A 288,358-nucleotide genomic window follows, 5' to 3' on the forward strand; every position below is an offset into this window, starting at 1 on the left:
ATTTGTCTTTCCAAAGGCAATCCTTCAAAATGTTCCTTCTCTTAGGAATTTTACTAATTGATTTACTAGGTCCCAACTCTCATGCTTGGCAAACCTGCCTGCCTATATGGAATAATAACCTGAAGAGAGGGGAAACTAGAGAGGATTGCTTAATTACTTCCCTCTCTAGCATTTGTTCCACAAGAAGTTCTGTCCTCTCCCACTGCCTGTCTCTGCTCAGAAAAAGTATCCCATAATTTCTTTTTTTTTCTTTTTTAACGGTGGGAAGGGAGCCAGGAAGGAGCTTTTCCAACTAGAAAACATGCGGGAGAGAAAGGATTAAATCAGATTTCTTAACAAGCACAGAAAAGTTATTGCTCTGATTGTCTCCCTAGCTTACCAGGAACTGGCAGAAGAGAAATAAATTTGCTTCTTTTAAAATTTATTTATTAGACTTTCCTGGGCAGGCGGGGGGGGGGGGACTTTGAACAGTTTATATTCCTTTCTTTTAACAGGAACAAAGAGATGGTAAAGAGATGATAGAGAAAGAAAGAGAAAGAGAAAGAGAGAGAGAGAGAGAGAAAAGAGAGAGAGAGAGAGATGGAGAGAGAGAGACGGAGAGACAGAGAGAGAGACGGAGAGACAGAGAGAGAGAGAGTGAGAGGCAGGTGGCAGGCAGGCAGGCAGGCAGGCAGGGCAGAGCAGAGCAGAGACAAATGTAAATTCAAACATAACACAGAATTGAGGCTCCCAATATATAACAGATGCCTTCCCAAAGCTTCCTTAAAAAATCAGGTTCTACTGTCCTCCTAAAGCCAAAAGCTTTATTTTACACAGCATTCTGAAGTCTGATATCTTTATCTCATGGCCCGCTTTCTGTGTTAGGTTCAGAAAAGAAGCAGAGGATTCACATATGTCTCTTTCACTCACTCACCTGTATCTACTTCCTTGCCACTTCTGACTATCTAGTGAGTAGATTTTTTTTTAATTTTCTGAAAATAGCCAAGGCAATCCTCTGTAGCCAGTGTTTTTTTGTTGCTGCTGCTACCCTAAGGAGTTTTTAAGATATCTTTATGATATATTGAATGTTTTGCATTTCACTTTTCGTTTTGTTTTTCAGTTTCAGTTCAAATCAGAGGTGGGTTGCTCCCGGTTCGGCCTGGTTTGGCTGAACCGGTAATGGTAATCTGGCCTGGATTGCAGAACTGGCAGAGACCTAGGCTGGCCACGCCCCTGAACCAGTTCCCTGGTCCCTGTTGCCATCTTGTTTATTAGCTTTTAACGGTCTTTGTGCATGTGCACAACTACTAAAAGCGAACTGTGCATGCACAAGCAACGCGTGGCCAGTGCACGAGCGAGCAAAGCAACCATCGCAAGTGCAAAACATGCGAGAGAGCGAACCGGTTCATGTAGGAACCCACCTGTGGTTCAAATGAGTGTCTGTGTGCATGTGTGAATGCCTGCAGTTTCCTAGGCAAGATTTTAGCAGCAGTTACCTTCTTCCTACAGCTGAGAGAGAAGGCCAGTTCCAAGGTCACCCAGCTGGCTTCGTGCCTAAAGCAGAAGTGGAACTCTGACTCCTGGTTTTTAGGCTGATGCCTTAAACACTACCCAAACTGGCTTACTTTTTATTAATCTTAAATAATAACAATGTTTAACCGAACAACAGAATATAAATGAGAATAAACAAATAAAGGCTGGGGAGAGATTGAGGCTGGATTAACTGTTCTTCTTTCCCCTTTTGTAACTGCAGGTGCAGAGTTTGGAATAGAAAGTAATAGGCCCTTCCTGGATATTTAGTCTTTATTGGTCCTTAATGAATAAATAAAAGGCTCAGATTCCACTTGTTGGATTCACCTAAGTGTCCTGTTTTAAGAAGTAGCCTTCTCTCACGTCTAGAATTACAGTTCGCTTCCCCACTTTGTGGCGGAGGCTTCTGTTGACTTGTGCTGCTTTGGCACGAGGCCTTTGGAGGCTGGGTTTCTCCTTCCTTTGTTGGCTGCCCGATTCTATGTCTCCACAGGTATGTCAACATTTAGCCAGAAGAAGTTGAAGTCAAGTGTGGGTCGCTTCTTCAGTTGCTGTTTTTGGCTTGATTCACTTGCTTGTGAAAGGGAGAAAACAAGTCTCCACTTTGTTTCCGTCATCTACCAAGAAGTTCGGAAGAACCAGTTTTGCACACTTTCTGATTGATTCCTGACCTGTGTGCATGTTTGCCTTCGTGAAATCTAATCTTGGGATTGTTTATCGCTGGGGGGGACTAAATTGGTGTGTTGGAGGCCCTTCAGCCCTTGATAAAATGGTTAGTCAATGGCAAATTCTTCCCACACTACATACAAATTATTTCATTATTTCTCCTTTCATTTCAGAGCAACCAGATCTCTGCTGTGGTGGCTTCACCGCCTAATTTTTGGCTAAAGCCTGTTTGGTTTCTCAGATAACGCTCACTGATTTCACATTATTCTGAACATCTCTGGTTCTTCTGAAGGGGGGGGGGGGAAGAAGCAGCAACTTTTAGTCTCACTTCAGCTCTTTTTCCTGTTCCCAGTTGGGATCTACTGCAGTCACTTTAGAAGAATTGAACAAGATAGATATCACAGAGGTGGATGTGTTGATGCGGGGGACAGAAGTATTACAGTATTTTGAATTTCCTCAATTTTCAGTGCTTACTGTTTATAAGATGCCAATCCTGTGCTAGTTACCCTGCAGTTCTTAGACGTCTTCCTTTAACCTATCCCTGCCCCCTCCTGAGCATTTAGAGTTTCTGCCAATCTTTAAGATGGATCTGTCACTGAAGTGTATAAGCCCTTTGTTAGTAGTCAACAGTAAACCACTACGTGATGCTTGACAAATATGAAATTGATTCAGGCATTTCAAAATGCACACTCTTTAATATTTCCTTGGAATCAAGCACAGCAAAATAGGATTGGCATCTTCAAATTATCTCAAAGGAGCTTTTTCCAAAAGGCAACTGGAATTCCTGGGGGGGGGGGTTTCCTTTGAAAATGTTTCACTTCTCATCAGAGGTGGGTTCCTGCCAGTTCGCACCAGTTCGGTAGAACCGGTTCGTCAAATCTACCGAACCGGTTAGAAGAGGTTCTACCAGTGGACCCGGAAAGCAGGCCACACCTACAGAAGAGGTTCCAAATTTTTTTGAAACCCACCACTGACAGACAGACAGACAGACAGACACACACACACACACAGAGAGAGAAAGAGAAAGAAAGGAAGAAATAAAAAAAGAAAAAAGAAAGAAAAAGTGAGAGAGATGAAAGAAAAAAAGGAAAAAGGGACAGAAAGACAAAAGGAAGGAAAGAGAGCGAGCGAGCAAGAGAGAGAGAAAACACATGGCCGGCAAGCCACTCCCACCAGATCACATGGCCGGCAAGCCACTCCCACAAAGGAGGCCACACCCACAGAGTAGGTTCAAAAAAATTTTGAAACCCACCACTGCTTCTCATCCAAGAAGCTTCTTCAGTTCAAGTAGCTACAGGATTTAAGAGGGTTAAAAATGGTTGAGGACATTCTTGAAAACAGCTGCATCTCTGTGAGAGGAGGAATATAAATGAGGCAGAGATGAGGAGCCATTTGTTCATCACTGGCTCTAGTCAAGGTGGCCAATATCAAGGTATGATGGGAGGCTTAATTCAAGTGAGGAGGTTTATTCCAGGATTCCATGCAGATTTCTTTTGCTACTCCTATCTGGAGACGCTAGAGATGATGAAGCTTGAAACCTGAGGCTACAGCTTTCCTTCTTTTTCTACTTTGGTGGTAATAAAAAAGGGAAATGTTTTTTCAAGATTGCCTTTGATATGGCTTAACAAGAATCCAGAAGCATCTCTCTTCTTGTAAGAGTTCCTTCCTGAAATCAAATACATGCACAAAAGAATATCCCAAATTGCTGATTCACCATATATGTCTGGCAGAAATTCAATTCATGTAGTGCATCTTGAAGTTTTTTGTAATTGATCTCTCATCATTAGTAGTTGGATTTAGATCCCCGCAAATGTCTGCAGGTTCATGCCATTGGGACATTAGCTTGCCTGTTGTTCAACAGACAATTCATTGCTGACCAACCAACAATCCTACTTCATTGAAAGTAGCTTGAAAGATCCTTTGTGCACTCTGAGCTTGGTCTCTTTCTTGCAAGAAAGCAACCAAGTTCAGAAAGCACCAGGTACCCCTCATTTGAACTACCAATATTCTCCTTTAAACAATGTTTTGTACCAGTGGTGGGTTGCTAATCCCGTTCCAACCGGTTCGGTTGGAACGGGGCCGGCGGCGTCCTTGTGCACGCGCACAGTTCACACATGCGTCTTAGCGCCTGCGTGATGCTCCAGCTGCTTGCGGAGACTCGCGCAGGCGCTGTATGTGCCATCCAGCTGCTCGCGGAGAATCTCGCAGGCGCTGTATGTGCCATGCGCCTGCGTGGAAGTGCAGAAGCCTTCAAAGACCGGTAAGGAGCGCCGTCGGGCGGGTGGGCCCTTTGCCATTCCCGGAAGTTAGTTACTTCTGGGTTCGCCGACCAACCGGTTCGCGGGGACCGCCGCGAACCGGTTGAAACCCACCCCTGGTTTCAACACCTGCTCCTAAGTGCAGAAGTTGTCAAATACAGTCTTTGCCAAGTCCACTTAATGATTGAGTAATAATAGAGAAGAAAATCTCAGACACTGGGGGTCTGCCACCAGTTGGAATCAACACTGGGTTGGAATCGACACTGGACCCTCAGTGTGACATTGTTCAGATCTGTTATTTTTAAAGGATAATGAGCCATGGTGGTGCAGTGGTTAGAGTGCAGTACTGCCGGCTATTCCTGTTGACTGCCAGCTGCCTGTAATTTGGCAGATCAAATCTCACCAGGCTCAAGGTTGATTCTGTCTTCCATCCTTCAGAAGTTGGTAAAATGAGGACTCAAATTGTTGAAGACAATAGGATGACTCTGTAAACCTGTTAGAGAGCTGTAAAGCAGTATATAAGTCTAAGTGCTAATGTAGTGCTATAATAGGCAGCCACCTTGTTGCAAAGTCAAGTAATGCACCACCCTCAAATATAACCTGCATTTCTAACAGGAAGTCCAGAAATGAGTTACAATGAATACCACTGAAATGCAGGCAATCCTTGACTTACAACAGTTAATTTAGTGACCTTTCAAAGTTACAACATCACTGAAAAAAGTGATGTATGACCGTTTTTCACACTTACGACTGTTGCAGCATCCCCATGGTTGTGTGATTCACATTCGAAAGCTTGACAACTGGTTCACATTTATGACAGTTGTAGTTTTCCAGATCCCCTTTTGCGATTTTCTGACGAGAAAAGTCAACGAGGAAACCACTTAACAACCCTGTTACTAATTTAACAGCTGCAGCGACTCACTTAAGAAATGTGGCAAGAAAAGTTGTAAAGTGGGGCAAAATTCACTTAACTAATTTCTCACTTAGCCACATAAATGTTGGGCTCCATCGTGGTTGTAAGTCGAGGACTCCCTGTAGGGCTGTGGATGCTTACCTGAATCCATGAACAGTCAATCGGAGCCATGAAAAGAATCATTTGTTTTGACTGCTAGTCCAGCGAGAGTAAAGATGCCACAAATCCTCCAGACCCCTTCTGTGTCCACTAGGGATTATCCACCTCAAAAGCCAGAACTTTGAAGCCAGCCAAAGCAGAGCTCGCCATCCTTTCCCCCATTTCCTTCCTTCTCCGTTTTTTAAATTTTCATATATTTATACATCTGGGAAACAATTACCCAGGATATTCTGTGTATATCTTTGGTACCCCCCATTGTTTCCCCCCCCTGATTTAATAAGTGGCCATCATGATGGTCCAATGGGTGAAATTTTCATTGTCTTGAGGCTGGTTCATTGGCAATATTTCGCCTGTTGAAGACATTGGTCTCAACCAAATTTCAGTGATGTCAAACTCCGAAAATGGAATTTCAGAAGTAGGTTCCAACTCTTGATTTATGCTTAAGCCATTATTCGGATGGTATGAAGTTGCCTTTGGTTTTTTTTTAAACTCAGCAAACTGTGGTTAAGGAGGTCTTAGCGAGTATAAAATCCAGATGTTGACTTGTTTTATTCATTGCACAAAACTTGTACAACTTTGACATCATTATGGCTGAGTTCACACAACATGTGTGGGCATACACTTTTGGTTACGGGGCACAATTCTTGGTCTCAGATAAAACACTAAGCCAAAACCAACTAAACCATGTTATGGATTAAACCATTTTTATTTTTATTTTACAAAAATGCAGGTGCAGCCTTGCAAATGGTCCTGGTTTATTTATCCACCATGACGCATCTCTAGCCAACATGGAATGTAACCCAAAATGTCCAGAAGGCATTTGATTAGAGCAGTGTTTCTCAACCTTGTCAACTTGAAGATGTCTGGACTTCAACTCCCAGAATTCCCCAGCCAGCATTCGCTGGCTGGGGAATTCTGGGAGTTGAAGATCAGACATCTTCAAGTTGACAAGGTTGAGAAACACTGAATTAGAACAAGGTCACTAAACTGGCAGCCTGCAGGCCGGATGTGTCACGCATAGACCACGCCCACCGCAGGTCCGCAAAGGGGGAAAACGTCACGAAACATCACATGACGGCAACGTGACGTGGTAAGTTTGACACCCGCGAATTAGAGAAAGTTATTGTAGAATAAGGCCAAAATAGCTCAGATATGATTAGGCTTATGAAAGTTGTAGAGATAAGCAGTACAAATGGAGAACTACCAGCTATATTCCAGCCCCTTCACTTTTAATTACATGGAACTGAGTTGGGCAACAAATTGAGGACTGTGGCAGTCTCCAATAGTGGACAGAACAGGTCATATATTTTTTACCTGTTTTGTCTTTATTTTTAAAGGAGGCACTGAAGGCCGGGTGGACTGAAGAAGCTTCTTGGATGAGAAACGAAGGAAAACCCAAGAAAATCCAATTACCTTTTGAAAAAACACCTTTGAGACAACCATGACTTGGATGACTGGTTCCACCACAAAACCGTGGAGTACAAAATCGCGCTCGACGAAAGCGCGCATTTGACATCATCACAGCGCGACGAAAACATCGCACTGTGATCGAAAAATGTAAAAATAAAGCGAAAACCTTACCCTAACCCCCCCAAACCTAACCCTAACCCTAACCCTAAACCTAACCCTTAACCTAACCCTAAATCTAACCCTAAACCTAACCGTTAACGTAACGCTAAACCTAATGCTAACCCTTAACCTAACGCTAAACGTAACGCTAACGCTCTAACCCTAACCCTAAACCTTAACCTAACCCTAACCCTAACCCTAACCCTAACCCTAACCCTAACCCTAACCCTTACCTTTATGTGAATCGGCTTGCTTTAATTTTAATTTTATTTCAATTTTTAATTTTTTTCGTCGCGCTGTGATGACGTCGATCGCGATTTTGTCCTCCGCAGTTTTGACGGGTCACGGGATGACTGAGAATCTCAACAGACCACTTTAAAAACAAGTGTATTCGGGCAAAGATGTTTTGTAGCATTATGAACAAAATGGACAATGTAACAACGTGGACTATGCAGCCCTTCAAATGATTATACCCTTTTCGTAAGTGCTGATGAAATCTGACAAGCTAGATTTACTGCTGACATTCAAAGCTTTCACTTGGTTGCCCACATCTGACAAAACGAATTAATTTGTTATCAGCGTTAAATTCTGGAATTGGAGCACATTTTTTTTTTCTATTTCAGCCTCATTTATAAGATCAGAACTGGTTTCTTTTAGTTTTCTCCCAAGCATAAAAACAAAGATTTGCTTTATTGGGTTTACTTTAATTGGAAAAGTTGCTCTAGCTTGAAGACTAAATGACATGTTGTCTCCTGCTGCCCCCTGCTGGACCGAGTTGTCATTCAGGTTACTGGAAGAAAGTGCCTAGACATATACTTAATATTCTACTATTAATACTAATATTAATTATTATTAGTAAAATTAGTAATTAGCAATCAGTAAAATTAGTAATTAGCAATCAGTAAAATTCATATTGCTATTATTACTAATATTAATTAATGTAATATTAACACTACATATTAATATGCCATTACCATATTTTGACATAGAAGGGGTATGTATAATCTATATTGACATTGTACTTAAATCAGAGGTGGGTTCCTACCAGTTTGCACCTATTCAGTAGAACCGGTTCGTCAAATCTACCGAACCGGTTAGAAGAGGTTCCACCAGTGGACCCGGAAAGCAAGGCACACCTACAGAAGAGGTTCCAAAAATTTTTGAAACCCACCACTGGTCCTTGGATATGATTATTCTGCACTATCATGCTCATATTTATAAAACTCAGTGCCTCTGTGAAAGGTAAGGATGACTACTGCGTTTGTGGTGCAATCAGAACATTGCGTATATTGAAGTTGTTTTAACGCAAACCAAAGATGCCTTTTAAAAAAGAAGTCTACATCATATTCTTATGCATGCCAGTGCTGTGTGTGAGGTAATTTAAGGTGGTTCTGACAAGTGTCATTGGCATCTTCATATCTGGTCACATGGGCAGCAAGCCACTCCCATCTGGTCACATGGGCAGCAAGCCACTCCCACAAAGGAGGCCACACCCACAGAGTAGGTTCGAACAATTTTTGAAACCCACCACTGACTTAAATACAACGAAATTGGTTATCAGTTACCAGAAATAAAGTTATTGTGTGCTCCTTCTGCAAACCTAAGAACGTGAAGAGTGGTGGAACATTTGCTTTTTAATAACCCTTGACCTTATAACTGCTGTTGAACTATAATTCTCAGCACCCTAGCCAGAATGAACTATAGTGAGAGTTGTTGGGAATTGTAGTTCATTAATAATCAGAGAGCCACTAGTATTTTTCCCCCTTTCAATTGTGTTCAGTTTTTGGAGACTGCCTGAACAATTCCATATAGTTTTCTTGAAAGGTTTTCAGAACTAGTTTGCCATTACCTTCTTTCTAAGGCTGAAAAAATTGATTGGCACAAAGTCACTCAGGTGGTTGAGGCTCCTGGGAATTGCAGTTTAATAGCACCTGGGAAATCAGAGCTTTCCAACTCAGGACATAGAAACTTGCCTGAAATAGCAAGCAAGTTGCTATTTCATTTATTAGTGTCAGGATGAGGCTCATCCTGACACTAATAGGACCAAAGGCTGGCAAACAGAGATTAACTTGTAAGCCAAGAAAAATTTTAATCAGACAGTTTCATTCATGCTACTGATTCTGTGTAAAAAAAGAGGAAGTAAAGTTATACAACTGGGGGGGGGGGATTTAAAGCTACAGGCCTGTAATGGCTCCACATCTTAGAATGGATAAAAGGTGGAGCATAAAAGCAGTTTTACACAAAACTTTCCAAGTTTTTAATGCTCTATTAATTCTGTAAGTAGCTCGCTATGGCTGATATATTGCTAAGTGTGTGGTTTTCTAAAATACTGGGTGCATTTTTGTTGTAACTTGGTTTGTTTTATGTATCTATCCCTTCCAAAGAAATTATTCTATGAGATAATAGTAGGAATATATTCAATGCACAATTTGGTGAAGAAGTATGATTGTGTTTAGATTTGTTTAGGAATTCATGGGCTGTATATGTTAAGAGTGAGAGTATAGATGCCATTAGCATCCTAAACCTATGCTTGTTTAGGTTTACACGTGTCTTATTTTTCTCCACTACCTACCCAGAACCTTAAATAACTTTCTGTAGTATTTTGCTTAGCCTCAGCTGTGTTCATACGACATACAGAACCCATATTGAACGTTTCCAATTAGTGTATCTTGGACAAACCCAGTTTTTTCACAGTTCATAGTTCACTATGTGGCGTGAATCTAGAAGAGTTTAATACATTAAACTTTAGTTGTAGGTTGTCATGCAAAATACAGAGGGTTGTTTGCACTTTTGCTGCAGTCTTCTTTAAAAAGGTTTTCCCCTCTCCCTCCTCCCTTGAAAAGTGGTTTAGAACATAACGTGCTGTGAAATCGGAGTGCTACTAAAAAAATAAGGTGAAAACTTTGTTTCTAGTAACTATGATACCCTTTCTATGTCAAGATATTGTAGTGGCATATTGGTTATTCGAATATTAAGTATATGTCTAGGCACTTTAAGATGCTCCTATTCTCACTGACTATAGTCTTGCAATGCATTGAATTGGATTATTTGATTAGTTAATTACAGAATCAACACAGCACCAGAGCCACATAATATGATTTGGTAAATCAAATGAGGATCCAGTAGGCAGCATTTGGACAATATGTTGCGCTAGATTAGTGCTAATTTTGCTTCGGTGTGTGATTGTGTGTCTTAGCATGTGCTAAGTACTCAGTTATTTGATTCATAGTTTTCAATGTATTTTGAGAAGCCACAAAGTGGGTGAATTTAGTACCATGCTTAACAGCATACAGGTAGTGCTTGACTTACAACAGATCATATAATGACTAAAGTTACAATGGCACTGAAAAAAGTAACATGACCATTTTTCACACTTACGATCATTGTAGCATCCCCAGGATTTACATTCGGATGCTTGACAACCCATGCACATTTATGATGGTTGCGGTGTCACGAGTTATCTGACCTGCTTTTGTGACCTCCTGACCAGCAAAATCAATGGGGAAACCAGGTTCACTTCATGACTGTGTTATTCACGTAAGAACTGCAGGGATTCACTTAACAAAAGTGGCCAGAAGAGTCATAAAATGGGACAAAACTTAACACATTTCTCACTTAACAACACACATTTTGGACTCAATCATGGTCATAAGTTGAAGACTACTTGTAGTATGAATAGGTAACAAACCAATTCTTAAATAAATGAAATGGATTGGTTCTGCACAACTTTGTCTTCCAGAAAACCAAAGTTAAAATGGGAGGTGGTCAGCTACTAATCAACTGTAAACAGTTGTGATCCTTACAATAAGCTTTTAAGGTATACAACTACTTTTAAAGTAGCAAATGCAAGTATTTAGTTTCTATATTCCTCTGGTATATAAGGTCCGCTTATAAGTTAACAAGAAAGTAAGCAAACATCTAAGTTCAAGGTGTTAGAGTCAATAGACTGGATTCATACTGATATAATGTGGTTTTCTGATGCTGGCTTAGAAACCATTTCAATCCATTCACTGTGGTAGCAGAGAACAGTTTCTGCTTTAATCCAATATGATGAATGGCTTATTTATGAACCAGGTTAAATGAACCATGCCTCATTGCCTACAGATCACTTTCCTTCACCCAAGCTCTCCAATTTCACAAAAGAAATGAAGCAACTGCCTACGGGGTCTTTAATTGCCAGCTCTCAGCCAGTGCTGCAGATTTGCAATTACAGCTTGCTAGTTGCTGGCCAAGAATCATTAGGTAGCTATTAGGCAGTAACAGGGAAGATCAGCACTCAATTTCACACCACAAAACCAAACCAAAAGTAAATTGCAAAAACACTCACCTGCTTTCCCTTGCTGGCATATCTTCTCCCAAATCAATTCTGTATAATAATCCTTTGACAGAGCCATGCCATCCACCCCCAAGGGGAGGATGGTGAGCCGGGCATTCTCTCTAGCAGCTACAGAAACTATCCTAGGAAAGTCCACTTTTGAACAACATAAACCTGTTTGCAAATAGAAGTTGGCCATGGCATTAAAGGACCACCAGGGGGCTCAGTCCGCTTTGTAAGTGGACTAGAATTTACATCTGATAATGTTTTGAGTGCAGTGCGTGAAGCAGATATGATAATGCAGCTATTATTCTGCAAGAAGAGTAAGCAGCCCTGAAAATGGAATGAATCTACATAATACCAGTGGTGGGATTCAAATAATTTAACAACCTGTTCTCTGCCCTAATGACCATCTGGGTAGGTGGGGCTCGGTGGTCATGTGACTGGGTGGGCATGGCCAACTCAAGGTCACTCAGGTCGATGGACGCTTCGCCTTAGCTGTTACAATGTAATAAGGGTTAACCAGAGAGGCAGTTTCTGTAAGCCGGTCAATAAAGATGAGGCTAGAAGCAACACCAGAATGTTTCCTTCCCGCCTTCCTTACAGGATTAGCCCTGCAAAGTGGAAAAAAACAAAAGGAGATTTTTTCCAACAACCGGTTCTCTGAACTACTTAGAAAGTTACCAACCAGTTCTCACGAAAAGGTGCGAACTGGCTGAATCCCACCACTGCATAATACATTGGAAATACGTGCTACAGATATGCAAAGTGATGTTGCTTTGATGAGGCCCCCTCTCTTCTGAGTGCCTCGAGTGAGGGTCAGTCTACCTCAATCAGTCTGCTACTTTGGTGAGTAGGGCTTTGGAGCAAGCCTAGGACCTACCTTAATCAAACATCAAAGCATTTTGAAGAGGCACTTCAATCAAAGTCTTCCAACTCTGTATATGCTGTTATTTACCCAAAAGAGCTTGGGGAGTGAATAGTGTATTATTCAACCTGTTTCCCACCAGATATGTTGGGACTTCCTTAAATTCTACGGGAGTTTTGGCGTTATCATATGGTGATATTTTCAGATCTTCTCCTCCTCTTCCTTGACATTGTTTCCCTTTGTATTCCAGAGTCACCTAAACAAGATGACCTCGCTTTCCCCAAATTCATCTTCTACTGAAGGAAATCGTGTGCCTTTCTTATGGGGTAGGATGTGTTGGGGCCTAGTAAAATGAACATCGTTTTATTATTAAAACTTGGAGGTTTTTAAAAATTAATTGAGATTATTGGTAGCCACCTTTTTTTTGAGAATTTTTTTTTATTTTTTATTCTCTTACATAGCATTTTAAGTATACATTCACATAGTTGTTATTCTTCTACACATTTATCATTCTTATACATTTAATATTTCATTTAATGGGTTATAATATACATTTGGGTTGCTTTATTTACCATCCCTTCTTCCTGTTGTAACACCCTCTCATTTTCCTTTCCTTTTCTCCCTCCCTCCTTTCTCTACTTTCTTCCTTCTTCCTCTCCTTCCCCTTCCTTCTTCCCTTGCCTTTCTCCCGCTTCTCCTCTTCCCCTTCCTACCCTCTCTCCTTCTCTTCCTCTCCCTTCCATCTTCCTCTCCTTGCCTCTTTCTTCTTTCCTCCGTCTTCCTTTCGTGTTCTCCTCTTTTCTCTCTTTCTTTTCTATTATTGTAGGTGTCTCTTCTGGCCTCAGTTTATATTTCCTTGGGATGGCATTTCCGCAGACCCAAATATAATTTGATATCATTTCTTATTCCCTTACCTTCACTAATCTATCCTAGTTATATTTTCCTCCCCTTTATATCTCACTTTTGGCTGTATACTTATATATTTAATATTTTCTTTTCTGTTCCCCCCCCCCTTTCCATTTAACAGTGCCTCATCCGGGTTCTATATCTTCTCCTTATTTTCTTTTCTAGTTTTCTTTCTCTAGCCAATCATAGAATCTTCCCCATGTCTTTACTCCAATTCCTCTTTATCCTTTATTTTCATTGTCAACCTATTCATCTCTGCACAATCTAAAATCTCTTCATCTGTTGGTAGCTTATTTGATTTTCAATTTTGGGCAAATACAATTCTTGCTGCTGTAGTTACGTGTATAATCAAATAGGTATCCTCTTTCTTGAATTTCTCTGGGATAACTCCTAATAAGAATATCTCTGGTCTAAATTCTATTTCTTGTTGTAACATTTTCTTTAACCATACTCTTATCTTAGTCCAATATTCCCTTGCTTTTGCACATGTCCACCACATGTGATAGTATGAGCCTATTGCTTGTTGACACTTCCAACAATTTGTTGATTTGTCTTTAGACATCTTTGCTAATTTTCTGGGTGTCATGTGCCATCTATAGAACATTTTGTATGTTTTCTTTATAGGCTGTTGACATGGTTAATTTATAGTTTATTTCCCATAGTTGTTGCCACTTTTCTAGCCCAATCGTGTGGCCAAAATTCTTTGCCAAAGTTAACATTGTATCTTTAACCACTTCTTCTAAGCTTATAACTTCTTCTAGGAAAGTCCACTTTTGAACAACAAAAGTTCTTAGTTCTTAATAGGTAACTATATAGTTTCTTAATTATTTTTTCTTCCGTTCCCATAAATATCTTATCCAACTCTGAAGTTCCTAAGTTCCTTTTATCTTTTTCATATCTTGCTTGTATTTGCAATTGTGGAAACCATCCTATATCAATCTCTTGTTTTTCTAATTCTTGTGTTTGTTTTAATTTCCCCCTTTCTGTTAAAATATCTTTATATCTAATGATATTTTTCGTACTACTAATATTTGGATGTGTCAATGCTTCCATTGTTGAAAGCCACATTGGTATTTCTAAATAATGTTTCCCTTTCACTCTTTCCATATTGTTAATAATCCATTCCTTACGTAATGTCTTTGAAAAAATCTCCTCCTCACTAGTATCCATTTGGAGCATCTCAAATCATCTCAGGTTACACTGTAGAAATGCAGCAACCAAATGCTGATGCAATTTCTCCCCTCTTTTTTTCTCCCCAAAGAGATAAAGTAGATTGATATAATATAATTATATATAATTAAATAATAATTTAATGAAACGTAAGAATTCTGAAAGACTGCAGAATATTGGAGAGAGATTGTACAGTTACTGATTGTATAGTCATCTCTTAACTAAGATGGGTAGCAAAACTCCAGCTCTCAAAAAGAGCCGAGGTGGCACAGTGGTTAAATGCAGCACTGCAGGCTACTTCAGCTGACTGCAGTTCTGCAGTTCGGCTGTTCAAATCTCATCGGCTCAGGGTTGACTCAGCCTTCCATCCTTCCGAAGTGGGTAAAATGAGGACCCGGATTGTTGTTGGGGGCAATATGCTGACTCTGTAAACCGCTTAGAGAGGGCTGAAAGCCCTATGAAGTGGTATATAAGTCTAACTGCTATTGCTAAAAAGAAGGGTTTTGTAATTTTTTCCCCTCTTCATTTTTTGGGGAAGAGGGAAGAGAGGGAGAATCCATCAGATTGAGTTAAAAAAAAAAACTCAGGAAAACATGCAAAATACATTCCTAGCTTAGCCCAGGTAAATGTATCTTTTGGTAAATGTTATCCTTTTCTATTTTTCAATCTTCTGTATGGTTTAATGATGTCTCTGTATAGGTTGTGAATTGAATCACACCAACCGGAGATGCGTAGTGAAAGCTGATGATGACTTATTAGAACACTTGGTATATTTGAAGATGGTAAGTTTCAATTGAAGAGAGAATCTCTGTAGGTCAGGGTTGAACTTGGTGATCTCTGAGCTTGGGTGTTTGCCTGCAGCCATTTCAATTACCTGACTAGCTTAATGTCATCAGTGCTAGTTAGTGTGGGATCAGATAAACCCCCACGTGGCCTGAAGAGCTCTCAAGAAGCATACTAAACCAGATTACGGCAAATAAATATGATCCTTCCGACTCCCCTCTCCGCATCCTGTCAGAACTATTATCTTCATTGCCCAACCATCCTGTCAAAACCAGTGAAGCGTCTTGAATGTCATCCAGATCCTCGTTGTCCCCAAAAGTGCTTTTTGAAAAGAACTGAAAAAGCTGCTTGGATGAGAAGAGAAAGGACTTCAAGGAAAAATAAAAGTTTTTGACAGCTTGTGGGAAAGCTAGGACTTGGATGACTGACAATCTACCCAGACATTTAGTGACCGTGGGTTTCCCCCCTGTTTATACAGGTAGCCCTCAATGTATGACCACAATTACGTCCAAAATGCATGTTGTTAAGTGATAAATTTGTTAAGTAAGTTTTGCTCCATTTGATGACTTTTTCTCACCACAGTTCTTAAATTAGTAATGTGGTTGTTCAATAAATCTTTGCTTGTTGGAAGGTTGCAAAAGGGACCACATGATTCTGGGGACATTGCAACCATCATAAATGGAAGTCAATTGTCAAGCATCTGAATGTAAATCACATGGCCACGGGTATGCTGCAATGGTCGCAAGTGTGGGAAATGGTCATAAGTCACTTCTTCAGTGCTGTCGTAACTTCGAACAATCACTAAATGAGCTGTTGTAGGTTGAGAACTACCTGTGTGCAGGTAATAAAACAGCTGCATGCAAACAACACAACTTGGAGAGCATCAAGATTTCCAATAGTAACTTTCCAATATTGTTGCAACCTCTAAACATAGTTCTTTACATTTTTCTGGAAAGTATTACTTTTCACAAACTAACAATGGGGAATGCATGTCCTTCTCAATTTTCATAGATACCAATTCCTACCCTCCCCAGCCAACATAGCCAATTGCCAAAAATGATGGGAACTGTAGTGCAATAATGTTTGTGCCCCCCTCCCCAAATGTCCTCATGCTTCTCTTTCTCAAAATGCTCCCTGTTCTACATATGGTAGACAGTGACATTCAGGAAGGTTTGTGAAGGTTTCTGCAGTCCTGTATGAAAGTCTATAAAAGCTGCTACGTACAGTAAATGCTCAGTTTTTGTTTTGTTTTGTTTCTTAACATCAAGGTGTTCCTGGGGGAAGATGCTGATGATGAGGTTCATGTGGTGGCTGTTGAGTCCAGAAACATGGCCAGTGTTCCTGAGCCAGTACCCATTGTAACGCTGAAACATTCTGTCTTACCAATGGTAAGGGGAAGGAATGTGTTATGCTATTTTAATTTAATTGAATTTATATCTGTGCATACTTCACAAATGGTTCAGAGGTCTTCCTAACCAATGATTTGGACATGCTTTGGGGGGTTCCACCACAAAACCGCGGTAGACTAAAGCGCGTACGTGATGTCATCACAGCGCGACGAAAACAGCACGCTGTGAGCGGTAAAGTTAAAATTAACGCGTAAATCTAAACCTAACCCCCCCAAACCTAACCCTAAACCTAACTCTAAACCTAACCCTTAACCTAACCCTAAACCTAACCCTAAACCTAACCCTTAACCTAACGCTAAACCTAACACTAACCCTTAACCTAACCCTAAACCTAACACTAACGCTTAACGTAACCCTAAACCTAACCCTAACCCTTAACCTAACCCTAAACCTAACCCTTACCTTTACGTGAATCGGCTTGCTTTAAAAGCGCTTTTTAAAGCGCCCTTTTTTCTCCACGGTCGTATTTGTCGCGCTGCTGATGACGTCAGGTACGTGCTTTAATCGGGCGCGCTTTAGTGGACCGCGGTTTTGTCGTGCCACGGCTTTCGCGAGGTAGTTTTCTAGGCACACATATCTTAAAGTACATGAGGGAGCTCTCGACTAGGCAACATCTGATGAAAAGTTATTTGGACATATCCCAGCTAGTAGTGTAGTGTAGTGTAGTATGCAGTGCAGTATAGAATAGCACAGAATAGAATAGCACAGAGCAGAACAGATGCTGTGGCATGATATGTTGTGGCATAGAATAGAATGGAATAGAATGGAATAGAAAATAGAACAGAACAAAAGAGAACAGGATACAGCAGAAGAGATCACTTTATTGACAAAGTGAGATTGGACACCCAAGGAATTTGTCTCCAGTGCAGAAGTTCTCAGGTTACATACAAACAACAATGTAATATAATCAATGTACATACCCTATATTCATCACCATCCTACATATATTGTAGGAGAATGATAAGAGCAGCATTCTGAAGCATGGCATCTGCTTTTTGTTAACAGGTGTGGCTCGACGGCTTTGAATTGCTTCCCCCAGTTTCTTTTATCCTAAAATCGGGAACAGGTCCAGTATATCTCAATGGGCAGTACTTCATCTGTAAGTAGAAGCCATGTCTCTTAAGTGCATGTATGAGAAGAGACTGGGAAGTAGTGTGTACCTAATTAGATCAGGAGATGTGACCTGGAGTCTGTATGTAGAAATCTATTTGTCAAACTACCAGGAGATGTAGATGAATGAATCTGTATACCTAGCTAACAACTAGGAAGTGATATATTTTCTTATTTCATGTAAAAATATACAAGATATATTTTAATATATATAGAATACTGCAATGTGCTCTACATGGGGCTGCCCTTGAAGAGCATTTGGCGACTTCAGCTAGTCCAGAATGCGGCCGCGCGAGCGATTGTGGGTGCACCTCGCTTCACCCACGTAACACCTATCCTCCGCGAGCTGCACTGGCTGCCTGTTGATCTCCAGGTGCGCTTCAAGGTGCTACTTATCACCTACAAAGCCCTTCATGGTAGTGGGCCTAGGTACTTGAGAGACCGCCTACTGCCAATTACCTCCACCAGACCGATAAGATCGCATCGATTAGGCCTCCTCCGAATTCCATCTTCCAGCCAGTGCAGACTGGCAACTACCCGGAGGAGAGCCTTCTCGGTGGCTGCTCCGACCCTCTGGAACGAACTCCCCGTGGAGATTCGGACTCTCACCACCCTCCAGTCCTTCCGCGCCGCTTTAAAGATCTGGCTGTCCTGGCTGGCCTGGGGTTAAGATTCTAACCCCACCCGAATTGTGTAACTGTTGTGCTTTCTTTTTAATATGTTGTATTGTCTTCATGTTGGAAAATTGTTTGTCCTTCCCCCCCCCTTTTTGAACTGTGAGCCGCCCTGAGTCCCCCCAGGGAAAAGGACGGCATACAAATAAAGGGAAAACTAAACTAAACTAAGATATGGGTAGAATATGTTTTGTATCTTCAGAGAGTATATGTAGCAGTAGCTAAAACACCATGACAGATAATCCATGCAATTCTTGTTGTCAATGAATTATTGCTCAATGCAACATTGGCAACAGCTGCATACAGCCTCCAGACACCAATGTAAGAATGGAATGGGAAAACTAAGTATGATTGACATAACTGATATATGAATCTATGATAGCTTTTAAAGACCATGCGTATCAACCTTTCCCAACCAAATGCCGCTCAAGTGGAACAAGCCCTTCATCCCATCATCACCAGAAAGTTATTTCTGATGTTTTGGTCTAGTCACAAATTGAGAAAGACTGGCATGTATTCTATGATGGGTTATTAATGGCAATTGGGTTATGAAATAGCACAATCTAGATGTTTTGCTTTCTTTTTTTAAAAAGAAATCAAAGGTTTTTTGGTGAGGGAGAGATTATCAATTGAAGCACAGGAGAAGAAGAGGTGTCTAATCTTTTCCAAAGTTTGGTTTTTTTTTTATTTTAACAAAAACTCTTCGTAAGCTGTTTCTTCATCCTAACTGCAACAGACAAATACAGGCATGCTGAATTTATGAGTGTGAAAGGAATGGTTAAAGACCCCCTGTTTGGTCTAATTTGTTCAGCTAACTGGGTTTTAGGATATGGGGGAAAAAATCATCATTTAATTTTTCTTTCTTGCAGGCATCTGTTGCTTTTTTTCTCCCTTTTTCAGGGAAGTGTAATGTTTTATTCTTTATCTACTTTATGAACCATTTTTAAACTTTCTATTCAAAGCAGTGCATAGCTAAACCAGTAATCAAAAAGATATTGAAACTTAATGTCTTTTCTTGCTAAGGAAAATGACTTACACGCTCAGATTTTGAGTTGTTAAATGTTAACAGCTGCCCAAACTGTAATATTTAAGAGGATCAAATATTTTAACATTTTACAAGCAAATAATACCCACACATTTGGGCTTTATAATATCATACCATACAGAAATCAATACCCTTTCCCATCTTCAATTGGTTTCAATTTATATGTAAATTTTTCTAACTTTACTTAGATCCCCATTTTAAATATCTCCATCTTATTGGCTAATAATAAAAACATATTAATAGCACCTTTTCACATTAGTATAGAAGAACAAGTCAGGAAACTTTATACAGTCTTATCTATAAAGAAAAATATACTCTTTCACTTTTATCTGAAATTTTTAGTTTATTGAAAGGAGGTTAAAATACAAAAACCCAAAATATTTTAAAAAGGAAAAAAAGAAAAAGACACACAACAAAAAAGACAATTTGAAAAGTGTCTTAAAAAGAAAAGAAAAAAAGACTAAAATTCTTGCATTTTTAATATATGAATTTACTTTATTTAATGTTTATTAAATTTATTTAATATTTGGTCAACTAAAAAGATTTCTAGGTAAAGAGAAGATCATGTATTAAAAACAGAATAAAAGGGATTATTGAAGCTACTACCGTGTTGAGAGGTCTTGCTGTGAGGAATGAAACCAAGAGTGGATTAGAGAGGCAGCCTGGACAACCCTTTACATGTGAATCCAAAATAAATAGTTTGAAATTCAAGTTCATGAACCTTGATACTTCTCTACAGATTTACTCTTGGGCTTCAGTGTCTAAAGTCTGAGACTACTCCTATGAAGCAGAACCCAATGAAATCTATGGAGGCATAGCGAACCTGATTCAGTCAGGGCTATTTGGCCAATAGCTACAAGGTTTGACTTGCCTCCAGAAGTTTTAGATGCTCTAAATAAAGGTTTTTAAGACGAGATTGGACAATCATTTATTAGGGGCCTGGAGGCTAAAACATATGCAGAACGATTGCAGGAATTGGGTATGTCTAGTCTAGTGAAAGGAAGGACTAGGGGTGACATGATAGCAGTGTTCCAATATTTGAGGAGCTTCCACAAAGAAGAATAGTTAACCTATTTTCCAAAGCACCGAAAGGCAAAACAAGAAACAATGGGTGGAAACTAATCAAGAAGAGAAGCAACCTAGAAATAAGGGGAAATTTCCTGACAGTGAGAACAATTAACCAATGGAACAGCTTGCCTTCAGAAGTTGTGGGTTCTCCATCACTGGAGGCTTTTTAAGAAGGGACTAGACAGCCATTGGTCTGGAATTGTATTGGGTCTCCTGTTTCAGCAGGGGATTGGACTAGAAGACCTCCAAGGTCCCTTTCAACTCAATTATTCTGTTATTCTCTGCTTTCCTCGCAGCATTTAAAAAAAAAACACCCAGCTTTAGCTGCCTTTGTGACATCACATGCTGCTCTGGCTTCCATTCTGCTGCTCCCCCCAATGGATTCATTTTAACTGTCACAGAACTCTTGTTGGTGCTGAGGACGGTGGCTGAGCTAACAGTGAACAAAGGAAGGTTTACCAGCTACCTCCTTAAGTACACCTCTAGGCACGCAGCTTTCAGACGTCTCCTGCTGGTGGACCAGAGCGTTTTTGGGTGCTAAGGGAAAGGAGGGGATGCTCTTCAAAGGGGCCCAGTGGTGGTGGATGTTATTTTTAGTACTGCCTTGTAATTCTTTCCTGCAAGTGGAAGATGACTTCGACTACGAGCCGATGGATGATGACATTCCAGATGATGCCGATGTTGAGGAGGACAACTTAGAGGAAGAAGAAATGCCAAGTCCGGAGATGCCAGCTGTGAGTTAGGTCGATTTTATGGATGAAAGTTTTCTATAGTCAGGGTGGATGGATTGATAAAGTTCAGTTGTGCTAAGTTTCGTACTTTTCCAGACTTTTCTACCACCTTCAAAAAAAATAATCTAAAATCTCTCCACCTGTATGGTTCCCAGTCCAGAGTTATGTACAGGTAGTCCTTGACTTACAACAGTTTGTTTAGTGAACGTTCAAATTTCCAGCAACAAAGATGACTTATGACCTTTCCCATGAACATGTGATCAAAATTCAGATGTTTGGCAACTGGTTCATATTTATGACCATTGCTCTGCCCCAAGATCATGTGATCACTTTTTGTGATCTTATAACAAGCAACGTCAATGGGAAAATCAGATTTATTTAATATCTGGGTTATTAACTTATCAACTGCTGTAATTCACTTAACAACTGAAGCAAGAAAGATTGTAAAATGTATACAAAACTCACTTAACAAATGTCTTACTTAAGAGAAATTTTGGGCTCAAGTGTGGTCGTAAGTCAAGAACTACTTGTATTTAAGGTAGGTTGTTATGTATACATTTTCTAAATAAATAAATTCTTTTCCTTTGATTATATTAATGTTTGCGTCCTGATGCTTAATTGCTCTCCATCTGCATAAAGGGCTCATCTCCACAGTCTCTCTAATTGGCCTTAGGATGCTATTGAGTTCAAAGACACTAAACTATAATGATGTCATTGCAAACCACAAGAGAGCATCTTACATACTGATTACTAATCAGGAGACAGAAAAAGTACATGTAATTCCCCATATGCTAGTTGAAAGGAAAGGAGAGAAGTTTGTGTCTGTTCTAGACAATATGGTGACCACAGAACTCATAAGCTTCCCTGTTTCTTCTGGCTTTAGTTTGTTTTATTTTTGTTTTTTAAAATGTGTTTAGAGTTAAAAATAATAGTGAAGCTAGCTTGTTGAGAAATAATGAATCGGCGTTCAGCATCCTCCTATTTCCAAGTAGGTCTCTAGATGTTGTATAAGTTCCATAAATAAAACTGCTGGGTGGTTTTCAATAGCATCGCCAAAGTGTTAAAACACTTAGGAAGAGCCGAGGTGGCGCAGTGGTTAAATGCAGCACTGCAGGCTTCTTCAACTGACTGCAGTTCTACAGTTCGGCTGTTCAAATCTCACCGGCTCAGGGTTGACTCAGCCTTCCATCCTTCTGAGGTGGGTAAAATGAGGACCCGGATTGTTGTTGGGGGCAATATGCTGACTCTGTAAACCGCTTAGAGAGGGCTGAAAGCCCTATGAAGCGGTATATAAGTCTAACTGCTATTGCTATTGCTATTAGGAAAAAACCAAGTTTAGTAGATTTGGTGGTCCCACTGGTTTAGCAGAATGCAACCTAGGGGAGATAGGGGCAATGTAATATAAAAATGGATAAGCCATGTTCAACATAGCAATTATTCTACGACCAAGGAAACAAATTCTCAAGACTAGTTCTTAAAATTCCAGATTTCCCTCTGGTAGAGTGTGATTTTTTCCTTGGCTGCCTTCTTTGAGATGGAAAAGGAAGGTTCTTTCTACAGACCACGAAGTTCCATTTGGACATAGTCAACATCCCAGCTGAGAAGCCAGTTTGATGTAGCGTTAAGGCGTCATGCTAGAATCTGGGATGCTGTGAGTTCTAGTCCTGATTTGTTTATTTTTATATTGCCTTTATTATTTTCATCAATAACTCAAGGCACCAAAGATGCCTTGATTATTGATCCTCCTTTTATTTCCTCCACAACAACAATCCTGTGATATGGGTTGTATCAGTGATCTTTGGATTTCTTCTCCTCAGGAAGAGACATCAAATCAAATTTCCTAGCTGCAGCAAGTATTATCTGAAGGAGACCTGCCAAAGAATCGAGTTTGGATTGGTTCCTGCCAATGGATTATTCTAAAGAAGCCTGATTAAAAATGTATTGCAGTAAAAGCAATTGTTTGCTTGTGGGTCTGCCATGGTCTTCTTTTTGGATGGGTGGTTGGGAAAGGCAGATGCTAAAGAAATCACCAGTGACTATTTTTTGATAGTGACTCAAGCCAATGTTATTTCTTAGATGCAGGCAAGCATACCAGTGGTGGGTTTCAATTTTTTAAAAAACCTCTTCTGTAGGTGTGGCCTGATTTGTGGGAGTGGCTTGGTGGTCATGTGACTGGGTGGGCGTGGCCAACTTGTAAAATGTGGTGAAACTCACTTAACAATGGTCATGCTTAGCAACCAAAATGTTGTCTCAGAAATTCTGGCATTTGAAGCACTCAAGTCTTAAAGCTGTCACGTTACACCTTGCACCCCTAACCCTTTAGAGAAAAAAAACCCAGGGATGTTCAAACTTGACAGCTTTAAAAGGTTTAGATAGGACTCTTACAGACGGGTGGGGTGATTGGTGAGCCAGCCAATCAGTGAGCGGTGGGCGGTGCAAGCATGGTGCGGACGGGTGGAGGAGGGAGCTGGAACCGGTTCTCAATGGCATGGTAGATTTGTGGAGCCTCTTCTATAGAAGAAGTTCAAACTAGCAGGAACGCACCCCTGAAGCATACTATGGAACTGGGTAGAGTTTTCTCTGCCCATATTCATGAACAATGTTCTGATGGGGTAGAAGTCTAGGGCCCCACTTGGCAAAATGGGTAGGACAATCCTAACCACAGCAGGACATACTCAAGATACAAATGACCAGCCTAAGTTACTTTAGATTACTTTCTGGGTGAATTGAAGGAAAATGTTCATAACTGAAATAAAAGGTGCCTTATGATTTTTTTTAAAAAAATCAGTCCATGATTATATCCTTGTCAATTACCTATGCTCCCCCTGTGCTATTGGTCTGGAGAGATCTTAAGCGCAGATCTAATATTTGGATAGGATATACTATATGATATACTATAACTAAAGGGCTGCCACATTCTCAGGCATGGCTCCTAGAACTCCAGTTATCCAGCTCATTGAATTGGACTAGAGCCACACAGATTTTAGCATGGTATCTTTAATGCTAGCTAGCGGTCAATACACAATGTTGGAAACTGTCAGAGAAAACCTTCCTTCCTGCCTCCCTCCCTCCCTTCTCTCTTCTTGGAATAAGTTGAAATACTTCTTCCCAAACTTTGTGCCAATAGGACAGTGTTTCTCAACCTTGGCCACTTGAAGATGTCCGGACTTCAACTCCCAGAATTCCCCAGCCAGCATTCCCCAGGCTGGGGAATTCTGGGAGTTGAAGTCCAGACATCTTCAAGTGGCCAAGGTTGAGAAACACTGCAATAGGACCAAAGTACCATTTAAGAAAAAAAGCTGTCAACTAATCTGTCTACTACCTTTTCGTTTGTTTATTCTTCCTTCTATTTCTTCCCCAACATCTTCACTATTTCTCATTTCAAGCTAAGTTTCTCCCAGGAATGCACAACCTGAGGTTCTATAGGTAATTAGAAATGATAATTAAACGTCTTTCACTTAGACCCAAAGGGAAGTTTTCCTTGTTATTGTTCCTAGTGGATTAAGAACCCTGTTGAATTTAAAGCCTAAAGTTCTGTTCCCATGTAACCTACTAAATACTTCTAAAAGCATCTCTTTCCTCTTGGTATTTAATTTGGTGCTGGCCACCTGATCACAGAAGCAAGAAACAATAAAATTTTTGTTTCATTGTGAATAAATAATTCCCATCTAACATTAAATCCATATGCATTAGCAGCAATATATTATGAACAAGAGCTGGTTTAGAACACGAGAGTCCGATAGACCAATCTAATGTAGTGTTCTGTTGTGACTCAGCAGCAGTCTTCTGTGAGTCTTTTCGGGATGCAAGTTTAACAATGCAGCTGGGGCTCGTTAGTGGGTCTTCGGGTGATAAAAGGATGGATGGTGCCACGCCCTGGTTGCAGGAGTCAACGTTCCGTGGTTCGTTCAACATTGATTGATCATCAGTCGTGGTTTATGTAAGATACACTTGGAAAAGTGCTTTGTTTTCTGTTTTCTGATTCAAGAAGACACTTGGAGAAGTGCATTGCTTGTAAGAGTTTTTGTTTGGTATTTTGTTATCTCGTCAGAGACTTTATGTTATTTTTGGGCTCGCAGCCAGTCTGAGCCGAGAACTGATAGAGAGTTCCTTTTAAGTTGTTTGCCTGTCGTCTGTTTAATGAGTGGAGAAGAGGGGACAGAACAGTGTTCTATATTTTGATTGTGGTAAGGTGTCTGTAGCTTCATTTCTGCTTGCCAATGCTTTGGATAGGGCTCACCTGAATTGGTACTACAAAACATCTATTAACAATTATGGAAGTTTGTCTGTCACTGGCTAATTGTAGGCCTCTTGTAAGCAGAGTGCTAGGTAAATATGTCTTGGATTCCTCCTCTTCCAAAATTTGGAGCCAGCAGCTTTGAGAATTTGTGCCGTTGGAACCCTAATAGCTTCTCAATGTGTCACTTTTGAGAAGGTCACCAAAGGAGATGGAGCTTAAAGACACGTCTACCAAAATATATCAGTTGGGCTCATACCAGCTGCTGTACCAAAAACCAATTAAACCATGTTATGGTGGGACACAATTTGTGAACAAGCCCTAAATCTAAAGCTAGTGTGGCGCTATATGTGGAATTAGGAGTGTATACATGGTCTCTGCCAGTCAACCAGATGAACAAATACATGCTCATTTTTGCAGGATAGCATGACTGATAAACCATCTGATGCATTATCTTTTACTTAGTTCAGAATGTTGAAGGGCAAATATATTTGGTTTCCCAGGAAACAGTTGCCTTAGAAACTCTGCAAGCTGTACTAGAACTTGGTAGACCAGCTTTCCAACAGAACAATAGTCTGTCTGAAAAATCATTTTTGTCTTAGCTAAACTCTGCTATGACAACTCTTTCTGTCTTCGTGGATGTTCCCTTGGCCACGGCAATAGACGTTCCCTTAGATGTCTACAGGGAAGATCCCTCACCCCAAAAAGTGTGCCTTTGCCATGCAGGTAAACCAATTCTTTCTCAGATACGAATAGCCCCGTTCATATTGAATACCAATTTTGAAAGAAATCTCTATTGACAAACATGTATATGCTGCCCTATTAGATACCACAGTAAGTAAGGTTTATGGTTTAGTGTACTGTCCATATCTGAAGCAGCTCCATTTTGGTTCTCTGGTGATTGGGAGAACAGGGGATCATAATTCTGCCTTAGGCACAAAGCCAGCTGAGTGACCTTGGAACAGTCATTTCATCTTAGCCCTAAGAAGAAGAAGGCAAAGACAAACTACTTCCAAAAGTCGAAGTAATTGCCAAGGCTCAACATTTATTCACACTTACTAGGATTTATAATCCACAACAAACTTTGATGATAAGATCGACTTTCTTTAAACCACATTGTAGACACTTCTTCAAAGAGCCTGAGAGCAGGACATAATGGGTGGGAAATTATTAGATCTTTTATAAGATCCAACCTAGAATTAAGGAGAAATTTCCTGACTCTGAGAACAATCAGGAGTGGCTTGCCTAAAGAAGTTGTGGTTGCTCCCTCATTGGAGGTTGTCAAGAAGAGATTGGATAACCATTTGTCCAAATTAGTATAGGATGTCCTGCTCGACAGAGGGTTGGACCAGAATACCTCCAAGTTTCTTTCCAACCCATGTTATTTTATGTTCTATGTTCTATTTCACATTTTTTTAAAATCTCTAAATGGTACAGTCCCCTACAAGTTGGAATGTTTCCCTGGGAAATCTTGTGAGAATGGCAGTGTTTCAGAATCCCAATGAGTATCCGATAAATGTTTAGTCTTTAGGATAGAACAGGAGATATGAAGATATGGGGACAATGTTGTACTGTAATCCCTGCAACATACATCATCAAATGCAATGAAGAACATCACATAAAACCAACACAGAAAGCAGCAGAGTAAAATGAAAAATATGAAGCACTAACAGAAATAGCAAAATGAAGGACTATAATCTAGGTATGAGATAGATGTCTGTAGGAAGGTCATTCAACGGAAAAGGCCCATTCAATGGAAAAGGCCCATAAATCACATGAGATTAGTATATTTTTTATTTTGAACATTATGGTCAATATATTTTTTAAAAAAACATGTCTCCATGAAAAGGGGACCTAGTCCCAACTAGACCAGAGTCTATATAAACTAGAGAAGAATCTTTATCCTATGCTGTGTAGCTACAAATCCTCACTATTTGTAGCTACCATCCAATGTTACAGCAGTCTTTAATTTATGATCCAGATTCCAAGTTCTAACTGCCGCCTCCCCCATATGGTCACATTGTTGCATTGTGGGTGCTTGGCAACTAGTCTGAATTTATGGCATTTTTCAGCATCCTGAAACCACAATATATTTCTTTTGCTGGAAACTGGTGTTTACCTCTGCAAAAAGGGTTCTAAAATCAGGCACGGTCACATGGGAACCTGCTTAAACTGTAATTCTGAACTCAATAACGGTTCTAAGCTGCAGTAGCTCAGTGGTTAGAGTGCAGTACTACAGGTTACTTCTGCTGACTGCCATCTGCCTGCAAACTTGGCAGTTTGAATCTCACCAGGTTCAAGGTTGACTCAGCCTTCCATCCTTCCGGGGTGGGTAAAATGAGGACCCAGATAGTTGGGGGCAACAGGCTGACTCTGTAAACCGCTTAGAGAGGGCTGTAAAAGCATGGCGAAGCAGTATAACTGCTATTGCTAAGTCAAGGACTGCCTGTATTCAGAGAATGGTTAGATGGATTCAGTCCACTTTCCCTTAAGCTTTCAGGGAGATACAGATATTAATATATCATATGCAGGGTTTTTGCATGACTTCCAGACTTGAAGAGGGGAGATTTCTCTATTTTTACACAACGTACTTCCTGTAATGGCATTTCCAGTTAATGACCATCAGGAGACATCACGCTATCATTTTCATCCTTGTTATGAGTCTTCAGGAGCAGGGAGACAGATGTTATTCTATGGCAGACATATCAAACACAAGCCCGTGGGCCAGATCTGCCCCCAATGTGGTTAGATCTAGCCCATGGGGCTGCCCTGGAGATAGCGAGGGTCTGGCCACTGCCACCTTGGCCCCATCCCAACCTGTTCGGGTGCTCGCTCTGGGTGAAAGGGAAGCACTCAGAAGATAGTTCTGAGTGCTTCCCATAGAGCCGAGGTGGCGCAGTGGTTAGAGTGCAGTACTGCAGGCCACTTCAGCTGACTGTTAGCTGCAGTTCGGCGGTTCAAATCTCACCGGCTCAAGGTTGACTCAGCCTTCCGTCCTTCTGAGGTGGGTGAAATGAGGACCCAGACTGTGAGGGCAATATGCTGACTCTGTAAACCGCTTAGAGAGGGCTGAAAGCCCTATGAAGCGGTATATAAGTCTAACTGCTGTTGCTATTGCTATAGTTGGCCAGCAGGGCAAGACTATCACTGGGGACGGCAGGCCCTGCATGCTCCTCTGGCGGACTAGGCTTTGGCAGTCTCACCTTCCATCACAGGGGACCTCCAGACCCTCCTTCCAGCTTTGTCTGGACCCTGACGGAGAGACAGAAAGACACTGCTGCATGTGGAACCATTGAGGAGAAAGTTTGCAGGAAGCAGTTTCCTATGAGTCCAACTTCCGCCTTGACAGATCACTGGAGAGGAGGAGCAGGTGCAGGGGGTGGAGAGGGAGTTGCACAGTGTTGGGTTCCTACCAGTTTGGACCGGTTCAACCGAACCGGTAGTAACCAGGCAGCCTGGGTTGCTGGAACAGGCAGCGACCCAGGCCTGCCATGCCCCCGAACCGGTCCTCCCAGCGGCGCCATAGGCACCGCCATCTTGTTTTTTGCTTCTGCTCATGTGCAGAGCAATTTTAGTTGTGCTGCGCATGTGCGCACGGCACGCCCCTGAGTGAACTGGCAGTAGCAGCTGCCAGAACCCACCACTGGAGTTGCGTGAGGGAAGTCTGCCCCCACAAGCCAGCGTCGTTATCACACATGACTGGAAATGGTGATTCCCTTTTGAGCCTTCCTCGTGCAGGAACAGGGACCGCTGACCCGCTGCCACCTCCTCTTGCTCTCCAGGGATCTGTCAAGGCAGAAGTTGGACTCGGAGAAATGGCTTCCCGCAAATTTTCTCCTCCGTACTGCCACATGCAGCAGCATTGTCCTCTGCTTTCTGCTTAGCGGGGAGGGGACAGCGAACAGGGAAATTTCAACGATGTCTGGGATTGTGGGAAGAATGTCTTCTTTGGCATGCTGTGCATGCCCCACCCCACCCCTCTCAATTCTTGGAGACTTTTATCCACATCTGAGCTTACAAACTGCCAATCATACATAGGCTTGGAGAGAAGACCCTCTCCCCAAGGAGTCCCCAAACTTGGAATGCATTGTGTTTGTCTGTGTGTGTGTGTGTGTGTTTCCTACCAGCAGTTTGGGGAAGTGAGGATCTTGTGGGGCATCGAATTGTCCCCATGACAAGTTAGATGGTGCAACTTGTTCCATTCCAATCCAGCTATCAAAAGTCAGGCACACCTAGTGAGCGGCTTCGAGCCAGCTGTGCCCACCCAGCCATGCCCACCTCGTCACCGTCACCCGGTTAACTGGCCCATTGAGGGCAACCATAATGCTGATGCAGTCCTCAATGAAATTGAGCTTGGCACCCTTGTTCTATGAAGTTCGAAAGACTCAGGCAGTGATGCTTGTAATGAAAGTAACTGCATGTTGACTGGCACTGTTTTCATCCCTGAAGCATTGGTAGTTATGTCTCAGGCCAGCTCTGTTGCTTTTCCCAGGATGCCACACTGATGATGGTGATGAGACCTGGATCCCACCAGTTGTGAAAAAGATTCTGTTGAAAATCCCTGAAGATCCCACCTTGGATCATGAATACCTCAGAGACATGGGCATCGTGGAGTTCACCAAAACAGCCATGGAGCTGGTTATTGGCAAGAACAATAAGGCTTTCTTAGACAACAGGGTATGGGGATATTTATATGAGTACGGCCATATGCCTAGGAGACAGAGATATGGAAGGAACAAATATATATATATATATTTCCTTAATGATTACATTCAAAAGCTTGCATGGAGTCCCTGTTGGAAATAATGGAGCTTTTTCTTTTTAATTATGACAGCTTATTTTGTTGCCATGGCATGAGAGGAACGAATGTTTAAGGCCATTAACACCTTGGGAATAATCATGAAAAAATTAAAGAGCTCTCTGCTCTGCACAGTTGCTCTTGTCAAAGAAAACTGTGATTTGGCCCAAACGTGAGAACCCTTCCTCCAATGAAAGGAAGAAGAGATGCTTCAATCTTGCAGTCAACAACACTAACCCAATGCCTATTGGTCCAGAATCAATTTTTAGGTTGCCTGTTGAAAGAAAGTAGCTAAATTCTTCTTCTGTCTTTCATACTTTCTGCTGGCATTCATCTTTGGTTCTGTAGGAAGTTATCACCCAGCCCTCTCCCAGAAAAATGAAATATCCTAGGAAATATTGAAAAGGCAGAATATTTCTCTGGATGTGAAAAGAAAGAAACATGTTTTAAAAGACAGAATAGCTGCCTGTAGCTTCCTGCCCATCCCCACTTTGTCAATGGGCCATTAAGAAGGCCAAGCTAGTGCACTTTACATAATAAAGGCTTCTCTACTTCAGCTTCAGGGGGATGGGATTAAAGCATGATAATATTGGCCCCAACTCACCACATGGCATCTGAGAACTCAACCAAACCTGGATTCAAAACACAGCCTAGAGAGTTGCCCCTGCATGGCCCCATGGGAGTCTGACAACCAATCAGAATACATTTCTTACACAGGAACAGGAAACAGAGAGGTGGGACTGAACAGGTTATAAAAAGCCTAGCAAGCCCCTCCTTCAGCCCTTCTCTTCTTCTCCACCAACATTGAAGCATGTGATCACCTTTTCTGTTCAGGGCTCAGTGTCTTTTTTCCCCACTTGGAGTCAAAACCAGTAGGACATTTCTTTCATCAGTTCGAAGCAGTGATCTGTTTAACAATGACTTATTAAACAAACCATCATTAGTTGAGTTTGCATAATATACTTTCTGGAGAATTTTGGGACATGAAGTCCGTACTTCTTTAAATTGTTGAGGTTGAGAAACACTGGCTATGAAAATTAATTTTTTTGAAACGTTGAGCTAACATTTCTACATGATTAGTTAATTAAAAAAATATTTCTTGATTATCTCTAAACAGGCAGGTGGTATTCAAACGATCGGTGGGACAGGTGCTATATGGATTGGAGCTGAATTTTTGCACCGTTGGTACCGACCCAACCATTCAACTCCAGCAATTATCTATATTGGTGAACCACAACTGGGTAGCTAATATATATTTTTTCATCCCTATGGTTTGGCCTAGTCCTACAATTGAAACTTAAAGCCATTGGGAACATTGCTAGGAAGGAAAATCAGACACGACAAGAACAAATCAAGAAATTGGAAGGTCATGTGGTTACCTTCACCTTCCATCTAGAGCTCAGAATATAGCAGAAACCACTTTAAGCATCTGATTAATGATGTATCTGTGTAGATCTACTGTAACGCGCTCTACATGGGGCTGCCCTTGAAGAGTGTTCGAAGACTCCAGTTAGTCCAGAACGCAGCCACGCGAGCGATAGTGGGTGTTCCTAGGTACACCCACGTCACACCTATCCTCCGCGAGCTGCACTGGCTTCCCATTGGTCTCCGGACACGCTTCAAAGTGCTAGCTGTTACTTTTAAAGCCCTACATGGTATCGGACCTGGCTACTTGAGAGACCGCCTCCTGCCAATTACCTCCCTTAGGCCTATAAGATCGCACGGACTAGGCCTCCTCCGGATTCCATCTGCCGGTCAATGTCGGCTGGTGACTCCCCGGGGGAGGGCCTTCTCTATTGCTGCTCCGGCCCTATGGAACGATCTCCCCGTGGAGATCTGGACGCTTACTACCCTTCCGGCCTTCCGCAAAGCGACCAAGACCTGGTTGTTCCGGCAGGCCTGGGGCTGTTGATTTTGTCCAGCCCCATCCTAGGTTGTGAATGTTGTGAATCTTTTAATGTTGTCTTGTTTTTGTATGTCCTTCCCTTTCCCTTTTTTTACTTGTAAGCCGCCCTGAGTCTCTTTGAGAGTGGGTAGCATACAAATTAATAAAATAAAATAAAATAATAAATAAATAAAATAAATATTAATGAGACTTGGATTTATCAGGAGGGCTTCAAAAGACAACTCTAATAACAATAAAATGTTTCCTGTAGCGATGTAGTAATTAAATCATGCATGCACTGATTTAGTGTTTCAGAACATTGAGATTGAGAACATACCTGTCACCTGTCTCTAGCCTGGGAAACAAACCAAACCACATCCAATTTCATGAACAACAAAACAACAAATCTACTATGCACCCTTGATTCATTTAGTGAAATGTTTTCATCTTTCCTATGAAGTAGATCTCAATAGACTTAAATTGAGCTACCTGATTACTTTTAATTGAATATTAGATTTTAGACCTCTGAAGATAAACCATACACTCAATCACTGAATTATGAGTCACATCTCATAATTTATTATCAGCGCATTGTTCTGTCCAAATTAAAAACAATAATGTGGCACAAAATGGTCTAATGGGTATCCCTGTATTTTTCAGACATTCTTGGTTGCATATTCCAAGATGCTGGCTTTGCAGACATTCGTTCTTACCGTTACTGGGATCCCATCAAGCTGTTGGTTGACATAGATTTGCTTCTGGCAGAACTTCAGGTACCAGAAAGCAACAATTTCTATGCTTAGTTAGAGCAACATCCCTATAACCATCTGGTGTAGTGGTTAGAGCATTGGGCTCAAAGGCATTGTGACATGTGCAAAGGATCAGGACCATATGTTAAGTTGCAGCTAAGATTTATTGCTCGCAAGAATCTAGTCAATGATCATTCAGCACTAAATAGGCAGTAGGTAAGAGTCAAGTGAAGACGGGTTGGGTTTAGATCATGTGTGGGAACATAACGACTCTAGGCTGATGACCCTCTTAATTCAGCCACCAGGGTCTGACTGCTCTTCTCCTCTAAAAAAAGAAAAAAGAAAACAATGACTTTCAGAGCATAGTCATGGTTTTAGGAATGTGGGAATTTGACCTATATCACATTACATCATTTGACAATTTTTCCAGTTCAGCAGAAAAGAGCAAAAAAGATTAACTTCTTCTCCATCTTCCAACACTTTAATAGGATATGCATGGATATGAATTTAGGAGACTTTTCAGAAGAAAAAAAACGAATATATCCCCTACCACAGATCTATAATTTTGCCCCGTGCTCTTATGGATCATGGAGGCAGATACCTGTGTATACTGTTTCTAGCATCTTAGAATCAACTGTGTTGTTTCCAAAACTGTTAGTAATTACAGTAAATAACCCATTGGTAGATCTCTCCCTCTTTTTGCCCCCAGTTGTGTCTTTTTAGCCTTCTGCCCTACTCCCAAAGTCCTTGCCCATCAAAAGTGATAGCTATTGTATTGGATGTCCTTGCAGAATGCCCCAGAAGGCTCCATTATATGCCTGCATGCTCCTGAAGAAATTGGCTTGAAGTCCTCTGAATGGAGAAGAGTTGCATCAATGATGAAGGCAAGTGAGGACATCAGGAGAAGGATGACCAGAGAGGTCACGATATGTAGAGAGAGAGACTACATTATATCTTGCAAAAGTGATGTATCCATCTTGTTGACACCATGCCTGTCTGGCATTAGAGCCCTTCTCTGAGTTAGCTTAGGCTGAACTGCAAGATCTGTGAAGTTTAAGAACCCTTTCAATTTAATTCCTCCTACATATTCTGAAACTAAGAAGGTATGTGGCATGGCAACAGTGATGATTCTTTTCTATGACCAGCATTCAAATTACAATTGAATTATTTCTATATGAATGCACTGAACCTGAGAACAATAGATACTACAGGTAGTCATTAACTGATTACCACAATGGAGTTTGCTCGTTAGAGTCCTAATTAGTCATGATGGCTGAAAAATAATGAACACAGAGGTCATTAAAGAGAACTCTGTGGTCGCTAAGTGATCATCATATACGTTAAGTTAAGCCATAGTTTGCTATGGGATATTTTTTGCCGAAAACCAGAAGGAAACATTAGTTTTCAGCACAAATATTATAAATCATGATGACACAGGATGCTGTAAATGGCCATAAATATGGGCTAGTGGCTCCGTGCCCAAAATGATGTCACATGTCCACATGGATGTGTAGTCAGCAGAACTTCAGAACTGGGTCATGAGTGCTTTTTGGATGGTTCATCATAATTTCAAACGATCTCAACACAATGGCTCATAAGTTGAAAACTACCTATATGCAAAACATCTTTCTCTCATTTCCAATGATTGAGATATTCTAGAACAGAGTAACTGGGTTTATTTTCCTTCGAATGGAGTCAGAGAGGACAGTTAAGTTGCCTCTGTGTCGATTCTCAGACATTATTCCTGCATTGTTTTTAGACAATGCACATCCACAATTACTAGCCTGCAAGACTTGACATACATACTGGGGACTGTCAAAATGAATGTTAGATGTACCTTTTTTCCCCTTCTGACAGCCCACATAATTTCTGTACTTGATATAAAAGCTATAATCTCTGCTGTCTTGCTTGCAGAAGTTCCATAGTCTCAGTGAAGAGCAATTTCTAAGCTAAACATAAGGTGGCATTGATACCAAATTGTACTATTACATACCTTCACCATAACCAACGAACTATATTTATAAGAAGACATCTGCTGTCTTTCCCTTCTTCTTTTCCATTGTTTCCCCAGAGAAGGCATCTTTTCCCCTTTTTTGATGTCTCAGCTCAAGGATTGGCTTCAGGAGACTTGGACAGAGATGCTTGGGCAGTACGTTTCTTTGTAAACAAAGGTTTTGAGCTGTTATGTGCTCAGTCCTTTTCTAAAAACTTTGGCTTATATGGTAAGTGTTTGCATTCTCAACCATCTTTGCCACACGTCTGGCAACTGGGACCACCTAAATGTCATTTGTGAATCTCTGCACAAATTGGAAGTACATGTGCCTTGAAACATGTACTTGCTGTTGGCTTTGGGGCCATGCTGCTTCATTGTAAACAACACAGAAAATGCTGTAAAACCCTTTGGGGTGGTATTTAAGCCTAATTGATATTGCCATTGTTATAGCACATGCAGGGACTATCTTTCCTTGACTACATGAAGAAGTTGGACACACTTTTGTTTCTTTCCATTAGAAGATTCCTAGTTTTGATTCTAGAAATGGTATATACCCATGAAACAGCCAGTCATAATTTGTGTTGTCTTCTTTGAAATAGTAACCATCTGCAAGTCCATCATTATGTGCCTCAGTGCATAGGTATTTGCAACCCAGATAAAGAGGGTTGTTTTCTCAGTGACTAAACATGTTTGCCAGGGAAACATTTGGATTGCATTTCCAAGTTTGTTCCCAGCAGTGCACAGATATACAGTTGCACTAGTTTTCATCAAGATTACCGGCAAACCCATTTCTGTATTTGCTATTAACTGTCTACCATTTTCTGCATGACATATTTGTCATTATCATCCACTTTAATCAGTACTTGTACAATCTCAAAGGTTCACTTTTACAGATCCTGATAGACCTCAAAATTACTACCTGACTAACAATAGTTCTCCAAAATTTCAAGAAGAGTCATCAAGTTTTCATCATCTGCTCTCTTCACTTAAGGAAATTTAAAGATTGAATTTGAGGGCATGAAGATTGAAAAAAGAAGTCTGCTTATAAGATATGATCTTTTCTGTCAAAGTAGCAATGGAAATAATTGAACATCAATGCATAATTAATTAATAAGTGCAGATGCATTCTAGTTCTAAAACAAAATGCTCTCTAAAAAGATATCAAACAATATGTATGCCCAAACACTAGGGGGCTCTGAATACAAGAAAAAAGAAATTATGTTCTTGAATTTTCAGGACTGAAAGGTTCACCTTAGAGTTTATCTATTCCCTTTGGACAATAATTACAGACTTTCCTTTGCTGCATTGATGCTCAGTGACTATATTATTTATGCTTTGGATAGTTTTATCCAAAGATAAAGACAAGACTGTGAGCTATGGATGCCATTCTGATGTGTCATAAATTGAGCTCTGCAAAACGGCTTTGTGATGCCAAACAACTTATGTTACTTAATAGATTTGGAAAGCTTGTGGGCATGTCACAAACTCAAGTGTCAATGGCTCAGTTCTTAGACCAGAAATTATTGATTTTTTAAAAATAGGACTTGTGCATCACTCCTAGCACTTCTTCACCAATCTGGGTATAGGGTGGCTTCAGCATATTCAAAGCATTGTTGTTGTTTTCAAAGAGCTATTTGAATCCATGTCTTTTTGGACATTACACAAGCTTTATATCACTCTATCAATTTTCCCCTCAGTGGGCAACATAGCAAATGAAAACGGCTGAACAATAATAAAGCCTTCATTATTGACATTAAACTATTTTTTTATCTTCCAAGCGATTTGGCTCAATTCCTCCCTGTAACAGGAAAACAGAGGAGCTGTCCATCATAAAAAGAATGAGTCCTAAGCAAAAAGGCTGAAGTAGGAAGGAAGCAAAAGAATCCAACAAAGACTTAGATGCAAAGAGAGGTAGCCACAGCAACAGCCAGGCAGCAATTAAATAATTTGAAGCTGTTCTTGTTGTCACATCATTTCCTGGAGATCAGGAAATCCTTGATTTGGAGCACATATTCTTGCTCCTCTCTCTTAAACAGGTTCAACTTCTGTTGTGTTAAGGATAGAAATGCACGCCTATCAAAAAGCATTGGAGGAAAGGAGGAACATAGAATAATAGAGTTGGAAGGGACCTTAGAGGTCTTCTAGTCCAACCACCTGCTTGAGCAGGGGACCCTATACCAAATCCAGTCTCTTTTTGAAGGTCCACAACTTCTGCAGAAGGTCTTACAACTAGAAGTTCATCCGTCATCCCTAGTATCAGTAGGTCTCATGAAGTTACCTTGCTAGACATTGAGTCATCCTACTAACGTCTGATGGATTTAATGTCGGATAGGTCTACCACTTTCAGCCCTGAAATTAGACGGATCCTAGACTAACTCAAAAATCTTTCTTGAACATCAGTTCACATCTCTGGCAAGAGTAATCCAACTCTGCTTTTCCTGGAGTTTGTGAAGTGAGGAAGAAAGAAGAGAAAACCGTTCATCTCCTGATGTGGATTCTGTTTCTAATCAGAACAATATATTATCCTCAAAGAAAGATAAACTCCTCTCCAAGGCCCCATCCCTAAAATTAAGTTCATGGGGAATTTTTCTTTTAGCAATTGGTGAACTCTACAGAGAGTGAATCAGAATCAGTTTCTGTATTTGATGAAATGGCAAGAACCCTAACATTAAGAGGTTTAGGGGAGGAAGGAATATTTAGAGACAGCTAGTTTCAAAGAAATACTGATTCAACTACAGTACACTAAATACTGCAGTGTTGTGTCTCCTTGGCTATATCATGCAGATGAACGAATCGGGAACCTCATTGTGGTGACAACAGACAATCAAACTCTGATCCGAATCTACTCACAGATAGCTCAGCTAATAGCCGTGTCATGGTTTGGACCCACCAGCTTAGGGGCACGGGTGATAACAATGGTACTGACCAGTCCTGATCATTTCTATGAATGGTAAGAAGGAAGGCATGTAACCAGACAGTCTGAATTTATATTAGCCATGAGATTTGCTTTCTGTATTACCACCTTGGGACTGTGATGATCCATCTGCTATAGTAAAGTGTTCTGAACCCCTCCTCCATCCAGTAATGACTGCCGAGACAAGCTTAACTGGAATGTACTTTAATAGCAAGAAACCAAAACCTTGGTGGCTGAAAGCCAAGCATAACAAACAGATAAGGACCTTGGCAGCAACTCAGACAAACTCGGGCAGCAATAAACACAGATAAGGCTTGGCAGCAATCCAGCCTGCCAAGCTCACACAAAGTTCTCTGACATTCAATTCTGTGTTGACTTTTGCAAAGAGGGGAGTGTGCACAAGTAGCCTAATGACCACCAGCTCAGCGCAATTACCTTCTGTAATTGCGTAATTGTTCCTGACGCCTAGTAGCTCTTTGATGGCGTGCATCCAGGAACAACTCACTACTGGCCTCTGGCTCATTGTCCCTTGTCTCCTCCCCACTGGTCCAAGGCTCAGATTCCTTCTGGTGGCCAACCAGCCTCTCTGTGCCCTGCTCAGAGTCGGAACCCTTTCCAGGGTCCTCCACATCCTCCAGAGCCAACTCATAGGGCCCCTCACTCCTGTCGGAGTCTGGTGGCAGCTCCAACGGCTCCTGCTGGGCCACAACAGTAAAGTATCCAAGAATATACTTTAAGTTATAAACTATTTGCTTGGTATGAGGGTAGACAAAGAAAAAAGCCAATAAAATCATTTTTCAGATGGAGGTTCTGTCATCTTTAGTGTCCTCATCTAAATAAAACAAGAATAAGGATTCTGGAAAACACTGGTGAACGAAGACACAAATGTTAGAATAAGTTATTCGGATTGTCTTCTAGTTCCAGACAATTTAGTTTTCCCAACTACATTGAGAATTCAATTCTCATTGTTAGGTAAGCTCCCCATTGGGAGAGCGAGTACATTCAGAGAAGCATTGTGAGAGTTGTGTTGGAATACACACAAACCAGCATACCGAGACACTGCGGTTTCAATAGGCTTTTACTTTCGTGGAAATAGAGGTATCAGAGTCCATCAAACAGTCCAAGTCATACACGGATAAGACAGTCAGTCATCAATGTCTTTCAGTTAAGGGATAATCCAAATAACATAGTCCAGTGTCATATAATCAGTTCAGTACTCAAAGTTTGCTAGCAGTTGCAAAACTTACAATAGCTCATGTCACTTTCTAACAGATCAGCCCAGCATCTACCGAACAGAGAGAGCTGACAGTCATTCTGGCTCCCTCTTATGGCTGATTGAGAAAAAACAGTAACCAATCACATTTTACAGTATGATTTAAAGAAACAGATACACCACTGTTACATGATTTATATATTGCAACCCAACCATTAGAATTATATTCCTAACACTCATAATTCCCAACATTTCTAGCCTGAAATTTCTAACTGATGAGTAGAATGAAGCTTGTTTTTTTATTGGAAGTAGAAGTGACAACAGTTACCTTGAGTGGTGCTTATTAAGCACAGCATGACCCTCCGGATATTGATGTATTTGAAAATGGTTTCTAGGAATCATTTGTTTGTACTGCTTTTAGCCAATTATTTCTTCAATGTCTTTTTACAGTGCATATTCTAGGAAGTTCTAAACTGTAGGACTGGTGGTCATTCATCTTTCTATGCACATTTTAAAAGTACGGTTACCTTTCCCAATGAATTATTGAACTACAGCCTCTAACATTCCTGGCCAGTAATGTCACTAATGAAGGCAAATATACATGTCCCAGGATAATGTTACAAAATCAAATCTAGGTTGGTCACAGAAGTGGGTTCCTACCAGTTCGGACCAGTTCAGCTGAACCGGTAGTAATACGCTGGCCTGGGTTGCAGAATCGGTAGTGACTTCTGGCTGGCCATGCCCCTGGACTGGTCTGTGCCTGCTCAGATGCTTGCCCTGCCTCACCTTCACCATGTGCATCCACTGCCTCCTCCTGCCAACACATGGGTAAGCATTGTGGTGGGGATGGGGAAGACAGGCCAGCAAACTTTGCATGCTGGAGAGGGTGGTGACATAATAAGAAGGTGGTGGGAGGAGAGGGCAGTGGCCATGGCATGAGAAGCAAGTGGGGAGGAAGAAACGGTGTCCTCGTCCCCATCCCAGCTGCGGTGGCAGCGAGGTGTCCCGGAACTCCCAGGGAGTTTTCCTGTGTGGCGTTGGGCAGGATACGGTGAGCAGCAGCCCCAAAAGCCAGCAGGGTCCCCAGCGCCACATAGCAGAGTCGGCACCACCTCTGCCAAAGACTGCCTGCCCTTTAGATATAGTGCCCACACCGGCTGTCTCTAATGTGAGCACCATGCTCATGATTAAACTGCAGATTAGAGGAAGCTGGCAGATCTTGACTTGCTTGCTTGGCTGCTCATCCCCCGGAGCTCGCAGGCAGCAAACCAAACCGCTGCCTCCTGCCTCCGCGCATCGAGGAGTGCAAGCAGCAGCGGGAAGAGCACAGACTTCAGGAAGTGGCTGCCAGCGATGCTGTCAGCTGAAAGTGTGAGTGGGGAAGCTCGATCCCACTTAGGAGCCTCAGTTTACTTGTGAGCACCATTGGCCTGACTCTCCCAGCCAATGGTGCTCATGAGTGAACTACAGCTAGGATCTCCCAGGTATTGCACGGAGGGCAAAGTTAGTGCGCTCCCAGCTGTGCCCTGCAAATGCGTCCGCTGGCTCAGGGCAGATAGAAAGCTGAAAAGTGCTTTGTTCTCATGTTGTGTCGAGCTCTTGGAGACCCATGCTCATGCTGCTGTTCCAGAGGGCAGGAGGAACCAGCCACTGTCTCCTAGCTCAGGAGCCAGCTGGGGCCAAGCCGAGCAGGGGCGATGGCAATGGCGGAGCCTGACGCTCGGGGAGGGCAAGGTTAGGTGCCTCTGCCAGTTCAGGGCAGCGGACTCAACTGTAGCCCGGACAAGCCGAGACTGCAAGGAGTCCCTCATGTGTTGCATCTCCCTCCCAGCCTTTGCCCATACCTCCGTGCTGTTTTGGGCACCCAGCCTGCTGGTACCCTAAGTCCACTGCCCTGGACTCAGGGTACCGGCAGTGGAGGCCCCACAGGGCATGGCTGGGAGCACACTGCACACTAACCTATCCCTCCCCAAGTACTAGACTCTGCTGTTGCCATCGCCCCTCCCAGCTTGCCCCGGGCTGACTCCCGAGGTAGGAGGCGGTGGCCGGTTCCCCCTGCCCTCTGGATTACCAGCATAAGCATGGCTCTCCAGGAGCTTGGCAACAACATGAGAACAGAGCACTTTTTGGCTCCGATTGGCTGGCAAGAAAAAAAAGCCACTGTCACTGCCATATTTACGCATGCACATCCCTTGGACTTGCAAGTCCAAAGCATGTGTGAAGATGGTGGCAGCTTTCAGCCCCAGCAATGCTCCCAGGAGTTGCCATTGCCCTCTTACCTAGGGGGGGTCTGAGAAGCCTGCCACTTGCACGCCACAAGGTGGCTGCAAGAGGCCGAGCAGAGAAAGAAAAGGCTGTTGAGGCGGTTTCTTTCCTGAACAGCCTGAACTGCCATTTCCTTCCCCCCCCCCCCAGGCTACATCTCCCAAGCAGGAGAGCGAAGAGCCCCTGCTGCATGAAGAAGGGCAGGATGGGGACAGAGCGCCCGCCTGCCCACCTGCCAGAGCGGATGTGTCAGCAGGCATTGCGCGTGAGGACCCCGCAGTGGGCCCGATCCCAGGTGGCTGGGCACCGCTGCACCTGGAGCTGCGGGGCCCAGCTGGGTTCAGGGGCAGCGAGGCCCAGCTTCTGCCCCTCGTGCCACACTTTGCAGCCACCAGAGCCCTGCACAGACCTCTTCAGGAGCTTCTCCCTGGACCTGGCCGGGCTCCGGCAGTGCTTCCTGGCCCTGCAGCGCTTGCTGTACCTGTACCCCACTTCCAGTGGTGGGATTCAGCCAGTTGACACCTATTTGGGAGAACCAGTTCTTAACTTTCTAAGAGGTTCAGAGAACCGATTGTTGGAAAAAATCTTCTTTTGTTTTTTTTCTGCTTTACAGGGCTAATCCTGTAAGGAAGGCAGGAAGGAAACATTCTGGTGTTGTTTCTAGCTTAATCTTTATTGCCCTGCTTACAGAAACTGCCTCTCCAGCTAACCCTGATTACATTGTAACAGCTAAGGCAAAGTGCCTATCAACCTGAGTAATGTTGAGTTGGCCACGCCCACACGGTCACATGACCACTAAGCCCCGCCTACCCGCCTGGTCATTAGGACAGAGATCCGGTTGTTAAATTATTTGAATCCCACCACTGCCCACTTCAGCCGCAGATCACAGATGGGAGCTGGCAAAGCGCAGCTTCTTCTTTTTTTTTTTTTAATTATTTTTATTGAAGGTTATTAAAAAAGGCAAGATTTACAAAATACAAAAAAAAAGAGAAAAAAAAAGAAATAAAACTCTTTACATATTTACAGCGCAGATGGCACTGTTCATCTCACATAGTTCATCTCACCTTGCCTAGTATAAGACTAGGTTACTAATTCCATGCAAGTATTTATAACGGATTTTTCCTATCAGTGTTTTCCCAACACTGTAGTCTATTGATATTACTTGTAGGTGAATTCTCACCTCTAATACATTTCTTCTCTCATTTGTCACTTAGTCTTTGTGTATTGTATATTTAAATTGTTGCTTAAGTCATTTTAAGTTAATCAACTATCTCATTTTATATCTTAATTCTCATTGTCTTTCTTATCAAACCATTAGTATAATTTCTCCCAGACTTTGTAGAAGTCTGTGTCTTCTTTTTCGTTAATCCGCATTGTCAATCTATTCATTTCCGCTATTTCTAAAATTTTATTCATAACCATTGTACTAGTGGGGGCATTTTCTTTCTTCCAGCACTGAAAGCGCAGCTTCTTGGAGCAGCATGCCGCCCTGATCAACCGGGCTTATGGCACCCTCTGCAGCCTGCTCAGCCCCAGCCTCTATGTGCTGGAGCTGCACATAGTGGTGGCGGGCAGAGATGCGGAGACCGAGGGAAGGGGGGGGCAGGTAGCAACTTTGTTCTCTGCTTGTGGGCCAGAAAGACAAGCTGCCTGTGAGAGAGCCCACGAAACAAAATAAAGGGGCTCTGGGAATAAAAAAAAAGACAGCAAAGAGCCCCAGCTTGCCCCCCCCCTCAAAACTTTTCACTACCATTTTGGTGGGCATGGCTTGGTGGGGGGGGGGAGTCATGTGACTGAGTGTGCATGAGTGATGTCAAGTTGGCCATGCCCACTCAGTCACATGCCCCCCATCTAGCCACGCCCACCAAACCAGTAATAAAAAAATTTGAAACCCTCCCCTGGTTGATCACCAGGACTCTTCCGAGCTTTCAGATTCATGCTGGAGCCCATTTTTAAGAAACTTCTCTCTACTGGAATATACGCTTTGGGCTATTTGTATCTTTGTAGTGCTTTCCTGTTGGCTGGTTGGTTGGTAGGTATGATGATAGTTGGGGGTTGGCTGTTGTTTCCTTGTGCTGCCAATCACCAGCCATCAACATACCAATCAACCAGTAGGAAAGCACCACATAAATACGACTCACTGAATACCCCAAAGCACATATTCCAGTAGAGAGAAATTCCTTGAAGATTAGCTCCAGGACGAGTGTTAAAGCTCAGAAGAGTAAACTTCTGGTTCTGGTGACCACTCAGATTCGGTTTTGCAGTAATATCACGATCCACTATTTACCAAGAATATGGAGAATGTACTTCAGCACATTAACATCGCATCATGGCTACTTCAGCTGACTACAGTTCTGCAGTTCAGCTGTTCAAATCTCACCGGCTCAGGGTTGACTCAGCTTTCCATCCTTCTGAGGTGGGTAAAATGAGGACCCGGATTGTTGTTGGGGGGGAATATGCTGACTCTGTAAATCGCTTAGAGAGGGCTGAAAGCCCTATGAAGCGGTATATAAGTCTAACTGCTATTGCTATTGCTATTGCTATCATGTTGGAGAAAGCCAGATCAACCAGTACAATTTTAGAACTGTTATTTTTGGCAAGAACACACTCTTCCCAGCCTTGCTACGTTAACTAATTGCTGTAATAAGAGATCGAACTTTTGATCAGTTCCAAATAGACATGATTGGTTTGCAAACCATGGGTTTCTTTTGTTTTTCTGAACTCCAACCTTCTTAGGAAACAAAGTCTTCAGACCCTAGTAAAGAGGATTATGTTGATTAGGGAAAAGTTGAAAGAGAAGTTGCGGATTCTGGGAACACCAGGTTCCTGGGAGCATCTTACAAGGCAGTCGGGAGTCTACAGCTTTAGTGGATTGAATCGTAAGTATTCAATAAATAGTTGTTGACAAACCAAGAATAGATCTTCCTAACCACTGATTGATGAAACATTAACTGCTATATGGCTTCTTTTTTCATTTCTGCATCAGAGTATGTCGAAACTATGCAACTCCTTCATGATAAACTCAGTAGGAGTTAGTGATAGGAGTGCTGCACTTGGGAGACATTGGGTAAGTTTGGGCCACTCCCTATTTCTTGGTCCAAAGTATAAATATCTTCCATGGAGGTTGGGAAAATCAATGTTGATCCAATCAAAACCTTGAATTCTGTGCTGATCATTGATTCAATCCTTGAATTCAAGGACTGATGATAGTTTGAAATTTTTGATTCTGAACAATTTGATCTGGAAAAAAAAAATCAGCTATTGCACATTTACAACATCCCTTCCAAATTATCAACATTGATTTGAAACGAGATATCATGCAGTTCCGTGCAACTTTTCAGTTTGATTAACAAGGTTGATCTGATCTGAGAATTCTGTCAACTCAACTTTGATTCATATTTCTAAACTGAAGCTCTGCATCAAAAATTAATAACATTTATTTTTTTAAATAAAATTTATTAACCAGGTATCAAAAAAACCAAAAGGTTTTTTTTTAGAAACAAATAGAGTTCCACATATTTCCATGTGGTTATGGTGTAATTACCCTCAGTTAATTAGCTCTACAATAGTTGATTGCATCCAGAGGGTGATGGGGAAAGACAAATAACCCAAAGACCCTCTAAGTAAATGTATGCATTTAATTTATTCATATTACATTTTGGCTACAAAAATTAAATGACCATTGGAGGTTTCCATACCTATTGTCTGAACACATGGTGCCATTCAGGTTTCTGCTGCCCAAATCTGGCAATGCCTATATTGATTCAGGAATGGGCAACCTTTGAGTAGCCAGGAATGGGTTGAATGCAGAAAGCAAAAACCACAGAGGGCAGACGAATCTTACAAAAGACGGAGTTATGAATGTAGCTGTGGTCTGAATGCAATCCTCTTTTATTGCTTTCATTGCTATTTTGGAATACAAATGGAAGTCTTTCTATAAAGTAACGTTATATCCATTGCAGGCTTTTATTTTCTTGTGTTTCCCCCCTCTGAATGTTGGGAATGTCTGGCTGATTTTGATAGCTGTCTGGAGAGGGCTTGGGATGTGGGCTGAATAGCTGCCCCCAGAGATCAAAATGCCTTTCCTCCTCCATTAAAAGGAGGTTTCCTAGATGTCCCAAAGGTGCTTTTTTCAAAAGGCAACTGGACTTTCTTGTTTTTCTTTGAAGACATTTCACTTCTCATCCAAGAGGCTTCTTCAGCTCTGACTGGATGGTGGAGAATGGAAGGATTTATATTCCTTGGAGATAGTTGGTCATTTGCATTCTTTTAGAGAGTCACTGAGACCACATGGAGGTTTATCTATGATAAGGGACAGGATTCAGCAGTCCATCTGCATTTAAAAGACAACGGTCATTCTTCTGAAGACAGCAAAGTCCACATTTTGGACAGAGAGGGCCGCTGGGTGAAAGAGGCCATCTATGTCTAAATTGAACAGCCCTCTCTCAACAGACGGGGAGGGGTACATCATTATCTATCTCCAGTCTCCAACACTGTTCTTTCAGCAGTTCCTAGAAGGCTCCACATACATTTGCATCACTCAGACACAGATGAACCTCCAAGTGGCCTCAATGACTCTCTCTCAATGACTGGCTGTCTGCAAGGACTATAAACCCTTCCATTCCCCACCATCCAGAGATGAAGAAGCTTCTTGGATGAGAAGCAACATGTCTTCAAAAAAAAAAAACCAAGAAAATCGAGTTGCCTTTTGAAAAAAAGCACCTTTGGGACGATCATGGCTGGATGGCTGAGAATCTCCATAGATAGGTTTCCTAGATGTTTGCCAGTCTTCTGGCATAAAATGCACAGCCCTTCATACAAACCAGCTGCACATATTGTTCCTATTTAAGCTAAAATTTTCTTGTTAGCTGAAGATCCATCAAAGTAAAGCCTTTCTTTTTCTTTGCCAGCCTCCCAAGTGGAGTTCCTAGAGAAGCACAAACATATCTACCTTCTTTCCAATGGGCAGATGAACATTTGCAGCATAAACTCCAAGAATTTGGAGTATATAGCGCAAAGCATCCACGAAGCCATCTTGGTCACCACCTGTCAAAAGCCCAGCCAGCCCTGCATAACAGCTGACCAAGAACTTGAGAAGAGTTCTATAGATTTATCAGATTCTCCTTAAATTAAGAGTGTTCTAGTAAAACTGTATTTTAGAAATACTTGATCTGGTGGTCAATGTATGTTTGTTTTTCAAAACTGTTCATAATCATGATCTCCAGTTTCTAGATGTTGAATCTATGTATTCAGTAATCATTAAAATGATCTCTGACATGAATCTTTGTGAAGTAGAGAGGTCCTTTGGAAAGACATCAACACCTACTTTTCCCAGTATATAGCTGCTGTATACTCTTTGTCTGAGAAACTGCTTTCTTCTCAGGCTCATATATATGGAGTAAATACTCTCTGACTGTACTTCTGGTAGGACATAGTTAGCTAGGTGCTAGACTTTGTCTGACTCTTCACTATGTGTCCTGTAAATCAATCTCCTTTCAGTTATAGGTAGAAAACCTACTGCACTAATCACTGCTTAGGACAGATACCTTTTCCCAAAAATACTAATACATACACAACAGGGGTGGGTTCCTGCCAGTTCTAACCTCTTCTATAGAAGAGGTTCCACAAATCTGGTTCCACAACCAGTTCCAGCTCCCTCCCCCCGCCCATCCGCACATCATCAAGATGAAGAGCGAGAGGAGGAATTCTGGGAGTTGAAGTCCACAAATCTTAAAACTGTCAAGTTTGAACACCCTGGGTTTTTTTTTCTAAAGGGTTAGGGGTGCAAGGGTCTTGTAACTTGACAGCTTTAAGACTTGCGTGCTTCAAATGCCAGAGTTCCTGAACCAACATTTTGGTTGCTAAGCAAAAGCACTGTTAAGTGAGTTTCACCACATTTTACAAGTTGACCACGCCCACCCAGTCACATGGCTGGCAAGCCACTCCCACCCAGTCACATGGCTGGCAAGCCACTCCCACAAAGCAGGCCACACCTACAAAAGAGGTTCTAAAAAAAATTGAAACCCACCACTGATACATAACCTCCAACACAAAGAAGGGCAGAATCTGGAATCTGGTTACAGTCACTTAAAAATATATCCACCTTCTTCTAAAGGTTGGTTGAAAGAAGTTTCCATTGGAATTCAGATTGCCCCCATAAGCTTTCTGTCAGATATAGTATGATATGTGTATATGAGAGAGGAGAGTGGGTTTAAATTAGAGCAGCATTCTCCAATCTGGTGCTTTCCAGATAGTTGGGGATTGCAGCTCCCCAAAAATATCTGAAACAGGCCTCAGTTTCCAGCTGGAATTTCTTGTCCCTTAGTCAGATTTGGAGTTGTGATTGGTTTGTGTTGTAATTTGGTTTGTGTTTCTTGGTTTGTTTTTAGGACTTATTTGAATCTGGTTGTGATGTGTACTAGGATGGGTTAACTCACTGGTTTCTATGGTAACTACACTAGGTTGTCTCTGATGCAGACACCCAGAAGGTTAATCAACAAAAGAGAAACAAACAGCAGAGGACTGGAATTCACTAAAGCAGGAAGCACGAGATGTCCAAGGAACCACTCATGAAAGCGATGGCAATAAATGAAAAGTATTAAAGGTTCAGCTGAAAAAAGGACAATGTACATGTTTTAACAAGCAGATATGGATTAATAGCCGGTTGGATAGTTTATTTTTAGTTTTTCAAGGAAAAGAGCTGACAAACCTTTATCGAACAAATTAGATGTGGTGTTCTAAGGAACATCCTTTCCTAAGTAGAGAGTACAGAACATTCTCAAGAAAGTAAAGCAATATGCATATTTTGCCAACCAAGTAAAGGAAAAATAGCTTGTTACATTTCTCTTTATTTATTTTAAGAGGGAACTGGGAACCGGTAAACCAAAGTGTGAAGAGATTGAGCAAAATGTTCTGTTATTCCCTCTGCAACCAAATGGGCATCAAAACTTGTCCTCATAAATCTAAAACATTGTCAGTCCTCTGGACAAGAAACACAACTAGATGAACTAATTCAACTTTATTGTAAGGCTACATTAACAGAATCTTGCAAGTCTGAAAGAACAAACTTCCATTAAGGCGGTCTTCCTAAGTTCTTCTGATGGTTAAGTCATTAAGGGAAAAAAAACAAGAAAGTCCAGTTGCTTTCTGGAAAAGCACCTTTGGCACTATTGGAGAGTTGCGCAAAAAACATATTGGGAGAATGCAGTTGCAAACTACTTCCACAATTTTGTGATAGGTACACAAATTGAGTGAGACCTGAAGGCACTGGCACCCTATGTTGTGCAGTTGGTGGAATGAGATTCCAGTTTTGCTTCCAGATGCCTTTAGAGAAAAATGGGGGTTTGACCCTCTAAGCAAGCTATAAATATGAAAGCAAGCAAGTTAAAAATAATAAACCCAGAAATCTTCAGGACCTGATTTGGATACTTTCCTACTACGAGCCTCCATCAATTGTGTATCTGACAATTCCCTTAATGTCGTATCTTCTTCTCTTTTCAGTAGCAATAAAAAACATTATTTTTTGTAACCTTTACTTTTGAATATTTGCCTCATTCCAAAGACAGGCAGTATCAAAATGACAGCAAATGAGACAAGGTATCTAATTTGCATACTTTATTCATCCTTCATTGAATGGAAATGCAATTAGATCTAATTTGCAATTATGCCTGGAGTTGATTTTTTTTTTGCTTAGTACAAAAAATATAGCTTCTTCACAGCTCAACAGCAAAATTATATGGAACACAGATGCTAAAACTTTATTACAATTGCCCTTGATAATATCCAATATGGCAAACATATGCAGATCTTAGTGTCGGGAGACAAAAATAAGAAAAAAACAGGATTTTGCTCATTCTGGCTCCATTTTCTCTCTCCCCCACCCCCCAGATCATTAACACTCATGGATGAAAATATCCAGCTAGATATGATCGAAAGTACAGCCTCTTAAAAATTCGCAAAAATGCAGCCTTTAAAAATGCACAGGTTGTTTCACACATTATTGCAAAGAGTGGTGCTCACAGGCTTATATTCCCAATGGCTAAATGCATTGTGTTATGACTTCTTCAACAAACCACAGTGGGCAAAGTTAAGCCATAAACCAACTTGCAAAGATAAGCCATACGTCAACACGGTAGATAGAATGCACAATAGAAAAGAATAGAAATTGGAAGTGACCTTGGATGTCTTTTAGGCCAACGCCCTGCTGAGGTAGGAGACCAGATAAGTGGCTGTCCAGTCTCTTCTTAAAAGCCTCCAGTGATGGAGCATCCACAACTCCTGAAGGCAAGCCGTTCTACTGGTGAATTGTTCAAAGATTGTTTCTCCTTAGTTCTAGTTTGCTTCTCTACTTGATTAGTTTTCATCCATTGTTGGAAACTCTTCAATGGGAGAAGCAACCTAGAACGAAGGAGAAACTTCTGAACTGGACTGAAACTTCTATTGAATTGAAATTGAGCAGACGTTACTTGGACCAGAAACTTCAAGACTATTGACCAAGTAGGAACTTTTAGCCTAAAAGATGATGGACAGACTGAAGGGAACATGTCTATGTCCCTAAGCAGAAAAAGAATGGCTGAAGCCATAATGAAGACACTTCTGTTACTCCCCTGTGACATCTATCATCTTAGCTGGTTGCTCGTTGTGTTTCAGCAGAGAGAAACTTGATATGTCATGTGGAACCACTCATGGCTATGTTGACTCTGGGAGGAGTAATCATTTTGCAGATAGATAGACCACACAAATAACAAAGAAATTAACTCTGAAAAACATGGCTTCAAGATCACACTGTCTTTCCTCCAGAAAACATTGTAGGAAAGATGAAAACATTTGTATGGAGTCCTCATAGTGCATTTTGCAGAATCCATCACAGTCCACTGAAAATAGGGATAATTGCAAACCTAAAAGGGAAGAGCCTTTGTATGTCCATTAAGGGATTCATTAATGCCGTAACAAATTTGTTAGGTAATGGCCATTGTATTCACAATGAGATTAATTAAGCAAAGCTATAGCTGGGTCACCGTATTCAAAAACACACTCTAAATGCAGAAAGCTGCCTATCACCAGTCCTATTATTTGTATATCTAGTTCAGTTCTGTCTCTTCCAAATTATAAAAAAAGGGTAAAGGCTTTTTAAAGCTTAGCTCAACCCTTAGTGTCCAATTTTTCTTGACAGCAATATAGAAATGGGTTGGGATGTGTGGAAAGCCAATACTCTAATCCTGAAGCAATAATCTCACTGAGAGATTGGCATTCTCCCCATTCATCTAGTAGGAACAGCAGGAGCTAATCCAATAAAGATACCTTTCCATTCTGCTGTCCCCCAAGGGGCATAGATTGTTTCAGGTGCTATTCACCAATGGATGTTTTCTTTTATTTCCCTTAGTGCAGTCATGACTTATTTAGTTTGATCAGCACTTTTATGGCCCATCTTGGCTGGCAGGGAAGTGTTGCTGCCATCAGCCTTCCCTTACCTGGGGTATTCAGATATGAAGTAGGTGCTCCATCACTGGATGTTTTCAAGAAGCTATTGGACAGCCACCTGTCCAGAATGGCATAGCATGTCCTGTTTGAGCAACTCTATTCCAACTCTACTATTCTATGACTTCTAAGTGGGCTTTATCTCCCAGGATTGCCCAAGCAGAAGGACCATAACTAAGAATTCTGGGAACCAAATTCCATACATCCAGAAAGTAGGCAACTTGGAGATGTCCCTGCAGATGCTGTGACCGTGGCACAACAAAACCACGCTTGACTAAGCCGCGCCCGATTAAACCGCGTCGCTGATGTCATCAACAGGGCGACAACAGCGAGCGCGGAGAAAGAAGGGCACTTTAAATAGCGCTTTGAAAGCAAGCCGATTCAATTTAAGGTAAGGGTTAGGTTTAGGCTTAGCTTTAGGGTTAGGTTTAGGGTTAGGTTAAGGGTTAGGGTTAGGTTTAGGGTTAGGTTAAGGGTTAGGATTAGGTTTAGGGTTAGGTTAAGGGTTAGGTTTAGGGTTAGGTTTAGGGTTAGGTTAAGGGTTAGGTTTAGGGTTAGGTTTAGGATTAGGTTTAGGGGGGTTAGGTTTAGGTTTAGGGGTTAATTTTAGGTTTAGCGTTTACAGCGTGCTTCTGTCTCCGTGCTGTTGTCGCCCTGTTGATGACGTCAGCTACGCGATTTCGTCAAGCGCGGTTTAGTCGAACGCGGTTTTGTGGTGGAACCTGCTGTGACACTGCCAGAACTAGGCAGAGTGGTGCCAGTGTAAGATGAAGACTGTGAGCAGAGCATTGAAATATCCACATCAAATAACTGATAGATCAAAGCTAACTTACAGCATTACTTACTGCATAAGTAATATTTTAATATTGAATATTTATCAAACAAATTCAAGGGAATGCAGAAACAGCCTCTCTAGAGTATTCAAGAGAGCACTATCCAAATTAGCACCACCCAAAATGCAAATCCAATGTGCATTTGGAAAGCTTGTGACGCCCGATGGGACTGTTGTTTTTCAAATTAATTTGCCTCTAGTTCCTCTTCCCAGTGTTGTCAGACCAATCAATCCGAACATGCCTCCAAGTCACGTTCCCTACAGAATGGAATTTGGTTTCGGTTAAATGCCTTCAATGCCCAGCTAGGTGGCAGCATCTACATCACTTTATCCAATCTCAAAAATAGAGTTTGGCGAAGTAGAGATCTGATTAATACTTTGAAACTTTTGGACATACGTACCTTGTCCCATTGTATGTGGACAAACATTGCAGAATAACACCAGGCACCAGAAAAATCAGGAGATTTAGGCAGTTCAAAAGAGTATAAAGATTTATTGCAAGCTTAAGCTCTCTACAAGAATCTGACCAACTGGAGGTTAAAAGAAATGAGCAGGAAATAAGAGAGGCATTTAAAGTGGGTTGGACTTAGATCTCTTGCAGGCATGCAGGGACTAATGGCTTATGAGGTCATCTCCTATAAACAGTGTATTTACCCTACAGTTGCATCTAGTCAAACTCCAAGAAGTGGGGTTCTTTGATGATAGGATACAAGGATTGTAGGCTAGACTGAATAGTAAAAAAACCAAGAACCTTTACATGAAGGATTTGGCAAACCATTTTCCTCCTGTTGCCAAGAAAACTACATTAAGTCCCACACAATTGAGCTTGTAGGAGACATAGCTTAAATTTCTTAATGGGATACATCTGGTATTTTTGGCCTTTCTTCTTGATACTATCTTTCTGCCTTATCTCTTTAAGAAAAAATTAAATCTGCAACAAATGCTGGGAAAGTAATATCCCCTCTTTTGATCCTCCAGAATTTCTGGGTGAGTCTTTTTAACTCCTTTCCAGAGAAATGAAATTAAATAAAATCTATTTGTCTCTTTCTCACAAACCCATATTTTTTCTTCTGCCTCTAAGATACTATTCACAGATCCCATTTAACTTGGCATGTAGAAATTGAGAAGAGATGTTGATGATGACATTTCTACTTCTTGTCATCTGACGCCCACATACATTTCTGTTCTATGTCTTGATCATTAAGATAAGATTTCACTGAAGTTAGGCGGCTTCTACACCAGCTTCTACTCTATCTTGCTCCCCCCCTTTTATTTCTCTGTTTATTAAATGTATTTGATGAATTTCTCCCAAAGGTACTTTTCAAAAAACAACTGGACTTTGTTTTTCCTTTTCACTTCTCTTTCCAAGAAGCTTCTTTCAAAAGGCAACTGGACCTTGTTTTTCCTTGAAGACTTTTTGTTTCTCATTAAAGAAGTTTCTTCAGTTCAGAACTGACAAAGCTTCTTGGATTAGAAGTGAAACGTCATCTTGGATAACGTGTGTTTTTATATAAATTGCAAGTAATGACTATGGAAAGGATGCACAAAAACTTTTTAACCAATCAACACACTGTATCAGTGGTGGGATTCAAATAATTTAACAACCAGTTCTCTGCCCTAATGACCAGCAGGGTAGGTGGGGCTTGGTAGTCATGTTACTGGGTGGGCGTGGCCAACTCAACATCACTCACGTTGATGGGCGCTTCATCTTAGCTGTTACAATGTAATAAGGGTTAACCGGAGAGGCAGTTTCTGTAAGCAGGGCAATAAAGATTAGGCTAGAAACAGCACCAGAATGTTTCCTTCCTGGCTTCCTTACAGGATTAACCCTGTAAAGTGGGGAAAAACAAAATGTGATTTCATCCAACAACCGGTTCTCCGAACTGTTTAGAAAGTTCCCAACCGGTTCTCCCGGATAGGTGCGAACCAGCTGAATCCCACCACTGTACTGTATGTAATGAAAGATGGTTTTATGTTTTGTGTCTTGTTTGCCTATGTTTGTTTAAAAAAATTAAAATTCTTTTTTTTTTTTAAGTGAAATGTGTTCAAGGAAAAACCATGAAAGTCCAGCTGCCTTTTGAAAAAGAGCCTTTGGAACAATGAATGGTGTGGGAGTAGGAATGGATTTCCAGAGGGAAAAAAAATGCAGACTACAGGAAACCAGGAGCACTTCTCGGATGATCCTGAGGACACAGATAGATCTCCAAGTGCTTCAATCACCCTCTAAAAAGCTGAAAATTACCAGCTGTCTGCAAGGAGTATAAATCTTTCCATTGCCCACTATCCTGTCCAAGATGAAGAAGCTTCTCAGATGAGAAGCAAAATGTCTTCAAAAGAAAAAAAAAAACAGAAAGTCCAGTGGCCTCCTGGAAAAGAGAAGCACCTTGGGGGCAACCATGGATGTCAGCCTCTGCTTTGCTGCTGCTTCGGCTGCCATGAAATGGGGAGGGAGGGCATGGTATTTGGGAGGGGTTTACTAATTGTGCTGGAGGAAGATTCTGGAGCTCTGCTGCCTGTCGGACTATGCATGCGGAGGAGGTTCCCACCAAGACTAACGGCACCGACATTCCATCTTAGTGATGCCTTTTGAAGTTATCTCACACCTGACACTTAGGAGAATTATGATTGGACTGTAACTGTGATGCCAAGGGGTGGGGAATGGGTTATTCTATATATCAATCGCTTTCACGCCTAAATAATCAGTCTTCGCTTCGCTACGCCTTTAATCATTTATAATTAGTAAAAGTACACTTGATTTCTACCTATGGAGTCTCGTGGTCTTCTTTCCTAATTACCCAATGAAGAGGTGCTGACAATGATCTAGTTGACTGAGACTCTCCCTAGACATGTTGCATTTCTTTTTTCCTCTTCAAGCCGTTCCTACCTACAGTTATAATAAGTATTCTCAGTATAGTTTTCTACTGAATGTACATGAAATATCCCCCAAAGCCAATCTGTCTTTGCAATTAATAAAAAGTAAAAGACTCCTGACTGAAGTACTGAAGTTCAAAAAATGGCTCCTTCTTCCTGATTGAGAAGAATCATTCCACAATCTTATTCTCTCCAGGGGTATTCATTTTGTTAAGACAACCATCTCTAAGCGAACATATATAGAGGGTCTTCTTCTGGGTCTTCCATTGTTTAAAAAAAAAGGACACCAAGAACTTGTTTGCAGGGGATGGTTGAAGATAGCTTCTAGGCATACATCTAGCCCAACCACTAGATGGAAGCACAGAGATACGATAAGCTCTCTGTTCCCATCTAGTGGTTGTAATATGGAGGGTTTTTTTTAAAAAACAAAATCCCACTCTTCTTTGCCCTGATACTGATGTAACCTGCTAGCCTTGTTACAAGACACCACTTTGATCCACCAGTTCTGCTGTTCATCACAGAGAGTGACTTTTGCGTGCAAGCTCGGGGCAGCACAACGGATCTGCTTCCCCTAATGCAGCCATGAACTCTTTAAGTGATGACTAATGCTGATATAAGGAGTCCCATCTGTGAAGCGCTCCTTTGGCCCCAGCGAGCTCTCCGTATGGCTCCCCCTGCAGCTCTCAGCCATCTCCCAGATAAAATCCCATTAAGAGGTAAAAATTTGTTCTACTGTTTCAACAGCAGGAAATCTGGGATGTTAATAACTGAGCACAAATTTACAGTCATTATTGTACCCAACAGCAGGTGGGTAGAAAATCATTACGATTTTGTGAATCTTTCTCCCTGGACGTAGCATTCCATCAGAACTGAAAAGTATATTCAGTTTGCAAAATTTCATAAGCTCAAACAATCAGATTCCGGCAACACTTCTTCTATTACAAAAAGGAAGAAACAAAGTCCAAGGCTATAGATATGGTGGAGCATCTAAGTAACTCATTTGCTGCTTCTGATTGCTTTCCATTTAAAATTAGCTTTATAATCTAGCTTTGTACCATTTGAGAAAGGAAACAAATGAAAGGGGAAGGATCAAGCAATATTGAATCTGCCTTTTCTGGTTATATAGATGTTTCTGCACTGGAACTCACATGCTTGAAGGCAGCTTCAAGTTCAAAAGAAATACAGTTTGGAGGGGGGGAAAACCCTACTTATTTGCAAATTGCATACACGTAGCCCTTGATTTACGAACATAATTGAGCCTGGAATTACAATTGTAAGTCAAGTGGTCACATGACCAATCCAATTTTCTGATTTTTGTGTGTGTTGGTTTTTAAGCAAATGCTGCAGTCATTAATTAATACCACAGTCATTAAGCAAACCGATTGTCAGCAATGGGTGTTTTTTGCCCGAAACCAAAGGTAAACATGAATGTTGGGACAAAAAAAATTTCATAAATTATGGTCAGATGAAGACAGGAACTGAAAACAGCCATAAAGGCAGGGTGGTTGCTCAGCACCCAAAATGCAATCCTATGAGAGTTTGAAGTTGGAACTTCAAATGTGAGCCATGCAAGTACCTTTTTTGGAGTGTCTCATAACTTCAAACATTTGCTAAGTGGTTGTTAAACAAGGAAAACCTGTTTGCATCCGAGATGAAATAACTACTGCTAAATAGCTATGGGGGTTACAGAACTATTTAGCCTTTCGTTTGTTTGATGCTGATGGCATATCTAAAGCAACTTTCATAAAATAAGATAGGGTTGTAATTGAGAGGTCTAATAGCTACTGTTCATGTCCCAAGAAAGTCCCAAATGCAATACTGGCATCTCCAAATGAAGGATTTAGGTCCCAGCCAACTTTGGCTGAACTTGAAAGAGCTAATCAGAATTAGATCTTTGGTTAGAACTAAAATGGGAGGATTACAAGGATAGGATATTAGATGAAGTCTGAAAAAAAGGAAATCAACAGTAAAACACTTCTGAGAAACATCCATCTGCATGTAGTCACCATGAACCAATCTTTCCAAACTTTGGAACCCACAAATGTTTTGGACTCTCTCTCTCTCTCTCTCTCTCTCTGTGTGTGTGTGTGTGTGTAGATAGATAGATAGATAGATAGATAGATAGATAGATAGATAGATAGATAGATAGATAGATAGATGATAGATGATAGATGATAGATGACAGATGACAGATGACAGATGACAGATGACAGATGACAGGATAGATAGATAGATAGATAGATAGATAGATAGATAGATAGATAGATAGATAGATAGATAGAGATAGATAGATAGATAGATAGATAGGGAGAGAGGGGGGAGGGAGGGAGGGAGGGAGGGAGAGAGAGAGGGAGAGAGAGAGGGAGAGAGAGAGAGAGAGAGAGAGAGAGAGAGAGAGAGAGAGAGAGTGTCTTGTTTATTTGGGTCTTTTGCCATGACATATTGTTCTGACCCTCTCCTCCGCCCAGTAACGAATGCCGAGACAAGCTTAACTGGAATTTCACAGCACTTTATTAACAGGAAACATAAACCTTGGTGGCTGAAAGCCAAGCACAACAAACAGATTAGAACCTTGGCAGCAACTCAGACTTCGACAGAGACAGATAACAGCTTCTCCAGCGTTACGAATGAAGTTGAATCCTGCAAAACCAGACTCCTCCCAGGCTCTCCTTAAATACAATCTTGAGAGGAGCCTAATTACAATCACCTGGGTCCAATTATCTTTTGTAACTGCATAGCTGTTCTCTCTGTCGATCTGCCCAGCGTTGCTGGGCATCCAGGACCACCTGAACCGGTAGTAAACACTGGTTTCCTGCTTGAGCAGGTGTTGAAATAGAAGACCTTCAAGGTTCCTTCCAACTCTTGTATTCTTTATCTTCCCTATGCTGCTAAGGATGGCTGGAAGCCAACAGACTTAACATCAATTAAAAAGAAAACTAGCTGTCCACACAATACAGTCAGGGTGGATTTCAAAAAATATTGACTACTGGTTCTGTGGGCATGGCTAAGCGAGGAGGCATGTGACTGAGTGGGCATGGCCACCTTGATGTCACTCATGCCCACACCCACTCAGTCACATGCCTCCCCACACAGCCATGTCCACAGAACCATGCACAGATATCATGCTGAAGAACTTTGCAGCAAAAGGAGCTGGGAGGGATTAACAAAAATATGCCACTTCATTAAATTATTCCCAATAAAGAGCATCTCTCAAACATTGACACACATGAAAGGTCTCGGGAAACATGTTGCATAAATTAAATGCACCAGCTGTCTTGACAGCTATTTTAACACATGGGAAAATTCAGTCTTCAGCCTTGGTCCACTGAGTACAAAGTCAAGGTTAAGAAAAACTAGCGTGATAAACACAAATTTCAAGTGTTCTTCTAGCCTTGTTTTGCTTTCCTACAGCCAAAATCCACTGAAGCAATTATTGAGGGAAAGTAATGTATCATTATGGGATTCCACTGAGGTTCATGGTCCTCACACCACTTTTGTATGTATGTATCACTTACGATGAGCATCTGTTTAGAGCAGAAGTACTACCTGTCTGGAAAAATCTGTCTGAAAATCAGATGGCAGCCTCACTAAAAGATGAAGAATAATCTAAACCTAATGAATACACAGCTACTTCAGAATTAGAACGGAGAGGGATGCATTTGGCAGTTTTTAAAATTATTCTTTGACTCTTGAAATACTGGAATTGATTTTCTGTAATCATTTTCTACTGGTGGAGTTCCCTTGGCCATTTCCAAAAGGGCAATTTCCATAACCTTTGTAGCAAAACATCTTGTGGCACATTAAAGAACAAGTCCTCATTAACCTTTTGGGACAACCTGCTTTATCAGGTGTAGGGTGCAAGAGTCCTTAGAAAGAAAGACACACAGACACAATGATGCTCACACTCAGTAAGTGTACCTCTCTCCTTCGCTGTTTCCATTCACTCGTCTTTGTTCCCTGCTTTCTGTACGACACCTTCTTGCACATCAGGGCTCTGCTTTAAAGACTTTCAGTCCTTTCAAGGAAAGGTTTGGTTCCATGCTTCTAAGCATGACTAAGTCCCAATTTAAAGCCATTAGGCATGTTCACTTCTAATTCCATGCAACAGTCGGCTCCAATCCATCTGGGTTTATTTACGCTAAATGTGTTTATCTTTCAGCTGCCACAAGGCTAGCTCTTTCCCATTGTTTCATTTACCACAATTTGTGGGGATGGGGGGGAATTGCCATGGCTAAACAAGCCATGCTCTACAAATCCCAAATGCTATGTTTCCTTAACCAATGAAAAACAAGCATATTTTGGCTTACTGAACAGTCCAAAATTGTAATCCAATGTTTAACGTTGTGCTGAAAAGTGGATAGGATGCATTGGAAATCAAAATAGGGTAAACATTAACCGGAAAAAAAAATGATTATCACACTAGTGCAACTAGGCTCTGTTCAGACAATAAGCTAAATGCTAAACCTTGACAGACAAAACACAACGTGTGAGTATGTGTAACTTTTGCATTCAAGTATAGTATTATGGCTTAACATGACGGTTAGGTTAATGTGTTATATCTTTAGAGAATAGATGGTTGTCCACCAGTGACGTGCGGTGAGGTTTATGGCTGGTGAGGCAGCAATTTTTTTAGACTTGTGGACTTCAACTCCCAGAATTCCACAGCCAGGCATGCTCAGTTCCGATTTAATCTAATCTGACTTTATGATCACTTGAGCAGAGTTAAGCAAGGGTTAAAAGCTGAAAAATTCCTGACATAGATGAGGCACGTCATTATCTTGCCTCCTCCTGTAGAGGGTGCTTTTTAGAGGCTTTTTTAAACAGTTAAGCACTAAGCAGAGTCATCCATGGTGACTCTGGCAACAACTAGCTCAGCCTGACCTCAGCTCTTGCCTTTTTCCTTTTTTTTTTCTTTTCATGAGGACAGTGGTGAGGCTCTGCTTCCCCTGCCCTGCCTGCATGTCCCTGTTGTCCACAATATGTAGCACCATATACTACATATCTTCTGTATGCATGTATTAAGCCATTCCTTTCAGGGCCAACTCATTAAGCAAGAGTAGAAAAGGATAAGAAATAGTAAGCCTAGAAATTAAAGAACTGAGATAGGATTTTTTTTTTAAAAAAAGTTTACCCAAACACCATTCACTCTCCTTGTTTACCACTTTCTCTCCTTACAAACCATTCTTTCTTTTGTCATATCCACACACTGCTTTATACATTCACTTTGGTACTTCAAAATGTCTCATCTCTCTTTTCCAGGATCCCATAATCACAATTTCCTTAACCTTGGTGTCAACTCATTTCTTGTTCTTCCTTCATATATCTGTTTTGTTGTTCACTCCTCATTCTGCCTAGATGGTCAAACCATCTAATTGCATTTCCCTCCAAACCTAAGAATGATCTCTTAAGATCTCACTTGATCCCCAGATTTAAAATACACCAAGGACACAGCTACAATATTAGGACTACAGAAATATTACCAACCAATAGATGGCAGCAAAGATTTCCTCTCTGCCTTTCTGGTCCTCTCCTGGTTACACCTCAGATATGGTTGTCCTAAATAAAAATGGTAAGCAAAACAAAGCCAAATGAAAATAAAAAAATTCTTTCATACACAGACAAAAATTAATTTATGAATAGGCTGCAGTTTGCATGGCCATAACTAATGAGTTATATGAAGCAGGTCTCTGTTATTTTTGTTGCAACAAGTTAACACAATTCTGCTGGAAATAAGTTAAAACAAGAGTAGCCACCAGAGGGTAGTAGCAAGCTGAAAGGTATCCTAGAACTTCAGCTACTAAGCTGAAATGTACATAGTTGGAAAATAGTATCTCAGGATGCAACGTGCACGTTCTCTCTCTCTTCCTGATATGCACACCTTCTGTTACTCCGATCCTTTGCTCGTGGCATCCTCAGTTTGCTTCCCATCCTGAATTATTACACAGGTCAGTGAACATCTCGTTGATTTATATGTAGATCAGCTTGTTAGCCAAGTACTAAGGAAAAGGCAATCTATTTCAAAGTGTGGTGAAGATTTTGAGTCAGCTTTTGCAGGAGAATATTTCTTTTTTTGGCATTTTGTTCTCAAAAGAATAAATTTCTGAAACATGATCCAGAAACAGCATTATTTCAAAAAAAAAACAGAGAAGGAAAGAGGGAGAAGGACCATAAGCTAAAAGCAAGATTTTTGCTAGCACTCTGCTTTTTAAGCTATTGGAGCATTTTTATTAGGAGTTTTGCCTGAGCAGAAAGGGAATCTCAATTAAAACAGTAGGGCTTACCTTTGAGTAAAAGAACTTCAGCCTTTAATGCAAGTATATTTACTTAGAATTTAATTTATTGAGCTGAGGGAGTGTATCAACTATGCATTCTTGGTAAGGGTTAAGCTTCAAAAATGCTAATTCTTAATAGACACACCATTCCAGTCACTCTTTTATATTTTATAGGACTTATATTCAGGAAAGAAATCCATGTCATTTATCAAGGGGAAAAACATATTACCTTTCAGTGATAGCTCACATGTGTAATTAACATTTTTGTAGGTTCTTTCAATCACCTTCTTCCTGGAATTCTCCGCTAAGGTTGAAATCCTATTTTATAAAATAAGCCAAAAGTTACATACATTTCATACATTCATATTACCCCAATGTTTTGAACGTTGCATGATTATCTGATATCAGTTCCCCTTGCCTAGGTAAACAAAAGATGTCTAAACAAACCTAGAAAAGAGATGCTTACATCTACAGTGTATTGTTAGAGAATTTTAGATGGTCAACTTCAGTGGACTTAAAAAGGACAGTAACATGACAATGTGTTTTATTTCATTAACGACTGACAAAGGGGACCATTCAATTCAGCAGCCTTCCCATTCATTCTGTGCTGTAGATGTTTGCTGCAGATCCTATGGTGACTAACCCACAAATTATTCTGAATCTTAACTTCCAGAATTCCCCAGCTACCATACTTGGAATTCTGGGAGTTGAAGTCCACACAGCTTAAAGTTGCCAAGATTGAAAAATACTACTTTTTTAAAAAATTGGAAAGTCATAAGAACATTTCTGAATGCAGAAGGAATAATAAAACTGTAGTATATTGATCTATTTTAGATATAATGTTTAATTTAAATATCCTAAATCCTACGTTTTGGAAAGAAAACTCCAGCAAGTCATTCAAAGAAAAAAAATTACAATCTTCAATCTGAAATACTTGGCCAGCCTTAAGCAGCTGCTGTCAAGCAAAATGAGATGTCCATAGGTTTGTCACCATTATCTCTATATTTCCTAGAGTCTGAGCAGATGGAGGAAACACATGAATTTCATAAAGAAAGAAATGCAGTATAATTTTACCTTATTGTTCCGTACCCAGCTCCTATGTCTAATTGCATTCCTTTATGTGGATTTCCTATCACTGAAACAAACAGACTTGAACAGGAACAAAAAACTGATTTTAGAAAAAAAGAACTTGATGGCTCTGGCAAAGTTCTTCAAACATTTGTGCTTGGATGAAACAAAATTAACAAAAATCAAAAGCAGAGCTGAGAGCCAACCATTATAGAGCACTTAGCATCCCCTTTCAACACTTTAATTGGATGTTCATGCGAATAGAAGCTGTGGTTATTTATCTCCTTCTCTTTCTTGACCTCCTCAGCTGGTGTCTGTCATATATGAAAGAGCACAATTTAACTCATAGGGATTTTGCCAACAAATTGATCTAGTTTGCCCAAAATGCTAAATGATGTTGACTTGATTGATTTTGATCTAGCTTCCATGTAAAGTCAGCAATTGATTCCACTAGCCAAGATTAAACAAACAACAGCCTGGGGTTTGGTCACTGTTTGGATTTCTAATGCTCTGAAATGCTCATGAAACTCTAAAGTAGGTGTGTCAAACCGGCGGCCCATGGACCAGATGCGTCACGCACAGGCCACGCCCACCACAGCTCCATGAATGGGGAAAACGTTATGAAACATCACATGATGCCATGAGTTTTGACACCCGTCCTCTAAGGAGATCCTGGATCAGTAGCTCAGTGAGCCGCAGAATCTCTCTGAATCGGCGCCATCTGCTGCAGAATTTCAGATGGATTTGTGACTAGGGTTAGTAAAAGCTCAGGGTGGAGTATATTTTGTACTTCATAATTAAAAATTGGCAATATTCTCGCTTTCCATATGTGCCAGATATTACACAGGCAAAAAAAAATAAAGCTCTTAGTTTTATGGTTCATTTGTTAACAACAAATATTGGGAAAGTTGGAGATAGTATCTTAAATAATTTTTTTTTGTATGTGTGTGTGCATGGAGAGAGAGAGAGAGTCAGAGAGAGAGACAGACAGACAGACAGACAGAAGTGGGGAGGGAGAGAATCCCTGCAAATTTTACTCCACTAGTCTTTTCCGACTATAGGAGACAGTGCTCATCTCTGTTTCAAGGCCATTGAGCCTGTTCTGTTTGAGACATTTTAATGGTCATGTGGCCAGCACTCTTACCTTCCCACCAAACTGGTGCCTATTTATCTACTTGCATTTGCATGCTTTGAAACTGCTAGGTTGGCAGGAGTGTGGCAAGGACTGGAGCTCACCCCATTGTGTGGCACTTGGGTCTTGAACCTGGACTGCTGGCTTTCCAGCCAACAAACTCAGCATCATAACAAATGAGCCACCATGTCACCTGTATTTATTTGTATCCTGCCTTCATTATTTTTTACAAATGACTCAAGGCTGTGAACATATCCAACACACCTTCCTAACCTATTTTCCTTTCTCCTATTTTTAGAAAAGCATGTTATTTATTTATTTATTTATTTATTTATTTATTTATTTATTTATTGCTGAATATTTCATGCCACCAACATTTTGCCACACAGTTATGTAAGCTCTGATTAGTGCAGTTTGGAGCCCACTGTGTTGCTAACGTATTTTTCAGTTTGTCAGTCTTTAGGAAAAGCTGTTTACCGACTCCCTGTCATTCTATGCCTCTCTCTCCCTTTTCTTCTTCTTTTTAAATTGCTGTTTTCAGGCACCCCTGCAGCCAAATCCTTCCCTTGAAAAAGTAAACAAGGAGGTTGTGATCTTGAGATGAAAGAGTAAAGTTACGGAGGAGCTACAGAAGCAACTCAGAAGAAAATGGGGAAGGCATCAAAAGGCAGAGAAGCCTAATAAGCTGGAAAGGACTCAAACCCATGGCCTTTGAAAGTAATTCCTCTCAATCCTACGGTGCCGGCTTCAAACACAAGTCCTTCAAAAGATGGCCCATGAATATGGAAGTGCATCAGGACAGAAGGAACTTTCTGAAATATAGATAACTGAACCAAGCTAAACCCAGTATTTAATATATATCTTGTTTATCCTATCTGACTGGTGTAAAACAATGCTAAAGCTACTCCACCATCCAAGTTGAGCATGATTTTGGGTGGCTTTTAAGACACGTCTATATAATATTCTGGGCAACAGTAGAAAAGTGGACTGCTGTTACCTTCTCCTGAAATATTTTTCTTTCAACGTGTCAGTGTGGTCTACAGCCCATTCATATCTGAAGCAGAACCAATCCTGCTTAGCTTTTGATCCCCAAGAAGGTCAACTACTTGCTGAGACAATGTGAGGCAGAGTTCAAAGTAAAAAAAAAATTGTCTATTCTACTTATGGTTAAATCCTTCTGTTGTGGTTGACTCATGGAAGCCAGCAGCCATTGGAATACTGGCTTCTTTAACGGCAGCGGCTCTGGGGTAGAATTAAGGAACAGCTCCAATTTCAGCTCCCAGTTTACTGGTGTGCAGCTGATCCAGTCTTTCAAACCTCTGATCATCCCCTGCTACACCTTGGTGGTGCTTGTTGGCATCTTTGGCAACTATCTTCTTCTTTATGTCATCTGCAAGACCAAGAAAATGCACAACGTCACCAACTTCTTCATTGGGAACCTGGCCTTCTCAGATATGTTGATGTGCGCAACCTGCATCCCCTTTACCCTTGCATATGCTTTCAACCCCAAGGGGTGGATCTTTGGGAAGTTCCTGTGTTACTTTGTGTTCCTGATGCAACCCATGACCGTCTATGTCTCTGTTTTCACACTTACTGCCATTGCTGTGGACAGGTAAACAAATATTTCCTATTAACTAAGAGTCTAATGCAGGATTTCTCAACCTTGGCAAGCTGGAAGATGTGTGGATGTCAACTCCTAAAATTTAAGAAGTTGAAGTTCACAGCTCTTCAAATTGCCAAGGTAGAGAAATACTGGTCTAAAGAGAGATTCGGTTCACACCCCTAACCCTAACCCTAACCTGTCATATTTGGCATGTTAATTATAGAATTAGATTCATTTGACCTGCTGTGCATTTCCCATATTTGGTTTGGCCGAGTGTGGAAACCATGTTTAGATAAGTTATGCCTTAACACAATGTGCAAATTTAGATTTTGTGTTAAGAGGAAGCTCTGCAGCTCAATGGTGAAACACACGATTGACAGAACAGAAGACTTCTTATTCCATCATTGACCTTCCCTAGTTAAGTTGAAATGCAACTCATCTTGAGGGCATGTAGCTGGGATGTTTCCATTACCCTTAAGGATTGAAGCTCTCCAGGAAGTTGATCAAGAGTTCCTCACTCTTCCCAAATCTACTCACAAATTGTGAGGATTGATCCTGGGGCTCTCTGCCTGCCAAGTATGTACTTACCATTAGGTTTTGGTATGATAGGTCAATGTTCTTTGTTATGTTCTATAAATGTCCTACTGTTTTCATTTTATTCCTGCTGGGAAGGAACTTGTTATAGTTGGAGATTAAACTTGTTCTTCCTTCTTGTATTTCCAGCAGAGATTTAAAAGGAGAGCATTTACTGGTTGATCATGATTATCCCGTTGTTTGCTCTTTTCTAACTTGTGGCCAACTGCTTTGGTAAATAAGTTAATTTTTACACCTTTTCTCCTCCATGGGTGGGCTGAGAGAGTGAGATAGCTGTCTTCTCACTGCACCCTGTCCTTCAATTAATAATGTGATACCTTATTATTTGCCACCCAAAAAAAATTGGTGCCATGGTCACCAAATGCAGCTGTTGCCTTTGGAAAGCCAGACAAATGTAGAAACTGTTTGGAACTGGGAGTTTGTGATAGAACATTTCCATAGCAACATAGTCCTAGCAAAGGTTGGGGATGCAACTTGTACTCTGTACTTTCTGCCAATATATTGAACAGTATATCCAAGAGGAGATGGACCCATTCCAAAAAGTAGATAAAACCAAGACAAAAAATGGATGTTGATGGGACTAAATAAAAAATTAAAATATAACAATAATTGCAAGAGTCAATCCGACCCTATGGAACGAAGCCACAATTCTAGGGCAATCTTTGAAGCCTTCTGGAGAGTCTCTGTTTGGGCTTTTAGAGGGTTCGTGGTACTCTGGGCCAAGTTGCAAACAATATTTATTGAAAACAATGGGCCAGATTGTATAAGAGATCTAATGATATCCAGAGCCCCTCTAGTGAAAGAAAATAAGGACCAACTCCTCAACCTTTCCAGGCTAATGTGTTTGTAATGTCCATAACAGGACAAAATTAGATTACATCTGATTCTTGTCCATATATTCACCTGGATTTAATCCCAGTTCCAATTGTTGTTGTTAGTTGTGAAGTTGTGTCCGACCCATCGCATTCCCATGGACAATGTTCCTCCAGGCCTTCCTGTCCTCTACCATCCTCTGGAATCCACTTAAGCTCACACCGACTGCTTCGGTGACTCCATCCAGCTGCCTCATTCTCTGTTGTCCCATTCTTCTTTTGCCTCAATCATTCCCAGCATTAGGCTCTTCTCCAGTGAGTCCTTCCTTCTGATTAGGTGGTCACAGTATTTGAGTTTCATCTTCGGGATCTGGCCTTCTAAAGAGCACTTGATCTCCTCTAGGACTGACCAAGGGATTTGCCAGAGTCTCCTCCAGCACCATAGTTCAAAGGCCTCAATTCTTTGGTGCTCAGCCTTTCTTATGGTCCAACCTTCACAGCCAATATGTGCAGCATATTCCACTCGTGTTGGCCTTCGTAAATGGTAGATGTGATGGCTCAGTGAAACAGTAGATGAGAGAGAAAAGGAACATCTTTCTCATGAACTAAACATCAAATCTGGGTGGGTGCATTGGGTAATCTCAGGCCAGGGATAATGAATGCCTCTCTACCATACAAGATCAGAGTTGACTCAAAACAAAGCAATGCTAATTACAGGTGTGATGTTGCTGGCATGTGGAAGCAATAGCAAGTTTCTTTTCTTTGGGGCCATACTTAATTTAAAATGATATATTAGGACTATCACAAACTGCAAGGGCTCTGATGCTAATGCAATGAAGTCTCCAGAGGGGATAGGAAAGGAATTTCAACCTTCCCTATGTTGAGTACTTTAAAAAACAAATAGTTTCATTAAGTATATCAAAGACCAACACAGGTAGTCCTCAACTTACGTTTCCTTTAGTGACCTTTTGAAGTTGCAGCAGCACTGAAAAAAGGGACGTATGACTATTTTTCACATTTATGACCATTGCAGCATCCCTATGATCCTGTGATTTACATTTGGCTGCTTGATAACTGACTCACATTTATAGCAATAGCAATAGCAGTTAGACTTATATACCGCTTCATAGGGCTTTCAGCCCTCTCTAAGCGGTTTACAGAGTCATCATATTGCCCCAACAACAATCCGGGTCCTCATTTTACCCACCTCGGAAGGATGGAAGGCTGAGTCAAACCTGAGCCGGTGAGATTTGAACAGCCGAACTGCAGAACTGCAGTCAGCTGAAGTAGCCTGCAGTGCTGCATTTAACCACTGCGCCACCTTGGCTCAATGATGATTGCAGTGTCCCGGAGTCACACGATCCCCTTTTGCAACCTTCTGGCCAGCAAAATCAATGGGGAAACCAGACCCATTTAACCCAAAGGTGCTTTTTAAGAGGCAACTGGACTTTCTGGGTTTTTCTTTGAAGATGTTTCACTTCTTATGGATAAGTTTGCCTGGATAAGTCCAGTTTGCCTCTTAAAAAGCATTTTGGGACAACCATGACACCTTGATGACTGAGAACAGTGATGGGATTCAGCCAGTTCGCACCTATTCGGGAGAACCGGTTGGTAACTTTCTAAGCAGTTCAGAGAACCGATTGTTGGAATAAATCTCCTTTTGTTTTTTTCCCACTTTACAGGGCTAATCTTGTAAGGAAGGCAAGAAGGAAACATTCTAGTGTTGCTTCTAGCCTAATCTTTATTGCCCTGCTTACAGAAACTGCCTCTCCAGTTAACCCTGATTACATTGTAACAGCTAAGGCGAAGCGCCCATTGACCTGAGTGACATTGAGTTGGCCACACCCACCCAGTCACAAGACCACCAAGCCACGCCCAACTAGCTGGTCATTAGGGCAGAGGACCGGTTGTTAAATTATTTGAATCCCACCACTGACTGAGAACCTTCCTAGACAGATTCCCTTAACAACTGTGTTACTAATTTAACAACTGCAGTGATTCACTTAACAAGTGTGGCAAAAAAAAGTCTTTGGCAGTTTTCTCCATAACCAAAGGTGGTGGTACCATCTGAAAGGCTTCAAAACTTCAGAGAAGAAGCTACCTTTTCTTAGCTTAAGGTGCTTATACTATTTTTATTAGCTTTTTAATCTCATTTTCCTTCAGAGAACTCAAGACTGTAGGAGAACTGCTCACATGCTCCATTCCGTGTTCATCAAAAGAATAAATTCTGTGGTTTGACAGCTCTTCATATGGAGAAGCTTCTTCAGTGGAGGCCCTACAGGGAATAAAGGAGAAAATGTTGCTATATTGTTCACTGCCCTTGAAGAAATTTCTCCATAACCAAATGAATGTTCTCCCAGTAGTTACAGAGGATTATCTTTTCCAGTGTCCCCTCCAATTTCAAGGAGAGTTTTTCCGTGGAGAACAGGATCATAATTCAATATCAGAATGCAGACAGTGATCATCCCTGGTTGATAGTTCCCATTCTCAAATTAGCTGTGAGTGCAGCACAGCTTTGCAGGGAAGAGAGGAACCGAACACAATTTATGAAAGTAATTCTTTGTTGCTTTTGAAATGGTAGGGTACTTCAGTGAATTGATCATTTTTCAAAGCGGCAACTGATGACGTTGGTTAGTAGGATATACATAAATCTGGGCAAACCTGGATTTTTGGTGATGTGTTTCCTCTGATCAGTGACTACCTTGTAGAGAAGGAAGCAAATCTTCATTTAGCAAAGTCTCCTATGACGGAAACAGGCTTATATTACTCTGGCCTGTACAGATTTGAATCTTTTCCCCTTTATTTGGTATTGTCCAAAGACAACCTCAAAGTATACAATATCTGTTAAACTTTGCAGAGGCCATTAAGCAAGTTAAAGGTAAAGGTTCCCCTTGCACATATGTGCTTGTCATTCCCAACTCTAGGGGCTGGTGCTCATCTCTGTTTCAAAGCCAAAGAGCCAGTACTGTCCGAAGACATCTCCATGGTCATGTGGCCGGCATGACTAAATGCCAAAGGTGCACGGAACGATGTTACCTTCCCACCAAAGGTGGTTCCTATTTTTCTACTTGCATTTTTACATGCTTTCGAACTGCTGGGTTAGCAATAGCAATAGCAGTTAGACTTATATTCGCTTCATAGGGCTTTCAGCCCTCTCTAAGCGGTTTACAGAGTCAGCATATCACCCCCACAGTCTGGGTCCTCATTTCACCCACCTCAGAAGGATGGAAGGCTGAGTCAACCTTGAGCCGGTGAACCGCTGAACTGCAGATAACAGTCAGCTGAAGTGGCCTGCAGTACTGCACCCTAACCATTGCCCCACCTCGGCTCTTAGTTGGCAGAAGCTGGGACAAGTAATGGGAGCTCACTCTGTTATGCAGCACTAGGGATTCGAACCGCTGAACTGCTGACCTTTCTGATCAACAAGCTCAGCGTCTTAGCCACTGAGCCCCTATTAAGCAGGTTAGAAACTGGCAATTGGCAGCAACTCTCATGCGAATATCAGCTTCTACTAACAGCTCAGCAGTGGGAAGTAGCCTTTGTCACAGAAAAATCAAACTTTAGAAAGATTTGGCATATATATTTTAAAGTGAGAGAAGAGCTTTGGTTTATTGGCAGGCTTTGAGAGAGGCCAGGAAGAACCTGCTGTGCGTGATATTAATTGACCACCTGAAAAGAAAGAAAAAAGCCTCTCTGATTCATTCTTCCCCAATATAAATTGTCCCCATTATTTTATTCTGTGATGAGGTTGCTGATGGGATAATTGCAATGGCCAAGGATCATTCAGGGATGTGTTTTACCTTAGGTCATTCTTCTCTTATTTAATCAAACCCAACAGCAATAAAACGTAAATTAAATCAAAGCAGGGAATGGGGGAAGAAAAGAATGCTGGACTAAATCCACATCAGCACCCTGAAGGTTTTGCCGGATTCTGTGCTCCAGTCTGAAATTTCAATCTATTCAGAATAGAACTGGAAGGGGCCTTTGAAGTCTTCTAGTCCAACCCCCTGCCCAAGAAGGAGAACATTCCAGACAAGTGAATGTCCAGTCTCTTCTTAAAAACCACCAGTGATGAAGCACCCACAACTTCTGATGGCAAGCGATTCCCCTGCTTAATTATTCTCACTGTCAAGAAATTCCTCCTTAGTTCTAGGTTGGATCTCTCCTTGATTAGTTTCCACCCTTTGCTTCTTGTTCTGCCTTCAAGTTGCTTTGGAGAATAGTTTGACTCCCTCTTCTTTGTGGCAGCCCCTCAAATATTGGAAGACTGCTATCATGTCATCCCTAGTCCTTCTTTTCTCTAGATTAGCCAAACCCATTTTTCATATGTTTTAGTCTCCAGGCCTTTAATAATCTTAATTGCTCTTTACACTTTTTCCAAAATCTCAACATCTTTTTTGTAACGAGGTGACCAAAACTGGATGCAATATTCCAGGTTTGTCCTTACTTAAAGTTTTATAAAGCGGTACTTTCTGCAACTGATCATTATAGGTAGTCCTCGATTTACAACCATTCATTTAGCAACCATTTGAAGTTACAACAGCACTGAAAAAAAATAACATAAGGCCTGTCCTCGCACTTATGACTATTGCAACATCGCCACAGTTATGTGAACAAAATTTGGTCACTTAGCAACTGTCACGTATTTAGGATGGTGGCCCCGTCCTGTGGGCACATGATTGCTACTTATGATCTTCCCAGCTGGCTTCTGAAATCAGTCAGGAAAGCTGGATTTGTTTAATGACCATATGAGTCACTTAACAACCATGGCAAAAAAAATCATAAAATGGAGCATGACAACCTTGCTTAGCAATGGAAATTCTTGCCCCAATATTTGTGTCTGGCTCCTTATTGTTTCATGCAGATCTTTATTAACTGACAGCACTACCAAAGCTAAGCCAGAAAATATCTTTGGCCTGGGCCAAGCAGTGAAGCAAATATCAGAAGAAGAATTTTTTTTTTTTGGTTTTTTTTTCCTTTAATATATTACTTTTATTTTTAATCCATACGAACATAAGATACTTTAGATAGAAGGCAGTGCCAGGTGTGGGCCCTGGGAAGTCGGGAGGAGTAGGGATGGGGATTTATGGGGGGTGGGTGGATGGGTGTTAACATAGTCGCAATAAGAACAAGAATGCACTTATATACGGTTGTTCTTTTTTTTCCCTTTTTTTCTCTTTTCTTTCTTTATAATTTTTTTCCCTTGGTTTATTTTACTTTTTATCAGATTATAATAAACAACACTTGAATAAAGGAATACACCAAGGAGGGAGGTAGAGGGAAAGAGGAGGGAGGAGTAAGGAAGGAGTAAGGGGAATGCAAGGAGGGCGTGTTGGGAGTAAGGGGAGAAGGAAGGTTTGAGGGGAAAGGGAAGTAGGAGGGGAGCGTTAGAAGGAGGAAAGGAAAGTTGGAGGGGGTAGATGGGGTGTATGGAGGATGGAAGTGTCAGGTGGGGTTGTGAATGATGAGTTGTGTTTTCTTTTTTATTTTTTTTTTATTTTTTTTTTATATATATTTTTCTTTTATAGCAAATACCCTGTATATAAGTGATTGTAAAATGGAATGTGAAAATGAATAAAATAGATTTAAAAAAAAAAAGAAAAAAAAAAGAAGAAGAATTCAACTCCCCAAGAGAAAATGGTGCAGGTGACACTCTGGGTCAGCTAAACGTTACATTTTTATGCACACTTACACAGGAGTAAAAGCCCAGGATACTTTTTATGTAGTGTGCAATCTTACTCTTCCTTTGAAGAGCACACCTTAAATCAATAAATCATAACAACGGAAGGGAGTTGGAAATTATGTAGTCCACTTCTTCACAATGGAGATTATGCAAGGCCAGACATAGCTAGTTACCAGGAAGTTTGCGCCTCTGAATAACATCAATGATACTTGAATCACCATAGCTAAAATCCTGGACTTTGGTGACTTTCCCAGATAAAGTTGTAGGTCTGAGAGGCATTATCAAGATGAGCATCTATTAGTCCCATATTATAACCAAGGATTTGCCAATGGAAGCTATTTTGATATATTCCTGATCCTGGTGGTATTATTGAGATGGGTAAATATCATTCCCAAGCAGCAAATGCTACTCTAGAAATTAAGCCCACATACAGAACTGCCAGAGTACCTGCAGTAAAGCTTTGAATAATAACAAAGGTTTGCATTATGCTGAGCATAGAAACAGGAAACGCTAGCAATTTATTTTTGTGACGTGAGAAGACATTTGTGTTTAGACATGAACCTGAGATCGGGGTGAGCATGCAGTGGTTAGCCACCAATCAATATTTGTATTCACCAAAGCTCTTAAGTGTTAAGCTAGGGGTAACAATGCATGCTAATTGGAAAGACAACCATGTATTACAGGGATAGTACATAGTGGTGAGTTGTTGCCGGTTTTGCTACCCCTTCACTTTGCACATACACAGAACAATTTACACTGAACTATCCATGTTGTGCCTTCTAAACAACATCCTGGGAACGGCAGTGGCAACCGGAGAACCGGATTGGGGGTGTGGCCAGCCTGGGTGGCTGCCAGTTCTGTGACCCAGGCCAAAATACCACTGCCTGTTTGGCCAAACCAGGAGCAATTCACCTCTGGTAGTACATCTAGAGCCAAGGTGGCGCAGTGGTTAAATGCAGCACTGCAGGCTACTGCTAGATCAGCAGGTCAGCGGTTCAAATCTCACCGGCTCAGGGTTGACTCAGCCTTCCATCCTTCCGAGGTGGGTAAAATGAGGACCCAGATTGTTGGGGGCAATATGCTGACTCTCTGTAAACCGCTTAGAGAGGCCTGAAAGGCCTATGAAGCGGTATATAAGTCTACTGCTATTGCTATTGCTATCTAGGTTCACACCCAATTAAAAGTAAAAAGGTGCTGGGGAAGAACAATTGTTGTTCTCCTGGGTTCTACTTGCCCCGTGAATTGAGTTTGCTGTTTTATTGATTACTATATATACTAAGGTTATTGTTTCTTGAATATGCCCTGGGCATCCGGGAAAGTTCCTATTATTATGTCCATAATATCAGTATTAATCCTAATGCCCATAATGATGGCAACAGTGATAATGATGATGTCCAGAAGAACATGATTGCTTTTCATGCTGCATTTTCTTGCTTTAATTATTACTGCCCTTGGAAGTTGTCCTCTCTGTTTTAATTTTTCTATTGTTTTAATACTTTAACGCAATATGTTTTTTTTTTCTAAAAGATTTGATGGCACCCTATAAAGCTTTGGTTAGGGTATGATTGAGAAGCAGGAAGAATTCCATAAAAGAGCAAGAGGAGAGGTCATACTCATTTCTCTTGCTCCCTGCTGGATGGATGAAAACTAATCAAGGAAAGAACTTTGAACAATTGGGGGGGGGGGGGAGGAAAAGTACCAATTTAGGACAAAGGAGAATTTTCCTGACAGTCAGAACAATTAATCAGTGGAACACCTTGGCTCCAGAAGTTGTGGGTATTCCGACATAGGAGGTTGGACAACCATTTGTCTGAAATGGTATAGGGTTTCCTGCTTCAGAAAAGGGTTGGAGTAGAAAACTTACAAGGTCCCTTCCAACTCTGTTATTCTGTAATTCTGTTATTCTGTTCTCCCAGATATTACACCACTCTGCATCTCCTGAGGAAACGTATCTCATTTACAACTTGTGTGTATGTCCTTGGTGGGATTTGGCTGCTCTCGTGTTCCCTGGTAGCTCCAGCTGTTGCCCACACCTACCATGTCGATTTCCAGAAGGAAGGTTTTGCCATTTGCGAGGAGTTCTGGATAGGAGAAGAGAGGGAGCACCTGGCCTATGCTTACAGCACCTTGATCATCACCTACATCCTGCCTCTTTCAGCTGTCTCTCTCTCCTACATCTGCATCACCATCAAGCTGAAGAACCGCGTCGTTCCGGGTCATCCAACACAAAGCCAGGCAGAATTTGACCGCCTGAGAAGAAGGAAGGTCTTTCGCCTCCTGGTGTTGGTGGTGGCTGCTTTCGCTGTCTGCTGGCTCCCCATTCATCTCTTCAACATCATCCGTGACATCAACATCAACCTCATTAACAAAGAATACTTCCTTCTGTTGCAGTTGCTCTGCCACTGGTTTGCCATGAGCTCTTCCTGCTATAATCCTTTCCTTTATGCCTGGTTGCACGATCGCTTCCGAAGTGAGTTGAAAGAAATGTTCACCTTCAAGAAGAAGATAATCCCTGCCAATAATTGTGTTGCAGTCAGTGTTATGCTTTAGATATATGGTAGATTCTATTCCTGCATCAAGTAAGTAAGGCAAAGTCTGTTTTGAGTTAGTTCAACTGCTTATGACTTCACAAAGATGTTCATATTGTTTTCATATAGTAAAGGGCATATATGTACACGTAGGAATAGATTATTGTTCTGTGCTTCAGATATTTTGAATTACAAATCTGATTACTCCAAACCAGGAGTGGCTAATTGTCAGGTGTCAGGCTAAGCCCAAGGATAACTAGGATAACTACGCCCCTCAGACAGGGTCCGCAACCTGGGAGTCCTCCTGGACCCACAGCTGAGTTTTGAACACCATTTGTCAGCTGTGACCAGGGGGGCATTTGCCAGGTTCGCCTGGTGCACCAGTTGCGCCCCTACCTGAACCGGGAGGCTCTCACAACAGTCACTCGTGCCCTTGTGACCTCTAGGCTGGAGTACTGCAATGTGCTCTACATGGGGCTGCCCTTAAAGAGTATTCGGCGACTTCAGCTAGTCCAGAATGCGGCCGCGCGAGCGATCGTGGGTGCACCTCGTTTCACCCACATAACACCTATCCTCCGCGAGCTGCACTGGCTACCTGTCGATCTCCGGGTACGCTTCAAGGTGCTACTTGTCACCTACAAAGCCCTTCATGGTAGTGGATCTGGGTACTTGAGAGACCGCCTACTGCCAATTACCTCCACTCGACCAATTAGATCCCATAGATTAGGCCTCCTCCGAGTTCCATCAGCCGGTCAATGTCGACTGGCAACCACGCGGAGGAGAGCCTTCTCGGTGGCAGCTCCGACCCTCTGGAACGAACTCCCCGTGGAGATTCGTACCCTCACCACCCTCCAGACCTTCCGCATAGCCCTTAAAACCTTGCTGTCCCGACAGGCCTGGGGCTAGAGACCTCAACCCCACCCGAATTGTATGAATGTTGTGCTTTTAACGATGTACTGTCTTATGTGTTTACTCTGTTTGTCCTCCCTTCCTTTTGAACTGTGAGCCGCCCTGAGTCCCCCCAGGGAAAAGGGCAGCATATAAATAAACTACCTAAACCTAAACCTAAACTAGGAGCATTTCAGTAAAAAGTTCAGTTCTTTATTTGCTTAGAGTCAAGAGACAGAATCTTGCCAGACTAAACCCTTACTATTTCCATCCTAAAGGATACACCCTGAGAGATTTTAGGGCAGTGGTCCCCAACCTTTGTGGCTTGGTGGGCGGGGAGGGAGAGGAGTAGTGGGCCAAGTGAGTGGCGGGCCGATGCATACACATACACATGCATGCAGCCCTTGCACAAACGGTGTGCAAGTCTGCAGCTTGACTTCTGTGAGTGGTGACCTGGCGTGCATGTGCACGAGTGCTCACAGCCCACCACTCATTGAAGTTGAGTTGCGCATGTTCCAGCCAGTCACTTGCATGGCCCAATTCTGAATAGGTCACAACCTAGTAGAGGGCCATTGCCTGGGGTTTAGGAACCCCTGTTCTAGGGAGTCCAACTCTCTCCTAACCAGCTTCAGGTTATGCTGCCTCTTGTTTGGTCCCCCTTTCCCCTTTTATTACTAAAAATATTTCAATAAAAATTAGATTTAAGAGAATGAAGAAAGCCAGGTCAACTGATTTAAAATGCCTTCTGAATTGACAAAAAGCAAAATGCCAAATTTAAATACTGGAAAATAGGTCACAATGAAACTATTTTTCTTTTTTAAAAAAACCAAATCTTTACCAAAAATTACATACTATAGCAAAGTGAGCTCATATGGGAGGGAAAACTTTTTTCTGCCATGCATATTGTATTACCTAAAATGAATGAAAAATAATGACTTTTCAAAAGCATCCTTTCCTCATGTACACACCTGCCTATTTTAATAAGCAGATTCATTAATCGACCCAAACATCTATGAATATCTACTTGGAAGCAAGAATTTATCAACAGACAAATTTGTCTGGAACCGTGATGGCGAACCTATGACATACGTGCCACAGGTGGCACACAGAGCCATATTGGTGGGCATGCGAGCTCAGCTCCAGCACGCATGCGCATGTAAGCCAGCTGATTTTCAGACCTTTTGGACCCACCAGAAGTCAGCAAACAGGCTGTTTTTGCCCTCCCCAGACTCCTAGAAAGGCTCTGGAGCCTGGGGAGTGTGAAAAATGGACCTTCGGATCTGGCCAGAAGTTGGCAAATGGGCCGTTTTCGGCCTCTGGAGGGCCTCCAGGGTGGGAGGCCTTTTTCGCCCTCCCCAGGCTCCTAAAAGGCTCTGGAGCCTGAGGAGGGCGAAAAACGGGTCCACTGTGCCATCACGTACCAAAAACAGGGAGAGCGTGGGGGGATCACACGTGCATGGGTGGGGAAGGGCGCATAGAATTATGGGTGTGGACACGTGCACCCATGACCTCTCCCCACTTTTGGCACGCGGTGGCAAAAAGGTTAGCCATCACTGGTGTAGAACATTTATAAAACTGTAACTTTTCAGCTTTTGCTGAATTGTAGCTAGTGGCACCTTTCACCTTTGCTCCATGTAGTGAGGGTGTTGTGCTCAGCCACACTTGGCATGTTGGCAAATCCTCTCACCTATTGCAGAGCTATAGTGCAAATGATGACACAGAGTTTCTAGTGCACAAGCTGTAATACGTCCTGAAACATTTATTTATTTATTTCATGATTGATTGCCCATAGGAAGCACTTTTCTGGGAATCCACCACTCATCCTAGTTTAGTATCCCTCAATAAACCCTGCACTTACTTTCCATCAATACACAAACAGGAAGTCATTTATTAAAGCAACTCTTATCTTTATAGCCAGATAAAAACTCTTTTCCCTGCCTGTGCATTGATTAGCTGTTAAAAACAAAGGAAAAAATTACAGTTTGTAACTGCTTTATTCCATCAATGGTTTTCAATGCTAAGCTGATTTTAGCTGCTGGATTGTGGGCTTTTTATTATTATTATTATTAAATACTGCCTCTGATGTCTAATGTGGAAAACACCTATAAATGTTCCCAATCAGCTCGCACAATAAGAGCCTGTCCTAGAAAGCACTTTTTGCCCATCGTGTTCCTTCCTGGTAACATGGCAACTACTGGTTTCATTATGTCATAATATTACTCACAAAAAATCTTTATTTGAGGACAGAAGAATCTCCCAGACAGTACAATTCTTTCCTTCTGGAAACCAAGCTGACTATTTTAAGCAGTGAATTTAAAGTAAAATGAAAGAGCAACCCAGAATTACTGATTTTATTTCTGTTTCTTGTTCCTTTATTTCCAGAGTCAGGCATCTTCCTTCACTGGTCCCCTCTTATTATAGATAGTTGTTGTCAGGGCTGCTTCACTTAATAACCAAGAAAGAAACCACTCAACTCCATTTTGCAGAATTAAGAGTACTTTTACTGGTTATAAGTAAATAGAAGCTAAGCAAAGCTGGATCTGAGCAAAAGCGCACGCAAGCATAGATATCAATACATGACCCATTCCCCTCCCCTTGGTAACCCCAGCCCATAGTCCAATCCAATATCTCCACAGCTGTCATGTGGGAGACATCTTCAAAAATCATCATCAGGTTGGTATGCCGGACAGTTGGCCTTGGCGGGAAACTCCTCTCCCTGCCACATGCGCAGTAGATGGTAAGAACAACTCCCAATTAACAGTCCTCCTGTACAGATTAATTCCCACACCCAAATATCATGCCCTCCCTCCCTGTTTCAATGGCAGCGGAAAAGCAAGCAGCAAAACAGAGGCTGACATCCGTAATGTAGAAGAAGATGCTATCTTAGTCTATCTGCTATCAGCTTTTTTATATTCTCCATTTTAATTCTCCAGGCACTAGCAGAACCATGAAATAACAAATTTCCAGAGGAAAGCATTGTAAGACTAATAAACCAGCATCAAATATTTCCAATTGTCTAACACGCTAATTTGCCCTACTTCAAAAAAGTCTTTGAAAAGACTCTCCACTCCTACCCTACTTCAACAGCTTCTAATATAATCTTGGTACAAAGCCATTTTTGCTTATTAAAGCCTCGTCACTCACCTTGGCTTTTGTAGATGTTCTTCCCGCCTTTCGCAAAGGAAGAATAATTTGATTTTCTCTCTGCTTTAGAACATCAGGACTATTCTTCTGAGGATCTAATTAGATTGCACCCTGTCTAAGCCTCTCGCTCTAGAAGCGATTGCAACATAATGGGCTCCAGGCTTTTGTTCGTTTGTGTTTGTGTATACTTCCATTTCCATACAACACAAGTCAGGGAGCATTAGACTATAGTAGGTGCAAACATAGTATGATACAGGGAACTAAGGTTAGGAATATAAAGAGAAGGTTACACCAAATCAGATGTCTATTATCTATCTAGAATTGTGAGAGTTGACTGGCTGCATCTCCTTTGGTTCTGATTTGGAGGCAGATTAGAAAAAAAAACATCCTGATTGATTTTAGCCCTTCACCTGCAAATGAATCACAAACGTGCAGCACTTTACTTGACTGGGCCTAGCCTTAGCAAAGAAGAAAAGGGGGAAGAGGTACTTTATACATTGTAGGAAGTTATCACCCAGCCCTCTCCCAAAAAAATGAAATATCCTAGGAAATATTGAAAAGGCAGAATATTTCTCTGGATGTGAAAAGAAAGAAACATGTTTTAAAAGACAGAATAGCTGCCTGTAGCTTCCTGCCCACCCCCCTTTGTCAATGGGCCATTAAGAAGGCCAAGCTAGATCCTTTACATAATAAAGACTTCTCCACTTCAACTACAGGGGGATGGGATTAAGGAACTTTACCTAACTCCCCACATGGCATCTGAGAACTCAACCAAACCTGGATTCAAAACACAGCCTAGAGAGTTGCCCCTGCATGGCCCCATGGGAGTCTGGCAACCAATCAGAATACATTTCTTACACAGGAACAGGAAACAGAGAGGTGGGACTGAACAGGTTATAAAAAGCCTAGCAAGCCCCGCCCTCCGCCCTTTTCTTCTCCACCAACAACGTTTTCTGTCCAGGACTCAAGCCATGTGGTCGTGTCCACCAATAAACCATCTTTCCAAGCAGCCTCCATGTCTCCAGTGTCTTTTTCCCCACTTGGAGCTGAACCCAGAAGAACATTTCTTTCATCAATATCTTTTGCTATTAACTCAAAGTATTGTGTTTGGTAAATTGAGTTGGGAGAAAAAGAGGGAGATCAACCTAAAATCATCCAAGAAACTTGGACTGAATGGGAACTTGGATCTGGAGCTCCAAGATACTGAGACGTAGAATGAATGCAGAGAAGAAAAATACCCTCACGGGGCCTTTTATTCTCGCTAGTGCTTTTCTGAGAAACCTTTTCAAGCATTCTCATTTAATGAAAATTAAATAACTTTCCCTTTTTAAGGAAAATAAAAACAAAATTAAGAAAAATTAAAATATATTCGTAATAGAAACATAGAAAACTGATGACAGAAAAAGACCTAGTGGTTCATTGACTCTGCCCTTTGAAGGGATCTTTCTTGCTGTGTTGTCTTTTTAATTAATTTGTTATTTTAATTAATATTTCTATTTTAATAAAATTAATTAAAATGTAATTATTAAATAAATTTAATTAGTAGGAAAATGCAGTAGGAAACCAAATTTGGAAGAATTGGAATATAAATTTCAGCCTAACTAGATTATACTTTGCATAGTGCCATAATAATTTAGTTTTTGATTTTGACTGAGCAAGTTATAGGCATTCAGACATTCATTATTTGTACTGTACATCTGGCTTAGCCTAGAACATGATCCTGCCAACTGTGGCTTGGTCAACCATGCATAGTGTAACAAACCATGACTTACCATGAAGGATGAACCCAATTTGGATTAGATAGCAATGGAGCCAATTCAAACTCTTTATCATTTTCCCCTGTCAGTACTATATCTATTGTGATATTGAATTATCACATGCTTTGTCCTATGTGACCCAAGCACTTCATGCCAAGAAGTATGATCAATGAGTTATAAATGAGCCAGGTGAAAACTAATTACTTTGTGGTCTCTGATGATACCGGATGGATGAGCTTTAAAAAGGACATGGCATCAACAGCCTAACCATAAAAGCATGGCTAACTGCTTGCTTTGCAATATGGCAATCTTCTCCTATAATCTACCTGTCCTGGGTTAAGTGATTATTTCACAGGTGATGCATATCCATGGAATTGCTCAGGGATGCTTAGACTTAAAAATATAAACTTCCATTTGAATTCCTGAAATATGAACTTACCTTTCAAAAGCCCTTTGCATTAGAATATTTAATGTTTAAATGTGAATTTGGATAGATCAGGCACCCAACAAAATTCTTATTAGGAAACACAGTTTTATTTTTAATTTTCCAGCTACTGGCATTATAATTGTAATTTACTACATTGGTCTCTAGAGCACAGGTTGTAACTGGTTCACACATCACACTAAGCTTTGCTTAATCATGGCTCATGAAATAATCCAAGGTCACCTAGGTTAACACAAAATGCTAAGCCAAAACTCAAATTATGAATTGGTACAATGACAAACATAGTACAGGGGAAGTTGCGTGGCTAATAGTCCTCAACTAAATCATTCTTCATCTCTGAGGTCCATTAGCATTTTCACAGAACCTTCAAGAGCCATACCACATCAAAGAAACCACATCAAAACAAGGAGAGAAAACAACCTAACTCGGAAATAGATAATATTGTAAAGTGGCACAATCTGGAGTTGAGTTCCAAAGGAGAGCAAAGCATTCATGACGACATTTATTTTGCAATGTCCTGAGTTTGCACCAAAGCTACAAAACATGGTTTATAAAATGAAACAGCTAGCTTCATGCAACACACAAAATTGAAAGCAAGCAAGCGAATTATGGCTTAGTTTGATATCTGAAGTGAGAATACAAATTACTCTGATTGAGTAGTTCTCTGAGTTCTCCAGGAAGAGAAAAAAAAGTCAGAAGCCTGCCCCCCTGCCCATTTTTATAGTACTTTTTTCCTCTTTCCCATCTTAACCATTTGCTTTTGTTAATATTTTTTTCTAATTTTAAAAAAAAGATCTAATCAAATAATCTTAAAACAGAGAGGAATCTCTCAGAGATCTTAACTTAAGACACCATTGCAGGAGCAATCCCTGTTATTTTTTCAAGAGGCAGCAAGACAGCAGGTGACACTAGAGAATCAACAGCAGCATTTTCTAGTCCTTGAACTCTACAGACACCCCCCCCCTTTCTGATATGAACAATTACAAAAGTTGTTAGTAAATTAGGGAAGCTGATTCTCAGCAGAGGGAATGAAGATGAGAGGATCATAGGAGCAAGTGATTAGTAAGAAAATCATTCCCAGATCACAGGATAAGCTGGGAAACTATTTGAACTGTGATTTTCTCTGAGTCATACAATGATCTTAATGATGCTCCCAACAATAGGGATTGATTGCCAAAGATGAGTGTCAATAAAACTTATTATGAAGCCTAGAAATACTGTATAATGGTTTTGAGGAGATTGGGGGGGACATTACCACCAAAGGAGGTCATGGAGCAGGGGTGGGTTCCACAAATCTACAGTGCCGTATAGAACGGGTTCCAGCTCCCCCCGCCTGCCCATCCACACATCATCAAGATGAAGAGAGAGAGGAGGAATTCTGGGAGTTGAAGTCCACAAGTCTTAAAGATGTCAAGTTTGAACACCCCTGGGGTTATTTTTCTAAGGGGTTAGGAGTGCAAGGGTCTTGTAACTTGACAGTTTTAAGACTTGCACACTTCAATGCTAGAGTTCCTGAGCCAACATGACTGGAGGAGGAATTCTGGGAGTTGAAGTCCACAAGTCTTAAAGGGTCTTGTAACTTGACAGCTTTAAGACGCGTGCTTCAAATGGCAGTGTTTCTGAGCCAACATTTTGGTTGCTAAGCAATAGTTTTGTTAAGTGAGTTTCACCACATTTTACAAGTTGGCCACGCCCACCCAGTCACATGGCTGGCAAGCCACTCCCACTGTCACATGACCAGCAAGCCACTCCCACAAAGCAGGCCACACCTACAGAAGAGATTCTAAAAAAATTTGAAACCCACCACTGTCATGAAGTGAGATAGTACAACATCTCTTTTTTTGGTAGGAACCTCCATTCCAAATGTAAATGTTACCCTCAGAGGTGAGCATCAGTAAATACATTAGAACTATCTGCTATGTTGCAGGGTGGAGCACTACCAAATAAATCCATTGTATCCCAACTGGGGGAGGAGAAATTGGAATCTGCAATACTCAGGCTCAACCAACTCATTTTGTATCTAACTCGAGGCTAGAACTCACAGTCACCTGGTTTCCAGCCCAGTGCGTTCACCACCACACCAAACTGGCTCTCCGTAGGGAACATGAAAAATTGCACCCTATTGCAGGTTGCTTAAGAAATAAAAGAAGGCAGTAACATTAGGTGTAGGTCTGTGGCTGAGCAAAAATGCAGGAATGCAAATATATATATATACAGGGCGGGGCATAACCTTTTCCTAGGGGGTCACAGCAACACTTGTAATAACAACACAAATAATTCATACACCATTCGAAAGCCCATCAAAAACTGAGTTTATTGACACGATTTAATAGTCAGTATGACCACCATTAGCCCTTCGAACAGCATTCAAACGAGGTGGATAAGAACACAACAAATCTTCAAACAGTTCCGTTCGATTTTCCAGATTTTCAACACAGTTTCCAAATTCATTCTCAAAGTTTCAACCGAATATCGATTTTGACCTTGCTCCTGAATCATCAGAGCTTCCACTTCATCCTTAATTATGGCCCCAATGTTCTCTGCCGGATTGAGATCTGGCGAATTTCCCGGCCAGACGTCATTGCCCCAAAATTCGACATTGTTGTTGCTCCAGCATCGCGAGCCTCTCGAAAGGCAATGCATTTTATTCTGTCAATGATCCTTTGTTCTTCCGAATCAAATTTTCCAGCCATTCTTAAAACAAATTTAACATTTAATAGCTCATTCAATTCAGTTTTTTATGGGCTTTAAAATGAGGTGTCGCGGAAGTTGTAAACTGCTGTCGATCTTGCTGTGACCCCCTAGGAAAAGGTTATGCCCCGCCCTATATATATATATATATATATATATATATATATATATATATATATATATATATATATATATATATATATATATATATATATATATGTTATATTTATGCTGATAAATAAATAAAGGGAGACTAGTATAGATCTATTTCAAGCTATTTAGCTCTCATCAGCTAGCCATACCCAAGTTTTTGGGAATCGAACCTGTTGAAAGCATACTTGGGCATACCAGGGGTTGTGACTTTAAGTATATATATATATATATATATATATATATATATATATATATATATATATATATATATATATATATATATATATATATATATATGTGTGTGTGTGTGTGTGTTTTTATTTGTGCTGATAAATACTTTAAGTATATATATATATATATATATATATATATATATATATATATATATATATATATATATATAAAACTTTCCTACTGCCAAACACATTTTTCATCTGCTGAATGAAGTTAAATAAACAAGCACTCACAAAATGGCTTAGTATATGGGAGCCTCTGCTCGACATGCATGGGAACATAAGAACACAATTTTCATTGAATTAGTAACCTTTAAAAGACTGGGAAATTGTTTTGCTGAAAAATGTATGGAGCAGCAAAGCTTTAACTCCCCCCTCCCTTAGAATTTGAAGGATAAATTAACCCAGGCCTGATTGTTAGGTACTCATAGTATTAACATTTTAAAAAATATACTACCTTTATTTTTAGAAATGCAATTCTGAAAAGATATTGAATGTGGATGATTAAATGTGTGTATTTCTTTTTACGTTCACACGTTTGAATGCTCCCAAATTTTGTTTTGTTCCTTATTATTTCTGACTTTATTATTTCTGCCAAATCCATATAAAGCTGGTGTTTATTTCCTATTCTGCAAATGCGGACATACCTACAGGCTAAAGAGAGCTCTGCTAGATTTGAGCGCGATCCATTTTCCTCAGTGATTAATACTTTAACCAGCTTTTGCTGTTAGTTCTTCTCCCATAATGTAAAGGATTTGATGTCTGCTTTTCAATAGTTGTGTTGAAGAGATTTCAGCAAATGTGGCTCCTAAAACACATGCCAAGGAACACTCCCCCCCCCCTAAAAACCAGATTATAAACTAACCAGCTCTACTGCTTCCTTTCTTTTCGGGTTCTTAATTAACTTTTTGCCAGGCAAACTGTAATGTGTGACATATAAATCATTACAGACTTTTCATGGTTTGTATAATTCTTATTATAGGCAAAAAAAAAAAAAAACCATGGAGGGATACAATACAGGTAATCCTCAACTTACAACTATTCATTTAATGACTGTTTGAAGTTACAATGGCATTGAAAAAAGTGACTCATGACTGTATTTCATACAACTGTTGCAGCATTCCCAGGGTCACCTGATCAAAATTCAGACACTTAGCAGCTGGCATGTATTTATGATGGATGCAGTGTCCCAGGATCACCTTCTGATAAGCAAAGTCAATGGAAAAGCCAGATTCCCTTACTAACTTAACAATGGTAGTGATTTACTTAAGAACTGTGGCAAGAAAGGTCGTAAAATGGGGCAAAGCTCACCAAATAATGCTCTTGCTTAACATCAATTTCGGGGTCAATTATCGTCATAAGTCAAGGACTACTTGTTTTTAAAAGGTTTAATAATTCCCTAGGACCTCAAACCATGTGGTCCTGTCCACCATTAAAACCATCTTACCAAATGGCCTCCATGTTTCCAGTGTCTTTTTCCCCACTTGGAACTGAACCCAGATGGGCATTTCTTCCAACAGTAGGAACGGGGAGCTGCCAAGGAGAAAAAATGCTTAAGAGCACTGACTCAAATATCCAGTTATACCTGATGATACAGGTTAAGAATTGAATGGGAGAATAGAAATAAGAATAAACCAAGAAACCAGGATATAAAAATACTGTATTGGTCCACCCAAACTTTATTCATTCATCCGCTCAACTCAGTTTTGCTTTTGTATCAGCACTGTGTGGAAATCTGCTTTGCAATTTCTTGAGACTTTTCTTCCTGTGAAAAGTCTATAATGATGTTGATGAGTCATCTCACCAGATTCTTTAGAAGTCACCAGGTAAAATTAGATTTAATTGCATATTACTAAAGTATTTCCGGGACTTTCCAGCTATGGCTGTGTTTTTCTTTCAGATCAATAACAAACTTGTGTCTTAACTTCCCAGCTAGTATGTTCTTTTTGCTTCTGCCTGTCACCCACGTTTTCTCACTTGCTCCATCCTCCATTTGTAAATAAGAATCAGTTGGTAAACTAGTCCCACTTCCTTGTTTCTAAATGTTAAAAACTAATCTTACTATGGGCCTGTTGCACATGTTTAAGAACACCCACATTCTTCTCATAGCTGAAGCACCTCAAATATATTCTGTAAATTTGTGATTTGCAGGAAATTATTATAGGGAAGATCTGTTCAGAATGGAACTGATTCAGAATTGTGTACTAGAATAAGTAAACCTCAGTTGGCCCAAACTTGGTCCTTGGTCCCATGCAAAATTGACTTATCTTTCTTCCAGTACATTTTTCCCCCAGGTTCTAAATAAGATTTGTAGAATCTGGATTTTCCAAAGGTCTCCCTGTATGAGACAAGTGGAGGGAGGAGGGGAGCTTGATGGACTACAATGAAGCAACAGATTCCCAGAAAAGACGAAGCACATTCCAGAAAGTGGGGTGATGAGCCAAGAGGCAGCCCAGCCCAGAGCTGGATAGGAGACAGAGGAAACGAATAAGGATAGTCACTCGGGAGAAAGAAGATGGGGAGAGGGAGAAGAAGGATTGTTGTACTATGGGCATGAGGTGGTGAAAGCATTAGGAACACACTTTACCCAGTCCAAGCAGAAGAAAAATGGTGTCCATTGCAGAGGTGGTATTCAGCAGGTTCTGACCAGTTCTGGAGAACCAGTAGCGGAAATTTTGAGTAGTTCGGAGAACCAGTAAATACCACCTCTGACTGGCCCTGCCCCCATCTATTCTCTGCCTCCCGAGTCCCAGCTGATCGGGAGGAAATGGGGATTTTGCAGTATCCTTCCCTGCCACGCCCACCAAGCCACACCCACCAAGCAATACCATGCCCACAAGCCACGCCCACCAAGCCATACCATGCCCACCAAGCCACGCCCACAGAACCAGTAGTAAAAAAAATTGAATCCCACTACTGGTCCACTGGCATATGTAAAGGCACTATGGATAGTGCATTAGCATTTTGATCTTAGAACAGGTTATTGACCTAATGGATCAATGGTAAAATTATCTGTATTGAGGCTGGAACTGCAGCCAAATTGAAGCAAAGCAGCAAAGACTAGTTGCTTGTAAAGTCTTAAAGAAACAACTTTAAATGAGTTAAGTGTGCTGGGCTGGAGATGGGAGGACATCATCATCTGTTCCTATCCTCAGGACAGAATGAGTGATCACTATTGCAATCTTGTCTTGAGTTCTTTTGCCCAGGAGAAGAGACCACTTATCATCCAGCTAAATCTTTGTAAGAAAGGAGGACCTGGCCCCCTAGGATGGACAGAAAGCAGTCAAATAACACTTTACTAATAGCAATAGCACTTAGACTTATATACTGCTTCATAGTGCTTTTACAGACCTCTCTAAGCAGTTTGCAGAGTCAGCATATTGACCCCAACAATCTGGGTCCTCATTTTACTGACCTCAGAAGGATGGAAGGCTGAATCAACCTTGAGCTGGTGAGATTTGAACTGCCGAACTGCAGCTACCAGTCAGTTGAAGTAGCCTGCAGTGCTGTACTCTTAATCACTGCGCCATTTATGCACCATGTATACATGAATACATTTGCTCTCTTAAATCAAAGAGAACCACACCCTTTAATGTTATGATTGTGTAAACACCGAAACTCCTCAGCACGCTTTTCACCTGCTTGGCTGTTCTTTCCCCAGTTCCTCTTCAAATAACAGGACCTCCTGTTTCGAAATGAGCAGGTACATAATGGAAGGCAGGGAGAAGCTATCGATACTGGCGCTTACCTGTATTTGTCTTTTCTTTCTGAAAAAGCTGAGAGATTTAGCAAAATACATACAGGCAATTGAGGGGTAGAAGGAGTTAGCAAGTGCATAGCAAATCCCTTTACCTCACAAACCAAGATAATGTTAAGTTCTGGAATGGAAACTTAAATAAAGCAACATAAAATATCACAATGCTGGCACAGTGACAGAGCGCATAGTTCACATTTACCTCTCTTGGGTTGCTGAATAAGCTATGGTTTGATTAACCACAGTTTACTGAATCACCCCAAATAGACTGGATTTTCCTGCTAGCTATATGAGCTAAGGTTTCAGGGCTATGTGTCCAGCTTCATTTCTGTGGCCTGCAAAGCCACAATTGTAGGAAATTGCTCTTAAGAATTAACAAAACAACAACTTGGTAGAGGGATAAAACCTGAAGAATTTAAGTATATTGGCTTCTTGCAATCAATGAGCTTTTTGAAAAGTATATTTCATATCTGCCCATAAGTGGGGTCAGTGCTGCTAGGAAGGAATCACTAACATAATGTTTTCAAGATTCAGTCCTTATTCCAGGTTCTTCATAAGTTCAGGCTCAAAATGGCAGCGCACCCTCATTTTGTGCCCATATCTGCCATCCTATAGATTTCGCAAACCTTTATTAATCGTCATCATCCTGCTTGTAGCGTCCTATCATTTCTCAGCTTTGGCTAAGGGTGGGCTGTAGTAAAACTATAAGCACATAATTTATGCATGGGAATCCTTTACAATATAAACCTTACTAGGCAAAATGTGGACAATCATGTCTTTCACACTGTGTGGGAAAAATCAGCAGCAGATCGTCTGATCCAAATCTTTAGACAAGAAATTAACTACTGTGAAATTTCCTCAAGAAAGGTATTGTCTCAGTAATCCAGATCATGAAGAAGTATTTCCATTTAGCCGAAGAAAGCTCTGTATGCAACTTAATATATAAAAATCCCATTTAATATACATATAGCAATGACAGATTCAGAGCTGTAACTAACCAGGCTTTGATGATTAAATTTACATTTTTAGGAAGACAGCTTTCACAACAAATCGTTATTTCCATCAGGCATCAGGATAAAATGATATAAAACTCAATCTCAATACAAAGGATTACAACAACTTCAACAATAAGTGAAATTTAATATCAGTAACTTCATGATATAAAATATTATATCATGAAGTTACTGATATTAAATTTCACTTACTGTAGTAAGTAGTAAAATTTTACTTATAGGACTTAGCTCTACGTCCTATAAGTAAAATTTTACTACTGCTGCTAAACTCTCCAATGGATAAATAAAACTAACCAATAAAATAGAATGATGTAAAAAGGCAATGAAAATAGATTTACTGTTAAACTGCAGTCTAAGTGGCTGACATGTCTGGTAAGAATTCTTTGTGTTCTACTTTTTGTAATTAATGTAACCTCTGGGGGAAAATTGAGAAAATGACTGATTGTTCAAATAAAGTTGAATTTGCATGTCTTAATATTTAATTCATTTATTTACTGGAATACTCTGCTGCAATCAAACTGTTCTCAGCAGTTCACGTCAATGGAAATACAGTAAACATCTAGAATAAAAATATAAACACAATCATATAGTTGTCCCCAAGCTGTCTGAAATAACCCTGAAATTTGAATCAGGAGTGTTAAAATCAAAACAGATAAGTGTGAATAGAAACCCCTATGGAAAATGAAAAAAAAAAAGTGATTTACAGAATGGCTTTGATGATTAGACAGGATGGATTATAGAAAGAAGAGAATCATGATGTAACTTTAGAGAGAAAGTTTAATAACAATAGTGATAGCACTTAGGCTTATATACTGCTTCACAGTGTTTTACATTGTAAACTCTCTAAGTGGCTAACAGAGTTAGCATATTGCCCCCAACAATCTGCGTCCTCATTTTACCAATGTCGGAAAGATGGAAGGCTGAGTCAACCTTGAGCCCATCAGGATCAAACTCCAGACTGTGAGCAGAGTTAGCCTGCAATACTGCATTCTAACCACCAGGATTAAAATATAATTGTCCTTATAACTGCTGTGAAGTATATTGGAAGCTAGTTTTTTCTTTCTTTTCTATATTTTTTACTTTTTTCCTTTTCTCGCATTTTTAGCTTTCTCTCTGATTCCTTTCTTTTTTTCCCCTTACTTTGGTTTTATCTTCCTTTTTAAAAGTTTTAGTGAAAATTATATATATTAAAACAATTGAAGCATTCAAAAATTCCTGCAATGACTTCGGAGTCAAGCCAGACATGGCTTGAAAGGATTGAGAACAAGGTTTTTGAATTGCATTGAAACTAATAGAAAGACAGCCCAGGGTCTGAAGGGCAGAGCTGATAGGGTCATGTTTACCAACCTACCAATAACAGGCCAGTGAATTCTGGACAAGAGAAGATTTCAAAGCATCTTCAAAACCAAGCCCATGAGGAGCATATTGCAGTAGTAGTCTGATGAGTGCTGATGAAGGCATGAATTGCAGCTTGCCTCCTGGAGAAAACCTGTGGTTTTCAAGAAAAGATTGGGCAACCATTGTCCTAGATGGTGTAAGGTCTCCGATCTTGGGCAATGGTTTGGATTAGAAGACATTCAAGATGCTTCCAGTCCTATGATTCAAGGTCCTCTTGCTTCAATTGGGACCATAACTGGTGCACCAAACTAAGGTGGGAAAAGGTCCTGTGGCTGCAACCTCCAATGCCCATCTGACAGTTGTTGGAAATCTGTGATTTCAAAGTCTTTGATGCACTTCCTCAAGTATACCCTACGCACAAATAACACTGGAGGCTTCAAAAACAAATAACAAAACAAATAACAAATAACCTTCTAAGGTTATAACTTGTTTCATCACAACCTCCAGACATTGGGTTACTGCATGTCCTTTACTTTGCAGAGTTATACCACAATATTTACTTTCACACAAATATACATTCTTTCGCATGCTTCAATTGCAGAAATGAAAAACATACTGGGCTTCAATGGTCAGTTGGTGAGTTTTAGTCCCTAAATTAGATTTCCTCATGTCAGCAAAATTTTCAAATTTAATATACATCAATAAAATATTACATCCACTGTAATCATACATCAGGGATCATAAAGACTAAGATCTTCTCAATTCTCACTGGGCAAAATTTCCCCATATTTGCACAGGAATAGCTTATCAGAGGTCCTTTTTACCGCTTATCAAAAAGTTCTTATTTAAATGTCCCTGTTGGAATTGAGTAATGAGTTCATGTGTTGTCCAAAGGGGAAAAAAACACATTTATCTATTTTGGGGTAATTTACCCAGGTTTGGGAAACACTAAATTTACTTCTTAGATAGGCTTTTAAATTTTGCAATGCAGGGTGGAGTCTGTATATATTAAGTCATTTCTAAAAAAGGAAATGCAAGACATTCAGGCTTGAATGCATTCAGATTGCCTACACCCTTCTGAGGTGAAACTATTATTATCTAACTGCTAGCTTATGGACAGGGTCATGTTTACTCACCCTTAGGAAGAAATGAACTCTGCATATACTCTTAAGACAAATTGGCTCATTAGTTTCAGGAAGGTAATGCCAGTGTTTTTTCTCCCTTTTTCCTGTTGTGAGTCTTTGTTAACATGAAAATGAATAGTAAATCAGCAGAAATTCATTCTCTGTATAAAAAAGCTATTCAAGAAACTTTAGTGTCAGAATTTTTGCTAGCTCTTTGAGTTACTTAAAAAACTCAAGGAAATGGCAGGAAAGGTTAAAAAAAACCAACCTCTTTTCAGATCTCTGTGTCCATATTTTGCTCCCCAAACAAGTAGCCACAGCTATTTAGGCATTATTTGAAACATTTGTCCCAATTTCTGGGCCTGTTGTCAGCATCCTGAAATGGCAATATGCTAAGTCATCATGTGGTTTATCTATGTGGAAAGTTGAATGCAGTGTGTATTCCATATACTGCACTTATAAAGTGCAGAATAAAAATTTTGTGCCCCAGAATTTTTTTAAAAAACCAACAACCAATTACAGATAGGGGAATCCAAGGTTGCTGACTCAATTTGCTAAAAAAAAATTGTAAACCGCTTAGAGAAGGCTGAAAGCCCTATGAAGCGGTATATAAGTCTAATAAATAAATAAATAAATAAATAAATAAAGGTGAAAATATAGATTTATGTTTAATAAGCTACAGATATGCCATTTTTAAAAAATAAAAAGCAATGGAAAACCATCAATTTGATAGAATCTGCTATACGTACCGTGACCATTAATTACAAAGAATAGTCTTTCATTTCAAAAGGACGTCCTTTAGATTTATTTTTCCAAAACTCACTTTCTTTTTGTTGTTTAACTTTGACTGTATAAAGGGTACCATTTCAGGCACAGGATTTGCATTCCTCTGAAAAATAAGGAAATATTATAGCACTATTATCAGGACTGTTGATAATGAAACATCTGCAAAAACACTTCCGAGCTCAGAGACCACCAAGGCAAATGACAAATAACATTTAGTCTTTTTTATACAAATTGACTTGTTGGATTTTAGATATTTTTAATAGAACAGTTGTCCTTGCTTTTGAATTTCCCTTTTTGAAGCAAATATATAAACATAAACAATTTTTTAATCCTTATAAACCTCTTCGGATTTGTCCTTTTTCAGTCGAGTCCTTTATTTTTATTTTTTTTTCCCAAGAAGCCTTTATCTGCACCGCAGGTATGTGCAAATAAAGGCAGAGCAACCGATGGCCTTCCGCATATTTTGTACCGCTGCCGTCCTTGCTAGGGGTAATGGGAATCACTCCAAAGCAAACCACAAAAGGAGGAACCGGTCTACCGCACCCTCCGGAGTAAACAAACTTCAGATCCTGCGCTGGAAGCCACGCCCCTTTCCCCTGACAGATCTCGCGGGATTCGGCTCGGCTCTGGAGAGCGCCCGAGGCTCCCCTCCAGCGTTTTCCATTTGGGAGAGGGCGTGGCATGGAGCTGTCGCGAGACTAGGAACCGGCTGGCTGGCGTCTCCGCGGTGCCGGTTGCTCAGTCTGGCCGCGCGAGGAGGAGGAACTGCCGCTGGTCTTACGGATGCGCTGCTGAGGCCGACGGAGCCACCGCTATGTCGCTGCCGGACTCCCCGACCTCTCCGGCTCCGCGCTGGGCCCCGACGCACGTCCAAGTGACGGTTCTCCAGGCGCGGGGTCTGCGCTCCAAAGCCAAGGGCGGCGGCGGCGGCAGCGGCAGCGATGCCTACGCCGTCATGGCGCTGGGCAAGGAGAAGTTCGCCACCTCGGTGGCCGAGCGCTGCCTCGGCTCGCCCGTGTGGCGGGAGGAGGCCACTTTCGAGCTGCCCTCGCTGCCCCGACGAGGCCTGGGCGGGCCCGCCGGGCCTGGGCCGAACGCCGTGCTACAGCTGAGCGTCCTCCACCGCGCGCTGCTCGGCCTCGACAAGTTCTTGGGCCGCGCCGAGATCAGCCTGGGCGAGCTGCAGAGCGAAGGCGGCCGCCGCAGCACCCGGTGAGCGACCTGGGGGAGCCTCCGGGCTCATGGGCAGTCCACCTGCGCGGGGAGGAAGAAAGCGGGGCGGGTGATGGCGCCTGTCGGGGCCAACCTCGTTTTCTCCAGGACTGGTTTTTCACCCTCTTTGCTTCCCTGGGAAAATGTGCAGAGAAATGTGAAATTATATATTTGGACCTTTTTTTTTCTTCCTCTCCCCGTGGTTAAACATCTGAAGATCTAATTGTCAAGTATCTCGAGTTCTAATATGACATCTCTAGATCTCTAATGTCTGGAAAGTTGACTGTCCAAATAATGGCACATTAGAGGTGTGCTATGAGATGACGGATTTCTTAGTCAAATGGAGCCTCCACCTTCAGGGGCAGTGTATATGTACGCACCTGAAATGAGGGGAATACAGCTGAAATCGGGAGGCAGCAGCATAATGGGAAAGGAGGGAATGCCTCGTAGTAGGACCTGTTTGTATGTTTTGTTGTGTATTGTGAGAGCCTCCCAAAAGTTGATCATGGGAATCAAGATAGCGTTCCTTTGTTAGGAGAATAAAATGTTATTTTAAAGGCCACGCTCATATTTACCATAACATAAGTTTTGGATAGGTCAGTTCAGTAGATTTTTGATTTAGTTTTGTGCTTTCAGTAGATTTTTGGTTTAGTTTTGTGCTAAAATACTCATTTTAGTTAAATGTAGGGGGATGGAATAGTTCTGCTGGATACAATTAGAGGCTAGCCAGCACACTTTAGTTTGCGCTTTTAATACAGACTTTTAATTAAAAGGGAAGCCAATTTTTTTTTGGGGGGGGAGGATCAACGTCCTGTTTTCAAGTTACGGTGACTCCATTCAACTTTTATAAATGAACCCAATGTACAAAACTCAATAATACTTCCAAAGAATGCCCAAGGAAGATACAAAATGATCAATTCTTGTTTTTCATTCAGCAGCTAATATGCTTCTTCTGTTTAATAGATGTTGATCTGCTAATAGTTAAAGATAAACTTACTCTGTATAAATGCAGTTACGTTCTTTTTACATTTTTCAAAACAAATATTCATTACCTTTTTCCAGTAAAATTGGTTTTTGATACTGCAAACAAAAGCTGTCCTTTAAGAATCTAATAGAGTTCAATGAAATCTAATGGAGCCAAGGATGAATTTGCTTGATTATGAAAAACTAAACTGAGAATGATGTTTACAATTCTAAATTTGGGGACAATGAGGGAATAAAAGAAGCTTCATTTTTAAATTACAACTTGACCTGAAAAAGGATTGTAAACCAACAGAAAATATAGTTATATAGAATATTGGTATAAAAATTAAGTTAGGAGAAACAGTGATGGATGAGCATGAGTAGAATCCAGTAATTTAATGAAATATCAGTGAACTTTGAATGTGTGGAGATTTAACTTTTTTCCCCAAACCCCAGTGTTAATTTAAATATCATACTTTTAATAGATTGAACTACTAGTAATGTAAAACTGGAGGCTAGGGGGAAAGAAGGGTAAATAATCCAAATGAAATGGATTAAGGTACCAATAATTAGGAGTTATTGAAAAGAATGAAGACTTCAATTTCAGTCCAAAATGTAGTCCTATTTAATAAAAGATTGGGTTAGACTTTTATCTTTCGAGGAAAATACTGGAATCTGAAATTCTAGAGTTAGTGCAAGGTTTTTGATCAAGATGATAATGTTTTCAAATGTTTATATGGCAATTTGTAAACTCAAGTTGGGTGTGTTCCTTTTATAAAATGGTGCATCATGATGGGGCAGGTAAAGTATCTATATTTAGTAGTTACTAGGAATGAGTCAGAGTTTTCTGTAAGTCCTTATAGCCATGTACTCATTGTTTGGATTTTAGCATCCCCACAAAACAGCCTACTTGATTTTGTAACATAATAATTTGAATGTTACTAGTTCAGAGAGAAGTTGGAAAGGGGAGTTTACATATATACCTATTGCTCTATTTACCTTGTGATAAAAAACCCCATATGAATACATCAGATAAACACTAGTAAACAGAATATTTTTTAAAAAATATCAAATGTAATTTATACAAATCCAGTATCATTTACTATGCTTCAACCTATTATATTTGTTCAATTCATATATTTCTTGATATATTTTCTTTGGTTAAAATTATTTCCTCCCATAAATAGTTTTTCATACGTTAAAAAACATTGTAATTTTATATTCTTTGTGGTGAGAATGAATGTGCTTTGAAACCAAATGTTCATTGTTATGTGAGGTATCATAGTATTTTGCTACTTGTTATTCTGTAGGAGCAAAGAAGTTGCTTTAGGGTGGTATATGAATTTAATAAATAGACGTTCTTTGTACAGACTGGAAGTGGTAGTAAAGTGGATAGCTTGTATCTTCATTGTTGAAAGTCATGTTTATAGTACTTCCCCTAATTTTTACGTATGTTTTTATACTTGTTTAAATGTTGTAAAGGAGGCTATTTGTGTTTATTTTTAAATATCCTCTGTGGGGTAATGCAGAATTACTTCCAGACTAATAGTCTGTTAAAATTTATTGTTCTGCTATTGAAGCTAGCTATGTCAGGATTCCTGCTGCAAAACAGCTCCACATACTAAAAAGCATGCTTTAAAAGTAAAAGATTAAATATTTAAGACTATTAATCGGTTGTAATTCTATGGCCCTTTGGAAAATGTCTCAGACTGTTAAATGTGCCAAAATTTCTTTGTTTTGCCATCTTTCCAGTCTGAAAAAACAACTAGATATAAATGAAATTACGTTCCAGTAGTAATAGTTGAGAACCAAATTCACATTGAATAAAGCCATTTGTTTAAAGTAAAAATAATATACACGCATAGTAGATAATGTATCACTGTTTTGTCTTGAAGTACAGAAAATGATACTTTAGAACAAAATACCATGATTCTTTCCTTTGGTCAGCAATGTTTTTAGGCTGAGCTCATATTTCAGTGTTAGGAATGTAAATTACAATATATTATGATAACATTATTTTCTTAAAATCATATCAGGTATAGTTGATAAGTGGTAGCTCTCTTGCAAAGGCTGAACTATAACAAGTCCAGCAGGCTTACCAAGTTTACACTGACAGTCTCGAATTCTTTGTACAACCATGAGAAGAATCCAGAGAATGTTTGAAGGGAAGGCCCTGTTCATAACTTTCTTACTACAATCAGCAGCCCAATGTCAGCTAAGCCATTGGATTGGTTTTAGAAAAGAAAACCAGAGCTGTTTGATCTCCTTATTTTTTTCTGATTTAATCACCTTTACATCTGCAATTGATTGACTATAATGGCATCATATATTTTAAATCTGTTGGTCTTTTTTCATTTGAAAATTGTATCCTTTTACAGCGACAGCCTTGTACCAAATGGGTAGTTTTTGATATACAATAGTACTTTTCCTATGGGATGGAAAATACGCAGCCATGTTGCAGGTAATGGACATGGTTTTGAACCAAGAAATATCCCACTTAGAATAATATCACTTAGATGAGATGACCTAGTTGAAGAGCAGTTGCACAATATCACATGATATTCAGAGGGAGGTAGGAAAGAAATGAATTGCTTTATATCTGGTGCTTTTTCTCATTCTGTTACTCTGTTTTGTTCTTTTCCCAGGCTTGGTATGTAAACTTTGCATGCAATTTTCTTATAAAATGGAAATACTTAAAATTAAAGAAATTGCATGAATACTGGTAGTCCCTGACTTACAATCATTAGTTTCATAATTGAAGCTACCATGGCACTTGACTTACAACCCGCCTTCCCACTGATGACTGTCACAGCCATGGTCATGTGATCAAAATCTGGACTCTTGCAGCTGGTATTATTTACAGCAATGTGGCATCACAAGGCCATGTGATTGCCATTTATGACCTTCCCAGCCAGGTTTTGACAAGCAAAATCAATGTGGGAAGCCAGTTATGTTCATTGGTCGAATGATTCACTTAACGATTGCAGTGATTTGCAATTAACAGCAGTGGCAAAAAAAAAAAGCTCATAAAATTGGGTGCGACTCACGTAACCACCTTGCTTGGCAATGAAAATTATGTTCCCAGTTGTGGTTGTAAGCCGAGGACTACCTGTTCCTCTTTCAGCTTCCGAAATCTTTTTCTGGTAATAACTTTCTTCTTTTCTTTCTTTCTAGTCATGCTATCTCCTATGCTGTATCCAGTTCCATTCAAGGCTATACTACAGTACTTGTCTTGGTTCATGTTGTACCTGTGAGGGAGCGAAAAGGTTAGAGAAACCAAGATGGCTTGCATCTTAGGCTCGAAGAGAGAAGCAGTTCATTCTTTGCCATATACTTCCTTATGCTTATCAGTGGCATTTCAGCAGTTACCATTGTATTAAAAACTTACTGAAGGAGTTTGGGAAACAGCCAGATTTTTACTGTGTTTTTATATTGTAGCAATTTAAAATTACAGAACTGTTGCATAATTTTAAAAAAAACCACCAACAGAATAGGGGGATCTAGAAAAAAAAGTTTCAAGATCCTATTAAAAGCAAAACTTTTCCTCAATTATATTCTTGTATCTTAAGAGTGAAAGCACTCACTTTTCATAGCAGCAGATAAATTTATATCTTCAATTTAGATAAGGCTCATCTTATTTAAGTGCCTCAATTCTCCTTTCTAACCAGCTATATAAAAAAAAGTCTGGATGCATGATACTTTGATCAGAAGGTTTAAAATTCTTATAGAAACATGTTCCTCTTTTGCTAAACAATTTGAAAATCTCCTTAAATTGGAATGATAAAAGTAATTATTGTTTATGGACATATACTGTATATAAATGGATAAATAACATGATGTCTTAAATTCACACTAAATTATTATGAACATCTTTTTTCAAGACTTTTTTGCTTGATATCTATCTATGTATAATAGTTCAGAGCCACCCTTTCTAGCTATGTAATCAGAGAGACCCTTTTTTCTGATATTGGTACATTAGTTTTAAAATAAAAGAGCTATCTATAATTGTAACTCTTTTGAGATTGATGCAGCACATTGGCGGAATAAATAATTTGAGTGATTTCTTTTTCTCTTTTTTTACATCATCCTTTACTGGAACAGTATCACTAGCCACCATCATTTCATAGTTATAGAGAATTTGATTCTTCTTTTATTTGGGATAAAACTCTGCAAGGAGCATTTTGGAATTAGTGTTCATGTTTCTAATTCCTGATTTCACTTTCCATGTATACAGATGGTACAAGCTTCACTCCAAACCGGGGAAGAAGGAAAAAGAGCGGGGCGAGATTGAGGTGGATATCCAGTTCATGAGGAGCAACATGACAGCCAGTATGTTTGATCTCTCCATGAAGGATAAGCCTCGGACTCCCTTTAGCAAGCTGAAAAACAAATTAAAAGGGAAAAGGGGCAATGGATTGCCAGACACGGCTTCAGCAATTATTCCTAGCATTACTCACTCTCCAGCTGACAGTGAAGAAGAGTCAAATGACAAGGAGAAGAAAAAGTCAAAGTTCAAGACACTGTTCTCTAAACCTGGTTTGCATAAAAGCAATATTTCCCAGTCCATGTCTGTGCTACCCACACTCCAGCCTGTTTCGGAGAGAGTTCGACTTCGACCCAGTGACTTTCAGTCACAGTGGAGTGATGGTGAAGATGATGACACTTTGACAACAGTCTCTGAGAGTAAGTAGCCTGTTCATTAAGAGAAACAGTTTCAGAAACTCTTCTTAGGCCTGTGTCTAACTTTGAGATATCATACATTTTCTTTTTTTTTTAAATCAAAATTGAGTTCTCCCTATCTTTGCGATAATGGAGCTGTCATGATGATCTGTAGTACATGTCAATGGTTAAAGTCCGCTTTAAATAATCCCCAATTATAAATATATTGTTGCTAAATATCCTTAATTTGTATAGATAAGTATTTTCAGAAATTAAGTACTTAACCGAATTCTGATAGCAATGTTACTTTTTCTTTTCAGACCCCTCTACAAACAGAGCCAACAATAACGTACTTGGTCCCCCCTCTGTCATGATGCACAAGAGAACTGGTAGTGGAGACTCCAAGCAATTAAACCAAATAATTGCTGGCAGTGCCAAGAAGGATATGCATTCTTTATTTGGCCTCAGGTCCAAAAATGACCCAGTTTCCAGATCCAATCTGTGTATCAATGGAAGCCATGTTTACATGGAAGAAAATGAATCAAAGAACGACCTCGTTTCAAAAGAAGGCACTACATCTCCTCAGACATCCCAGCGAAAACGCCTCTTTTTGTCTCAGGAAAACCTATCTTTCGAACACGACAAGGAACTTGAAAACCCTGCAGGGTTGGCCCTTGATAAATTGCCGTCTGGGTCATCTTCATTGGAATCCTTTAAAGCCATGACTCTGCCATCGTATAAATTGCTTGCTGGCGGAGATTCAGTAGAAAATAACACTCCATTTGTTTCAGACACTCCAAAAGAAACCAAGGAGATCAAAAAACAGGAGAACAAGAAGTCTGGCTTGCTGTCTCTTGTGACAGGGAAAAAAGAAGCAAAAACCAGCGAGGAGAACACTGAAAGTTCTCTGAAGGCAAAGGAAGTGAAGCGTAATGAAAAAGAATTGGCCAGAAAAGAGACAAACCCTTTTGAGCTCCCTGTGGATGGCAAAAGGGGCCATGGCGCACCTAAGAGTAATGCCACAGATATTGTCATTGCAAAGACGTCAGTAAACCCTTTCAGTGAGAACATTGCGGAAGGAGAGAAACCAGAAAAGAATGCTGCTTCTGTGAAACCTTCTCAGACGAAACCTGTCAAACCCAGGTTAGTGAGGAGGGATACTTAAATTTTTTCTAATATCATCATCATCTTATTTGTCAGGGCTGCCCAATTTAGAAAACTGGGCAGCTTATAACATTGGAATACACAATGAACAGTTAAAAACATAATACTAAAACATAACAGCCCCCACAAAAAAGCAGCCATAACAAACATACAAGGGCTCCATAGACTCATCAATTAAGAGTTACAGTGCATGGTACTCAATCTCTTTGAAGAGTTGGGCAGCATATAAGTTGTATAAATAAAAAAATAACTTCAGATTTGATAACTGAGCCAAATCGTAGAATCCAGAACCCCAGGAAAGAGGGTGCCATAGATATCATGGATGGGATGGGATCGAGGATGCCATTTCAAAGGTCACAAATATCTTAGCTTATAATGCATTTAGTAAGATTGATCTTTTACCTGGGGCAGGTATAAATTTCAGGGTGTATCTGATCTGGGTATTTAGCAGCCAGATCATTTTGCAGGTGACATGCATGGCTCTGTCTTCTTGAAAAAGGAAAGTAACATTTGATCTTTGCAGGCTACCTTGTATTCTTTCAAGGAGAAAAAGCAAAATAGTTGCTATTCTTGCCCTCAGGGTAGAAATGTTCCTCATAGAGGTTCTAGAGCTGGAACATGAAGGGAATTCGAAGAATTATTTGAGAAGCAAACTGGGCTACTTATGTTGTATAAGATGATTATATTTGTAAAGTAGTCCACTTTTCCAAACTAAATGTTTATAAACTTTGTCTTTAATAAGGGAAGTGTGCCTATCAAAAATAGTGCTGTGCTTTCTAACTTTTGTGTCTTTGCTGCTTTATATATCTGAAGGCTTTGCTGCTCATACAGTCTATTTAATCTGCTGAGATTAACAAATTAATATCTTATAGACATGTTTTGCTAAGATAGTTTATTGCTTTTCCATTCTATTAAAAAAGTATCACAACATAGAAAGTATGCTTGGGTGCTTCACTACAGCCCTGTGTCCCTTATTACTAACCTACACCAACTTTTCTAAACTTTTTATCTAAAATATGTCTGCTTGTCTCAGGTTGCATCTGCAACTGACATGCAGGTTTTATTTTGTCCCTTCTTACAGACTGGGCGTGTCTTCAGAGGATGAAACCAAAGCTACCTCTTTTCCTCCTGTTCCTCTTCCTCCTATTTGCTATCCTTCAAATAATGAAAATAATCCTTTTACTTCTAAATTTGATGAAGAACAGAAAACTCAGGAAGTTGGTAGGTTTGATAGCTCAAAGAATGTTTCCGTTAATAATCCATTCAGTACAAAATGGATGCAGGATTCTGGAGACCTGGAATGCTCTGCAGTTTCTACCTGCCTTCCTTCAACCTCTGGCCATGAAAATAATCCCTTCTCTCCTAAATGGGGACAAGAATCTCATACGCAGGAGATGGAAACCTCTTCCTTATATTCTCTACATTCTGCAGCTTCCACTACTGAAACTCATACTATTCCTTCTCAGCTTTCTAACGTTAATGATCCCTTTGTAATCAAAGTGGGACAGGAATCTGAAAGAATTAAAAGTCCTCCCACATCTATAGGTTCTGTTTCTTTAACTGAAAACATTGATAATTCCAAGTACAGAGATGATGTTTCTTCAGAAAAGTTTCAAGATGAAAACTTAACTAATCAAACCAATACTGTATCCAACTTCTCTGGCTCTCTATCTGAAAGTCTTCCACCACAGTTTTCTGACCTAGTTAGAGTAAACCAAAAGCCCTCATATGACAAAGTGCATATAGTACTGCCTTTTAAAGAAAAGAACGGGATGAAAAAGTCGGTAGCCTTTGCCCTTGATGAATCAAAAGAGGATGAAATAAATAGTCATAATGACAGTGCAGATGAAGATTCATTTGAGATAAATGTAAATAAAGAAGCCCTAAATTCATTTGAAAAGAACAGTGGCCAGGTAATTGAATTAAACATAGAGAAAAGTTGCGGCTCTAAGCCTGATGAAGAAGACATAATTTCTGTTCATACTAGTGGTAACCTCTTAAAGAAGGAAGTTGAATCTGGTTTATCTAAAAAGAACCCACTGCTACCAGTTGCAAGAGTCCTCAATCCTCTGCAAACCAAAATGTCAGTTCCTGAACTGAGTGACAAAATACACACTGTACCACCAAAACCAGCACCAAGAAATATTTTGAAAGTGAAAAAAGGTGTACCTCTAACTGATGAACCAAAAGGAGAAGATGTATCAAGCCATGCATCTGTTCTCAAAGAGGTTTCTTCAGACAGTTCAACCATTAGTGAGAAGCCAAGCCATATTTGCTCATTAACTTCAGAAATGGCTGTCCTTCCTCATATATATGATAATGGTAATACTGGCTCATCTCAAAGTATTAAGGATGACTCTAACCACATGATGAGAACATCACTTGGGATTTCAGGTCCCGGAGAGCTGAATGTAAAGCCCATTACTCTTCCTGTTATTCCAGAAGTAGCTTCAGATGATGAGCAATTAGGTGATTATCAACGGGATCCTGAAAATATAACATTAAGTGAAGATTTGTCAAGAAATGAAGATGGCTTTATGAACCTGTGGGCTTCTGCTGAGAGGACAGATCTGACGTCAACTAAGAAAGCTATTGGAGAGACTGTATCAGGTCTCATGCAAATGAGTAATTTTGGCAATTCATCCAACAGATTGTTGAAGGATCCAACCAACAATGTACACAAAAACCCAAATCATAACCTAACAGGTATAGAAAAGGAGTGTGGAGAACACTCTAACAAAGATAGGCAGGATGATTGTCCTGAGTCTTCTGCTAAGCCTGTTTCTCTTTACCCTCTATCTAATTCTTCTCAGTCTTGCTCTGTTAGCTCTTTCCAGTCTGATTCTCATGGCTTTAATAAAGCAGAATCTCCAAAAAAAGCTACAACGGAAGAATTGGATGCCAAAGTGGAAAGCTCTGGTAGGAAGAAGCTGCTTCAGGCATGGGTTTCACCCTCTGAAACACATCCCAATCCTGGTGGAAATTCTGCCAAACTCAGGTGAGAAGACAAGCAAGATGGGTATGGGAGATCCAATATAAAAAGCATTAGCTGCTGTTGTATCCTTGATATATCTCTCCTTGGTGGGAAGGTGGAAAAGCTAAGTTTATTTGTAATTTTAATAAATGGAATGGGGAAACAAGTCATGGGGATATACTCTGTACCTATCCTGGTTTACTTCCATTATTTTGTCATGTATCTCTAATTTGTTATGAAAATAAAATAGTAAAAGTAAAAAATCCCCTACTTTGGCATAAATTCCTTCGAAGAAGGACAGAATATAAATATATTAAGTAAACCTTTAGTCTTATCTGAGCAGGTTATTTAATGCACTATGTCAACTTGTAGTTCCACCATATGAAGATGCCAGCGGTACAAAAGTTTTGTCTTAAATTTGAAGGCGAAAGGTAAGAGACAAGGAAAAAAGTGACTTTGCAGGATTTATGTGTGCAGTGCTCTGTTACATTCAGAGTAAATCTATGTTATTCACTGTAGATGTTATCTCTTTCAGACTTCATCCTGTGAAGCCAATGAATGCTTCAACTAACCAACCATCTGCAAAAACCTTGAGCATAAGTACTAAGATGCTGGATAATCAAACTGAATTCAATCTAAAGGTACTTAAGGCATTTTTTAAATGTAATGGGCAATCTCTGGTTCTGTAATTTCTGTTGATTCTCACTGTAGAGTAAATGAAAATTGAATATTAGAATATGTTAAAGCACAGTATAATATTCAATTTTTATTATTATAATCATAGACCATTATAAATAAAATAATATGCAATTAAAATTCTAGAATAAATAGCAATAACACTTAGACTTATATACCACTTTACAGTGCTTTACAGCCCTCTTTAAGCGATTTACAGAGTCAGCCTATTGCTCCCAAATATCTGGATCCTCATTTTACCCACCTCAGAAGGATGGAAGGCTGAGTCAACCCTGAGCCTGGGGAGATTTGATCTGTCAAATTGAGGCAGCTGGCAGTCAGCAGAAGCAGCTTGCAGTACTGCACTATAACCACTGTGCCACCACTGCGCCAATAACAGATAAAATCTATGATAAAATCCAGTCTGTCAATTTATACGTGGTCTAATATTTTGTAGTTGTGGTTAACATTTGTGCTCCTTGTACTCTGTATTTTTAACTACTTTTTTTTATGAAGACAATAGTTGAAGGATAGTATCATCAATTTTAAAATACGACTTGACTGGAGAATGTATGAATTGCTAAAAAATTGGAACTTTCTAAAGGCTTTCAACATAAGAGATTTTGGTATTGGATTATACAATGGTTATTGACTGTGTATGACGATTGTAAGAGTTTGAAATTTTGAGATAATTGTAATGGATGATTTACAAGATTGTCTTGATTTTTGCTGGTTTGAGCAACAGCAACCAGAAGTGGTCTTAGAAAGGCTTAAAATCTCCATATCCATAAATGTACTTGCTAATGCTGCATCTTTACATTTTTGTGATTTTTTTAAAAAAAGCGGTTGCTTTTAAGCATTACTGAAGCATTTTTGAAGTGCATGCTCAATCCCTGAAGCTAAAAGTTTGAACTGCTTTCTGATTTTTGATTCTATTCATGACAACTCTTGCTACTGAAATGACTTTTCCCCTTCTTTCTTTCCTACAGAAATATGACCGTTCAGATCCTGCCTATGCTTATGCTCAGTTAACTCATGATGAACTTATCCAGTTGGTCTTGAAACAAAAAGATATTCTTGCCAAGCGAGATGTCCAGGTACGAGAGCTGGAAGACTACATAGATAACTTACTTGTTAGAGTCATGGAAGCAACGCCCAACATTCTTCGAATTGAAGTCCACCCCAAAAAGAAAGCTGGAAAGATGTAAAATGACACCTCAACCTGTATGAAGACCTTCCTTAGTTAAACCTAAGCAGAGAATGTGAAATGAAATAACTTCCTTTATCAAAACAAAAGTTATTTATTTCTTTGGGTAAAATTGGTTTTCTTGTCTTAGTGACTGGCTAGATACAAACCAAAATGACAATCTTTCTTTAGATACTCTTCCAATACAATGCAAATACTTTGTTCTCTGTTTATGATTAAAAGTATGAGCTTATGAAACTTCAAGAGAGCTATGTGAATCAGTTTTCTACTGTGAATAATATTGCACCTGAAGCATTTATACAGAATTTTATGTTGAGTTAAAAAAATTTGCCAGAGTTTTCAAATTTCTGTGGGTAATACTGAGTTTTTGTGCAATATATACAATCTTATCCTAAGCAATCTCTTGCTAATTCACTGAAAACACTGGAATATCATCAAATCCCTCATTTTAATTTGCTGGAAAATGAAAATATTATTGGAAAACTGGATGCCTTTGAAATCATCATTGTGACTTTAACAGGTTCTTGTCAATTGGGGCTTAGGCTGTGGATGTTTACAGTGGATTGTGTACTGAGCTACTTGTGTTATTCATTTGGGAACCATGTAAAAAAATTACATAGTAACAACTGGTGAACAAACATTGCTTGCTTGTGTTGTCTACATTGAAATGGCAAGTGAATAAGAGCATGCAAAACTACAGTTCAGCACTTAGTTTTATAATCTCTTAACTATGACTGGTTTGGGATCCATTGTATTTGATCTGGACTGGGACAAACTGCTAGAGCACCAAACCTCAGTTGTAGGTGATGATTTCTAAATAGAAATTAAAGCAGGGATTAGAAACCTTGGGTTTTTAAAAAAAAACAAAACTCCAGAAGTAGTACTAAGTTGTTATTCCTCTATGACTTTAGAAATGTGGATATAACTGGAAGGTTCCCAGATTTTTAACAGTTTGAAAGTACATATTCACACAATTCTTAATTGGCCATGAATATTGACTGAGCTTGCTTTTTAGTCACATCATCTTCGTTCAGAAATTGATGTATTTTTCTTCCTTCCCTTTTACTCAATAAAGTGTTCCCAGTATGACTTCCTATTTGCGAACACCCACACAAAAATTCCTCTAACAAAGTTCTTTTCAGAAAATCTAAGAAAATTGGTGTACTTAAGTCCTTTTAGAATAACAATCTACACAGGCTAGTACAATTACTTTTGTCAGGAAAGGTCAGATAGTTTTGGGGTTCCAGAAGTCTCTCTCTTTCAGATTCTGTATATATAATTGCTTATGACGGTTATTATGGGTGAAAATAATCTCAGATAAAATTGTAGACTTTCAGAATCCATAACTGATGAGCAAGCAGTTAGAAATCTTTTAGGAAATTTTTCTTAAGGAAAAGAAAAGGCATTCTTTTTTCATTAGATGCCATGGCAAATGTATCTGCAATTCTTGAACACTTTCTTCCTTTTCTATGCAGTGAAATTTTGGGTTAAACTTTGCTCCTTTTCAGGAATTGCTGAGTAAATTCTCCATGTATAAACTCTTGTAATTCCAAACATTTATTTGCTATGCCAAGAGCTGTATATGCAATATTGTCAGTTAACTCAAGTTTTCCTTTCTCCTTAAGAATATCTTATCTTGTTTGAAATGAACAAACTTGAATATCTGATAAATTGCTCAAATCTGAGAATATTCATTGATGCTTAAATTTCATTTTATTTGGTCAAAAAAACTAAACAGGGCAGTATTGATGTGAGAGAGTCTGAGGAGAGAGTCAACAGCAGCAATTTTTTTACATTGAGGAACTTGTTTTGGAAACCTAGAAGCTTTGTTTGAGTTGTCTTTCTGATGTAAAGATTTTGAATTGTCAGGCTTTCCCACAGTTAATTTCTCTTTCCCCAGAGGTAGAGAAATGTAGCCAGATCTATTTGTTGCAATAATTACTGGAATACCACATCTACATGATCTTTCCACAATAGACTATATTGTTTCTGATAAAGACTAAGGGGAATCAATCACATTTTCCACATACAGTTCATGCAAAGTTTATATAAAATAGATCAAATTTCCTTTTTCCCGTGAAAATAATAGTATGTGGTAAAGTGGGAAGAATAAATACAGAATTTTTAAATCTTGTGAACTTTTTAAATGAAAAGTTAAAGAGGTTTTTAATTCTAAAGTAGGGCAGTGGATACCTGGGTGAGTGAGATGTGCCTTGAAAGAAAGAATGTATACTCCAGAGCTAGTAATATTTTGTTTGGGGTGTAGTGGGAAAACCACATTTTCTATGCGCATCTTAAAACTTGCTCTGAACTGGGCATCTTCCTTTTTATGATTTACAACAAATCCATTGTTGTGTTATTACAGATTATTTAATCTATTTTAAACTTTAAATTCTTAGAAGGTAGAAACTACATGTAGAGATTAGCAAGATACTTTGCAGAATTACACAAGTCTCTGCATGTTTATGTTCTAGCCACTCAAATCTACTACTGATTCAAAATTGTTAGCAATCACAGCTAGCTGGTTAAATGCAGGTACCTGCAGCAATCCAAGGATTGTTTAGAGACACTGAAGAATTAATCATTTGCTATAGCTGTTTTTTATTATCTTCCTATGCACTTTAATTAAGGATCTGTTTGGCACTGAACAGATCTTCAGTCCTCTTATACTTAGTCACCATACTGGATTACAATATAAATTTGTCACCTACATTTACTAACCATTGTACTTGCTACTCTATAATCTGGCAATCACCAAAGAGCAGAATACCTTAGGTGGCTACGGTACTCATGTTTTAAGAAGAAGTATAGTTTGTATGACTTGCCAATGCATTCATAACCTAATTACATATTTTAAGGTTTGGTAGGAAATGAATAATATATTTGAATGTCAGATTCTGAGGGAGGAGAAGATCATACTCTCTGTTGTTGCCATAAAGTCAGTGTGAAATTTATTGAATAGATATATCTGCCTCTTCCTATGCAGTATAGTTCTAATTCTGAGGAACTATAAAAGGGTTCGTTTTGCCTCATTTGTTTGGTAGAGTTAGAAGAAGCATTTTTGACTTTTCTACAGAAAAGAACAGTGATCTGGCATACTGAAGGCAGTACAATATTGTGAATTGCTGGTACTGAAATGTGTAACAATACATATTTTATACGTAGAAGAAAAAAATGTGGAGGGTATTTTAAAGTCTAGCTATTTCCCTCTGCTGGTTGTAGCATAATGCAGTATGCTTTTATGAAAAGGCATGCAGGAATTTGTATTGTGTGTCTGATTCCAGAATATCAAATAGCTGCTTTAACACCATGTTCCCTAGGAATAAATTTCTGAAATAGACTGGAATTACGTTCTAAACATGTCCGCTAATAAAATGGTGGGTATCAAAACAAATCAAAAAAGAAATAAAACTCATGCTGGACAAATTTTGAGCAGATTGAGAAAATCCAAATTTAGAATCCTGAAACAGTGAATTTTAATATAAGTTCCAGTAAGAGAGCATAGTTGTTGGTTATTGTTGAAAATTATGGGAATTGCAATATAGGCTAAATTTTCAAACCTGAAACAGGCTGTCAGCAGTTTCAATAATTGGAAAGGTCCATTTTGTGTTTAGAACATTCCATAATAACCTTTTGTACAAGGTTGATCTCAACACACACAAAGAAAACTAAATTGGGGAAAGATAGTTTTAAGTCATAACTCCATGTATTTAATGGGTTTTAAGTGGGGCAGTTTCACATATTGTGTAACATACAATGAAGGCGTTACATCTGGGCCCAGTTGTCAACTTTCATGCCTTATATATCACTCAATATATAATGTAGAAATAACAGTGCCTTAAAATCAGTATTTTACTGAACGATTGAAATATAAGTTCATGCAAATTCTTAAGTTTTAATAAAATGGTTATGCAATGAATAGTCTCCCTCTGTATATTTACCATAGAAGGATTTGAATGTATGTTTATGCTTTGTTACAGTTGGTATATTGCCTGATGGTTTTCATACAAAAACCTTCAGCCTTATGAAACGTTAAAATAAAGTTATTTAAAGTTAAACAAATATGTGTCCTTTGTCCTATATTTTATGCACTGATAGACCCAAGAATGAAGCACATTGACTGTTTAGTGAATATCTGCTTAGAAAGCTTGTATCCAGTGGCGAAATTCATTTTTTAAACTATGGGTTCTGTGGGTGTGGCTTGGTGGGCGTGGCAGGGGTAGGACACTACAAAATCTCCATTCCCACCCCACTCTGGTACTTGCCAGTTCTCCAAACTACTCAAAATTTTGGCTATCGGTTCTCCGAACTACTAAAAATTTCCTCTACCAGTTGTCCAGAACCTGTCAGAACCTGCTGGATTTCACCCCTGCTTGTATCCAATCCATCGTTTAAACATAATTTTCTTCATATGATTGATAGAAGTGTTTATGAAGGCAGTTTTATGCATGTGATGAAGATTAGCAAATGAGGGAAGCAGAGCATGTGTGAAAGTAAAGATAATACTTAGCTAATGGTTCATCACTAAGCTGGGAGTAAAATGTACTATGTGTTTCATTTTCAATGCATTTTTGAATATAATAAAAGTTTGTTGGGAAGGTAGATTTTTTTTGAAAAGTTTTAATTAAAAACACAAAAAAAGAATCATCCTTTGTTACATCTTGTAAAAGCGTGTCGATTGGTTACAAATACATTTTGTGCGTTTCTTCCACAATCATTACATATACTTCATTCGTATTGTACATCAAAAATCTTTTATGTATTTTACTATCAATGTACCACAATTCTCATTTAACTACAATTATTTAAACGTGCTTTTATCCGAAATCATTTGTATTTAAAGACACAACCACCTACTGGCATTCATTCGCAATTTCAATAAACCTCCAATGACATTACACCTTTATAACATTCTGAAACAAAATCCGTTAATAAGATATCTAAGCATTCCCCCCCCCCTTTTCCCAACTCACAATTTAAAGCTTATATCCAATTTGCTTTTACTAATACAACACACACACACACATACACACACACATCATTAAACATTATCCATTAACATTTCCTTGTTGTAGTTTTCCCATCTGGATATTGATCCATTTTTCCAAAAAAAAATGAAGGAGGAAAAAAGAAAAAAGGAGTCTGATAGCCACTGCCACTCTAGCCTTCCAAGCCTCTTTTGTGTATGTGTGTGTGTGTATATATATATATATATATATATATATACATACATACATACATACATACACACACACACACACACACACACACACACACACACACACACACACACACACACACATATATATATATATATATATATATATATATATATATATATATATATATATAAAGCACAAGTTCTGTTGTACTCTTTAAAGGAGAAGGGTTCTATCTTTTTCTTTCCTTTTCCTTCTCTTACCAAAATATTTTCCAAGAGCACCTGCAAAAAACAATTCGTGTCCTTGACTCTTTATCAGATTTTGTAAGCAAGTTGCAAACCCTTCAGTTACAAAGTCAGTAAGATCAAAGAGAAATGAACAAAGGATACATTGTTTTAAAAAAAACCTCCAGACTCTGGCTTCCGAATGGCAGATTCGACTTTTTCATACTTGTCTCAAGCTTATGGAAAACAAGAATCTTTAATTGTCTTTGGAGGAATTTAATAACAAATTGTAGGAAAAATTTGTTAAAATAAATAGGATTTTAATTCAAGCCAAAAAATAAGGTGATAAAAAATAGAAGGGGAAAAAAAATCAATCCGTTCACTTCAAGTGGAGAAACAGGAAGCGTTACAGTCACTTCAATCCACAAAATATTGTTACAAGAAAAAGCAAAAACTTTCCAAGGCAGTCCTATAAGAATTAAATTCGCCGCTTTATTCTTTTACTTAAAGGACTAATTTATCTTTTAAAAAAAGTTTCTTTGGGCAATCTTTCTCAAAATAAAAAAAAACTTCACCCGATGGACTGGAGGCTGCCTGTTTGCCACCGGCTTGAAGCGCTTCCCTTGGGTCAATCAGGGACTTTGTGATGTCCCTGAGACCAGCAAGGCTTTGTCTTCCTGTTCACCGTCTTTACGGGACGGTTAGGTCCTACTGGACCATCCAGTGGCAAAAGTGTCAATGGCGGTCTTGGACTATCGAGACCGCATGATGTGTTGTTGCGACATTGGCTCCTCAACCGGGAAGTTAGAATTTTGATGATCTGGCATAAATATCTACTGTACTTTTATATCCTGATGTTTCCAGATGTGTAAATGCTGAACGATGTCCTTATATATCTTTTTTTGCATTTTGTAAAATGTTCCTTGCCTGAAAGGGAATGGTGTGATCATACACACATCAAAATAGGAATAAAGTTTTAGGTTGTGTTGATTGATTTTAATAGCATGTAAATTCAGCCTAATCCTGTATTTCATACCAATATTTTAACAACCAATGACCTCTCTTCTTCACACTACAAACCTAATATAGAAATTGTAGAAAATAAGATTATGGATGTGGATGATCAAAATCATCCTGATTTGATGATACTGAGAACATTTTGTTTTCTAATTTCCTCTGCTTTTACATTTTTGGATTGAAACTTCCATGCATATTTCAAATTCTATTATTTTAATAATCTACTGTTAATGGAACAGTTGGATTTGAAGAAAGTCAAAGGTTTTAGGATTTTTTTTAAATGAGATTTTTTTACAATTTGACAACACAGTTAGTTCTAAATAATTGTATGAAAAGTAGTTACAGTTTTTTAAAAAAATCCTGCACTTAAAACTCTGACAACATCCTGATAAAGGTGCTTTAAAAAAAAAATCCTTCATTGCCATATCAAAAAATGATCCTTTGCTCTAAAGTATTCCTGATACGATAGACTGAGCCCAATTTGGAAAGTAATTGTAATGCTAAGTCATTGCACAGGAAGGAACTGGATTATCTGAGCAAACAGTATTCCTTGAATTAAGGGGAAGTATTTGTTTTAGTACTATGACACTATTTAGTAAATATTTCACAAGATAGTTTGCGTTTCCAAAGATAGCAACATAGTTGCTTCATTTTTACAACTTTTAAAATATCTGGCTGAACTATTGTCTACATTCCAAAAGTCGACATACACATTTTAAAATAAACTAAGCATTTATTGTGGATTTCATGGAGTTGAGTGCATTAAGACATACTTTAGTTACTGCTTGCATACTACTTCTGGCCCTATTTTTCCCTATTATAGTAAGACTTGGAAAAAATAAATCTATGCTCAAATCAGATTTATTTAGTGTTAACTGTCAGTGTAATCACTGACAGTGTGTTGGTGTGTTAATTTTTCATACATTTCTGGATTACTATGCAGCATTAGCCAGTTGTCCTATAGGGGTTAAGGCTTGAGACCAGGAGAAGTGAGTTCTACTCTTATTACAGGAAAAAAAAGCTAGCTGGGTGATCATAGGCCAGTCACATGCACTCAGCCCTAGGCAATGACACTTAACAAAAAACTTCAGTAAGAAAGCTGCCAGCACTTACCCGGAACTTTTTTCCTTCGTTCTTTGTTTCTCTTCGGAAACATTGAACGGTGATAAATTCGTTGCTGGCTGGATACTGTAGTGCACCGGAAAATGAATGTGTTCCAGGGAATAGTCCCCCCCAGCTGGTTTGTTTCCGGTTTGAGCCGAATTAAATAAAATGGAGTAAAGGTGCTTCTTTTCGGTATACCTGGTCCTCTGACTCGCAATAAGGTAGGCGAATACCCTACAGCGGCTGCTATAGGTCGGTCTTCCCTGACCATCTGCGCTCGGTGTGAGGACTCCCAACTCCCTTAATCCCCAGCGTTTCCGGGACCAGAGGGGTATGAAGCGGGAGGGGGGGATGTCGCACGATATGGGTCTTCGAGCAAGTAACTTGGTGGGCTCCGGCTTAATTAAAAACCATTGCGTAGAATGCACAATGCGGCCTTGGCGTCTCAAGATCTCTAGGCAGCCCCAGCAGTCTCTCTCTCTCTCTCTGGCTGTGGTGATTTCTGTTTCGATTGCAAAAGGTTTTAGGCCATTTAGGTCCCCTGACTGTGGCCTGGGTTTCCTCTGCTTCCCACTAGCAATAAAATTTCATAATCAAAACGTTTTAAAGAGAAATTTCCTGACAGTTAGAACAATTAGTCAGTGGAATGTCTTGCCTCCAGAAATTGTGAATGCTCCAACACTGGAAGTTTTTAAGAAGAGATTGGACAACCATTTGTTTGAAATGGTGTAGGGTTTCCTGCCAGAATAGGGGATGGATTAGAATACATCCAAAGTCCCTTCCAACTCTGTTATTCCATTTTTTACGGGACACAGAAATTGGAGAGTAGACATTTTTAATAAGAGATTGGACAGCCCTTTGTCCAGAATGGTATAGTCTCCTGCTTGAGCAGGTGTTTGGACTGAAAGATGTCCAACCAAGGTCCTTTCCATCCCTATTATTCTGAATTCTAGTGATGTTATGCCTATATATCATGAATGAATTAGAAGATATCCTTCCTGGGATTAGATTGATGCTACCTACCTAGGTGCATGTGCTCGATTGATGCACAAAACCAATGTATGATGCAGCATGCTGAGAAGCACACAATGTGTTGCAAGAATTAATATGTTAACAGAATGATTGACACTGATATTAATATGTTTGCTAAAATCACAATAACTGATTATATTTTGAAGTATACATATTTGAAGTATTTGACCATCAAATTGGTCAAATTTACTTTTTCCGAACTTGTAAGTTAATTTCTTAAGATTACTTCAAATATATAAATTAGACAAGTAGATCGAGGCAGATTTATGGGGGTCATATGAAATATGGGAAAAGTTATGGAGCAAATATGTTAATCAAATCCCAATATTTTTTCAATTGTCAGTTTAAAATAATTCTGTTGTTGGACTACTAAAATGTCCATTCAAAAGAAGTGTCCAGATTGTGGCTCCCTGGAAATTGTGGAGGATTCTCACTACACTCAGAACCAGTTGGTGTGTGCAGATTGTGGCTTTATTCTAACTGAAGGACTTCTCACCACTACATATGCTGATGAAGAACATTTACAAGGTGAATCAAAGAATAACAATGGAACTGAAAACTCCTGGGATCATAAAGTTTAAGTATATTTTGGATACCTGTAATCTACATAGATGAAAACATCCCTTGTGGCCTTTTATATAAACTTCAAATATTTAAACATTGAACATTAAAAATGTATGAAATGTACATGTATTTTAAAAGTTGTTTGGGGAAATATGATGTTCTTTTTGTCATTTTTCCCTTATAATTTATTTTTTGTCTTTTTAGAAGTGACATATTCACGAAGTACTGGTCAAAGTGAACAGCTGAGCCGCTGCTTGCAGCGAGGTAAATGTTTAATATTACCAGTCAGCACCTTTTGGTGCACTGTACTTCCCATTTGTGAAGTGTAGCTCCTCTCTAAAGTCAAAATCATTCTGTACTTTTAAATTACCTATATCCTTTGCTAAGGGCAGGGTGATTTCCCATTTCAGATTTCCAAATTTCAGAGCATTTCAGAGCTCATTAAATCCCTGGTAGATAATCTTGAGCTGGTACCAGGCTTCTGCCAAATAGGTAAGCTTTAAATCAGGGGTAGTCAACCTTTTTATACCTACCGCCCACTTTTGTATCTCTGTTAGTAGTAAAATTTTCTAACCGCCCACCAGTTCCACAGTAATGGTAATTTATAAAGTAGGGAAGGAACTTTACTTTATACAATTTATAAAGCAGAGTTACAGCAAACCCCTACCTCCGACCATGAAAGCTGGAATGCCCACTAGTGGGCGGTAGGGACCAGGTTGATTACCACTGCTTTAAATGATCTATCTAAAATGATACAGTTATAAAATCGTCTATATACAAAAAGCGAAACTCATTACTACAGCAGTGGTAATACACAGATAGTCCTCGATTTATGACCACAGTTGAGCCCAGAATTTCTGTTGCTTAGTGAAAAAGTTGTTGTGAGCTATGCCCCATTTTACGACTTTTCTTGCCACATTTGTTAAATTAATCACTGCAGTTGTTAAATTAGTAACATGGTTACGTGGATCTGGTTTCCCTATTAACTTTGCTTGATGGAATGTCACAAAAGATGATCACATGGCCTTGGGACACTACAACAGCCATAAATATGAACCAGTTGTCAAGCATCTGAATGTAAATCATGTGACCATGCCGATGCTGTAGCGGTGAAGTGTGAAAAATGGTCATAAGTCCTTTTTTTCAGTGCCATTGTAACTTCAAATGGTCAGTAAGCAAACTGTTGTAAGTCAAAGACTGTATGCACCTACCCACGCAGAATACGTACAAGTACTATATAGAGGGTAACCCTTACGTTTGTAGTTGAGCCCTGAAGTATGGTTGTAATTTATTGCAGTCATAAGTCAAGGCACAAACAGAATTGATCTTTTTTTAAAAAACAAACAAACAAACAGTAATTAAGTGAATGTGGCAGTTGTTAAATGAATGCGATGATCATTAAGTGAATCAATTTCCTCCAATGGACATTTTTTTTGCCAGAAACCAGAATACTTGTAACTGGCAAAAAATGTCGCTAATCATGATCATGTGATAATGGGATGCTGCAACAGCCGTAAAAATGAGCCAACTGCCAAGTGTCCAAAATGTGATCTAGTCAGCATGTGAGTATATATGCCTGTCATAACTTAGAAAACAGGCCCTAAGTACTTTTTGTGGGATCCACTGCACCTTTGAACAGTCATGAAGTGACCAAATTGTCGCATATTGAGGACTATCTATACAATACACCCAGAGAATAAAAGGCCCCAGATAAATATTGAGGGAAGACATCCAGTGATTTTTTACACACGTTACATAAAAATTACTAATTTATTTTGTCTAATGTGCCTTTTTTTTATAGTATGTATGTAAAATACAGTTGACCAAATAAAACTGTCTTGGTTTTGATTTTATGAGAAAAAGCAGACATCCATCTTAAAACAAAAATGATTTAAATTACAGCATGGCTGTGTGTATATACATACCCATTCTGCTTTACAAATACCTTGAGATTCTCCTTATATTGATTCTGCTATCTCTCCCCAACTCCAATATATTGCTCCATTCCAGAAGATTGCTAACAGAAAATATATGTAAATTCTAATGGGAATTGAAAAAAAATCTTGCTGTCCTTAAAACCTCACATGCAGTAATGCCATTAAAGCAGAATAATGATGTTTGTGCAGTACAGATTTTCTGAAGCAAGAAGTTGGTGTCAAATAGTTCTTCAAAGACTACAGCCTCAGCCACTATTGCCAGAAATATCTGGAGGGCCCTGGTATGGACATATTTCTTAATTATCTACATTGCCTTCTTCCACAGGTATCAGACGTGTTCAGGATCTCTGCAAAGTCCTTCGACTTCCTTCTCTGTTTGAAGATACTGCTGTGTCCTATTACCAGAAGGCAATCAAATGCCCATGCTTTGCTTTTGTCAGCTTAGAGAAGAAGGAGATAATTATAGGTTGCTGTGTTTTTGTGACCTGTAGACAGCACAACTGGCCCTTGACAATGGGCACTGTCTGCTTGCTCCTTTATGCAGACAAGGAACTGTTTGCCAGAACCTACTTGCAGTTCTTGAAGGAATTGGCACTAGATGTACCAACTCTGAGCTTGATCGATCTTGTGAAAACACATCTCAACAGGCAAGATGGTTTTTTAATGCTCTTTTCTCATAAATGTCTGACTCATTAATGTGCAGTTGTTGAAGAGTTAGGGATGGAATTAATTCTTATTATTTAAGCTTCAGTATATTGGTTCTAAGAAAGTTCTATAGATTGGAAGTGCAGTGTAACCACTTTGCTGAAACTAGATAGAGCTGATGCATAGAAATATTTCTAGTGAACTTAGAGGTTTTCTCATATTTTGGAAGTGGAGGTCCGCTTTCAGGTATTTAAATGTTCTTGTCAGAACTGCCTCACCTTGAACCTCTCAGTAAGAATGATCCTTAACTCCATTTATTGAGAATGGTATAGTTTACTAGAAGTCAAGTCCATTACAGTACTTATTTAGAGGTTCAAGCTGAGACATGTCAGACAGTTCTCCTAAACCAGGGTTGTCAAACTCAGTTTCATTGAGGGCCGCATCAGGGTTGTTTGACCTCAGGGGGATGGGATAGGCGTGGCCAGGGTGGGCATGGCCAGCTCGATGTCACTCATTTCGAGAGTGCCTGTGGTGGCCCGAGCACTCTGCCAGCAAAAACAGGTTCCTGAGCTCGGTTTTCAGCTGTGACAACCCTCTGCCAGCAAAAATTGAGCTTTCACTGGCAAGGGCACAGCAGGCTGGTCCTTCACTGTTTGCAGGGCAGCCCCTCGGGCCAGATCTAAGCACCCTGCAGGCCGTATTCGGCCTGTGGGCCTTGAGTTTGACATCTCTGTCCTAAATCAATCTGCCTTCTGAAAAGGTGTTACATGTGGCTGGTTTTGCTATTCCTAATATATGATTCAAATGTACATTTCAGAAAGTGGTTCACTGACAAAAGGGCGAACGACAAAACCGTCCCCGATTAAACCGCAGTGACAAAACCACAAGTTCTAAAGCGCTCCGATGAATGAGCGCTGAATCGCGCCAACAACAGCGCGGCAACAGAAGTGCGCTGTAAAACTAAACCTAACGCTAAACCTAATGCTAAACGTAACGCTAACCCTAAACCTAACCCTAAACCTAACCCTTACCTTAACTTAAATCGGCTTTCTGTTGCTGCGCTGTTGTCGCCGTGCCGTTGTTGGCGCGGGGATGATGTCACGGTTTTAGCTACGCGGTTTTGTCAGTGTGCTTTTGTCAGGTCACGTCAGAAAGTTACTAATAGTTAATCTTCTGACAAACTTCAGCTTTGTCTTTTGCATTTTTGAATGCAATCTCATATCTGTCTGATTTGGGTGAATTTTTATTATGTTTGGGTGGGAAATAGAAGAAAGCTCTTATTAAGGAGTCTTCAGAGGCATGTATGTGAGCTCAGGATGTATATTTGAAGTGAACATTTTGTTTTGAATTGACTGTTCTGGATGTGTATTATATTCTGAGCAGGAAGCATGGAGTGGTACGATTTAGACAGGCATATCCAAATATTTATTGCTTTTTAAACAATGATCCCAAGAATTAAAGTAGTAAAACAACTCAAGTAGCGATCTAAATAATATTTAAAATGGGAATGATATTCTTAGAAAAACTTGCCTCCAGAAGTTGTGAATGATCCAACACTCTAAGGTTTTAAGAAGAGATTGGACCACTATTTGTCTGAAATAGGGTTTCCTGGCTGACCAGGGGGTTGGACTAGAAGACCTCCAAGGTCTCTTCCAACTATTCTGTTCTGTTCTACTCTTTAAAAACACACCAACCTGAAAGGAAGGAACAGGTACCATAAAATCTCTTGATGACAGAGCATTAGCAGGCAAAGCCTTGATTTATTTAATCAGATGTTTTTAAAAATAATTTCCTCAAATTATACAAATTTAAATATTGCAGATAATATTTCCAAAAGTATAAAATTAAAGCAAAAACATGAGCTGTGTTGATAGGCTTTTCCATATCCCCAATATATTTTCTTCCTTTCAGCTTTAAGCTTTTCCAGGAATCGTCCAGCATCCCAGCCAAATTTCTGGAAGACAAGGAGAAGCTGTTGGCAAGGACAATCCAGATAATAGAGCTTGCCAGTGAGACGTGGCTGGTGACTGGTCGGCACCCCATCCCCATTGTGATGGCAGCAGCCTTCTTGGCATGGCAGTCTTTGCGACCTGTTGATCGCCTCGCTTGCACCCTTGCAAAGTTTTGTAAGCTTGCTAACATGGACATGCCACGGCCAGCCCCACAAAGACTGAAGGAATTGCATAATATCCTCCTTCAGATGGCCTCTCAACTAGGTTGGTTGCGCGGGCTCAAAGTGGACCGGAGGACTGTGTCAAAATACGTTGGAGACTTGCTGCAACATCGCCGTGTGCTTCTACGGGCGGCTTTCCGTGTGGTGGATACCACAAAAGACTACGAGCCTGAGAACTTCACAGCACCATCAGACCATCAGCCTACAAAAGCAACCGTTGCTTTGACGGAAGAGGCTTCTGTTGCTGGGAAGAAGCGGATGCCTTTGCTTCCCCCTTGTATCCTGTACCCAACAAAGAAGCCTCGACCCAGCAATCCAGACCCTGAAGGTCCAGCCGTCACAGGGGATGAGCCCATTTTAGACAGTGAGATCGAACAATACATCCGGACTCCAGAAGAAACGGAACTGTATAGCAAAATGCAAGTTCGCCTGTGCTAGTGAAGGTATTTAGTGAGGGTTAAAAGCCTGCAGTCAGTGGCAACAGGGGTTGGGTTTCTTATATTTATAGTTCATAGTCCCAGACATATTTTTATTCGGAGATTAGATGAAATCCTTATGTTCAGGAACGAACAACCTTGTATCTTAATGGTCTTCTGCAGTCTGTTTGCTTTGTATGCATTAGTTTGGGTTTTCTGAATTCACAGTACCAACAAAATAAAGAAGGTTATAATAAAGATTGGGGAAAGCAGTGCTAAAACATGAGCTTTAGGTTTTTTTTGCTAGATGTTGGAATAAACATAATTAATAATTTTCTTAAAAGGCAGCTCTTTGGCCTAGATGTGTGTTGGTGAACACACTAATATGGTTCTGCTACATTTTTAGTCCTGAACATCAGAAAAAGTTGGATTTAATCTTACTACACTGAAGCTTAATGATCTGCATCAGATACACTCCTGGTTTATTTTGCTTGCTATTTTTTTGAATTGGATTGACCTTCTTTCCAGTTCAAACATTGCTTTGCATGTTATTTTAGAAGTTTCCCTTGTGAGTCTGGTAACACTGAAGGTAAACATTCATTTAGCATTCAATGGGTTAAGTGGACATAGGCTCTGCAGTCATTGACTGAGGTTGAAAGTGATATAAGTAGTTTAGAGCAGGGCATATTGTGATTCACATACCTATTTATCTGTGGGGGGGCAAGAGGAATAAGCATGATCATGCATGCCATGATGTCATCATGCAAATAAGCTAATTATCATATGTATAAATGGGATGAACTCAGCATATCCCTTTAAATCTTATGAGTGAAACTCCACTTTTCAGCTTCTGTTTTCCCCTCTTGTTATTTGGCTAGTACCTACAACTTGTGTTTGACTTCAGCTATATATATACTGGGCCAATTCATCTCAAATCTTCCTGTTTATATATATATATATATAAGCTGAAATAGGAAGATTTGAGATGAATTGGCCCAGTTGGGATGATAAAACACCTTTTGAATGGGTGCAGAAATAGGGCTTTTCCATCCCTCATGAATAGTAGGTGGGAGAAAACCATTCATTAAGAGTGTGCAGGAGATTTGCCTCCTATCCCCAGAATCTGAGATGACCAGTGTAGTTGCTTGAATGGCTGTTTACCTCCCACAGATCTTTTAAGTGTTGGGTAAATGAGTCCCACTGCTTGGAATCAGTTTAGAAGTTTAAAATATTAAAAGAGTGTAGGTTGGGATGGCAAAGCATGGGTGGAACATAAAAGCAATACCTAGTTCATTGGATATTGCAGTTCTTTTAATATATTAAACAAGAAACATCTTCTAAAAACAGTTCATTTGTATAAAATGCAAACACAACAAAAAATGTATTAAATGCTTTCTTTGGCACGGCTGTCTCTCAAAGAGCTCTGATTTTGATATGTCATTTGCTCAAAATGTAAACCAACAAAAGAAAGGGTAGTTATACAAAGTTTTCCCCAATAATAATATTTCATTCTAGCAAGCATATATAACAAGTTCAGCATTGCCAATATCATGTGGGTTGTAATATTGCCATATAAAATAGTTAAGGCTCTATTAAACATCATACATACATATGAAAACCAAGAAGGTTGGGAGAAATGACCTTTTCCAAATAAGGAGGATTAAGTGCTTTTATGGCTTTTCATGGCTATTGCTTTCCAGAAGTCTTAGGAAATTTCAAGGTTGGCCTAAGGCTTGTGAAACCACACAGCCTCTGCGGTTCTGTGGAGGTAGGTTTTGTGGAGTAGGTTTTCTCTTTTCTGGCAAGGAGGGCTGTGAAAATGTGGCCCTTCTGCCCTCTGAACAGAGTGAAGAGTTTCTCTTTATGGTTTTAAACAGGCATAATATACATCAGCTTAAATGAGCTAATTAAGCATTATGGAGCAGTAAAAATAAAATCCACACATAGACACACACATGGACAAAGATTTGTGGTATTTTTGCATAGAACAACTGAAGGAAAATGCTGTTACAAGCGCTGCCCTTTGGGTATTTAGCAGTAAATACCACTTTTGATAACTTTATGTCAATCCTGGAAATAATACTAAGTTGATACTGCGAGTGTTGCAAGGGAGATTTCTGGGAATTGCAAGAATCCTGGCCAAAGATTTTCCACTGGAATGGAAAAACTCCCAAGGAATATTGGGTGCTGTGACCTTGGACTTGGTGGACTCTCTCCTTCAAGTACGGAATTTTGCATTTCTCCAATATTCTGTTCTAAACAACAGTCTCCTACAGGTGTAATCCTAGTTCATAAATCCAACGCAAAAGTTAATTATGTCTGTCTCTGTAAACAAAACAAGGCAATGATCCTAAAGACCTAGCAAAAAAAGCCAACACCTTCCCTCAGATGTAGCAAAAATATTGTAGCCTTGCTACATCCTTCATAAACATGGGTGCGGTATTTGCTTTTGATTGTCCACAAAATGTTTCTTGCTGGTTGTTGGCTAGTACATGAGATAATTGCACAATGTACTCTGAAAGGTTGATTTTAAATGAGCAACATGCATTTCTCTCCCCCTTTTACCCCAGTTGGGTTACATGCATTCTTCCCAATACTTGGAAGCTCAGCTGTTCATCAACAATCTTTTTGTTGATGTTCCTTTCAATTCCAATGAACTGATGTTATCGTTTTGACATGAATAAAAAAGCCTCCACTGAGTGCATTGTATAAACAAATATATGCCCCATTTCATAGGCCAAACCCTATTTATGAGGTTCATGCTATTAAGAACAAGTATCTGTACTTTAGAACTATTTTTCTTTTTTTAAAAAAAGGCACCAACTACTTACTGTATATACTCGAGTATAAGCCTAGTTTTTCAGCCCACTTTTTGGGCTGAAAAAAGCCGCCTCGGCTTATACTCGAGTCAGTGAAAAATTTGCCCGAAATGGAGGAGAAAAAGGGGCGGGGCCATGCCGCTGGGTGACACTCGTGAATGGCCCAGTGCCCCTGTGAGTTTCCCCTCCCTCTGTGTCAGTTTGCCGCGCAGCGTGCACCGCACCATCCCCCCTCCTCACGTTCTAATGTAATGCAGGGCTGTCTTACGATTCCCCTTCCTCCCCCTCCTGCCGCTCTGCAACAATGTCCCACCTCCTCCTTGTTATGGCAAGCAGCCACATAGCGATGTCCCACCTCCTCTGGTACAGTGATCCAATGATAGGAATCATCATTCCCCTTCCCCGATTTTATGTGAGCCGCCCTGAGTCCCCTCAGGGAAAAGGGCGGCCTACAAATATTAATAAAATCTACAAAAAAAAATCTACAAAAAATCACTGTGCCGTGTGTCATAGGAGGCGGGACATCGCTCCCGCGGCTGCACGGGACATCATCATCACAGCGGGACATCAGCATCATGAGGTGAGTGAAGTATTTCATTGAATACACCGCTAGTTTACTGTTTTTCTTTGAAATAAATATTCAAAAACATTATTGGTATCTATTTTTATTTTTGAAATTTACCGGTAGCTGCTGCATTTCCCACCCTAGGCTTATACTCGAGTCAATAACTTTTCCAGTTTTTTTGTGGTAAAATTAGGTGCCTCGGCTTATATTCGGGTCGGCCTATACTCGAGTATATACGGTATGTGGGAAGATTTGTTTGATTGTCGTATTCACACACCATACTTAACCTCATACTTAGTAATATATTAGTAATAAGAAAATAATCTAACCGAATCAATGTTAATGCAGTATGCTTCCTAGTATGCATCCTATTATATTTGGAAAATTTAAAAAAAAATACAGAAGGCGGGAGCAAAAGTTATTTTTGTTGTTATTAAGACTTGGATGTTTAAGACCAAATAGATTGGGGAAAGAAAAATTAATTTGGTCTTTCCTGGCCTGGTACCCTCTAGAAACACTAAGATTCAACTAAAGGAATCTCAAAGCAGAATTATCCTTCTGTAGACTTTTATTTTATGCCAGAAATGACAGAGGATAGCACAGCTTCCATGGAAGAAGGGATTTCTTAGTCTGCACTGTTATCACTTAGTATGTTGTCCAGTTCCTCCAGAGAAAAGGGTACAGGGTCTTCCTTAACTTACAACCCTCAATTGGGAGCAGAATATTTATTGCTAAGGCAGTCGCTAAGTGAATCATGCCTGATTTTATGAGCTTTGTTGCCCTGGTTTTAACAATCAGAGCAACAAAGCAAATCATTGCCGTTAAATGAACCACACAGTTGTTAAGAGAATCCAGCTTCCCTCATTGGCTTTGCTTGTCGGAACCTGAAGAAGCTTCTTGGATGAGAAGCAAAACATCTTCAAAGAAAACCAAAGAAAGTCTTGTTGCCTCTTGAAAAAGCACCTTTGGGACAACCATGACCCGGAAGACTGAGAATCTCCATAGACATGACCTAGGGATGCTACAACTATCGTAAATATATCCCAGTTTTCAAGCCCATTTTGCCCATATGTCCACGGGGATATGTGAGGGTGAAGATTGGTCATAATGTACTTTTTTCCCACTGCTGTCGTAACTTTGAATGGTTGCTAAATGAATGGTATAAGTTGAGGACTACAGTATGTCCATTTTGAATTAGTTTTCCCTCTGTCTTATTTTTTTCAACAACAAAAAAAAGATACTATCATAATTCCCTTTAAGCCAAGGCAGGAATCCCTCAACCATTGAAATGCTAGAAATATGGCAACCTCACAAAGTGTCTGTCAGACCCATTTGTGAATTCTCAGAAGGACTGCGGGGGTGGTTGGGCCACTTTGAAACTCCCATTTTCCAGAAAGAAAATGAGCAAGGATGTTCTTTACCCTATTAATATTAGCTACTGTATTAACTCATCTTTTGTTCTAAGAACATGGTCATATTTTCAACAGCAAAACGCTGCCATTGTCTTCTATGAGGACCCTGCCTGGCCAACAGAGACACTTCTGGACATAAAGAATATGACAGAAGCTGGCAGCTTTTTCCACAGCTTACCAATTTTCTGTTTAAAGTATTGCTTTGATTTTAAAAAGAATAGGAGATCTTGAAGTTCTTAGGGAACATGTCTATAGGCACGTCAGTCCCAGGTTGAGGTTCCTGAAGCAAAGAGGAGATTCCTAGAAGAAAAGAATCTCATTTGTGGCATATTCTGATCTTTTCTCAACTGGTAACATTACAGATGCAGTGCTACATACTGTACTTGGAACTATCATCAATCCAATAAGGAAATTCTGGAGATTTTTTTTTTCTCTTCAATTGGATTTTTCATATCTACAGGAGGGATTTATTCTTGAATGTGGCATGTGGTATGTAAGCAGTGTCCCTATACTATTGGATGCAGAGTAATTAAAATGCCAGCAAACAGAATAATAATAATAAGATTCTTTCCAATATTTCTGGAAACTGCCTTCGAGAAAGGATCACAATGCCTTCTTCATTCAGCTCATTTCTGACACAACAGATTCAATCTGGGGATTGCTGCACAATTCTGTGAAACGGTTACTGTATTGCAAAGAGGCCTTATTTTTTAACGTAATGTCACACATACATAAAGATAAAGGGAGTGTACCCAAGGTGCTTAAAAACAATATTTCAGAGCTTTCCAAATCCTTAAAGGATTAATGTCATTGAAGCCTGTAAGGCTTTTTTCTTTGCAATTTTAACTCTATTCTAAACTTCTTTTTATGATTCTTTTTTCCCTGTTTGCTGATGCACATGCTTTCCTTCATATAGTGAGGGGTGATGGGATTTCTTTAAAAAAAATATGGTTAACTAAATAATTAGCTTTAATAAAATGATTGATGTGCACATGGGGGGAAAAAACTATTTTTAAAGCAAGAAACACACTGCTTTACTTTTAGACAGAGGAAAATCTCTCTTACGGGAGAGGGAATCCATGAGTTAAGATGCAGGGCTGCCCTCTGGAGTTTTTATAACCGCCCATAATAAATTTGTTGCCATTTTTAATCTGTTAAATTAAAACATCCCACTCTTGTAAGCGCTGGGCTTTGCTTATCCCTAGGTAAGAACAATTAAATTGTGTGTCATTTTTTTCAATGGATCAAGCTTACTAATTAAACAGTGCAGCAGCTTCATGTATTTCAGAGGCTTCTATGTTAGCTGCGTCATGCCTTTAATGAGGCTTCATGGGGCATATTTTCCACACAACTGTTAAACAGGCCTCAAGGCTTACTTCCAAGTTTGAACGTGAGGAGTGACTTGACTTGGAATTACAGAAAAGGATAGAACTGTCTGAGTTTTAGTTCAGTCTGTTCCCTGCCTAACATCCAAAGTTGGAAGTCAGCCTTCAGGCCTGTTTAGCAGCGGTGTGGCAAATGGGCACCAAGACCCTTAGCAATGAGGACCCAAACTGGTAATCTATTCCAATTCAGTTCCACAGCAGGTAACTTGAAAGGTGGGCTTGTTGATAGCTTCTGCTTGAAAGTGCTATTAAAAAGATTTTATGCAAAACATGTCAAGCTCAGAATAGCTGTTTCTGAACATTATCTGAAATATTTGCTCTAGAGCAGTGGTTCCCAAACTTGGCAACTTTAAGACTTTGCTCTGCTGGCTGGAGAATTCTGGGAGTTGAAGTCCACAAGTCTTAAAGTTGCCAAGTTTGGGAACCACTGCTCTAGAGGTATTTCAACCCTGAAACGTCTCTTCTGAATCAAAAACTCTTATAGAGCAGCATTCTGGTAAAATCTGAACAAGCCACTCCAAAGTTGAAAATTGTTCTGAGCTCTTGATGTTTTGCATATCTTAAGCATCTTTGAGCAATGATGCCCCAAAAAATCATATTCTCCCCGAGTCCCTTAAGAAAGACTAAAGAAGACTAAGGATTGTCACCTAAGTATGCACCTTTGGACAATTAATAGTGCACCTCATTCTGTCTTGTGGCTTTTTCCTTGACAACTCTACAATCATTCATTAGATTTATCAAAATCAAAACTAGATATATGCATAGCTTTGAATGACTGGGAAGATGACTTCCCTTGTCTCACACAACATGAGTTATTGTGCATAAAGCACGTACAGACTTTCCAATGGATAGCAAATTTGCCTATACATATGTACACAGTGTATTAGAAGTTTTAGCTTATAGATCACTGTCTTCCTCAGGATGGTGTACAGAAATATCAAGGATATAAAGGGACATGAAAAAGGGAGACCATACAATCACAAGAACAGATGATTGTCTCTTGCTTTGCAACTTTGGCACCTTGGCTGATTGTGGCTTTCTGCCCGTTCTCTGGAGGAAAATGTTCCCTGGCACAAAGAACAGCAACATCACCTAATATATAAGTGAAATGCGCTGTGATTCACAGGACAGGACAGGAACAGTCTCCTTACTCCATCTGCTCAGGAGGATCGGTGGGGAGCATAGTTCTTGCCTACCCATCCCATATTATCTAGGCCTATGTAGTGCATAAGAGTGTTCTCTTCACTGAGTCTGGTAGGCTGTAGCTACAAGGGTAACCTGCAGCTTCCTACCTGAGTTGGTATTGCTCTAGGATTCCAGCTGCAGAGGTCTTTGACCCTTTCCTACACTGTTGTCTCACTCTTCCAGAGACCTGTTTTCATGCTGCTTGCATTGTCAGCACCACTGAGATTAATGTCATACTTGCTGCCCTTCAGGACCCCATTCTGGTTTGCTGCATTGAGCGGGAAGGAGCGCCTCTTAGTCTCTCTTTCTACAGAGGGGTTGGCCTGATGCTTAAGGTTGTCTCTGCTGGTGCTTCTCCTCTGGCCTCGGCCAAAATCTGCAGACTGGGGGCCACCACTGCCATCACTCAAGTCCGACTGCGTCAGGGTGGATTCCAGAGTCACAACTTTCCCTTGGTTCTGATTGTTCAAAGGGCTATTCCGGCTGCTTTGGTAACTCTCTGAATGACTGTTCTGAAGGCTCCCACTCTCACTAGTAGGATGCTCTGAGGAAGGTCCCCGCATTGCCTTCAGGCGCTGATGCTTCCCTTCACGATAGAGTTTAGTTCTGCTTTTATGATGCCTGGTGCGCCCATGGAGATTGTTCGTATACCTGGTTGAGGAGGTAGTCTTACTGTTAGAAGGCTCTGCTTCCTCATAGCAGGCAGTTGTTACAGGGTTACTATCTGGCTGGGCAAGGGCCACTTGCAAATTGTTGAGTTTGCAGGGCCCTGGGGTTGAAATTGTGCTGATAGGGGAAGATGAAGACTTAATGGACTGAGCTACTTCTGGATTGCAGCCAATGAAGACCTGTGAGCCATCTTCAACACCTGCTCCATTGTGCCCATAAGCCTGCATAGGTAAAGCATTCCTGTAAGATGGACAACAGGTAAACCATAAACTCTGTACATCTCTGCGCCGGGCACAGTGGTAGATAAAGATGAAAAATCCTAAAGCTCCAGCAGTGACTCCATAGAGGCAACTGAAGACAACTTTCAGGAGGAACCAACGCTGAGATACTGCCATTGCTCCAAATGCCCATAGAGTGAGGTATAGGAAATGGGTGATGACAAGGGCCCAGAGTTGCACCCCTAGAGAATACACACCATCAACATCAGCAGTGTGGGGGCTGGAATTCAGGGTGACTGAAAGCGATCCTGAATCAGTTAATAGGTTGCTACTACCTCCAAAGCGCTGCCTTGTTTCCAAGGGTTTGGGTATTTCTTTGGGATCCTTAGCTCGGCATTGCAGACTGATTCCGGCACATAGGAAGTAAATCCAGGTGATGAGCAGAATGAAAGCTGCAGGCACATAGAATGCTCCAATGCTTGGTCGGCAAGCCAGCCAGCAGCTGGGTGGAGAAAGAAAAGGTTAGCCAAATTATGAATAGCTAACAACACAGCAACAACTTGGCTTCTTCATGACAAGCATACAATCTCGGGTCTAGCACAACTCACCGGACAAGAGTTACACTAATATCGAAGAAATGTTGGGATAGAATCTTTAAAGATGCCAAGAAGGGACAAAATGAAAAGTGAATGACCAAAATTAAAGTTTTCGTTTTTTAAAATTATTCAATTGAATTGTTGAATTGTCCTGTGGCGAGCTGGCCATGGCAAGTTGGCCACAACAAATTAACTGTAGTGAGTTGGCTGCAGCAAGTTGTCCCATTCCATACAATCTCTTGCCTACATCGACTTTAAGGCAGCCTTTAAAGGGAGACTCTGGAAACTACAGCTATGCAGGAGAGGAGACATCTACTGGTGGCTCATAGTCAAAAATATTTAAACCAAATGTCTCTATTGAGATAACCTAGAATGCTTGTTAATGCACACTTTGTCCTTTCTGAAATGTGGTAAGATGGCGCCTGAAGGATAAGATTAGACAGGATTTATGGGGCAAGGAAGGGGGGGATTTAGAAGGAACATCTTTAATCCCCAAGATATTTTCAAAAACTTGAAAACAACACTGGGGATTCCCTCCCCCTCCAGTTTTTGGTATCCATTCATGCAACTGAATACATATGTGCAAGTAGATTCAGTGGACTAACAGTAAGGTGGATGGACTCAATTATGGTGTTTATGGGTACAGTGATGGATGATCTGAAAGACTAGGTTGGGGATAGGTCATCCTGAAGATCATCTATCTTTATGATTGTTAAAAGTCAATGCCAACCTGATGACTCATAATCAATGTTCAAGTAGGATCACAATCATTATACCTTAGGATCAAATTGGATGTTGCAAATACTTACTACGAGTCCTGGTCTCCATAATTGTCAATACGAACTGCTGCTGTAATCCCGCAGATGATCAAGGGGATCCCTCCAGCAATCAGGTAGAACCTGGAAAGAAAACCAGAAAATACCATGCAGAATTCATCCTATAAATTAGAGCGAGTTGGGTATCTATTGGAGATACAAGAACTAAATCCTAAACTGGATGCAATAATCAGATTAGGCTCATACAGCATGAGCCTAATCTTGATCTTGAATTAACAAACAATTCTATATAACCTTCCTTGCAGTTTGCATGCACATTCAATTGGCCCTTTTTCTTTGTGTTTTTGGTATGAGTCGAGTATGGAAACCATCATAGAAAATTTTGTCAATTTTATTCTTATATCATTTGTTCATTTCAGTGCTAATTTTCTCATTTCCTGCCCAGAATCTTAGAATGATTTATAAGGTTTTGAGGGGGGGGGGGAGAGAAAAATTGATGCCCCAACCTGATGCAAGGATCAAACAATGATTAAGCTCCCACCACACAGAGGATCACTATCTCCCATACCCAGTTAAATGGGTATATACATACCTATTAACCCACAAAAGAAATCTTAGTTAAATAGGACTTCTTTTGTAGGTTAATCAAGGCAACCCTCATCCACGCCCTGTAACCTTCAGGTTCCTTATAACAAGTTCTATAATTCCTACTTCCTTAATACCGTAGCATTGGACGAGGAGCAGGCTGAGTTGGTTCCCCTTCCTGCTGTTGGGGTGCCTTCCAAGTGGATGCCTTGTAGATCACTCGTGCCATCACTGCCATCCACAGAAGAGTAGACAAGGAAGAATAATGGAGAATGATGCCAACCTGGAGAAGGGAGGGGATGTGGAGAACAGACATAGGGGAAGTCAATAAGAGTTGCTACAACTTCCAGGACTTCATTTGTGGGATTATCTATCCCCTATAAGTCTCAGATTTTCCCAGTTGCAATGTATGGCTGTGAAAGTTGGACCATAACAAAGGCTGAGCGCCAAAGAATTTAGGCCTTTGAACTATGGTCCTGGAGAAGACTCCTGCCAGTCCCTTGGACTGCAAGGCAATCCAACTGGTCAGTCCTAGAGGAGATCCACCCTGATTGCTCTTTAGAAAGCCAGATCCTGAAGAGGAAACTCAAATACTTTAGCCACCTAGTGAGAAAGAAGGACTCACTGGAGAAGAGCCTAATGCTGGGAAAGATTGAGAGCAAAAGAAGAAAGGGATGACAGAGAATGAGGTGACTGGATGGAGTCATTGAAGCAGTAGGTGTGAGCTTAAATGGACTCCTGGGGATGGTAGAGGACAGGAAGGCCTGGAGGAATGTTGTCCTTGGGGTTGTGATGGGTTGGACACAACTTTGCAACTAACAACAATAACGTAAGTCTCAGGAGATATATTGTTCAAAGGTGGGCAAATTTTAAAAAAAACATTTTAGATAGGTTTTAGTTGTTCCTTAAATTAGGACCATCTGCTTGAGTAATATGGGAATCTCAAAAAACTTAAGAGGGTCACCAGCTTCCCAATTTTGTCTCAATGGTATAGTAGTTAAGGGCTTGTATGTGTGCATGCACTTGGATTTGCCCTTAAATTTAGTGTCCTCAGCTACCTAGCAATGTATATTTTGTAAATTTGGGCTGAGCACTCAAGAAGGTGACTCTGTTAAGAGTGAAACAGTTTGGTAATGAAGATGGTGGTTTTCAGGGTGGAACATCTGTTCATTTATTCCTTACCAGGCAAATAAGTGGCAACATGTCCCCTGCATCTAGAGGTAGGTAGAAAGACAATCAAAAGGGAATTACGGTAATGTCCCAAAGGGGATTTTCCCAAAAGACAACTGCGCTTTGTCTTTCTTTTTTCCTTTGAAAATGTTTTCAAGAAGTGTCTTGCATGAGAAGCAAAACATTTTCAAAGAAAAACCAAGAAAGCCCTTTTGGAAAAAGCACCTTTGGGACAATTATGACCTGGTTAATTGAGAATCTCTATAGATGTAACACCTTACAATAATATACAGTATTTACTGATAAATGGGATACCTATTAATTCTCGGAATTCCAGGGGGCATGTGTGATATGATGTGATTTTTGAGGCATGGAAGTTTCTGTCTATCCCATGGGGAAGTTGACAGATTTCGAAAAAGGAAGAAAGACTAGTTCCACATTGCGAAGGGAACACTGGTGTGGTCTTGCTAAAGCCATTTTAGCAACTTCTCAGTGTTCCTTGTGTGTGAAGAAAACCTGTCAGTGATATCTCATCTGACAAAACCTACAAGCCCGAATTAATCAGATCCTGCCCTCATACTCACAGCTTGGCAGATGGCTATGTAGTTGGTGAGAGTGATGCCACCTGCAAACACAGCCGATGTCATGGCGATGTGGAAACAAAGATTTAGCAGCATATGCCAGCACTTCTGTGCAATATGAATGTTGCTGAAAAAGAAAATGGGGATAAGAAAGTTAAGAGATCAAACAATAAAGCTTTGCAGGCAAGGGCCCTACATTCAAGTACGTAAAGGTATCTCTGTTTAAAAGATGAGCAGCCCAGAGTTTGCTTTCTCACGGTGTGTGTGTGTGTGTGGGTTGCTGTTATTCAAAGCATACAGAATTGGGTTAGTGTTATTACGGAGAAAAACCTGGGACGTGGCTTCTTCTGGTAGCATAGTATTGTAGCTACCTGTTCAGAAATTCCAGGAAGCTGCAACCTTCAACTCTAAAAGTGATTCACCTGTGATTGATGATGTAGATGATGATGGTGGTAAACAGGCACAGGAGGAGGAGAGCCGTGCAACTGTAAATTACAGGATGTAGCACCTCAGCGGGACTCAGTGAGTCATGCAGGAAGTTGCTCAGCTCCTGTATTTGAGAATATGTTTCATTAAGGCATAATAATGGGAGGACGACAGATATTAAGGCAGCTTCTATCAAAATCATTCAATTTACAGTTGAAAGGGGTCATGTGGCCAATGCACTGTAGCCATTCATTCTGTCTCAATTGAGTCTACCTCTTATGGTTGGTATTAGGGGGGAAATTGGGAGAATTGTGTCCTAACCAATTTGAGGTACTGAAATAACTTGTTGCTGACTATAGGGGATGGTGCTCATTTCTGTTTCAAGGCCATTGAGCTGTCCGAAGACATTTTCCTGGTCATATAGCCAGCATGATGTCACAAGCACTTTTACCTTCTCACCGAAGTGGTACCTATTTATCTACTTGCATTTGTGTGCTTTTGAACTGCTAGGTTGGCAGGACCCCTAGGCGAGGACAGGAGCTCACCCTGTCATGTGGAGCTCAGCTTTCAAATCTGGGCTGCTGACATTCTAGCCAACAAGCCCAGCACCTTAAACATTGAGTCACGACGCTGCTCTTGGGATACTGAAGGACAAGCAAAATAAAACTCTATTAAATAATACTATAACTACCTATTAACAATAATATATGCTAACTCTTTATAAGTATCTATAAGTAGGAAGGTTAAACAGGAATAGACGATTTGGCATATTTTAAATAATTTGGGCTACAATTTCCTTTGGGCTCTATTCACTTCAACAAGTAGCAAAAGAAACTCTGTACTAGAACATCTGGAGGTTATCTAGCCTAGCTTAGGAGCAAAGGAAGCTGCATACCATTAGGCATGTACAGTGTGCGGACAAATGCACGCAAAATCTTTAAGAAATGCATATAAAATGGAAAGTGGTTTTTCTTGCTTTTTTGAAAGAGAATTTGGCAGAAATGTATGTGACATAACCAGGGGCTAAACAGAAATGTAACAGATCGAAGTGCCATGCACCGTCTCCTGCCTACCATCAGCACAGCAGTGTTGCTGAGATGTCGGCAGCTCACAGTGGTGAAGTTAGGTTTCTGAAGGATCAGCTGACAACCTTCTGCTCTCCAGCCGCCATAACCTCCCAAGATGTCAAAGTCCCAGAAAGCGGCTGTGCGATCGGTGCCCTGGTCCAAATGCCGCAACGATATGATGACTGGCTCGGTGAGATTGCTTACGCCACAGCCATCTGAGGGAGGGAGAACCAGGGGTTTATCAAAGTAGTCCATGGAAGTGCTCAGAACTCAAATTAACTTCAGGAGGTGCTTGTTTGCTCAGGTAGGGTTTGCCTAACTGGGGCAGGAGATCATGTGCCTTTTTTTTTTTTCAACATCAGGATTCCTTCCTCACATCCTAAGAGCTGCTTAAATAAATTACGCAGAGCTCTTGCTCAGCAAGGGAAAGCAAATAAAGTTTGAGTCTTCTGAATTAAAAACAACAGCAATATAAAGCACCAGCCTTTAGCATCCACTTTATTCCCAAGGATGTCACACAGAAGCCTTTGGGTATTTTAGGGGGAAAAAAACCCAATGCTTATGGGTTCTTCATTAGAAAATGAGAATGTCTCCACCTTGCTACCCCCTTTTGGTGGTCCCAAAGGTGCTTTTCCAAAAGGCAACTGGATTTTCTTGTTCCTTTCCTTGAAAACGTTTAGCTTCTCATCCAAGAAGCATCTTCAGTTCTGAAGAATAAAATGTTGCCAAGGAAAAGAAAACAAGAGAATAGAATGGAATGGAAACTTTATTGTCATTTTAAATGTACCCTAATCAGCATACATTATGATTTTTTTTTTTTTTGCATTCAGCTCTCAAAAGATAACCTTTATGCATATACACACACATGTGACCAGAGAAACATCAGAGTCTAGTTCGAATGTATACATGTACATGGCCAAAACAATTCTTGCAAATTTACAAGACAGATGGAACAAAGCTGTTACAGAATCTAGGAGCCCTGCGAGATACTTCGAAACCTCCTCTTGGAGTGGGGCAAGAGAAACAGACTGTGAAGTTAGGTGTTTGGGGTCTCTAACAATGCTTTGGGCTCTAAGCATATAGTGTTTATAATTATTGCCTTTTGGAAAAGCACCTTTGGAACAACCATGACATGGATGATTGAGAATCTCCATAGACATTCACCTTCTGGTAGACAAGAATTCCCAGACTGGACTTCCTGGGGGCGGAGCCTGCCGCCGAAGGAGCTCAACGGAGCTCCTCTCAGAGTTCTGGTCTGTATATCTAATTAAGATCAATAGATATCACCCCTTTTTGGCAGAAAGGGGCAGGCAGAAGCTCAGGTGCTAGGATTTATTCGTAGTTCACAGCCCCTTTTCTTTTTTCTTTGGGCTGCGAACGGAGAAAAGATCCAGCGTAACTGAGCTCTTATCTCCAGCCAGTTCTTCTCAGCTGCTTTTTTTTTTTGCAGCCCTAGACAGGCGATCCCCCCCTCAGGACAATGATAAACTGCTTAAAGCAACTTAAGACCAACACGAGCGGGTTTTACTCCTGTGATGTTCCTTTTTTATAACTATCTAAACACCAGCCTTGTTTTCCTTTGAAACTTCTTTGTTCAATCGTGCTGCAAAATGGCGTTTTTACTATGTTGGTGATTGATGATGTAATTAACCGGCTTTATCTCCCCGGAGACTGCTACTCATTAACAAGCAAAATCTACAAATAACTTATTGAGAACTGAGCAGGTGAAGACACTGTTTATCTGTTTATTCTCAGCTTTTATCTATAATGCCTCCCAGGTCTAAGCAGGCAAAACGCTCCCCCCCGCATGTGCTTAAAGAACTTGATAGTAAATCGCTGCCCTCGCCTCCTACACCCCCTACTGGAGATTCCTTAACACAGGAGCTTCTTTTTTAAATACTCAATGATTTTAAACAAGAAATCAAAGAATTTGTGCTGGATTTATGCGACAAAATACAGACTAAGATTGCCCTAATAAAGGTGGATATGTTTGAAGCTATGTCTACGTTGACAGATTATATCGAAGAAATGGAGACTAAACTGGAAACTTTGGAGGAGGCTAATTCTAATTTGACTTCCAACATCCAAGCATTACAACAAGAGATTAGAGATACTCAAACACAACTTATAATGATAAATTATAACAGAAAGGCGTTTGCAATAAGAGTCAGAGGACTGCCCGAAAAGAAAGGAGAGAACTTGAAACAGACGTTTGTAGAGGCTTTCAGTCAAGCGGTGGGAAGTCCGGGATTCAATTTTGATTGGAATATTCGAAAAATCTATCGGCAGAATTCGTGTGTAGCAGAACAGCGACAGCTTCCAAGAGACATAATTATATACTTTTTCACAAGAGAATCCAGAAATGCGATCATCCATAAGCTTTACAACAACAGGCTCCGAATCGATGGGCAAGATTTGTTTGTCTTTAAAGAAATACCACTCCAGATGCTGCAAGCAAGGAGAGACTATACTTTTTTTTAACCCAAGAGCTTAAAAATCGTCAAATACAGTATAAATGGGAAGCTCCAGTTGGAATCACAGTTACACTCGAGAATCAAAGATTTCGTCTCAATTCTGTTTCGGAAGCTCGGGACTTTTATTATAAAACTCTGAAGGCGGGGCTTCTTGACTCACTCGGAAATGCGGAAAGACAAGGTGAAGGAAAGACAAGCAGCAATTCACTTGGTTACAAGATGGAGGGAGTTGTTCTCCCCCTACTGGAGAGGCAGAAGAGCGGAAACTGAGGATTTAGCCATATTTTCAAAGCAGCGGGACACGTGGTTATAAGGCAGAGGGTTGCCTTCTCTTTCCGGAAGGCCAGAAGAGTAAAGAATAAAGATCCAGCGATGTCTTTAAAATACTTTTTAAGCTCTTGGACTGATTAAAATTTTAGGATTCCTGTTTGGTACGAAATGGTAAAGCTGTGTACCGATGAGGAATGGAAAGAAGCATTGCTTATTTTGGACAGATATTGTATGGGATCTTTATAAGACTTATTTGAATTTTAATCCAAACTGCGCATGAATTGTTTTCTGGTGTGAGGAAAGCGGGGACCAAGATTTATTTGAATTGCGGTTTGGGATGAATGGAGTTGGGAGGAGTGGGGCAGAAGGGAAGGTGGAGCGGGACATCGATGAAGGGATCCTGGGACTGAATGAAGTGGTATGGATTTTGGGCACACATTTTATGGATTTACATGCTTGAAGTATAACATAAAAAGCTCAGGATTTTAAAGTGAAGAGCGAGATCCTAATCTTATGGAATTTGGGCTTGGGAGGAATGGAGATGAGAAACGAGGGGTAGGAAGAGGAGTAGCGAAAGTATGATTAGACTGCTCTGTATTTGAAGGTAAATTGATTTTTGTATAAACTATTATTTGAATATAAGGTTAAGAAAGGCTATCTGGAGAGTCTACAGGAAGATGGGGTAAATATCAAAGAAGCAAGGGACGAAGATAAAATATAAATGGAATGATCTATACTGTTTAAATTTTAAGAATGATGGGAGGCTGAGCATAATGCAAAAGATTTTTTTTTTTTTCGTTTTTTTTCTTTTTCGGAGTGTTCTTTTTATTTTATTTTCATTATTATTGTTAATAAGATATTCTAGAAGGTGAATGGTACTGAACTGTGCCAGGTGTGGGACCTGGGAAGTCGGAGGGGATTAGGGAGGGGGGTTCATTGGGGGTGGGTGGGTGGAGATATAGTCTCAATATATAGAATAAGAAGAATACACTTGTATACTGTTGTTCCTTATCTTTTCTTTTATTTTTCTCTTTTTTTTTTCTTTTTCTTTTTATTTTTTTTCCTTCTCTTTTCTTTTTAGCGCAATTTTTAGTAATTGAATAGATTAATGAATAGAGAAATGCACCAAAGTGAGAAGTAGAGGAAAAGAAGAGGGAGAAGTAAGGAGGGAGGAAGAGGGGAATGTAAGGAGGATGAGAGGGGAAGGAGGGTGAGGAAGGCGAGAAAGGAAGATAGGAGGGGAAAGGGAAGTAGGAGGGGTGATTGTTGGAGGGAGAAAGGAAAGTTGGAGGGGGAGAAGAAGGGGTGTATGAAAGCGACAGGTTGGGTTTATGATGAGTTGTGTTTAGGTTGGGTTTTTTTATTTATTATTATATTATTATTATTGCAAATATTCAGTATATAAGTGAATGTACAAAATTGAAAAATGAAAATGAATAAAACATTTGAAACAGAAGAATTCCCAGACTGGCCCCACTAATTCTGCCAGCTGCTTTGTTCCCAGGCAATCCATCCAACAGCAGCTGTCTTATAAGCATCTCCATGCCAGGGTCCCAAGTTTCCTAATGAAGTTCACAACCAACACAGTTCTTTCCTGCAGTGGGCTAATGCCCCCCGCAACCGGGGTCTCTTACGTGTGCTTGCATAGACCACTGGAGTGGCCACGCTGCGTCGCTTGCCATCATCAGCGAGGTGCGAAGAATTTCCAGTGCTGCAGAAGAGTTTCCCATTGCGGAACACCAGGAACTGAAGCTTACACGTGATGGGCATGGGCTGGTGGGGAACTGGTGGGGAGAAGAGGCCCAGAGGCAGCTGAATGGAGGCCAGAGCAATGCTGTTCTAATGAGAAGAGAAACCAAGAAAGCTAAAGAAGGGGCTGGTCAAGCCAAATCCTTGCGGCTCTTCCCATAGTTAATCCCCCCACCCACAGCTCCATCGCAAAAGGGCTGGATGCACAAACAGTCAAAGTACTGGCACACCCAGCAAATTGAATAACAGAATGACAGAGTTGAAAGGGACCTTGGAGGTCTTCTAGTCAGGGGTGGGTTTCAACCGGTTCGCGGCAGTCCCTGCGAACTGGTTGGTCGCCGAACCCGGAAGTAAGTAACTTCCGGGAACGGCGAAGGGCCCATCCGCGCCCGCGCACGCCCGCGCCCGCTCCTTACCGGTTTTGATGAATTCTGCGCTTCCACGCATGCGCAGGACGCATACAGCGCCTGCGCGATCCTCCAGGAGCAGCTGGAGCATCGCACAGACGCTAGTACGCATGCGTGCGCCGCATACATGCACGTGGACGCCACACGCGTGCGCGAGGACGCCGCCGGCCTCGTTCCAACCGAACCGGTTGGAACGGGGCAAGAAACCCACCCCTGCTTCTAGTCCAACCTCCTGCATAAGCAGGAGACCTTATACCATTCTTGCCAAAGGGCTATCCAATCTCTTCTTAAAATCCTCCAGTGATGGAGCACACACAACTTCTGGGGGCAAGCTGTTCCACTGGTTTACTGTTCTCACTGTCAGGAAATTTCTTCTTAGTTCTAGGTTGCTTCTCTTGGTTACTTTCTAAAAATTGCTTCTTGTCCTGCCATCTGGTGCTTTGGAGAATAGGTTGACTCCCTCTTCCTTCACGGACAAGGAATCATTCAAAAACAGGACAGTGCCATTCTTCTTGCTTGGTTGGGAAATACAACTCTTGATAGCTGTCCTTGCAACATTAATGACATTTCAATCCATCAACATATCTCAATCATTGGTTAATAGAAAAAAGAATATGCTTTATTGAGCAAGTGTGATTGGACACACAAGGAATTCGTCTCCTTGTGTGTCCAATCACATTTGGCCAATAAAGAAGAATCATCTCCTCCTCTTCCTCCTCCTCCTCCATCTTGATTGAGATATGTCAATGTGTTTTTTAGATATGTCGATAATGTTTTCCAGGCTGCTCTGGTTCTTATGCCTTGATATAAGAAACCTAGCAATATAGGATGCTTCTCTACACGGAAAAGCAATATGAAAATGAAATTAGGTTCTCCTGCTATTTCCTCAACTTAAACCCCACATCACCAGTTGCTATGCCAGAGATACCTTTTCCTTATGCTATTACACTCATCCACCAGAAACCTTTCTTCCCCATCCCATCTCACCTTGATGTGGAAACTGGCCAAGGAGATGTTTGGCCGGCCCGTAGAGCAACGGAACTTCAACTGCTGGTCTGCCAAGGATTCGGAATACCGTTCCTGTCGTGGAGAACGGTTACCAAGGTTCTCACGCTTCTGAAAAGCCATGCAGCTCATGCCCAGATAACTTTCTGGCATGATAAGGTAGGCTTCAAAGGCGATGTTCCTGGAATTCTGCATAAAAAAGCCAGGAGCTTTGTGAAACCAAGCAACTTTTCTAGATCCAGACCATCATATGTGGGGTCAACAGCCATTCGTTTTTTTGTCCTAATCTGAAGTCTCTAGCTCTTTAAACCTTACTGCTATCCAAGTTCCTGGACAGATGGCCTCTCCCATGGCAATTTTGTGGGATGTCTTCCCCATATTTGCTGCCCTGAATATGGGCTTTTCTGATAGAAGCAGCAACATATAATCCTTTCCCTCTTTAAGATCTCCTAATAGCTTTTACATTGTAGTTGTGCTCAGAGGTACTATGGAAAGTTTAAAGAAATAGGAACATTGAGGAACAGGACAAGGAACTGAGGGGGAGAGGAGATAAGGAAGGAAGACATGTCAGGATGCTTGAGTCTCAACAGCTTTCCAAGAATATCTTCGGGCCCTTGTATATCTCAGTCTCAGCCAAATCAAAATCTTCGCACAATATAAAAATTCTCCTATTTCACCAGTGTTTTTTTTTTTCCCATTCTGGATTCCTAGTTCCTTGCTCTTCACTCCCACCCCAAACCATGTATCTGTAATTTGCCTTTTTGGAAGTACACCGACACCTAATGTTCAAGCTTAGCCTTTTACTATGCCGTCCCTCCCAGCTCACCCACTAGGAGAGCTTGGATCCTTACCACAGCCATATGCTGAGAGTTGGTGCTGACAGCATAAGTCGCAATCTTCTCCAAGGAATGCACTATGCTGGTACAAGCTTTGTCTTCAATCTGGGCCATCCACAGAACATGGTCATCTACCAGCATCATGTTACTTGCCATCTCCACAATGACGTCAGCCAGCTGGGCGAAAGCAAACAATGTGGAATATAAGAAATCATTGAACATTTCACTCCAGATCAAAGATGTGCTTGTTAGGCCATCTTGTTAGGGAAAGTTAGATTCTAAGATCAGATGGTGGCCATAGACTCTCCATCTCTACTTTAGAACTTTCTGTATGTTGAGCGAATTTGGCAACAAATGAAATGTTGCTAAATAGACCTTTTCTTTCCTCACCATCATAAATGTGGGGAAAGGAACAAATGGAAATCAGGTCCAAATATAATGCACTTACCTGTTTGATCTGGTCTACGTAACCAGTGAATTTTTCAATCATCTGAGACACATAGATGACATCCATCATATCTGAGAAATTGGCAGCTTCAGCTGTGTAGACCCGCAACTGATGGGCTAAGGTTAGTGCATTTGAGGCATTGATAGGCATCTGTCAGCAAATAAATGGAGATAAATATCAAAGCAGTTAAGCCCCCTTTCCCCATCCCCAATGCATCTGACAATGCTTAATTTACAAAATGGGGAGATTTCTGCCTGCTTAGCTGCAGTGTTAGGTATTCTGACAGTTCTCCAATCTCAATGTGATGGAATATAAACCACTTTTGAGAGAAGTACTGAGATTTGCCAATGCAGATGCCATCCTGTGGGTGTTCAAAAGATGTAGTCAGAGTGAAGTGATTATGATGAGCAGGCCAGGCCAGTCAACTGTGGTCAGCTACAACTCAGAGGTCTGCAAGAAAGAGGCTCATGCAACTTGTGATGTTATGTGGACCACACTATTATAGATGGATGGACAAATTTAAGGGCTAATTGTATAAAATGCAATACATTAGGGAAGGATATACAACAAAGATTAGTAAAGTACAGCCTTAATAAGGTAGATGGAAAATATGTCGAGAGGTTGTGATTTAATAGTACTGGTAAAAATGTAAAACAAAATCATGGGAAGGAGTAAGTGGGTGAATGCAGTGCTGACATGGAACACATGGATCTCCAAATCTCAGGTATGTTAAGGATAAATTCTCATTATATATGGCATGGAGTGAAAAGGGCTCTCCACGTGCTTCAAAATATTCACTTTATGGCAAGAGCGGAATATGGAAAGAGGAGATGGATGGATTGGAACTCTACCCCAGACTTCAAAGCACAGAAGAAGAAAAGAGAGAAAAATTGACGGAGATAAGGAGAGAAATCTTGATAGAAGCACCAGTGATAACCAAAGATAAGCTGATGGAAAGAGCAGATATTGGGTTTCAAGCTTTTGTGAGATATGAAAGGAACAGCATGTTGTCAAGGGAGGTTTATATAAGATTTATTAAGAAAGTAACTAGAACATTAATGCTGCAAATGGCAAGAGATATAAGACTGTACTATTGCTGGAGGGATACAGGTTGATGCAATGAAAATGTATAATAAAAATTAAGCTACATTTAGTTTACTAGTAGTATGTACAGTATAAAATGAAGCAACAATAGCTGTAGGTAAATAATGATTAATAATGATAATACATATAGATATATCAGTTTGATAATATGAAATTTTATATGAACAATATATGGAGATTATGAGAGGGGGTTTAAAAGCTTTATCTAGAATATGTTATAAAGATGTATTGTGATTGGATGATTTTAGGGTGATTTAATGGACTGTTATTATATAATCCTATTCTAGATTTTGAATATTATATATAAAAGGACGTAAAAACAATTGTAGTCAAATTAAGGTTGAGATATAATAATTGTGATATACATGAATATAGGTGAATTTAAAACATGCAATTTGATATGAAAAGCAGGTGGTGACTATGGAAGAGATGCATGGAAATACTGTAACCAACTGAAACGCTTTCTACAATTTGCAATGGAAGACGGGTATTTTTTTATTTTTATGTTTATTTGTCTTTGTTTAAAAACAAATAAAAATTGTTTTTTTTTAAAAAAAACAACAACATTCACTTTATCACTTTGAGCTGCTCCAGAAAACAATCTCCTCCTTGGAATGAACCAGCAATCCTTGGACGTTGTTTGTGATCATTTCTTGCCGCAACACTTGAGTCAGTCTGCCCAGTGGCTGCAAAATGCTCATGGACAACCAGTGGAACAAGTCCTTATCGTCCTACTCACCAGCACAAAGGTGTAGAGTACACGGGTGATGTCATTGGTGTACAAGCAGTGTGAATAGTCTCCTTCTTCCCAGTGACCGGTGCGGTCGCAGTGTCTCCATGCCTGCTTTTCATGGCCAGAGCCTGCATTCCCAGAAGTGAAGGGATACTGGAGGCAGGATTGATAAGCAGTGATGCCAGCCAAGGTCCGTGGCCACCTAGCACCAAAGAGGAGAAGAACCATGAAAGCACGTTTATGTCCATCTAATCAAATGCTGATCTTAGATAGATCCAGTAGTGGGTTTCAAATTTTTTTAGAACCTCTTCTGCAGGTGTGGCCTGCTTTGTGGGAGTGGCTTGCCAGCCATGTGACTGGGTGGGCGTGGCCAACTTGTAAAATGTGATGAAACTCACTTAACAACGCTCTTGCTTAGTAACCAAAATGTTGACTCAGAAACTCTGGCATTTGAAGCACGCAAGTCTTAAAGCTGTCAAGTTAAAAGACTCTCGGACCCCTAACCCTTTAGAAAACAAAACCCCAGGGGTGTTCAAAGTTGAAAGCTTTAAAACTTGTGGACTTCAACTCCCAGAATTCCTCCTCTCGCTCTTCATCTTGATGATGTGCAGACGGGCTGGGGGGAGGGAGCTGGAACCGGTTCTAAACAGCACTGTAGATTTGTGGAACCTCTTCTATAGAAGAGGTTAGACCTGGCAGGAACCCACCCCTGGATAGATCCCAAAAAAATGGCTTATGGAATCAACCACGGGAAAATGAAGGTATTATGAAGGGTGACATAAGAGGGCTGGAAAGTAGGGGATAAGGTTCAAGACTGGAAATGTTCTACCATGTGGGGAAAAAGATTCCATTGCTTCAGCTCAGGTCTGAGAACATAGGAAAATGTCAAATGCCAGTTATTTTATTTGCCTCCTGGAATGCTCTCCTTGGCTCAGCAGCTTCCACATCTGGATCGCAGCATTTTGAGGCCCGTTTCCCTCCCATGCCAGCAGCAACAGCTGGATGAATTGAGCAAAAGCAAATGGAGATCAGAGATACTCCCACACCTTGGATACCACCTGTCAAAGCAAGTTTCCTCTCTTGTCCCTGTTCACAGTTCAAGCATGTTTTGGTAGGGAAAAGGAAGATCTTAGTACAATGATTCTCAACCTTTTTCTTCAGCACAGACCGCCTTTAAATATCTTTTATGGCTATGGATCCCCAAGACTTAAGTCAAGATTTAAATCATAATATTTCTTCAAGCCTTTGCAGACTCCCTCCCCCAGGGGTCGGGGAACATGTTGAGAACCCTGCCTTAGCACAAATGTGCAAATCAAGTGAAAAGCAGATTGCTAGTACTCTCCATCTATCCTCCAAGAATAATATTTCCTCCGGCGCCCTCCCTCCCGAAAAAGAGCATTTGAATACATTGGTCAGCAGCTCATGTATCTTATGATGTAACTGAAGGACAAGCTAGCACACAAATCAGACACATAATTCCTTAGCTGTTTGAAAACCAACCGTGTGTATGTGTGTGTGTGTGTGGGAGTATTGGAGCTGTACTGCTGATTGATATAGCAAGGGGGAGGGGTTATTTCTGCCATAACGTGTTTGTAATGAGTACCAAGACCCTTAAGGAGCATCGCTCCCATTTTCCAATGGGGCAAGGAGATTTGGAGTTGGGGAGAGAACATTTTCATCTGGAAGCTTAGAACAGGGAGCTGTGATTTTAGTTTTACAAAATAGGTCCCGTTGCAAGGCAGAAGCACACCAGGGCTAACAAGGGCAGATCAACATATTTGGCCTTCTCGATGGGACTTTTTGGCACGCAGTGGTTCAATTAAAAGGTTTGCTGAGCTCTTGGAGTCTTGATTGCCCCCCCCCTTCCGGGAAAAAAAACCCCTCTGGAATTGCAAAAAAGGAAGGGGAAGGAAAAGAAAAGGAAATCTGAATATGCCATTCCTCCACCAGCATATGGAATCCTCACCTCCCTTTCTGCAGTAAAATAAAATGCAATAAAATAAAAGCCAGAAGATAATTCCTAATCATCTCTTTATTCCTCTGGCATTCAATCAGGTTCCCGTCAGGGATTTCCTGGAAAGGAGGAATCTTGCAAAACAGCTCTTATATGCAACAGGCCAGGCCTTTGGTCCCCACTGGGATACCCGACTGGGCCACAGATGGGGAAGATCTTCTAACCCTCCGCTGGTCTTCTGCTGCGGCTGCTTTTCCTACGTCTAATCCCAGGCTCTGTCCTGCTCATGCAGGCTACGGATGGAAGGAAGGGGAGGGAGTTAGAAGACAGGCCCGCTGTTAATTTAAGCCACATTGACTGCACAGTAATTTATATTCCATCAAGACCCCGCCAAGGTTACAGCCGACTCCATGAGCCTTTTTTCTCGTGCCAGAAAAATTCCAACACCTCCTGTTTCTGGAGCCTGTCTGCACTGCCAGAGTGGGCCTCTCAGATGGCCTCCCTTGCAACAGATGCTTAATCATTCCCAGGCCTTAATTGCCAGCGATCCCAAATCCCTTGCTGACTTTGCCTTCCACGGGAGGGGCAGGGGAAAAGGCAGCAGGCGGCTCAAAGGAAGCAGCTTCACCTTCCCGTCTTCTCAATTAAAGAGTGTTGGGGCACCTCCTACAATTGAAAGAAATGATTTGGTCCTTTTGGGGTTGGCTTCCTGGGGAAAGCCAACTTAGGCTCTTCGAGGAAGATGCTAGTGAAGGGGTGCTCCTTCTGATTCTGGTCTTCCCCTGCAATTCTATTGCCAAGGCACAAGAGGGCAGAGATGGGCAAAAGAGAAAGGGATCCACTGAGTTTAGGCAAGCAATTTTTGCTAGAAGGAGGGCGCATAAGTAGGCTTGTATAAATTGAGGGTGCTCTGCTTTCTGACGTGCTTCAACTCATGCAGCAATGCTGTTCGACCTCTATAAGCTGCTTTGCCAGTTGAAAGCACTTTTATGACCGTGCTTTAAAAAAGTGCTTCTTTGAACCCATTGCCCCTTTCAAATATTTGCACAGTTCCAGACATAACTCCTCGTACGTGACAGAGGGGTGGGGGGAGTGTATGGCCATCCTTGTTTTCAGCGAAGTTCTCCATGTGTTTAATTCACGCTACAAAACTATGAGCCAAAACTCGTAATATTTGCATGGCTCTTCATTCCATCTTCTCCTCATTGATCATTTTTCCATGGCTGCAACTAATTAGGAAAATTTGGGTTTGCCAGACTCAAGTGTACTGGCTGTTCCTCAAATATTCAACTTCAATTTTTTTATTTCTTGGCCCCAGCTCCCACTTTTGTTTCTCAAACCTTGAATCTTTCCCTTGTTTATCTGTTATATAAGTTATTATTTATTGTAAATGTCCAGGCTACTTTACTTCAAAAATTGATTCTCCAGCAATTAAGAACATAAAGGGACCAGGGCAGAACTAAACCATTCCCTGTTAAGATAATTTCTTCCCATATTAGCCCGTGCGAAATGAGTAGAATTCTGCAACATGAATCCAACCAACGTCTGGGGAACTGATGGTCAGTTCTGCTCCTGATAAGAGCTTCTGCCACACTTTGGCCCCTACCTGAAGTCTCCACGGTTGTTGGTAACCCGTTCAGGTGGGCAGTACGAAGCTGAGGTCTCCAGCACAACAATCTCAACCTTTTTGCTAACGTTGCCCTGGGCAGTGAAGATGGTGCATTCCCATTCACCATTAGCTGAGACATGAATGTTGGACAAGATGAGCTCACTGCAAATAGAGAATGCTTTTAGAAGACAAGATGGGCTGATGATCAATTGAGCTTTTGAACTGCGGACTAACCCAAGCCATATTTCCTTTTCTTACATCACATTCTTTACACACAGAATGAGCAATATATAGTTGCTGGGAACTGAAGCAGGAACTTTGGAAGAGGACATGCTCACTGCATCTCTCAATGCCTCCTGAAGTACTTGCCTTTTCCTAGGTTAACATGGAGCCACATAATCCCAGGAATATACGCATTTGATTTAGAAGGCACCAACAGATCATATTGCATGACTAATTAAAATGCCTACTTTCCTGGGATTGCGTGATAACCATGGTTGTGCAGGAGAAAGCATGTGGTGAGCATGCATCCATCTTTGCCAAAACATTTTCTATATTCTTGATCCAAACAGCTGCACATCCTAATAGAAAAACTTTCAGAACTCAATTCAGAACAGATTTATTAGCAGTATTCAAGTAACATTATTATGATGTCATACAGGTTACCCAAATCTACAGGTATTTCTTTTGTAATGTCCTATGGATGTATTTAAAAATGGGGAAGGTATACAGTATTTATTGGGTGGTTGGAAGTGACCGGAGAAAATTCCAGAGTGTGGCAAAGGACAGACAACTACTAAGCTATTCTCCAGTTACTGGATTTATTTACTGCCTTCTGGGTGAGTAGGATAAAAAGAAATATATACCGGTATATTCAAACATGAAAGAATAATGCATTCGAGTATCTGCAAATGCCTGAAGGAATAAGCATATATATTCAAGACTCTGGAAAGATAGCAATGCTGTCACTGGGCAAATCAATTTGGATGGGAATTCCAGAACGGGGAGCCGCCACTAAGAAGGCAGCCACCAGACTTCCTTCTAGTACCTTCTGCTTGGAATCAAGTCAAACCCAACTACCAAAAGGAGCTAAATCCATGAGTCCATCCCTGTATTCTGAAGTTACTGCTTATGTGTGAATCAACAGGACATTTTTTTTCTAAACCTTAGTTCCTACTGGTATTAGCCAATAGCAATTCACCCAATGACTATGTTGGTGCGAGACTGTCTTCTGCCACATACCTCCCTTAGACCAATAAGATCGCACAGGATGGACCTTCTCCGGGTGCCTTCAGCGGGACAATGCCGGCTGGCGACGCCTAGGAGTAGGGCCTTCTCTGTTGCCGCTCTGGCCCTATGGAATGAGCTGCCCCCAGAGATCCGGGCCCTGCCCACTCTCATGGCCTTTCGCAAAGCCATTAAAACCTGGCTTTTCCGACAGGCCTGGGGCTGTTGACCCCTTGATTGAGGTTCAGCCCCCTTTCGATTGGGTGTTTGATGTGTTCCTTTTTTTAACTTTGTTGTGTCCCATTGTTTTAAAAATTCTTTTTAATTTTTTTTTCATTTCTGTAAGCCGCCCGGAGTCCCTCGGGATTGGGCGGCATAGAAATTCAATAAATGAAATGAAATGAAATGAATGGTGGAAATCAGCCTGCCTAATGGCCATGCTATGCTAGACCAAAGACTGGAAATAACTAGGAAAATACTTTTCCCCTCTTTGACCAACCCAGTTCACCCCTTAGTACCTTGTGATTAAAGTGCAATCATGGACGAGGCTGTCCTCTAAGATGATGCCGCTAGGTTCATCTTCTTGCACCAGGGCACGGTTGTGGTACCAGAGGATGTGTGTGCTGTTGTCCAGATAGGTGGCTGTACATTGGAAAGGGAGTCGGTCTCCTTGGAAGACAACTTGCCTCAGGGAGGGGATTAGCTGATGGGTATGTAGCTCTGGGGAACCTTCTGTGGGTAAAAGAGAGAGAGAGAGAGAGACCCCACTTAGGCTTTAGGGAAAGAAAACCCAAATTGGTTGTGTCCTGGACCCTCTCACAGAAAGTGGGCCTGACCAAAGGCCCACTTGGTCAGCAGTCAAAGCCAGTTATGCTCAACCCTTCAAAGAAAAGAAGTAAATACATCCAGGAGGACATGCCCAGAATGTTTGTCCATATGTCTATTTGGATTTTTTCTTAGATTTTTTTTAAAATTCCTGCCTTTATTATTCTATTAACTAAATGTTCATATAGGTACTGCATTTAAAATAAAAAAAGAAAGGTTGCTAAATTCTAAATGCAAATGGCTAAAAAGGTAAAGGAGTCCCGGCAGATTTTACTCCGCTAGTCATTGCCAACTATGGCAGTGCTCATCTTTGTTTCAAGGCCCCTGAGTCAGGGCTGTTCAAAGAGGTTTATATGGTCATGTGGTCAGCATGACATCATGGAGTGCTGTTATCTTCCCACCAAAGTGGTACCTATTTATCTACTTGCATTCGCAGGCTTTCGAACTGCTTGGTTGGCAGGAACTGGGGAGGAGGACAGCCTACTTACATTTGGCGCTCAGGGTTCAGAACTGGGCTGCCAGCTTCTGAGCCATCATGCCACCTAATTCTGCATGAAGTCAACCTGAAACTATATGCTGAATAACAGAATGTGCATAAACCAGCCAAGGATCATGTTTCCAAAGCCGCCTGTCTGCTTTGCTGCTATACTAGCATTACTCCACATCTGCCAGACTTTTTGCAAGACATCTGAGTACTTTACAGTTCATTTGAGTAAGATTCTGCTGCTTCTATGAGTTGCCAGCAAGGAAAATTTTTTTTTCCATCACCGGTGGTGAAGGAGTTCCTCAGGCTATGCTGTTGGAAAGAAGAGCCATATTGAGGACTCCATCAGCTGAGAGAAGATGACCTCAGGAATTTTTCCTTGCAAGCATTCCAGAGGAATCGTGTTGCTTTGCTTGACACGGGAGCCAGGGGTCAGGTTTTTGGTTAAGCCACTCTGAAGTCCTCTTGGGATTGCAAAACAAAGTAGACACGCTTTACATATTGAGCTGTGATATTTCAGTAATCAAACCTGGAGCCCTGAAAGGATTATCAATTGCAGAGGTTTTCAGCTGACCATCACTGCCCTCCCTTCATGGTGATAATCCATGCTAAGCAGTAATAGAATTCCAACCACTCCATGGTGGCGCAGTGGTTAGAAAACAGTATCGCAGGCTAACTCTGCTCACATTGCCAGGAGTTTGATTCCTTCAATCCTCACCGGCTCAAGATTGACTCAGCCTTCCATCCTTCCTAAATGAGGACCAAGATTGTTGGGGGCAATGTGCTGACTCTGTAAACCGCTTAGAGAGCGTTGTAAGGTACAATGGGGACGGTATATAAGTCTAAGTGCCATTGCTATCGGTTGAATGAAGGATGGAATAGAAGCAGGGAGGTATCCCGGAAGGAGAAAGGAGCACTGGACTACTGAACAAATCTCCTTTGCACACCAAGCAAACTCACTCACTCAGGAGGGTGCCTCACCACAGCGCAGTTGGCTCTCTCTGATGTTTCGTAGTAGCTTCCCATACAAGTTGCTGGGGTAGACACACACCGTCTTGTCAGATACCTGGACAGAATGGCTTTTGGACCAGGCTAGGACCCAGCGTAAATGGCAGTCACAGGTCAGGTATTCAGTGGCAAAGTCACTGGAGAACAAGAGAAATGTAAATTGAAGAGGAAATGCCAGTGAGGAAGATTTACACAGGAAAGAGATGCCTGTCCGTCCTTGATAACAAAAACAACTCTAGAAAGCTCCAGCATCTTGAGGTACCACAGTGAACATGGTGGAACCTTGTCCACAGCTGGGTGATGGCTCGGTCTATTCTCTCCAGAGGGCTTCAAAGGGGAGAACAATGGGACTGAGCATGGCTTTCCATGCAGAAAGACCCAGCTGTTGTCCCACCCTGATGTCCCACCAACCCCAACATTAATCACTTAAAAAAATTAATTGCTTCCTCTCTGCTTTTTTCTTTTCCTTTGACCAACAAAACACAAAATACTTACAGAACTTTCAGAGACAGCAACTCATCAAAGACTCCACTCTGGAGGCTGGCGAAGATATTTCCTGATATGTTCCTGCCAAAGAGATGATAACAAAATAAGATAAAACTTACGCAATTAGACCAACCTAAGATGAGATTCATCGTGGAAGAAAGCTGCTTCAGGGAAGTCTTTGGATGGTAGGAATCTTGTTCTCTTTGCAATTGGTACTTAGAGAGAAACACACTTTCTCTGAACATCAGGGCTCCATAGAGCCCTCTCAGCAAATGATGATATAGTTTTATATTAATTAAAGTCAGGTTCTCTCACTTCATCTTTTGGCTATGGTTTCCATAAATTTACTGTGAACAAAGAAATGCAATAGGGAATTCAACTTATTTGGGGCGGGCAAGAACATAAGCCATGGCAGAAGACCATAAAGCATAACTAAGTCCAGTTGCTATTTCTGTTTCAGACTGAAGTCCTCCTCTACAGAATCTATCAGGAGCTTGCAAAGAAGAGCAACATCATCCCAAGACCATCTGCTTTAGAGATGAGCCTCCCTAGGTTGCTCATTTCCATGACAGCTGGATATAATACGAAACAGAATTACTGCAAATAATTCCTGAGCTCTCTGGTTTTCTTATTCCCTTCCTATCTCTTGCCTCCTCTGTACCATTCAGAGGTGGGTTCCTACCAGTTCGCACCAGTTCGGTAGAACTGGTTCGTCAAATCTACCGAACCAGTTAGAAGAGGTTCCACCAGTTGACCTGGAAAGCAGGCCACACCTACAGAAGAGGTTCCAAAAATTTTTGAAACCCACCACACACACACACACACACTCACACACTCACACAGAGAGAGAAAGAGAAAGGAAGAAATAAATAAATAAATAAATAAAGAAAAAAAAAGAAAAAGTGAGAGAAAGATGAAAGAAAAAAAGGAAAAAGGGACAAAGAGACAAACGGAAGGAGAGAGAGAGAGAGAGAGAGAAAGAGACAGACAGAGAGAGAGAGAGAGAGAGACAGACAGACAGACAGACAGACAGACAGACAGACAGAGAGAAAACACATGGCCGGCAAGCCACTCCCACAAAGGAGGCCACACCTACATAGTAGGTTCGAAAAATTTTTGAAACCCACCACTGGTACCATTTCTTTCTTAATTAGTAAACCTGAAGACAGGGACTTCTGCCTTTTATTTTTCTGTAAGTTCTTCGAAGAACTCTTCACCAAAAGTATCAGGGTTTAAATGCTAAAATTACTACAAAATAAACCAGAGATTAGCTGGATCAGACCAACAAGCTATCACATCCAGGACCTTCCTGTCATCTCCAATTGCCAACCAGAAAGCTAGAGGGAAGTCCAGGACAGATGTGAGAACAATAATCCTCTTTCTACTGTTCTTCCCAACAACTACTGCTTTTATCTTAAGGGTGTACCATCACTACGACTAATAGCTGTAGGTAGCTAAGTTTAAAAATTGGTCTAAAGAACACCAATAAGTAAAATTAGCCAAAAGTATTCAATGTGTTTTTTTAATTGAAAGACCTAGCAGATTTGCTGCTATGAGATTTTTGCTATGGGTGGTTGGGTTCATAATCTATAGATCCCAATCGGAAGTATTTCTTATAAATGCCTCAGCCTTCCCTTTCATATTTCAGGATTCCCTGACAAAATAAGTTGAAAAGGAATAATGAAAGGAAAGCAAAACCATCATGCTTGGCATCTATACTCAGCAGTATTCTTTGACACAATATTCTCCAACCAGAACCAGTTTTCAGTTATGTGGACTTCAGCTATCACAGCTGTCAATCTTGACCTTGCCAAGTGGGAATGCTGGAAGGTGACATTCAAACCTTTGGAGAGAACCCACATTTTGGAAGGCGGGTTTGAGAAATGAAGGTTGCTATCAACAGCACTTGTACAGAGGCTCAAAGTGAGACCATACCTTCACCATTGCCACTGAATACTCACAGACGGATAAGGCTGGACAGTCCCTGCAAGAGGCCAATGTTGAAGCAGCCAATGCGGTTGTTGGAGAGATCCCTGAAAAACAATGAGAAAAAAATGGGAGCCATAGACAGACGGTGAACAGCGGTGGATATTAAGTGTCTACGAGGTTTCTCTTCATGGGGTATCACAATGTTGACACAGCATAGTCTGAATTTGCCAGAAAACTTTGTATACCTTGAATGTATACTGGTAAAGGTAAAGGTTTCCTCTGTCCACTTGTGTCCAACTCTATGGAGCCGTACTCATCTCCGTTTCTTAGCCAAGGAAATCAATGTTGTCCAAAGATGTTTCTGGGGTCATGTGGCCAGCATGACTATGCACCAAGGCACGCAGAATGCTGTTACGTTCCCGCTGAAGTGGTACCTATTTATCTACTTACATTTGCATGCTTCTGAACTGCTGAGCACCGTTCAATGTCAGCATCTACTTCTTGGTTAATCGCAAAAAAAAAAACCTATGCAGAATCAGCATTTGTTTGGGAGATTTATTAGAAGTGTTGAGATTGTAGACCTCAGTGAAATGCAACAACAAAAATCCCCCTAAAAACAATGGCCAATCGTGTTAGTATTGTTGCTAAAACGACTGCATAGACACATCCATGAAATCACCAGAAGCTTCTTCTATTTTTTTAAACTGAGCACTTGAATGAATGCAACTGGCTTAGAGGACCGGTGGAGAATTAAAGGATAGATTTGTCTTTTCCGAGCATAGTTTGCAATTACTTTTGGAAAAATAAACACCCAGCTCAGAAGATGGTGACCACATGCATCTTTGTTGAAATTATCAGGAAACTGACACTTAGAGTAAACAGTCAGGCATTATGAGTTATGGACAGGTTACAGATTACTTAAAGTTTTTTGAAATGGCTCTGGGCTTGGAAGTTAAGCAATTGGGGGTGGGATATGGGATTCACATGTAAATATTAAAGGTAGCTTTCAGAATAAAGAACCAAGAGCAGGAAATTAGCTGGAATGTGTTCAGGAGAAGTTGAAACTATTACTTACAAGCGTTTCAGGTCCTGAAGACCCAGAAAAGCTCCAGGCTGAATGATGCTAATCAAATTGTTCTTTAGGTCTCTGGGAAATAAGGAAAAAAGAAACGTAAGATGTTGCATTGAAGAATGGGTGAATTTTGTTCTTGATGGATCCTTGAGGATAAGGCTTGAAACTTTCTTAAGGCAACTACTCTTTTTATTTTCTTTATACCAATCAATATTTATTCAGTTAATGTTCACCAAAATTTAAAAGAACAAAACCCAAGCAAAGCAAATAAATACAATAATACACTAATAACTAGCAAAATAAATCACATAGTATAACATTTGTTCCTCTGTTACTATGTTAATGCAGTTGTTACTGGGATAATAAAGCTAAAACATTAATAGGTATAAATAAAAGCAAAAATGGCATACCCTCTAATAATTAATTTATTGAAATGTGTCAAATCAAAATATTTAAAACAAAGATAATTGTGCCTTTAGATAATCATATCTTTCATTGCATTTTTATATATGGATAAACATATAAAGTTCTCCACTTTTCCTTTTCTATTTCTCACTCATTTACTTCTTTCTACATATTTATTTACAAACATGCTTTTAAGAAAATTTTATTACATGTAAACATACATAATTAGTTTTTAAAACAAGTTCACAAATGGAGTATTTTTTAAAATATTCATAATTCTGAGCGGCATCTTACTTTACAGCATTTAAAGAAAGCATTGGTGAAATAGCCAGCATGTATATAGAATTCAAGCACTTTCAAATTATTCCAAATTTCCTTGCTTCAGCCATGTGTGGGCTGTTTCTCAGATTTTCACTGATTTATTGACTTTATTTAGTATAATAATGGACTTTTACAACTCCACCCTTTTTTTTCCAGGGAAGTAGGAATCAATTTAACTCTTTAGGAGTCTAAATGTCCCAATTTCTGGTGTCTGACACACTTCAGCCATTAATAAAACATCTCAAAGATTCTGTACATACTTAAAGAGTTCACCCCACCCGTGTCAAATTATTTATTTAAAATGAGAGAGTTGCCTGTGATTTGTTGAGAAATTGATAATGGAGGCATGTTTTTTTCCCCCTTCAGTTCTTATTTTCAAGATGGAGAAAGGAAAACAGAAAGAAAAGTTGTCCTGGATTTTATTCAGACTAAATCAAGTTTCCCCAAATGGATTCTTTCCAGAAGGGTTTCACAACTGTAACTGACATATTTGGGTGAGGCACAAAACAATAAGGACCTTTTAGAAGATTGAAAATCTTTTACGGACTTTTTGCTAAAAGTGAAGTGATGATTCATGGATCTGATGATTAAAAAAGGACTAAATAAAGGGCTGAAGGGATTTTTTATACTATTAAGAAAGAAGGTTCGGCATAAGTTACTAAATTTTGTTGCAAAAGAGATTTGAAGTCACTTATTTTTCTGACCTTTGTTCTATTAATTATTCTTCCACTTTTTTCTTCTCATTATTATTTTTTGTTCTCTTTTCTTTCTTTTAGATTTGCTTTTTATTGCTTGAAGAACAGCCTTCATAAAAATTATGCTTTGAACAAAAGAAAAAATAATTCTTTTCTTGCCCACTTCTGGTAACATCACAGGAAAATGAACAGTTGCCCAAGAACACAAGGTATTTACTTATCTTTTGGATAAGTCCAACTAATCCCTTGGATGTTCTTCCTCAACAAACAAACTTCCTCTTGTTTGAAACATAGTGATGGATTCCCATCTTCTGAAGATAAGTTTCTCTTAGTAGTTGTCATATAGAGTCCAAAGGCCCCTCTAACACTATCCTCACATCAAAGAATTTATAGATGTAAGAAGGTTTGTTATTGTTCTGTAATTCATTAAGGATCGCCATCAGGACTCCTCCTTCCCTTGTAATTGTAACTTCTTCCTACTCTCAGCTTATGCTAGGCACTAAGAAAACAACAGTGTATACTCACACAAACAAGCCCACCCATACTTCATGACTTCTTGCCAAACAGAGTAGGACAGCAACAAAATCCTCTGTTCCACAGAAAAAGAAAGCAGTTTTCCCCATCTACTAGCTTTGTGTGCTGCCTGTAAATCTTCCTAAACACTTCATACTTTCCTGATATCAAGCCGAGCAAGGCTAAAATGAAGCTCAACTTTGAAAGAGATCACACTTAGAATACTGCATCCAGTTTTGGTCACTATACTATTTTTTAAAAATGTACAGACTCTGGAAAGAGTGCAACAAAGATGATTAGGGAGCTGGAAGCTAAAACATGAAACACGGTTGCAGGAATTGGGTATGTCTAGTTTAGTTAAAAGAAGGACTAGGGATGACATGATAGTAGTGTTTCAATATTTGAAGGGCTGCCACAAAGATGAGGAGGTCAACTTGTTTCCCAAAGCACCTGAAGAAACAGTGGATGGAAAGTTATCAAGTAGAGACCCAACTAAGGAGGAATTTCCTGACATGAGAATCATTAACCAGTGGAAGGACTTGCCTTCAGACATTGAGGATGCTCCATCACTCAAGGGTTTTAAAAGAGACTGTCTGAAATATTGTTAGGTCTGCTGCTTGAGCAGGGGGTTGGACTAGAAGACCTCCAAGGTCCCTTCAACTCTCTTATTCTGTTATATTCAGGAGAGATAAAATCAACATTTTTCCTACATCCCAGAGGCGCCTTCTAAGAACAGGGAATATACCAATTTGAAATTTAGGCTGGTTTCATACCCACAGAGCTTATGTGCAATTTGCAATGGTAAACTGATCTACTATCACTTCACTCCCCCTACCAGAGGAAATAGTACGAAGCCAATTTTGCTGGGCAGCAATTTCTTCCCATTAGTGGGAACATTAGTTCTGTATCTATGGTACTGTGATGCGCCCATCTCCCATCCTCTCTAGTTGCTTTCAAGTAAAGCTTTCTCTCTCACCAATGGCTTGAGTTTTTTTTTTTTTTTAGTTTCGCTGTTGGGAAAAGCAAAGATGACAAAAGAAGATTTATTTATTTTGCGTATGGCATAAAGTACCTGGATAACAGTACTAAGAATATATAAAAGGAGCAAGCACAGGTATGTTGGGAATGGGTAGTCAATTTTGTAAGGTATGAGGAATTCAAAAAGTTATATATACGTTTTGGGTTACATTTTGAAATATGTTGGTTCATGAGAATAGAATAAATGTTCTATATATTAATATCTAGATCATTTATCCAATTAAGTGCAGTATTTGTTAGTTGGAGAAAATCTGCTTTTCCTCCTGTATAAGCTCTCAAATAGCAGCTAGTCATTATATGATCCAGTGTCTGACAAGGAGAAGCATAGTCACATTTGGGGTGGGGGGACGCGGCTATCCATTCAGTCATGTCAAATCACTTGGTGATTCTCTGGGCCAGGTCTCTCCACATCTTCTGATCTTGTACTACTTCTTTGAATTTTTCTACGTCTGGTTGATGTCAGCTTTGATGGTGTCCAGTCACTGTGTTCTTTGGAATCCTGCTTTCCTTCAAGAGAGGATACTCTTGCCCCATTTACATAGAGAGTTTTGACAGATGCCATGCAAAATACGAATCCTAGTCAGAGTTTTCCAGTGTTGGCAGGTGGCATCAAAACCTGCTAATTTTTGTGTTGGGTCAGGTATATTTTTTCCAGGCAGAGGAAGAATAAAGATAGTAGAGCAGATCAGTGCTAGAGGGGGACAGGATGCTCTTGCACTAGAAACATACTGACCTAAGAGGGACCATTTAGAAGAAAGCTACTGGAATGAATATTAGGGGTAAGGCTGAAGGTTTTCTGGAATGGCCACAGTTAACATATGGAAATCACTTCCACAGGATCTAGGGCTCATCAGCAACTTGGAAAGCTTGAAAAAGCATGTAAACAAATTCTTGGTATATATAGCATTATTTATTGCTCTCCAAGCTTCTTCTTGGCTGAGAGATTCCAGAAAATCCCATGCCATGAATGACTTTGTCACTGTAAATCAGGAACCATTACTTTCAACCTTATCAACAAGATCTGTAACACAAATTTATTACATCTTCCTTAACCCTTGGCCAAGCCATTCACTCTTTATCTCGATTATCTTTTAGCTGATTTGAATGATAGCGAAGTCATCAAGCTCTGTTTAATAGCCAGCAAGATCTGGCAAGACCCCACTAGGGACAGATTTGGTTTGATTAAACATGCTCAAGGTTTAGTAATAACAATTGCTGTTATTTCTCCTGTTTATCTCTGATGATGATCTCTTCACTGAAGCCTTAGTACTAATATGGGTAACCCTTGACTTACGACCACAATTGAGCCCAAGATGTCTGTTGCTAAGTGAAACATTGGTTAAGTGAATTTTACCCTATTTGATGACCTTTCTTGCCACAGTCATTAAGTGAATCCCTAAAGCTGTCAAGTTAGTAGCAGGGTTGTTAAGTGAGTTTGCTTCCCCCACTGACTTTGCTTGTAATAAAGTCACAAAAGGTGATGATATGATCTCAGGACACTGTAACCGTCACAAATGTGAGTCAACTGACAAGCATCTGAATTTTGATCATTTTATGACCTTTTCTGCCACAGTCCATGGGGATGCTGCCATGGTCCTAAGTGTGAAAACTGGTCATAAGTCACTTTTTTCAGTCCGGTTGTAATTTTGAACAGTCACTGAATGAACTTCTATAAGTCAAAGGACTACCTGCATATAACCACTCAATATTTGAAGTGGTTTACTTGAACTTACACTAGTTCATATTGCAGTTTGTTTTATTCATTTTATATTTTTATGGAGCCGAGGTGGTGCAGTAGTTAAATGCAGCACTGCAGGCTACTTCAGCTGACTGCAGTTCTGCAGTTCGGCTGTTCAAATCTCACCAGCTCAAGGTTGACTCAGCCTTCCACCCTTCCGAAATGGGTAAAATGAGGACCCGGATTGTTGGGGGTGATATGCTGACTCTGTAAACTGCTTAGAGAGGGCTGAAAGCCCTATGAAGCAGTATATAAGTCTAACTGCTATTGCTATTGCTATTGCTATATTTTAATCTTATTTTTATTTATTCCTATGTTTTATGTGTAAAGATAACTAAAATATACAGTAATATTACTACTAAGAGCATCCAGTATTAATTATTAATCATGACAGCAATAAATTGCTTAGTATTAAAAGCTGAATGCACCCAGGAATAGATAAAGAGAGTTCTTGAGAATTGGGTGGCCTAGATGTTGAACAATAATATAATAATATTTTTTATTATGGTCACAGACCAGGATTACAAATAAGAAGCATTAAAATAATAAGAATACTGTAAAGATAAGATAATATATTACAATTAGTGGTGGATTGTTAGTGGGCAGTCAAAGTCTGCCTAATTTGGCAGGCAGCATAACAAAATTTAGTTACATTTAAAGAAATTACATCGTACTGATCTGATAACAGCAATTTTAAGCAGGAAAGTTTAACAAATAATGATTGTTCATTGCACAGTCAGCCAGCTATTCAGATTGGATCTGACATTTTTGCCAACTTACTAAGTCCTTCCCAAGGATTTGGGATAGGCAGATGTGACTGTTTGATGGTGTTAAATAGCAAATAATAATAACAGTTATTATTATTGGAGGAGGAGAAAATATGTCAAATAAATATACCATGTTTGTCCTTCCATGTGTGCAAACTTGGAGATGTCGAGGAGTCTTATATGGAGAAAGATATTAAGCAGACCTTCAAGTTTTTGGAAATGTTGACTCAATTTTTACATACAAATCAAAGAAGCCTAAATATTCATGTTCTTGCTGAGGATTCCAATAAAACTAAAAAAGCACGATGCCATATAAACAGTACAAGAGGGGATTTCAGAGGTTTTGGAAAGCCTCCAAATTTATCTATCTCAACAATTTAATTTTTATAAATCAAAATTCGGAGAAGGAGTGGAGGTGGGGAGCATACATTGAAATACAAACTCCTATGCACAGTAGCTACACATTGCTTTAGAAAAAGGAGAATAAAAGAGAAACAGTACTCCATGGAGTAGAGTTTTTGTCTTATGTATGCTGTTTGATCAAGCCAGCAAGTCCATAAAATGCTGCAAAGTTTTGCTCTAGTATAAGGCCGCTGACAAAATCCATATTCCTTATGGAAATGATCCATATACTGTATTGCACAAAATAAAGTGAGGGACCCGAGCCCTTTTTCTCGTGAAGACCATGTTCAATCAGCTTTTTTCCTCCCTCTCCTATGCTCCAAGCTCTGGCTGGTCCTTTCCTTGCCAATTCTGCAGTTCTGAAATGTGCTGGTTGATAAGATCAGGCTTTTTCGAGTCTCGAGGACATGAAATTATTGCCATTCTCTCCTCTTTCCTTTGCTCTGTTTGCCACCCGCCCCATCATCCTTCTCTGCAGGCTCTTGAGAAAGAAGGGATGAGTGCAGACCACACTGCCTGCAGCTGTTCCTCTAAATCATAAAATTGAACAGAACAAAAGCAACCAGCGAACCCACCCTCTTAATCCCAAGGAGACAGCTGGACGTGGGAATGAGGAGTTTCAAACATTACAAAAACACTTCTTCAAATGCTGCCTGAAATGTACACATGCACAACGCACCGGTCACCAACATGTGTACGCAGAGGGACCTCTTCCTGAGAACAGAGGGATCTTCCAACATTTTGCAAAGAGGAACAGGTATCCTTGCAAATTTCTAGTTTTCAAACAGGAAAGAATAGGGTGCAGGCTCCCAACTGATGTTGCTGAGGATCTGGGTGCTCTTCAGTAGCAATAGCAATAGCAGTTAGACTTATATACCACTTCATAGAGCTTTCAGCCCTCTCTAAGCGGTTTACAGAGTCAGCATATCACCCCCACAATCTGGGTCCTCATTTTACCCACCTCGGAAGGATGAAAGGCTGAGTCGGTGAGATTTGAACTGCCAAACTGCAACTAGCAGTCAGCTGAAGTGGCTGCAGTACTGCACTCTACCCACTGGGCCACCTCGGCTCTTAGAGGTCGGTTCCTACCAGTTTGCACCTATTCAGTAGAACCGGTTCGTCAAATCTACCGAACCGGTTAGAAGAGGTTCCACCAGTGGACCCGGAAAGCAGGCCACACCTAGAGAAGAGGTTCCAAAAATGTTTGAAACCCACCACTGACACACACACACACACACACACACGCACGCACACAGACAGACTCACACAGAGAGAAAGAGAAAGAAAGGAAGAAAGAAAAAAAGAAAAAATGAAAGAAAAAGTGAGAGAGATGAAAGAAAAAAAGGAAAAAGGGACAGAGAAAAAAGGAAGGAGAGAGGGGGGGAGAGAAAGAAAGAAAACACATGGCCGGCAAGCCACTCCCACCAGGTCACATGGCCAGCAAGCCACTCCCACCAGGTCACATGGCCGGCAAGCCACTCCCACAAAGGGTACACCCACAGAGTAGGTTCGAAAATTTTTTGAAGCCCACCACTGGTGCTCTTTGTCAGTCATACTGTTTTATAGCCTACTCTATTTACTTCCCATGAGGCAGAATGGACAAGGGAAGTGAGCACACCTCCACCTCTCCTGTCTCTGGAGATTCTCAGTCATCCAAGTTTCCAAAGGAACCGAGGAACTCCGGGAGAAGAAACGCCGGAGGAGATGCCTAGAGCACCAGTGGAGGTCCGATAGGTCCGAGGCAAACCGAGCACTCTTAACTACCTGCACCAAGGACTATGTCCGAGCATTAAGAACTGCAAAAAGATCATATATTTCTTCCTTGGTTGCGTCCGCCGAGTCACGCCCAGCCGCCCTGTTCAGGATAACCCGCTCCCTCCTTAATAGGAGGGATGCGGGAGACCCCTTGCAGGGTAGGGCTGAGGATTATGCTCAATTCTTGGCGGACAAAGTAGCTCGGTTTCGATCGGACTTGGACTCCACCGCAGTAGATCCAGCTGAGACACAGGAGGATCATTTGCCACATCAGTTCTGGGTTGAGTTCCAGGAAGTTGCCTCTGGGGATGTGGACAAGGCCATCCGAGCTGTAAGTGCCTCCACTTGTATTCTGGACCCGTGTCCCTCCTGGCTGGTGGCCAACAGCAGGGAGGTGACACATGGCTGGATCCAGGCGGTTGTCACCGCCTCCCTTCGGGAGGGGCACTTCCCCGCCGCGCTCAAAACGGCGGTGGTGAGACCCCTCCTAAAGAAACCATCGTTAGATCCAGCCATCTTAAACAACTTTCGTCCTGTCTCCAACCTTCCCTTTATCGGGAAGGTTGTTGAGAAGGTGGTGGCCTTTCAGCTTCGACGGGCCTTGGAGGAAGCTAGTTATCTTGACCCCTTCCAGTCCGGCTTCAGACCTGGTTACAGCACAGAAACCGCTTTGGTCGCATTGACCGATGATCTCTGGAGGGCCAGAGATGGAGGCTATGCGTCCATCCTGGTTCTCCTTGACCTCTCAGCGGCTTTCGATACCATCGACCATGGTATCCTTCTGCGACGACTGCGGGAGGTGGGAGTGGGAGGCACTGTTTTGCGGTGGTTCTCCTCCTACCTCTCGGACAGGTCGCAGTCGGTGTTAGTAGGGGGGCAGAGATCGTCCCTGAGGCCCCTAACATGTGGAGTACCTCAGGGTTCGGTCCTATCCCCCCTACTATTTAACATATACATGAAACCGCTGGGCGAGATCATTCGGAGGCACGGGATAAAATACCATCAATATGCGGACGATACGCAATTGTATCTGTCCGCCCCGTGCCAACTCAATGAAGCGGTGGACGTGATGAACCGGGGTCTGGAGGCCGTTAAGAACTGGATGAGTGCTAACAAACTGGTGCTCAACCCGGATAAGACCAAGTGGCTGTTGTGTTTCCCCCCCAATAATTTGGCTAATACACCAACGCTTAGGCTGGGGGGTCAAATTTTATACCCCTCAGATAGGGTTCGCAACTTAGGAGTCCTCCTGGATCCACAGCTGACTTTTGACCATCAGCTGTCGGCTGTGACCAGGGGGGCATTTGCCCAGGTTCGCCTGGTCCGCCAGTTGCGGCCCTACCTAGATCGGGGGGCCCTCACAACAGTCACTCGAGCCCTTGTGATCTCTAGACTGGAATACTGCAATGGGCTCTACATGGGGTTGCCCCTGAAGTGCATCCGGCGACTACAGCTAGTCCAAAATGCAGCCGCGCGAGTGATAGTGGGCGCACCTCGGTTCGCCCACGTTACACCTGTCCTCCGCGAGCTGCACTGGCTGCCTGTTGGTCTCCGGGTGCGCTTCAGGATAATGATGACCATCTTTAAAGCACTCCATGGTAGTGGATCTGGGTACTTGAGAGACCGCCTTCTGCCGATTACCTCCCTAAATCGACCAATCAGATCGCACAGACTGGGCCTCCTCCGAATTCCATCTGCCAGTCAATGTCGACTGGCGACCACACGGAGGAGAGCCTTTTCTGTTGCTGCCCCGACCCTATGGAACGAGCTCCCCATGGAGATCCGCACCCTCACCACGATCCAGACCTTCCGCGCAGCCCTCAAGATCTGGCTCTCCCAGCAGGCCTGGGGATAGGCTTCCAATTACCCGCCCGAGTGTTTGATTGCTGAATGAAAGTTGTGTTTTATTATTTTTCTTTTGTTCACAAAGTGTTTGTTTTGACCTTGCACTTCCCCTCCCCTGTGGTTGTAAGCCGCCCTGAGTCCCCTCAGGGAAAAGGGCGGCATATAAATCCCAATAAAACCTAAACCTAAACCTAAACCAAAGGACAACTGGGCGTTCTAGGGTTTTTTCCCTTGAACATGTTTCTCTTTTCATCCAAGAAGGTTCTTCAGTTCAGTCAGAACTGAAGGCGCTTCTTGGATGAGAAGCGAAACATTTTCAAGGAAAAACCAAGGAAATCCAGTTGCCTTTTGAAAAGCACCTTTGGGACTTCACCTCTCCTACAGATTTAGGTTCCAGGTCTCAAACAAGAGAACAACAACAACAACAAAAATCCAGCAGAGCAAATGTAGTCACAATAACTCCCCTAGCAATTTAGAGGCTGAGAACTACAATTCCGAGCAATAAGGTCAATGGTGAGAGATCCTGGCTGTTGTAGTAATGCTGGGACATCTGGAGTGTCTCCTCTAAGATTAGAGGAGTACATTAAGAACCTCTGCTCAGTCAGAAAACAAAGACAAAATTGGGAGTCAGAGGAGGAGGGTAGAAGGAGACCATGTGTTCTGTCTTTTGAATGAGGGATGGAATAAAAATGTTTCAAAAAATCAGATTAGTTTCCGTTTTGGCACACGTTCTTTCCAGCCCTGACTATGAGCCATATATGGCCTGTGTTTAAATGAGATTTGATTTCAGAGAACTCATAAACAAAGAGAAATGGAAAGAAGAGCAGGCTTCCTTTGCTTGCAAGGACAGAGGCATTTTGGAGCTTGAATGGCTGGCGCCCTTGACCTGAGGAGGCAGCTGTCAAACTGTGGGGAGGAGATAAGTTATATAACACACACACACACACACACAAACACAAAATGGCAAGAAATAAAAGCAGTTGGCTTAAAGCATTCCTTATGTTCTAGGGCCAGTGCTTGTGATGGATCATGGAAGTTTGTAGATACCTAGTAAAGTCCATCCTTTAAGTCCAATTCTTGGTCCATCTAGCCTGACTTTGCTGGCATTAATTGGTAACAGCTCTCTTAAGCTTACAGGAGTAAATTATTTAGAAAAGCTGACATCTGAATTTGGGACTTTCTGTCTATAGAGGAGATATGCCAGCCATAAACTATAACCCTTTCTTTTTCATTGTTCACTTGTGTTACCCCAGTCTCATGCAGCTTGCAAGATGTGTAAGAGGACAGTCAAAAGGTTGGTTCTTCTCATGTCTGTATGTAAGGGTGTCCTCTGGCTAGAAAGAGGAGAACTACCAGCCAATAGAAAAAAATATAATAGCAATAGCAATAGCAGTTAGACTTATATACCGCTTCATAGGGCTTTCAGCCCTCTCTAAGCGGTTTACAGAGTCAGCATATTGCCCCCAACAATCATTTTACCCACCTCGGAAGGATGGAAGGCTGAGTCAACCTTGAGCCGGTGAGATTTGAACAGCCGAACTGCAGTCAGCTGAAGTAGCCTGCAGTGCTGCATTTAACCACTGTGCCACCTCGGCTCTAAGACTTTGGGGGAAAAAAACCCTTTGGTTCTTGCTCCTTTTTGCCTGGTTCACTTCAATATATCAGTTTCATCTATACAATTTAGCTGAACCAGAAGCTTTGAGCAAATCTACTTGGCTAGGATGGAATATAACAATGTCTGTATCAGTGGTGGGTTGCAGGCGGTACGCCCTGGTACGGGCGTACTGGTGCCTGCCTAGAGCACCAGGTACCATTCCGGTACAGTGCTCCGGAGGCTCCACCTGCCTGTGCTCCTTACCTGTCTTTAAACTCTTTGGCGCTTCCGCACACATGCACAGTGCATACAGCGCCTGCGTGACACTCCGCCGAGCAGCTGGAGTGTCGTGTAGGAATCACTGGATGGTAAAATGCATGCACACTCACCACTGGTCTGTATCTAGGTAGATTAATCTCCACAAATATAGGCTTTTTCCACATAAGGACAGTTCCAAGGTTGTATCTCTGCATAGAAACATATGGGATGAGTGCCTTTTCTATAGCAAGTAGGAATCCTGGCTTCTCCCAACAAAAGCGGGAATTCCAGCAGTTGCCTAACTATGCTAACCATTGCTCCATCTACACAGCAACATCTCAATGGAGATGTCAAACTCACTATTATGAGTTGACCTGTAGATCACAGTATCCTTGCTCTGTGCGCTAACAGGATAAGGGCATAGCAGAGCCACCAGAAATGAATAACTGGTGTAAATCCTTGGGGCAAAGTTCTTTCTTCATCTGAAGTTAACTTTTAAGCATGTGATAAATCAGAATGAAGGGCCCTTGTCAATGCAATTACAAAAGGCTTCTGTCTGGTGCCCAGTTTGGAGGAAGCTCAAAGATTTATCAACTCCCTTTTAGAAAATATCATGGCAGAGCTGCAGACATAGGAATTGCTCGGGACAAAAAACACCATAGTCACAGAGGAGATGCAAAGGACTTTCCACACAAGGCTTGCAGGGGAAGAGGAGGAGGGAGAGGGAGAGGAGGAAGAGGAAGAGGAGATGCAATATTTAGTACAATTGTTCATATTGTTCATATACAAAATCAATGCATAGGATACACACATTAATAGGATTCATGGATCCTCCAACTTTGCAGAAATTCCAGTCAAATTGTTGGGAAAAATAATCTAAGAGTTTTAAAAATTTTAAATTTCCCAAACAGTCCAAAGTTACCAAGTGCACAAGACAGAACCATGGCAATGAAATTTGGGCAAATATTAGATGGAATGGCAACATCTGCTAGAACCTCATAAATCATCATTTTACCTGTGATATTTTGATTGATTTATTCTCTTTTCCTAAATTTTTTGGCTTTACTTTCCCCTTTAATTATAACTATTATAATTATACTGACTAATACACCCAGTCATGCAGTGGTTGGTTTAATCGGAATTGTAATAATAATTATCTTGGTTTACAGATAATACCTTGGTGGTAGATACCATGGTTAGATGCATGTATGTCTAAAACCAACTCAATTATATTTAGACCAACGTGGAGTCCAACTTTAAGTTCGTCACAGGAACTGGTCTAATACCCATATCCAAATGGAAAAATGCTAATTGTGTCAAATATGATATTGTTCTACGGTTGCTGGCTTGAAGAAAACCACCATACTCCAAGGTCTAAGGACACTGGCAATCAAATGGCAGCCAGCTGGCCAGGAAAAAACAAATCTTCTTGCTTAAAAGTGGTTGATGTTGACGATTTCATTCAAATGAAAATAGAATGGAGGTGGAGTTAGCAAATCTATGCATCAGCAAGCAGCAAAAGCAAAAAGGAACTATTTTTTTTCCAAGGTCTGGCTGCTAAATTTATGGCAGGCATCTGGAAAGAGCAGCTGGGGATGGAATTCGTGAATTCATCAGGCAGAGGAAGGAAACGTCTCTACATTTCACAGGAAGGCAAATGAAGAAAGATCTGAATGTGTCTGAATGTGCATGAACAAACAGAAATAGTTTATTTTTCTGGTGGTGGGACAGGGGCAAATGGCTCAATCCCACCTGTGCTTTGAATACGTTATTCATCTCTTTCAAGAGGCGACTTCCAGGAAGGGAAACCTGAACATAAACAGAAGATTACCCTTTTCAAAGACAGCAACACTTTCTCTTGTTCTTAGAGATGCTGAAGACGTGTTCCTTAAGCATTTCTCATACATAGCCTTGACCTCTAACTCCCTCTACTCCAGACCCCAAAATACTTCATCACCTGAATGAGAAAACTGCCTAGCCCTGGTATTAGATTATCACAGTTGGCCTTTTAAAGCATTTTTTGACAACTCAAAGCCTTTAGTTTTTGAAACCTCTAGGTTTTATGCAGATATATCCAAGGGTAGGAACCTTTTGTTTTTCTGCCATATTTTCCTGCACTTGGTTTTTATAATTTTTATTAAAGAAGCTTCCAACAGAATAAAAACAATGCAAATGTTGAAGGAAAGAGAAAAAGAATAGAGAAAAGTAGTAAGAAAGTGAAAAAGAAATAGAAGAAGAAAAGGAAGAAGAAAAGAGAAACGTAATAAAACGGCTTCCAATCTTCTTAACAGCAGTTATAAGTGCATCTATATTTTTAATGTTATATCTTAATTTCTTTCTTTCCATAATTTCCTCTTTCTAATTGTTAAATCCACAAATCACTAGTTCATTTTTTTACAGCAAGGCATGTGCACACATACATAGGGAGACATACACACCTTCCTGTACTTACGCTTTCTGCTCCTGCCTACGTTTTCCTTACTTACCAGAATCAAAAGACAGTATTGATCCTTCAAATAGCAGTTGGACTTATATACCGCTTCATAGGGCTTTCAGCCCTCTCTAAGCATTTACAGAGTCAGCATATTGCCCCCACAGTCTGGGTCCTCATTTTACCCACCTCGGAAGGATGGAAGGCTGAGTCAACCCTGAGCCGGTGAGATTTGAACCGCCGAACTGCAGCTAACAGTCAGCTGAAGTGGCCTGCAGTACTGCACCCTAACCACTGAGCCACCTCGGCTCTTTTTGCAGATAATGGTCATCAAAATATGATGACCATTACCTGCACAACTTGCAATGTAGTTTAATTACTGTTTACCTAGGCAAAACTGTTTGAAGAGGCAAGCTCATTAATTAAGAAAGCTGAAGGCTAAATGAAGAGTTTAGCTATCCAAAAGCCAAGATTTTGCTTTAGATATGACATTAAACTGTTGCTAAGGTTCCTTATCCACTCATTCCTGAGCTACAGTATCTTAAATGATCTTATGATGATAAGTGCATTAAAGAGAAGAGAAGCAGATGCCAAGAGATCTTAACTTCTGCTAAAATCCCATCTCTGCTTTGGTTTTGTGCTGCCTGTCTGTCGCGACGATCAGATGAATTACTAGATTTTCATCTATAGCAAAAAGACAATGTTGATGTGTCTCTCCAATCTTAGCAAAACTTGGATTGCAATGTTGCAAATAGGCAGAACCGTTAATGAAATCCAAGAGGCTGAGCATTGGATTCCTGCCAACTTTTTCTAACTTCTGCCTCTCACCATCCAGAGCTAAGGAACAGCATCACAACAAAAAGGAAGAGGTTGTCTCTTTCTGTAATTTTGGCTCCGCATCCTGCCTTATCCCTCTTCATTTCCTTCCATTTCTACCAAACAGCTGCTACATTTCACAACACACAACATTGTGAAAGCAGTGATTTGTGGCTGATGTAGAAAAACACCCCTCCCAAAAAATACAAATATTTATTTCTCAGTATTTTGCAGGACTAAGCTAAAATAGCAGACCTGTTCAACTTAAACTGTTGGTACTAGCCAGTGCAAAACCAATGGTAAATAATGATGCAAAGGTTAGGTTTAAAGCAGATTTACTGTACAAACCAGAGATACCGGTAGTTTTTCAAATGATCTGAGTATGGTGGTGCAGAAAAAGAGAAGCTACACTTTGACATCCTTCTGCCATTAGCATTAAGTCCAAGTTGGGGGAAAACATTTTTGTTATTACATTTTATAATAGCTGGAATTTAATTCTGCATTTGGCCACCCCATTAGTTTATTCTTCCATGCAAAAATGACAGTGGACAAAATATTTTGGTTTTTTTTGTTCTTGAAGTAGTAGTATTCTGAATCCTGTCTGATTCAGGACAAAATAGGATTACTGCAAAACACAACAGAAATGTTTGTGTCCCACTGGAACCCAAGCTTTGCTGCAATACATGGGGAAAACAACAACAAATTTAAGATAGCATTTCCTTAGCCAAACTTTACAGCATATTCAAGATGAAGCACATTTAGTAACCGCAAAATGATGGATATCAGTTGGAAAAATAAACATAAAGCCTAGAAAATGGGGACAAAGAGTTAAGGTGGGGCAGGTCAGAATGCAGTTCTGCAGGATAATTCTGCTGACTGCCAGCAGTTTGATTCTCACTGGCTTAAGGTTGACTCAGCTTTTGTCCTTCCAAATGAGGACCCAGATTATTGGGGACAATATGCTGACTCTATAAACCGCTTAAGTACTATGGAGTGATATAGAAGTTTAAGTTCAAATGCTATTGCTATACATTTTAGAAGAGCTCACAAGCTGTGGGTACTATATTATTTTGTTGTAGCGTCTTCGACACCTCTATCATTAATAGTTCAAAGAGCAGTATGAGCACGGTTAACAATAAGCAATTTATCCTTGCTTTGTTCTACTGATCTAAATCGCACACATGTGAATATTAGATGAAGCAGTCCAAGAAATGAACCCAAGAGTTCCTGACTCAAGGCTTAGTGACATGTGTTGAGAAGCTGCTGCTAATGTCTTCTGTAGCCCAACATAGAAAGATGCTGTTTCTGAAGTTTGAAGTTGTTGTGCTATATATCAGACACAATGTGATCCACATCTGTAAAGACACATCTGTACATTCAGAATGCAAGCATATGTGATACTAATATAAGAGTTTACTGGTTTTTCTCTGGTTCATCAAGCAAAACTTACATATCTGGCATAAATGAAGTGAGCTGAAGTCTGAGAGCAAAAAGGACCCTTTGCAGACTGTATTAATTTCTCATATACTCTTCTTCCCTTTGCTCATAATCTTTTAGAGAAAGGATCCATACATGGATTACTTGCTTTTAAAATGAAGCCCAAAGCAATGTGCAGGCTACATGTTACTCACCCTTGCTTTATGCATTCATTGGTTGCCTTAAACTAGATGTTTGGAAGTTCAACTCCTAACTGCCCTAACGAACCTAGGCAATGGTGAGATACTATTGTCCAAAACATCTGACCAGCAGAAGTTGCCTTCCTTGGGTATGGTGATGACTTTGCTCAAGCAGCCATCTGCCATGTTTCATTTCAAATCGCTGGAGATTCTAGATGCTCTTCAAGGCAAAGACTATTTCTACAATCTGATATGAATGCTACTGGAGAATGGAAGAAAATGACCAGATTAAGGTCTCCTAGAAAAGATGAAGTTGATGTGTTGGTCTAAAAAGAAAAAGTGATAAATCTGACTGGGAAGTTTACAAGAAGAGCCTAGATTCATCTATTCCTGGTCTGGTTAAGTTAATGGTCAACTCTCCTGAATTTTAGGATAGACTCTTCTTGATTACAAGCATGAAAGCTTTTTCCAAACAGGGGGGAGGCCTGCTGGGGCTGAGATGAAAGAAGCTCCCTTCTCCCTTCTCTCTTCTCCAAGCATCCAGCTGCAAGGGGAAATGTTTGCAGCACATGTTCTGGGGAGATCGAGCAACAAGTAGCATATACCATCTAGGCCAGGAACCAACCCACAAAGCCCACATAACTCCCATGCCCAGAACAAAGACTGTCCTGTTTTCCATAGCTCAAAAATAATTTCCTTTGGAACTGGGAGGCCCACCACCCCACCCACCTTGCTTTCTGATGAGGTTAGATGGTGGAGTTCTTTCTACTTGCTTAAAGGGCCTCTTTGTCTCCCAGAGTGGGAGTGGAGACCATTAGTTTAAAGCATTATCAGGGCTATGGTTGTTGGTGAGGAATCCCTTTTTAACAGCAGGTGTTTTTTGCCAGCACTTGCTTGGAACAAAAAGTATCTAACCATGTTTGGTTTCATACAGCTGCTAACACTTTAGCCATCCTGTTAGTATTTTATAAATTGAGACTTCATGTTTCTTGAGAGACAAGTAAAAAGTTCTAAGAGAGAACCTCCTGGGCCCAATCAGCAGTTCTGAGTTCAGACTATTCCTTGACAAGGTCTCCTCCTGTCTCTTTTTCATAGATAAAAGCATACTAAACAGGAATGGGGATTTGTTAAGAACAGTCAACACCCCAGATGAAAAAGTGAGCATCTCTGGTAAACAGAAATGTTTACACTGTACAAAACAGAGGCTGCTTCTATTTCCTAATAAGGATGAGCTACAAGTGAAGAGGCTTGCTTGCACCATCTCCCCTTGGGATATAACCAAAGATGGAGACAGCCTAGGGAGGGTGCAAACAAGCCACACTTGTTCTCAGGAAGTCTTTAAAAGCATCCTCCAAACAAAGGTAGATGATTCCATTGTTCCTCCTTGTAGGGTAGACTGTGCCTTCAGAAAATGCCCGATGATTTTGATTCCATTTGTTATTTGGCTTTATATGAAGCATGGATTGGTCCTTCAGCAGAATCTGATATTGTAAGTAAAAAATAAGCTGAAAGTGAACACCGATATTATTTGAAAAGCAGTTTGTAAAATAATAACAGCAACAATAAAAAAATCATTTGTTTATAGCTTCATTGAGCTGCAAATAAACACAGTAATAATGGCCAGGTAAAGAAGGTGGTGCTGAAGGAACAGCTCCTTGTCACCTGGGCAATGCTTGGATAAGGTATACAAGCCAAAAAGTAAGGAAAATTCAAAAACTACATGTGTGTTTGCTTGTGTGTGTGCATACACACACTTTAGAGAAAATAACTCAATGTGTAACTGATAGTTAACCATCAAAACAGAAATAATCCATTGCTTTCAGACTCAACTCTTCTTGATTAAAAAGAGAGGAGAACACAACACTTAGAACAGATTCATGAGTTCAACCTAAAAGAGCTAAATCTCTCTTAATAAAGCAAAATTCCCATTTTCACCATACTTGATATGCTCTGGCCACACCACATTACAACTCAGTGTTATGACTTGATTCAAACAACATGGTAAGGCGATGGCTACTTTCCCACTTTTCAATCACACACACTACACTACCTCAGACTAGACAACAGGTTTGTGCAAACTAGTTATTGAGCCCAACAGATATTTTAAGAAGCGCTCATAGTAAAACCCTGAAAAGTCTCCATAATTCCTACCATATCCAGGCAGGTTGAGTAAATTATCAAGCTGAGACTGTAGATGTTCTTCAGATATCTTGAACTCCAAAGTTTATCTTCACCATTACTGATTATGCAGAAGAAGATGAGGAGAATTAATGGGAGAATTGATAAGAAAAAATGAAAAAAAAATCTTTTCTGCATGGCACCATTCTGCACACAATAGAGGCAGAGTCTCATCCATATTCTGCTTAACACATTGCACAGGTCTGTTGGTTTATTTATTTTTTGGCTCATTTTATTCTGTAAATTCAATGCTGGCACCTATAAGTTAAAATTTATGCTTCAGCATGCCATATAAACCAAGGTTATAAAATAAACCATGAATAAAGAAACCCTGACTCAGAGCAATATGCAACAGTTTCCCAGTTAGTGATGTAAAGAAAGAAGGCACAGGTGGCTAGAAATGGGCATTTATTTAATTTTGACTTTATTAGTTTAGAAACCACCTGACTGCAAATGATTCCAGGAAGCTTACACTTAGAAAGCAGGAACCATAACAATAAAGAGACCTTCAGCATCCAGAAAGCTAACTCTGTATGACTAACAAACCATCCTAAAGGGGCTCATCACCACCCTCCTTGAAGGTCTGGGAGAACAGGTAGGTTTTCACTAAATTTCTGAACTTCATCAGGCTGGGAGTCTCCGGGTGGATGCTGTTCCAGAAGGCAGATGTTTATATATATGTATGTATATGTATATGTATATGTATATGTATGTGTATGTGTATGTGTATGTGTATGTGTATGTGTATGTGTATGTGTATGTGTATGTGTATGTGTATGTGTATGTGTATGTGTTTGTGTTTGTGTTTGTGTGTGCAGGTCTTGGCATATTCGGGCCTTTTCCCGTGTAAGATTGAGAGTATCTTGGCGACGTTTTGACGAGGTCCCACTCACCATCTTCAGGCTGGTGCCTTCGGTACAAGCACAAAGCCGAAAGCACCAGCCTGAAGATGGCGAGTGGGACCTCGTCGCCAAGATACTCTCAATCTTACACGGAAAAAGACCCAAATACGCCAAAACCTGAATACCTGTACCCGTGAAAATCTACGAAAACATATATATCTATATCTATATCTATATCTATATCATCTATATCTATATCATCTATATCTATACCTATACCTATATCCACATATACACACACACACACCTCCCGCCTACCAGACATCTGGAAACCAGCCCTGATAAACGACCACCACCCAGGCTGTTACAACACAAAACAACAACCCCACACCAATCAGCACCAATCTACCAATCATGATACAGCCACACATCCAATTAATCAATCCATTTATTGAAACAAAGCCAGCACTCCACACGCACGCCACCAAGATTAATAGAAAGACAGCACCACCACACTTTAAGCCAAAAACACCAGCCTGAAGATGGCGAGTGAGACCTCGCCGAAACGTTGCCAAGACAATCTCAATGTTACACAGGAAAAGACCCAAATACAACAAGACCAGCATACCTACACCCGTGAAAATCTACGAATATATATAAGACCTGAATACAAGACCAGCATACCTACACCAGTGAAAATCTACGAATATATATAAAAATCCCCCCATTTCATTATAATTATTTACTTTAATCATCCCTTTTTTTAAGTTTAATTTGGGTTGTTAATTTATGATTTGTTGCCATACTCCAAATTTCTTTATACCACTCATTTCTTTGAATATCCCAATTTCGTCCCCAATATTTAGCCATCACTAATTTAACTGCCATTATCAAATTTACAAGCAATTCCTTTTTTGTTTCATTTATATACTGTTTTTCCAACAGCAACAATAATGCAATCCTCAGTGACATCTCTAGATTTACATTCAACAGTGCTCTAATTTTTCTAAACACCATGTCCCATTTTTTTGTGCACTTTCGCAATCCCACCACATATGTTTATATGTTCCAACCTCTTTCTAGCACCTACAACAAATATTTGTATATTTACCATCTTTTTGATTTGATTTGCGTGGTGTAGGTACCACGTCCATATCACTTTATATCCATTTTCCTTAACTCTGACTGACATATTCTTATATACTCTTCTATTCCAAATAATATTCCAATTATTATCGTTTATTTCTCCCAAATCTGATTCCCAAATTAATTTTAAACCTTTTGCCTGCTCTTCTAATTCGGTTAATATTCTATATATTTTCCCTAATCTTCCTTTCCCTATATATTCTTCTTTGTTAATCTCACATTCTTTTACAATCATTTCAAATTTTGTTAACTGTCTATCTTTCTCCTTGAGTCTTTCTTCCACTTTTATCCATTTTTCTAATTGTATTAAATTCAACCAATTTAATTTAATATCTGCTAAAACGTTTTTTGTTGTGTTATATTCTTTATCTTGTTCTTTCAGTCTTCCCATTTATATATCTGACTTTAGTTTACTAATCCATTCTTTCAATTCAATCTTAGGGAGTTTCTCCATTTCTACCACCGGTGTTAATGAAAGCATGATACTTCTACATAACTCTTCATGCCCAAACCATAGAGCTCTACATTTACACTTCTTATTCTCATCTACCTATTTTTCTTAAGATCTACTTCTGATCTGGACCAAGATTCAAATCTGGGACTCCAACATATCAAACCATTTTAACAGAATACTTTAACAGAATAACAGAGTTGTAAGGACCTTGGAGATCTTCTAGTCCAACCCCCTGCTCAAGCAAGAGACCCTATATCATGTTTTGGCCTGCAGCCTTCTAATTCTGTAACTATCCAGACATCAATCATCATTAAGTATAGAGGTAACTCCAGCTATATCCCTCCAGTACTGTGCAAAATAAATGCAGTCTGTAGCACTACCTCTGCTTTGATGAGCCCATTTCTGCTATGGACCCTCTGGGATGGGACAAGCTTGAAACTTCCCATAAAGAGTTAATACATTTTGCAACATTCCCTCTCAAGGAAAACCTATTGGCAATGAACTCCCGCAATGGGCTTACACTCAACAAAGAGTGCAATTTGGACAGAAACCAAAGATTTCCATTGTCTGAATATAAACAGCTTGTGATAGTATAAACTCCCACTGCCTTGATCCCATGGGAGATCAATGTCTGTGGGATTTTAACTCTAACATTCCACTAGCATAAATAAGGGAAACCAAAGTCGCAGAACCAATGGGGCACATTCTGTTCAGCTCCATCCTTGTGGGAATTATGAAGAGGCCACTACAGGAACCGGGAGTGAGGACTTTACTAACAACTGCCATTTCTTGATCAGCTGAAGAAGAATGCAAGAAACTGCCATCTCCACACTGGCATCTTCGGTTGATTTATCTCATGCATCCACCCTCCAGATGCAAAACCTATGCTGAAAACTTCTTGAGCCCATGAGATACAAGATTAAAAATCTGGACTAAACACGATAGGCATCCGAAACCACAATTCATTCACTTCTGACATTATGTGCTACTTGAGAACTACGAAGTTCCCATGGACCAAATGGTTGGTTTCACACAGCATGCTAGAGTGGGCTAACATTGGGTTAATGTACACTTCAGCACATGATGGGAAACAAGCTGTTTTCTTAGCATGCAGTGAATCATAGCAACATTTTAATTCCCAATATTTCTTTGGGCATCAAACAAAACTGTATCTTTTCAACTTTGGTCTCCTAGCTATAGTCCTTCAAACAAGAACGTTAAAGGCAAGCTTTGCTAAAGAGGACAAGCAAGTTGAAGAGCCGCATACCCTGCGGATAAGACTTACTTTGACAAAAACGAAGCAGGAGAATAATGAAGGTGTAAGTAAGCAACTACCCCATTTTAAAATAAAGATAATCCTCACCTAATGACCAATGGTTTAGTGATCTTTTGAAGTTACTGTACAACAGACTTCACAAAAAGTACTTACAGCCTCGTTCTGGAGTTCTGATGGTGACATGTAGCTTCTTGGTCATATGATTGCATTTTGGGCACTTGGCAACAAGGTCACCTTTACAGCCAGTTATAGCATTCCACTTATGGCCAGTTTTCAGCAAAAAAACAACAACCCATGCAATGACTTGCTTAATGACAAGCATTCAGTTAACAAATGCTGCAAAAAGGTCATAAAATTGAGTCAGTCACATGGGTGCCTCAACTTAAAACCATCATGACCTATGACATAAATTCTGGCTCTTTTAAGTCAAGGATTATCTGCACAGCACATTTGTCTACAACTTGTACAGGGCCAAAGAAGCTGTAGACTGTACATTATTAGTTCTTACCATGCCAAATAGAACAGAGGCCTCCAAGCTTAGCATCTTTAAGACTTGTGGACTTCAACTCCCATATTTCCCCAGCCAACATGGCTAACTGGGGAATCCTGGGAATTGAAGTCCACAAGTCTTAAAGTTGCCAAGTTTGGAGACCCCTGAAGTAGAGTTGGGTAGAGGAAATAATTCCTGCCCTTATTTCCTACTAGTTCTTCTTCAGTTTGAATTTCCTTTTTAAATGTCTTGCATAGTGAACATTGCAGGGAAGTTCTCTGGGATGGAATCCTTGTATCAATTTAATGACCAAGTGACTAAAATACAGAGGGCGAATACTTTACCTTCCCCTGTTCTTCCTCCGATGGTTTGCAACTGCCTCTCTTTGAGGGGAGGGTGTTTTTTTAAAAAAAATATTAATTGTTGAAAGTGGTGGAAAAATGTTTATGAAAACGATACCAAACACTCGTGCCCTTGTGACCTCTAGGCTGGAATACTGCAATGTGCTCTACATGGGGCTGCCCTTGAAGAGCATTCGGCGACTTCAGCTAGTCCAGAATGAGGCCGCGCGAGCGATTGTGGGTGCACCTCGCTTCACCCACGTTACACCTATCCTCCGCGAGCTGCACTGGCTGCCTGTCGATCTCCGGGTGTGCTTCAAGGTGCTACTTATCACCTATAAAGCCCTTCATGGTAGTGGGCCTGGGTATTTGAGAGACCACCTACTGCCAATTACCTCCACTAGACCAATACGATCGCATCGATTAGGCCTCCTCCGAATTCCATCTACTAGCCAGTGCAAACTGGCAACTACCCGGAGGAGAGCCTTCTCGGTGGCTGCTCCGACCCTCTGGAACGAACTCCCCGTGGAGATTCGGACCCTCACCACCCTCCAATCCTTCCGCGCCGCTTTGAAGATCTGGCTGTCCCGGCTGGCCTGGGGTTAAGATTCCAACCCCACCCGAATTGTGTGACTGTTGTGCTCTCTTTTAATATGTTGTATTGTTTCCATATTGGAATACTGTTTGTCTCTCCCCCCCCTCCCTTTTTGAATTGTGAGCCGCCCTGAGTGCCCCCAGGGAAAAGGGCGGCATACAAATAAAGGAAATGTCTAAATGTCTAATGTGATATCCTCTGCTGCCTTTACTGATCAACATTACTGAGAAAGCTACCAGGAAAAATATTAAAAAGAGGAAAAGTGTTGTAACTTCCAATTCAAATTCCCCAGGAAAAACAGAAGCTTCTTTCAAATGGGATGAAAACTTTTGAAAAACTGTATGGTATGATTTGGCACCACATTAAGATGATCTACAGCTTGTGAAAATACAAGGTACAGATTGCCTAGAAAATGTATATGTGCTATGATCCTTCCATATGTAGACAGATGATTATGATCTTCCTTATCCATTCATTTTTCCAAGATCATCATCTGCACAGGAATGCGTTTTATAAGGCAATATAAATGATTTAAGCTGATGTTTTCCTGAGTTTTGATTCCCCCCACCTGCCCCCAGGGTAGTGAAGCTAACTGTTTCCTCTCTGCTTACACTGTGCCTCTCTGTCTTCACGTCTGTTTATATGACATTTTCATTCATAAGCAAAAGCCAATGAAAGGGGAGAGGGGAGGGAGTGATAGGGCTCTGGCATTTAGTTTCTTTAGTATAAGTTTACTTAGTATAAGTTACTTTTGGAAATAAATGCACTCCAGATGCATAAACGACCCCACCCACCACCAAATTGGAATGCATCATGAACCAAGTTAACAAGCAATTATAATTCTAAAAGCTGGAGTACTAAAAATGCACGTAAGCATTTTCATGTGCTTCACTGAAGCATCCCTCAGAAATAGTAAATAAACTGCTGGAATGCTAAATGTACATTCAATCTATAAACAAAAGGAAAATGCTTACATTCTTTTTCCTTTTTCTTTTTTTACTGCTAAGCAATGTTCAGGAATGAATGACTTCTCTGTGGTGCATCTACTCAACCGACCGAGTTTCTCATTTTGATTTGTTTTTCTTATTTTAAAAAAAAAGAATACCCAAGAATCCTTTGAGAGACCAAAATGCTTCACCACCAGCTTCTATAGGTTCCTATATTAAATCCTGCTGGCGAAAGGCTAGCTGGGAGCAAGGCATTTAAAAAAAATATTTTCTGCTGGTGGTTATCAGAGATTTTGTGTGGACAAAATGGACTGTTGACAATGTTAAGTGCTCTCCAGCTGCAAGAGGTCTCTGATGTTTGCGGTGTGATGCCACAGCTAATAATCACCAATGAGCTCCTCAGCAACACCATTTCTTCATGAAACATTTATCTGTGGCTGGTGCACAGATAGTCCTCAACTTACAACATTTCAGTTAGTGACCATTCAACGTTACAATGGCACTGAAAAAAGTGGCCTGTGACCAGTGGTGGGTTTCAAAAATTGTTCGAACCTACTCTGTGGGTGTGGCCTCCTTTGTGGGAGTGGCTTGCTGCCCATGTGACCGGATATGAAGATGCAGACGACACTTGTCAGAACCACCTTAAATTACCTCACACACAGCACTGGCCTGCATAAGAATATGATGTAAACTTGTTTTTTAAAAGGCATCTTTGGTTTGCGTTAAAACAACTTCAACACATGCAATGTTCTGATTGCACCACAAACGCAGTAGTCATCCTTACCTTTCACAGAGGCACTGAGTTTTATAAATATGAGCATGATAGTGTAGAATAATCATATCCAAGGACCAGTGGTGGGTTTCAAAAAAATTTGGAACCTCTTCTGTAGGTGTGGCCTGCTTTCCGGGTCCACTGGTGGAACCTCTTCTAACCAGTTCAGTAGATTTGACGAAACAGTTCTACCGAATAGATGCGAACTGGTAGGAACCCACCTCTGCCTGTGACTCTTTTTCATACTTATGACCATTGCAGCCTCCCCATAACCGTGTGATCAAAATTCAGACATTTGGCAATGGAGTCATATTTATGAGAGTAACTGTGTCCTGGAGTCATTTGATCCACTTTTACAACCTTCTGACAAACAAAGTCAATGGGGAAGCCAGAGCTACTTAACAATCATGCTACTAACTGAACAACTGTAGGATACGGGTCGTCCTTGATTTACAACAGTTCATTTAGTGACTGTTATAGTTACAACAGCATTGAAAAAGGAGTCACGATTTTTTCCACACTTACAACCACTGCAGCATCTCCATGGACATGAGGTCAAAATTTGAACATATTTATGATGGTTGCAGTGTCCCAGGATCATGTGATCTTTGTAGAAAGCAACGTCAATGGGGAAGCCAGATCCATTTAACAACCGTGTTACTAACTTAGCAACAGAAGTGATTCACCTAACAACTGCGGCAGAAAAGGTCCTAAAATAGAGCAAAGTTCACTTAACAACAGAAATTTTGGGCTCAATTGTGGTCCTAAGTCGAGTACTTATGTACAGTTTTTGGTCACAGCCATTTCTAGCTCCAGAAGCTCCATCAGAACTTCAGATGTTAAGAGATCATAATCAGTTGGGTTATTAACTTGAAGACTTGATTAACTCCTAGAAGACTTCCCCCTCTTCTGAAATAATTTTCACCTTCCAACTAACTTATTAGAATCAGCCAGGATCATATGGCAACAAAGGAAGTTGGGGGAGAAGAGAAACTTAGAAAGATACCTGAGAGTATCCGGATCTGGTCTAGGTGTGCCCCTAGGAGACTTCCTGTATTGCATCTATCCTATAAATCCTAAATTCACCATTTTTGATCCACACAACCTCATCCTAGGAGGTCATCTGACCGTATAGGCTGAGACAAAATCAAAGACAGAGAGACCTATATCTCTTTTTAGCACCTAATTCTGGGAAACCACCGAATATCCTGACCGGGTATCTACATGACCTTCTGACTGGAAAGGAGCAAACAGGCTGAAATGTATTTGGAGAATTCATGAATTCTTTTGATTGGGAATTCTTTTGATTGACCATCTTGGATATTGTTTTAGGCTCAGTACTATCTACAAAGAGGTCACCAGAGGTGACAGCCAGGATTAACTAGAAGTGTTTTTTCACCTGCTGCTGCTTTGGTGGTCATAGACTCTCTTCACCCATATCTTGTCATAGAGCAGTACTCCAACTAACCATCTGCATTAATAGATGGATAGATGTGTTTATAAAGGGACTCCAGCCTCTATAGTCTTCTGCCTTTTTTGTATGGAAAACCTGCTCTCTTAATTGAGGGCAGTTTGTTTGGAGAAGAGATAAAGAGAGTTCAACTTAGGCATTTTTCTTCCCAACAAAACACCAAGGACACATTAGCAAACATGGTTTCATGCCTCCCGATTCTCCTGTTTCCCATAGCAGAAAGTTAATGATGACTTTCACCCTGCCAGAGCTGCCAAGCCTGTTTACAGAGGGTGGGATCCATTTAGCAGGAAAGCAACTTTGGTTTCAAATTCTGTATAAGCTTGACTTCAACCCCTTCCTTGCCCACAGGAAAGGCCTGAGCCATTGGCTCTCCCTTCCTCTCTCCAATTTCCACCTAAGGGGCCTAAAACAACACAATGAGTCACTGTGATATGAATGCATTTCTCTGTAATTAATTGTACCCATTTTATGCCAGATTGACACCATTTTAAAAGAAAAAAAATAAAGAAATAGGTACTCAAGGTGCATGACAAGGGACCTAGAGGTGAAACTCAAAAAATTAGAATATCATGCAAAAGTTCATTTATTTCAGTAATGCAACTTAAAAGGTGAAACTAATATAGACTGAGAGACCATTTTAAGGCTCAGGAGCGCTTTGCAGGTGTTATGGCTTAATTAGCTGATTAGAGTGGGACACTTTGAGCCTAGAATATTGCACCTTTTCACAATATTCTTTTTTTTTAAAGTTTTTATTTTACACACATAAACACATCACCAAAAACAAACACATGACTTAAGACAACATAGGAACAAGAAGTTCCATCATATATCATACAGCAGTTCTGTATCGCTTTCTTTGCAATTAGTGTTTTCCCTTTCTATATTCACAATATTCTAATATTTTTTTCTAATATTCTAATTTTCTGAGATTGTAGATTAGGGGTTTTCATGAGCTGTAAGCCATAATCATCACAATTATGACAAATCACGACTTGAACTACCTTGCTTTGCATGTAATGAGTCCATCTCATATATTAAGTTTCACCTTTTAAGTTGCATTACTGAAATAAATGAACTTTTGCACGATATTCTAATTTTTCGAGTTTCACCTGTATGCATGGATGCCAAATTGATGCTTCAATCCGTAATTAATGAACTTCTACCACTTATAATAATGAAACTTCTGGCCCCGATTTCTGGTACAGGGGCAGAATGGAGAGAGAAAACCCTCCCAAAATGGAAGCCACAGAAAGGAATCAGAAAAGCCAATAGAGTGAGGAAAACAGAATGAAAAGATTTAGAGAGAAGACGAAGAAAACTTGAAGCAGAAGAACTCTTGATGGAAAAGGCAGATGATACTGAGAAGGTATATTCATGCAAATACTTTAAAAATGTGCCCAGATATGAATTAGAATAGATTTCCATGTGTAAAAGAGGCATAGCATGGATTATTCCATACTGTACATCTCTATCTGATAATATGGCAAATAATGCCTAGAAAGTAGAACTGTTGTCAGTGGAAACACAAGCTCAAAACTCTGAACCGCAAATCATAAGTGGAAGTCTGTCCACAATTCTTATTCTACTGATTCATTCCAATTTAGCTCCCCTATTACTCTTCCTTGATCTTAAAATCGCCAATTAATTAAAATAAAAATCAGTTATGGGAATCATAGAGATGTACAGATTTCAAAAACCTGCCTATCCATATTTTAGGCAGTGAGAGCCAACTCAGTTGTAGTCACACTTACTGTAATTGTTGTTGAGTTTATCTGTACCGGACAGCTGGTTACTATCAGCCAACACATATTTACAAGTTCAGTGTGAGAGTTCACAGCTGTCACTTTCCATCAAAATTAACCCTGTAAATTTGTAAGAAGACCTTTGCAAATTTCTTAAACTCTTATTTCCTTCCCAGGCAAAAAGCAGGGGTTAAAATGACCTTTGATCCTAGTTTTGTTGGACGTTGTGAGCAAAGAAACCCATCAGATACATTATGCTTCCTTTAGTTGCATCAAACGAAAACATAAAGGAATACAATTTCTCTAATAATCAAGAAAGGCGTAATCTATCGATTCTGGACAAGTATTATAAAAGTTAAAGCTAATGGTAATGACCATTTTCTGCAAAATTAGGGCTCTACTGGAAATTTCTTCAGCTGTTTGTTAATCATTCTTCAATCAGAAGGAAAATATGAATTTCAAACTCCTTCACACAAGAGAAGGAAACTGGAATTCTAATTGGTAGATTATAGGGTTCTGATATATACCTTATTTCACTGGTTTGCAACCTTCTTTCCACTAAAGACCACCTTGAAATACTTTTCGCAGCCACAGACCATGGCCATGGACCACCAAGACGTGACTCAAGATTTAAAGCACTAAACTGCACCAACCCTTTGTGGATCCCCTGTGATGACATCGCTTCCCTCTGGAGACTCGGAACCACCGGTTCAGAACTGCCTTAGTTAGTGAAAAATATGAGTCAGTCTCTCCAGCAATGTGCTATTTTCCTGGATTTCCACTTTTCAGGTAAATCCCAGGGGAAGTCAATAACAGGGAGTTCTTCCCATGATCCCCACCTCCTCCCATCAGAAAATATGGGAAGCCGGAATGAAAAGCCGTGTGAGTGATAAAACCAACCACACTAGCACATCCTGCAGTTTTGCAATAATAAGCTCCAGAAAAACAACCAAAGAAATGTAAAAATAGTGTCCAAAGCCCCCACTCTAAATGAGATTCAAAAACAGACATTCCCCCCCCCTTTTTTTTTTGCAAGGGAATTTTTTTTTCCCCAGGAATTAACAAGACAGGTTTTGGTTGAATATGAAGAAAACAAACAGCCGTTTCTAAAGATGTTTGATCTGATTAATCTGCAGTACTCACATTTTTCTTCAGCAAGGTTTAACTGAGGAGTAGAATGCCAGAGCAATTGTACCTTGCTCTAGTCCAGATTTTCGTGTTCAATTTCTTAATGACTACAGGTAGTCCTCAACTTATGATTGTTTTTCACACTTACGACCATTACAGCATCTCCACTGTCACGTGATCAAATTTCTGCTGCTTGGCAACCGATTCATATTGATGATGGTTGCAGTGTCCCAGGGGACATATGGGATCACCTCTTGTGACCCTTTGACAAGCAAAGTCAATGGGGAAGCCAGATTCACTTAGCAACCATGTTACTAACTTAACTGCAGTGATTCACTTAACAACTGGGCAAGAAAGAGTGTAAAATGGGGTAAAATTCACATAACCAATGTCTTGCTAAGCAACAGAAATTTTGGACTCAATTAGGGTCGTAAGCTGAGGACTACCTGTATTTGTTCACAGGGGTGTTTTTTAAAAGTTTATCTCTTGCCTTCTTTGGAAGAAGACTGAATAGTTTCTGTGTTTCTAAACTGTGTTCCATGTTTGGAAGACTGTACCCCTTTCAAATCTCACTTTTTTAAAAAATTAAACAAGCAGTAAGAGTAAAAACAGATGACCACTACCAACATCCCAACTATTTACAGAAAACAGCCTCTAACTATAGGTTAAAGGAGGGGTCCATAGATTTCAGCCATGCATTAAAAAGCTGAACGTGATTATGCTTTTACAGCCTCTCAGAAACTGGGAAGGGATCTCTGCTTAAGGAAAATGTTTGCTTATTTAGTGAATGGTGGGGGAAATTCAGTATTGAATGTCTCAGTATCCCCAGTAAGAATTTGGGTTACAAAACACATGCATTTATAATCAAAGGACTGGATCCAAGGCAACCCTGAGTAACAACCAGAGGTGGGTTCCTACCAGTTTGCACCAGTTCGGTAGAACCGGTTCGTCAAATCTACCGAACTGGTTAGAAGAGGTTCCACCAGTTGACCTGGAAAGCAGGCCACACCTACAGAAGGGGTTCCAAAAAATTTTGAAACCCACCGCACACACACACACACACACACACACACACTCACACACTCACACAGAGAGAGAAAGAGAAAGAAAGGAAGAAATAAAGAAATAAAAAATAAAAAAAGAAAGAAAAAGTGAGAGAGAGATGAAAGAAAAAAAGGGACAAAGAGACAAACGGAAGGAGAGAGAGAGAAAGAGACAGAGACAGACAGACAGACAGACAGACAGACAGACAGACAGAAAACACATGGCCAGCAAGCCACTCCCACAAAGGAGGCCACACCTACAGAGTAGGTTCGAAATTTTTTTGAAACCCACCACTGGTACCAACTAATGATTGTATTCTGTTTTAAGTGTGCATTAGCAGACGGATAAATTCAAGATCACATGAAGGACTAATATCGCTTTATGAAGCCTTAGTAACATAACAGCTGGAATACGGCATCCAATTTTGGTCACTGCCTTATAAAAAAGACGTTGAAACTTTGGAAAGAGTGCAGGGAAGAGCAGTGGAGATGATTAGGGAGCAGGAAGCATATGTAAAATGGTTGCAGGAATCGGGTATGTCTAGTCTAGTGAAAAGAAAGACTAGTAGGGAACAGATGATAGCAATCTGAGAGGCTGCCACAATGAGGAGGGGATCAATCTATTTTCCAAAGCACTGGAAGGCAAGACAAGAAACAATGGATGGAAACTAATCAAGGAAAGAAGCAACATACGTAGATCTAAGGAGCAATTTTCTAACAGTGAGAACAATTAACCAGTGGAACAGCTTTCCTTCAAAAGTCGTGCGTTCTCCATCACTGGAGGTTTTTAAGAAGAGACTGTACAGCCACTTGCCTGGAATGATGTAGGGCAGTGGTCTCCAACCTTGGCAACTTTAAGACCTGTGGACTTCAACTCCCAGAGCAAAGGTTGGAGACCACTGGTGTAGGGGGTTGGACTAGAAGACCTTCAAACTAAGCCCCTTCCAATTCTGTTGTTCTGTTATAGTGTTAAGTGCATCTGATTACATCTTTTTAAGATGTCAGAGACATACAAAGTTAATCTTACAGCCTCCTTTTATTTCCTTCCAGTGTTCTTTATCCCTTGAAGTCCAGGAAATCCAGGAAACAGGACTGTCTGGGGAAACCCCAAATTCTAAAATAATTGTTGGGGTGAGGGTTCTTTTCAAGAATAAATGCTAAATGGACTAAAACAATTAGCAGTTTGCTTCTATTATCACATTTCCTTTCCAAGAACACACTGGAACAAGAGTGTAAAACAAAGTAAATTCCTAGGACAATTTTAATTATAAGATGCACCATATTTTTTGAAATTGATATAGATATGTATGAAGCCATAAAAACTAAACTGGGGGGGGGGAGCCTCAGCTCAGGAGCAATATTTACAGCTTCTGCTAGGGCAATGAATACAAATGAATTAAGTGCAGCCGCGCGAGCGATATCGGGTGTACCTAGATTCACCCATGTTACACCTATCCTCCGCGAGCTACACTGGCTTCCTATCGGTCTCTGGACACGCTTCAAGGTGCTGGTTATCACCTTTAAAGCCCTACATGGCCTAGGACCTGGATATCTGCGAGACCGCCTCCTGCCACATACCTCCCAACGGCCGATAAGATCTCACAGGCTGGGCCTCCTCCGGGTGCCGTCGACCGGACAATGCTGGCTGGTGACCCCTCGGGGGAGGGCCTTCTCTGTAGCTGCTCCGGCCCTGTGGAACGATCTACCCGCAGAGATCTGGACCCTTCCCACTCTCTCGGCCTTCCGAAAAGTCACTAAAACCTGGCTGTTGCGGCAGGCCTGGGGCTGTTGACCCATGAATGAGGTCCAGCCCCCATCTAGGTTTGAGTGTATGGTGTGTTGTTTTAAAATCTGTTTTCGTTTTTTTCCTTATATTTTATTTTTTTATTTTACTCTTGTATTTGTAAGCCGCCCGGAGTCCTACGGGATTGGGCGGCATATAAGTTTATTAAATTACTAATTATTACTAATTAAGTTCCTTCTCCGAAACGTAGGACCCAGAGCATGTTCACCAAGCAAAACAGGATTTGGTCTGAAAAGCTGACTTGAAGACGTACAGCAATTATTGGGAGAACAAGCGGGATAATGTTTCGAAAGATGTAATTAGCAAACAGGAAATGCCATTCACTTTGCAATGAAACAGAAATTGTTCTGCCTGAAGTGATCCCAGACATGGGTGTGGGATAAGGCAACTTAAAACCAAATTTTACTGTTAAACTAACAGTGATTTGCATGTATGAAACTGTGTGTGTCTGGTTATCTGGTTGATTACTCCAAGAGCAGGAAAAAGAGAGAACTCTCTACATTTCCAAAAGCGTGTTGGAATTAGCCTTCCAGGAGTAAATGGCGACACAATGTCCCAAATACAGGTAGTCCTCGACTTATGACTACCATTAGGGCCAAAATTTTAGTTGCTAAGCAATGCAGTTGTTAAGTGAGTGATGTTTGATTTTATGACCTTTTTTTGTCATGGTTGTTAAGTAAATCGTGCAGTCCATCACTAATCTGTCTTCCCCCATTGATTTTGCTTGCTGGAAGCTGTCTGGGAAGGTCTAAAATGGCAATCACATGATCCTAGGATGCAGGGGTGGTTTCTCACCCCGTTCCAACCGGTTCGGTTGGAACGGGGCTGGCGGCGTCCACGTGCGTGCGTGTGGCGCGCGTGTGCATGCATGCGGCGCACAAATGCGTACTAGCGTCTGTGCAATGCTCCAGCTGCTCCTGGAGGATCGCGCAAGCACTGTATGCGTCCTGCGCATGCGTGAAAGCGCAGAACTCGTCAAAACCAGGTAAGGAGCGTGGCCGGGCGAGTGGGCCCTTCGCCGTTCCCGGAAGTTACTTACTTCCGGGTTCGCCGACCAACCGGTTCGCAGGGACTGCCACGAACTGGTTGAAACCCACCCCTGCTAGGATGATACAACTACCATGAATACATGCTAGTTGCCAAGCACCCAAACTTTGATCATGTAACCACGGGTCTTAAGTGTGAACAATGGTTGTATGTTTTTTCAGTGCCTTTGTGACTTTGAACAGAAGCTAAACGAAGGGTTGTAAGTCAAGGACTACCTGCCCAGAGTATGTAATAGACAAATTCTACATTGATGATGATGAAACATCACAAAGAAAATGTCCCATTGTAGGAGTTCCATCACAAGCTTCTTTTTTCCCACTGGGATATCACCGAAGCAGGGAAAAGCAGGGAAATTATATACCCTTAGAAGGATGGCTGCACAAAGGAAAGACATTCACACACAACATTTGACCAGCTTATATCTATGTAAATGTACCAAAAGAATTTCAACGAAGCTTTCTTTTTAAAATAAAATGTTACAGGACAATCTTGGTAGGAAAAAAAAATGCACAACTGAAGAGTTTTCTTTTGGCACTTTTGGTTTGCAACTACTCTATCTGACTCCAAACTTTGCCCATTTTTTTTTTTAGAAAAGGAAGTGCACCCAGGAGCCCCAATGCCATTCGACATTTTTGCTCCACAGAGGAGCAATTCTTCCATAACCCAAACGTTAAGTGCCTTCAGGCTACGGCAAACGACTGAGTCGACTCAGCCGAGAAACAAGGGGACCACACCATGCCAAACTTCCACTTCATTCCAGCCTGAAGGACTTGTTGACTTTGGCCTTTTCTCTGTGTATTTTAATTCTATTCTCCTCCATCACATCAGATGGCCAAACACCAAGGGATGTTTGCTCTGAAAATCCCTAAGGGGTGGAAGGGATCAGTTTGCCATGATGGACTCACCAGTTTCCCAAAATGAACATCTCCCTTCCCTCTCACACACACATTAGTCTCTATGGTGCGCTACTAAAAATACATTACGCTTCCTTTGAGCCAAATTGATTGAGCTCCAAAAAATACTAATACAAAGCTATGATGAACCTACCAGCAGAATCATTGACAGATTTTTATGGCAGAAAGATCTAACCTCATGATTCTCACTTGTTCTATTAAGCTATTCTCAGATCTATATGGGTGGCTATATTAAGTTTGCTTAACACATAAATAAACATCTCAAGCTAGTTTAATGTATTCTGCACTATCAGGCCAAATCTGGGCCTCTAATAATTGTGATTTGTGTTGTCAAGGGTGGGAGGAGAGGACAGGATTTCCTACAGCTTTCAAGCAAAAGACAAAAGGGAAGACTTTGGAGATCAGTGTACATAAATATATTGTGGCAACATCAAACAAGTCCTGAGTACCAAAGACATCCAGAATAATGCTACAGGCTGTACACTTGAGGCTAATTTTAGACCCTTGGGCTTCTAGACAGGATGTAATAGAACAGGTGTGCCACAGCTGGAGAACCCCAAAAACCAACCAACCCATTCTTATAAACTGGCCTGCAAATCTTAATTGTATCCTAATCGTACCATTGAATATAACTATATATCAATTGCTTTGATTTTATGTGCCTTCATTTATTTTATGATTTTATGTGCCTTTGCTTCTTCATTTTATCTTTGGCAGGAGAAGCAACCTGCTCTCCAAACCCTTTGGAGAAGGGGAAGATAGAAAGGGAGGGGTAGGAATGTGATTTAATGTCCTCAACTGAGCCAAAAATAGCTGACAACCTGGGAATGCTTGCTCTAGAAAATTGTTCTAATCTATGCCAATATTACAGGATTCACAGCAAAACTATAATGAAACTGGACAGAGGGTCCTATGTAAGGCCAAGCTTGAGTATTTCCATTTTTTAAAAAAAGCATGTATGTGTCATTTGGAGTTATATGAAATGTCTAGTTTTTCATCTCGGATTACAAATGAATCTGTGGATGCCAGAAATGGATCGCATAAATGTTATATCCTAATACTTTAGGAATGAGACCCACAGGGCCAAGTAGAAGGGGGTCTACCATGTCTTAGATGTTTTCCTTTGGAACAAAGCTGGCCAATGATTACGCTTGTGTTGGTTGTATCAAGCTTAATTTCACATGAAATCGTTATATATCTAAAGTGCAAAACATCCATAAGTCAACTGATCAATCAGAATAGAGTTGGAAGGGCCTTGGATGTTTTCTAGTCCAGCCCCATCTTCAAGCAGGAGAGGAGACCCTATACCATTTCAGACAAGTGGATGTCTGGTCTCTTCTTAAAAACCTTCAGCGATGAAGCACCCACAACCTCTGAAAGGAAGCAGTTGCACTGGTTGATTGTTCTCACTGTTAGGAAGTTTCTCCTCATTTCCAGATTGCTTTTCTCCGTCATTAGTTTCCAAAGTGTTTACTGTCTTTTCCAAGTGACCAGAACATCAACATGTTTTCAATATTTGACATACCCATTCAAATTAAATCAAGATACTTTAAAATGTCATTTATAAAATGCCTTTGAATGGGAGGACAATAACTTTGTGACCTACTGAATACCAAAACTAAACACAAGATTTTTCAGCTTTTGTTTAGGGAATGGACACGATCCAAAATGGATATTACTAGAAAAAAAGTCCTCGTTTAGGCAGATATGTGTTGTGGCCCAGCAGGAGTCATTGGAGCTGCCACCAGACTCCGACAGCGAGGGGCCCTATGAGTTGGCTCTGGAGGATGTGGAGGACCCTGCACAGGGTTCCGACTCCAAGCAGGGCGCAGAGAGGCTGGTTGGCCACCAGGAGGTGCCTGAGCCTTGGACCAGTGGGGAGGAGACAAGGGAGAGTGATCTGGACTCCAGCAGTGAGTTGTTCCTAGATGCTCGGCACCGAAGAGCTAATAGGCATCAGGAACAGTTGCGCAAGTACAGGAGGTAATTGCACTCAGCTGGTGGTCATTAGACTCCTCTCCAGACTATAAAAAGACTGCTTGTGCACACGGCCCTCTTGCAGAAGTCAACGCAGGAATTAATGTTGGAGAACATTATTGTGAGCTTGATAGGCTGGATTGCTGCCAAGCCTTATCTGTGCTGGATTGCTGCCCAAGCTTGGCTGTGCCGGTTTGCTGCCAAGGACCTGTCTGTTTGTTAATTAAATGCCGTTAACTTATCTTTGGCTTGGAGTGTGTGTTGTTGTGGGACAAGGGGGGTCAAAATAGATATGTAATTCATGTGCATTGTGTGTTGTAAGATGATAAACTCCAATGAGCTTTTTTGGAAGTATTGGATTCAACACATTGTCACTGGTTTGAATCTAGACCCAAGTGGGCAATTTCAGGATTTTATCCATAAAAGATTATAGACCAGGATCTTTTCTCCTATCAAAGTAGGATATGGGTTGTCCTTGACTTACAATAGTTCATTTAGTGACTGTTATAGTTACAACAGCATTGAAAAGGGAGTCATGATTTTTTCCACACTTACAACCATTGCAGCATCTCCATGGACGAGGTCAAAATTCGAACGCTTGGCTGGCTCATATTTATGATTGTTGCAGTGTCCCAGGATCATGTGATCGTTGTAGAAAGCAACGTCAATGGGGAAGCCAGATTCATTTAACAACCGTGTTACTAACTTAACAACTGAAGTGATTCACCTAACAACTGTGGCAGGAAAGGTCCTAAAATGGAGCAAAGTTCACTTAACAACAGAAATTTCGAGCTCAATTGTGGTCCTAAGTCGAGTACTTACATACAGTTTTTGGTCCCAGCCATTTCTAGCTGCAGGAGCTCCATCAGAACTTCAGATGTTAAGAGATCAATTTCCAATATTTTAAATAATCAGTTGGGTTATTGACTTGAAGACTTGAGTAACTCCTAGAAGACTTCCTCCTCTTCTGAAATAACTGTGGCAAAAAGGTGCTAAATGGGGCAAAATCCACTTAACAATGTTTCACTTAGCAATAGAAATGTGGAGACTCAATTGTGGTTATAAGTTGAAGACTACCTTAAGTGACATCCCAATATTTAAAGGATGTGAAGTGAAAAGCTGGGGGGTCTCATCAGCATCAGGTCTTTCTTTAAAAAAATCTACCCTATGCTTTAGTCCAAGAGGTCAACCAGGACCTGAAAAATGCTATCGTTTTTCTAAGCCCCCTTCTCTCAGATGATTCTCTGGGAGATGAGAACTCGGTTTGGAGAAAGGTCACACATCATAAACAATGCTCGTTGCTCCAAGACAAGGTGTGACCTAGACAGCACAATGCAAGGCTGGTAAACAGAAATTCCCTCCTCTGTCTGGGTCAGAGGTTCAAGCCCCAGCTTAGGTCCCTGTTGCAAGAGATGGAATTCCCATCCCCTGGCTGCTTGTTAAGGCCAGGCAGAGCGGGTTAACGTGGTGCAGCTTTGTCAAAATTGTCTGGGATACAAAGCCATCATCTCAATTGGCAGTAATTGACCCTCCTTGCTGTTGCCACAGACACCAGGCTGAGCAGTAAATGAATAAGCTCCAGGAAAGCAGGCTTTTCCTCTTAACCCCGAAGTAGGATGCTCTAGTATTTTTTTTTTAAGAACAAGTGATGTCCTTTCCCAAAAGTGCTTTTTTCAAAAAGCAACCGGACTTTGTTTTTCCCTGAAGAGGTTTTGCTTCTCATCCAAGAAGCTTCTTCAGTTCTGAACTGAAAAACCTTCTTGGATGGGAAAAGAAATCTCTACAAGGAAAAGTACCATCTTGTACCAATTATCTGGACATACCTCTAACAACCTTTGGACCATTATGTTATTATCCACTTTTAATGTCAATACTTTTTAATTATATTTTAATGTTAGTATTTTTTTAATATAGTGTAAAAACTAATGTGTATTGCTGGTCTTTGACCGTAATAAAGATTTTACTTACTCAAGGAAAATAAAGTCCAGTTACCTTTTGAAAAAGCACTTTGGGGACAACTTTGGCCTGGATGATTGAGAATCTCCATCGATAAGTGATGACCTTTGTTGTCAAGAGAATGTGATTTCCATTTCTGTAATAACATACTGCACAGATAGTACGAGATCACTTCAGGAAGATGGAAGAAAATCTGCAAATGCCTTCATACCTTACAATAATAGCAGAGTTTGGCCAAGGAAGGGAGGGTTATACATACAAGCAAAGAGGTTTTCTACCAAAGTTTCAGTGATACAGTCCTTGTTTGTCTTCTCACCACGATCAAGTCATTTGTTCATTCATTCATCCATCCATTCATCAAATTTATATGGCCACCCACCTCACACAAAGTGACTCTGGGTGTCATAGGTTTAGGTTTATTCGATTTATATGCCGCCCTTCTCCCAAAAACTCAGGGCGGCGTACAACATTAAAAGAAACATATAATACAAAAGTTAAGAGAAAATTAAACAGGATATCCCAAACCCAATTAAAATTGACAATTACACTTTTTTTTTAAAGAATTAAAATTAAAATTAACAGTAATCAATAATTTGATTTGTTTTGTTCAGGCCAGGCCAGCTTGCTGGAAAAGCCAACTTTTTAGGGCACGTCGGAAGGACCGGAGGTCGGGGATTATGCGAAGCTCCGGGGGCAGCTCATTCCAGAGGGAAGGCGCTCCCACAGAAAAGACTCTCCCCCTGGGGGTCTCTAGCCAACATTGTCTGGCCGACGGCACCCTGAGGAGGCCAACTCTGTGGGATCGCACTGGACGGTGGGAGGCTACCGGTGGCAGTAGGTGGTCTCGCAGGTACCCTGGGCCTAAGCCATGGAGCGCTTTAAAGGCATACAATAAAGCCAACAATGAAAACAACATACAAAGGTCACTTAAAACAATTAAACATAAATTTAAAAACAGGTGTTTTTAAAGTTATGAATGAGACGAGATAGAACATCAGCTCTTCAACTTCAGAAAGACCCCAGTACCTTCTGATGTTCTATTTCCTGGTTCCTGGAAAAAAAGACTAAAAGTAGGGACCAGCTTGATGTTTATGAAGCCTGACGAAGGCCTGATTTTCATTTCCTGCCATATATCCATCTGCCCATCACAACCTGGACCCTTTTCCTAACCTCCTGTCTGCCCACCTCCTTCTTAACTGCTTTGGGAAACCAGAGAGGTGATTGTCTAAAGAGGACATGTAGGCTGTTTGAATCAGGGAGGCAGAAGTTGTGGGTCTGTACCAGGTTGCTGCCATTAATATGGTAAAATGGGAAAATTACTAAATATATATAGAGAGTTTATATTAACTGCTTTTAATTGTAGGGTTCTTAAAAATATATAGAATTAAATCCAACTGTGGGTTTCTCCTGGTCTTTCCCATTTCTATTTCCTGGTCTAAAAATGCATTGCCATCCCCTCCTCCCTTTCTAAATTTACTTAATTGTACCACTGGCCACAAAATGCCTAAAGACATATATTCTTCTTGGGATGGTTAAGAAATATTGCAGAGCGATGGTGGGGGGGGGGATGATATGTAGGAAGTTATCACCCAGCCCTCTCCCAGAAAAAATGAAATATCCTAGGAAATGTTGAAAAGGCAGAACATGTCTCTGGATTTGAAAAGGAAGAAACATGTTTCAAAAGACAGAATAGCTGCCTGCAGCTTCCTGCCCATCCCCCTTTGTCATTGAGCCATTAAAGCCTGAGCTAGTCCACTTTACATAATAAAGAGTTGTCCCCTTCAGCTCCAGAGGGATGGGATTAAAGCATGATAATATTGGCCCTTTACCCAACTCGCCACATGGCATCTGAGAACTCAACCAAACCTGGATTTAAAACTCAGCCTAGAGAGTTGCTCTTGCATGGGCCCATGGGAGTCTGACAACCTATCAGAATACAAGCTCAAGATCAAAGGCCAGAGAGGGCATAAAAACAGGCACTCAGCTTCTCTTCCTTCCTTGCCTTGCTTCCCCTTCTCTTCTCTTCTCCACCAACATTGAAGCATCTGATCATCTTTTCTGTTCAGGACTCAAGCTATGTGGTCCTGTCCACCATGAAAACCATCTTTCCAAGCAGCCTCCATGTCTCCAGTGTCTTTTTCCCCACTTGGAGCCGAACCCAGAAGGACATTTCTTCCAATAGATACATCCATCGACTTAGTATTATTTATACCATTCTGCATAATATTAATTACCCTGAAAGGGAAGAGTGGGATTGAATGTATGCTTCCATCTTAGGATATCTCTACAGTTTGTGCATTAATCATTCTCTCCAAACTTTCCCCTCTGCAGCTGTAACACACACACACAGACACACACACACACACACACACACACACCAGAAGCAATTACTAATTGTGGCTTCTGCCCTCTACCACACCCCAGAACTTTACCAACATCCTATCCAAGCCACAAGCCAGGGTGGGGATGGGTAGCATAAGAGGTAATAGCAATACCCTTTGACTGACAGCTCTGGTCTCCCAGCATAATTTGAACATTCCAGAGGTGACCATGAGGTTAATGCCATCTGGAGCAGACTGGGATGGGGTGGACTGTTTGTTCAGAACTCCCCACCAATGAAACTTTAAAGAGAAGTTGTGTGCCCAGGGGTCCAATCCAATTAGATACAGATTTTAGCCTGGAAGAAGAAGAATTACAATAACAACAAGAAGACACCATTGGAGAAGGGGATGCGAAGGTCAAGTTCAAGCATTGCTTAAAGCAAATACAAAACTTGGCGGAAGCCCCATCAAAATTGGGTTGGGGGCTTCTCCTCCATTAGCGACATCAGGGAAGTTGATAGAGAGTTCCAAATTGCTAAGACTTTCCCTTGGAAGCACAGGGAAAGTCAGAAACTCTAACAGCTACCCTCCTCTGGAGCAGCTTCCCTGTTGGGCAAGCCGTAATCCCTTGCCATTAATGAGCACTTTGTTCCAGTCTAAAGGGATGCAGATAAGCCTGAACTATGAAGAAGAAAAAACAAAAGGAGGAGAAGGAGCTGGAAGGAACATGAAATAAACTCCCAGTTTCGTAGTTTTAGCAGAGAAAAAGGCTCCCTGCCCTTAGGGGTATCTCATGTAGACTGCAAACCAGGAACTTCACTGCAATTGTATCAAGCAATTTCTTCTTTCCATCTGGATTTTCCCCATTGCCTTTTTGTTCATGTGATAAACATACTGAATCTTGAGTGTGTGTGTGAGAGAGAGAGAGAGAGGGAGGCAGAGAGAGAGAAAGAGAGAGACAGAGAGAGACAGATAGACAGACAGAGACAGTGAGACAGAGACAGACAATCATTTTGTATTGTACTTATCCTGCCTCACCTCTGGGCAAGTTCATCCTTTCTTCTTGTTTCTCAATGCCCCGAGTTTGGACTTCAGCTCTTACTCGCATTTATTTACCTGACCCTATTATTTGATGTAGAAATGTCTGTATGTCTCTACTTTTTTAAATTAGTGGGCTATGATTTGCTTATGGAAGCCATCCTCTCCATTTGCAATCATATGCATGTCCGTGCAAAATTCCCCAAAGCAAACTGACTAGAATTGCAATTAAGGTGACATATAATGCAGTGCAACGGGACTGTCCCTGCTTTAGTTCATACGTGGGAGCAAAATTCTTAGCTATGAAAATAGCTTGCTTGTTATTCATACGGATATGCTCTAACAAGTATGTTGTTGTAAAACTGATCAACTAACTTTGATGTTCATGTCATCAATTATATGGAAAGATATTATAGGTAGGGGTAAGACTCCTGTGAAGTTTCTTGCTGTTAGCTTGCACCCATTCAGAATCGTAAAATGTACCCACACATAGAGCAAAGTAAGTTTGTTGAGTAACAGTCATTAAATTTATTTTTAATTTTCCTATATATATCTTTCATTGGTCTCTTTCCTAGTCATGTCACTTTTGCATATGTTCATGTCTAAACTTCATTTATTTCTTATGTCCACATTAAGCTGCAATTCAGACGAAACATTAAAATAAAAGCTTTTTTCAGAGTTCAGCTATCACCTTAAATAGGCAGATGCATATTATTACAAAGTATGCAATATGCAATATTTTAAATCTAAAGTGTCATGTTTTAAACCTTCACTTCTAGTCAAGAAATGAACATCATATATGTGCAGAGAAGTGAAAATCCAAAAAGGATAATCATGCTCCAAACAATTCATTTCTCCGGTCAGAGTCAGATCTAATCGGTCTGTGCCTGATTTTTTCAAGCATCCCTTTTCCAATATCAATGAATATTCCTCCAGCACATCTAACCCTAGACCCAGAAAAAGCTGCACTTTCCAGCCTCATTAAGCAGTATAACAAGCCACAGTCATACATTTGCCAGTGGGGAAACTCAGCCTAAATTCAGCATCTCTGAACAAAAACTCTTTGGTGTGAGTTCTCCTTTCTCACCCATCCCAAACATACCTACGTAAAGATTAAAGCCACATTTGGAGGATGAGGACAAGAAGGCATAAATCTCTTCCTTCAAAAGTCCTGAACCACAGAGATGCCTTTCAAGTTCAGATAAGAAAGTTGACTCTGTTGATCTGAGAAAGTTGTTTTTCATGACAGCCTCCTCCTAAAACTATTGGTCTAGTTCATTTGGAATGTTTCTGGGCCTCTCAAGAGCAAAACAGAAGTTGATATAATCAGGAACTGAACTTCCTTCTCTTCTCTCTTTTTGCCGGGGGGGGGGGACGACCCTAAAGAGAACTGCTGTTGGAGAAGGAGAGTGGCAGTAAGCTTCAACTGCAGCTGTAACAGTAGAATTGCAGGAGATAGCCTTTTTCCGGGATGAGCAAGTAGAATGAACAGCATTAGATGATTCTAATTGATATTGTGGGCCATCAAAAATTGCATGTATATATTTAAAATTTGAGTGGCACAGTGGCCTAGATGTAAAGAAGCTTGCTTCCTACTTGAAAGGACTTATATCTTCAGGAGTTTAATTTCAAACTATAGAGGTCCAAGCTCATTTTATGTTTTTTTTTTTAAATAATACAATCTGACCTGGGGGGGGGGGGGGTTTCCCAAATTTCCTAGAGTCCGCTGTGGCAAATCTCTCCTGTAACATTAGAGGTGCAGCTAAATCCTTGGAATAAATGGATGATTCACTAAAGCTGAGAATAGCTTCCAGGAGAAGTAATTTAGATAAGGGATTTAACTTGGGACAGCTGGGAAATGTAGCCCTTTGGTCTAGGAGTGTCTTGTTTAGGATCTGCTGGTAGATCCATAAATACCAAAGATGCTTGAAATGTCTATCTGCTGGGCAGTGGTGAAATCTAATTTTTTTTGCCACTGGTTCTGTGGGCGTGGCTTGGTGGGGGAGTCATGTGACTGGGTGGACGTGGCCAACTTTTTTTTCCACTTTTTAAAGCATTTTTTCCTCCTGGTTCAAGTGAATAGGCAGGAAAAAATTGCTTTAAAAAGTGGGGGGGAAACTTCTGACGATCGTGCGGATCAGCTGTGAGTCGCGTGATCGTCGGAAGCTTCCACCCCCCACCCCCTGCCTTTTAAAGCCTTTTTTCCTACCTATTCACCTGAACTGGCAGGAAAAAAAATGCTTTAAAAAGTGGGGGGAAAGCTTCCGGTGATTGCGCGATCCTCTGAAACTTTTTTTTTACTACCAATTTGCAGAACCAACGACAATTGTCCCTACTGGTTCAACCCAACCGGGCCAAACTGGGAGGATTTCACCCCTGCTGCTGGGGTTAAATTATCCATCTTCTGATCATCTTCATTCTTTTTCTCTATATGAATATCTGCTCCATCTTTCTTAAAATACTGTGTCCAAAATACTCAAAATGACATCGGATCAATGCAGAATACAGTGGAACAACGACTACCCAAGATCTAAAACTACATTTCTTCTAATGCAACTTATGATTATTTTAACTGTTTAAACATGCCTGTGATTCAATGATATTATTCTGGGCTACCTGTATATAATTCTTGCCCAAGAACCATGCTGCAGTTACTTTTTCTAAAAGGTTCAATAAAGTAAGAGGCAGAAAACCCTTTTCCTGATTCTAAGCTGTTTAATTGTGGCCAAAGGACCACAATAGAAGGACGCTATACAACCTACATGCAGTGGTCAATAAGGCACAACAAACACACCAGAAGATACACCAGTAAACAAGTACTACAATCATAGCAGATAATGACTATTTGCAGTTATGTTCAAATGTATTTTGCTTTTCCTTTAATCCAAAACTCCAAAAACATTAGCTCTTCTAAACATTTTGTCTTCCAGTTCCTATGGTCATACGAGACTTACACACATAGATACACAGGCACAAGTGTATGCATACATGTCAGTGGTGGGATTCACATAATTTAACAACCGGTTCTCTGCCCTAATGACCAGCTGGATAGGAATGGCTCGGTGGCCGTGTGGCATGGCCAACCCAACGTCACTCACATCAACAGGCACTTCACCTTAGCTGTTACAATGTAATAAGGGTTAACTGGAGAGGCAATTTCTGTTATGCAGGGCAATAAAGATTAGGCTAGAAGCAATACCAGACTGTTTCCTTCCTGCCTTCCTTAGGATTAGCCATGTAAAGTGGAAAAAAAGCAAAAGGAGATTTCTTCCAACAACCGGTTCTCTGAACTGCTTAGAAAGTTAACAACCGGTTCTCCCGAATAGGTACGGACTGGCTGAATCCCACCGCTGATACATGTTCACAACCACTCCACCAAGTTGACTTTTACTACAGTTTAGCCACTAATTCCTGAGATCATCACTAACAGCCTAGAAGTTTATTTAAAAAGAGAAGCAAAAATTAGTACTTACAACTTTTCAAGAGCATGGAGTCCCAAAAAAGTGCCATTCTTCAGGGTTGTTATTTTGTTATTGCTCAAAATCCTGGAGAAAGAGAAAGGTGTTATGTAGTTTCTGTTGTCCATACATGCAGGGCTTAAGGAGGCAGGCGAGAGGTTTGGTTCTCATTGATGGATTCATTAGTTCCCAAAGAGATAAACTAGCTAAACATTCACCCAGAACCCCAAATCCTCTTTTTTGCAGCCTGCAGAACCTTTTTAAGCATAGTTTCCCCAAATCAGCCATGCAGCTTCCAATCAAATTCCAAAGCAGATCATGCTCACAGTTTTTGGAATAGCCTAAATTGCATCCTTCTTTCAGAAAAAAAAAAGGGGGAGCCCGCTATATAATAATTATTATTATTACTTTGTCAAATAGTCAGCCAGATGTTCAGATGGGATTTGGCAGTTTTATCTACCTATCAAGTGCTTCCCAAGGAGCTGGATTAGGCAGATGTTGATGTTTGATGATGTTAGAGATATTGCAGAGTGTAAACTGTTCCAAGTAAAACTGTCTTTTGCAATTGATGGTGAATTTGTCAATGCCAATGGTGTTCAAGTCATTTTGGGATTGTATCTAAGGTGCCTATCACTATTCCCTTTGCTTTCTTTTGCCATAGTTGTTCTATTTCTATTTGCAAGTATTTGTATTTTGTAATTATTATTACATATATGCATGACATGCCCCCCCTGACTTTTGCATAATGGCTCCAATTGCAACCCTTCCCCTCTCTTTCCACATGTTAATGGTAGCTTCAAATGTTGGTCATTTCTGCATTAGTCAGCACCATGTGTTTTTGGGTGGCTGTAGATGGTTTAACGGAAAGACAGCAGAGACTAACACAAACTGATGAAGTCATGATTAGCTGTCACTCCTTTGCAAGCACAATTCGCATAATGCTTCTCAGACATGATGGGGTTTGCTTTCACATCAGCTCCACGGATAATAGTAACGTTTACAAATGGGGAACAGAGGCCAGGTGCCAATGCTTTTCCCATGGCTGAAGGAAACCGAGGAGAAAGGCCTTATCTAAACTGTACCAGCTGGTTAATGGGATTTTTTTTTAATACATATATCTCATCTCTCCCTTCATCTGAATCCATTATTTTACTCTGTGCCATTACTGGCTGGGAATGTGTGCGGTGTGGCTGAGTGACACGGTTAGATTTTCATCACTGCTATTCTTAGCAGAATGAAATAAGCTTGCAAAGCCTAGCAAAATGGAACTAACAAAGGCGTAATTTAATAAATGGAATAATAAACATTGCAAAACAAACAGATGTAAACTAAAAAGTACATAACTGGAAAGATAAACAAACCAAAGCCAAAGAAACAAAATTAGAAGGAAAAGAAATATGAAACCTATCAGCAAATGAACGGGTTGTGTACGTAGACACAAATGTACACCCACACACGCATGTGTGCACAAACACATACAATTTTTTACATGCACATGGGCAAGATCTTAAGGAAAAGTAAAAATCTTTTAGATATTGACTTCCGGTTGTACATCCGGCGCCTTCGGAAGCCTGATCCACAAGTTCTGTGGTCAGTTCTGACCTCTCCCTGTCGGAGGGTCCAGATTCGGACCATGGCCACCCTGAAGGGGTGGTGAAGTAAAGGGGGACCACATGGTAGGCAGAGGAGAGCCGCACCTCTCCTCCCTGACCTGGAAAGCCCACGCATCTGAAGATGAAGAGCAGTGGCAGCCAAAATGGCCACCATGAAGCTGGGGGCAATCTGAATACCCAAGACTGTGCTGGGGTGGAGAAAGTGAATGGAGGGTGACCTGGAAGAGAAAATATTTTTTTTATTGGAAGTTGACCCCAGAATTCCAAGGGGGAAGTATATTTAAAGCTATTGCTTAAAGCTGCGAATGGACACATGATATTGAATAATGGAAGAGAACTTTGATTTAACTAAGGAAATATGAACAACAAAATAGGTGGAAAACACGTCTTTGAATATCATAGTGATATGAAAGGGGGGAGATAAAATAGGGATGCAAAATAGTGGAGGAAAATAATAATTATATATTAATATGTTAAGATATACAAAAGGACGGAAAGTTGGTTCAGAAATGAAGAGTGATAATAAAAGGCATGTATAAATAATATGAAATATTGGAAATGAAATGTAATATTTAGGAATAATAAGACTATGTTTATGTGTACTAAAATGTATGTGACCCAGTTACCACACCATTCATGCATTGATATGTATAAAAAAATATAAAAAATAAAAATATGATTGGAAAAAAAATCTTAGATATTCACATTCAATATTTCTGTCTGGAATAGGCAGAGAAAAATCATTTGTCAGGAAAAACATCTCAGTGTTCGATTAATTCAGAAGATATCTGCATAGTTAGTTCTGCGCAAATAATATATGGTTTTTAAGGCATATTTTTCATTCTGATCCAATCATAAAAAAGAGGGAATAATCAGTAGACAGGATAAGTGTGTGTTTTCAAAGGCTGGTTGGCCAGTCCAGTAACAGCTTGGAAACACACTGAAATATTAACAAGAATAGATTTTCTCAAAACAGGAACCAAAGTCAGCTCTTGTTCTCAAACAGGACCAAGGCCTCAGAATCAAATCAATATGTATTTTCTCCATATATTTGTCTATCCTCCCCCCCACAAAGTTGTAGAGAATGCTGTCTATGCATCAACCTTGCGTGATGCTCATTTTTAGCATGTACAAGCTGAAGTTGGCAGCCTCTGGATTAGGACCTCCCACACAACAGCCTGCAAAGCTGTTGGATGGACCAAGATACTTGGTCCATCCCTTCCCACTGGGCTTCCTTATTGTATGGAAGTCCGGTTCAAGTATCCCCTAGGTCAGGGTTTTGATGGGCACTAGGAAGCTTGCTCTCAAAGTAAAGAGTTGGGAAGATCACAAAAACAGCCCTCTTTTGACCTCAACTCAAAGCAAGCAGAAAACTTGCCAACTGAAAGGAGCCAGGGAAAAAAAGGAAAAAAGAGGAGCACCCATCAATTCTTCCAGCTCTCATTAAAAAGCTTATCTAATGAGCAATTAGCCCTGGCAAGCATGCCTTGTGCTAAGAGGGCCACCAAACAGCTGCAGAGCTTTTGATAGCCTGACCTCAGCATCCACTTCAGATTCTTCTTTTCATGGAAATTTTTAAGTGAATGGGCCTTGTAGCAGCCATGTTTCCCAAACAACGGCTGTTAACAATTGCACAAAAATCTTTCACTTTTCTTAAGGTTTTGTTCCCTGTGCCAAAATAGAAACTACATTCCATTTTCCTGCCCTTTCTTCCAAATGCTCGAGAATTTCTTTCACGTTTCTCCTTGGGTTGTTTCTGAGTTGACTTCCTGATTTGACAACGATAAAGTCAGAATGACATTTGAAAATACTTGTCAAGGAGGCAGTGATGAATTGTGCAGGGAGTTTCTTTTTCTCAGGTCCACATTTTTCCATCAGTGCCCAGCTCTCTATCTGTCCAACAACTGTATATTATTATGGTTTTTAAATGCTTCTAATTGTTTAAATTCATTTCATATAGGATAGGGTGGGTGTCAGCTTCTGCTTTGCTGTTGCTTCAGCTGCCATTGAAACGGGGAGGGAGGGCTATGCCTGGCTCAGGAATTCTGGGAGTTGAAATCCACAGGCTGTAAATGGGCCATAGCCGCCCACCCCTGATATAGAAGCATCATACTAGGCTGTGAGATGCTTTTCAGAGTTTCCTTTTTAAAAAGGCATTTAATTTTGTTTTCAAATTTGTTGTAGCCTGCCTGGAAAGATTTTGCTTGAAATACAGCAGAAAACAATTTAAATCTGAAATATACATAATATGAGATACGGGATACGTAATATAGAGATACGTATGCATTCAGATCAGTGGTAGGTTTCAAAAATTGTTCGAACCTACTCTGTGGGTGTGGCTTCCTTTGTGGGAGTGGCTTGCCACCCATGTGACCGGATGGGAGTGGCTTGCCGCCCATGTGACCGGATATGAAGATGCCAACGACACTTGTCAGAACCACCTTAAATTAGCTCACACACAGCACTGGCATGCATAAGTATATGATGTAAACCTGTTTTTTAAAAGGCATATTTGGTTTGCATTAAAACAACTTCAACACACGCAATGTTCCGATTGCACCACAAACGCAGTAGTCATCCTTACCTTTCACAGAGGCACTGAGTTTTATAAATATGAGCATGCTAATGTAGAATAATCATACCCAAGGACCAGTGGTGGGTTTCAAAAATTTTTGGAACCTCTTCTGTAGGTGTGGCCTGCTTTCCGGGTCCACTGGTGGAACCTCTTCTAACCGGTTCGGTAGATTTGACGAACCGGTTCTATCGAATAGGTGTGAACTGGTAGGCACCCACCTCTGATTCAGATGCACATATACCAGTAGACCTTAAGTTATGACCATAACTGAGCCCAAAATTTCTGCCGAGACCTTTGTTAAGCGATTTTTGTCTCATTTTACAACACTTCTTTCCACAGTTGTTAAGTGAATCTATCTTCCCCATTGACTTTGCTTGTCAGAAGGTCATAAAATGTGATCTCATGACTCTGGGACATTACAACCACCATAAAGTGTATGAGTTTTGATCACGTGACCATGGGGATACTGCAACAGTCAAAAGTGTGAAAAATGGTCACAGGACACTTTTTTTCAGTGCCATTGTAACTTCAAACAGTCACTAAATGAACTGTTGTAAGCCGAGAACTACCTATACATATACAGCAATCATCAGCAGCAGCCCAAATCCAACCACTGCAGGACGAAGGCTTCTTCAGCTGCTTTCCAACAGCTTTGACACGTTGCAAACTGTTTCTTACAATTAACACCTTTGAGCTATATCATCAGCCCAATGTTTGGTAACCAATCAAAGACTGTTGTTATCCAGACTTCATCTGTTCATTCTGCACGAGATGGCCACTGCACAGCCATTCGCATGAGACATTTCACTTCCTTATGTGACATATTTCTATCTTTTGATGGGGCCATATATTTCTATTTGTGTCATATGCCATTCCATAGTTCTTGTAACTTTCAGCTTCTTTACTGCTTTTCTGTTTATAGAGTCCTGGTTTTATCTCAGAATAGATAGCATTGTATACATTGATTAAAAAAATGGATACTTTAAGCTGGCGAGTCTGCTGTTTTTTGAGTACAACACGAAGCCATCCAAATGTTCACCTATCGAGTTTAACTCAGCTCAACTGAATTTCTTCTATAATAGGTCCATGTCATCTTTAAAAACAAGGTAGATCTAGGCGTTGTCCCTCTTTGGTTCATGATTTTGCAAGGCAACTCTTTGTTGTGTTTTTTCTGAACACATCTTTACCTTGACTGGGAATTTCAAGAGAAGAAGCATGCACGTCTGGAGTCTTCTTCACCATTTGAAGAAAAGTGAACCAAGAAGGACAAACCCCAACATTAATTATGTATCCCTTGGAGTTCAATACTCCTTTTTTGACTTCCATCTGGAAAGAACATGAACTAGGTTGTTTTCATGACGTGTTTATTGTTCCTACCTTCTCCCAAGAATGTTCTCTTCCCCCCCACACACACTTCTTTCTCTATGTACATCTCATCACTCTTTTCTACCATTTAAACATTGAGGTGGGAGGTCACAGTCATACCATATGTTAAGCAAGCGATGGAAAGCCCCAGAAATTCAAAATATTATGCAGTTACAGAATTCATTATTTATTTATGAATTTGTTTTCTAAACTGCCTTTCATTTAGGAGTTGATGATCTAGAGAATGCCCCAACAATCCTGTGAGGTAGATTGCACTGGAAGAATATGAACTGGCCCAAAGTTGGCTAATGAACTCCAATGGCTAAAGTATGGGTAGGAATTAAAACTTGAGTCTCTCTACTCTTAGTCCAACATCTTAACTAGTACAGCATCTGATATGTCTATTCACATTCCACATAAAATTTGCAACTACTATATTATGAAACAATACCATTCTTCTTTTCATTTAAAGACTTTATGTTCTGTTTTTCATTTAGAAGTGACCCAGTCGAAATAAACAACTAATTGAGGGAACAATGAGTAATATTTGCTTTGGTCTCAGATATTGAAGATGTCAACTTGAAAGACATCTTCTGAGTGTCCCAAGACCTCAAATTAATAATTGTTATGATGTAGGTCAAGAAAAATTAAGTATCTGGCACAGTCCTTAGAATTTGTCACTAAAGGCAAATTGGACCATCCTTTATGGAGTGTAGTAACGCGCTAAGCTAAGCTCAGCTTTAGATATCCCATATTTGATGGCTTCTTAGGCTGCATAAAGCCAAATACAACTTCACAGCTTAAAGGGTGGTCCTGGGGTAGCTGACAGAAGAAGGCATCCTGTTTGGCAAGTTCCCTGGAATTTCCTGCCTGAACAATAGGAAAGTTGAGCCTCCACTTTTTCCTATTTGTTTTGTTAATGATTTCCTCTGGCCCTGAACCTTGTGTCTTAAAGATTTCCATGTGTGCCACACTAAGGGTGCCATGCCTGATTAAAAGCAAGCATTCTATCATTGGGTCATTCTAAACGGGAGCACGAAACAAGGCTAATCCCTTGAAGCTGACAAGTCTTGGTCTTCCTTCAATCTTTTTTTTCCCTTGATCTGAACTGGAAGTTGAGGAAGAAAGCTCAAATCTGTATTAAAGTAATAACTTCATCAGATTTTATGAATGCTCACTAAAACAACATGGAAGCTTTCAGGCTTCCAAGGAATCTCTAAGCAAGAGCTTATTTTTTTTAAAAAAGCTAACCTTTTAAGTTCAAGGCAAGAGGGCCTTGCTTCCACTACCCTAATAAGCAGCAACTCCACCTTTTGGGGGAAAGATGAGCCACATTCTAAAGCCCAGAACTTTGTCCAACGGCATGGAAGTGGGGGTGAAGTTTCCTAAGGAGGAACAGAGGATTTACTTCATGTTTAGATACTGGGGATCATCCAAGTTCCTGCCATAAAAACCAGACTACCTCCCTAAAAAGGGAAGGAGCCAGTTGGCCAAGATGTAATCTCGTAATTCTGTCTCATCTGCAGCCAGGGTCAGGAAAAGGAATCTGCCTCTCAATACTTTGGAAAGAAAAAGCTGGACCTTTTCTCCTCTTTGCTAAGCCAGCACCATTTCAGGCTCAGATTGTTCCGATCGTTCCTTGCCAAGGATGTTGTTTGGAGAAATGATACAGACTAATTTTTCATCCATCCATCCATTGATTCAGTGAAGCAAGAATTGCAGTTTTTAGAGACACTGAGAATGGACTGGATATCTCTTGAATCAAGGCTCAACCTCAAGATATTCTCCAAATAGCATATTCTCGCATGAGTGCTCTTACCAGATTATAGAAAGCTGAATTTGGGGTGGCCAACTCTTGACCATCATTATGATTAATTGTAATTTCTGGCCTGGTACAGGGAGGGAGGGAGAAGAAAAAGAGAAAGAAAAGGAAGAATGGGGGTGTTGACAGAAATGGACAACCTTCAATTTTGTAATGAGCAGAAGTACTTTGAGGAACAAGAGGAAGAGGCATAACCAAGACAGACAAAAGAAATCTGAGTCTAAGGCAGAAATGTAATTTGAGAAAATATCTCAGACTTGACCTTTCCTAGTTCTTGTGAAATAAAGGGAAGGTGGGGGAAATTACATTCAGTCTTGAAAGAATCTGTTAGAATAACCTCATATGGTAATACAAATAATATGTGCTTATGTACCTTTGATTTCCAAATTTGGTCTATTTCTAAAAGTAGCCATTGTCCCAAAGGGGGGAAAATCCTTGCTCCAGGTTTAGAAAATTAATTGCTTGTGTTGATAAATAAATCATTAATTGACTTAATAATTAAATCAGTCAATTAAGTCAGCAACACACAGGCCTAACTTGCAGAAGGTCCTCTCTCCCGAGTTCAGATTGGCACATTGTTTTAATTCCCCTTTTCAAATAGAATGACATGTTTATTTAATGGTGCTTTCTTTGGTTTAACTTAAATAAACATACATTGGAACTTAGACCATTTTAGAGACATTGTCCTAACAGCTTTTTTTAAACTTGTTTTTTTCTTCAAACTACCAATTATCTTGACTGCATTCATTGTTCTTTGCAACAGAGAGTCCTTTAAAACAGGGAACCCCTTTTTAGCCACGTTTCATTAAGCTTGAATGGCTTTGAGGGGCTTATGGCTAAGCAACAGAATTAGGACATAGAATCAAATATTGTCAATAGGCAAAATGAAAGACCAAGGAGAGGGTTGGATAGAATTGCCCTCCATTTATATGGCAGCTTTCCTTCATCTTATGTTATGACTACGTGTCCCATTATCCAGATAGCTTAAGAGATCCTTGCAACTGGTAACATTTACTTTGGCAATAAACAAACATCCCCAGGCAACAATTATAAGGCCAATGAGTCAAGTAGGGTTAGAAGTGGAGATAACTGGGAGATGAAACCAACAAGGGAAGATATGCATGGAGGTCAAAGAAACAGGTTTCCAAAGGGCCTATATAAAATCATGTTTGGCATTTTGGTGTTTCTCTCCAGCATCTGTTAGGAGGCTTGAACCTGTCTGACAAAACTCTTGTATACATAGAAAAAGAGAAGAGAGTTTATGTTCATTTGTTTAAAAGGGAAACCATATTAAAAAATTTTTAAAGCATGGACTCGAACAGCCAAGGATAACTATCTACCGCCTTGCCTAAACAATTAAGGAACTCCAACCCCATTTCCAAAGATTCAGATGCATCAGTTGTTGCATTTTCAATTGGCACTCCAAGCTTAACAAGAAAGGAGGGGAAAAGGAGAATGCAAACCATCGAATTTGGGTCACAAAACGTCTACAGGGCAAAATCCTGCCTATCTTTATATCTTAGCAAAAGAGCTCTGCACTTCCTTCCCAGAGATTTCATGAGTCCCTCCACCCATCCTCTGCTGTTGTGGGGAGGACAATGAAGAGAACAAAAGGACAAAGGGAGAGAAACATTACTGCTTCTATTCTTTTTTATTGCCTCAAAAATATGTGAGTTTCTTCTACTGACCATGGGATCGTCTGCCTTCCAAGTAAAGAAATAAGGTTTCTTCTCCAATCTAATGACCCTTCAACTGGAGGCATGTTGTTTTCCTTGTTGGCAGTTTTGCATCCCTACTTTTTTATGAGGGACCCTTGAGTTGCATAATGGATGAGGTGCCATCCAAGATATTCTTCAGACTTTCCAATGATTGGATGAAGCAATACTTTCCTTTGAAGGTAGAAAGGCAGGCCAATTAAAGGATAATTCCAGAAAATTGTATTTGGGGGTTATATCTGTCCATTGAAGTCAATTTCCCATTGACTTCAATGGACAGATATAAAGGGATTGACCTAGCATCCAGTGAAAAGGAGAAAAGTAGATTTCAAATAAATAGTTTGTCCTCCAAACTTCACTAGTTCTTAACAGGCAACTGTAGGTGCAGCCCAATGCCCCCCAAATATGTTTGTCTGTACTTGTGTGTGTGTGCATGCGTGCGCGCATGTGTGTGTGCATCCATCCTTCCCACACAGAAATATCTCTCCTTTGTAGAGGATTTGTAGAACTATAGTTCAATGGTAAAGTATATACTTTGCATTAAAAGGACCAAGGCATAAATCCTTGGCATAAATCTTAGAAAAAGTCCCATCTGAATCCCTGGAGTCTTTTGCAGTTAATGATGACAGCTCTTAACTACAAAGACCAATCATCAATGTCATGCAATTTCCTCTAGCAGGAATGAGGTCTGATTGTGAAAAAAGCATTATGGAAGAGGAATTAATGGTCCCAGAAATGATGCTGAAGGATCACCAGGAACAATTACAAATAAGACTGTAAATCTTGTCTTTCCGGGCATGCCTTAATCAGAACTTGGAGCTTAGCAGCAGACTTCTCTAAGTAAACCTGGAGGTCAGAAAGAAGTTATATATCCACAGATGATTTCCCCATAGTATGGGGAAATCAGAGTCTATATAGAGTTCTGTGCTCCAGGAATTAATTTCTGGGCTCCCCCCCACCCTAATCTCCTCTTAATGAGTTAGGAGACATCTGATCTATGTTCACATAATGATGCTTTCTGGACTGCTAATATTTGACTCACCAGCTTCATTTCAGATATATTACATAGGATTATTTGCAGCCGCAATCAGACAGGCCCTATAGTCAGTGGTGAGATTCAGCCAGTTCGCACCTATTCGGGAGAACCAGTTATTAACTTTCTAAGCATTTCAGAGAACTGGTTATTGGAAGAAATCTCATTTTGTTTTTTTCCACTTTACAGGGCTAATCCTGTAAGGAAGGCAGGAAGGAAACAGTCTGGTGTTATTTCTAGCCTAATCTTTATTGCCCTGCATAACAGAAAGTGCCTCTCCAGTTAACCCTTATTACATTGTCACAGCTAATGCAAAGCGCCCATCGATGTAAATGACATTGAGTTGGCCACGCCCACCCAGTCACATGACCACTGAGCCATGCCTAACCATCTGGTCATTAGGGCAGAGAACTGGTTGTTAAATTATTTGAATTCCACCACTGCCTATAGCGCGGGCATATTTGGATAGATATACATATGGAACATCAAGCATAAAAATTTGATTGAAACAGCTACAATGCAATAAAAAACCATAAAGCTATTAAAGGAAAAGGACCATTCATCAATTCAATCTAAAGATCTTGCAAAGGATAGGAACCTAAACTATATTGCCAAAAGTATTCGCTCACCCATCCAAATAATCAGAATCAGGTGTTCCAATCACCTCCATGGCCACAGGTGTATAAAATCAAGTACCTAGGCATGCAGACTGTTTCGACAAACATTTGTGAAAGAATGCGTCGCTCTCAGGAGCTCAGTGAATTCCAGCGTGGAACTATGGATTTACAACAAATCCAGTTGTGAAATTTCCTCGCTCCTAAATATTCCACAGTCAACTTTCAGCTGTATTGTAGGAACGTGGAAGTGTTTGGGAATGACAGCAACTCAGCCACGAAGTGGTGGGCCACATAAACTCGTCCAACATCAGTGTGTGACCTCACAAATGCACTTCTGGAAGAATGGTCAAAAATTCCCATGAACACACTCCTGAACTTTGTGGACAGCCTTCCCAGAAGAGTTGAAGCTGTTATAGCTGCAAAGGGTGGACCAACATCATATTGAACCCTATGGATTAGGAATTGGATGTCACTTACAGTAAGTTCATATGCGAGTAAAGGCAGGTGAGCGAATACTTTTGGCAATATAGTGTATATAGTTAGGTTTTTTCCTTCCTAACATTTTTCAAAGTAAGTGCTGAGTCCACTTTTTTCAGATCAGCTGACAGTTGATCCAGTGGTTGCAACAAGAATTGACCCACTAGAGTGTTGCCTGAGCTTGAAATCATGAGCCATGATAGAATGACTGGCCCAAAATCATCCAGCCAGTTTTCATGCCAAAGGCAGGTCTTAAACTCATGGTCTCTCCTGGATTCTAGCCTGGTGTCTTAACCACTAGACCAAACTGGCTCTACTTCTATACTACTACGAATTAAAACATAATAATGCCAGGAGACCCAAACCACGGGATGCTCAAATCCTATCACAATGACTTTTAGCTAACATATTACACCTTTTTCAACTATTGGGCCCCTAGTTTACAGTAGTGTCCATTTCTAACACACAGTTGAACATTTAGGGAATTCTTAAGGGTACCAGCCTGGGGAAATTGAATGGAATTGTTTTAAAGACTGGCGGGATTTAATTTAAATTAAATACTGAAGGAAGCTCACCACCAGATTGCAAGAACATAAGTGAACAGTCAGATGAGGAGACCCAAACTCATTGATAGCCTCACATTGCAATGAACAAGGACACATTCAATTTCACAGCAACTAAGATTGTTGGCCATGCAGGTACAAAGATAGCCAGGGAAATGATTGAAGCCTGGGAAACAGTTAACATAAGTGGTGATTTACCTCCAGCTTAACAAGTACTTAGAAGCTGAGGTTTTGGCACCACAAGGAAACAACAGCCAATTGCCTGCCATCAACACACTAGTCAATCAATAGGAAGGCACCACATAAACACGATGATGGAACAGCCCAAAGCATATATTCGGATAGAGATAGTTTCCAGATCATCCGAAAGCTCAGAAAAGTTAAAACTCTGGGACCGACCCAGATTTGATCTTAAATACTGGCTGTTTTATTCTCTGTCCTTTCCAAATACTGTATATCCTAGCAGGGAAATCTTTTTCTGCACCGTTGGCTTGGAGCTGTCTGCCCAACTATCAAACTCTCGGCTCTGATTCAGTCATCACCTAAGCAGTTTTAGTCAGATTTTTCATATGAGCCAAAGCTGAATCTTCCCACAGAACCCCCTCTCCATTCCTTGTCATTACCGATTACTCATTAGGTTAAAAATAAGCAACAGAAGGAAGCAATGCAGAGGCACCAGAAAGGGAAAAAATACTGTATAGTTTTGCAGATAAGCAGAGCCATGGATAAAGCGATCCTCAAAGTTATTGTTTTAATTTTCACAATTGGCTTATGGTGTTGCATTTTTCATGGTAAGTAAATCTGGCTTCCACCTTGACCAAGGGTTGCAAAAGGTGATCCCATGACCCCACGACACTGCAATCGTCATAAACATAAATCGGTTGTCCAGCATCCAGATAAAAATCATGTGACTGTGGGGATGCTGCAATGGTCATAAACAGGGGTGGGTTCCTGCCAGTTCTAAGCTCTTCTATAGAAGAGGTTCCGCAAATCTACAGTGCCATTTAGAACTGGTTCCAGCTCCCTCCCCCCAACCATCCGCACATCATCAAGATGAAGAGAGAGAGGAGGAATTCTGGGAGTTGAAGTCCACAAGTCTTAAAGCTGTCAAGTTTGAACACCCCTGGGGTTTTGTTTTCTAAAGGATTATGGGTGCAAGGGTCTTGTAACTTGACAGCTTTAAGACTTACTTGCTTCAAATGCTAGAGTTTCTGAGCCAACATTTTGATTGCTAAGCAAGAACATTGTTAAGTGAGTTTCACCACATTTTGCAAGTTGGCCACGTCCACCCAGTCACATAGCCAGCAAGCCACTCCCACAAAGCAGGCCACACCTACACAAGAGGTTCTAAAAAAATTTGAAACCCACCACTGGTCATAAGCGTGAAAAATTGTGTCATTGGAACTTTGAATGATTAGTAAATGAACTGTTGTAAGTCGGGGACTATTTATATATTCCCAAATAGGCCATCCTGCAGATAAACTGACCTCAAATTCTTGAGTACATTTCTGAACCTAAAAGTCTTAGCTTACCTACAAGTATATATGGCACAAAATTTCAGGTATTCATACAGTTCCCCCCCCCCCCCCAAATTTGCTGCCATTGTAGGATGACAATGGAAAGTGCAATTGATTCAGCTTTATTTATTGTGCTAGAAAGAATGTTGGCCATCTTGCAATCAGGCCAAAATGTTAGCAATCTTGCCCAGCATATCTCAGGAGATACATTAGACTCCAGATGGGAGTCCCCAGGCACTTCATTATTGGGACCACAACTTCTTTCAGCTCAGCTTCTCCATGTTCTGTTATTGGAAGTAAAAAAAAAAAAAGTAAGAAATTGTGACCCCAAAGGTTTATTTCAGTCACACAGCTCTCTTGTGAGCCAAGGTTCTTTCTCTCTTCCTACCACTGAAGGTAATACATGTTTTTAAAATAGCTTCATCTTGGTTTGGGACAGGAGACTATTTGGGCTTTTTGGAAAACTGATGCCCACAGATTCTGGGGTATACAGATTAAGTTAACTAATAATAACTTGTCCAGAATGCATGGCCCCACATTAAGATGGAAAAACCTCACTAGGATTCTTGCCCAAGAAGTGGTTAAAAATGAAATATTTGCCTCGGTCAGCTAGTTTCATCCTACTCAGCCCTCCTCCTTGGGACAACCACATTACTAACCATCATCTAGATAGATGCTTTGCATTTCTAAATTGTATTTGCTGCTGCAAAAAAGAACACGAGGAGGGCTTTGATCCAGAAGAAGAGCCACAAGCTGATTTCTGAGAGTTCTGAAAGGCCATCAGAGATGCTCAAAATCTGTGGTATGCCAGAGGACAGATAGGATCAAACAAGCAAGAAAGAAGCCATTTCCAATAGAATGCCCTACCAGATACTTCAGGATTGGTATTAACCAATCTTATGGTCACTTCTGGGAAACACGAACAGTAACAGATGAAGTCAGAAGGAAAGAAGAAAAGCCACAGAAGATTCTAAAGGTTAGAAGTGTCATCGAGCGACTTCAGAGGTGGGTTCCTACCAGTTCACACCTATTCGGTAGAACCGGTTCGTCAAATCTACTGAACCGGTTAGAAGAGGTTCCACCAGTGGACCCGGAAAGCAGGCCACACCTACAGAAGAGGTTCCAAAATTTTTTGAAACCCACCACTCGTCCTTGGATATGATTATTCTACACTATCATGCTCATATTTATAAAACTCAGTGCCTCTGTGAAAGGTAAGGATGACTACTGCATTTGTGGTGCAATCAGAACAGTGCGTGTGTTGAAGTTGTTTTAACGCAAACCAAAGATGCCTTAAAAAAAACAAGTTTACATCATATTCTTATGCATGCCAGTGCTGTGTGTGAGGTAATTTAAGGTGGTTCTGTCAAGTGTCGTCGGCATCTTCATATCCGGTCACATGGGCGGCAAGCCACTCCCATCCGGTCACATGGATGGCAAGCCACTCCCACAAAGGAGGCCACACCCACAGAGTAGGTTCAAACAATTTTTGAAACCCACCACTGAGCGACTTGTTCAGCCAAATGAAGGGTCAGTAGGATTTCTCTGGTAAATGTCCACATGGATATTCTCATTCATTCCAGATCATGGTGGTCCCAAGGGTGCTTTTATTTTAAAGACAACTGGACTTGCTAATATATTCCTTTAAGACATTTTGCTTCTCATTCAAGAAGCTTCTTTAGTTCTAACTAACTTGATTTCCACACCAGTTAGTTAGAACTCCTGGATGAGAAGCAAAACATATTAAAGAAAAAAACAGTTGCTTTTGAAACAAATGCACCTTTGGGACATTCCCCTAGCAGCAGATTAGAACAGTGGCCCCCAACCTTTTGAGCACCAGGGACTGGTTCTGTGGAGAGAGGTTTTCCCATGGACCAGAGGGGGCATGGTTTCATGTGCTGCCTGCATCCCACGGATAGGGGGGGGGCATGGTTTCTGGCATGCTGCGGACCGCGGACCCTAATCCTGGATTAGAAAGTAGAACACCAGTTTGGAAGGGACCTTGGAGGTGTTCTAGTCCACGGGTCTCCCACCTTGGCAACTTTAAGCCCGGTGGACTTCAACTCCCAGAATTCCCCAGTCAGCTTTGCCCAAGTCTGCCAGGCTTAAAGTTGCCAAGGATGGAGACCCCTGTTCTAGTCTAATACCCTGCTCAAGCAGGAGACCATAGACCATTCCAGACAAATGGCTGTCCAACCTCTTCTTGAAAACCTCCAGTGATGGAGCACCCAAAACTTTGGCAGGCAAGCCGTTAGATTAGATTTGACCAGAGCCACTAAAGGATGCTGATGTAGCATTGCTGCCCACCTTGAGCCAATCCCTTACAAGCAACACAATCTTCACACTGAGTCACCTCCCATTTCCAGCAGCTTGAAGCTAATGCCACTTAATTGCTAGGCACAAAAGCTCCTATGGCTCTGCTAGAAGAGTTCTAGGAATGACCACCAGCCTATCACGCAGCTGAGCTCATTTGCTAGGGAATGTTCCTTCTTTCTTTAATCTCAAACTAGGAGCTGAAAGGAAAACACACGATTATTTTCTCAAGCGTGCTGGAATCCACTTGAATAAATAACAGTTCCAGAAATGGGGCTGCTAAAACAATAAACTTCCTCGGAGCTGACCCCAAAAAGCGATGGGGGTGGTTGGAATGCCTTCTCTCCGTCAGAAAGGATGGAGAAGTGCAGGAAACCTCCACTCTCACCTCTAAAGTTGATTCCTACCAACTTGCCACCACTGATGGCAGAGGATGGAGCTGAAAGCAGAAGAAAAAGAAGGGGGGCGCTATTCTTACAGCAGAATATGAAGCTGAAAGCAGAAGAAGGAGGAGGAGGGGGAGGGGGAGGGGAGGAAGGGAAAGCTTCTCTTACAGCAAAATATGGAGTTGAAAGCAGAAAAAAAGAGAAGGGGGGTTCTTTTGCAGCAGAATATGGAGCTGAAAGGAAAAAGAGAGAGGGGGGCTTCTCTTTTTTCAGCTCTTTCTGTTGTTGTTGTTGTTGTTGTTGTTTAATCTGCAATAATTAAAAGCACATGTTTAGAAGCTACAGATAGAGTTCTGCATGAAGAGACGGGCTGAACCTGCCATCAACCTATTTGGATCATTTCAGATGTGGTAGCAAGAAGAATATTTTGACCTTTTTTAAAAAAAGAAAATGCCATATAAAGTTAACGAAAACATAAACAAACAAACACAATATTCAATAAATTAGGCAGTGAAAAATGAATAGAAAACCCATTCCTTCCTTCCTTCCTCCCTCTTCCCGAGACAATAATTGTAGAAAACACATGCAATCATCCATAAAACTTTCCAGGCAGGCTCAAATTTATTCTACTATAATTCAGTATTGTTTTTAGTAAAGTCTAAACAAAGACATTGGAACTGCAAATAGTGAATCTACCAAAATTACCATGTTACTATGGTTTTTTTCTTTATAATCTAAACACCATTGAAATATAGAATACCAATTTTCTCATGCCAAGCATTCCAATAAAGAGTATTTCTAGGAAAGCTTGAAAACTGTTTGAAAACAACATTAAAATCACAGCATATATCCTTAAAAAGTTGTTTACCAGTGTGTGTGTGTGTATATCATACTGGATACTTTTGATGGATGGTTTATAAAATGTTATAGGGCACATAAAATCAACACTATGTATATTTTCAGTTACTTTTACTGAATCCTAGTTAGCAAACTTGCTACACCAGATCTCCTTTGTGGAACAATGAGTTCGAGATTGATTTGAGGAAATAATACACAACTCAACTATATTATGTTTCTGATATTTGTAAGCATATCAAGTGAAACAGAATCAGGAAGGGCATAATAGCCAAATAGAAACGGAGATTGTGCATTTTTAAATTTATCCAGTGTGGAAAGCACAGGGCTTATCCAGGATGCAAAAGCATATTCTAAGTATTTGTGGACTCCTTCTCCCACTAAATCTTAACCCGCAGTTGACTAACCACAATAGCTAGATTCATACAATACACTAACTCCAACCCAATCACATTATTAATTATTAATTCTTTAAGGAGCCTTGCCTAATATTGACATGAAACAAACTAATGTTTAATGTACTGAAATGTTGATCTATTTTTTCTCTTTCCTCTCAAAACATTCAGAGAAAGAGTTTCCAGAGTTTCATCATGGACTAACCACAGCTTGTTATGCTAGCCAAAACCAAACTGCTGCTACAATGTTTTCTGGAAACAAGCCAGCTCCCAAATCATAGTTTACAATAGATTCACTAATCCAGGATTTGGAAACCCTCCAGCAGCTTTGGACTACAGCCCCCAAAGTTACTCAAAAGTTATTCAGGTTGCTTACCCCCTCAAGTTTCAACCACACATGAAAGGCACAAAGTCACTTTCAGAGCTGGTTCCCACAGCATACCAAAGAAGGGAGAAAAGTAATAAAAGTCCCTTATCTTTCTTGCACCTAAAATTACATCATTACAATGACAAGGACCATAACATTTTAATTTAATTTTTAAAATTTTATTGTAAATATCAGTTGGGTTTTTTTGGATACTTTATTCAATGTCCCTTTTAATTTTTGTAATATGTGTTTTCTTTTATGTTGTACGCCGCCCTGAGTCCTTGGGAGAAGGGCGGCATATAAATCCAATAAACCTCAACCTCAACCACCACCATAATAATTCCTGCTCCTGTTATAATCCAAACACTTTATTTGCATACCTAGATTTTCTTCCACCAGGATGCTGAGGAAAGGGTAACATACAGAATTATTATTACAAGTCTACCCAATATAGAGCATGAGGCAAATCAGGAGATTCAGGCAGTTCAAATACAGTATGTGTAAAGATTTATTTTATAAGTTTAAGCTCTCTACAAGAATCTGAACTACTAACGGTCAAGGGAAATTAATGAAGGTTAAGAATACAAGATATTCAAGGTGGGCTGGACTTAGATCTCTTGTGGGTGTGAAGAGACTTATAACTGATGACATGTTTGACCCCTCCCTCAGGCTCAGTCTGGTCATTTCCTACAACTAGGCACCTTTGGATAATACCCACACTATTTTGGATACTGAAAACAGCAGGGGAAGAAAGTGGTGCTCCCAATGCAATGATGGTCCCATGTCATCATAACTCCTTCCTGGTTTCCCTACTCAACATTCTTTTGAATGGGATGTTCTGAGCGTCAGTCTCCAATGGCACACCTGATTTAATCCTTATGGCAGGAGGCAGGATACTTGCTACAGCTCTCAATGCCAGCCAGGAGCCCCAGGGAATCAAGAAAAGGTTAGGCTAGGATTCCTGACAGTGTTCTTGAGCCTGGGGCAGGGGTGAGTTCCTGCCAGTTCTAACCTCTTCTATAGAAGAGGTTCCACAAATCTACTGTGCCGTTGAGAACCGGTTCCAGCTCCCTCCCCCCGCCCGTCCGCACATCATCAAGATGAAGAGTGAGAGGAGGAATTCTGGGAGTTGAAGTCCACAAGTCTTAAAGCTGTCAAGTTTGAACACCCCTGGGTTTTTTTTTCTAAAGGGTTAGGGGTGTGAGGGTCTTGTAACTTGACAGCTTTAAGACTTGCGTGCTTCAAATGCCAGATTATCTGAGCCAACATTTTGGTTGCTAAGCAAGAGCGTTGTTAAGTGAGTTTCACCATATTTTGCAAGTTGGCCACGCCCACTCAGTCACATGACTGCCAAGCCACTCCCACCTGGTCACATGGCTGGCAAGCCACTCCCACAAAGCAGGCCACATCTACAGAAGAGGTTCTAAAAAATTTTGAAACCCACCACTGTCCTGGGGCTACAAGATCAATGGTGAGTTTCATAACTGAGTAGAGCATTGATGCGGTGATGGGAAAAAGTGTTGCTCTTGAGGCTTGATGCAAGAGGGTGCTGAGTCAGCTACTATCAAAGCTTGCTGTCTGCAGCACTTTGACCTCCAAGAGCATCCAGTCTTTCTCCAGATGGATCGAAAAAGAATAGTAGTAAATAATAAAGACTCAAGTCAGCAAGAACTGTTGGAATGGGAGATACAGTCAGCAAACTGGAGATGAGACACTCTCAAGGACCACCTAAGCAACCATAGAACTGCAGTGAGCATCAAATGCCTGCCCAATAGAAACTCTTTGACAATTATTTATTTGTTCTTATTACATTTTTATCCTGCCCTTATTGCTTTATAAGTAATTCAAGGCACCTACTCCTTTCTCCTCCTATTTTCCCTGCAACCACCCTGGGAAATGAGTCAGGCTGAGAGAGAATGACTGATCCAAAGTTATCCAGCTGGCTTTTATGTCTAAGATGGGACTAGAACTCCGAGCCTCCTGATTATTGGCCCAAAGTCACCCAGCTGGTTTTCACGGCTAAGGTGGAATCAGAACTCACAGTCTCCTGGTTTCTAGTCAAATACTTCAACTACGAGACCAAACTGGCTATATTCTGATGAGAGTCAATGACCAACCCTTCTCCTCAATCAAAAGTTAGATGGGGAACAGAGGAACAATCAGGCTTGTAAGGGAATAAACAACGAGAATAAAACATTGGAAACATGTCAAGAAGAGACTAGGCAGAAGGAAAATAAATTGGAACAAGAAAATAAATTGTAGCCAAGAGGTCAGAAAAATTGGAACAGAAGTAGTACACTGCAATTTTGCCTTTCTCTCCCCCCCTCAACCTCTAGATTTGTACCCCTCAGAAAATATGTGATTTTCTAAGCCATCGTGTTACAGGAACAAATCAGGGCAGCTCACAATTTCCACATCTGGAAAAGGTTTGAACTCCTTCATGAGAAGGGAACACAACTGGCTCTGACCTTAGACAGCTATCTGTCTCTTGTTAGGAATATAGTACTTTTTCCATCAAGCTATTAGCACAGAGGTCAACCAGGAAAGGAGGGGATTAGAATCTTGTTAATGAATGCCAAGATAGATCCTGCCAATTCAGCACAATTGGAGCAATAGGCAGCAGACTCTGCTCACTACCTGTATGCTGTCAAGGTTAAAATGTTGGCCTATGAACAAGGTGTTATAGAATTTAAACTAGGACACCTTGTTCATAGACCAGCATTTTAACCTCGACAGCATACAGGTAGCTAGCTTTGGTTAATCTTTCTCACAGACTAAGCTACATCATAGGATTGTTTGGTAGATAAAGTTAGAGGGAAGTGTCTTATGCATACCTCCTTGAGCATTTCATGGCACATGAAGCAAGAAACAGTTGCTAGGAGCCACGGTGACACAGTAGTTATCCTTCCAAAGTTGGTAAAATGAGGACCCAGATTGTTGGGAGCAAAATTCTGACTCTGTAAGCTGCTTAAAGAGAGCCAGTGGTATATAAGACTAAGTGCTATTGCTATTTCTAGATGTAAAAACCAGTGCACTAGAAAAAGGCTGCTGAGTGACTGAGAAATGCTTGAATCAGCATTCTTAGCTATTTTGCAATAATAAAACTCAGAGCCTAAATATTTTTTTAGGAAATCATCTCATCTTGTACTCAAGAAAAGGCACCAAAATCTAGCCTGAATGATGATTAGGATCACTATATTGCTATATGGATTGCAGAAACATAGGTGCAGATGTGTTCTCAAAGAACACACTAAAATATTGCAAACACAAGCATGGAACCAGAAATGCTGTAGAAGGAAGAGAGCCACTGGCCTCACACTGTATAAATTCATGCTCAGTTTTGAGCAGCAATCAAAGACCTGATCCCTCCCTTCCTCCTTCCTTCCTTTCTCTCCTTTTCCTTTCCTTTCCTCCTCCCCTTCCCCTTCCTTTTCCCTTTCATTCCTCCTCCTTTTCCCATACTTTCATCTTCTTTCAACATGCCATCTTTGGATTGAAATTGCTGTCTGTAAGAATACAAAATAATGTCCAAGCCAGCCCACAAGATAAAAATCATATACTAAGGACTATAAAAGCTAATTTAAGCACCTTGAAACACTTGGATGTAATGAATGCAAGCACAAGTATAATGGCTTGGAAATAAGGTCCTGTGATCTCTCAGCTTCCCAAAAACAATTTCAAACTTTTGAAAGTTATTAACCTAGACAGGGGTGGGCACTGGAGAACTTGCAGGCTTTGAATCCCTTTTCAGTGGCATCCAGAACCCTTTTATTATAAATACCAAAAATCTGATACACCCTTTGCTTTCAAGCCGATGTCAAAAACACACCAAGACTGTAATGAAAATCTTGAAATTTTTGTTTCAAGATTTTTGTTTCAAAAATCTTGAAAGGCTTACAATAAAAAATACCTCATTTCATCACCACCACCCCAAAAAACAAGGAAAAATAGAAATCCTAGTCCCACACTTTTTGTGTGCTTATTTTTGTCCAAAATGTTGACAACTCCTGACCTATAGGGATGGTGAAGGAATTTAATCTGTGCAAATTCCAATACAAGCTGATTTGACTTGTTTCCTGAACTAAAACACTGACCCAAACTTGGTTATCTGATGACTTTTAAAATTCCTGAACATTCTGCTCATGTTCTAACACAGCTTGAGTTTAATGGGGCTTACTTCTTTCTGATATGGAAAAGAATTTTGTGCCGTGCCAAAAACATCTCTTGCATTTTCCCCCGGCTGTTCTTCTTTGATTGAAAGAAAAAGAAGGGTGTGTATGTATTTTTCAGAAGAGAAATAGAGGCTGGGTCTTCATGCCCTTATTTAATTCTTAGGTTAAAGGAAATTGGGGAATTGCCTGCATTTCATAATAGCACTTCTCCATCCAGCCTTCATGACTTCCGATACTTCCATTAAACCCCAAAGCAACAACACACCTTTTCAGGTGCAGAAATGTGAATAGCTAGAGAAGCTAGAGGTTGATAGGAATAACAGAAAACATGCCAGAAGGAGGATCCTCTTTTGTCCCTTTGCAATAGAGCTGGCCCCAAGTCATCCTGAATAGAAATTGAAAAGTCATTCTCCACCATCCTGCAAATGGGACAAAAAACAAAGGGCAGAAAACATGAAAAATTACAATGCAAATTCTGGAGTAGAGATAAAAGCCTTGAAGCTAAACAGCTTTTTCCTTCCTGAAAAGGTGACATGATAGTAGTGTTCCAATATTTGCAGGGCTGCCACAAAGAAGAGGGAGACAGCCTAGTTTCCAAAGCACCAGAAGGCAAGACAAGGAACAATGGATGGAAACTGAATCAAGGAGAGAAGCAACTTGGAATTAAGGAGAGCCGAGGTGGCGCAGTGGTTAGAGTGCAGCACTGCAGGCTACTTCAGCTGACTGCAGTTCGGCTGTTCAAATCTCACCGGCTCAAGGTTGACTCAGCCTCCCATCCTTCCGAGGTGGGTAAAATGAGGAGCCGGATTGTTGTTGGGGGCAATATGCTGACTCTGTAAACCGCTTAGAGAGGGCTGAAAGCCCTATGAAGCGGTATATAAGTCTAACTGCTATTGCTAAGGAGAAACGTCCTAACAGTGAAAGGAATTAACCAGTGGAACGGCTTTGCCTTCAGGAGTTGTAGTTGCTTCATCACTGGAGATTTTTAAGAAGAGACTGGGCAGCCACTTGACTAGAATGGTATAGGTCTCCTGCTTGAGCAGGGGATTGGATTAGAAGACCTCCAAAGTCCCTTCCAATTACGTTATTCATCTGCAGAAATGCTCCTTGACTGAGCTAAATTTTCCCAACCGTTTGGGGAAGGCCTTTCTGCTGGAAAGATGCAATATATAAAAAAAAGACAGTAACAAAGAACCATAAGCAGAGCTGAACTTGACCATCTGAAAGGGGGATGTGCACTGTGCTTTCCAACTATGCTCCAGGCCATGCAACCCTGCGCAGAAACAATCTCAAGGGTTGAGCTGCAACTCTATTCTTAAGCAAGCTTTTTACATCACATCTGGCATGGGGAGCCTTTTTTTGTTTCAGGAAGAGACTTCTGGATATCCTGTTGAGCTGAGATCCAATTTTACAGACTCCGTGATAACATTCCACTATATAACTTGGAGCCTTGTTTGAATCCTGCGGCCTCATTAGCAAGCTGCGAAAGTCAGGAATGTCTCCCCCCGCTTTCCAAGTTTTGCTCCTGAATGTATTAACTTTCCATGCATCAAGCTGAGTTTGCTGTCTGGTGCCAGAAGTCAGCTGCAATATTTCCCTTGAAGGTTACAAATGCACTGAAAATAAGCACACAAGGGGACTTGCTGGCATAAGCTCTCTTTCCTCCATTAAAAGAAAATTGGCACAAAGGTTAGAGTTTTATGAAAAGAGGCTTGCCCGCCCCTCCCTGGCCTATCCAATTTTTGCAAAAAGCAGCAAGAAACGTGTTTTTTGGACATGGATTATGCACAATCCTCAGATTTCAAAAAGGGAGAGAGCCAACACATAAAAGCATAATCTTTAAGCACAGTCCAAAGGCTTCAGGCACATCTCTGGCGTTTGCAGCCACACTCTCTGGAATAGTGCAGTGATCCACCATTAAGATTGACCTCTCCTCTCGCCCCACCCCAAGGAGGTTAGGATGGCATTGAAACTGTAATACAGGTTGTCCTCAAATTAGGTTCCACCACAATACCGCGAAGCCCTTATCCGCGGAGACATAAGCGTGAGGGCTAATCCACGCCGTCCGAATCGCTAAAGCAAATGCGACCTTACCACGCTGATATAAGCGCGAGGGCAAATCCGCGCCTTCCGAAGCACTCAGCCTAACCTAACCCTAAACCTAACCCTAAACCTAACCCTAAACCTAACCCTAAACCTAACCCTAACCCTAACCCTAAACCTAACCCTAAACCTAACCTTAAAGCAAAGCCCTAAACCTAATCCTAACCCTTACCTTAATTTAAATCGGCTTTCTGCCGCCGCGCTGTTTTAAAGCGCTCTTCTGTCGCCGCGCTGTTGTCGCAGCAGTGATGACGGCAGTGATGACGTCGCGGCTTTAGCAATGCGGTTTTATCACCGCTATTTTGACGAGCACGGTTTTGTCGTGCCACGCTCAAATTACAATCACAATAGTGCCCTCCCCCCCAAAAAATCAATTTCTGAGCAAGACAATTGTTAAGTGATTTGCCAGATCTTATGTCATTTCTTGCCACAGTTGTTAAGCGAATCAGTGTTGTTTTAAAGTTAGTATCAAGTTTTATTACAAAGACCAGAGACCAGAACAACAACAAAACCAAACACTCAAGGAATATCTAGTTAAATTTTTTATAATAAAATAAATAACACACAAAATCTATATTAAAATTACGATTTGGCATCCAACCTGTCAGTTACACATGGCCTAACTATACTATAATATCCATAATGTTATTGTAGAATTTTTAACTGGCTATTCCTTGAGTGCTTTTATTTGTTCTCATCTCTGGTCTTTGACTGCAATAAACTTGATTTAAGGTTTAAGTTAGTAACACTGTTGCTAAGTGAATCCCGCTTCCCCATTGACTTGCTTGTCAGAAGGTTGCAAAATGAGATCATGTGACCCTGGGACTCTGCAACCATCATAAATATTTGCCAGTTGCCAAGCATCCAAAATTTGATCATGTGACCATGGAGATGCTGTATTGGTCGTAAGTGTGAAAAATGGCCATAATAGAGCCGAGGCCATAATAGAGCTGAGGTGGCGCAGTGGTTAGATGCAGCACTGCAGGCTACTTCAGCTGACTGCAGTTCTGCAGTTCGGCTGTTCAAATCTCACCGGCTCAGGGTTGACTCAGCCTTCCATCCTTCTGAGGTGGGTGAAATGAGGACCCAGACTTTGGGGGGCGATATGCTGACTCTGTAAATCGCTTAGAGAGGGCTGAAAGCCCTATGAAGCGGTATATAAGTCTAACTGCTATTGCTATTGCTATAAGTCACTTTTTCCAGTGCTATTCTAACTTCCAACAGTCTTCAAATGAATGAAGACTATCTGTAGTGAATTGCAGTAGCAAACAAGGAGAGAGTTTGGGTAGCCAAACAGGACTGCTCAGATATGGAGGAGATTTACACCCAGTCTTTGGATCCCCACCTCTATTATTTTCAGAATGCTTATTTATCATTTTCAGAATGCTTGTTATGAAAATTGAATCATCCAATGAGTTAACAGCACATAGTGAGGATTAGCCTTTCAACAAAAAAAAAAAAAATATGTGGCTGTGGGGGAAAAAAAATAAGGAAAAGGCCAAGGGTGGGTGGGCGGGACTCGTTTATCAATAAGGGCAGGCTTTATGTCTTCTTCAACTTTTCAACTTCTTCCCTGGTCCAACACCTTAAAGCCACAGGACATAAAATTGATTTTAAAAAGACCAGAACTATCGCCAAGGCTGAACATTTTAACAACAGAATAATCAGAGAAGCCATTGAGATAGAAAAACGCCCATACAGCATGAACAGGCGGGATGATACCTCCCGCCTGCCAGCCATTTGGAAGCCTGACCTTATTGATAAACGAGTCCCTAACATGATGAATGACACCAGGCCCACACTCACAAGAGCCACACAGGATGTCACCACCAAACATCCACAAAGAAAACAGACAAAAACCCACACTGATGAGGAGGCATGACCAAGGACCAGAAGCCAGACTGCAAATGCACCATCAGCCTCTTTAAACCCCTCCTATCCTTACATGAAACACAAACCCCCAACCAATCAGAACACACCTCCACCCAATCAGGACACACCTCCACCCAATCGGAACACAGCCAAGCTCCCACCCAATCAGTTCAAACCCCCACTGGCAGTTAAAAGGAAGAAATAGCCGAGATCTCACATTGCTCCTGGAAGCACCAAGCCTGAAGATGACGAATGAGACTTCGTCGAAACGTCGCCAAGACACCTCCAATTTTACGCGGGAGAAAACCCGAATAACTAGAGACCTACATACTAACACCCGCGAAAACCTCAGAAAACTATATACTTTATTTATTTATCAGCATAAATATAACAAAATGTAACAAAAAGGCAACAGTAAAAAAATATTGGGTTTCTGTCTGGATGGTCTCTTGTGACGAGCCTAATGACAGAGAGTGGAAGTGTGACCTTCCTCCCATACTTGGGCGTACCAGGGGTTGTGACTTTAAGTGTGTGTATACATATATATATATATATATATATATATATATATATATATATATATATATACACACACACACACACACACACACACACACATACACACACACACACATACATATACATACATATATATGTTGTATTTGTGCTGATAAATAAATAAAGGGCGACTAGTATAGATCTATTTCAAGCTATTTAGCTCTCATCAGCTAGCCATACCCTTACTGGGATTCGAGCCTGGGCTGTATTACATATTAGGTAGATGTGTTAACCACTAAGCCACAAGGTTCTCCTCCTTTATCAGCTGAGCCAGGGAAATAGGTATGTATTTAGTGTCACAACCCCTGGTATGCCCAAATATGGGAGGAAGCCTACTGTTTCCTTTCTCTGTCTATCGGCTCGTCACAAGAGACCATCCAGACAGAAAGCCCAATATTTTTACTGTTGCCTTTGTTACATTTGTGTTGTATTTGTGCTGATAAATAACTACATATATATTACTGCATATATATCTTGCATCCTGCATTTATGAAAAATTATCCATGTATTTATTTCCTTAATTTATTCCTGGACTACATGCTATGAGAGCCGGCCCATTCCAGTCAGCAACTCTTTCAAATTATAATCAACTCAAAAATAAATACTCTACACATGATAGTAAAGATAAACAATGAAGACACCATAAAATGGCAAAAGGCATCCCAGCATCCAAGCCAATGTGTAATCGAAGAATTACACAGGATATGGGTCATTATCATTAAAACTTGCCAGCAAAATCAAATTGCTTTTATGGGCCGAAGGCTAAGTTATGTTTTTTTTAAAAAGTGTTTTTTTTAACTTTTCTCAAAACACTCCCAGAAAGAACAAATAACAGAGTAACAACTAGACCCAAACTTCAGCAAAGCATGTGTCAGAATACCTCTGAAAACATGCAGAGTCCTGTGTTCCTGAGAAGAGGGCATTGCATGCCAGTTTAGATTAAGATGTGGCCTTCTAGATCAGTGTTTTTCAACCTTGGCAACTTGAAGTCCTGTGGATTTCAACTCCCAGAATTCCCCAGCCAGCTATGCTATTCCCCAGCCAGCTATGCTGGCTGGGGGATTCTGGAAGTTGAAGTCCACAGGACTTCAAGTTGTCAAGGTTGAGAAACACTGTTCTAGAAGTTGAGCTCCAATTTCGAACAATCAAAGCCAGCACAATCAACAGGAAGAAATGAAGGGTTGGAGCTGAATAACATCTGGAGGGCTACATTTTGCCAACTCCGGATTAAGTGAAAAAGCATCCAGGATGCAAACCATTTTTCTTTCACAGACCAACCATTAAATGCAATGAAGAACGGATCGATTTATTTTTCCAAAGCCCCAGAAGGCAAGGCAAGGAACAACGGATGGAAACTAATCAAAGAGAGAAGCAATCCTGGAATTAAGGATTAAACTTCCCATCAGCGAAGACAATTAACCAGTGGAAGGGCTTCAGAAGTCGTGGGCACTTCAGCCACTTGAGGTTGCAATGCCCCCTGCACACACACACACGGCGCATGTGCACTTGTCTCCCAGCAGAGACCCGGAAATCAGCTGGCCGGTGGGAGGCGTATGTGCAGTAGAGTTGACCTGGAGGACGGCTCGCGTGCCCAGAGAGATGGCTTCGCATGCCACCTGTGCCATAGGTTCGCCATCACTGGGATCGGGTCTCCTGCTTGAGGATGGGGTTGGACTAGAAGACCTCAAAGGTCTCCTCCAACTCTATCCTAATTGAAGTTGGTGGACCCTTACACCAGCCCCTTCAAGTTGCATTTTATTTTCTTTCTACTTTATTGATTAGCTCATTGAGGGCAAAACCCAATACAGTTAAACACACAATGAGAAATAAAGGCTTTCAACTCGGTTCCACCACAAATGCGCGAACGACAAAAGCGCGTCTGACTAAACCACGGTGACAAAACCGCGCCATCAAAACCGCGGCGACGAATGAGAGCTGAAGCACGCCGACAACAGCGCGCCGACAGAAGCGCGCTGTAACATAACCCTAAAAATAACCCTAAACCTAACCCTAAACCTAACCCTAAACCTAACCCTAAACCTAACCCTAAACCTTACCTTAACTTAAATCGCGCTTCTGTCGGCGCGCTGTTGTCGGCGCGCTGTTGTCGCACGCTTTTGACATCGCGGTTTTAGCGCTGCGGTTTTGTCGGCGTGCTTTTGACGTTCGCGCTTATGTCGTGCCACGTTTCAACTCTGCCAGAGTACTAAGAAAATATACTTAACATTGCATCATTGATTGCTCTAATATTAATACTATTACATATCTCTTCTATATACTCTCATATCTGCAATTCTCATAGTGAGCTGAAAAGATATTTAAAGTTTTACCATTTCCCTGGACAGCTTTGTTTTTCCTAAATTCTTTCATGCAAACCAGGGCTACAATGTTTCCAGTTCTATTAAGCCAATTCATTCATGACAAGTAATCATTGTAACCTTTCCCAGGCTAGAAACTGTTTCACTCAGCCCAGATGTCTCCCCTCCAGACCTCAGACCCCCACAGCCACCCACAACCCTTCCCCCCTCCCCAACTTTGCAACTTGCAGCTAACTATCCAGAGCCTTTTGGCACATGCGTAGAGTAACCATCTGCCAAAAGTCCATTTGCTGTACTGGGAAAATATCTCTGTGAAACACATTCATAATGGCATCAGTGTCTTTGATTAGAGAGAGCGGGGAAAAACACAATATCTACATTTATGGCTGAGTGGAAACCCCTTGTAGACTTTCTGCATAAAGCAGAAAGAAACTGAACTTATGATTTGTGATTCTGATGAGGAGGGGAAAAAGGCTGGATTATAGAAAAGAATGAGCTTTCTTTTGTGGTCACAAAGGAAGAAATAGTTTTGTGATTGTATTTATATTTGCTTCAAAGAAATTAGACACTTCTATTTCTTTCTGTATTTTCCTGCACTCTTGCTTTTATTCTTCTTTCCTTTTGCACTGCTTTTCCTCTTCATGAACTTACGAAGAGTTTTATGATCTATAACAAACTTTCAATAAAAATGTAAAAGATTGTAGTCTTACTGCTATGGATTTCCACAGATGTACAAAATAGCCTAAATGGGCAGATTTTAAGACGCTTGCGCAGAAGTGAGGGGCAGTAGCCAACCGTTGAAGGGAATGGAAAATGAAAGTATGCAAATCGGGACTAATTATGTTAACTCCTCAAATATACGAGGGGAGCCTCCACTTATTTCGACTTCTTCAATTACAGGTTCGCTCTCTCACCTAACTCCTCAACCAGATAGTGTGTGTGTGTGTGGGGGGGGGGGGACGACAGATGTCTAGGATTCACAGAACCGGATTCCCCCTCCCCTGCAACACTGCAAGGCTGGCCTGATGCATTTTAATAGGAAGACACGTGTACAGCCATCTGTAGGGCCCCCTCCCCCAGTTCAAACTCCTTAATGTCTGCGCTTAAGGCAATGCTTGACACGTGGGATAAAATGGCATCGGATTCATAAATACTCGAATCCGTTTCTAAACTGAGGCAGCCTCCAGCTGTTTTGGACTATAACTCCCATGAGCTTGCAGTGGTTTCCTAGCAAAGAGAGGGGGTTTTCTTTGCACCCGAGCGGATTACTTTTAGGGATAGATTCTCACAATTTATTAATCCCTACATCCAGATGATCAAAATCAAGACCCCCAGCTCCGACCCACATAACGTATTAGGCAAGCAAAGCGCATTAGGACCCCGGTTTACAGAACTACCGTGTTAAGAGTGGCTGATTCCCACAACCAGGAGGATGTGTTAACGAGCCGAGCAAATCTAGCCAGGGTGCCCAATGCGTTTCTGCAGGCTGCATCCTGCCTCTTTAGCAACTGATCCACTGAGCGGGAGTCTCAGGATACCTCGGTCCTACTTCGCTGCCCTTGTTTCGACGGCGGGCATTGGGATCTGATTCCTGTGCGCTGTCCGTCGGGGGGAGGCGCTGATGGCTTACCTGAAACCCGCTCCCACCCCATCCCTTCGAGCCCCCGGGCTTTACAGAACAGGAAAGCTCCCCGCCCTTCGATAAGACTCTGAGCACGTGCAGAGCGCGAAATCCGCCTCGGCAGCTGCAAAGAGCGAGGGTTGGCCTCAGCTTGCACGAGTAGCCTCTGAGCGCGCGCAGAGTGCCAGGATCGGCTGCCACCAGCCCTCCCGCCCCTTCCCCAAGCCTCGTCCTGCTACTCACAGGGTGACGGTATCGTTGGGCAGCAAGCGCGTAGCCGGCGGCTCCCTCAGCTCCTCGCCGCTGCAGCTGACCCGCTTCCTGGCCGGGGCCAAGCCCTTCGGCCTCTCGCCCACGCACTTGCAGCCCCGCAGCTGGAGGGGGCAACTGCGCGCCCCGCCCGCGCCCCCCAGCGCCGCCAGCAGGAGCAGGGCGCCGGTCCAGAGCATCCTCGACGGCAGAGGCTGCCAGCCCATCCTCAGCCCATCCTCGCCTGCTCGCACCGCAGCCTTCGGCGTTCGGAGCGCTCCGGGGACCTCAGCAGCTCCGACAGGCGCCCGCCCGTCCCCGCAGCTTGTTTCCCCGGCCGTCACGCTCGGCTCGAAGGCAGCCCCGGCCGAGCCGCGTCGCCTGCCCGGAGCTCGTCTGTCCCCGCTGGGGCTGCGCCTTGCATGGCCAGGGAGGACCGGCGCGTCGCTGGGCGAGGATGTCCGGCTGCCGGGCTGCTAGGCGAGGGTTGGATCCCGCGGCTGGGGCTGCCGTAAGACGGGTCCCTCCCCTCGATTCGCCCGCCTGGCCGGCCCGGTTCTCAGGCACGGCGGGGCCCTAGCGCCTCCTTCTCGGCTCTGGCTCTCGGCCGCCTTTGCCGAACTGGAGCCGCGGAGGGCGAGCGGTCTTGGATGGGACCCAGAGCTTGGGGGGTTAACAGCGGAGAGTCCAGGAGTTCCCGGCCTCGGCTCCCCCGGCTGCATCCACGGGAGTTTTGTCCAGCTGTTGAGGCTTCCTTCCCGTCGCTGCTGAACTCCGCTTGTCATTTGCGAACTGGCCTTGAGCGCAGCTCCGGCAAGATAAATTGAAAGCAGCTTTCGGGACGGCTGAGCAAACATTCCCCCTGGGAGATGCCCTCCGAAGGAGTTGACCTGACTCTTAGGTCCTCTTCTTCGGATTTTGCTTGTTTCACACGAACTGCTGCGGTTTCTGGGCCAGGAAGTCAGCGGCAGGCTGTGTTGTATATTTTGGTTGCCCGATAAATTTGTTGCTCCCATAGTTGGTGTGCGAAGAATAGCAATAGCACTTAGATTTATATACCGCTTGATACTTTTCTCTACGGGGTTTACAGTCAGCATATTGCCCCCAACAACCTGGGTTCTCATTTTACTAACCTCAGAAGGATGGAAGGCTGAGTCAACTTTGACAGCTGAGAATAGAACTGCTGGCAGTCCATCTGTTTAACTGGCTTTTGGAAGTAAGGATCCCTTTGTAAGATTTTTTGATTCATCTAAGAAAGCAATAGCAGTAGCAATAGTTAGACTTATATACCGCTTCATAGGGCTTTCAGCCCTCTCTAAGCGGTTTACAGAGTCAGCATATTGCCCCCAACAACAATCCGGGTCTTCATTTTACCCACCTCGGAAGGATGGAAGGCCTATGGAACGATCTCCCCGTGGAGATTCGTACCCTCACCACCCTCCAGACCTTCCGCACAGCCCTCAGAATCTGGCTATCCCGTCAGGCCTGGGGCTAAGACTGTAACCCGCCCCAATGGTATGAATGTTGTGTTTTTAATTATGTATTGTTTTATATGTTAAAAGTTTGTCTCCCCCTCCCCTTTGGGTTGTGAGCCCCCCTGAGTCCCCCCAGGGAAAAGGGTGGCATACAAATACAAATAAACTAAACTAAACTAAACTAAACTGAGTCAACCTTGAGCCTAGTAGGATTTGAACAGCTGAACTGCAGTCAGCTGAAGTAGCCTGCAGTGCTGCATTTAACCACTGCACCACCTCGGCTCTTAAAAGGGGCATGGAGGGCCACATCTGGTCCCTTTATGTCCTTAACTTTGCCAGAATAGCTGCCCTGTCCCTCCCCATTTCAATCCTATTAAGCTTTATGCACTTTTGTGACCATCAAGAATCAACCTGGGGACCTAAACCTTGCAGGAGCTCTGAATGCTTAATTTCACCTCTTTGAAACACACAAAATCCTAAATCCCTTTCCACAAGAGGACCAGGTCCTGCTTACCTTTTGGAGCACAGCCATTGACACGCTACACAAAATTGGTGTGGGCAAAATTGTATGTTTCTGATCTAAGCCAGGATTGTTAGTGCTGGCTGGTGAATCTTTCCAAGTATTAAATTCTTTCCCTGCCTGTGTGTGGAGATGCCCAGGATTGAATGCTAGATGTTGGGCCGGTCAATCTTATTTGATGCACAAGGGATGTTCACTATCTCTGGGATGGGTTGCAGCTGCCTGGTAGACCTTTACAAACTTGGCAACTTTTAAGATGTGTGGACCTCAACTCCCAGAATTCCCCAGCCAGCCTAACTTTACACTGCCCTCCGTCAACCCGATTTTGATTATTAGCACTTCAAAATCTGCTGCTTTCCCAAGGTGTTCACAAAGGTCTCTTTAAATTTGCATTCAAAACTTCAAACTCTTTTAAACAAAGCCCTTTTGCAGTTTCTTTGAAAACAACAGTCTGTGACAACACCTTGAAAACATAATACCAGTTTTATAGATTTCATCCCACTGAATCAGACAAGTGAAAGATTACTTTGAAAAAGGAAGCTATGGATTACTGGGGAGGGGGGGGGGGAGAATGGAAGAGAGTTTAAAGACAAATTAAATATATGATGGTGCAAGCTGTGATGGTAGGCAGCAGCCATTCTAAACTTAATTGTTGAATAGGCAGATACTGAATTAAGTTGATTAATACCCATACTTCGATAAGTAGTCTTAATGTAATTTTAATTCAGGTGATGTATGTAAACCTTTTTTTAAATCCTATCCTTTGCTTTCTCTTCTTACTGATGCAGTTTTTGCTCTGTTGACACTTTACCCCCAGAACAGCGATCATCATTTGAATGATGTATGAGTGGAATTGTGACAACAGTGGAACCTAAAGATTGTACATATTATTGCAGTTTTGATGGATCACAATTCACTTGACTCAGAAGTACAACATCTGGGTCAATGGTCAAACTCAGTGATAAAAAGTAAATGTCTGCATTCCCCAAACACAATCTAACCAAAAGTTGTACATCTGTGCCTTTTCCTGTCTAAATGACTTCACAAGGAATTATTTTTATGTGTTTGTATCCTGCCTTTATTATTTTTACTAATGACTCAAGGTGGTCAACATACCAAACACATCCTCCTCCTCCTCCTATTTTCCCCACAACATCCCTGTCAGGTGGGTTGGGCTGAGCGAGTGACCCAGTCACCCAGCTGGCTTTCATGGCTAAGGCAGGACTTGAACTCACAATCTCCTGCTCCCTTAGCCTGATACTTTAAAACGCTACCAGAGCAAACTAATCTTGCAAGCCAACAAGACTGGCCTTTCCTGGCTCCGGATCCTAGATGTTGGTTTGGCCAGGCTGTCTCCCAAATGTCCACCCCACCCCAAACCATCCAGATTCTACTCATCTGCACTGTTTCCTGTAAGTCTCAAAAGAAAGTCAGCTCCACAGATCTGAACTAGATGGAAATATGAAATCTGAGACCCACGTCTCAGTTCGAACACAATTTCCCATAGGGACCAAGTGGCATATAGACTAGATTGCTTTCAACTCCTTCCAAATCCTCTCACGTCCGTCCCAGGGAAACACAATTCCATTCCTTTGGAACTATTCTTTGATGAAGGGAAACAGAAAGGTGGCTTAACCTGATGCTGTAATAACATCTGTCAACCTAATTACCAAGAGGAGTTGCATTTCTCAAAGCGAAGCCGGTCAGAAACCATGCTGAGTGTATTCATATACCAAGTTCTGCTCCCAGAAAAGGTGGCAAGAAGGACTGTGCTATTCCAAGGAGGGGAAATAATTTGCCTGAGGAAACGAAATCATCTTTCCAGATATATGTAGTCCTCAGCTAACAACAGTTCATTTAGCATCCATTCAAAGTTACAAATGGCCCTGAAAAAAGCGTGACCCGTCAAAACCGCGGTCCACAAAAGCGCGCTCGACGAAAGCGCGCATTTGACGTCATCACAGCGCGACGAAAAAAATTAAAAATTGAAATAAAAATAAAATTAAAGCAAGCCGATTCACATAAAGGTAAGGGTTAGGTTTAGGGTTAGGTTTAGGGTTAGGTTAAGGGTTAGGGTTAGGTTTAGAGCGTTAGGGTTACGTTTAGCGTTAGGTTAAGGGTTAGCGTTAGGTTTAGCGTTAGGTTAAGGGTTAGGATTAGGGTTAGGTTTGGGGGGGTTAGGGTAAGGTTTTCGCTTTATTTTTACATTTATCGATCACAGCGTGATGTTTTCGTCGCGCTGTGATAACGTCACGTACGCGCTTTCGTCGAGCGCGATTTTGTCGTCCGCGGTTTTGTGGTGGAACCGAAAAAAGTGATTTATGAGAGTTTTTCAAGCCTAGGACTGTTGCAGCATTCCCAGATGCTTCATATTTATGACGGTTGCAGTGTCCCGGGGTCCTGTGATCAGCTTTTGCGACCTTCTGACAAGGAAAGTCAATGGGGAAGCCAGATCCATTTAACCACCGTGTTACTAACTTAACAAATGCACTGATTCACTTAACAACGGTGGCAAGGAAAGTCGTAAAACGGGGGGAAACACACTTAACAAATGTTTCAGTTAGCAGCCTAAATTTTGGGCTCAATTGTGATCGAAATTTGAGGAAGGTCTGGAATTCTCTGCAGGAGAAACCTCTTGGCATAAGATTTCTCTCTGCCATTAAAACATCACCCCGGAGAGAAAAGGGGCTTGCAATTCTAACCCAGATACGCTAATGGAAAGAATAGATTTGGAATGCAAAAAAGGGGGAAAAAAATGAAAGGGGAAGGGAGGGAAGGTACAAATATGAATGGCAACAGCTGTCCTGTCCCTGGGTGATGAATGGGGCCAGACTGATTTTTGCCCTTGCTCTGATTCTCCAGAAAACAGAGAGTGCAGCCTCACAGTGGCCTCTTGGCATTTATCATCTGCCTGAGGGGAGAAGAGTGCCCCCCATACCAGATTTCCTATTTGTTTTGGGAGGGGAGGAGTATTCTGTTATGTGAGCCTCTACTCTACTAGTAGTTGGAAGCAGCAGTGCCGAAGCACAGGTTTTGACCACCCCTGTGAGAATTACAGCCCAAATCCTTCTAACTTACCGCCAATAAAAACAGCTTCAGCGTTGCTTTCCTAGAGGAAATCTAATAGCTACTGAATAAACAGTTTCTCCATTTCGGTGCCGAAGGCAGACAAAGAACTTTTTTGAAACCTGAAGAAACTAAACTCTCAAGGAATTTTTCTCGGTCTAATCCAGCAACTGGAATAATCACCTTTTTTGTTTCCTGGATGTGGTCAAAAGCAGAGAGGGTATATATACGTATATTCCCCCCCCCCTTTTCTTTTCTTTCTTTCCTTTCTCAAAAGCAGAGAGTGACTTTTCCTATATATTCCTCTTTGAAACAATTAATATTTATTTTTATTATTTATTTCAAAAGTATATATTCCCCTCCCTTTGAAACAAGTGTGTTTCTTATTTACTTATTTACTTACCTCTGTTGATGCAACCTAGGACTGCATCAAATATTTGGCCTTTTTCAGTGATGAAATTCAAAATTTTTTTTACTATTGGTTCTGTGGGTGTGGCTTGGTGGACGTGGCAAGGGAAAGATACTGCAAAATCTCCATTCAAACCCACACTCTGGGGCCAGCCAGAGGTGGTATTTACCGGTTCTCCAAACTACTCAAAATTTCCGCTACCGTTTCTCCAGAACCTGTCAGAACCTGCTGAATTTCACCCCTGGCCTTTTTAGTAAAATCCTTGTTTTGGTGAAGCAGGGATGACCCATCTGAGGCCTCCTGGATATTTTGAACTACCACACAAATCCCACAATCCCATTCTGGGTGGAACTGATAGGAGCTGAAGTTCAGAACATCCAAAGGGCAACATATAGCCTAGCTCTAATAAATAGTTATATGGTATCCAAACAACACCCATAACCTGGGTCCAGATTCCTACTTTACTATGATTTTCACTGGAATCTAATGGATCCACCACTCTAGCTCACTGAGTTCTAAAAATATAGCAGGGGATGGGATCTCCACAGAACTATTACTTCTAATTCACTAGCTTGTTGCTCTCAATATATCAAAGAAATGTATCACTCTACAGCTTCAAGAACAATACTGCTTTGAAAACCCAATATTTCTAGTCATAATAGAGCTAGCAGGTACTTTGGAGGTCTTCTAGTCCAACCCCCTAGTTCATACAGGAGACCCCGTACCATTTCAGACAAGTGGTTGTCCAGTTTCTTCTTAAAAACCTCCAGTGATGCCACAACTTCTGAAGGCCAGCCCTTCCGCCGGTTAATTGTTCTGTTGGAAGTTTCTCCTCAATTCCAGGGTGCTTGTCTCCTTGATTAGTTTCCATCTGTTGTTTCTTGTCCTGTTCTCTGGTGTTTTGGAAAATAAGTTGACCCCCTCTTCTTTGTGACAGCCCCTCAAATACTGGAATACTGCTATCATGCCACCACTTCTCCTTTTTATAGATTAGCCATACCCAGTTCCTGCAACGGTATTTTGTATATTTAATCTCCAGGTCTTTCATAATCTTAGTTGCTGTTCCCCAAAGTCTCAACATCTTTTTTTGCAATGTGGTGACCAGAACTGCATGTAGGTGTGGTCTTACAAAGGTTTTATAGAGTGGAATTAATACTTCATGTGATTTTGACTTTTTGCCTCGATTTATAAGATACTTGAAGAATACCTTCATGGATTTTAGCTTTCCAGTTATTTCACTCCATTTAGGACAGCTATGGTAAAGCAAATTCCCTAATATATCAGTTTGGGATGTTAAAAGTATTTATCATTGATAAAACAATTTCTTATCAATGGATACGTGCTCCATACATAGTGAACAACAAACACTTAAAAAAAACAATAACCTGAAATTCAATTTTCTGGCATTCTTCCACTTTCTGAAGCAGAAATAGAGTTGAGAATAATAAACCCTGCATTCTTGCTCTTTGAGAATGAACCAATGATGCCACCTACAGTCTCATTCTGGTTTCCCATAATTTCTATAGACATGCACACAAGAACCCACCACCCAAGAATACAAGTTCACATGTTCTCCTTTGAAATTTGGAGAAGATGGGAAAGTATTGCCTATCAATCTACAGTTCCTACGGATGATTGTTTTGTGCAAGAAGCTGCAAACAATGAAAGAACTCTGAACCCAGCAGTGTGATTCCTTGAGAGATTGTAGAGGCAGTCCTTGACTTAAAACCATTCATTTAGCAACTGTTTGAAATTACAACAGCCCTGAAAGAAGTGGAGTAGAATAATAGAATTGGAAGGGATTCTTGAAGATCTCCTAGTCCAACCCCCTGCTCAGACAGGAAATGCTATCCCACTTCAGAAAACTAGTTGTCCAATCTCTTCTTTAAAACTTCCAGTGTTGGAGCATTCACAATTTCTGGAGGCAAGGCATTCCACTGACTAATTGTTCTGTCAGGAAATTTCTCTTTAGTTCTAGATTGCTTCTCTCCATTATTAGTTTCCATCCATTGCTTTTTGCCCTGCCTTTAGATGCTTTGGAGAATAGCTTGACCTCTTTTTTGTGGCAACCACTGAAATATTGGAACACTGTTATCATGTCACCTCTAGTTCTTCTTTTCATTAAACTAGCTATGTCCAGTTCCTGCAACCATGCATCGTATGTTTTAGCTTCCAGTCCCCTAATCATCTTGGTTGGTCTTCTCTGCACTTTTTCTAGAGTCTCAACATCTTTTTAAGATGACCACTGGTCCTCACACTCACAACTGTCTCTATAGTCATGTGATCAACATTTGGGGGCTTGGCAAATAGTATTATTTATGATGGCTGAAGTGTCCTGGAATCATGTGATCATCATTTGCGATCTTCCCAGCCAGCTTCCAAAAAGCAGAGTCAATGGGGGAAGCTGGGTTCACTTAACAACCACATGGTTTACTTAACAACTGCAGTAATTTGGTTAATGGTAGTAAAAAAAGGTAGTAAAACTGAATGCCACTCATTTAACCACTTCCTTGCTTAACAGTGGAAATTCTGAGCCCAATTGTGTCGTAAGTCAAGGACTACCTGTACGAATGTAATGGAGTCTGCTCATTCCATTTGTAACCCGAGGATTTGTGGGAGTGAATCTCGTACCTTGAATGAGATCACTCCCTCCTTTTGCCCACGCATTCACTAATCAAATGTGAGGCTTGTAAAGTGCACGAGGTATTTCAGGGTGGGGAAAAAGATGTGTCTTATACTCCAAAAAATGTTACCTTGTGAAGATCTAGCAAGCCGTCTCCTCTCCAGCCTCTTAGCTTTGTGCCCCCTCCAATCAGTGGTGAGTTTCAAAATTTTTTAGAACCTCTTCGGTAGGTGTGGCCTGCTTTATGGACCTAACTTGCCGGCCATGTGACCGAGTGGGAGTGGCTTGCCAGCCACGTGACTAGGAGGGCATGGCCAACTTGTAAAATGTGGTGAAACTCACTTAACAACGCTCTTGCTTAGCAACCAAAATGTTGGCTCAGAAACTCTGGCCATTGAAGCACGCAAGTCTTAAAGCTGACAAGTTACAAGACCGTCGCACCCCTAACCCTTTAGAAAAAAACCCTCAGGGATGTTCAAACTTGACAGCTTTAAGACTTTAAGGTTTAGATAGGACTCTTGGAGGTGGGCAGGGCAATTGGTGAGCTAGCCAATCAGTGAGCGGTGGGCAGGGCAAGCCTGGTGCGGACAGGCAGGGGGAGGGAGCTGGAACCAGTTCTAAGCGGCATGGTAGATTTGTGGAACCTCTTCTATAGAAGAGGTTAGAACTGGCAGGAACCCACCCCTGCCTCCAATGCTCCGTTTAGGCGTCTGCTTTGCCTGGCATGTTGCTGGCTGAAATGGAGCTTCTGAAAGGTGGATCCACCCACCCACCCCCCGAAGCTCAATTTTGGCCTGCAATGGGCTGGGGGAGGCCCGCAGAGGCCCGAACGGAATGGCAGATCCGCCCCTCAGAAGCTCCATTTTGGCTGGCAACATTCATAAGGGTGAACAACTGCTGGCGTGCTGCAAGATTCGTAGTTTTGGAAGTTGTTTGCAAATGCCAGCGGGCGCTTATCGCATAACTTTGAATGTTTGCTAAGGGAATGCTCGTAACCCAGGGATTACCTGTATTTCGTTCTGAACTAAAAACCTGTAGGGCAGATGGATGCAATATTTGTGGGCTCTGAGCTGCAAAAAGCTTTGTTAAAGTGAACCTGGTTTCCCCGTTGATTTTGTTTGCTAGAAGGCCGCAATAGGGGATCACATAACTCCGCGACACTGCAGCGGAGTCAGTTGTCAAGCATCCGAATGTAAACCACATAATACAGGGATGCTGCAATGGTCCCACATGTAAAAAATGGACCTAAGTCATTTTTTTCCCAGTGCAGTTGTAACTTTGAACGGTCACTAAATGAACTGTTACAAGTTGAAACTACCTGTATATGTGTTGTGGCCAGCAGCACTTTTGGGGATGGACAGTGAAGTTAAGGAGCAGAGGCAAAGTTTAACGTACCCTATTGCCCCTCTGCTATTTCTCATTGAACATGTTTGGGGACCAGCTCAGTCTTAGGGGTGTGACCTCTGTTAGGAATATAATCTAATGGTTGGGTTGGCAATATATAAATCATATAGCAATGTGCTACCTGTTTCTTTAAATCATGCTGTAAAATGTGATTGGTTGCTGTTTTCCTCAATTGGCCATAAGAGGGAGCCAGAATGACTGTTAGCTCTCTGTTAGATACTGGGCTGATCTGATCTGAGTATTTTGGAAGTTGGCTGTTAGAAAGTGCCGTGAACTGTTGTAAGTTTCGCAACTGCTAGCAAACTTTGAGTACCGGACTGTTTGTATGATTATGGACTATGTTATTTGGATTATCCCTTAACTGAAAGACATCGATGACTGACTGTCTTATCCGTGTATGACTTGGACTGTTTGATGGATTCTGATACCTCAATTTCCACGAAAGTAAAAGCCTACTTAAACTGAAGTGTCTCTGTATGCTGGTTTGGGTGTTCTCCAACACAATTCTCACAACGCTTCTCTGAACGCACTCGGTCTTCAAGGATGCTTGCAATCCATGTTTTGCACTTGTCTTAAGAAGCACCAAGGCACCTGAAGATCCATCACTGACTTCTTCTTGGCATTCTTCTAAAGTGCCATCTGCTTGCCCACCTTCTCCACGCCAATCTAGCTTGGTGCTGTCCCTATAAGCGACAGACACTCCTCCCTTAGTCTAGTAATAGACTTTCTGAACAAATACACTCTTCTCACCAGACACCAAAATGAAAGTCCTGGATGTGGCAATAAAAACCCAACAAGATGCATATGGTTCTCTACTCAAACATCCACACCACCACAGGACAGAAAAAGGAAAAATATATATCTTTAATAGCTTAGTAAGCAGCATAGTATCTTGATTCACAACTAGTGTTATTCTTAAGACAAAGGACTGTGGAGCTCAGGGACTGGGATAGGTCAGTTTGGACTGCGTTTAGCGTTGCACCTGTGCTGTAAAAGACTAGCTAGCAGGATGTTCTGTACCTTGCAGTTATATATTAAAACCAGACAACCCTGATGGGTCACCATTTCAGAAATATTTCCTTACTTAAAACACAGAAATAGCATGACCATCAGCAGGCAAAATAATAGGAGGAGTGGGAGTGATATCCGACTTCTTGCTGGCTTCCCCATTGACTTTATTTGTAAGGTCCTAGATTTTGGATGCATTCCATAAGGTAGCCTGTTTGAGGTACGTCAATTCAAAATCTGTTGCCCTATGAATGCAACGTTTTGACCCTTTGAAGTTTACAAACAATCAAATCAGACATGATAGCTTTAGTAGATATAGATGGGAGTCAAAGATGTGAACAATCAAGTGACTCCCAAAATTAAAAATAAAGGAAACTGGCTTTTTACCTGGATAAGGAATCTCACCTGATAATGCATTCTATGATTGCTACTGGGTGTTGAAAACGCCAAGTAGAATTCAGACCCATAATCTGCTACCCTTTTATTTGGGGGGTGCTGGGGTTAAATCTGGAGCTTTCTATGAGCCAAGCATGTGTTTTATAATCGCAATGGACTCAAAGATACACCATTAAATTATTCCAGAGATGCACAAAGCTAGAAGCCTTTTGCTACAAAGGAAAAAGGAGAGGACAATTAAAAAAATAATAATACATATTTCTGCCAAGATCACTTAAAGCATGAGGCCAGGCTTTCAAGTAGATTGTCAATATGTGAGTTACAAAACAGATTCCACGGTAAACATTTTCACCAACTGGGGTTTGCAGAAGGAAGGATGACTATTCCGATGGATCTTTAGCAATGCATTCTGTTTCAATAAGATTTTAGTCAAGGTGTACTTTTTAAAGATGGGGGAAAATATATACACAGTGAGAGATACAGCCCAACATCATTTACTAACACCCCAGACATCAAACCTGGAAAGACAGAGCTTTGCATTAAAATGCAGAAATTCCGAAGTTTGCCCTGGAAAACCATTATTTGCATATGTGCCATTTCCAATCTTGCAATGCCACCAGTCTCATCTCGTGTGCGTGCGCACGCACAGGTGAGCAAATCATGGCTGGCTGCAAGATCTTGCTTGGCCTTCGGTTAGGCAGACGCTGAAAGCTGCACTGCCTTTCCTATGGAATGATGATAACGAGGGGGAGCCACCCCCCCATTTGCCACGTGAGGTAGATCAGCCCCATTTCTCCTATAGGGATCAGGCACAGCACGGTTAAGAAATCACCCTGCACACTGGGGGCACAGCCGGCAGGTTTCTTGGCTTTCACAAGCAGAGCCATCCTGCTTCCTCTATCAGAATCATTCCAAACTTGACTTGGTTCAGATAAAGGAAAGAAACCCCAAGGCTATAGATTACAGAGCAAATGGTACAGCAAAGCTAGTCGGCAGTGGTAATAAGTCAAGAGAACAATTTCAGAAGCAAACTCTTCCAAATCTCAGATCCAGGGGTAGGTTTGATGTTCACTGGGATCCCTATCTATCCTTCCCCCCGTGGGCTACTTAGCAAACCACCCAATTTGAGCATATTTTCTGAAATGCCACAGAAAAGATTAAAGATAGCAAAGATGTGTCGGTTCGAATGAAGCACAGAAGTTGAGCCATAAAAGCTTTTGAGAGCGGGAGGGTGGAGAATAACCTTTCCCTAAGGCAACCTTGCTTCAAGGGGAAGCAAACCAGAAACATGCCTCTGATTAGAAATTCATCATGGCCACTCCTGGAAATGGTGTCCTGCCCAGAACAAGTCCAGTTTAAGTCAAATGGTTATCCAGTGTAGCTATTTAAAGTCACGGCAGTTAAAGTACTGAAGTCAATCACAGGGGCCGCTGTTCCCCCCCCCCCCCCCTATAAATGCAACCTCAATGGATGTAGAAGAATAAAGGTACAGGTGCTGAAGTCCCTGTCACACCTGCCAATTACCTGCTAGTGCTACTCTGCCATCCGCAAAAAGAAGAGTCAAGTGCCTGGGAATCCAAGGAGATTCCCTCCAACAGAGGGAATCCCTTGAGCCTCTGCTATTAGTTCTCCTTCAGAGTCAAATTCTCCAATCTGTCTTTGACCTCCTTCTGGGTTTTGTCGCTAACAGATTTGTTGGGGTAGCTGCGCTCTCCGAAGATGGTGCTTCCAATTCTGACGTTGGTAGATCCCACTTCAATCTGTGCAGAGTTAAAGGTGAGAGAAAGAACCACTGTTAGGAGTGTGACATGAACTGAAGGAACCTCCTTCGCCTTTAGTTAGGAATCTGGAGCAAGAATGGAGATCTCCAATCTTGGCAACTCAGAATTCTGGGTTCTGAAGCATACCTATCCTTGGCTAGGGTGGAGAAACACTGGTTTTAGACAATTGGTGGAATGGAGCTGAGACAACCTGCCTCGCAGGCCCCACTGATCAAATGGCAATAGTAGAAAACATCTATTCCAATCAAAATGAATGAATCAAAAGTCCGAATCCCCATACAAGCTGATTTATAGGAGTACATCTGGTGCATCTGGCCAGTACTGTCTAGCACAGGGGTCCTCAAACTTTTTAAACAGGGGGACAATTCACAGTCCCTCAGACTGTTGGGAGGCCCGGACTGGGTGGGTGGGTGTGGCTAGGTCGGCATGTGACTGGGTGGGCGTGGCCAATTAGCAGTCCATTATACCAGTGTTTCTCAACGTTGGCAACTTGAAGATGTCCGGACTTCAACTCCCAGAATTCCCCAGCCAGCATTTGCTGGCTGGGGAATTCTGGGAGTTGAAGTCCGGACATCTTCAAGTTGCCAACGTTGAGAAACACTGCATTATACAATGCAGACAAAATAAACTTTGTTTTGCTCCTGGGGGTGTTTTATTTGCTTTTGTTTGCATGTTGCTCTTTTGGTTGCCTTTTCTTTTTACTAGATCGTCCCCCCCCCCCCCCAGTTGCTTAGGAGTCTAGTGGTCCACTTCAGGAAACTTAGTTTTGCAACCCCAAGGAGCTTAGAATCAACAAGACTCTCTCTTTCTCCGTCTCTCTCTCTCTCTCTCTCTCTCTGTTTGTCTCTTGTCCTCTCATTCTTTGTGTCTTGTCTCTTTTTCCCTCCCTCCCTCTCTCTGTCTCTCTGTCTCTCTCTGTCTATCTTCTGGAGATGGGGGAGGTCAAAAATGGGGCTTGTGAACCAGAGGAGGCCTCTGTGCACCTTGTTTTTGGCCTGCAGAGTGGTACTGGAGGCAGGGGACAAGGGGCCCATTTTTGATCTCCTAGGGTGTCCATGCACCCCGTCTTTCACCTCCCCCGCCTCCAGAAGCACTCTGCAGGCCAAAAATGTTGGCCTTATCTTCCAGTTCCAGCCCGCTGTGCTCTCAAAGTTAGGTCCTGTGCTCCGCCAAAGGGTGGGGAGCCGGCGGGTGGGTGGGGAAAGCTTCGTGGTCTTGCGCGGGCCGGATTAATGGCTTTGGCGGGCTGTATGTGGCCAGTGGGCTGTAGTTTGAGGAACCCTGGTCTAGCAGTTATCCATTATAATCTCAGAACTTAAGGACTTCTACCTAGTCCTTCTAATAGGATATGCCTATTAGTCTTCTGAATATGGAGCTGTGCTGTCATTGAACTATAGGTCCCTGTAGTCTATCCTGATGGACAAGCCATAGTGAAATCCACCATAATTTATGTTCTGTGGTAAATTACATGCTTTGCATCCCACCCCCCAAAAAAACATCCAAGATCAGATGGTAAGAGTTCTGAATGAAAGGTTCTACCGGATGATGCTTAGCTTTTCGCTGAACAAATCCAAAGAGAAAGAACTTGCCTACTTTCTAGATCAACTGGTGCACTATTTAACTGTTCCTTAGATAATAATGGAATAGATGGACCATTCCACTCAGCTGGAAATAAGTCCATTAATTTACAGATTATTTATTTATTTATTTATTTATTTATTAGACTTATATACCGCTTCATAGGACTTTCAGCCCTTTCTAAGCGGTTACAAATTTTTTTAGCAAATTGAGTCAGCAACTTGCCCCCACAGCCTGTGGTCCTCATTTCACCCACCTCGGAAGGATGGAAGGCTGAGTCGACCTTGAGCCGGTGAGATTTGAACCGCTGAACTGCAGATCACAGTCAGCTGAAGTGGCCTGCAGTACTGCACCCTAACCACTGCGCCACCTTGGCTCTTAGTAGGGTATTAGGTTAGGAAAGATTATCTAGACCCTTCCGTAGCTTTCTTCAATGGGAAAGAGGACAATATCAAAAGGCTTCTGATAATCTTTGGCGAAAGGACAAACAAACTTACTGCATGTTGAAAATCTGTAGACATCCCCATGCTCAGCTCAACCTTTTCAATTGGGATATTGAGATTTTCACACAGTTCTTGACGCAGAGATATTAACAACTGGAGAGGGGGGAGGGGTGGGAAAAGAACATAGCTCAATCATTTCCTTGAAAGCCAAGATTTGCCTACCAGTATTATCTCTCAAAAGTTCACCCACCTGGAAGTCGGGATTGGGACCCTTACTGAGATCATGCCCAAAGCTTCCAATGGTCATCAAACCAACAAATTCCAGATTGGGACACTTCTGAAGGATGTGTTCTGCTGTTGTGATTAGTTCCCCTGGCGGAAGCCCGTGCTTACCTATAAAAGAGAACATTATCAATGCACTTGCTGTGGATGGAGTTCTTTGCAGGAAGACACCCCCAGCAAGATGCATTCACAATTATGGCAAGAGAGACTAATGAAATCACCACTGACATATTATTTCTCCATACTCACGGAGAATGAGTTTGGGGTCACTTAACCAGCTCAACACAACTGGTGCGGTATCTTTACAAGGAAGCCCATAAGTAAAGTTGTTGAGGTGTAGGCTTTCCAAGTGATTTGAAAGGTTCTGTGCATGCACACCTGTAGGCCCATGCCTTTTACATATATCCTACCTGCAAAGTATAGATGTCACTTCTCTTCAGCCACTGAATGTGTACATTGGAAGGTCTCATAAATGAGCTTCTTGACTTTGTAGTCAAGCAGACGAACCAGCCAAAACTTTATCATGACTCAGTCATGTTCATGTGTGGAAGAAGAACACCTGGTCTACTTACTCGTTTCTCCACTGGTGTTTACTTGCACCATGATCTTTAGCTTTTCAGAAGAGTTCTTTTTTTGCCAAATACTGTTCACCTTATCTGCCAGTTTAATGGAATCCACTGTTTCCAGCATAAATAGGTTTGGCACCACTAAAACAAATGAAAAAGGGTCTTAGCAAATATCATTTGTGACATACACTAGACCAGCAATGGAGAACCTTTTTTGGCTCACGTGCCATAAGGGGGGGGGGAGCGCAGTGCAGGGGGGGGTGTCGTGCACTGCTGTGCCGCACCCATAATGCAACGCGTGACACCCCCCCAGTGCATATGCGCGCATGAGGCACTCCCCCCCCCATTTTTGCATGCTTTTTTCGAGAGAGAAAACAGCCTCCCCTGCCCTCCGGAAGGCTTAAACCGGCCCTTCGAGCAAACCGGAAATCCATTCTTGAACTTCTGGTTTGCCCACAGGGCCGTTTTTTTGCGCTCTGGAGGCTTCAGGAAGCTGCAGAAGTCTCAGGAGGGCCTCCCGGGGGTGGGGAGACTCTTTTTGCTCTCCCCAGGCTCCCATAAAGCCTCTGGAGCCTGGGGAGGGCGAAAAATGGCTTTATAAAAGGCTGAACCTCACGTGCCCTGACAAACGGCTCTGCATGCCACTTGTGGCACGCGTGCCATAGATTCGCCATCCCGGCACTAATGTTTCTCAACCATAGCAAATTTAAGGCATGTGAACTTCAACCTCCAAAATTCCACAGCGAGCCTTGCAGGCCCTGCTGAGAAACATACCTTATTATTTCTAAATTCAATAGTAAGTGGTTAATAAGTTATGAAAGTGGAAGAGGGTTTGTTTCTACTGATACTTAAAATACATTGAATTAGACTAATGTAGTTCAGTGAATTGGCTGTATGTTTGTTTAGGATTCTATGCATTTTCCCACTACCTGTTTTCTTGCATCAATTCTATGAGTCTCTTAGATACACCTTTCATATTAGTCATTTGTTAGCACCATTTACAAAAATAATTACAAAATAATTAAATACAATAAGGCATAGATTCCTAAGATAGGAAGTTTTGCAGAGAAGAGAGAGTGGACTGTTCGTTGCTCAATAGAATCTGATCACAAATATTTCCTATGCTTTATTTCATCCCACCATTCAGCTAACTAATTCATAGTCCCTTGATAGTGAAATGGGTGGTACATACATTTAGTAAAAAAATAAAATAAATACAAACCTCATAATCTGAAATTCCAAAGCAAAGTGAGACATTCATTTAAATTGAACATATCACATCAGGCCTTACCTTCTATAGTAAGTTTTTCCCCTACTGTCTCTTAAATCAGTATTAAAAATAAATATAATTACCGATTAGCTTGTTGACATTACTCTTCTGCAGATGGCCAATAAAATGCCATTTAATCTCCGGACAAGAAGAAAGAATCTAAGATCAAGACAACAAGGAATGTGATATTCTGGTTTGAAACCTAATGGCATTATTTTATATTTATCTATCAAAACTGCTATATAAAGATACACAGGATTAAAAGTCACAAAACAGTTGCAATTTCAAACAAAGGCACAAATATCAACCAATATCTTATATGTGTGTGTGTGTGCATGTGTATTGTTGTAGCTGTGTGATCATGTTTAACTTTACTTACTATTGTTAATAACCCCAACCAGATTCCAGAACAATCCAGATAAGAAAATTGTTTCAAATTACTAGGTCTCTCAAGGACAAAGAACCACCTTGTTAAGTTCTATGTCTTTTATTTAGACCTAGACTAAGTTCAAAATTTCAATAGGAGGAATCTTCCGCAGAACAAATTTATTCCAACAATGGTATGTTCTAGATTGATCAGAATACAGACCACTTGAAATTTTTATATAAAAAAATAACGTACTCCTACTTACTTTGGAATCTGATGCCTTTTCTAATAATTCTTGGACCTATGGAAAATAAAAACATCCAATTAAGGTTTCAAAGTTTACTTTCATTTATTTCATGCAGACTGTCATAATTGACAATGCAAAAAAAGAGTATTAGGAAAAGTAAATTACAGGCAAGAGAAGACACATCTGCCCAAATTATGCAAGGTGTCACCACCTGCTCATTTGTCCTGAATAAACAGTACTATCTTTGTACATATACATCCAACAGAAATGTGGTGCTCTATCCTATTTGCTTAAATAATTTTCTTTAATTTTCTTTGCTTCAGGAATGATTAGCCTGATTTCACATTAACTGACAAGTTCCAAAGTCAAAATAAACTTTTCCCTGTTACCTTCTGGGAGGAGGCTTCGTGTTATCTGAAGCAGAACATCTAGATTTAGTCACAGTTTTGTTCCATATATGAACATATATTCCATATGAATTCTCAAGTTTCCTCTTTCCGCCAAGTATTTGGGAGCAGGCAATTTCATTTTTAATGTGTGCCAGTGTGCTCACAGTAAAAAAAAGGCAAAAAAGGTTATCTTATCTCATCTCATCCCATCTTATAAATTAGCCTGGGCACCAGGAAGCTCATGTCTCATTCCTTCCTGTCTTTTAACATTAGATTAAGCCAAGGACTCACGTAGTTTTCTCCAAAGCTGCGCTGTCCTTGATTATAAGCCTCAATGACCATTTCTGGCGGTTTGGTTTTACTGACAGCCACTAAACGAGGTGGTATGGCAGGTAAGGTCTGCATTTGCAAAGACAAAAAAGAAGATGAGCAAATCTATACAGGCTTTCTGATAAGCTTGACAAGTGGAATATGGAAAGCAATCACTAAAGACTCTTCAACATATCAGGTAACAGCAAACAAAAGGAGGGAAATCTGGTTCACTTTCACATTTTGGATCACTCCTACGAGCTTTGTTCATTGGCAATGTTGTCCCTGGATTGAAGCAGACACAATCCAAAAGACATGGAGAGGACCAGATTGCATATTCCAGGAATATGGAAATTTATTTATTTATTAGCTTTATATAGCTACCCACCTCTGGCCGTACAATAAGCCACCTGTTAGTTTAAACAAGAGTTAGTAACAAATAATACAAATAAAATTAATACATGGGTGAACAGACCAGAGCCAATCTTACGGGCTCCCCTATCTCTAGGATTTCTCAAGCCTGCTGGATAAAAACAAGTTCTAAAGGATTTCCTATATTCGGTTTATCTAACCACAGTGATGAATAACATGTAAAAACAACAGCTTTATGGCACCTGAAAGAATGCATTAAAATCGAATGGACGGTCTCACAGACAAAAGGATTTTGCATCTTTAGGTGCCTCACTCCTTTCACTTGGAACAATACTGACCAAACACAATGGAATATGCATCTGATGAAGTAAACAACAGATCTCAAAAGCTTTTGCCTTTTAGTTCAATTTGTTAGTAGGAAAAGGGGCTTCCAGTCTCCCCAATTATTGGGGGAGTTAGGTTTGGGATTAAAAATTCAGGAGAAGCCCGGGAGCCCCTTTTCCTACTAGCAAATTGAACTAAAAGGCAAAAAAAAGCTTTTGAGAGCTGCTGTTCACTTCATCAGATGCATAGAACAGCTAGGCTGATATTTAAATTGAAATGAATGGGGGGAAAAGGCAGCAGAAGGCAAGTTTCTCCCATGACCTGATTTAAATCTGACATCAGCCTAGCCATTCTCCACACAGCTAATCATTTCATAATAATCCCTATAATCAACTTATTTTCATATTGTGTCTTTTACGCGTTCTGTTTTATTGTAAGCCGTGCAGGTAATGATAATGAATACATATTTTTTAAAAAAATTCACGTTGTGCATTTTATATATTTTGCGGTAAGCATGCAGCTAAGAATGACACATATTAGTTATTGGGTTCTTTTTAAAAAAATAGATTGTGCATTTTATCTATTGTATTCCAAGCTGCCCTGGCGCCCCGCAAAAGTCAGAGGAGGGGGATATAAATCGGATAAATAAATATATTTGCATGCCGTCCTTCTCCCCACACGCCCCGGCCGGGATGAAAGCAGTTGCGGCTACAAAAACAAAAAGCCTTTTGGATCAGATTTGCGGATCTCCTCCCACACAGGATTTGGATTTGAAGCAATTGGAAGGTTAAGAGCATCGCGGTTGATTCCGCCTTTCGCCGCCCGAGGAGCTCCATAGGCGCGGGGACTACGCCTCCCAGCCAGGGCGTCTTCTGAAGATTAGGGGAGTTGTAGTCCCCAAGCCTTGGAAGGCGCCCGTCGACGCTCTGCGGGGAGTCCCGCCGCTCCGGCCTCGGAAGAGCCAGAAGCACCCAATGCGAAGTCCGAGCGCAGGGCCGGTTCAGCGACGCCCATCCCGACCCAGAGGAGCGTGGGCCCAGGCGGGTCCTGCCCTCCTCCCCAATCCCGGGACATCACCTGGGGCCTCCGGGCCGCCGCCTGCTGCACTTGCTCCCGGACCGCCCGGAGCATCTGCGGCAGGCCTTCCCCGGCAGCCATGCCGGCTCTCCACATTCCTCGCCCGGCCTCCTCTTCCTCTGCGCACAACCCCCCCCTCGGGATGCCGAGTGCGCCACCTTCCGCCACACACGCGAGAGCCAATCACCGCTCGAGGCTGCTCTCGGCTGGCCATTGGCATTGGGGAGAAGAGGCCGGAAGGAGGCGGGGCTGAAGCAGTTGACCGTCCCTCGTCTTCGGCCATTTTGGAAAGGTCGGGTGGGTCGAAGTGGCGAAGGAATGGGGGAGATGGGGAAGCTGCAGCACGCATGCGCGCCACTAGTAGGTTCCGGCAAGGCTTGAGACGTGTGCGCCACGCTTGTGCTGAATAGATGGGCAGACGGGCAGCTCCAAAAGGCCGAGGGCTAGCGGTTGGGGAAGATACGTGCATGAAGAGCTCTATCTAGAAGGGTTGGGATGAGGATTAAGGCTGCAGGTTACAGTCGTGCTCCTACTGCCAAATCCTTATTGCACCAGTGTTGCAGACTATCTTCACCTTAAAGATTACACAAGTGACACAGGGCAGGTGTGCTTTTCTCTGGGATACATGAAGCTCCCTACTCAACGTCTCCGTTTTCCAGGGTGGTTGCAAATGCAAAATCAGGTTACCTGCTGAGCAGTTTGCTAATTTTCAGTATTTCTGGAAACCTTTGGTTCCCCTATGCTTCCATTGATCTTGCTCCCCCCACCCCCCTGCTGTTTCTACTTTGGCTTCATTTCTGGATGACTCATTATTTGAGCTCCAAGAACATCTATGCCAGTTGACACCAATTGGGTGGCTTGTGCATGCTGGTTCCTGTACCCATCTTCCCCATTGATCAGAGAGAGAGAAGCTGAAGCTGTCCTTGGAATCCAATGTATCTGCAAGATTTTGGGAAGAGGGAAGGAGAGAGAGAGGGATTGGAAGGATAGGATATCATTAAGAATTCCACCCAAATCTCCCATATTTATAGAGCCACCAGACTGATTGGGACAACTTGCTCAGCTCTAATGCTTTTGGCTTCCGTGGCCAAAAACATTACATTAAATAAACCACAATATCACACAACGTGAGTTCAACTGCTACCACCATCACCCAACCTTGTTCCCAAAATATGGACTATTTTTCCCAACTGGGCTTGCCTATAAGGAACACAGTGCTTGATTTTTTTTCTCTAGGACCATTCATAAAGAGTTACAATACAGTTGAGAAACACGTTTCAACTTTATAAAGGCATCAATTATTTATGTCTCAAGTTTAAAAAGATAAAAAAAAATCTCTGATAATCAAGTTCTAATGATCCTCACAGGAATGCTCGGCAGCCTAGCTCCATAAAATGTCTCAATTTAAAATAAGATTTTTGTGTATGTTTCTTGTGTTCAGTAAACGTTTCCAAGATACTATCAATTCTTAGATTCTTCAAATATTTCTGTGCCCCCCTCCCACCAACATTATTTCAAAACCCACCATATGTATAATATAACTCCTTACTTTTCACTCCAAAATGAGATCCCCTGAATACACACATTAGGGTGTACTTATTCTAAAAGCAAAGAACATTTTTATTGGGTCATTACAATAAATATCAAAATGTACCGGCAGTTTAATACACAATTTTCTAAGGAAACAATCCAACTGATTAGAAACACAGCAGCATGGTGGAACGGCAGATGTCCCAAAAGACATTCATTGATTGCCTCCTGTAGAGAGCTCATTTGAAGCATAAAAGTCCTTTTTCACATCCTTGCATACAGAAAGTAAGTGTTTGTTCAATTATAATACAAAAGGAAATAGAAAAATTAGTTGCTCAGAACCCAAACAGTGAGCAGTTGAGAAAGGCTCATTTTAACAAAGCAGCTCTCTCTTGCACGCACATTCTGTTTCACACATACACAATATTTCTAGTATCTTATTGGCTGGACAGAATTGAATTATCAGGAAAAATCATCCACATCTTAATTATGGAATGCTGCTTTAAAAAAAAAATGAAAAGAATTTTAAAGTTTCATTTAGTTAATCCATATATTTAAAAAAATCCTAAAGCTTTATTCTAAACCATATTTTTACATCAGTGTTATATAAAAAGTCACATAATATACTTTGGCTTTGCTGGAATTTAGTATTCGTTAGTTTAAAAAAGAGAGTTGAGCAAAAGAGAAAGAAATCCTAATCTTTTATACATAAAGAAAAAAAAGTCAAATGTCATTACTTCCATAAATCTTATGTGAATGCTTAGTAACTTTATTTTTATATTCCAGTGCACACATAATTGTTTCTGCAATTGTGAAATTGTGAAGTAGGTAGGAAGTTAAAAAAAACAGCATCTTTCTTCTATTACAGGATTGGACATAACTCAGGCAATGAAATTCCACTGTACAATTCAGAAATTAAGACAAATGGTTACAAACTCATTTTAGTGCCTAAGCTATTTATTCAGACCATTTCTGAACTATTTGTTTCAAACTTTCTGTATTTTCAATTGACAAGGAAATATCGTTGACTTCTACCTGAAAACAAGCTGAAACAAATAAACAAGAACATGGCTGAACCCAGAAGTGCAGACTTAAATATCTAAATAATTTTGACTACAGTATTTTTTGATATGAACAGAATCTAGATAAATTTGGCTAGTAACAACCTGCTGCCAATTAATTGTCCTACAGCAGCCACATCAATCTTTTGCAATTGCTGCTGAAAGCTCAAGTGGTAACGGAGGATGGCAGTGTGTGATAGAAGAGAAGAACATATGAAGGGAAATACATTTTCTAATATACCCCCTCCAGCCCAGTCAAATTCTATGGTATAAGCCTTGCGTGACCTCCAGATGTGTTGGATCTCTGTTTCCTAACACTGGACAATATCAGAATGAAGAAAACTAATTTTGTACTGCACATTTCACTGTCAAAACTTTGGCTTGGGGTCATTAAGGTCCCAATATTTTTAGAATTACATTTGATATAGCTTCAGCTTGGGTTCCTCCTTAAAAAAAAAAAACATTCCTCTTTTGTTTTGTTTTAGTGAGAAATGGACTTCTTTTGAAGAATAGAGGAGTACATTACAAAGCCACCTGCTAAAGAACCTAATGCTTTATGACTTGCATTTATCAGACATGGAAGAATGCCAAGTTACTTTATAAGGTTTGGATAGTCTTTAAATCAGAATAGTAAAAAAAAAACCTATACTCCTGATGTTATTGCAGTTCTAGGGATTTCAACAAGCAGCACCAATTCGGAACAATGCACTCTGTGGAAACCAATGTCGCATTTAATGGGCTTCTCCCCATGAATTTGGGGGTAATGATGCCATAACTCTCACAAACTTTTATTCGTACACAGCAAGTCACACAAAGGGAAGTACACTTGATGCTTCTTCTGCTGCGCTTTCCCTACAGCCTATATTGTGTTGTACATAAGCACTGTTCAATTCAACTGCAAAGGCCAAATTCTAACACGGAATGGGAAACAGCACGTAAACTTTATCCTTGTCAATTGAAAAAGGAGGGTTCACATGATTGAATGCTCCTATATTAAAAATGTATTTCCCCAAAAGTTAATATCTCAAGAATTCTAACCAATCAGATACACTTGCAGGATATTTTTATATTTAATTGTCCTGGCCAATTGTGTGACCTCTCTAATGCTGGCAACTTGAAGTATACTACAACCCAAATGTAAGCCTTATCGCCTCCATAAAAACTCATACAATAGCAAAGACTATTCATAAGACAAAGCAGTTTCCTATGGATTCATAATAAGGGTATCTTAGCATGCTCATGCTAGCTACTATTTTTTTTTCAACTTTAGTGGAAGAGACAGATATTCTCCATACAGCTTCCTTCGTTTCAAAGGAACTCTGTACATTAGCTCAGCTTTAGACAATGAAGACACATGGAAGAAAGCAACTGCAAGTGGAAGAATAGGCTAGGTGTCCAACGTTGGCAATGTTTAAGACTTGTGGACTTCAACTCCCAGAAACCCCAGCCAGCATGGTCTTAATGTTGCCAAGGTTGGACTCCCCTAGGTTAAGGAGAAGCTCATTTGAAATTTAAGGCACATGTGGCAAAGCGCCTGAGATTCCCTTTATTTAGTTTGCAGGCCACGGATTCCAAATAGTACCCCCCCATTTTATAAAGAGGCTCACCTCAATCCCTCTTGCATGTTGAGAAAAAGAAATGTTAATGTGAAAACACCCCTCTCCCAAAGTCACACTTCAAGAGCAAGGACTTTAATCAGACTGACAGAAATCTATCACCCTCTCAATTAGGTGATGGAACAAAATTGAACAAGAGGGATTTTTCACTGGCATATTCAGAGAAAGGTGCAGGACATCTCACTTGATGACAACTGAAAATTGACCAGGTTGTTTTGAAAAAAAAAAATCAGAAAAGGAAAGAGAACAAGAAGCAAACAGAAAGTTTTTCTACATGGTCTTTTGTCCAGCATAGGCAAAGCATACTTTAAAAAGGACCTAGGAAAGCTGGCATTCTTAACACGTGGAACAGACACAAAAGATGATTTAACAAGAGGGCTACTGGGCACTGATCTTATAGTGAGAGGCACTGATTAGACTAAGATGACAAAAGTCTTTTGAGTATCATCACCTAAGAGGTCTGGGGTTCGTGGTCCTGCCAGTTACAAGCCATTATAGCCCTACTTGCTGCAGCTTAAAAGCAAGAAAATGTATGCTAAAAGCAAGAAAATGTATGCTACTGATACACCAGCTATTCAATCAGCAAATGTTGATTAGTGATTTTTAAAAAATGGTTCCCCTACTACAAGGAGGAAAAAAGGCCTTTGTTACAGAGTGTTTGTTACAGACTGCAGACAAACAAATGGGATTTCAGCCCTAAAAGGGTTCTTATCCCTAGTACCAGAATCTTGGGGTTAGAACAGAAAATTTTGGCAGAATGCCCTATTAGTCTACATCACTATGTCTCAACCTTTACAACTTTAAGACATGTGGACTTCAACTCCCAGAATTCCCCAATCAGCCATCATGGCTGGCTAGGAATTCAAAGAGTTGAAGTCCACACTTCTTAAAAGTTGTTTAAGCTGAGAAACACTAGCCTATGTAAAATAAATAGCACAGGTCAACAAGAAGAATGAAAAAAAAATCCTTCTCTTTCGGGGGAACAGAAAGTTCTCTCAATCTGATTTTTGGAGCAAGCCATTTCTAGGACCACATGCAACCCCCCCCTCCCCTTTTAATGGAAGATACACACCTAATGGAATAAGCAGTTTGGGATTTACAGTCACTGAGGGCACCATTTGAGACATCACTGGTTTGCTGAAGGAGGGATTCGGGTGCAGCTTGGTGTTTCCGATTCCTGCTTGCAGGGCTGTCCTTAGAAAAAAACAGCGTTAAGAATCAGTTCCCAAACTATTTCACATACTTGTGGATCACTTCAAAGGGCAGCCTTCTGGAATATAGAAATGCTGGATGTGTGTATTTTATCCATAAAGCAGTGGAACAGGAGAGACCTCGATGTTGAACCATTGGAGACTAGTCAAACCAGAATGCAGCCCTGTGTGATGAGTCTTGATGAGTCAGATCTGGGTTCTGCAAACAGGCTGCCAATTGCCTAGTGAACAATGACCTGGCTAGCAGATTGTGTTAAGATTATGGAATCAGTAGTTACGCAGGTCCATTCCAGACCACAATCTGGAAACCAAAATCAAGTTATGCTTCTTTACTGATTCCCTGCATATGAACTGCATATTATTATAGAAGAACTTCCAGACAGGGCAAGCACTTCTCCAGGAAAAGCTGCATTTAATGTAAGGGCAAAAGAACCATCTCACCTGACATTTGTCCCATGACTGTCCCAACCAATTTCTACAGGGTAGGAAGGTGGACATTGGATCTAGATGTGCTCTGCAGATCTTGAAATAAGCACCAACTGACATATCTTTAGTTAATGTTTAATGCGCCAAGTTTCCATTCCAAGGCTTTTAATCTGTAGTGTGAGTACTTCTTGTTTAAAAAATTCAAAATTAGCACCTTTATTTTTGAACGAAATGGCTGTAACTGATGACTGGTAAAATCCAATTACTGGAGACGATGCTCATGAATGCAAATAATTCAGCATGCAGAGATGATCTGCTCATCCACATATTATCCCCCCCCCAAAAAAAAAATTAGTCTACTGAACCTTATTCCCTGAAGAAGAGTTGGGACTGTAACTCATGGACTTCCTGGTCACCCCAACAACTTACATTCTGGGGAGTTGGCAGTCCCAAGATATCTAGAAGGAATAAGGTTGGGCTATATTAAGACTAAGCGAGTCCTTTTTTCAATTCTCAGAAAAAATAATAATAATCATACGTGGTGGGCTTGACCTGTAGCATATGTACAACTATAGTTGGGTTTCTTACAGAAAAAGGTTTCTCTTGCTCCAAAAATAAAATTGAGCATGCTTCATTTCATTAAAGTGGAGGCAGAGTCAATCATGGGCACTCTGCCTCTTCCTTTAGCATGATTCACTGTTGCTCCCTCCATCGGCACGAAGATCAATAAGGCAGCGTATCTTGACTGCTAAGAAAGATGAAGTCAGAAGCCTGAGTTTCAGTGCTTCTTCAGGCTGTCTTTTCAGAACAGAGAGGGTGTTTTTTCTTTCTGGCCTAATGGGCTCAGTGCTTCTTCACATTCTGGAAGGTAGAGACCGCACATCAAATAGCCAAATGCCAGTTCAGATGGATTCAGACAGGGGTAGTGCTGTCCTTCTGACTGTTCATGACTTCACAAATCTTCCCCTGTTTCCAGCCAACTTTCATCTTTTAGCTCCTCTGCCTGTCCTTCAGAAAACTTAGTGGGAGTCCCAGCGTGATCCATAAACATGTTGGGTATATCTTTGCCAAAGTAGATTTTGCTGTTGGAGGCAATCGCTTTGTATTTCATTAACTGCAAGTATTCTGGGGTCAGTTTTAGCTGCAAGGAGAGAGAAATAGAGCATAACCACAAGTCCAGTTATGAAAACGAGTTTTCAAGACTTCTGCTCAGTTTTTGGATCAAAACCAATTGTGTGGCTTATAATACTTTGAAAATCCAAAAATAGAGCAACGTAAATATCTTGCAAGCTAAAATGAGGCTAGTTAGGTTTAGGTTAGGTTTAGGTTAGGTTTATTGGACTGATATGTCGCCCTTCTCCCAAAGGACTCAGGGCGGCGTACAACATAAAAACACATATTACAAAAGTTAAAAGAAAGATTAAATAGAATATCCAAAAAAAAACCCCAGCAGACATTTACAATGAGATTTAGAAATTAAATTAAAATTAACAATTAAAATTAAAATTAATTTCCAGCAAGGCCGGCTTGCTGGAAAAGCCAACTTTTTAGGGCGCGCCGGAAGGACCGGACGTCGGGAATTATATGAAGCTCAGGGGGCAGCTCATTCCAAAGGGAAGGCGCTCCCACAGAGAAGGCTCTCCCACTGGGGGTTACCAGCCGACACTGCCTGGCCGCCGGCACCCTGAGGAGGCCAACTTTGTGGGATCGTACTGGACGGTGGGAGGCTACTGGTGGCAGTAGGTGATCTCGCAAATACCCTGGGCCCAAGCCATGGAGCGCTTTAAAGATCATAATACCTTGAATTGCATCTGGAAAACAACCAGCAACCAATGCAGAGGCCGCCTAACATGGGAGCACCTAGGTACCCCCATGACAACCCGCGCGGCCGCATTCTGGACCAGCTGGAACCTCCGGGTGCTCTTCCAGGGCAGTCCCATTTAGAGAGCGTTACAGTAGTCCAGGCGAGAAAGGACGAGGGCGTATGTGACTGTGCACAGGGCATCCCGATCCAGAAAGGGGCGCAACTGGCGTACCAGGCGAATAATGGAGATTATTAGTTCGTTGACTCAGGCACTGCCTTACTGTGTTATATAAATAGGCTATTGCATTCAGCAATAATAATAGTTTGTTTGAATATAGCACAATATCCAGAGACACTCTGAAGAAATGGGACTATCCAGCGGCTTCTGCTCTTTGCGATTATGGTAACATGCAGAAAACCGTGACCCGTCAAAACCGTGGTCCACAAAAGCGCGCTCGACGAAAGCGTGCATTTGACGTCATCACAGCGCGACGAAAAAATTAAAATAAAAATAAAATTAAAGCAAGCCGATTCACATAAAGGTAAGGGTTAGGTTTAGGGTTAGGGTTAGGTTAAGGGTTAGGTTTAGAGCATTAGGGTTACGTTTAGTGTTAGGTTAAGGGTTAGCATTAGGTTAACGGTTAGGTTTAGGGTTAGATTTAGGGTTAGGTTTGGGGGGGTTAGGGTAAGGTTTTCGCTTTATTTTTACATTTATCGATCACAGCGCGATGTTTTCATCGCGCTGTGATGACGTCACGTACGCGCTTTCGTCGAGCGCGCTTTTGTCTACCGCGGTTTTGTGGTGGAACCGCAGAAAACAACCCATGTACATATCTGCCCTTTTGTGTCCCAATCAGGATTTAATGGCAGCGCAACAGAACACAATCAATGTTGCTAGTTTTGGGGTAAGATCTATTTAATTTGTATATATTTTAATCTTATATTTTAAATTTTATGTCATATAGTATGTCTTATTTTAATTGTGATGCTTCTGACACAACCAACCAACAATCCAACAATCTGTACATGGGAGAAACATAATCTACATTTGGGATTCAGCATGTTGTGTAAATATCTTCTCTTATGTATCTTGTAATAATATCTCAGTGCTGCGGCTATAACTATGATGTAGGGATCACATGAGAGAAACATCTACTTTTGTGTCCAGGAGAAAGAGGAAAACCTAGCGTGGTTTGCCAGCCACAAACTGGTTGATAAATAAGTCAATGGTTAGCAAGTAATCAAGAACAACTTTTTAAATCCGTAAGATTTTTGGAGTCACACAGATTCCATCAAGAACCTGAGGATGGAGAAGCTCAAACAAGGGAGCGACCACAGTGAGAATAAAGATCAAAACAACTTTTAAGATTTTGCAGTTGCAGCATCAATAAACTGAGCTCCAGGCCAAGGAGGCACAGCGGAATCTCTCACCTTGTTGGCTTCTGCCATCTTCATGGCAGTGTAACATTCAGCATCCGCTTTCGCTTTTTCTCTGGCAAGGAATGCAGCATCTGCAAAAGGAGGGGAAGTGAGTGAATAAGACTTCCAAATGCAGAGAAGCCTCAAGTGACCTGAAAATATGAAGATTAAAAGGGGAGGAGGAGGAGCAAGCCTTTTCTAGAAGAAATGCTCATTTCTATCTGCAGAATTGGTCAAATAGTTTCCATCTGAAGTCATTTTTTCTCTTAATCTTGATCAGAACAAGAACAAAAACATGGCAGCCAATCATTAAGAGAATAATCTGGAGGAGGAGGAAATGAAGCAGAGCAGTTTTCCTTAATCTGATATCCTGCAGACATTCTAGGCATCACTATAGTCAGTAGAATCGGTGTAGTATGAAGGTCACTAGGTTAGGAAAAGTTAGAATAGGGCATCACCCTGGCATGGCCAAAATCTCTTCCGCTCAGCTTATGATCAGTGACAAAAGGAAATCTGAACAAAAAGAACATGCTTCAGTTAAAAACTCAAACTTTTCTGTGTGAAACCTAGTAAACCTGTGTAAATCAGATGCTTTTCAGCATCAAGTGCAACAGATATAATTTAGACTGTTCTAGTTTCAACTCCCCCCCCCCCCCCGCAAGAAAAACACACACACACAAGAGTCAGTGAGGTAGAGATGGTTGGAATTAGATCAGGGAGATGCGAATTCAATTCCCTCTAAAGCGCATGGCTGAGAGACAATGCTGATGGAAAAGTACAAAGAATTATGATTCTGCCTACGCTGACAAGCACATGTCACCCTCCACTTCCCACTTCCACTGAAATGTTTGTGTTCAGCGCAAGCATCATCTATTGCATAATGCTCTATCCCCAGGAAAACAAATTAATAAAAGCGTTACAGTGTTCTGATAGTTTGCAAAGCTATTATTCTAAGAGAAAGAATTTCCAAGTTTAAAAAGCCAGTTCATAAAATAACTGCTAAACATGACCACAGTTAATACCCAAATTTCTGTTGCTAAGCAAGGCAGTTAAGTGAGTTTTGCCCCAATTTATGAATTGTCTTGCCACAGTTGTTAAGTGAATCCCTGCAGCAGTTACTGTAAGTTAGTAACACGGATGTTAAGTGAACCTGGCTTCTCTGTTGACTTTGCTTGTCAGGAGGTCCCAAAAGGTGGATCACATGACCTTGAGAGCCAATTGCCAAGTGCCTGAATTTTGATGATGTGACCATGGGGATGCCGCAACTGTTGCAAGGGTGGAAAAGTCGTAAGTCGAGCTTTACTGCATAAAAGCAATGCAGGCAATTGCTCGACTTGCAAATGATTTGTTTTAGTGACAATTTAAAGTGGCAATGGTACTGAAAAAAAGTGACTTATGACTTTTTCACACTTACGACCATTGCAACACCCCCACAGTCCCATGATCAGAATGCTTGGCAATTGGCTCATGTTTATGATGCCTGCAATCATGTGATCACCTTTTGCGAGCCCTTGACAAGCGAAGTTGATGGGGAAGTCCATTCTCACGGGGTTTCAACACACACCCATCTATCAACACCTCCATGTCTGTTCATATACCAATGGACAACAATGTCAACAGCCCAAAGTGTGTGCAGTTCAAGGGGTATACAGTACAGGATCCAATTGCCGGAGCAACTATACGGGTCTGAACAAACCCCCAGGTTTGCTACTTAAGATACAGCTGGACATCCTGTCTCCTCGCCTTCAATCGCTTAGGATACAGCTGGATCGTTTCAAAGGCCTGGCACTCAGCAGCACATCCCGATGTAAAAGCAAGCTATTAGCCCTCTGCCAAGGCCTGCCTAATGAGGAGCTGCTGCTCTGTAAACCACTAATTAGCTCCTTGGAGACATGCTGCATCGCTTGACAGGATTCGTAATGAACTTAGCTTAGCAAACCGGTGCTTATAGGCAGGCCAGAGGAGCCTTTTCCCTGCACCAGCAGCTTATTCCCAAAAAAAGGATCAACAAATGGAAAATCCTCATGTCAGCATCTCCTTCTTACAAGGATAGCCTGAAGGCTTTGGCTTGGTGGCACAGCACATGCTTTGTAGGCAAAGTGCCCAGGTTCAATTCCAGCTTGTGATGCAGAGAAAAACCTGGGTTTAAAATCTTTAAGAGCCAGTGCCAGTTGGTGGATACAATAGCAGAGTTGGAAGGGACTTTGGAGGTCTTCTAGTTCAACCTCCTGCTGCAGTTTGGACAGTGACAGAAGCGGTACTCGGTGATGAGATAGCACATGATGCGCCAGGTGGTATATGCTCTGCCTCCTTTCCGGGGACAGGAAAACCTCGCACGACATCGAGTTGATGGTGGTTCCCAGATGAAGGAGGGACGTGGTTGGGCGCAGATGGCTCTTGGGCAGATTGAGGACAAATCCATGGTTTCGCAATGCGTCCATCGTGACCTGTAGGTCTCGGAGGGCCTGATCTCGAGAGGACGACAGCACCAACACGTCGTCCAAATAACAATTGATGCGTATTGGAATTGAACGAAGAGAGGCTGCCAATACTGCCAGAAGTTTGGTGAACGTGCGCGGGGCCGAGGAGAGGCCGAATGGCAAGGCCCGGTATTGATAATGACGGCCGTTGAAGTGAAACCGCAGGAACTTCCGATGTGCCGGATGAATGGGCACATGGAGGTACGCTTCTTTGATGTCTATGGAAGTCATCATGTCGCCTTGGCGGATGGAAGCCAATATGCTCTTTAGAGAGTGCATTTTGAATTTTTGGTATTTGATATACTGATTGAGCTGTTTCAAATCTAGGATTGCCCTCCATCCCCCGGAGTTCTTTGGTACTAGGAACAAGATGGAATAAAACCCTAGGCCTCCCTGCCCTTTGGGAACTTGTTCTATGGCCCTGATGGTGAGAAGATGAAATATCTCGGTGTCCATAAGGCGCCGCTTTGACGGGCACCTGGGCACAGGGCACCTGATGAACCTTCTCGGGGGGATGGATAGAAATTCTAGCGTGAGACCCAAACTCACTACTTGAAGGGCCCAGGCGTCTGACGTGAGCTCCGCCCATTGGTGGGCGAAGGCCAAGAGACGTCCTCCTATGGGCCCTACCTCCTGCGAGTCAGCGGTATCTGCGGAAGGATCGGTTGCCCGCTCCTCGGAATGACCGTCTACTCTGCGCCTGACTCTGCTGGCGCCCCCTGTCTCTGGCCCCAGCTCGGTCCTGGCCACGATCCTGTGCCTGGGAGAACCCCCTGGTATAGCTGGGGACATAGGGGGCGGAAGTAAACCCCGAGTCCCCAGACCGAAAGGGCTGCCGTCTACTATAAGGCTGTGGTCTTCTGGTCACACGGGCACTTGTGGAGGGAAGCACCTTACGTTTGTCCCGAGTCTCAATGAGAATGGGATCCAGCACTGAACCAAACAAGGCCCCGCCCTTAAAGGGCGTGGATGCTAGACGCCACTTAGATTTGATATCAGCTTGCCAGTGGCGGAGCCAGAGCAAACGGCGAGAAGCCACATTGGAAACCACAGCTCGGGATGCAAATTTTGCCGCGCTAAGGGTGGCATCAGCAGAAAACTCTAGGGCCGCTATCAGCTTGGTGACATCCTGATGGAGGCGCAGTTCCTCCGGGTCCAGCCTTTCCTGTAGTTGTCTCAGCCAAACTAAGGAAGTCCTATTAAAGAAAGAAGCTGCAGTAGCTGAGCGCAAGGCCCACGCTGCTGCCTGATGAGTTTTGCGAATGACCGATTCGGCCTTGCGGTCCTCGGCCTTCAATCCTTCCAAAATTTCAGAAGGAATTAACGCCGGTGAAGCAAGAGCAGCGATGGGAGCATCCACTGTGGGAAACTGGAGGAGAGTCTCCAACTCTGGAGAAGATGTGAAAAGCTTCCTATCACCAGACCCAGGGGGCTTAACTGCGGTCGGCTCATCCCACTGCTTTTGGATTAAATCAAGAAAAAGCTTAGGGGATGGAATAAAATCTTGCAGAGCCACCTGCTCAGCAAAGAGCCGCTCGGTGGCATCCAGGCCCACAGCAGCACTTTCTGCAGAAATTGCCTCCCCCATGTGGGCGGTAGTCTTGGCCTTGTACAGCAGGGATTTGAAAAGAGTGTGCCTGAAGAGCCCAGGGGCCGGAGGCTGGTCCACAGGAAAGCCCTCGTCACCAGAGAGTTCCCTATCCTGGATTTCACCTTCCTCCACTAAGGGAGATTGTGCGCTAAACACAGAGTGTAAAGGGGAAGGAGGATCAGTTTGCAGAATGGAAGAATCCCCTTGTACTGCTTGGGGAGCCAGGCCTGAGTAGGCCAGAGTAGGCCTGGAGACCTGGGATCTACGCGCTAATTCCGCATCCACCCCTCTGGAAATAGCCTCTGAGATCATGCTGTAAAAATCAGCAGGAAGGCCCAAATCCTGGCCCTCCAGAGGCCTGAGGCCTGCAGCTGTGGGGGTGAACGTGGCAGAAGGCCCAGCGCGTGGAGGTGAACGAAGAGAAGCCCCACTAGCCTCCGAAATAATTGGGGGGGATCGAGGCCCGAAAACCCCTACCTCAGGAATAGGGCCCTGGAGAAGCTGAATATCAGGGGACCAACCCTGCCCAACGACCCTCACTGGAGACACAGGTTGCTGAACCAGAACCGGAGGGGAACAAATGGGAGCCCCAGATGCCTTGGGGGGAACCTTGGCTTTGTCTTTGCGCTTGTGCGACTTATCCCGAACAGTAGATGAGGCTCGAGGCCTGCTAGTAGAGGCCCTGGTCGCGGCCCTACTAGGCCCAGGGCTGGCCCCCCCCTCGCCAGGGGAGCGGGGCTCAGAAACTGGCCCGACAGTACCTTGCACTACCGATTGATCAGCCATGATATGAATCTGAAAGAGCTCAATCAGCGAAACAAAGGAATGCAATTGAAAGCACTCGCCAAGAACGCCACGTGGAAGCAGAGACCAAGAGAAGCGACCTCCTTCCTGAGTCAGCAAACTCGAGTGAGGGAAAAGGGAGGGGCGGAAAGCAGTGCGCAAACTCAAGCGCGCGGAGAAATTCTGCCTTCTCATCCCAGGCATTACTGCGCATGCGTGAAAAACGCTTCCAAATAAGGCAACCGGCATCAAAGGCGCGAAATTCAAAGAAACCGCAGGGGAAATTCCCAAACAGCCGATCCATGTAATCCTCCGGCAGCCGCTCCAGCGAGGGCACAAAGGAGGGAGGCGGGGAGGAGGGGAAGACCCGCTCCGACAAGCCACAGGCTCGGATCTGACCGCGCTCGCAGGCGGGTGCTATCCGGCGTGGAGGACAGCGCTGGGAGACTCAGCTTCCTTGCGCGCTGAAGTTAAGGGAGGGCAGGCGGAGAACGCCCCACTCCAGCTGTAGCAATCCGATATCCCTTCAAGGGAAATAGCGAGGGAGGAATCGGCTGGCAGAAATCTGCCGCCTTACCTCCAATCCAGCAAGAAATTCACAGTGGAAACCAAGTAAATCCAGCATTAACCTTGAAAAATTAGCAATTAATCAAGAGAGAGTTGAAAATAAGTCTCGTAGGCTTTGGACTGAGTAATAGAACTGGAAGGAAACGGAAGTCCAGTCAGAGGAGGCGTGACTTTGAAATTTGCATACTCAGTCTCAAGGCTAGAAGGCTAAGTTAACCCATGATTGGATTCCCGAAGCAGCACACAGGAGAACGGAGTGACTTCCCATAATTCCCTCCAGCTCCTGCTGACTTACCAGAAGTGTGCATTTGCATGTAGGCTGATAGGTACCACTTCAATTGGGCATATTAATAGGAACATGAAAGCAGCTCTCAACTGGGCATCTGCTGGGCAACAGTGATGTCACCGGCTAGTCCTTTCAACCCAGAAGCACCCTAGTGCCGCCGACACAAGTGCAATGCAATTTGTTGTTCAACTCTGCCTACTGCATACTCTTTAAATGGAAGTTAGGAGAAACTTCCTAATGGTAACAAGCAATGGTAACTGTCAATTTTCCGATTCTTGGTTTAATTGCAGTTCAAGGAGGATTTAAAAGTAATGAGTAGCCTTTGCTGGACGTTTTCAAGTGAAGCTGAATTGTAACCGATGCTTTAATTTGGATTTTTGCAGTGAGCAGGGGTTCGAACTCAGTAATCTAAATATTATCTTTCCCACTTCATGATTCTATGATTTACCTCCTTATTGTTTAAGGATAAAATAAAAAACTGGAATAAGCAAGAAAAGATTCTTCAAACGTCAGTGAAATGGGGAGAGGCTCCTAAAGCTGAAGACAGACGAACGGGGTTAAACAGAAGCAGATCACAAGATGGACACTACTGATTCATCCAAACCAAGATAATCTCCATTAATATAATTAAGATTTTTGGAATTTCCTTGTTCTTTCTGTAAACTGGATTTATCTCTTTCTTAGAACAGAACAGAACAGTTCCCTTCAAACAGGGAACATAGTGGTTGAAATCCTCAGACAGGACAAACACCTCTAAAGACACTGTTACTTACCTTCAATCTCAGATATTCTCTTCTCTGTTTCTTTTTCCATCACCTTCTGTCCGTATGTTATTTCAGCCACCTGGGCAATTTTTTCTGCTTCTGCATAGGCGAGAAAACACATCCAATTATTATAGGAGTCAGCAATGATGTTCAATGAAACTACAATTTTCTGGAGCAGAAAAGCTTCCTTCGCTGCCTCTCTGTGGGTGCTTCCTCCAAAGGGTGCTTAGAAATGATGACTTGTATACCTTTTCAGATGATTTTCTTTCCTCTTTTTTTTAACAGGGGTGGCTCATATTTTAAATTAGGATTTCTCTAATGATCTCTGATGACGTTAACTACCCTAGAGGAAATTACGTTTGTCCTCCCCCCTCCCACGTTATTTCACAAACTACCTGAGTATTTCAATACTTTCAGAGAATTCACAGCTTGCAACCTAAAATCATTCTGATCTTATATCCAATTTGGTTCAGATCCAGTGGGGAAAATACGCCCTTAGTTATTGTATGCACAATGTATACTTCTTAACCTCTGCCTTAGATGTCCTTCTATTCTTTTAGAAAATGCAATCCACACAGACAAAACAAGAAATGCCACCTTTTATGCTCTGCATAATTCTACAAGAATATTCATACATGAGAACAAGAACTGCACACCAACCAATGAGGGCCTTTTTGCGTTCTGTTTCAGCCTCTTTCTCCACAACTTTCTGCTTCTGAGCCGCAATCAACAGTTTTGTCTTTTCACTCTCCCTAGAGGGGACCAAGAAAGGCTTTAGCTAAAGGATTAAAATGACTTTCATAATAAAAGGCGTCTTCAAGTTACTGAACAGATTAGAATATGTACATATATAGAATAGCACTATACTGCTTCACAGTGCTTTACAGTCCACTATAAAGAAGAGTATTTCAGAAACTTACATGAGCTCATAATTTCTCCGAATTGTTTCTGGGATGTTTGGCTTTGTAACTCGGACAGCCTGATTGAACAGAAAAAGTGAGGATTATGAGGAAAGACTCTCAAAATGACCACAATGTTAAGAACTACACAGCTGACTGTTCAAAAGTAAAGGCATCCTGAAGATGTGAATAGGAACTAGTAAGATTAATGCAACAAAGGAAAGACTAGCTGGATGGAGCTCATAAGAGGTTTCAATAACTTATTGTTTATATAAGCACCATTTTTAAAAATAATCTTATAATCTATTCAGACATATAAAACTAAAATGTGGAAGTTGCCTAGACCACAACTTGAGGCATTTCTGTTAGGACAAAAGATGACAACCTAGAACCAATCCAGAACCAATATTTTGTCATCATGTTTACAACAATGGTAGAATCTCTGAACTTCAAATAGAACAAAGTCAAGATTAGTTTGCAATTCTCTCCTCTATCCCAGCGATTCTCTCTTTCAGGGAGTCCATTAAGTCAAGTAAATATTTTAAATTTTCTCCATTTTAACATCTAAATCTTGTTAGTTATATCCCATTTTAACCAAAGTTCTTTGGGGGTCCCTCAATCATTTTTAAGAATGTGAAGGGATCCTGAAACCAAAACATTGCACATTCTATACAGTTTTGCACCAGTATTTTGTTCTTGGGCTATATTTCAGCATTTTTCGTTACCTGTATGATGAGTCCTGGAGCCATGGTTGTCAGATCTTGTTGGAGAGCCAGTTTTAGGTTTTCATCAATCTGATCTAAGAAGGGATAAAGCAAACCGACAATACAATATTGCTGCAATAAAAACGGGAGAGAATATGGATGACAAGGCACTTATTCTCTGTAAGGAATTATAGGTCCATGAGACAGTAGTTTTTTTGGAAGCAGGTGGTTTCACTTTCAATTCCAACCCCTTTTATGCCAAAGATCACAGAAAATGTATGGATTTTCAAAATTTGCTGAACTTCCAGCATTATTAGCCATGAATGTGGAGAAATACTGGGATTTATAATTATATATGTCGCAGTATATTGGAATACTGGGACTTATAATTATAATATAATAATAATAATAATAATAATAATAATAATAATAATAATAATAATAATAATAATATTAGAGGAATACTGAGACTTACAATTCAGCATTATATAATTCAGCAATATTTTAAGGTATTAAGGCCACTGATAAGGAGATTATAATCTTTGACCAAACATTCATATAATCAATGGCACTTTCAAATGTTCATTTACTGCTAATTAGTTGTGTAAAAATGGTGCAAAGTTTCACTCCTGCCTCATCAACTAGATCTGCCAAAATTCCTGATTATACAACCCTAAACTACAAAACCACTATTTGTTTTCAACTGACTGATTTTTCCTTCTGAAACAAAATGAGGGTAGATTAATGAAAATATGTAATGTACTATTATGCTCTAGTTCTGGGTTCAAAGAAAATGATGTATGACACATTGCAACATTTAATTACTTCCACTGAGACAAGCTAAAAGCACCATTAATTTTTTTGATTGATAGATTTTGTGTCATCAAATTGCCCTCTGCTCTTAGTGACCACATATATTTTCTCTGTCCTTAACCTAGTCTTTCGAGTTTGTCAATGCTGCCATTAATGTTAGGAAAGTAAAAACTATTGCTGTGGATTCAATGATTTAACAAATATGCAAAGCCATAAATGCTCTCAAATTATGGAAAAGAGAAAGGAAGACAGCTTAATGAAATTCACAAACCTAACCCTTAAACTCCTCTCATTCTAGAGACATTGTAACCCCAACAGTTCTCTATTTTAATTTATGCATGTCATGCCGAAGACACTCACCAAACAATTCAATATAAACTTCCTGAAGTGTGTGAACGCTGCAAAACTGGTTCAACTCATGGTGGATTTTGTTGAAGATAAGAGCCTTATCATAATCTGCAGTATAGTTCTTTACTATATCATAGACTAGGAAGAGAGAAAAAGGGGTGTTAAAAAATTGTGCAGGCGAGAAATGGCATCTCATTTGTTATCACTATAGCCACGATTTGAGAACGGGAAAAACTCAGTACTTCTCTCCAGGCAACAAAGAATCCTGGGAATTAGGTGATTAAAAATAATCCTTAATTTTATTTACTTCGTATAAATGATTCATGCGATTTATCTTCCTTCCAGCACAACTGGGGCAGCCGTCTCCCACAATAAATCTAATCCCAAATCCAGCTCTGAAAAAAGAGGTTGGCAGTAATAACTCACCTGCACTTTGGATCAGGAAGTTCACAACCTCAATTCTGTCAAAATAGATCATCACTCCTCCGCTGCAGCAAAAAAGAAAAAAAAAATCAAGTAGGAGAGAGAAAGGTGAGCACCTGCTGAGATGGGTCACTTGGAAGAGAAGCAACATTGAGAGCTGTGCTAATCTCCCTTGGCAAAAAGAAAAAAACCCAGGAGTTTGGTAGCACTTTTTCTGACAAACACCTTTCATTAGAAGCCATAGGTTTTTCTCATGTAAGCCAACACCTTTTAATAAAATACATTATTTGGGGGGAAAAAGTGCTACCAGACTTCTGATTGAAAGAATAAGGTATCACGAGGTAGCTCAGAAAGTGAACCCTACCTGCCCCCAAACATATGCAGTGCTACTTTGTTTAAAAAAAAAAAAGATAGCAATTTTAGATTGATTGGTGCCCTTTAAGACTACTGCAAGAGGCTTCTCTGTGGATAAGTAAAAGGGAAACATCGCCATCTAGTGGTAGAGGCAAGAACATTCTTTGGATTGATAGAATGCAATCAGGTGTCCCATCTGAGTGAGAAAAATGAAGGAAGCAAATGTAGTAATATTGTCTTGGGTGCAATTCCAAAACAATTGGAACACTGTTTGAACACCATCGGAACTGACACATTCACCATCAGTCAATTGCAAAAGGCAGCTTTATTTGGAACAGCTTACATCCTGCGACCAGACCTCTAACACAATGAAACATCAATATCTGCCTACCCCACTCAGGTCCTGGGGAAGGACTTGATAGGTGGATAAAAATGGAAAAACCCAGTCTGAACATATGGCTGAGTGTGCCACAAACCATAATAATAATAATAAAAAATGAATCAAAATAAGATGTTTGGATGACAATCCTCCTCAAATACAACATCAGGAGTGGAAAAGGGGGAGAGTTTGCATTATCCCACATGGGCTCCATAAATGGGAAAATATAGAAATGAGGGGTGAAAGTGGAATAGAAATTGGTGCTTTCTGAGCTTCGTTGATTTCTTGCAGACACTTCATCGTGTTACCTAATTTGGGTAACAAAACATCTGCGAGAAAACAAGCTCAGAGAGCACGAAGGACCCCTCATTTCATCCTGAGATACTGATATTCTTCTCTATCGAAAATAGAAATACAAGAAATGATTACATTAATTAGTCAAACTACGTACATAACTTGGGGTTTTTGTGTGTGAAGTAACTGCAGCTTTGAACGCCAAATATCTTAACTCCAGGTTTCATGACTGACAATCCTACTTGCATTTTTATGCCATCTCTAAACACAGACTCTTAGGCTGTGGTATTAATTTTTAAAATCTTGCCTTTATCATTTTTATAAATAACTCAAGACAGCAAAAGTAGCTAATCCTTCTCCTACTTTCTCTACAACAACCACCTTTGTGAGGTGAGTTGGGCTGAGAGATTGACTGGCCCAAAGTCACCCACCTGGTTTTCATGTCTAAGGCAGTACTAGAACTCCCAATTTCCTGGTTTCTAGCCTTGATCACTAGACCAAACTGGTAGTTACATGGACAGCCAAATACAGGATCATAAGATACAAGATGATTCCATTTCCTATTTGTGTCATCTTGTGGCACAGTGGTTAGGGTGCAGTACTGCAAGCCACTTCAGCTGACTGTTATCTGCAGTTCAGCGGTTCTAATCTCACCGGCTCAAGGTTGACTCAGCCTTCCATCCTTCCGAGGTGGGTGAAATGAGGACCCAGACTGTGGGGGGCGATATGCTAACTCTGTAAACCGCTTAGAGAGGGCTGAAAGCCCTATGAAGCGGTATATAAGTCTAACTGATATTGCTATTGCTATCTGAAATCAACAAAAATAACACACCACATTTTCCGACATATATCTGTATCTATCTATCTATCTATCTATCTATCTATCTATCTATCTATCTATCCATCCATCCATCCATCCATCCATCCATCCATCCATCCATCCATCCACACACACACACGGTAAGCACTAATCAAAGTTACAAAACAAATTCTAGATTTATGTATGAGAAAGCCTTCCTCCACCTGTAGAGAAGAGAAAAGCTGAGAGATGGCAGATTCATGGATGGGGTTACAACCTTACCTTGTGCCACATGGAACATTCTTTACTTCATCTGTTTGTAAGGTGGTCTGGAAAGTAGAGATAAAGAGGACTATTAAGGAACTGCTTTCCTTAAGCTGAATTTCACTTCTGCAATAAGAAAAAAAACTTTCCTCTGGGATGGGGATAAGCAAAATTTGGCAGCTGACACTCACATAATCTTTTTTTTTTGAAGGGGAGGGGGATAAACAGCAGCAGAAAACAAGGTAATAAAGAAGGTCACAACTATTAAGAGATTCATCTTTTTACTTTTTCCCCTGACGGAGGAGGATTTTTAAATTATTGTGCTACAACTTATTATTTACTGATGCCAAATGATGTTTCTTGTCCCAGGAGAACAGAAAATTAATTTTGGGGACCGCAGAGCTCCAAGGGCTATAAAAAGTGGTCCTTTTTGCATTTTTGCATAGTGGCTTGCATAGCACTGGTCAAGTCTCTTTGGCTCAACTCAGGTAAATGCGACCCATCTGTCTAAAAGTAGCTCTACCTGATTGTCTTAGCCCCATCTTCTCTGCAACTTATCCGAGCTAGAAACAAACTGGCCATTCCAAAAGTTGCTGAACAATACAAATATATTCAACGTGCTGATTGAGAGCAGGTCTTGAAGATAAATTTCTTACCCCTATTGTGAAAAAGTGGAAGGTCTTGTTTGAAAACAGGTTTGGGGTCCATTCAGACAAGACAAAACGAAAGAATGTGAAGGAGTTGGAAAATGTGGCACGTGCAAAGAACAACTTCGTTTGCAGGCCTGCAATTTTAAGAGTAACTTTGCAAGAACTTTGCACAGCCTGATTATAAAATTCAGAGAGATAAAAGGCTTAATAAAACACAGCAGAAAAAAATGTACATATAAGGGGACAATAAATAAGGGGCAGTTACGATCTAAGTTAACCTGGGAAATAGATAATAGTAAAGAAAAATAAATAAACCTTATTGCCAAATAACAGTGTTTCCCACACATAAAACCAGTTTTTCCACTGGAAGTAAGAATTAAACAAATTGGAGTATGTAAATAATGTTTGTGACACAAGCTTGTTATACGTCTTGCCTGATTTATATGAATGATGTATTATTATGTTATTGTAAACCATCCAGAGTTAACTTCTTGTAAGATGGATGGCTATATAAATCTGATTAATTAATACATGTGGAGTTTATAGCTTGCTACACTACATGAATGATGGTTACTGCAAACTAGAATTCCTGGTGGTGGAAAGCAACTGGAAACCAAAACTGTAAGTATTCGGATACTCCTTTGGAGACAAGCTAGGATCAGTCATAGTTTCAGACTAAGATATGATTACCATGAATGGAGGAATTGAAATCCAAGAATAAAAGGTTAATTACAAATTTAAGTGTGGGCACAATTCCTCTTCATGCCACATTCCATTTTTATTCTATTTATAACCTCCTCAAGCATTCCCCACATTATGTTCCTTACCCAAACAACTTGTAACAGAAAACCTGGACTCTGAACCATAGGGTGTGGCAAGCTTCTTTCTTTATTCATTTCACAACAGTTGCTACATAATGAACCCCATGACAAAACAGTTCCTCAGGCTTGCACCCAAGATACACAAAGAACATTGGAGAATTACATATTAACAAAATCACCCCAAGATGCATTTAGGAGCATCTTCCGTGTGACATTTACGAGGTATAAATGTAAATCTGGCTTCTAGATACGTATTTATACTTTAGTAGCAACATATCGAATCATGTATTTACATTTTCCAATCAATTAGGAGTTGATTTGCTTATCCCCAACAAAATATACAACAATTATTGAGCTATATAAACTATGCATTGGACTAAAATGACACATCATATTGTTGAGACTGTGAATTAGAATCTATCAAGAAATGTCTATTTTAAGGTAGTCTTTAAAACTACCCTGGCACAGTTAGTAAAAGATCTCTGTGCTTCTCTCCCATAAGACAATTATATATAAAGACAAGATACCTGTACTGATTTATAGGAAGTTATGAAGGGGAGCATTAGATGGAAACCAGGTCCACTTGTAGATGTCAGAAGTGCTCCTCCTCTGTAGGGGAGAAAGGTATATATTTAAACAGATAATGCTGTGGTTCAGGGGTAGATTCCGGCAGGTACTACTTCTGGTTTGCTCGTGGGCGCGCTGTAGGCGCTTGTGACACACACATGTGCAATTTAATTAAAATTGTTCTGTGCATGCGCAGAATTGAAAAACAAGATGGCGCCACCTGGAGAACCGTTTTGGGGGCATGGCAGGCCTGAGTCGCTGCCAGTTCCAGCGACCCAGGTCACCAAACCACTACCGGTTCAGCTGAACCGGTCCAAACCGGTAAGGAAACCACCACTGCTCTGGTTCTTTGATCAGCAATTTCAGCCTTGTGATATCCCCACCAACCAATTCCAGATTATGTATTGCATTAACAAATCCAAAGCTTGCTTTTTCACTGTCACATTTTGCCTATGTCCTTTTATCAAAACTTTATTTACAACATTTGTATAGCATCCTATAAACTGAAGACAGCTCATCATAAATACAATTACCCTGAGCTTGTAACAACCTCAGGTTCAAAGTCAAACTTTTCAATCTAAATACTCAAGTTATGTATAAAAGAAGGGGGTGTTCTCCAGTGCCAAAAGACCACAAGTATCCCAAGCTAACCACTCTGGAGCTACTATTTTGAAACATGTACAAGCAATCTCAGTAAGCATATTCAAAATGAGATGCAATTTGCACACAGTCCTCAAATGGTCCAGGAGAAGCAGATTTTCACAGCTATTGCATTCAACTTAAAGAACCCTCTCCTAAATAAAGTTATGCATGGCACCAAGGTTGAAGTGAAGGGAAAAATTTGCATTTGCCATTTATTCAATCTTGCAAACTACATTTCTTAGCACGCATTCAACAATACAAAAAAAGCACAGTTCCTTCCAAGTATCTGCCCTTACCTGTAGTAAACACCAATGTGCCCTTCTTCAATCTTGTGTATTGCAGAAAAAAGAGAAGCTGCCACTAGGCTAGCAGCCAAAGCTGCAATGGCACCTAACTGAGTCATCCCTGAGAAAGTAACCTGAGAAAAGTTAAACAAAAAAAAAGGAGCAAGATAAGCACTTATGTGAATCTGTGCAAGACACTGGTTCTCTGCTCTGGGACAAGCTGTCCTCTCTAAAGTTATAGTTAACCTTGCGTGATCAGATCACACGATAAGGATTTCCTTGCATGATTGGATCAAGGTGCACAGTCCCAGCATACCTTTTCCATCAATAGCTAGCTGACTGTTCTCTGAACAACTGAAAATTCAGTTACGCATTTACCTTTAGCATTTGATGATCAACCCTACTGCCACAGAATATTCAGACTGTTTCATGTCATTGCTAAAAGATACAGTACGTTAGCCTATATATTTCTTATTAAATTTGATTAAAGTACTTGACATCCTACAAACCTCAGCTGCTTTTTAGGATGGCAGGGACAAATGTTCAGTCCTCTTGGCAACAGAAATCCATTTCACACACTCAGTGGTCATGGGCCCAATGAAATCTCATAAACTAGACAGTGAACACCAAGGAGCTCAACTTTACTCTTCTCTCCAATAGAGAGCATTATTTGCCTAATTTGCCAGTTTTACCAATGGCAGGTTATCGGAAAATGTCTACAGTATCAATTTAATTCCTTAAATGTTTTGTCAACGACAGCATTCATGTGAAGTAAAAATGTGATCAGAAGAGAACTGTAAAAACTGGGCTGCTGATTGTAACTTTTGCTATGTAGGATCGGATGCTGACCATTCAAATAGTGCCACAGATGTGTTCACTTTGCATTAATATTAAACGCAATCCACTGATAAACCTCTCCAGCATGGACTCTGAGGAAATCTGTGGCTGTTGGCATATTCTTCATGCAGAAATTAACAGTTTCCTGTATCTCTAAAGGCAGGACTAGAATCACAATGTGGAAACAAGAAATTGGCTAAAGTCTTTAAAGTAAGTGTAAAAAATTTCCAACTGTGGAATAGACTACTGCAAGTGATAGGTTCTCCCTTTTGATATTAAAGCAGAAATTGTTATATGCCAGTGATACTGATACTCAAGCCTCAACAACTTGATTCTAATGAAATATATTGATTTGCAATTCCCAGATTTCCCAATTTCTGGGCAGCACTAGTCAGGCAAGATTACTTCTGGTTTATCCTGATGAACCAGAGAATTGGACTAAATTACTCCATCGTCCTGTTCAGTTCTAAGATTCATTTTGCACTTTCCCGTTGACCATGTCTGCATTTTTCCTATCAGTAGGACCCAAATTCTGACAGATACTACAGTTGCTTTGTGATGTTGTTTTTTTTCAAAAAAAATTAGCTCAAAGACGTGCCCAAGTTGCCAGTTCTTTGAATTTTCAACCACTGCCAATGATAAGGAAACCAAGCAGGAAGAATTTAAACATGTCTTTTCAATTCTTATAGCTTATGCTTCTCTCAGCTTGCCAAACACCTCTTTAGATAACCAAAAAGAGGTTTAATATGTCAGTACACCTATGAGTTGTGGCATATCCAAAGGGCAGGAAACACACATTCAGCAATCAGTTTCTGTGAGCTGCAGCTATAGCAATGATATATCCATTACCCAATTCTAAATTTTCACTACAGCTGAAAAAGAAATGCAGTGCCCACCATGAGTAAAATTCTAATAGAAGAGAATGAGGTAAATTGCAGAAGTCACTAAGCTCAAATTTGTTGACAATGAACTGCTAAATAATGGTGGTTATATGCATGAACTAAGCTTGATTACTTATCAACTGAACCAACTGTAACTTGTTCAACATGTCCTGGCATAGTGAAGTCAGGCATATTAACCTAGTCTCCTGACAAACTTGTTAATGATTTTTTAAAAAGTTCACCAGGCACCTTTATCTGTAAATGAATTTCTATTCTTCCACCTTACCTATTCCTTAAAAACAGCAATGTCCAACCTTGGCAACTTAAAGACTTGTAGACTTCAACTCCCAGAATTCCCTGGCCAGCATGTCTTAAAGTTGCTAAGATTGGACACCCCTGCTTCAGAAAGACAACTGTTTCATCCTTTTGGGCTTCTCTGCCTCCTTTCCCAGCCCTCATTTTCTTCGGATTTGAAAGACAAGATTTTATTGGAATGTATCTGTTTTAAAACATTAAAAAAAACAAAAACACAAGAGAGTTCCTTTGGATGCATTCATCTGCTAGCACCAAGACTTAAGTAACCATGGAGCTCGCAATTATTTTCATCCAGCCATTCTCATTCCAACCAATCTCTCGCAGGATTGTTGTTTGTGGGAAGATCCCCCCCCCGCCAAAAAAAAGACCTCCCCTCCCCACTTAACCTCTCCAGCTCTTCAGAGAACAAACAGGATATAAAAAACAGTGGATAAGTAAACGAGAGAAGAGCCATATAACAATACAGGAAAGCGCTGTCGAAATTGTTCCACCAAAGAAAAAGGCAACAGACTTCTCCATTAGGAGTCCAAAAGGGCTACCTGGAAGTTTCTGGAAGACGTTTTTGCAACACCCCTGGAAGGCCCAGATTGGGGAAATGAAACGACCTGGCTGTGCCTTAAGCGGAGGACAAAATTTACAGCTAAAAACTGGGACGTTATTATTGTTATTATTATTGTTTCCTCTCTCTCTCTCCCCCCCCCCCTTTAGTATTGTGCACTGCCCAGGAGTTCACTGAAGTTGGGCGGCCAATGCTTTCAATAGAGAATAAATAAAAACAATCCTCATTCTTATTTCTTCCCAATGAAAGAAACGGGACGCTCTCCGGGCCACCTAAAGGGGAGAGAGAAGCGAGGAGGCGGCCTAGCGAAAGCACCCGGTTGGGGAGGGAGATAGAGATAGCAACGCAGGGATTCCCTACAGCCGGAAAGACGACGTGGAACCCCCGCCGGGTGCACCGCCGAGAGGGAGGAGAGGAAGCGAGGCGCCGGCCTAGCAGAGAAAGACAGCCGCGCGGACTGCCGCGCTTCACAGCCCCGGCACACTTACGGCCGCCCGCGCCTCCTGCTGCTATGGCCGCCCTGGCTTCCGGGTCAGTCGCGCGCCCGACGTCATCTCCCTGCGCCGGCAGAACTTGTTGGACGTTCGCCCCGCCCCCCCCCCTGAAGTATGGCCGCTGCTGCCGCCTTCTCTCCGACAGAGGGCGCGAGAGCCCTTGCAATCGCTTCTTCGCCGCAGACTCTTCTGCGTGTTACCCGGAACGTCGGAATGATGCCCCGAGCCGCCGTTTGAAGTAAGAAGCGGGCGATAAACTGAGCAGCGGTGCGGAGACGCGTTTCCCAGATGGCGACTGCCTTCCACCTCGTCTGGGGCAAAGGGGTGGAAGTGATGATTCGAAACGTGGGTCTTCGTGGGTCACAATGGGCTTGCATCCCTTTTTGAGTTGGCGTGTAGATTATGAGTCATTATAGTGTAGGAAGTTATCACCCAGCCCTCTCCCAGAAAAATGAAATATCCTAGGAAATATTGAAAAGGCAGAATATTTCTCTGGATGTGAAAAGGAAGAAACATGTTTTATTAAGGAGAGAATAGCTCCCTGTAGCTTCCTGCCCATCCCCACTTTGTTAATGGGCCATTAAGAAGGCCAAGCCAGTCCCTTTACATAATAAAGAGTTCTCCCCCTTCAACTCCAGAGTGATGGGATTAAGGCATGATAATATTGGCCCTTTACCCAACTCACCACATGGCATCTGAGAACTCAACCAAACCTGGATTGGAAACGCAGCCTAGAGAGTTGCCCCTGCATGAGCCCATGGGAGTCTGACAACCAATCAGAATACAAGCTCGAGATCAAAGGCCAGAGAGGGCATAAAACCAGGGACTCAGCTTCTCTCCGTCCCTTCTCTTTTCTCCACCAACATTGAAGCATGTGATCACCTTTTCTGTTCAGGACTCAAGCCATGTGGTCCTGTCCACCATTAAAACCATCTTTCCAAGCAGCCTCCATATCTCCAGTGTCTTTTTCCCCACTTGGAGCCAAACCCAGAAGGATATTTCTTTCATCAATAGTTTGTAGTGGTTTCAAAATCAACAAGCTCTGTTTAATGCTGGCCTGGTTAAAAACTGCTTTTGAGATTACAGATGTTTGTGTGCTAATCTTACTTTGCTAATACACCAGCAAATTAAAACCACTAGAGAAAAGTGAATAGAGAAAAATGTGTAAGCTCTTGTATTATTCCCAGTTCTACAAATCTGATTCTCCAAATTGCTGTGACTTCTGAAAGTCACAGCTATCCAGAAGCATAAGGAGAAAAACTCATCTAAAATGAGAATATTTCATCTCGGCTTTATAGCAATCTCTTTGTATATGTATAGAACAAACCTGTCCAAAGAATTCTGGGCCAATTTATAAAACCAAGTAACGAAATATCAGCAATATTTGTCAATCCAAATGTTCAGCTCCAAAGCAAACGTTAAAAGGTTGTTTTGGATGAAATACACACAGCATTAAGTTTTTAAACACTTGCCTAGATTTAAAGTCTTGATAAAATGCACTAAATCTTTTAAGGTTTTTAATGAATTTAGCAGGTGCTTCATAAATCAGAGTTTGGCTCAGCCCTTCTTTTAATAGCAGTAAACTAGGAAATTGTTGTGAGCTGAGGCAAAACACATTCCTGTAACGGGGAAAACAAACAAGGTTTTTGAACAAGAAAACTGGCCTCATGTCTGGAACTGACTCTGGTGACAGCATATCAGATTCCATCTGTGGATCTACAGTTAACAATATCAAGATGTAACTGGGTAGAATGGTAAATGCATCAGAAACTTAAGGAATCATCATCAGCACAGCTTGGCCATGGAAGAAACATGAGAAGCTGCTATAGTTACAGGAACTTCTTTGTATTTCTTTTTGTAGCCTGGTCAAATCCAGTTAGATTCACTCTTGGCAGAAATGAAAACTTATGTCACTGTCTCTTCATAGGGGCGGGGCAGAGGTGGGTTCCTGCCAGTTCTAACCTCTTCTATAGAAGAGGTTCCACAAATCTACAGTGCTGTTTAGAACCGGTTCCAGCTCCCCCCCCCCGCCCATCCGCACATCATCAAGATGAAGAGAGAGAAGAGGAATTCTGGGAGTTGAAGTCCACAAGTCTTAAAGCTGTCAAGTTTGAACACCCCTGAGGGTTTTTTCCTAAAGGGTTAGGGGTGCAAGGGTCTTGTAACTTGACAGCTTTAAGACTTGCGTGCTTCAAATGCCAGAGTTTCTGAGCCAACATTTTGATTGCTAAGCAAGAGCGTTGTTAAGTGAATTTCACCACATTTTACAAGTTGGCTATGCCCACCCAGTCACATGGCTGGCAAGCCACTCCCACCAGGTCACCTGGCTGGTAAGCCACTCCCACAAAGCAAGCCACACCTACAGAAGAGGTTCTAAAAATTTGAAACCCACCACTGGGGCGGTGAGAAGCTTATGTGATGGAGATCTCTTTACTCCCCACTTGTCAGCTTTCCCAGGTAAACCAAACAGGAAACACATCCGATGAACTAATTCTAATCTTATTGTGAGGCTACGTTAACAGAATCTTGCAAGCCTGAAAGTACAAAACTGCCACCATCTCTTTCTGTAGCCTGATAAGTTAAGGAGGGATTCCTTCTCAGTTTCTTTCTTTGCCTGTTATGCAACTGTGGGCTCCCCCAGTTATCTGACTTCCCTAAGCAGCATCTCTTTCCCCCATTTCCCACGGTCCTTTCTATAGTTCACTAAGTCATTATTTCCTTAGTTGGGGTTTGTTGAAGAGTTGATATTTAGCTGGATTCACATTAACATGCCGGGCCCAAACTAAACACACAATAAATAGCTTGGCATGATGCATTTGATAATTTTATCAGATCCCACTTTCACCATGGTATCTGGAATTGAAGAGGTCGGCTCGAGCATGCAAAAACTGTAGAACTGAAATTACATTTAAATAATATTTTAGGTTTGACTTGGCAAGCAAGGTTAGCACTTACCTTGTGAACAAAAAGCATCAAAATCCCTTATAAGAGGAAACCATATTCATAATGAGCACTAGTATGCATGAATATGCGTGTATATGCAACAAAGACGTCATCTTTATTTCAAAGTGATATGAAATGCTGTAGGAACCAGTTTCTTTTTTATTTGAAAGAGAGCTGCCACTGACTCATCAACTTTTTCTCAAAATCCCCTTAAGTCGTTTTTTTTAAAGATGTTGGGAAGAATAAAATAAATTAAAGCAGATTAAAAAGGAGCCCTCCTCCCTTCCCGTCAATAATTTTCTTTTAGCTCCACTTGATCCCGGTGCGCATGCCTATGTGCAAAAAATCAGGCCTCCATAAAGCGTGCTCATCTTTGAGACACTTTACAAACAACATATTAAATAACTATTAGGTTATTAGTGAAGATTAGAAGTGCCTCATATCTTCCTTCCAGTAACTTTGTCCCAACCCATTAGAACTAAAAAGCAGAAAATTTAAAAAAAAACCACCCTCTTCCAGAGATGGAAAGGCTTTCTCTCTTTGCACTTTACTTTGCAAGAAAATAAAAGAGGGAACTGCTCCTGATCCTGGTGCCAGCCAACTTGCCAGCTGTGCCCTCTTCTAGGACATTCCGTGCTAGTTCCCACTGCTCACATTTCTTCCTTGGCAACCATGGAGAATAGAAAGAAAGGAGAAAGAGGTATCTAATTTATCTCCAGAGTTAAACCCAGCTTGCCTCATGAGTTAAGTTTCCATATCTCTAAGAATTTCAGAGAAAAGCAATCAGTTATTCTGTGATAGGCACTAGTATATTTTAATATAACTCCCTCAGGCCCAACTGGACAATATGGTTTCTTTATGTACATCAATGTTTGACCTTGGAGCTATGTATGTTCTTCAAGTTTTCTCTTCCTAGCCTTGGAGAGTTTTATGAGTCTGCTGTTAGGTTTTGGGTTCACAAATTGAAATTGAAAATTGGCCATGTGGAGATAGGAACTGCACAATACAGAGGTGAGTTGTTCCCGGTTCGGCCCGAATCGGGCAAACCGGTAGTAGGGGCAGCGGGAGGCTCCTCCCACCTGCCTGGAGACAGTGTTGCATGCTCGTGGGAGCGCACCCGAACCGGTAGTAAAAAAAAATGACAATCCACCACTGATACAAGAGCATCACATGCCCTAAAATGACCATCAAACAATTAAAAATACAGAGAAACAATAAAGCCTCCTTGAAATCAAAGCCAACAGTTAAGTTCTATGTAGTTTACTCGGCAAAAATATGAAAATTGCTTCCTATATTGCCTTCTTTGGGGAATTATTTTTAAGTTGTTCCTTAGCTCATCACTCCGGATTTCTTGGTCTCCTTTTTGAGGTCAGCCGAGGTCAACCACCTGGGCAAAAAGACCCTCCCCCTAATAATCTTGCAGTGCCCGTGTGTGCCCTACACGGCATATCTACTTTGCATCACCCCCACCTCACCCTAGAAAACTGCCTATTTGGTTGGTTCCAATTAATTCCCAATGTATTTTCTGTTGCCTTGTTTCATTGTTTAAAACAGTGGTTCTCAACCTTCCCAATGCCGCGACCCTTTAATACAGTTCCTCATGTTGTGGTGAACCCCTCCCCCAACCATAAAATTGGTGTCTAGGTTCTTAAGACCATCGGAAATATATGTTTTCCGATGGTCTTAGGCGACCCCTGTGAAAGGGTCGTTCAATCCCCAAAGGGGTCCCGACTCACAGGTTGAGAACCACTGGTTTAAAAGAATATGTTTTGTCAAAATCTCCTCTCTTTCCTCACACTAAGGCAGTTTTCCAAATTTATAACGTCATTTCTGGAACGTTGATCCTGTTCCTGGAGCTTTCTGCCAAGGAAATCCACAGGGCTTTTAGTTGCCTCTTGAAACTTGGGGAAGTGGGGAGGTATGAAATAATCCCTAAGAGGCCACTCTTGCTGCTGGTGGAGAAAGCTGGGGAGGAAAACTTCCCATCCAGGCTGGAGAATCCTGAAAGAGAAGATAGCATACCAGGAGGAGAAATCTGAGAGAGAAACCAAGAAGGAACTCGGAGTTCTGCAGGTGTCCTGGGTGGGGAAGTGCCCAGAGACAGAACACCCTGATCAAAGCTATTGTGCTGACAGAATAGATTAGTATCCAAAGGAGAAGCTTCAGGCAAAACCTGATGGGAATGACAGTAGGGATTAAAGCTGGAAAATAACCTGATCCAGAGGAGTGACTCAGATCAGCATTGTTTGACAGGGAGAAGGTTTCAGGGATGGAGGGCTGATCCTGTCAAAGATGGGAGAGCCTAAAGCTCCCAGCGTATATCTCCCACTGGAGTTCCCCTGTCCGCAGGTACAGGTGGAGCACTTTCTCAACAGGTAAATAAGCAACTTAGTTAAGAGCAGCTCATTCTTTCTCAACCCGGATTGATTGAATGTCATGCCCTGACCTCTCTCCCACCTTTTTATGAGTCAGGCACCTTCAAAGCAGCTATGGTTTTCAACTCACTAAGCTGCCCCAGCTGGATTGGATAATTAGAGTTTTAGAATATTTATCTGTTTACGTTTAAGTAGAACTGTGCCTGTATGTATGTGGGAGACATATAAGAAAGCTGAAAATGTTAACCAAATGCTGATTAAGAGTGATTAGTTTGAGCTATGCCTGGGTGTGTGTATTTGTACATACTGATTTTCATAAGAACAAAGAATATAGAATAGAATATTCATTATTGGTCAACTGTGATTGGACACACAATAAATTTGTCTCTGGTGCATAACCTATATGCATAAGTATACATACAAGTAACAAAATGATAAATCATGAATCATAAGATACAATCCTAAATCTTAAGATACAACTAACAAGTGATAGTCATAAGATACCAATAGGAATAGGTAATAGGATAGATGAGAGGATAATAGTAATACAGCCCTACTACAAAATACGTTTAAATTAAAATATGTTTAATTGAAGAAATGTTCAGGCAATTTTTCTTTTACAAATGGAAAAAGATGGGGATAGTGTTTGCAAAATAAGGAAAAACAAAAGACTCAAGAATGGGCCATTGCTAAAACCATTAAGTCCAAAGTGACAGAAGGAACAGCAGCTTTTGTTGAAGACTGAAAGTTTACGCTAAATAGATAAATAAACAAAACTGGATGAACTTTTCACAAATTTTCCTCTCCTGTGAAAAAGGCTTCTGCCTTCTTCTTGGAGAATTTGGAACGCAATCCACCATTTTTGGATATGCTGTTGAGTTCTAGTGCTAGCTTGCCTGTTTTGTATTCTACAATTTTCCATCCTCTTGAAGTCTGCTTGGCAGAACAGCCTGGAAAAATAAAGCTTCATGAGATAACTTCTCTCCCTTGGGGTTGAATAGAAATTGGGAAGCCAAGGAAACTGCAGAGTAAGCAATGGCAGCTCTTGACATAACAGCATTTTTACCCACTCTGATCTAAAAATCTCCAGGTGAAGTGCACAACATAGGAACAACTGCAAAAATCAAAATAAACAGAGAAAATTCAGGCATGGCAATAAAAGGAAATCCATATTTATTTAGCGTTTGGTATACGATACATGGACTAGCAATATATATTAACATTTTAATTAGACTAGTAGAACTCAATAAAATATAAATATTAAAAAGATATATAAATCCATAATTGCCATGTATGTATGTATGTATCACTAGTAAAGATCTTTTTCCAGAGAATCCTTTAGAATTCTCTGTCTTCTACCTTTATTCTTAAGCATCCTTCTTTATCTACTCTGATTCTTCTTCTCTTGAAGAAAGCAGCGTAGCACCCACAGGTAACATGGTGTCCCCATATCCCTTTTGATGATCATCAGACTAGTTGCCTCTATCACGACATTTACTTAAAAGATAATATTTAGACCCTTAGTTTTGAAAGAGGACATTCTGGAAGCTTTAGTAAATGGTCATCGCGATGGTCGTAAATATGAGGACTGGCAAGTCACTGTTTTCAGTGCTGTTGTAAATCAGTGGTTGTAAGTTGAGGACTACCTCTATAAGTACAACATTCCAGAATAGCATCGACTTTCTTCCCTCCTCCTAGAATGTGGGAAGAGATAGCAATTAGCTTGGGTTAAATGTTGCAAAAACAAAGGGGGAAAGAACAGCTAGGAGAAAGAACAGATCCGACTTCAGCCATGGATAGTTAGGATGTTTCTATATAATCTATCAAAGCATGCCTCTGTTGAATTTTGGCTTATGTGAAGTACCCCTGCTGTCAACAGAATGATATTCCATCTGTGTGTAATAACTTTAAATCCCCCTGGGCAGATCTCCTGGCTGTAGCCCATAGCTAGCATGCTGATAAGGCCTGGTTAAATGCTTTAAACTGTCATCATGAGAGACCGATTCCTCTCCCTCGACCTCTTTTCCACGGACTTTGTGTATGCTAAGCCCATGGTGGGGATTGATCCTGCTGTTGCCCGTGGCATGGCCAGGCTAAGACTCTATTAATAATTCATCAAAGAAAAGATCTATAGATGGAAATGATGTCCTGGCAGAATTCATAAAACATAAATAAAGAAAACCTGGATGGCCTTCATGACCGAGAAGAATGCTTGGGATAGGAAAATGAAGGAAAAATTATTGTTGGCTGGCTTCTGTATTTATTCACTAAGATCTGCTTATTTTAGCCAACTGGACCCAAGTTGCATCTCGGTTGATGACAGTCCCTTGCTGGCTGAAGGTCGGCAGGGTTGGGCCCAGTTTTGGTGGAAGAACCTTTGATGGCAGAACCTTAAGGCTGCAAGCTAGATGGGGATGCTGAAAACGCATCTTAGAAGAAAGCTGTTGGCATCTTGATGCCAAGAAGTCATTGAGAGTTAAGCTCAAGCAGAGCCTATGTGGTCAAAGCATGTCTCAAATGTATCTTTCAGTGTGCTTGGAGGCCAAATAGAAGGCTAACAGGGAGAGTCCTACTGACTGCCTCCTTGCCCAACATGTTCACATGACGTAACTAATATGTGCTCAATGTGTTGAAGCATATTACTCTTCAGACACCCCACCTTCATATTTGGGAGTCATGCTATTTGTCATACTAAATCACCATTCTTCTTGCTGTAATTTTCTGGGATGGTAGATGCCTCTGAACAAGTGAATTTTCCCAACTTGAACCGTGGGCAGGATGGCAAGTTCCAGCCAACAATATTCCTTACCTTTAAAGAAAACAAATTCAAAGTTTGCACTGTTTATAACTGAGGTGAGAATACCACTAGAATTACTTCTTGTAGGCCAATGTTTGGCCACTCTAATACCCATGGACTTCAACTCCAGTTGGGGGAATTCTGGGAGTTGAAGTCCATGCGTCTTAAAGTTGCCAAGGCCATTGATCTAGAGCCAATCTTTTACTGTTCTGATCCCACCCACATTTATTTTTAAATGAGGCACTTGATGTGCTATTAATTATTGCTTGTGGCGTTACAGTTTCCATTGAACTAGATTGAACCGGTGTGATTGGTTCTTCCTGTCTAACCCAGATCAAAACCCAAACCTGCTTTGTAATTTTGCGAAATGGAAACAGAAGTTCACTTCTGCTTTTCTATTTCATTGTCAGTTTGTTTAAAGATTTCTTTTGGGAGTATTTTTGAGCTAATTCTATTGCCCAAGAATGAGGTGGTAGTGGTAGAGAGAAGATGCTGTTAACATTATTCCTGTTACTCTTATTTTCCATCAGATTGAAGGTTTTTTTTTTTTAGCTAAAAGCTTCCCAGGGAGAGTTGTCAGATGGTACCTTCTGTTAAGAATGGAAGTGTGGGAAGCCCAGAAGCTATAGACCAGGGATGGCTAATCTTCGTGTGCCAAAAGTTTGTGTGCCCACATCCATAAGGCAATGTGCATGCAAACCCCCGTGCCCTTGCCCCCGCGTATGCGTGCGCAACCCACTGCATGTGCCCCATCCCCTCACATGCATATGTGACACCACCCTCCCCGTGCATGACCCCTTTCCCCACTCACCCATGTTTGGCTTCCAGGTTGGTGCAGGAGGCTTTCTAGGGCAAAATGCAGCACGGGGGATCTCGCGCGGCTCCCCCGCGCCCTGTTTTGGTTTCCAGGTTGGTGCAGGAGGCATTCCAGGCCCAAAATGGGGCACCCGTGCCCCATTTTGGGTCTGGGAAGCCTCCTGCACCAACCTGGAAACCAAAAATGGGTGAGTGGGGGAAGGGCACGTGCATTGGGGGGGAAACGTTCATGCAGGGGGGACGGGGCACAAGCGGAGGGGGGTTACGGGTACAAGTACGGGGCGCAGGGGGCACAAGAGGTTGCACGTGCAGTGTGTTATGCATGGCAGAGAGACCTGAAGACCAGCTGGCTGGCAGAAGGCCCACGCGCCTGCTTGGTAGATCTGGCCTTGGGCAATGGCTGGCGTGCCTGCAGAGAGGGCCCTGTGTGCCATCTTTGCCACAGGATGGCCTGAATTATGTTAAAATTCAGAGCAAACATTCCCATCAGTGTCAGCTGATGGTCTGGATGGAAACAGAAGTAAAATGCAAGACAAACATGGATAGATCTTGTTACGGCTAGGAAAAAATAATAATCCTGCAATTCATAAATAAAATGTTTTTGTCTCTAGCTTCAGTTTTCTTTGGCTTGTACGACTGGACACCTCGGAAGGCAGTTCAGTCCCTCTCTTTGTCACATCCAACACAGTTCTGTCTACTTAAAAAAATGACAGAAAGACAATTGGAAAAGATGGTGAATCTTAACCCCAAGGCCATTTTTTTTTTTTAAAAAAAACCAGCACCGTAGAAGGAAAAAACACAACCAATTAAATCTCTTCAACATTATTTACAGATGATGGTGCCAACTTGTGTTCTGGTAGATCCAAGTTCATTAGATGTCAGCATTAACAATACTGCACTTGGCAATCAAGACAGAACTCAGGCTGTTAGTCATTAATCACCATCTGACAGGCCTTGAAGCAGAAACTCAGAAAATGGCTCACACGTGTCTCATCCCCAGTAACTCTCCCTGCTGCAATGACGGCTGTCGCTCATGCCACTAACTTAGTGCTTTTCAGCAACGGCAGCCTGGGTGATAAGGTCCTTATTTTGTTCTATTTATATTTATGGGAACTAAAGGAATGTGGGCATGTGTCTAAGTGCATGCAATCAATGCAAGATTTGTTTATAATCATAAACAGGTTTATTGTTCATATGTACACAAAAGTTGTCACGCCAGCATATTTTATCTATTTTTGCAGAGATGTAGCCTCGAATTGAAACTAGATGCAGTACAAGTGATCTTTGGAAGTTCTTCACCTATTTAGGGGCAGAGAAATTACAAGGAGGGTTTTTTTTTTCCTTCTTCTGAATTTCTCCAGTGGATGGAGCATTTCTTCCATGTTTTCTCAAGAATGGGATTTATCTTTTAACAATATAAATCAGTATTTCTCAACATCACTACTTTTAAGATATATGGATTTCAACTCTCAGAATTCTGAGAGTTGAAGTTCACACCTCTTTAAGTTGCTACATTTGAGAAAATCTATGTTTGAGTAATCCAAAATTCTGGAATTGAAAGTCAGCTCCAAAGGGGAGTGTAAAGGAATTCAGTGCGTCTTCCAATTTTTAAAAATGTTTTCTTCCACTGAAAAGGAGCCTCTCACCCCGTTTAAAATATAACATGATTGGGATGGGATGCTCCTAGGTGGAATTTCTTTCTGGTGAAATTTTATTGTTGGAATTGGGATCGAGTTTGATTGTGTTTGATTACCTCCCTCCCCAGTTTTCCCTGTTTTTTGAAAAACTTGGGGAGGAAAAGAGACATATTTATAGATATCATGTAGATCAGGGGTATCAAACTCAGTTTCATTGAGGGCTGCATCAGGGCTGTGGTTGACTTCGGGGAACCGGGTGGGCATGGCCGACTGGGTGGGCATGGCCAGCATGACGCCACTCCCCAAACTACTGGCATGTTTCCTCTTCGCACTGGGTAGATCGGGCCGAAGCTACCCTGGCCCGATGTTTTCTCTTAGCATTGGATAGACTGGGTTGGAGTGACTCAGGTAGACTGGGTCAAAGAGATGAGGGCTGGCCCCATACATTTTCCAGGATGGCCCGCAGGCTGGATCCGACCACATCGCGGGCTGGATTCAGCCTGTGGTCTGGTGTTTGACACCTCTGTTCTAGATGGTGCCTAACTAAAGCCAATGTTAGGGGTGGGGAGAAATGTTTCCTGTGAAGTTTTCACTTTTTAAAAAAACCTTTGTTGGGAAAAGGGGAGGAAGAAACCAAGTTAGAGAATTGTTTAAAAATGCAGAAGAAAAGTTCAGTACAAGCGCTAAGGCTTTACTTTCTCAAATCCATTGGTTTGAGAAACCTAAGGAAAGCTGTGAGTCCAGAAGAGGGCAACTCAGAATGACAGAGCTGGAAGGGATCTTGGAGGTCTTCTAGTCCAACCCCCTAGGAAATCCTATGCCATTTCAGACAAATGGTTGTCCAATCTCTTCTTAAAAACTTCCAGTGTTGGTGGATCCACAACTTCAGGCGTACCACTAATTAATTGTTCTAACTGTAAGGAAAACTCTCCAGGCATCAATGCATCAATGATGATGACAGTGGACTCTTGAATCTTCATCGTTTTTGCAGCTTTTACCTCCAAGCTCTTTTGAGCGGTAGCAAGCAAGAATAAGAAATGTCCTTGGTTTTTAGAAATCTATGAAGCTTTGGGGAGTTCCACCGACTCACTACAAAATCAGCCCTTGCACGAGGACAGGGCTTCCTTTTTCTTCCATTCATTCATTTCTGATTCTTGGAGAAAGCCTGGATAAGTTCCTACAGTTTTCATGGCAAGGTTTTTCAGGATGGGGTTGCCCTTGTGTTCTTCCTAGGGCTAAGAGAAAGTGACTATCCCAAGGTCAACCAGCTGGCTTTGTGCCTAAGGTAAGACTAGATACAGTGTGCAGCAGTAGCCAAAAAAGCCAATGCAATACTAAGTTGCATTAACAGGGATATAATCAAGATCAAAGGAGGTACTAATAACACTCTATAAAGCCCTAGTAAGACCACACCTAGAGTACTGCATCCAGTTTTGGTCACCACACTATAAAAAAGAGGTTGAGACTCTAAAATAAGTGCAGAGAAGAGCAACCAGGATGATTAGGGAATTGGAGACTAAAACATATGAAGAATAGTTACAGGAATTGGGCATGGCTAGTCTAGTGACGAGAAGGACCAGGGTAGACATAATAGCAGTGGTCCAATATTTGAGGGGTTGCCACAGAGAGGAGGGGGCCAAGCTATTTTCCAAAGCACCTGAAGGCCGGACAAGGAACAATGGATGGAAACTGAACAAGGAGAGATTCAACCTAGAAACAAGGAGGAACTTTCTGACAGAGAGAACAATAAATCAATGGAACAGAAGTTGCCTTCGGAAGTTGTGGGAGCTCCACCACTGGAGGCTTTCAAGAAGAGATTGGATTGCCATTTGTCAGAAATGGTGTAGGGCCTCCTGCTTGAGCAGGGGATGGGACTAGATGACCTACAAGGTCCCTTCCAACTCTGCTAATCTGTTAAAGCACACTCTTCTGATTTCTACCTGATCTACACAAAACTGGCTCCAGTATTTACCCACTGTTGAGTGATGTGAGGGGTCCTTGGTGCTCTCTGAGTGTGCTTGTTTTCTTGCAGATGTTTCATGACCCAAACTAGGTAACATCATCAGTGCTAGTCCAGTGAGGCTAGCAGTGAAGAGCACTGATGAAGTTACCTAGTTTGGTAACAAAACGTCTACAAGAAAACAAGCTGAAAGAGCACCAAGGATCCCTCACGTCAAGCTGAGCTACAAATATTCTCCTCCATTAGTAAGCGATGTCCTTTGCATCAGAGAAGCTTCCCTTCCAAAGGAACCTTCTGGTAAGCACATGGGAAGATGAGTGGAATATGTCAGATTTTGGCTTGGGCTGCAGCATCTTCTGAGATGGGCCAAATCCTCAGGAGGCTGGTGGAACTCCTGGATGAACCCAGCATTTAGAAAGGAAAACGAGGGTTTTGACTTGGGAGTTTGCAGTGGGAAATTTACCCGGAGGCTTTTTCTTTACTTAATCTTCTAGACGCCAGCCCAGTGGACAAGTGCCAACTTACCAGGTCATCATGTCCATAAATAAAAGGAGCAATGTTTCCAGCCCCAGAATCCCATTTATAATGGGGAAATGATTAATGGCCTCGCGAAACCACAATTCATCCAGGGATAGAAATTAATACTTGCTTCCAAAAAGAAAAGAAAAACCCACAACTCCAACCCGCACTTGCGAATGAGTGCTTGGAGAGGTTTGGGCAAACGGGGAGGGGAAGCTGGGGGGGGATTAGGACTCATCATTGTTCTGGGAGTTTTGACTCTCAGGCACTAAATGAGTAAACTGCAAGAAATGCATAAAAGAAAAGAAGCTGCAAGCTATTCAGAGAGAAGCTATTCACTTTAAAATTGGTTAAAAGGGGTGAGGAATGCAGAAAGATGCTTGGAAGTTACCCTTGCCAGGTGATATATTACACCTTTGGGCCACATCCTGCAGGGATGACCTGTGGGAATTCAGAATGAGATTGTATATGTCTTTTACTGGATGGTTCTGAACCCCCCCCCTCCCTTCTTCTCTTTCCAGCATCCTTTTTCTCAAGCACCAAGGAAACAAGAGGGAGCTGTCTCCTAGGACTTGGAGTAGATCATCTGCAGAGGACCATTGAGACTGGATCCAAGGCTAGAACTACTTCTCCCTTATTTACACCATCATACTCTGCTACAGGCCCAGGACAGGAAGGAGCACAAATTGCATGAAACCACACTTGCTAATATGGAGTCCTTAGTGCTATATTTGCATGAAGATGTGTCATTATCTGACTAAGTAACACCATCAGTGTTAATGGGTGTGAGATTTGCTCTGTTTACATATAGTAGCTTGTCCTGCCTTGTTGGTGGGAGCGTGGTTTTCTCCTTGGTAGGTCCTTGATTAGGATATTGTGTTTTGCTTGATTGTTTGTCTGGTGTTAATCCCTGCTTATCTGGGAGTTGGCTGCTGGAGAGGATGCGTTCTAGTCTTTTTGATGTCTCCTTTTTAATTGTCTCTTTGAATGGCTGTAAATGTGGTTTATCTTGACATATCTGTTGATGGCTGAGTTGTCTTGCAGGAATTCCCTAGGGTATTTGGATATAGCTTGGTATATGATACACAGTTTCCCAACTGAAACTATGGTTTAATCTGTCTGCTCCAATGAAGCAAATCTCTACACTCACTAGCACTGAGGATGTTACCTAGTCAGGTAATGAAACATTTGCAAGGAAATTATTAACTTCAGAGAGAATCAAGGCCTCCATAGTTCATCCCTGAGCTATATATATATTATCTTCTATTGTTCTTCCTTATAATTAGAAAT

At 41.1% G+C, this 288,358-nt stretch overlaps 8 protein-coding genes across 11 annotated transcripts; 5 read left to right on the forward strand and 3 right to left on the reverse strand.

The window, feature by feature from the left end:
• Window positions 1–12,522: 12,522 nt before the first annotated feature.
• On the forward strand, window positions 12,523–23,122 carry LOC116516323 (nucleoplasmin-like). Its single transcript, XM_032228751.1, has 6 exons — window positions 12,523–12,583; window positions 15,033–15,115; window positions 16,385–16,504; window positions 17,531–17,624; window positions 21,047–21,156; window positions 22,971–23,122. Exons 1-6 carry the CDS (start codon window positions 12,523–12,525, stop codon window positions 22,995–22,997), a joined length of 495 nt encoding a protein of 164 aa, XP_032084642.1. The 3' UTR covers window positions 22,998–23,122.
• A 2,882-nt stretch (window positions 23,123–26,004) lies between these two features.
• On the forward strand, window positions 26,005–46,335 carry GOT1L1 (glutamic-oxaloacetic transaminase 1 like 1). Its single transcript, XM_032228752.1, has 9 exons — window positions 26,005–26,116; window positions 29,883–30,067; window positions 31,306–31,429; window positions 32,734–32,846; window positions 33,614–33,706; window positions 34,894–35,044; window positions 37,600–37,765; window positions 43,944–44,086; window positions 46,118–46,335. Exons 1-9 carry the CDS (start codon window positions 26,005–26,007, stop codon window positions 46,333–46,335), a joined length of 1,305 nt encoding a protein of 434 aa, XP_032084643.1.
• A 17,717-nt stretch (window positions 46,336–64,052) lies between these two features.
• LOC116516421 (prolactin-releasing peptide receptor-like) lies at window positions 64,053–74,101 on the forward strand. The gene is made up of 2 exons (XM_032228885.1): window positions 64,053–64,471; window positions 73,468–74,101. Exons 1-2 carry the CDS (start codon window positions 64,053–64,055, stop codon window positions 74,099–74,101), a joined length of 1,053 nt encoding a protein of 350 aa, XP_032084776.1.
• Window positions 74,102–91,994: 17,893 nt separating this feature from the next.
• On the forward strand, window positions 91,995–108,317 carry RAB11FIP1 (RAB11 family interacting protein 1). Of its 2 annotated transcripts, none has more exons than XM_032229255.1 (6): window positions 91,995–92,617; window positions 97,815–98,263; window positions 98,560–99,382; window positions 100,485–102,401; window positions 102,913–103,018; window positions 104,042–108,317. In XM_032229255.1, exons 1-6 carry the CDS (start codon window positions 92,220–92,222, stop codon window positions 104,258–104,260), a joined length of 3,912 nt encoding a protein of 1,303 aa, XP_032085146.1. In that variant the 5' UTR covers window positions 91,995–92,219; the 3' UTR covers window positions 104,261–108,317. The 2 variants fall into 2 exon arrangements, with proteins under 2 accessions (XP_032085146.1, XP_032085147.1); XM_032229256.1 differs by lacking the exon at window positions 91,995–92,617 and adding an exon at window positions 94,839–96,846.
• A 3,585-nt stretch (window positions 108,318–111,902) lies between these two features.
• On the forward strand, window positions 111,903–121,239 carry BRF2 (BRF2 RNA polymerase III transcription initiation factor subunit). Its single transcript, XM_032229179.1, has 5 exons — window positions 111,903–111,987; window positions 113,142–113,326; window positions 113,567–113,626; window positions 115,625–115,946; window positions 117,856–121,239. The coding sequence occupies exons 2-5, from the start codon at window positions 113,173–113,175 to the stop codon at window positions 118,553–118,555; spliced, it is 1,236 nt and encodes a 411-aa protein (XP_032085070.1). The 5' UTR covers window positions 111,903–111,987; window positions 113,142–113,172; the 3' UTR covers window positions 118,556–121,239.
• Window positions 121,240–123,775: 2,536 nt separating this feature from the next.
• ADGRA2 (adhesion G protein-coupled receptor A2) lies at window positions 123,776–227,818 on the reverse strand. Its single transcript, XM_032229178.1, has 19 exons — window positions 227,245–227,818; window positions 196,760–196,831; window positions 151,611–151,682; window positions 150,568–150,639; window positions 148,616–148,687; window positions 148,094–148,257; window positions 146,322–146,535; window positions 144,574–144,738; window positions 141,020–141,215; window positions 139,177–139,326; window positions 138,744–138,905; window positions 137,875–138,081; window positions 136,366–136,570; window positions 131,994–132,202; window positions 130,917–131,044; window positions 130,498–130,621; window positions 128,881–129,026; window positions 128,192–128,281; window positions 123,776–127,288 (listed from the first exon to the last, which is right to left on the reverse strand). Exons 1-19 carry the CDS (start codon window positions 227,475–227,477, stop codon window positions 126,058–126,060), a joined length of 3,912 nt encoding a protein of 1,303 aa, XP_032085069.1. The 5' UTR covers window positions 227,478–227,818; the 3' UTR covers window positions 123,776–126,057.
• Window positions 227,819–237,591: 9,773 nt separating this feature from the next.
• PLPBP (pyridoxal phosphate binding protein) lies at window positions 237,592–247,285 on the reverse strand. The gene is made up of 8 exons (XM_032229677.1): window positions 247,157–247,285; window positions 245,366–245,473; window positions 244,704–244,739; window positions 244,155–244,230; window positions 242,808–242,942; window positions 242,204–242,346; window positions 242,008–242,106; window positions 237,592–239,911 (listed from the first exon to the last, which is right to left on the reverse strand). The coding sequence occupies exons 1-8, from the start codon at window positions 247,250–247,252 to the stop codon at window positions 239,774–239,776; spliced, it is 831 nt and encodes a 276-aa protein (XP_032085568.1). The 5' UTR covers window positions 247,253–247,285; the 3' UTR covers window positions 237,592–239,773.
• Window positions 247,286–249,192: 1,907 nt separating this feature from the next.
• Window positions 249,193–274,093, reverse strand: ERLIN2 (ER lipid raft associated 2). Of its 3 annotated transcripts, none has more exons than XM_032229007.1 (12): window positions 274,016–274,093; window positions 270,948–271,069; window positions 269,970–270,051; window positions 267,990–268,036; window positions 265,885–265,946; window positions 265,471–265,596; window positions 264,319–264,392; window positions 263,615–263,673; window positions 263,355–263,446; window positions 262,704–262,793; window positions 256,236–256,315; window positions 249,193–254,141 (listed from the first exon to the last, which is right to left on the reverse strand). In XM_032229007.1, exons 2-12 carry the CDS (start codon window positions 271,052–271,054, stop codon window positions 253,953–253,955), a joined length of 1,008 nt encoding a protein of 335 aa, XP_032084898.1. In that variant the 5' UTR covers window positions 271,055–271,069; window positions 274,016–274,093; the 3' UTR covers window positions 249,193–253,952. The 3 variants fall into 3 exon arrangements, with proteins under 3 accessions (XP_032084898.1, XP_032084900.1, XP_032084899.1); XM_032229009.1 differs by lacking the exon at window positions 274,016–274,093 and adding an exon at window positions 273,888–274,009; XM_032229008.1 differs by lacking the exon at window positions 274,016–274,093 and adding an exon at window positions 273,508–273,881.
• Between the last annotated feature and the right edge of the window lie 14,265 nt (window positions 274,094–288,358).

This window comes from Thamnophis elegans, chromosome 13 (genome assembly GCF_009769535.1).
Source record: "Thamnophis elegans isolate rThaEle1 chromosome 13, rThaEle1.pri, whole genome shotgun sequence".
Lineage (NCBI taxonomy): Eukaryota > Metazoa > Chordata > Lepidosauria > Squamata > Colubridae > Thamnophis > Thamnophis elegans.

What these genes read in the sequence shown, in the direction of transcription:
- PLPBP (XM_032229677.1), bottom strand. Translation starts at nt 247,252, where the DNA reads ATGTGGAGAGCCGGCATGGCTGCCGGGGAAGGCCTGCCGCAGATGCTC. An exon ending in CGGCGGCCCGGAGGCCCCAG is followed by an intron (nt 245,474 to 247,156) that starts GTGATGTCCCGG and finishes TTGCAAATGCAG; the next exon opens with ACCTTACCTGCCATACCACC. An exon ending in AAACACCAGTGGAGAAACGA is followed by an intron (nt 242,347 to 242,807) that starts GTAAGTAGACCA and finishes TCTCTTTTATAG; the next exon opens with GTAAGCACGGGCTTCCGCCA.
- BRF2 (XM_032229179.1), top strand. Translation starts at nt 113,173, where the DNA reads ATGTCCATTCAAAAGAAGTGTCCAGATTGTGGCTCCCTGGAAATTGTG. An exon ending in TGATGAAGAACATTTACAAG is followed by an intron (nt 113,327 to 113,566) that starts GTGAATCAAAGA and finishes TTGTCTTTTTAG; the next exon opens with AAGTGACATATTCACGAAGT. An exon ending in GTGAAAACACATCTCAACAG is followed by an intron (nt 115,947 to 117,855) that starts GCAAGATGGTTT and finishes TCTTCCTTTCAG; the next exon opens with CTTTAAGCTTTTCCAGGAAT.
- GOT1L1 (XM_032228752.1), top strand. Translation starts at nt 26,005, where the DNA reads ATGACAACTCTTTCTGTCTTCGTGGATGTTCCCTTGGCCACGGCAATA. An exon ending in AGTGTGCCTTTGCCATGCAG is followed by an intron (nt 26,117 to 29,882) that starts GTAAACCAATTC and finishes TGCTTTTCCCAG; the next exon opens with GATGCCACACTGATGATGGT. An exon ending in AGGCTTTCTTAGACAACAGG is followed by an intron (nt 30,068 to 31,305) that starts GTATGGGGATAT and finishes ATCTCTAAACAG; the next exon opens with GCAGGTGGTATTCAAACGAT.
- LOC116516323 (XM_032228751.1), top strand. Translation starts at nt 12,523, where the DNA reads ATGACCTCGCTTTCCCCAAATTCATCTTCTACTGAAGGAAATCGTGTG. An exon ending in TCGTGTGCCTTTCTTATGGG is followed by an intron (nt 12,584 to 15,032) that starts GTAGGATGTGTT and finishes GTCTCTGTATAG; the next exon opens with GTTGTGAATTGAATCACACC. An exon ending in CAATGGGCAGTACTTCATCT is followed by an intron (nt 17,625 to 21,046) that starts GTAAGTAGAAGC and finishes CTTTCCTGCAAG; the next exon opens with TGGAAGATGACTTCGACTAC.
- ERLIN2 (XM_032229007.1), bottom strand. Translation starts at nt 271,054, where the DNA reads ATGACTCAGTTAGGTGCCATTGCAGCTTTGGCTGCTAGCCTAGTGGCA. An exon ending in CACATTGGTGTTTACTACAG is followed by an intron (nt 270,052 to 270,947) that starts GTAAGGGCAGAT and finishes TCTCCCCTACAG; the next exon opens with AGGAGGAGCACTTCTGACAT. An exon ending in AATGTTCCATGTGGCACAAG is followed by an intron (nt 265,947 to 267,989) that starts GTAAGGTTGTAA and finishes TTTTTGCTGCAG; the next exon opens with CGGAGGAGTGATGATCTATT.
- ADGRA2 (XM_032229178.1), bottom strand. Translation starts at nt 227,477, where the DNA reads ATGGGCTGGCAGCCTCTGCCGTCGAGGATGCTCTGGACCGGCGCCCTG. An exon ending in CTCCATGCTCTTGAAAAGTT is followed by an intron (nt 151,683 to 196,759) that starts GTAAGTACTAAT and finishes CTTATTTCCCAG; the next exon opens with AGACCTAAAGAACAATTTGA. An exon ending in AGAGAGCCAACTGCGCTGTG is followed by an intron (nt 146,536 to 148,093) that starts GTGAGGCACCCT and finishes TTTTACCCACAG; the next exon opens with AAGGTTCCCCAGAGCTACAT.
- LOC116516421 (XM_032228885.1), top strand. Translation starts at nt 64,053, where the DNA reads ATGGAAGCCAGCAGCCATTGGAATACTGGCTTCTTTAACGGCAGCGGC. An exon ending in ACTGCCATTGCTGTGGACAG is followed by an intron (nt 64,472 to 73,467) that starts GTAAACAAATAT and finishes CTGTTCTCCCAG; the next exon opens with ATATTACACCACTCTGCATC.
- RAB11FIP1 (XM_032229255.1), top strand. Translation starts at nt 92,220, where the DNA reads ATGTCGCTGCCGGACTCCCCGACCTCTCCGGCTCCGCGCTGGGCCCCG. An exon ending in GGCGGCCGCCGCAGCACCCG is followed by an intron (nt 92,618 to 97,814) that starts GTGAGCGACCTG and finishes CCATGTATACAG; the next exon opens with ATGGTACAAGCTTCACTCCA. An exon ending in TTTGACAACAGTCTCTGAGA is followed by an intron (nt 98,264 to 98,559) that starts GTAAGTAGCCTG and finishes TTTTCTTTTCAG; the next exon opens with ACCCCTCTACAAACAGAGCC.